The sequence below is a fragment of the Ictidomys tridecemlineatus genome, chromosome 6, assembly GCF_052094955.1.
Source record: "Ictidomys tridecemlineatus isolate mIctTri1 chromosome 6, mIctTri1.hap1, whole genome shotgun sequence".
Taxonomy (NCBI): Eukaryota; Metazoa; Chordata; class Mammalia; order Rodentia; family Sciuridae; genus Ictidomys; species Ictidomys tridecemlineatus.
The window spans coordinates 36,166,557-36,454,914 of NC_135482.1; the positions used below are offsets into that span (position 1 = coordinate 36,166,557).

At 33.3% G+C, this 288,358-nt stretch overlaps 1 protein-coding gene across 1 annotated transcript; it reads right to left on the reverse strand.

The window, feature by feature from the left end:
• Positions 1-22,125: 22,125 nt before the first annotated feature.
• On the reverse strand, positions 22,126-219,197 carry Ptprq (protein tyrosine phosphatase receptor type Q). Its single transcript, XM_078053099.1, has 45 exons — positions 219,141-219,197; positions 218,682-218,793; positions 217,797-218,023; positions 215,439-215,508; positions 209,856-210,055; positions 208,168-208,417; positions 206,229-206,357; positions 203,400-203,546; positions 197,436-197,608; positions 189,966-190,146; positions 188,367-188,528; positions 188,084-188,263; positions 187,412-187,519; positions 186,986-187,267; positions 175,532-175,714; positions 175,059-175,160; positions 171,723-171,843; positions 157,097-157,257; positions 155,835-155,980; positions 150,760-150,928; positions 148,964-149,254; positions 148,438-148,713; positions 147,915-148,066; positions 144,613-144,754; positions 142,312-142,581; positions 104,597-104,920; positions 89,282-89,403; positions 84,526-84,712; positions 79,845-80,089; positions 77,265-77,331; positions 73,567-73,725; positions 72,715-72,937; positions 70,499-70,572; positions 60,954-61,053; positions 59,216-59,344; positions 45,729-45,755; positions 45,009-45,090; positions 41,605-41,695; positions 35,721-35,797; positions 32,653-32,787; positions 32,164-32,289; positions 31,206-31,354; positions 27,477-27,612; positions 23,463-23,586; positions 22,126-23,216 (listed from the first exon to the last, which is right to left on the reverse strand). The coding sequence occupies exons 1-45, from the start codon at positions 219,195-219,197 to the stop codon at positions 23,179-23,181; spliced, it is 6,906 nt and encodes a 2,301-aa protein (XP_077909225.1). The 3' UTR covers positions 22,126-23,178.
• Between the last annotated feature and the right edge of the window lie 69,161 nt (positions 219,198-288,358).

Consider the following 288,358-nt stretch of genomic DNA (forward strand, 5'->3'; position numbering starts at 1 on the left):
AAGTTGCTGTGATTACATATACTGGATTTGATGTTCAACAGAAATTCTAGGCCAAATCTGCTACATGTTCGTTGTTTGACCACAGGCAAGTTTTTTTATTATTATTATTAGTTGTTCAAAACATTACATAGCTCTTGACATATCATATTTCATACATTTGATTCAAGTGGGTTATGAACTCCCATTTTTCCCCCGTATACAGATTGCAGAATCATATCGGTTACACATCCACGTTTTTACATACTGCCATACTAGTGTCTGTTGTATTCTGCTGCTTTTCCTATCCTCTACTATCCCCCCTCCCCTCCCCTCCCCTCTTCCCTCTCTACCCCATCTACTGTAATTCATTTCTCTCCCTTGTATTTTTTTCCCTTTCCTCTCACTTCCTCTTATATGTAATTTTGTATAACGATGAGGGTCTCCTTCCATTTCCATGCAATTTCCCTTCTCTCTCCCTTTCCCTCCCACCTCTCATCCCACAGGCAAGTTTTATAACTTCTCTAAGTCCCAGTTAACTAGCCTGTAAAATGAAAACCACATCACTCTCTAAGATTATTTCAAAGCTTAAAACAATTTTATTAAAACACAATATACAACATATACTAAGCATTCCATACAAATAAATATTATGTCATTTAACCCATACTTGAAGAAAAAAATCATCTATTATCTATCCCAACAAATCAAACTCTTTTTTACTTGCTTCCCAAATAAACAGAATTTTATTTAATATCATAAAATGTAAATTTTTATATAATTTTATTTAAATATAATTATTGGACAATATTATATGTTTATATAGCCTTTTTCACTTAAAATATTACATAAACATTTTCCATGGTGCTGTATACAGCTAATATTGAAAATGTCTAAGATATATGGAATGATTTTTCTATGTTGTTAAAATGTTTTTAAAATGAAGTGAATTGCGATATTTATATGATCCAAATTACGGAAGTGCCTGGTATTACTATCTTGCTAAGTTAGACAGATGTCTCTAGTATAGAAGAGTTAGCCAAGTATTTTGTTACCGTCCTCCAACTGGCTGGTTATGACATGCTGCCTAAAATGGTTAGTGCTTTAATGCCTATGTCAGTGTCTGCCATGACAAATAGTCACCACTGTACAAACACATTATTCCATTACATTTCTCTACCAGTTTGGAAAAAAAAATAGTTGTATAATCTCTTATAGATCTCATATTTTTTCAAAAGGCCAGATATTTTTGTGTATGGATAATACATGTTAGTTTTTATGTTAGTAAGTGATATAAGGATGCCAAAAGTTGTACTATATTCACCTTGCATATAATCTGGAACTTTTTAAGTACAAATTATATTCAGCATGTCAGTGATCATGGGAAGATTAATCATATTAAATTTTATGCCCCTTGATTTCATGGATTTGTGGTAGCTGTTGGGATATTAGGAAAGCTTTGCTATATAATTTTACAATATAAGAATATTTTTTAGACCCTTTAAATTTATATTCTCATTTTCTCCTTTAAATTTAAGCTATCATGAGTGACACACTGCTTGAATTATAGCAATACCATGTTCAAGAATTGCTGTTTTAAAAGGGAATAGAAAAATGAAAGGCATGTATTTTTATTTCATAAAGTTCTATCTGTCATTCTACCCTTTAAAAAAACAAAGAAGCAGCCATAGGCCTGTGAAGTGCTTCAAATGAAAGATATCATTGCATCTTCACAATATTTTGCCAAGTATGTTATATAATGGTGTTCATTTTAGAGAAGGAGAAAGCAACACAAAGTATAGTTATCTATTTACTAAAAATCATATTATGAACTAATCTCTGTCTCCTATAGCAATAGTTCATAAAACCAAAAAATATTCTTATTCTGAACCTCCTTAGAGTGACCAAAAGAATAGTCTTCAAGGGCAATGAAATTTTAAAGAACTGTTGAGTGTTTATTTGGTTGCTGAGAGGGTAACTTCTGCTTTTTTCTAATTGCATGGTCAAAGAATTGAGTATTGATCACTGATAGCTAAGATTAGGACCTGTGTACTGTCCCATTAAGAAATAATGATGCAATGATATTTTCTACATATACTACCATGTACATACAGCCTGACCCAGATAGCACCAAGTAGATGTTTGGGGCTGGGGTTGTAGTTCAGTGGCAGAACACTTGCCTCATACATGTGAAGCACTGAGTTCTGTCCTCAGCACCACATGAAAAATAAATAAACATCTATAACTAAAAAATAATATATATATTTAAAAAATAGATGTTCAAATTAAGATACTTAAAATACATGATCTATTTCATTATGCTAAAACACAGTGAGAAGCACAAGGTAAAGAGGTGGACTAGTTTAGCACACATTTGTGACAGAATATAAGTGGAGTGGAGAAACCACATTATCCAAGTCCTGAGTTACACAGTGCTCTTTGTCCTATCTTTTTTCCTCCCCAAAGTCTGTCCCACTTACAAAGAGTTACAAGGACCAGGATTGAGGGTGACCAAGGGATGTCAGTAGATGGAAGGTATCTGAACAAATATACAGATGTTCTGAATGCACAGTACAAAGCTAGTGCTTGCCTAATGGAGCATCATTCCAATTGGCCATCACATGGTTTGAGGATATTATGGGATTTTTAAATTATTGGGAAGTGTAAATGCAAATGCAAAAATGGAGACAAAGAGGAAAATAAAACAAATATCCATCTTATCTGTTTCTACAAGAGAGTACATGGAAAAAACAATTCTAGGATTTTTGGGGGGAGGGGTTAGTTGTAATTATTAGTGCATGTTAATTGTACAAGAACAGGTTTCATTGAGACATTTCCATCTGTGCATATAATGTGCTTTGATTATATCCACCTTCTTTGTTACCCTCTCTGAACACCCATCCTTTCTCCTGGTCCATTTTCCTTCTGTAATGATCCCTCTTCTACTTTCATGTTATCTTTTACCCCCTAGATTCCACACATGAGAGAAAACATGAGACATTTGTCTTCCTGAGTCTGGCTTATTTTGTTAACCATGATGATCTTCCATTCATGTTTCTGAAATGACTCAATTTTATTATTTGTGACTGAATCATTTTCCATTGTGTGTATATACTGCATTTTCTTTATCTCTTCACCTGTTGATGGGCATCTAGGCTTATTCCATAACTTAGCTATTGTGAATAGTGCTACATGTGTAAGCAGGTATCTATTGCATGCTAACTTTGATTCCTTCAGTATATCCCATGAGTGGTAGAGCTAGATCATATGGTAGTTCTATTTTTAGTTTTAGTTTCTGTTTTCCGTAGTGTTTTTGCTAAGTTGCATTTCCACCAATAGTATACAATGGTTCCTTTTCCCTAAATCCTTGCCAGCATTTGTTATATTTTATTTTCTCAATAATAGCCATTTTGACTGGGGTAAGATAGAATCTCAATGTAGTTTTGATTTGCATTTCTCTGAGGACTAGAAAAATAATGAGCATTTTTTCACATATTGATTGGTCATTTGGACTTCTTTTGAGAAGTGTCAGTTTAGCTGACTTGCCCATTTATTAATCGGATTACTAATTTTTTTAATGTCCAACCTTTTGAGTTCTTTATGTATTAATCCTCTTTCAGACAAATAGCTGGCAAAGATTTTTCTCCCATTCTGTAAACCATTCCTTAATCTGCTGACTGTTTTCATAGCTGTACATAAGCTTGTTAATTTGATATAATCACAGTTATCAAGTCTTGCTGTTATTTTTTAGTTATTAAAGTCCTGTACAGGAAATTGTTGTCTATACCTAATCTTGAGGTTTTCCCCTCGTACTTTCAAAATTTCAAGTCTTACATTAAAGTTTTTGATCTATTTTGAGTTGATTTTTGTATTTAGAACCTTTTTGAAAAGTTTTTATTTTTGAAAGTTTCCCATGATTTAATAGGCTGGAACAAATTAAATCTTAATATCATGTTTGGATATATTTAGTTTACTAATATGAATTACACTGAATATTTCAACAAAGTATTTCATGAATCATTTATAAAAAAAATCTTTACAATAAATGCCTTTTGTATAATGTCCCCTAAAATGGAGATTGAATATGCTTGAAATTTTTAATTACTTTTCAGTTAAACTTTTAGTCAGATTTAATAATCAGGAAAAAATATTTTTAACTTTTATTACTTCTCATGTTCACAGAATGGAGAGAATTGATTTTAAATGAGATTACTATGGCAAAAGGCTAAACTTTAAAACAATTTAGTTCCAAATATTTTAAGTTACTCAGAAACAGGTTAGTTTGTGTCTTTTCTTTTTCAAAGTGGTGGGCACATCAGTTTAAGAATTAACACATAGGCTGAAGGTAAAATTTCTTCCTAAATTTGTTTCCAAGAAAACAGAAGAGCATATACTGTTGAAAATCAGCAAAATGAAGGTACTTACATGGCCCACAATAAAGCGATTCTTTCTGCTAAGCACTGTAATGTGTACTGTGACAAGCATGACTCCTATGATAAAGTACAGTGTTCTGTTCATACAAACAAGGGCTCTATTAATATGTTTTCCTCAACTCCCCTTCTCACTTCCAAATCCTCTCGGAATTGACACCAACTGTCCATTTTGACACTTGTTCATTAATTTGCTTTCAACCGACCTATTTTCTTCACTCAGCTGTTGCAGTAGTTCAAGGTTTTACAAACTCTCTGATACGCTCTTTGTTGAACATTCTGTGTTCAGAGGACCATCTAACAACACAGTCCTAAAGGATGTCACAGAGTCATTAGCACCGTTTGCCACTTGTTCCATTACCCACTCTCACAAGGGAAACTTAAACTTGACCTCTTAAAAAAAGGGAAATGAGTGAGATCAATTCGTTTTCTCCATCAGAACTTGATGGTCAGGACAGCAGTAGTTCTTACCGATGCTTTGTTTTTCAACCAGCATCCGTAGTTCCACACACATGATCTGAGTGTATCCTTTTGGTATATCCCTAATTGCAGACTTTTTGCAGATTTTTTTTTTCCCTTCAATTGGGAACCATGTGTTCACATGCTGTAGGAGTGAGTGCATTTTGTAGCTGTGGCTGGAAGCACTCACAGATCCCAGGCAAGAGAGAATGATTATCGTATCTCTTTGGGAAACAAGATCAAACTTGCTAATTTTTATTTGTGATCAGGAAAAACCCCTCAGTTTGAAGATTAACGGGCATAGATATGAATAGTATAAGGAATAGTTACAGTTGTGTACATTTGTTTTGTAATAAAACGAAGTTGGACCATGAAGTGGTATGACTTTTCCATGACACAATAAGCTTTTTCTTGTGTGCCAGATTTTGTTTTGGGTTAGTGAGAAATATCACATCACAAAGAAAGAATGCCAGAATCCAGGGTTACTTTGAGCTTCACCAATCCGTTGTGCTCTGCCTGGAAATGTTTATATTTGTGGTTTGCCAAAAGTTAGTGATTATCATACAGTTGCTATGCTTAACAATGTTGTAAGTGTGATAAATGATATTTGATTGTTTTGATATTCTTTTACCATTTTGTTCAGATCAATTAATGAGGCTTAGTCTTCAGATTTTGTATTATGTAATGATGAAATTGCATTAAAATACTTTAAAAAATTAAAATACTTAAAAAAATAAGTATTTTTTCAATCTTATACATAGAAAGGATACTACAATAATTAAACTTCTCATATTTCCAAATTTTATTTTTACTTCTTTGAAGATTTGGTATTTTAAATATTTTTAAAAATATTTTAATAGCTGTTTTTTTTCCTTAATCTTATTAATGTCGATTCACCAAAAAGCTTTTTTTGTTTTGTTTTGTTTTTTGTTTTTTTCTGACTTTGAAGAAAAATCCCAGATTTCTCAATGGAATAACTAATCTTTTTAAGATTAAAGTGATGATTAAAATCAGCTTTGGGATATCTGATAATACCATAATGCTATTTGGGGCAGTGGTAAATTGAACAGTTTTATAAATACATTATCTTAACAATAACCTCAGCCTCAGGAAAAAATGAAGTTTGATCATATAAGATCATATAAGATTAGTATGAATTATCACTGTTTTTTCTGAAGGTGCAGTAATATTTATCTGCCTTCAGAAGAGGGCAACAGGACTTTTCTGGGGCTCTAAGACTTTCCATAGAGAAAAGGCAAATGATAAAGAGGGAAATAGAAGAGGAGAGGAGGAAGAGGGAGAGCAAATGAGGAATTGAGGGAAAGGCTAGAAGGGGCTAAGACAGCTAGAAGGGCTAGAATGGAGTTGTGGAGTCATTCTGAGCTCAAAATTGACCATTAGACTTTTATCCAAATCAACTCTAAAAACATCTCACAAGATTTTAAAGATCAATGCATAATCTGGATTTATTTAAAATGTTTGGTGTTATTAGATTAAGATAAAAGACCTTAAGGTATACTACATCTTCTTTTTAATAGTTTGCTTCCTTAGGTGGCAAGAGGCTGGGAGGAGTTTGGAAAAGTTAGTGTAGGAATCACAGAAAGCTGAGAAGCACTTGCTGCTGTCTCCTACATGCTCTTACTTCAAAGTTCATGACTGTGAGGAAATACTCTCATGGAGTGTGTGTGTGTGTGTGTGTGTGTGTGTGTGTGTGTAGTATGGATCATCACCCTATACCCATTTTTCACAACTGTCTCTTTCCACATGGCTCATACTGTTTACAGTATTTGGTTCTATGATTATTTGTATCCTCACACTTATCACACTGCCCTACTGTGCATATTCGCTTATATTGCTCACTACCTAGGGCAGGAACTGTATAACCATGACAGAAGACTACCTGCTCTAAGACATGCACTATGTAATCTTTGCAAGTGAATGAATGGAAATGGTAATTATCAAAATCTTCCCTCATCTACTTACTTAGAGATGAAGTGGCATTATTTTTTATCAGACGTTTATTTGTATTTGGGACTTGTTTAAATTTTATGGGTGCTTTGCCCCCAAGATGCATTTCTAAATCATAATATTCATTTACCCTCTTTGGAAATATTTCTCAAACTTATGTCTTGGTGGGTATTTCTGGAACCTTTATGGGATGTTTATAGTCTACTGAAAAAATATTTTGCAAAAAGATTTTTCTTTTTGTTGCTGAAATTGGTAAGCTTTAGACACAAGTGTGGCTGTTACAGCTAAATCATAATATACCAGCTGACTCCAGTCATTCAGGCCATGTTTTTAATGAGAATAGTATTATTACTAACTGCATATTTAAAAAGCAGTGGAGAATTACTTATTCCTAATTACCTGCTTCTGAATTATTGTCCATCGCAGCTGTCCTCTCTATCAGTGAGAGTCACTCTCTCACCCAATTGGTTATTTAAGAGTGAGCCTCAGGACATGTGATTACTCAATCTTTGCCTCCTCTAAAGAATGTTCCAGAAGCCAGAACTGGTGCCTTCTTCTGAATCCTGTGGTACCTGAAGGAAGTATGGAACTCAGTATGGAAAGTTGTAATACTTACCTCTGTTCTTTGTATAACTCAAATTTCTCATGAAATCTTGGATTGGATAGTCATAAAAATATTTTAATTTACCTCAAGACAATTTTGTGAAACACTTGTTAGTCTAGTAAGTCCTAGCTTTAAAGTTAGTTTGAATGTTAAATATTTGGCTCTTGGAGGCCTTTGAGGTTTTCACTGGCCTATATGATGGTATTGAAATCATCAAACCTTGAGAGTCATGATCCTGAGATCAACTGCATCACAATCCCTAGGGGAGATTGTTAAAATCTGGATCCCCAAGATCCACTAAAGCCCTAATGAACTGGGATTACTTCCGTAATTGCTGATGTGGTTGTTGACAGCATTAAATGTGTCGAGCCCAGTGGACCTCAAACTTGGCTCCCCACTAGAACCAGCTGGGAAACTTGGAAACTAACTTGTATAGCTGAGGTTGAGAACCTCCAGCCTAACACATTGCCCAACACCTATAACTGATCATTTTGCCTGAGTTAGAAGAAAATTAATAACTAATTAAAAACCAATCTCTAATTCTAATTTATTAAGTAAAAGAAAAATCAGTTGAACCTCCAAATAATTTTTTTACATCAAATAGGAATAAACCTCGACTTTCAGCAAACATAAACTCTCCCAAATACATATAGTTAAGTGATTTTTACATTAGTAAAAATAAATATTATTTACATTTAAACAGTATTGATTACTGTATATATGCAACTCCTTTTCTTTAGAAAAGTTCTACTTTAAAACATGGATTCTAGAATACAATGTCAAGAAAACAACCCATAATTATATACTTAAAATTGAAAATTCTTATATGATGATAATGACAAATACCAATATGTATTGAGTACTTAGTGTAGGCCAGTTATCATTAATGTTTTTTAGGTATTCTTTTTTTTCATAATATTTCTAAGAGAATTGATACCTGCCCCAAATTTTTACATTGTACAGATAAAGTAAAAATATAGTCTTAGTACACTTTGTGTTGTTATAACAAAATAACTGATTCTGAGTAATACATAATGAAAAGAGGTTTATTTGGCTCATAATTCTGATGATTAAAGTTTCAAATGTCATGGTGCCAACATCCTGGCAAGGACCCCCTAGCTGCATCACACGTAATAGAGAGGTGGAAGGGAAATGTGTGTGGAGAAGGAGCTCAGTACATGAGTAACCTAACTTCACAATATCTTATTCTTACATAGGACCTAATCCATTCCAGTTAGACAGGCATTGGCCTCTTGCAAATGTGGTTCTCCATAATCTAATCACTTTCTTCTTGGCTCCACTTCTTTCTATAACATCAATGCTGCCACAAGGGACCAATCTTTCAGCACATGAACATCTGGAGGACATACTATATCCAAAACACAGTATAAATATACAGAAAGTAAAAGCTAGCATAAATCAATTGTCATTTTATAAAGAATTCCTTATCAGAAGTAAATTTGCATAAGCATATCTCAAATTGTAAATAATTATTATTTTATTTTAATTTTTTTGCTTATATATATAGTTACATACATGATTATAAGAAAAATGAGAGTTGAAATGCAAACTATCATTATGTCTACTGCTATATCACGGAGAACATTTCAAAATCAAGTAATGGGTTCCTGTTTGATAGAGTTAGATTGTATGAAATAAGTATACAATATTATTAATGTATTAAAATAGGTATACAATATTTCCCTTTATAGATTGCCTTAACAAAGTAACATTTCAAAAAGTTAAGTAAATAAGAGAAAATGAGATTAATGTAAAACGTAAACTTAAGTAGTGATGCAATCAACTTCTTAGATCCCATAATAAGAAAATTCAGCAGATTAGGTGGTTCCTTTCAATTGACTTAATTTAGCATATTTTCAAATGGTTTCATTAATTTTTTTAAAAAAAATTCATATAATTCAAGTTCAAGCCTTGAAAACAAAATGGTCATATGTACTTCTAACCGGTGCTTAAATCCCTCAATTACTGTATTAGGTATCTCTATAAAATCTTAATGCATTTCTTTCAGTAACAATGACAAGGAAAAAAACAATAGCATTACTGTAAATTGTTAATAGTAGTTATAGACTCTATAAGTACTAGAATTAAAAGTGATGCTAATTTAACTTAATTTATATTTTTCTGTAGTCTGTAAACATTCTATAACAAACACTTCCACTTTTATAATAAGAAAAATCAAATAAATATAGCTTAAGAATATAAAATAAAAGGAAGAATTTAGTCACACATACCTGATAAATAACACAGAATCTTAGCTTTTAGGATCAGGAAACAAGATATGCACTACATTTTCAGGAAAGAAATCTTAATGCTGATTCAAAAGTATTACAGAAATATATCTTTTTTGGGGGGGGGGAGGAGGGATGGATAAAAACAAAATTGTTCCCAGAGTTTGGAGTGAATCTTAGCTTTCTGGTGACACTGAATAGCTTCTGATTGTGGGAGCAGGACCTGGGTAACGTGCTCTGGGTAATATGCTTTAGTCATCTGGGAAATTCAGTTATGTCTGGGGCCGCCCTAAACAGGAGCTATGCACACACCTTTAAGTCCTGAGTAAAGAGTTACTGGACTGGTATTGCACCCTGCAGTGAAGTGGACTTTACCTCTGCTTGGATAAGAAAGGTGCAGCTCTGGGAGTGGGCGTCACCTGATGGGGTTGAATTACACCCACCTGTTTGTTGTAATCCTACTCTTTTTTCCTTTTTTGGATAGAATGTTCTATGGATTAGCTCCTCTCATTAATAAAACCCAGGTTTAAGGCGTGCTCTCTCTCTTTCTTGCCTGCCTTGCCTCCTTTGTGGGAGCCGGGTCAGAGAGGCCATCCCAGAACCCAAAGAAAAAGATATTTCTCTTTTTGTGTGTCATTATTTCATGCCAGCCCAGTTCACTTGGAGTGACCCTGACAAGTTTAGTCATGTGTTGCAACACAGTTACATTAAAAAGTCGTGTAAGAGCTGAGACACAATAAAGATTTTAAGGAGTTTATTTGAGCCAGGTGGGCATGGCGTCACAGCTACTCAGGAGGTTGAGGCAGGAGGATCAAAAGTTAAAGGCCAGCCTCAGCAACTAACTTAGATCTTATCTCATAGTAAAAAATAAAAAGGGCTGGGGTGGGGGGTGGGAGGTAGCTCAGTGATAGAGTTCTCCAAGTTTAATCCCACTACTGTGAAAACAAACAAAAAAACACTCTGACTTGAGAACACAGTGATTTATGAATTGGGAAGCACCAAATTGGAAGAGGTTTTGAGATCTGCAAAAGATACACAAGTAAAAGACTTTTAAGAGTACATAGAGAAAGAAGACAAGCTCATGTGGTATAGTTACCCAGTTGCTTCCTCTGGTCTTCTCCACTGGAAAGTTCCTAGTTATATAACTGTAAGTTGATTGGTGGTTTTGATTTGTTGAGCTGAAGTTTTTTCTCTGATACTGGTATTTACAAAAGACAACTCAAATTAGATTCACCTATGCTTGTAATTCAAGCAAGGTTAATGTTACCTTCAAAGCATAACTGGGTCTTAGTTATGTAATTTTTCAGGCCTGCTCTTGTTTTAACACTTCATTCCAAATTATAATAGATTATATTATAGGCCATTGTTATGAAATTTATTAGGCCGAGAAGTAAGCTTACTCGAAGTAGTCTAAATTTCAGGTTTTGTTTCTAGGACACACATATTTGAATTTTTTTAAATTATGGAGAAAATGTAAAGGTCTAACAATGGGTATTAGAAGCTGAATGAACTATAATTCTGAGAAAGGTAAAATATATTTATAGACTATAAATGAAAATATAGTATGATTTTTTTTCTCTCTCAAATTTATTTTTGTCTCCAGTGAGGGAGTTAAATCTAAAACACTTTCATTTTCTTCCTAGAAGCCAAGTTCCCTCCCATAATTTACTTAATAACATTATCTTTTCCATTGGTGGAAGCATTTCCTTCCTGGCTACTGAAATCCCATAACATGGTCTGTGCTAGAAAACCTTTCGGTTTCATTGGAGTATTGGTTGCTTTTAATCTCGACAATACACTTCCAATTCTATTTAGATAATAAAGAATTTTAATATTGGAAAGGCAGTTCCTATTAATAAAAAATGTGAAACCTATTTCACAGTTATTTCTTCTTCTGGATGAACTTAAAAGTTTTTTCAAGTTTGAAACAATCAAATACTAAAACAATTTTTAAAATTAGCATTTTAAACTTATGAAGCAATTGAAGAATAATTATATGCTTTATCATGGGCTTCCCGTACTAAAAAATTAGTTACATTTTAAATTTTCCTGTCCTATAATTTTCTTCAGATATGCACCCAAAGTGCCTCTTGGTTATTTTATACTTTGGACATTGTCAGTGAACTAATTTTCCCCATTATATCTTCTCACTCATATTAATTGGCTGTTCCTTACCTGAATTAGAGACTATTTTATTAGTTATAATTTTTTCAGTTTATTTGTATCTTTTAGGTATACAATATTTTATATCAAATAATGGCTTTGTGTGTGTGTGTGTGTGTGTATGTGTGCGCACGTGTGTGCCTGTGGTGCTGGGGATTGAACCCAGGGCCTTGTGCATGCAAGGAAAGCACTCTACCAACTGAGCTATATCTCCAACCCAGCAATTTTGACTTCTCTAATTTATTTGCTTTATTATTGTTTTGATTGAACTCATCGTGGATACACTTTTGGTACTTGATTTTGATGATTTTTCTGCCTTTAAATCTTTCTGGTACACTAGTCATTTGAAATATTTATTTATTTATTCATTTATTCACTCGTTCAGCTACCATTTATCTAGTATCTAGACACTGTGAATGGTGTGTGTGTGTGTGTGTGTGTGTGTGTGTGTGTGTCTGTGTGTGTATAGATGGTAGATAGATAGTTATAGATTATATAGGTGTTCAGATAATGAGAGGTCATAGAACCCTCTCTGGTTCTCTGATTGGTGAATGTCCCTGAGGAAGTGAGCCACCACTGAATCTGCAGAGGAGTGCATCCAGCTCCAAGCTGACGCACTTCCCTGCCACTGGCTTTACTTGGATCTGCATGGCGCCAGTTCCTGGGTTCTCTTTTAGCCTTGCTTCACCTGCCTGTTATGACATTTTACCTCTTACCAGTCGACTCTCATGTGTCCTGCCAGCCTGTTTGCCACCTGTTGCTCCTTACTGTACTCTCTGGACCTGGTGTCTGTCTCCGTGCATGTGCGCATTGGCAGCAGAGTCCGACCTGCCTGGGCGTCTCCAGCACCTGCCTCACCCTGAGGGATATCTTGTTCTAGGATATATTGAAACTGACTTACCTTATCTTTGGACTTAAATTAATTGAATGAGATATTTTAAAAAATATGCTAAACCCATTTCTGTTTCCTTGAAGAGTAAACATACAAAAGAGAAAAAACACTTCCTAACCACATAGGGACATTGTTATATTTATTTTTATTCTATAGAGTGGCTATTGAAATATGTTGGGTTTCAATAAATATTTTTGAATTTTGGTGTTTTAAAGGTATATTTTCTTTTAATAGGAAGATGTGTAAATATACATGTGTTTGTATGTACACTGAAGAATACAAACTGTCAGTTTTCTTGAAACCAGATTGCTGTGAACTAGGAACCCAAGTTTGCTGAAGTGTATACAATGAGGGGTGAGGACAGATTATTGCTGAACTGTTTTCATAAGTTGCACAACAGTACAGAATTTCTTTTTTTTTAAATCAACCTCAGTTATTTAAATACTTCCAAGTTCCTGATTTTGTTCTGGATAATGGATAATCCTGAACAAATAATATATTAATCTATACCATTTTTCCTGTCTCTGCCAGCTTCATTTATATTTGATCCAGAGGTATTTGTTTGCTCCCTAACTGAAAAGATATTTATTTTTGCATGTGAGTATTGGTAGGAAAATATATTGCCATATAGCCAACATTATTTTAGTTCTGCTAAAGTTAACTTTCAATTGAACATATTTGCTTGAGTGTTTCTCATGTAAGATGTTAGGTTAAATGCAACATGGCTAAAATCATGAGAAATATTTAGTCCTCGTTTATAAGCAGCTGAAAAATGAAGAGCAATAAATGGAAAATACCAGTAGGTAAAAACATGTAAAAATGCCTTCAGAAAGTTACTAAGAAAGGTATTAATTGAAGAAGTGTGGCTGCCAGCATGTGGTACAGGGAATGTGTGGGATGTGTTCTAGCAAGCAATGAAACACCTGACCTTGTTCCTCCTATCTAATTTTGTACCTACTGATAACCTCTCCATATCCTGGCAGGTATTCTACTTTTAGTTACATAGAGAATAAAAGGAGAAATATTGTGGGAAAAGTAATTTTTTAAGTGTTATCTTAATTCCATAGACAACTAAAGGCTATTGAGCAGATTAGTGAAATGATCAGAACTGAAGTTAAGAGCATAAATGTGGCAACAAGTGTAGCGAGTCAGAAAGATAAATAATGAAATTTGATTTGGAATAAATATAGGCTGGAAAAGGTAGCAAATAACACAAAGAATATTAGACTAGCTATCTGATAATAAAGGCTGGCAGTATCACTATGGTGACACAAATAATTTAATTTGCATCAAATAATAGTATCCAGATGCTTCTATTGAGAATGAGGGTGTAGTTCATGTTGTATGTGACAAGTCCAAGTAGGTAAGATGAGAGACATTATCTTTTTTTGTTGTTTGTTTAACATTATCTCCCACTACTTCTGAGGAATGAGGCTTTTTAAAAAATATCTTTATTTTATTTTATGTGGTGCTGAGGACCAAACCCAGTGTCTCATACATGGTAGGCAAGCACTCTACCTCTGAGCCATGACACCAGCCCCCAGAGACATGATCTTAAATTTGGTGTTCTCTCTGTAATATTGCAGTGTTGGAAACGCTGCAGGCTCAGAAGCCATACTTCCCATGTTCAAGTCTTGGCTCAGTTCTTTACTTAACATATAACCTTAGGCCAGTTCTGTAACCTGTTTTTGCTTTGGTTTACTCATCTCTAAAAGGCAAATAAATAATAGTACCTATTTTCAGAAATTGTCACACGAAAAATGACTTAATACTGGTAAGGGACTAGAGTTGCAGCTCAGTGGTAGAGTGCTTACATAGTGTGCATGAGACCCTATGTTTGATCCTCAGCACCACATCTCAAAAAGAGAGAGAGAGAGAGAAAAAAAATTGGTTTGTTTCTTCGAAGAGTGCCAGCATATGATAATGGCTCAATAAAGAAAGTTATTAATTGTAGCAAATAAAATTATAGTAGTCTGTTTTATGCAAATGATCTATTTAAGTACATACTTTAAAACATAAATACCTAAAATTCTGTAGTTAGTCCCCAGGGAGTAGGTGCTAATCCTGTTACTGCCTACCAAATTTATGAATGTACTAAACTCAGACTGACTGAAGCAACCTTGTGTTCCAGGGAGAGACCAGCAAGTGAATTCGCCATGTCTTCCATGGAAGTTCACAAGGTTATAAATACCAAGTGCATAGCAGCTTAATGAATTCTCTAGAAAGCACTTGGAGCATGTCAGGTTTTATTTTTAATATTTAAACCATCAATTGTTAGTGGTAATTGCTTTGGGAATGGAGTATTAATAAATGCAAGCACATATTTCTTTCCATATTGTATTCATTCAGGAAGGAAAGCTTGATATTGATAATTTTGAAAATAATCCATAAATGTTTTGTATCATATATTTAAGTAAATAATTCAAGTTAAACACACATGATTTTAAAATTGTAAATAATTTTTTTATTATACTTTAAATTGACAGGTAAAATTGTATGTGGTTATCATATATATGTGTTAATGTACATATACATTGTGAATGCTTAATTCTAGCTAATTAACAAATGCATTTCCTCACATAGTTATCACTTTTGTGATGAGAATACTAATTATCCACTCTGTATTTTTCAAGAATCCAATATATTGTTATTAATTAGTCACCATGCCGATCAACAGAGCTCCTGAATTTATTCCTCTGATATAACTGTAATAATGTTTTGTTTTGTTTCATTTTTTGGTACTGAGTATTGAACCCAGGGGTACTTGGCCACCAAACTGAACTACATCCCTAGACCTTTTTATTTTTTATTAGCATCTCACTAAGTTGCTTAGGGCCTCACTACATTCTTGAGGTTGGTATCAAATTTTTGATCCTTCTGTTTCAGCCTCCCCAGTTGCTGGGATTACAGGTGTGTGCCACTGCTCCTAACTAATTATGTATCTTTTGATCAATAACTCCTCCCTAAGCACTCAGCCACTATGCTTACTCTCTACATAGATGAGATCAACTTTTTAAGATTCTATAGATGAGTGAGATTGTACAGTTCTTAGTATCATGAAATATTTGAAAACTATAAGAAATAATATATTTTCCACTCATTACTTAATTTTAGCAAATCTAAAAATGTGACTAAATATACTTCAAGGTTTAAAACAAAAAAATCACAAATATATTTGAAACTCTTGTATATTCCCATGATTCTATCTTCCTGTCTACATTCCTCCCATGACAGGGGAAATCATGATTTTTCCCACTTGTTATTTTACATCTGTACTATAAAGAATGCATTCATAAAAATACTAATAAGAATTGTAATGCATTCTGCTGTTATATATATACTAAAAAACATAAAATAAAATGGGGATTAAAAAATACTACTTGTGTTTAAAAGACATTATGTAAATGGAATATTATAACTATTTTGAAATTATTTCTCATTATCTATTTCTTTGATAAACTTTATTTATATAATTTATATAAAATAAAATGAATTCATTTTATGCATGTGATTTAAAGCATTTACAGTATAAATATTCCTGTGTAGATATGAAGAAAATCTTCACCCTCCCCAAATGTTCTCTTGTCCATTTTAATCAATGCCTTGCCCACCCAGATAAAAATTTATTCAGTTTCTGTAAATCAATGATTAATTTGACATATTCCAGAATTTCATGAAATGGATTTTTACAGTATGTTCTCTGTGTGTCTCCTTTCACTTGGCATGTTTTTGAGAATACTCCCTATTTTTGTATCAGTAGTTTATTCCTATTTTATTACCAAGTTATATTTCATTGCCCAATATACCACAACTTGTTTATCCATTCCCATTGATGTTCATTTATACTATCCATATTTGGGCTATTATGAATAAAGTTACCAAGAACATTAATACTAGTCCTTTCATGCAAGTATATTTTAAGTTTTCTTGGATAAATGATTAGAAGTGGTAATGTTGAGTGCTATGATAATATGGTAGGTAGTATGTTAAACTTTATAAGAAATTGACAAATTGTTTTCCAAAGTGACTGTATCACTTTATACTTCCAGTTCTAGCTTTTCTAAATCCTTGCTAGGATGACTTGGTATTTTCAGTACTAAAAATTTAATCTTTTGATTGGGTGTACAGTGATATTGTTTTAATTTGCATTTTCTCAATGACATCATGTGATGTATTGGCCCTGTGTATGTGTGTGTGTGTGTGTGACCTTGTAAATAAAAATACATTCTTGGTACTTGTATTCTATTACATATACTGTGACCCTTTTCTCCCATTCTCCCGGATTGTTGGTATAACTTTTCATCTTCTTAATACTGTTTTTTGAAGAGCAGAAGGCTATATTTTTAATAAAGTGCAATTTATCATTTTTTTTACTTTGTTTATGGTCTATGAAATCTTTGCTTATTTAAAGTCGTGGAGATGATCTTTTGCTTTTTTCCATAAGATTTATAGTTATAGCCTTTCCACATAGGTCTGTGATCCATTTAAATTTAATGTTTGTGTTTGCTATGTGAAATAGAATGGGAGATTCATGATCTTTCATATGGACATCCAATTGTACCTGTACTATTTGTTGGAAGGATTATTCCTTTCTCTTTAATTACCTTGTCACCTTTCTTAAATACCAATTTACCATCCATGTGTGGGTTTACTTTGGGCATTCCATTTTTCCTTTCATTGAATCTATCTGTAGATATACCTATTGGATAGGTAATACAACTGCGTGCTATTTCAAAATGATTTTAGTATTCCAGGTCTTTTACATCATTCCCATGTAAATTTTAAAATCAGCTTATCAGTTTCTAAGAAAATAAAGCCTTATAGAATTTTTATTTTATTTTACTGTATCTATAAATTGTTATGAAGAAAATTAAGGTCTTAATAATATTGAATTTTTGAGTTCATGAACATGCATTTTATAAAATTTATTTGAGTCATCTTTCATTCTTGTCATCAATGTTTAGTTGTTTTAGTTGTAGGCCTTGCACATATTTTGTTAAAATTTTCCTAAAGCTTTTCACATTTGTAGATGCTATTGTTAATAAGTTACAATTTCCAGTTGTTCATTACTAGTAAATAGAAATAAAACTGATTTTTGTATCTTGACCTAGTATGCCAAGACCTTATTAAAGCTACTTCTTATATCTAGCAGCTATGTTTTTGTAGATTTCTCAGGATTCTCTTCATACATGATTATGCCTCATACTTGTATAGATTTATTTCTTCCTTTCAAATTTATCCCATTTATTTCTTTTTCTTTACAGCTAGGAACAAGTAGAATGCTCAACAGAAACTGTTAGAGCAGTTTCTTTTCCTCCCTTTTTCTTTCTAATAGGGTAAAACACTTCAATATTTCACCACTGAGTATGCTACTGCTTCAAGTTTTTTTTTGTAACTATAATTTTCATACCATAGCCTGTAACATTTCTGCATACAAGTCAGTTTATTTTATTTTCTTTGATATCAAGAACAGGTATATCCTTTCTGTGTTGCCTTTGAAATTGATGTCTTTAGTTTTGACTTGTAATAAATAATTTGATTATGATAAACTTTGGTATAAGCTGTATGCATGTGTGTGTCTATGAAGAAGTGGTTTTGTGTATGGACTGAAGTGGGAGAAATCAAATGTGTATGCATACATGTGAACATTTATCTCTTCACATTTCATTGAGATTCTTGAATATGTAAATGGACAAATAATTTGGGAAATATTTGGACATTGTTTATTGAAGAATTTTTTTCTGTCTCCTCCCATTCTGTAACTCTTATTACTGTTGTGATAAACTGCTTGAAATATCCTCCCGGGTCCTGAGGATCTTTATTTTTCCAGTCTTTATGTGTGTGTGTGTCCATGCATCAGTTTTGATGATTTCTGTTGCCCTGATTTAGCATTTACTTATTTTCTGCAGGTTTAATCTGTTCTTATCATATACAATTAAGTTCTGACATCAGATGTTATAGATTTCAGTCCTGAAAGTTTTAAACACATTTTTTAATTTACAGTAATACTTATTTTTCTTTACTAGCATATTTCAATAGCTATATTAAAAAGATTTTGTCTGCTAATTCTATAATTTCTGTTATTTATGCATCTGTTTCTATTAATGGATCATTTTTCTGGTTATGGTTCAGATTTTACTGCTTTTTTTATGTGTCCAGCAATTTGTAGTTAGATGTTAGGTATTATAAATGTGCAATTGTTAAACATATTATCTGGGCTTCATTTTAAAAAGATTGAGGGCTTTTCACTCTAATGAAGCTTAATTTAATTTGACATTTCAAATCTTATTTTACAGTTTTGTGAAGGGAGTCTGGTTTACTGAGAGCTGTTGGCTTCTATAGAGCCTCAGGTGTTCTCTATGCATCTTTCATTAAAAAAGAATAGTTTGGAGTTTAAAATTTAGAAATTAATTTTAATAAATTTACAAATTAGTTTGGGAATAACTAATATCTTTATAATATTGTCTTGCCCCCTAAAATGTGACATATTTTCCCATTTATATAAATGGTGATTTTTATCCTTTACTTCCATATTTTCTCCAAACTCATGTTTCACATACATCATTATTTTCATGTGATTAGCAGAAAGTCTTTAACTGGCTAGTTGGGAATTGGGACACAGAGTGATTGTGACATTTATGTATAATAATCATTTCACATTTTTCAAAGCCTGTCATTTGTAACTTATGGAGGTACCTTCATAGGGTTATTGAAAGAATTTCTTTTTGGATGGGGGGAAAGCAGAGAAACTCAGCTTCAACTTTAATTCTCATCTTTACTAAATTTGATTTTGAATACAGCAATTAAGCCTTCATTATCTTTACCAATGTTACAGGATCCTGCAGGTCTTAAAAAGTTGTAAGGACTAACTGGAATAATGAGTATAAAAATACTCTAAAAATTTATAATTTATTAAAATGACTTCCAAGTCCAATAATAATTTTTATGAATAGTAAAATAATTTAAATATGTGACTTTAGAAATATAATTTTGTTAACAGAGGAGTAAGAGAAGTATAATTTTTTTAACCTTCTATTAAACTAGTTTTATTTCCAAAGGATGATATTGAAGGTAATGATTCAGAATGTCCAACTGAAATGTTCTGAAATGAAAATTTTCTTGACTTGATTACTGACTCATATTTTAAATTATTTGTATACATGTATATATGTATTCATTTCAATTAAAGCATTACTTAAGAGGGCTTAATTGTTCATTTATAAAAATATCGATGGTCTTATATTGTAGAAATCAATATATCTACTATAATTTTCTCTTCAGTCTTCCCATGTGAACAGAGATGCAAATATGACACTAATATCACAAAGCACAATATAATACTAAACTGGGATGCATTATTTTACTGATATATATTGAACATTGACTACCCTTGGTAAAGGCTGTATTAACTTTGTAAAGTTATTGGACTTTTCAAAGCATTTTCTTACGTGTGATTTAATCTATTCCTTAAAACATCTCCCTGAGCAGGTGGACATACTAGGCCTGATTCCATATGGAAACTCTATCTATATTTGTAAAATAAATTGCCATGAAATATCACTTGTGTTAAGGAGGCAAATTGTTTTGCTAAGATAATGCTTTATAAATTTTTCTCCCTCATTTTCACTTTTTAATATCATTGAGAATTTCTGATCATTTTGTTTTCCAAGCCTTATCAAAAAATTCACTGATTTTTTTAACAGTTGGTCCATGAAAATGGACTTGGTTATCACAATAATGGCATGGACTTATAGAATACATTGCTGAACTTAAGATTCCAGTTTTAAAATCTAGTGGTTTGGTACAAACATGTGGACAGCAAATTACTGTTGTTTTTATGAAAAGGTCAAAGTTTAATTAGGATGTTTTGCAAAAGACTTCTTTTTTATATCACCTATAAAACAAAAGAAGAAAATTATGCATTTGAATGCAGGATAAAGGTAGAGGTAATACCCACAGCTGCTCTCCTATCTGGCAAACCATTCTGAAGGGTCCTGTTTCATTTGGTTCATATGACACACATGTTGCTCATTTATTGTACATGTGCTTCAACAAATTTTGACAAATTAGATCTAAAAATGTTACAGATGTTCCTTGTTATTTTAATTTGCACTTAGTAGCCATCAGTAAAATGTGGGTTTACACTGACTCTTTCACAATGTAATTTTAAAAATTCAGCTATCATAAATACATGATTTTTAATTCAATCATTTTAGTTATGTTTTCTTGATATAGTGAGTCATGTGCATTTAACAAGTTTTTTTTTATCTGGTAATGAAGTCAAGTCTTTTAAAGAATGTTTCAAGTAATTTCAGGTTGATCTAAAGTCATTCCAATCCTGACTAATATCTTTTGAAGAGTCATACATTTTTTTTTAACATATGGCTGGGGATAAGGCAGCAATATTATTAACTTGGTTACATACTAGAAATTATTCTCAAGATTAATCTATTCTTACTCAAGTAGAATTAATTTTAACACAATCCTCAGGTGATTTGTATGAAAGTTAGTTGAAGTTTGAAAAGTGTTGTTTTAAAGAACTAATGCTAGCACTCTTGTTTTATGTACTCATGTGCATATATATGAATCAAACCTGAAACTCTGTTTATATAGATATAGAAAATGGACTGGACCAAATTTTAACAATTTTTTTTATTATTTAATGTACTAAAAAGTTATTCCAATCAATATTTTCCACAAGTTTTGTTTTCTGTCTTTCATGAATCCAAAACCTATATTGGTTTGCCATATGTTTTCAATGACAAGAAGGACACTGGAAACTTTATAACTCCAAAATGTATCTTTTAGATTTCTCATCATTTTTATTGTTTTCTGTAACTTCATGTAAACTTGTTTGTTGGAATAGTAGTGGATTGTATTTATTTACATTTCCTTGCCATGAAAAAAAACAGATGAAAATTTTACTGTTCTAGAGATTGCTTGTTTGAATAAAGGGCTTAATTTCTTGGATAGTGAATTTCATACAAAAATAATTTACTCTTTGTTTACCTTGGGAAATGACTATATATTGATTATTTACATTATATAAATCATGTCATGCTTACTTATATGTAAAGCATTATTTTACATTATGTTATATATGATATAATTAAAATAATTATCAATTATATCTTGATTTGTAATATGAAATCAAATTTATATTTAATTAAGGACCTCTAAAATAATTCTGGAAAATAATTAATTAAATTTCAGGGTTTTTTTGACCATTACACTTTCTATATGATTGGAACAGTAGAAATAAGCATATTTATTATAGAAGAAATAAAGTAGTTAATACTATTTACTTATGACGTTAACTGAAATCTATGACAAAATAATTTCACATAACTCAATTTATTTAGTACAATATCAGTATCTAATAAAACAGAGGCTGAAAGATTTTTTTTTAAATCTCTACTTTGCTACAACCTGGTTAATTTCTTTGTTTTCAGTTCCCCTAAACACACTCCTCCATAATCACTCTTGGGAAATGAAATAAAGACCAGTTAATATAATCTCTTCAGAAGTCTGTTGGCACCGTAGCAGTACATCATAAGTTCACAAGCTTGTACCACACTACATGATTTTATTATTATTTTTATACATTTCTGCTGAAGAAACATTTTAAAATTGTTAATAAGTTGAATATAAATATAATGTGCAAATACTCTGATACCTTTTTGTATTTCAATATACAATACAGTGCTACAACTTGTGCCTGACATCAGACAAATGTGGGCAGGCTAGAAAGGTACTTTATAACTTCGTAATGTGCAATTGCACTTTTAATTTTTCCTTTCATTTTTTCAAACTGAAGTTCACAATGCAATTTTAATAGCCCTAAGTTCCTCCAAAGAGCTACTGTGTGTTGTATAAAGGCTATGTAATCCCTGCAGTGTCAGGGGGTTAGTGTTCAGCTGTTCAGGATCAGGAGATGATATCTCAGCACTCATAAAACAGAGGATTCAAAACACAGAGGCATACATAGAAGTACAGATCATTATGACAGTTCTGGAAGTCATCCACAAGAAACGTCAACACCCTAGAGGCCAAAATAACACTACTGAATCAACATTTACAGCTTTTGTTCAAAATTATAACCAATATATAGGGAAGATTCACACTGAACCATTAATGCTAGTATAATAATAATTTTACATTTGGCTTGTTCCAAATATGGAGAACTTCAAAACCCTATGGGATATCTTCTCTTAAACATTTTAAATGAACAATATTTTTTCTGTACAAAACAAGTGACTATGCTGAATTAGCAGTTTCCTAGAACTGTCTGTAAAATGGTCAATTCAGGTAGTAAGGCAGTAAGGGAAGCATGAAGATTTCTTTAGGATTGCATATTTCAATTCAGAAGCATGAGGGGGTAGTTTTGGCCCCTGGGGTTGAAAAATATCTTCTTGTTGTAATCGTTGATCTGAATATTTACATGGTAGTTTCTTCCCATTCAAGCTCAACATCACCTATAACATAAAGTAGCATGTCACAAGAGAGTACTGAAGTTAACAGTTCAAAAGATTAAAATGTTTCATGGCAAAAAGACGATCCAGATGAAAAGGCATTTATCTCACATTGAATGAGAGAGAAATGAAGAAACTGATGTGCACTAAGCTAGTTTTGAAGTATTTTAAACTTATGGTTATTATAATATCAGTGCTCCTCTTATAGGCAGTAAACTAGCAAATTTGGTACACCCTGACTCTGTTTACCTTCCATGGCATCCAAAGAATCCATTTTCTGAAGTGCAGAATAGTTAACAAAACAGATAGGTTGATTGCTTCCTTTATTTGATAAAAGATCCAGAATGCACTGGTGTAAGAAGATATACTGTGCCTAGAAACAAAAGGAAGAATGATTAAATGAAGGACGGGGTGGGACTATTTCTTATAATAGAAATTATACTGTTTCAGCAAAAAGCAGTAATGAGTTCAACAAATGTGAAATGGATAAGTTAGAGACAGATTTTATTTCAGTAAATAAACAATTTTCTACAATTTCCAAAATAATATCTTCTAAATCCCTGTGGCTTCTTGTAGCTTTGAGTTTTTTAAAATATTCATCACTAAATACAAAGTGTTAATATATTCTTTCTTGTTGTGATTATAAAAGCAGCAAGTCTTTCTGATTACTTAAATTTGTTTATGAGCCTCCTTTTTCCTGTTAGATCTAATTGAGTAATTTATAAATACTTTTCTTGTCAGAATGCAGAGCTATATTTAATCCTGCAGTTGCGAGTGAGCACATTTATACACCATCAACTCATTTAAAATACATCTAATAATTCTGCTAGTCATCTGGATTTTGGCTCTCTTGATATTAAGTATCTATTCCCCTAAATACCAACTGGTTTGCCATACAAATACCCGAACACCTAGGTGCAGGACATGGACTTCTAACATTTCATCTGAATATATGGGGTAAATTCAGTACCATCCAGATTCATTAGATTTATTCAGTATAATTCAGTAATTTATTAGCATTTCTGAATTTTTACTTCCCCCCAAAGTATTTAAGGTTAAAAACCAAAGATGTATGTTTTAAATCATCCTGATTTGTACATAAGAAGCATACCCAACTGTAAGGAATATCACCAAATGTTTTAAGACATATTTACAAACTGACAATTGATTTAAATAGAACATCCTCAAAAGTGATCATTTTAAGAGGTTATATTCCTATCTATGGCTACAATACCCCCGAACCTTTTTTTTGGAGGGGTGAAACTCCTTTATTGAAACTGTCTTTGAATATTACTGGTCACGATTAGCAATATCTCATTGTTTGTGGATTACAAAACATTCCCACTAACACTTCATCACTAGGAAGTCAGTTCTATGAGAGCAGAACTCTTAGTTGCTGCTGTGTTCCCAATGCCTGTAATAGTGCCTAGCATATAATAGTTGTGTAATAAATGCTTGTTGATTTAGGCTTATTTAATTCTCAAAGCTACCCAATCTTCACCATTTATGGGCAGATGTGATTTGGAGAACATCCAAAAGTGAATGATCAAGTTACAGAATTCAATTTTTGGTAAGAAACGAAGTATTATAAAGCAATAATAATTCTACTGAAATTGCTGGTAAAGTAATTCTAAGAGTTTTTCAAATACACATCACACAGTAAATATAATAGCATTGAGATATATGTTGATGAAATGTGATTTCTTTGAAAATAATTTAAATTGAACAATTCTGGTATTTCTAAAAAACACATTTGAGTTTGAAGTCACATTTGACATCTGAAACTTCTGACTGTCCAGATCTCATCTCCTCCATTGGAGAGAATGATGGGTTAAACTGCCAGCATAGCAAGCCAAGCTCTTACAAGACAGCGCTGCAGGTTCCAAGGTCCCTCTGCCATCCTGTGTTATTGCCAAGGAGGCTGCAGAGTGTCATTGAAAAGTTCAACCCAGTTGCTACCCTTGATAGTCATGTTAACTTAAGAGAAGTTTGACGCTCAATTTCCTTATCTGGAGACGCACAAAACCTATCCTGTGACTTTTAAAGGACTTAAAATGTGTAAAAATGCATGCAAATTGAATTTCAATAATGGTTAATAGTTGGATTGATATGGAGCCCTTGTAAAACCTCTGGACAAGTATCTAACTTTCAGTGCCAACTATGAATAAAAATGCAAAGTTCTTTCCTCAGAAATTAAGACTAAGAAACACACATTAAACCAAATGCAGGGCCCTTTACGGAGTGGGCATCTGTCAAACTACACAGGTTGAATATTCATGAAGCCAGTCCTGGTCACATGTCATATTCTATTTCTGAAACAAACTAGGGAAGAGTGATCCTTCACTCATTTGTTCTTTTTAGCATATAAAGGAATGAACATGGACTACATTACCTAGTTTTACCTATCACAGAATTAAAATGGCTGTGAAAGATTCTTACACAGAGACTTACGTTGAAATCAAATATGTAACATGCAAGACAAAATAAATGACAAGAATTGGAAGGTCTGGCATCCTTCATACTTCTAGGATAGATTTGTAGCCAAACCATGAGGTAAAAATAACAATGTAATCAGATGTGACAAAAGGCCAGATCTCTTTTTAAAAACTATAAATAATTAAAGATACATATTTATGACTATTATCAGAAATATCTTGACCTGGGTGTATTTCTTTTTGAAAATTCCTAATGATAATATGAAGCCATAGCAATTAGCAAGGTTTTCCAAATATTGCATATTTGATCTTTGGTATGTTTATCAATTATTTATTTTGCATATAGTTCATAATTTACATAATTATACAATATACATTTAAAAAATAAGTATCTGTACTAAAGTTGAATACTCAAACATTTTTTATTTTTCTGAAAAGTTGGATGTCTCTGACCTAGGGCAGCATTTTCCTACAGCATTAATGTCCCATGACATGCATTACAAGTTTAGGATCTAAAAGGGTTGAAGGGTACCACAGTTGACTCTGTATTTGTTATTTTCATGGTATATTAGCCTAAAAGATCTAAGGAATTCTGTACTTAAAAATTAGTTTAATTTATTTCTCACACTCATTTTATCAGGAAGTCTGTTTCCTCACCCCTTTAATAAATTTAATGCCACTTAGTTTTTAGCACATATTTTGGAAAATACTCTGAGAGCAGATCTGTGTATTTACTACAAGAACATCTCTGTATCTGCATAGTATACAAACTTTGATCAGAAGATACAGATAGAAACGTCTCCTATTAAGTTAGACTGGAATGAATTTTGGCTCTGATACTTATTAATAATATTGCATTGGAATATCACTCATGTTCTTGGAACATCTGCTTCCCTATTTTGTAACATAAAGTCAATAATACCTAGTCTATTAATCAGTTTACTGACCCTGATTCACAAATAAAGAATTAAATAAGGATTAAATAAGAAAATAAATGTAAAGGATCTAATATAGCAACTGGAAACTCCTTGACACTCAATAGAGGGTTGTTAGTCTCACTACCATTATACTGTTTTTTAAATTTTTGTACCAGGGATTGAACTCAGGGGCACTCAACTGCTGAGCCACATCCCAAGCCTTTTTTTTTTTTGGTCTTTTATTTACAGACAGAGTCTCACTGAGTTACTTAATATCTCGCTGTTGCTGAGGTTGGCTTTGAACTCATGATCCTCCTGTCTCAGCCTCCAGAGACCACTGGGATTATAGGCATGTGTCACTGCACCCAGATGTATGTTTCCTTAGTGAATAAAAATCTATTTATTTTATAAATATCTTTGCCGTCATACTAAAACAATAAAATATTCCCAGTTAGTTGATTATTTGCTGCAACAATCATGGTTAGTACTAATAAATAACAGATAAATATGGACATATGAAATTCATAGAAACTCAGTAACATCAATATTTTACACTGTTTTCCCCATTATAAATATATTTAGCATATTTATAAGAGGAATTCATTTGAATTCACTTTCTAAGCTCCCCAAAGTTGCTAAATGATAAATACAAATCAATTTAATTAATTTTCTACATGCCTGTCAGTATAAACAAGGATGAACAGTCAGTAATTATACTTAAGGGTGACTTTAGTTCTCTCATCATCTCTACCAGCTGCTCTACCCAACAAGTTTATAAGGTAGGAAAAGAGTTCCTACTGTGCATATAACAGCTTCAAGTTCACTTCCAAGCAGATTGATGCACTAAGTTCCACCCACATAGAAATCCTAGAGTTGACACCAAGAAATGAGTGCAGGCTTAGTTCTCTTACCAGATTCTGCACCATACACATTCTTTCACTTCTCAATTCAGCTACTAGTCCATATATATCCACAAAGTCATGGTCATTTATATGTTGTGTCAAGTGGTCCAGAGCAATAAAAACTCCAGTTCTACCAACCCCAGCACTGCAGGAAGAACAACATTACATGGAAATTAGTCATCTATTGATGGTGACAAAGATAATGAGCTATAGCAATAGATTCTAAACAGTTTCTTTGCTTATTTGGAGATAGATTTTCTTTGGACTTTCTTTGGGTTTTGATTGTTACCAAGATTGTGTTTAAGGGGAGGGGGGATAGTAGAGAATAGGACTGACAGCAGAATACATCAGACACTAGAAAAGCAATATGTCAATCAATGGAAGGGTAACTGATGTGATACAGCAATCTGTATACGGGGTAAAGTTGGGAGTTCATAACCCGCTTGAATCAAACTGTGAAATATGATGTATTAAGAACTGTGTAATGTTTTGAACGACCAACAATAAAAAAAAAAGATTGTGTTTAGTTATACCAAGATGATTATCAACACTTTATCAAATATTTATATTTTCTTTTTTAACTACTTGAATTTTTATCTTCTTTCATAATAATATTGAATAAATATGAAGGATACTCAACTTTTTTATATTTAAGAAATTTTTAAAATCTCTTAAAATTTTTTATTTTTGCAGTGCTGGGAACTAAACCCAGGCCATACACATGCTAGGTAAGTGCTCTACTACTAAGCTACATCTCCAGCCTCATTCAAAATTCTTAATACCAGAAACTTCATATTGGCCATATTTTTAGTTATCCATAGAAATTCTAAATATTGAAAATATAAAATATTTGGCCCATATTGCATTTCTTATGTATCATATTAAAAATAATCTCTCACATCTTTTTAAAAAATATTTTATAAGTTGTTGATGGACCTTTATTTTATTTACTTATTTATATTGTGGAGCTGAGAATCAAACCCAGTGCCTCACACATGCTAGGTAAGCACTCTACCACTGAGCCAAAACCCTAGCCCTCTCACCTCATTTTGCTTTCTCCAGAGAACTTTTTTTAAACCTCCTACAGTTAATAAAATTTGCAAGTTATTTTCTTTTAGGAAATTAATTTAATACTCAAGGACAGGTGTTCCATAGAAACTGTCAATTGAGTAACATAAGAGCCAAATATCAGTAATTTCCTATTATTCAACTTAACATTTCCAATGACGGTAGCATGAATACACACATGCCTGAACAAGGTAATCAGACGTTAAGTCACTTAATACACCTTTCTAGCCATCTGAGTTATGGCAGTAAGCAATACAAAGTGCCCAGGTGTGTGGAGCTTATACCCTGGAGGACAGCAGTACACAAATGAACACAGGCAAAGAAGATGGTTGGTGATAACAAGGGCTATAAAGAAAGATAAATCAGGCTAAGGAGATAGAGAGTGATAGGGATGAATAGGGTAATCTGACAAAGCTATTCTGATAATGTAATATCTGAAAAGAAATTTGCATAAGGTTGGGGAGCAGACCAAGGAAGCGTGGTGGAGAGGACCACTAGATCCTAAGGTTGCATAATGAGAAGAGATCTGAGTGAGAATATGGTCTGTGTGTTCAAGAAACAAGAAGAATGGGCAGGTGAGGTTACAATGGGAAGGTGAGAGGTGCCCAGGGATGGGAGGACTTGGTGGGCTGGAGGAATGTGGAATGTGGGATATGGATGAGCAAGAGGAGGATTAAGGATGACTTCAAGGCTTACTTGACCAAAGTTGGAGGGACCTGATGTTTACCAACACTAGGACAATGAGGAGGAGTTTGGAGATGGAATCAAATGTCCTGTTTGAGACATATCAAACTTTTAGAAATTTTTAGTCATTTGGGTTATCATGTTGAACTAAAAGCTGTAGGGGATGTTTAAAGTTGTGATGAGAAATGGTAAATGTTTAGTAGACAATATAAAAATGATATTTAAAGACAATCATTAATCTGGGCAGATTTTTTTCTTAAATTTTAGTTATTTAAATCTCAAAAGAGGAGATGCTATTCTTTCTGATGCTTAAACTAGAAAAGATACTTTTCTTTTTCACTGACTTTTAGTGCCATGGAAGTGTGTACACAAGATTTGAAGAAGGTATAAAAGCAGCTTTTTAAACTTAATTTATTGTTCATTAAAGGTTTAATTATCGATAACAACAAAAAACCAACCACTGGCCCTAAATACAAAATGTTATAATATGTATGCTACATATTATTCTATTAAAAATATTATGTATATGGAGAATAATTAAATTGGGAGGGCAAGCATGTAGCTTTTACTTTTTGAATTATATGCTTTGTAAATATAGACATTGTTCACACTTCATAAAATTCAAATTTATGTTTTACTCTTATAATTAAAAAAATTCAAAATATCATGAGTTGCATAATAATTTAAGTTACATATTGAGTTTTTCCTTGAAAAAGATTTGAAAATCTGATGGATTTACCTTTTCTTATATATCCAACTAAATTAATTTCAATGTATTGTTAAAAGGCTATGATTAAAATATATTGATAAAACACATTTTATTGTTTAAAATATAGACAACAAAAACTTTACAATTTTAACAAATTTTAAATATACAATTCTGTGATAGTAAGTATATTCTCAGTATTGTGCAACCATCTCCACTGTCCATTTCCAGGACTTTTACATCATACTAGACTGTAAAAATAAGCCTCTCTATCCCTTTCCAAGTAATTACATTACTTTCTATTTCTGTAAATGTATCTGTTTATGTATCTTTGGTAAATGGAATCATAATACATTATATTATCACCCATTTTTCCTCTAATTTACAAACTCCAATTGTGAAAAGGACTCAAACTGAATTATGGCATTTGCAGGTAAATAGATGAAGTTGAAGAATATCATGCTAAGGGAAGTAAACCAATCCCCCAAACCCAAGGCCGAATGTTCTGAGAAGTGGATGCTAATCTATAATGAGATGAGTGCAGGAATTTTGGATTGGGCAAAGGGGAAGGAGAGTAGGGGAGAAGGCTTAGGAATAGGAAAGACAGTGGAATGAGGTAGACATCATTACCCTAGGTACATATATAATTGCACGAATGCTGTAAATTTACTTTGTATACAACAAGATAAGTGAAAAATTGTGCTCTATTTGTGTACAATGAATCAAAGAGCATTCTGCTGTCATGTATAACTGATTAGAATAAATACATTATAAAGTTTTAAAAAAAGAAAGTTGGAATCTTGTCGAAAAAAATTAAAAAGCTCAAACTGAGATTCACTTAGGTATATTACATTAGAAAACTTAAATCATAACCGTGTGTCTAGAAAAGTTTTGAATGCTAAACAGTCTGGAATTTAATTTGTAAGAATAAAATTGCATTCCCAATGGAAATCCTGAGGAAAAAGTCAATTTACAGTCATACTTTATTAACCATGTTTAAAGTCCTCATTAAAAAAGAAAAAGATTTGAGTAAAGTTTTGTAAAAATCTGGAACCATACTTGGTTTTATTTTTTTAAGTTTATTTTTCCTAATTCATTCCCTGTAATTCAAAAATCTAGAAAATTTTTTCTACAAGTAAATTTTGATAGTAGAATAGGGGCAACTGAAATAATGAAAGATGAGATGTTACACAACTTGATATCATGAAAATAAAAAGTTCACTTTGGCTTTCAAGTCCATTCCCAGCATTTAAGAGAAGGTTTCTCTGAATCTTTCTTACCTGCAGTGAACAATCATAGGTGTGGTGTCATGTGCTCTGCTTGCTCGAACCAACTTTACAAAGTGAATTAGAGGGGTACTGTTTTCAGGAACTCCATGTTCAGGCCAACCAGTAAAATTACACTGTCGAACTGTCATATAATCTCCATGCTACACAAAGCAACAGATTTATGAATAATAAAATTATTTAAGTACTACATGAAGGCTGAAGACAATCTATGCCTGAGCTTTTGGAGATAAGCTTATAAAAATGACTATTCACCAACAGAACAGGTTCTGTTTTCATTATTTCTTATTTTTTATTGTAATAAAGAGAATTTCTTGTTGGTAGAAGGTAACAATAAAAAATTTTGGATTCAAGTCCTCCTATAGAGTATTAAAATTCAAATATAGTTAGAATATCAGATTTTGAAACAATTTTGACCCCCACACTTGAATGCATTCATTAATTATACAAAACACAGGTATTGTGTATCTAATGTCAGGAAATATACAGATCCTTATATTATTTTCTGTGTGTCTAGGCATATAAACCAACAGAGTGGGACCTTGCACTAACTCTTCTGTACTGGTTCTAGATTAAATAGAAAATTAAGCCATTAGAATTTAGAAAGCAATGAGTAATGTGGGGACTTGCCATCTTAGCCCATATAAGATTATTTATAATCAAATTAAACAAACCTAGTGACTTAGTTGTTTTTCTTCCTTTTTCTGTTTTTGTCAACCTAAGAATTTGATGTTAATTACTTAATATACACTTTAATCATGTGATTGGCAATGAAACACAGTGATAGATACTACAGGAAGATAGCAATTTAAAACTTCTATTTAGAAAACAGTGGGAGAGCCTTGTTAAATATAGAGGTATTCTTCTAAGTGATAGTTTTAGAAATTAATTTTACTTGAGACATTTAGATCATTCATATTTTATACACGTCCCCTCCCCCCCTTTTTTTTACCCTTTCAATTTTCAGATCCCTGATGGTCCAATTTATCTGAACATCCTCCATAAGCTTTGTAATAACTATATCTCCAAAAACAGTAACAGGTTTATTGTCCTCTGGCCAATACTGATGGCATCTTATCTGCATCAGAGAAAATCAACAATCATAAATGTTACTGTTATATATACATATATGTGCTTTAATGGTATATATGCTATATATGTGTCATTGTTATTTATATATATGTATATATATGTTATATACATTCCTATATATTTGTTATATACATTGTTATATATTTGTTATATATAAATATAACATTGTTTTATATATATATAACATTGTTTTATATATATATATAATATATTACAATTACTACTACTAAGTTAAAACTCCTTTACAGACATCTAAATTATTGATGACTTACAGTACTAGCTAAAATATTCACACATATTAACACAACTGTAAAATAACATTTTGTGAAAAGATTTTTATGTAACTTACCCGCCCTTTTTCAAAACACTGTGTTAGCATTACTAATGTTTTTGCTCTTGTTTCCCACACCATTCTCCAAAAATCTCCAACTGTTCCTGGCAATGGACCTTGAGTAGCAATAAACTCATTTGGACACAAGTAGCCCTAGAAAGAAATAATAACATACACTGCATCAATGTTTATATTGATATAGAATTTTTCATTTTTGATCAATATCTAAAAAATATGCAAGTGGTATAAAATACTTCATGTTTTTAAATGCCAAACAATCTTAGATATTAAAAATTTTCAAAATCTACTTTTAGCCTCACAATCTGTTATATTGTAAGGGATTTGCTGATAGATAGGGTATTGAGAGAACTATATTATTAAAAAATGACTCTAAAAAAAGATGAGGAAGATTTCAGGAAGAGCATATTTGTTGGGAAAATCATGAATCCATACTGGACATTTTACCTTAAACAGCTATTAGACATTAAGTGAGCATGATATGGTGGTCATTAGGTATATTAATGTGGAATTCAGGAAGAAGTTCAAAGTAGAAAGATAAATTTGAAAGTAATTAGCAAATTGATCATAAAAATCAATGACATCACCAATAAAATGAGTTTGGAAATAGTAAATTCAAGGATTGATCTCTAGATATTTCAATGCTTAGAGGTCAGAGTAGATGAGAGAAAAGCAGAGACTAAGATGAAGGATCAGAGCTGCTAATAGTTCAGATAAAGTAGGGACTGACACGGTGTTGGTGTTAGTCTTTTGAGTAGTTAATTGGTGACTTGAAATTTCAGTGTTGTATTTGCTTAGCATTAAAGCATAATTTGAGTGAATTGAACAGGTAAGAAGAAAAAGGAATTGGAGTAAGTATGGACAATTCTTCAAGGGACTCTAGTGTAAATGGGACATAGAACGACAGGGAAGAAGTAAGGGAGAGCAGTGATATCAATTTTTTTTAAGATGGCAGAAACGACAATGTTTGTTTGTCTGATGGAAGAATGTAATTAATTGGACAGAAAATAGAGAAAATTCCTCAAACCACATTCTTGAGAGACAAGGGATAGGCTGTTGCTGGTAGACAGGATAGCTCATCCACTGGCCACAGAGAAGAGATTGAATATATGGACATACATGCAGAGATGTGGGAAAATTTAATTGCTTCCATTTTATCCATGAAATAATGAAAAGCATAGCAGATGTAGGTGAAAATGTGGGAAGGGGTATTGAAGGTGAGAGAAAGAGGGTGAGAGTTTAGAAAGGAGGGAGCCTGAAGGGATTCAGGGGGTTCATAAATACTACTTTTCTTATGTAATCTGTATAGATCAATTGCACCTACTGTTTGGTTTCCATCTCAGTCATAGTCATATCCTGTACTATCAGTTATCCCATATCTAGTGGAATATTAGAGAGTATGAGCTATTGATTTGTTTCTAATTATTAATGAATTTAAAAATGGTACAAATCAATAGGTATTGATACAATCAGTTGCCTTTTCCTGACCTTATAGTATCACAAAACATTAGATTATTAGGGCAGTGATTAGATGTAAATATCTGAATAATTATATAAATCAAAACAAAACTTCAAAATGCAGTAGAGTTAACCTAAAACAAAAATTAATAAGCATAAAATTTTGGCAAAACATTTAAAGAATTAAGCATTCAAAAGACTCAAACAATTATAAATTAATAAGTAAATGTTATCATAATAGTATATTCATGTAGCTATTTCAATAGAGATTTAAAGTTCTAGCATAGAAATAGGATGAAATTCAAAGTTGCCGTACCCTCCTTAAACTCTCCCTTACTTACCCTTCTAAGAAGCCTTAAATTCTCTCCTTATTCACTACTTCAACAATATGCTCCATTATATGCCTGTAATTTGGGAGTAATTATCAACCACAGAATTAGAGTAAATTCTTTTCCTCTACCATCACACTGGCTCACAGGAAATAAGACCGAGAAAATGAATGTTTGATACTAGTGAAAGGATAGAACATTATAGCAGAAGGGCCTCAACAGAACTGAAGGAAGTTGCAGGCTTGTTTGAAAGGACTCACAGACTGGAAAATTAAAAAAAAAAAAACAAAAAAAAAATATGGAGAGCATGGACATCAAGTATCTGTAGGTTCCTGTGATAATGATTAACCTTACATGTATCAGGAAAAAAAAAAAGAATTGAAGCCCATGGGTAAAAATATAAGAGGACACATTTAATTTTTTAAGCTTTAAAAAGCATATGTATAATACAGATTCGTAGAGACAGAATCATCTGCCTTAGGAGAAAGTGGATGAATCAATGACAGGAAAGGCTGACATTTAATTCCTGAGGTAAATGTCAAATTAAATGAGTGGAAAGGCACTACCAGTCCTACTCTAAGGTTCCATTAATTTTGTCAACCACAAGTGGAGGTCTTGGGTGCCTGTAAGTACCTATGATGGTGATGAATACTGATGGAACAAAAGAGTCATAGATAAAGGGAGAGTTGGTTCATTCAATTTTCAATCCAATGTACTATGCATTTATTATCTACAATATGCGAGAGAGTACATTAAGTATGTCACAATTCTCTACAAGTGGATTCATTTATGATATGCTTATTGAGTGGCTACAATGGAGTATTCATTCTACAAGTAGCTGAGGAGAGAAAGAATAGGGCATCATCACCCACTTGAAGAACTACAAATTAGAGGGGAAAAAGTACATAATAGGTTTTTATATTGTATAGAAACAACTGCCCATTTGACTAATTTTTTTCACTGAAAGAAGTCATCAGACCTTACTGTGTAGAAATAATACATTAACAAGATTTATGAAACAGTGACAAGACCAGGAGTATGTAATATCAGGTTGAATGTCTGCCATAAAATAGTAAAATGATTGTTGATCAACAGGAATCTGATCTGAGCCTCCACATTCCCATCTATAAAATGGGGGCTGTATAGTGTTGTTATAGGTAACTAGCATATTGAGGTCACAGAATTTGTAAGGAACTTGTTTTTTAAAATAGTTGGAAAGGAAATATAATTTCAGTATTTATGTTTTATAAAAATTTGAAATATATAAATATGTCAACTTACGGAAACATAACTGGCATTAATGTAATCCGATCCTGGAATACTAGCATCAGCTACCAGCTTCACTCTGTTGTTATTATCTAAGAAGAAAATATAAAAAATAAATGCTAATTGACTTTCTAAATTACCACTACCTTTTTACTATGAAAGTAATGTAAGAGTTCATGAAGCTAGGGACACACGACTGTAATCTCATCTACTCTGTAGTCTGAAGTAGGGAGATCACATGTTCTGGGCCCGACTGGGCAATTTTTATTTTGGTAGGGAGGATTGAACCCAGGGGTGCTCTACCACTGAACTCCATTCCCAGCCCTTTATACTTTTTTTTATCTTGAGACAGGGTCTCCCTAAGTCGCTTAGGGCCTTGCTAAATTGCCTAGGCTGGCTTTGAACTTTCGACATTCCTTCTTCAGTTTACAGAGCTGGTGGGGTTACAGGTGTGTGCCACCCCATCCAGCCAGCCAGGGCAATTTAATAAGATCCCATTACAAAAAAAAAAAGAAAGAAAAGAAAAGAAAGAAAGGCAAAAGAAAAAGAAAAGAAAGAAAGAAAAGAATAAAGAGTTCATAATATAATATTATAATTTTACAGATAAGTATAAAATTACAGTATATTCCTCTTAGTCTATATTTCTACTATGCAGAGATAATGACTATTGATATGTTCTTGTATATATTTTCAAAATTTTCTGTACATACTCTCAGGAAATTAACTACAAATGGTGTGATATGCACCCTGTCCCACAGATTACTTTTCCCATTTACCTAATCTTTCCATATAAGCATAAATATACCTAGCTCATTATTTAAAAAGACATATTGTATCTATTTGTTTGAATCTCATGTTTATTTAACTCTTTATGGTGGATTAAATTGATCTCACTTGTTATTATAAAATGCTGAAAAACATAATTGAACTTTTTCATATATGTTGGATTAGTTTGTATAAAACATTACCAGGAGTAAAATTCTCAAATCACATATGTGCCTCTCAAATTTTGAAAGATACTGCCAAGTTCTTCTAGACTTTTATTAATTCATATTTGAACAAGGGTTTAGGAAATTCTGTTACAAAATATTCAACATTTTCATTTATATTCTTTTGATAGATACATAGTGATATTTCATGGCATTTATTTAATTTCCTTAAATATGATCAAAATTGAGCTTTTTTGCTTATGCTTATTGGTTATTTCAAATGCCTTTTCTATTCCCTGTCTTTTAATATATTCTCATTTTTTAACTTAAAAAATATTTAATGCTAGCTATACACATAAAATACTTTTGTTATAAGTATTAAATTTTTTTTCTTAGAGGAAAACCAGTAGAGTAGAGGAAAGGGAGCAGTTGAGGGAGGAGGGGAGGGAAAGCAGAAATTCTGGGGATTGAAATAGAGCAAATTCTATTCCATTCATTTATGTTATGTCAAAACAAACCCTGTTGTTATGTATGACTACCAAGCACTAATAAAAACATAAAAATTTTTCTTCTTTATAATTTGTGTTTGGCTCTATCTTGCCATAGATAAAATTTATACTATTATATAATCAACTTTCTCCCTTTTAAATTATAGCTTCTGGATTATGTATTGTTCATAAAGTTGTTTGAAATAACAAATATTCTTATTTATACAAAATTTTTGCAGTTTCTCCTGATATCTTAATGATTTTTTTCTGGTTTACTTTTAAATATTTCAATCTTTCATCTATTGGGATTTTTTTTAAGGAATGTGATAGAAATATACACACACATGCATATGTATGTCTTTTATTGTTTTTTGTTATTTGGCACAATATACAGTCTAAATTTTTTAACATTCTATCCTTTACCTGATTCAAAACACCATTTCCATTGTACATTAGATTTCTCTATGTATTTTGTCTATCTTCATTGTACATTAGATTTCTCTATGTATTTTAGACCATTTACTCCTTCTCATTAACTTATTTGTCTCTAATACAAAATTTCTAATTATCATTCTTCAGAATATTTTAAGATCTTATAAAATTAGATACCCATTAATTTTTTTCATGTGTCAGAAATTATTTTTTCCTGATAATTTTTAACAAGTGATATAATTGAAATTATCATAATGATAATTTTAACTAAACGTGGACATGACATAAAATATCTATTATTCATGGAAGAAAAATGGGTAAAGGAGATTGGGTCTGAATTCTAGATGATCTACCTATCATACATACGCCATTGAGTGAACTACTTTGCTTCTCTGATCCTTAGTTATCTCAAGTCTAACACAACTCTATTTACTTCATATAATCCCCTTGAGGAAAATTTATGTGAAAGTTAATAGGGAGTGCTCAAATACATGTTGTCAGAACTTGAGTATATACACTATATAACTGTTAAGATAATTTAGCCATATTATCAGAAATTATCGTTACATATCCAATGTGATTAAGTTGACTGAAGGGGAATTTAGACAAATTTCTGCAAAGGATTCATGTTTCTATGACACTGAATTCTGCATGATCTAAATATTTGAATGACACTGCAGCTAGTCCTGTAATTCAGGAAGGGACGCCATCGTGTTTCTATTCACTCGATATGCCTGTTTATAACTAGCTGAGTCAACAACAAGCTAAACTTTTCCTCTCAGTGTTGGAATATTAAGGTCATAGTGTCCTGTCAAACAGAGTTGGAAATCTCTTCTCCAAGTGTGTGATGCTAATTTGGGTATCTTAAAGCCCTGTAAGCGAATATCTTCTAAAATGCACTGTGGTATTTGAAATTCTGCTTCCTAGGTTACTCAGAGGAAACAAAGAATTTCACTTAGCTGCCTCAAGCTAAAATTCATTCTATTGAAATATGTTCCTTCCCTGCAAGGAAGGATGTGTCTTCAGCTTTATGGGGGGGGAGTGTTCCTGTAAGCACCATGCTGTGTGTGTGTGTGTGTGTGTGTGTGTGTGTGTGTGAAAGAGAGAGAGAGAGAGAGAGAAAGAGAGAGAGAGAGAGAGAGAGAGAGAGAGAGAGAGAGAGAGAGAGAGAGAGAGAGAGAGAATGAATGAGAGAGGGAGGGAGAGAGGGAGAAAAGAGAGAAACTGGAGTCTCTCACCTTATAGAGATGGCTATGACTTTGTAGCTTTGTTATCTCTGGACTATAGAAGCTAAGGGCCTGTGACAATCTTTTTCTCCCAGAAAGTTTGCAGATTTTTAATGATCTATTGTTAACCTTCTTATGAACTAATGTTGAGTGCTTCCTGGGTTTCAGTACTGAGCAAAATGATTTACATATCATTTCAATTAATCCTCACAGTAACTTTTTCACTAAACAATATGCTCATAACCACTAAGGTGTTTAGAACAGAGAGAGGATTGAACCCCAGGGAGTCTGATTATTTTTTGTCTTAGCCTCAGATGTGGAGAGTTGGGGTGTTCATACTCCTCAGTCCATTTTATGGTTTCAAGGTTGTTGTTTAGTTCCATCAACCACTTTTATTCCCTTGCCATCTTTTAAGTAAGAAGCTGGAACTGACTTTTCTTATGGTTAAAATGGGATTCTACATAATAACACACTGATGTCTTAGTAACAGAAGATTGAAAACTCACATTTTACAAATATCTTTATAAGATCTTGAGTTTTACATGGTTTAAATTAGACAGTTCTTGGAAATAGGTAAGATATTTGAATTACTTATTACATGTGTTGATATAAATTAAGTCCTTCATATACAACAAATACAAATAGAAATAAATACTAATTATTCCACTATGAGGTAGGTTAGTTAGGTGGGTAGAGGGGAAGGACAATGAAGGACTGACATTAGGCCTACGCACCAAGAAGAATCTAGGAGTCATAAAAGTGAAACAGTGGGGAACCTTATCTAAACAGGCAGGCACTGGGAAATGAGGTCTAGAATGCCTAACCTTCCCCAGGCTGCACAGAACTATAACCCCTTGAGGAATTATTACCTAAAATCCTGGGGAAATGCGGGGTGTGGTACACCAAGACCTCCTGCTTCAGCTAATTATAATCATTCTAGGGGAATTATGGTTTTCAGATAGGTGCCATCATTATCTCTTGCAAACAACACTGTCACAACTACCCTGTCAACCAGAATATTCAGGCCCTCACCAAGGAAGTTGCTGGGTGCTATTCAAGGAGTAATAAACCAATTTAGGGGAGACAGGGAAATCAAGGCAAAAACAAAATACATAGTTTCCTTAAAAATTCCAGCTGTTGGGCTGGGGCTGTAGCTCAGAGCCTAGCATGTGTGAGGCCCTGGGTTCAATCCTCAGCACCACATAAAAATAAAATAAAGGTATTCTGTCCATCTACAACTACAAAAAAAAAAAAATTAAAAAAAAAAAACTCCAGCCATGTGAGTACCTCACAATCCTCTCTTTGAGGGGGTCTATGCAGTCCATCTGCTGTAAATAACCTTCTGGTTTCATTCTCTATTAAACTTTTGCTATGTTTCACTCGAATTCTTTCTGAAAAGTTACAAGGACCAGAACCCAAGGATTTGCAGTGGTTGCCCTAGCTCAACCCGGCAGGACCCCAGCTCTGTAAAACCACAGCAACTGTCTTTCAATCAGATTAGAATATTTATTTTCATAGAAAAACACTGAACAAGCATGAAACAAATAGTCTGGAAGAAATTTAGTGCAGATAAATATAAAAACATGGGATTCCCCTTTAAACATATGATGTATCCAGCCCAGGTTAACTCTTTGAAAGGGAGAACAAAAGATGTTGAGAAAGGTCATAATTTTGAAGTTTAGAAATGTATTACTAATTTATTTCCTATAACAAAGTATTATTTGTCATCTTTCTCATTAAGTTATTTATTTATGATTAGTTTTTTGGTAGAAAGGATTTTAGGTGGTGAAAGTATTTGCATTTTCATCTTTGTCTGGTTCTTAGGAATTAACAGGTTGCATTAGATTACTACCTCCTGTATCATGTTTCCCTAGATCTGTTTCCTTCATGTAAAAGTTATCCTCCAGTTTTAGAATAACAGAATTTGGTCTGTTTCTTCATATCCACATCTTTATGTTCTGTGATTATAACCTTCTCTAAGTCCATGAATTTCTAGATAGAAAAGTTCAATTTTTTAGAATAGAAATTTTTCCAATACACTTTGAAAATTCATAAAAATAAAATATATAATATATATGTATATACATATGTACACATATAAACTTTAAAATAAATAATATTTTAAAACTCTATGTTTTGAAATAATTTTTCAGAGCATCAAGAATATCACTTAATTTTTTAATATAAAATATATTAGATCAGAATGGTGACAGTAGGATCATCTCTTAAAAAATAAAATATAAAACATAACTATTAGTAACAGAGGAATTTCACATTTTTCCCTGTATGTCACTGCCAGTTCTTAAAACAATAATACTGTTTCTTTTCTTATTGATATAAGAACTAAGATGTATTTTGGCAAAGCACATCTCTGCCTCCTTTGTAAAAGCAGTTTTGGTAAACATACATTTACTGTGATGTTTGATCAGTATTTTGTGAGGCATTTTTTATGTCCCATAGGGCTATGCTCTTGAGGGAAACTAATGCACAAAGTGTGAACTTTCTCTTTTCATTTGAGACTGGGTCTGTAGGAAGATGTAAAACATGTTCCTTACTTGGGTTAAATTACAAAGCTAAGAAACCATTAGATCTACAGTTTCTTGCACCTGCAAAAGTGAACATTGTGTGAACAAGCTGAAAACCATATATATTAACTCCAGAAAATGTGAACAAAGCAAAAAGTATAATTTGAAAGTCACTGTTAATGAGATACATTGCTATAATTCACTTAATATGAATAGAACATTTAAGAAATACAAAAAATTAAGGTGGTGAATATTTTAAAACACTTCATAGATATACCAGCAACAATAAGGGTACATACATGGTTTTATATTTGGAAAGCGATTTTTTGCTCTATTCCAAGGGAGATCTGCATCAGTTGAAGACAGATCCTGAAGAAATTTTGGTAATTCCTGTGAAATAAAGTCATTGCAAAAATTACATTTCTCAGAAGTGTATGAGAAAGGCCACAGTAAAATATGATTCTTTAAACCTTTTTAAATTTTTTTAATTGAAAACACCTATGTTAAGTGTGGAAACAAGGTCAAATGAATAGTAGTAAGTTTACCTAAGCTTTATAAGTTAATGTTCATTAACTTAATGATGTTGATCAGTTAATATTGCCCTCTATTGAGATAATTTCTTTGCACTTTGGGAGGCCCTAAGATGTGGTAACCAGGCTAGTGACTCCTTCCTATGTCACTCATGGTTTTATCAGCTACACACTGGCTTTTCCTTAATATTTTAATGTCAACTTAGTAAGACAAAGGGAGTTCATGATTTATTTTTTGTTTTTCCTCCTTGGGCAGTGTGATTTCATGCCTATTAATTGGTACAACATTGGTCAGTTTGAGAAGATGCCAGAGGTCAATTCCTGTGCTCAGTAGGCACTGTTAAATTGATAGTGGAATGCAAAGGTACTATTAAGAATTATCAGACACAGACAAAGGGTCAAGAAAATCTATAATTGACATTGGGGTTAAAAAAATCACAATATTATCTACCTTGTTCTTTGTAATACAAGCATCTTGCAGAAAGCTGCTGCAAACCATATGCATTATTTTCCTGAGCAGATGATTTACATTTATGAAATTTGTGATTTTCCATTTTAGAACCCTCAGCTTGCCAAATTCCTCAATAAATGTTAAAATGTGAGTTTTTACATTTTTTCAACATTATTATAAAGTATTTGTTTTAAATCAATGATTCTCCTCTCTCATTTTTCCTTAAAAAGTTGAACTGGACAGTTGTTTGCATGTGGTCCTGTGTCAGAAAAGAGAGTGAAAGCAGCTGGATTCTGATGTGCTGGCATCACAGGTTTCAATTTTTTTTTTTCTTTCAGGCATTGAACCCAGGGCCTCAAGCATTCTAGGAAAGCACTGTACACTAGATGTACCCCTAGCCTGCTAAATTTTTAATGAAATGAGGAGAACTAGAAGAACTTCCTTGTTTAAAGGCTTTCAGAGCATATAAAGAGGAGGAAAGAAATTGACTGAAAAGTGGTATTTACATTTTGCAATTACTTCACATTAGAAGTTTCCACTTATAAAGTGACTCTGACCTTAATCACCAATACTCAATTACCAGGCTGTTTGGTAGTGGTCCTGTTCCTATCAGGGCACACCAGGCATCAGTGATCTTCCCCTGCAGCTCTTTCCCCCAACGTCTGTGTCATCTGTTTCCTGAGATCATAATGAGTCCACTGCTCTGCTGAGCTTTTCCCCCACTCCCTCTCTCTGGAGTAGTTTCCTCTCTGCCTTCCCATTGTTCTTCTGCTCATTCTATACTTCATCTTAAAGCCCCCCTTTTTAATGAAGTCTCTAATATTCAGATTTGATCTTCATTTCTTTTCTTTTTTTTTTTTTTTGTACCGGAGATTGAACTCAGGACACTTAACCACTGAGCCACATCCCCAGCCCTTTTTGCATTTAATTTAGAGACAGGGTGTCACTGAATTGCTTAGGGCCTCCCTAAGTTGCCGAGGCTGGCTCTGAACTCCCAATCCTCCTGCCTCAGACTCCCAAGCTGCTGGAATTATAGGTGCAGGCTACTGTGCCCAGTTGATCTTCATTTCTTTATGCAGACCTTCATCATGACACAATGTGTTTGCAGTTTTTTAAATATATGTTTACAGTTCTTGCCATAATATTAGCTTCCTTGTGGTAGGAATTATCATAATAGCTAAAACTTGTATCAGCCACTATTCATAATATTGCACATATTCAAGCATTTTAGTGACCAAAATTAAGAGAGGTAGATTTTTACAAAGGCACAGAGTTGAGGCACCCAGTTTAATTTGTCCAAGGTCACTTGAATGGTAAGTGCTGGGTTGATATATATCAACATAACAAATAAAATATCTGTCATAATAATAGAAGCTTCTAAATATTTAAGGTATAAGTGAATATGACCTGAGTTAAAATCTGTATCAAATATGCATTTGTTTATTACTGTATAATAATTTTGTTTTTAAAAAATAATTAGGATAAAAACAGTTTAAATTTAAACTTTTTTTTTTCTTGAAACCATGGTCTCAAAAAAAGTTAAACTGGAAACTTTCACAATATGTGAATATGTTATTGCTAATAAAACTTTTGATCTACTTAGTCATACATAATGTAATTATGTTCGCTCTATTCTAGCAAAATTTTACTTTTGTTCCCGAGAAAGTGAAAGTTCTCACTGTATAAATGCTAAGAAAAATTTGATGGTTCCATTGATTTTGTTAAGTTCAAATCAATATTACTTAAGAAGCATAACAAAAAAGCTTCAGGAAATACCATTAATCTTCTCACACTTTTGTTATTATTCCCTGAGAGACTGAAATATTTTAATCCTAAATTATTTAAGCCAATTATTTGAATCTTTGTTCATAAGTTCACACACTAAAGCACTCATGAAAAAAACAAAAAGAAATAGAGATTTTGGTGACAGAAATCTATTTTATTTTTATAATATAAAATAATTATCTAAGATAGGATAGACACAAGTCTCAAAACAGCTTACAGATTTGATATCAATCTGAGTCCTTAAATAATCTCAATTTTGTAGATATGAAATGTTAAAAACAATATAATGATTCCCAACTTTTAAAAAAGTTTTAAAGTAATAAATTCTTAGTTTTACATGTCTCTATAATGATATATCATTTATTCCACAGTTACTTAAAAATAGGCCTTGTAAAACAGGCCATTACTTATTTTATTTTTTTTAAATTATGGGATAGTTCTAGAAATAATATTATTTTTATAGTTTCTGGAAGCATCCAGTTCTGTTCTCATATTCTTCTGAACTGCTAATGTACACTATGCATGCAAATAAAAATGGAATAATTTAGTGTCTCTATCTAAACCAATTATTTAAATGTAAAACTAAGTTTATCATATGACCTAAAGCTCATATGCAAACAAAAACTACTGAACACATTGCTCTGGATTTGCATCTACACCTAGATGAAAGAACGAGAAAAAAAGGGGCCAGGCTGCCATTGAAGGGGAGGTCTGAAGATGAGCACCTTTTCCTGACACAGTAGGTGAATAATTCTGATCAGGTTGCACTAGAGGCCAACCAGTGTAACATTACTATCCAAACAATCAACCTGGTAATTGGGTATTGATTATCAAGGCCAGAGTCCTTCATGGCCTTGCATGCTTAAAATGGACATGAAATGTGACACATGAAACGACGGGAGGTCTTGCAATGTTGTGACAACTGCTGGTAACATACCGAAAATTCTTCTTGAAACTTTAGGTTGTTGTTGGTGCAAAGCTCTTCAACATGTTGCAGAAAGGATTTCTTACTTATTGGCCTCCATGTAAAGAAAAGTATAAAATGGAGTCTTGTTAGAATGTATTCTTTCATTTAAGCCTGGTCACTGGCTATACTGTTAACATGAAAAGAACAGGAACATTTCAAAAACCAAATGCAAAACAGACCTCTAAAGTCACTCTGTCATGAAGTTAACTTGCTCTCTTTGAGCTCATTTTCTTTGTATTCACAGTACAAAACTCTTCCAATTTTTTTCAGTGACTTTAAGTGAAGGATTTAACATTTTCATGAATAAGGTTTTTCCAGTAAATGTAAGGGCATAAAGTTATCATTGAATTCTAAAGCACATAATACCTCTTTGTCATACAGAAAACATTTTATACATTACAAGGTTTTAGAAGGTATAAAATATTGCAGTGACCTCATTCTCATAATGACATGGTTTTTAAATCCCAAGGAGTTTAAATATCCCCGTATTACTTCCCAAGCTAAAATACAGACATGCAGACTTCACCCCAGAGAGAGAGAGAGCATTTCTCCAGTTACCATGCAATTAGTCATGCTTTTATGATTTATATCCAGCTTAGAGGTTTTTCCAACAAACATACAAAGAGGGAACCACACATTAAGATTGAGAGTTGATATTCAAAAGAAGAAAAAAGTATTTTGTGAACTTACTTGATAGATTTTCTATAACTAAGTAACCTGCAACAAAGATTGTGTTAAATGCATTGTGAGTTGGAGAGGACAGCTCATTCTGAAAGAATTCTAGATTAAAATCAGAAAATTATAATAAATCAGTAACATATAATATATTACATCATAACTAACATGCAGTCATTATTTTAAATTCGACTTCACATTTTTGAAATTACATTACTTGGCCTCAAATATGGCCAAATAATATTTTAGCTTCTCTCTCTAGCTAAAAGGGTGCTATTATTATATTCTTAAGCATCTGGGACTATGAATTAAAATGGGCCACTTCTTATATCTTGCATAGTATTTGGTGGTCTAAAAGAAAATTAATGTAGATTTTAAAATATTTTCCTTATCTATACAGAGTTCTGGTCATGGGAGAAGAAATCTGTAAAAATGACATCATTTTGCCCAAATCTTGTTCCATGAGTGTGTTTGGATGAATATACAGCCATAACAAACTAGAATCATTTAAGTTACTTTAGACATGTCTACAACAGATCATTGACCAAGTTATTTACATTCTAAAAACACAAATATTTTTAATAGCCAAATAGAATATGTAACACACACAAACTTAGAGATGAATGCACTGTTAATAAAACATCATGCACAACCAATTAGCACTGCAAAAAAAGCACAAAAAGCACAAATACAATGAAATATAGTGAATAACATATAACCTTTTTCAAAGTTTTACATTTTAAATGATATTGGTAATAATCTTACTGTATTCTTTAAGTGAAAAATATTTATAAAAAGATGTATGTTTTGAAGTAACAGATAAATGAAATAGAAGAATTGAGTTAAAAAACATGGTATAATGAATATTGTGAAAATGGCCACAAAGAGGTGTGTTCAATGAAGAAAATATGAATCAAAAGGAAGCATATTGCATCATAAAACAGGAATTGGTGAGGAATATGGGGATGCTGAAGTAGGTATTATCAAGAAGAATGATAAAATTCTCAATGATAGGTGGGTCTCTCCAAACATCCAATAATCAAATATGGCATCAAAATGACAAGCTAGAGCAAAGAATCTTGACAGATAAGCAAAACAGAGCTTCCCACAATTTCCTGGAATGATTCTGAAAGACTTTCTGACTCTAACTAGGTGAATACAAATAAGGCTGACTGGGCTATTTAATCAGAAGTATCCTTAACTTTTGGGAAGGGAAAAGAGTGTTTGAAACTAGGAGCTGCTAGAAGTATCTCTGGCAAAGACCAGCAAGAAGAACAGATGAAAATGAGCTTGAGCCCACACTACCTACATACACCTTCTTGGGTAACTGAGGTCAAATGTTCCCATGCTGACATGTTCTTCAAAAAATAGGAAAGCAGGGCAAATTCTAGTTAACTGAGCTTAAGATGTAAATGATTAAGATGCTTCAATGAGCAAGATCCATTTCCCTGATACTGAAAAAAATGGAAATTCTTGACTTGGGTGGAGATCACTTTTATAATCACAGAGAACATTATTCTGCTTGTGATTGGTAAAACACAAACACACTATATCTGACTTAGTGACAGGCCTCTGCTCCACTTATTTAAAGGACATACTGCCATTCTACAATGAAGAAATTCTCTCTTTCCCAGAAGACCCAGAAATATTTAAGGCTGTACTAGAAAAGCACTTTTACTGGGGTAACGAATCTAAAATAGATGCTAGTTTCTGAGAAGCCAGCAATAAATAAATCTGAAGAATCAGTATACCTTTGTGAAATATCTACGAAACATTAAACATGAATAATCACATCAAAGTATAAATGCACGATAAATAGTGAAAGCATAATCTTATTCATTATTACTCATGTCCTTGCTCTTCTTTCAATAATGACCTTTATTCTTCATTTAGAAATTCTACTTAAATAAAAAAATATATTTTCTAAATCCAATTCTCTTCAATGAAAAACTCTACAGGAAGTTGCTTTAATTTTACTGTTCTTATTTTATTTTGTTTTTAAAAGCTCTCTTGAATTATTAGAATTTTAAAATACAACTGGCTAGGTATTGAGTTTGGGTAGATATTTTCGATTCCTTGCCTCATTATAAAATATGATGACCTTAGTGTCTTCAAATACTTTCTTTAATTAATACCACTTATGTTATCTTGAGCAAGTTACTCCTCTGTTTTACTTTCCAGATTTGGAGAATGGGGAAAACGTGTAAATTATGCTGATGAATGTAAATGGTTTAGAGAAGTCCCTGGCTTCAGTAAGGAATATGTATAAATGAGTTACCATCATTTGCATTATAATTAATATTTCTAGTTTATTTCAGATATCTCAAGCAGCTCCTATTCATATAATTCTACAGCTGACACTGATGTAAAAGCGAGGATGCGGGGAAAAGGTACACTCATATGTTGTTGATGGGACTGCAAATTGGTGCAGACAATATGAAAAGCAATATGGAGATTCCTTGGAAATCTGGGAATGGAACCACCATTTGACCCAGGTATCCCTCTCCTTGGACTATACCAAAGGATTTGAAAACAGCACACTATAGGGTCACAGCCACATCAATGTTTATAGCAGCACAATTCACAACAGCTAAACTGTGGAGCCAACCTAGATGCCCTTCAGTGGATGAATGAATTTAAAAAATGTGGCATATATACACAATGTAATTTTACTCAGCAATAAAAGAGAAAAAAATCATGGTATTTGCAGGTAAATGGATGGCATTGGAGAAGATAATGCTAAGTGAAGTTAGCCAATCCCCAAAAAACAAAAATGCCAAATGTTTTCTCTGATATAAGGAGGCTGACTCATAGTGGGGTAGGGAGGGGGAACATGGGATGAACAGATGAATTCTAGATAGGGAAGAGGGGAGGGAGGGAAAGGGAGGAAGCAGGGGATTAGCAAGGATAGTGGAATGTGATGGACATCATTATTCAAAGTAAAGGTATGAAGACATGAATTGAGTGTCAACCTACTTTATATACAAATAGATATGAAAAATTGTGGTATATATGTGTAATAAGAATTGTAATGCAAAAAAAACAAGTACATGTATAAAGACATGAATTGGCATGAACATACTTTATACAAAGATATGAAAAATTGTACTCTATGTGTGTAATAAGAATTGTAATACATCTGCTGTTGTGTATTAAAAAAATAAAATCAATAAAAAAAGGAAAGGATTTTTTGTTATTTTCAAAAGAACATTCTCTTTATTTTACTCAAAAGTGGGTACACTAGATAGTGCTAAATTAAACAGAAAGAGTCCCTATTGTGTTCTTCCTAATCAGTGTCCTCTATAAAGAGTGGTCACAAATATATAGACTACAAATCCAAGCTATCAACTCAGGATACCAAACAAATACCTAATATAATGACACTATAATAATTCAGCTTTTGCATAATCACGTGAAACATTTCTAATCATGCCCACAGTTCTGACATCATTCCTTGCAAACCCCTCACATTCCCTGCTTGTACTCCAGATAGTCTCTTGCTCTCCCTTCCTCTCAAGTTGGTACCACTCCAGGTGCTCCCCCTACAATAAAATTCCCCTTATTCCTTAGTATCTGATTCAAATATTAATAGCTTATTGTGCAAAAAGCCAATTATGTTTTAATTCTGTGCAATCAAATTTCTAAGGATTAGTCACCTTCTACTCTGTGCTATGGCTATTTAAGTACAAGCATTAAGGATACATGCATTTAGGTTCATATATACTTGATGCTGGAGAAGGATTAATACTCAGCTTAATTCATGCCCTTCCTAACCTTCTACATAGTAGAAATGGATCAAACATTGGAAAATATAAAATTGTGGGTGAATTCAGCCTAAGATACACAGTAAACAAAATATAAGTGCTCTGGTTATTTTTATGAATTGCACGAACTTTTTCACTAAACTATTAAGAAACAGAATTCTCATTAGGTTATAATTCAAAACTTTGAACATGATCATGTGATTCATTAATAACTAATATATGAATCATCATATCACCTAACATTTGACATTAATGAGTGCTAGGTATCTTGTTAGAAAGTTGGATATGTGAACAATAAAATTGCTCTTGCTTATTCAACTGATAAAACAGGAGGTAGGCTGTGTGTTGTCTTTGTTTTCTTTTGTACAACTTGCTTTATCAAAACCCAATGACTTTATGTAATCTGTGTTTATATAACATAAGAACATATATTTAACAAATTTATGTTTATATAACAATATATAGTTATATGTATTATAATTTATGTAATAAAAAATGCTCAGCACTTTAAATTGGAAAAGTAGCCAGTTATATTATTGAAATCTGGACAATTCTCAGATTTATTTCCACTAACTACTGAATATAAATTGATTTTAACCTCCACTATCAGTATAGTATTTCAATAGTAGTTTTTATGTAATTTTCAGTCTATGTTTATAATTATGTGTGAATTGAAATCCTGAAATACCTAGACAGCTCAAAATCGAGGAGGCATTTTGCATAAATTATGCATTTCAAATAAAAATTGACTCCCCCAATTCTTGTCTATAGTGTACACATCATTGCTTTAATAGTTTTAGCTTCATGTTGTATGATCATATTTATCTCTTAGGTACTAGTTGTATTCTAAGTTTTATTCTTTATATGACGTTTTTACATTTTTGTTTTAAATTTAGACAATTATTAGTTTGACAATTATAAAGTTAGAAAAAGTGAGACATACATTGAGAAAAATGCTTCACAAAATGTTTACGAAGAATAAACTCTTTGTAGGAAAGACTGGTTAGCTAAGCATAAAAACTCAGAAACTAGTGTGCATAAAAATCAATGATATTTCAAAAGGAATGCTGTTTTCAAATCAAATGACCTGAGGAGATATTTAAATTCAATTAGAAAAATTTTAAATTTACAGTTTTAAGACTCTGTTGAAAATTGTTAAATTTAAAAATTTTTGGCTGAGACACTGCTCTGATTCACACATGAGAGTGAAGGTTAAAATCAAATTATATTCAGTTCATTAGTGGAAAAATCAATCTGGGATTCATCCAGATTTCAGTAAGATAACTGACCACTTTTCAATATAAAGGGCTAAACACTTTTTATTACATCAATCTTAGCTGTCTTAAGTCCTATGCCTTTTTGTTGAAAAGGGCATTATTTCACATCTGAGCTCATTTCTTTAAAGTCTATCAAAAACTTGAATTCCCACTCAGATTACTCTTGATGGATCCAGAGAGGAACCATTTATTTATGTTGGCAGTGGTGATTGAAGACCGTATTGTCACAGAGACTCAGCTTTCCCTCAAGGTCAATTAGTTGAAATCTATAGGGAATCAAAATATAGTCTTAATAGAGAGCCATAGCTGATAACCTATAGATGAGCAGCTTAAATCAGCATTAGCAGAGGCAGAGAACAAATTGAGAAACTTTGTTTTTTCTATTTAACCAGTTAAGACAGGTTAAAAATGAAAGAACCTCAAATTTATTACCTTCATATAAAACTATGTATATGTTCACCATAATATGTTCTGGTTATTCAAATAACAACTTTGTGAAGAATCTATGTCTCTGGTAAAATATATTAATTAATATTTCCAAGTTTTATAGAATGCTGAATATGAGTCTTTATATATTTCATTGACTAGACTAAAATTTATATCTAATTTCATGATATTCTATTACTTATCCAAAGCAATATTGTAATGTTTTCAGAGGTATCTTCATTTTTTTTCTCTTCTTTCATTTTTTCTAGGCTTTAAAATAGTGTCCTTTAAGATATTTCTTTTCATTCTTTTACCAAATTGCCAATAATTTTTCTGGAGTCCACACTACCAATTAAAAATATTATTTTAGGGTCAGCTGGTACTATATAGCTGACTATAAAACTTCATTTGGTAAGTGAAACATGACCTGAATCAGTGAGTGATATAATATTTTTGGTATTTAATTAGATGAGCAATTAATTAGTAAGTGATATCTAGTATTTTCTTAAAATGCCTCCTTATATCTGTAAGGACAAGTATGTTTTAAAAAAGCAATAGGAACTTGAAGGACAGCTCTTTGGAAGCAACGTTCCTTCCTTTAACACAGTATTTCCAGTGCATAGATAAGTGACTGGCATTCAAGAGGTGCCAGTTGAGATTTTTTTCATTCAAACAAGGTAAAATGGCCTTTAGATAGAGATGGGAATCCAATACTCTTGCTGATATCAACAATTTGAGGTGAGATTCCAGAGTAGCCAAAGTTGAATTTTATTTATTACTAAGTCTCTCCACGTTAGCACTTTAGAAAACAAATTCTTGACATATGTTTTATTTCATCAACCATGTATTCTAAATTTAAACCATGGGTATAATGTAGCTATCTCAAGGGCAATAGGGCAGAAGCTGAGGATAGAGAGGAGAGACTGCTGACAGCTGTGTGAAGAGGTGAACAAGGGCTCCAGATGAAGACTTCAATGGAGAGATGACAGAAGGCATCACACAGTCTCAAAGAAGTCTTACAGCCTGAGCTGTTTGCTAGGTAGCAATATCAGCAGGTAAGTAATGACGGCCCTGCATTGGAACTTACAAGCAGCCTCAGAAAACTAGATTTGGAAGATGCTCAAATCTGTTAATACAATGCATGTGGAGGTTCTATAAAGGTTCTGATTAACCAACCCACCCTATAAGTTCAGCTCTGCCAAGGTAAGAGCTCATTCTGAGCAGAACATTATTTAATCATTCTGGGAAAGGAAAATTTGTGATAAACAGTGAACAGTTTTATAAATTGGAGGTAATTTTCCAAGCGGCTAATGGCATGAAGGGGGAAAATGGTGAAGAGATTCTATTTTATGATGATGAATAAAGACATTCAACAGTTGCTCAGCCAGACCACTTGTCAGTTTAGAATGCCAAAAGGTCAATTTTGAGTGCTCTTTGGAAATGGATATTTTACGTGTGATGTGATCAATTAAATCTTCAACCCAATAGCATGTAACTTTGACAAATGTTTCAATCTCATCAGACAGAGCCTATGAACAAAATACATTTTCATAAAACGAATTTAATTCTGTCAATGAAACTTGTTAATTAGTTAATCTGAAGTAAAACAGGGTTACTCCTGATTGCAAAATGCTAAGTGTGTTTAGACTGGAAACAGGCCTGGCTTCCTCTGTTTTAATCATACTGAATAGTACTCCTGGTCAACCATAGCATCAGGAGTTCTGGCCCCATGCAGACTTATGGCTAATGGAAACTGATTCCTCTTTAGTAGATTTATGATTCTGAAATCAAATATAGTTTCATTTTCTGCCTCAATTCATATCCTTTCCATAAAGAAATTTATTATCTCTGGGGCACTAAATCAGCTTCTGGGGGTACCTCTAATGCTGACAATCTGCTATTTTACTTTCTGATTATGTCAAGAAATTTTTGTGCCAGGATACAAATGGCATTTCTGAGCATCAGAGGAGTTCCTGGAAACAGGGACAGTTCACTACCCATTGGTCAGGGCAGAAGAAAAATTTCATGTGCCACTCTCTGTGTGAACCAGAAGAGCAGAAGGCAGAAACAGGAAATGTCAATGTCTTGGTCTTTACAGATTCCAATCTATAGTTGTAGAAATGAGCTCCTATGAAGTGTAAATCCTGACATCACCCATCAGATGGAGAACTGAATTCTTATATGATGGTATTAATATAATGAGAAACCTGCAAAGAAATCTAGGTAAAAACTTAATTTACTATTAAAGCTAACACCACATAAGCAAACAGCAAATTTTTAAGAAATGCACATTATGAGTCAATGTGCATTTTGATAACATTAATTTTACCATATCAGTAGCATGCAGTCTTAAAGAGGAAACATTGTAAGTACAGAGGTACAATTGTTTGGGGTCTTTGGGGAAATAGCATATGAAGCAAAAAAAAAAAGTTCAATATCATGTATTTTAAAATACAGAGCACACCACCTGACAAGATTAAAATAATCACAGCAGAACTCTGCATTACCACATAACTTACTGGATGACAAAAATCTCCTTGCGTCTAAAGAAAAATGAAGAGTATCTGGAAGTAAAGAGTCATTATTTATTTAGTATACAAACACACTACATTATCTTTGATTTGCTACTACAAGAACATGAGCGTTAAATACCTTAAATTTCATTCTACTTGCAGGTATTATATTCTGGATTCACATATTTTTGTCACTGCTTGCAAAAATAGTTTAAATTTAGGACAGAAGCAAAATTAATGACTAGAATCTGTCAAACAATGATGACAATTAAAATGCTATTTTAAAAAGCTATTTTTCATAAAGTTTCATATGTCAGTCAAATATAATATATTCTTATTGAAGAATTGCATTTCCAAAGGTTTTCCAGTTTCTCCAAGTTTATCCTTCACTAAAGTTTCATTTCCTCTCTGCCCCATATCAGGAGAAATAAATCAAAAAAGTAGTTCTCTCCTTAGACTCATTCTCAGCATAAAAATTACTGCTGGAAAAGAATACCATGGTTCTTTGTCTTTTAAGAGTGTTTACATTGGTCTCTTCTAGTGTATTTCAGAGTTAGACACGGTATACACTCATGTGCACACACGTGTGTGTATCTTGACACCTCAGAATCAGACAACTGAGCAACATCATGGCTCTCCTTACTATCTACATGACCATCATGATTACTGACAGTTACTTAACTCCCCTTTGTATCACCTTTATTTTTAATCTGCAAAATGGGGTCATGAGTTTGACTTTGTGGTAACAAAGTGTTGAAACAGTTCAGTGAAATCATTGCAAATGCAATGTTTACCATATAGTAGCTGCTCATAAGCAGCAGCAATTACTGTGTTAGCAAACCATGGCAAAAATAGATTGGAGTAGTTTGTGATATTACAAATATAAATAACAATAATAACAATACCACATGTATTCTGGTTTACAGTTTACATTCATAGGCTTCTCTTAAATAATAAGTTTTTGATGATAAATGGAATAAATATTCAATATGCACTCTTCTAAAAATCCACTAAAGAGAAAGTTATTGAAGAAAGGTTCTATTAAAATAACTTTTACAATCATTCAATTATTTCCTTTTGTTAAGAATTTTAATTCTATTTATGTTTACTGGATAGGGTCTTGAGACTTAAAAATATGTGCCGTTATTCACTCAACTAAAATAGGCAGATTAGTGTGAAATGATGTGTAAAATTTTGGAAAAAAATTATGTTCTAAAAGAAACTGAATTTCTGTCAAGCAGCATTGATTAATTTTATTTTACTTTCTTCACCCAATTTAGTCACAATATAAAAAAACTCCTATAAATTAATTGTAGAAAGACATAGTAAAAGAAACTTTTCTAACAAATAAATCTTTAAACAAAAATTTATAACTCTCTTGGGAAGGTAATTTGTGTTACAATTAAACAAATTAAAGATGATCCATAGGGTCAATTTCATGGTCTTTAATAAGAGGCACAGTTTTGTATCTCACCTGTATTGATCTTGCCAACAGATTGCCCTCAAAATCTTTCTCACCTTAGTAACTCAAGTGGCTGTTTTACAGGAGTCATAAGAAGTTGTTTTGTTTATCAGATAACAAATCCCAAGGATGATTTTCTAATCTAGTGAATGTAAACTAGGTCATCCTCAGATATTAAATATCCTTTCTAAAAAATATAGTTTGTGTTACCTAAACTTAAATGTAAAATGTGCATAAGTGTATAATTATCAATCCAATGAAGGATGTAAAATATTATTTTAGCATATCTCTGAATGTTCTTAAGTTTAAGACTTTAAGCAGCACCAGATTGGACCTGGTGGAGTGGAAGGAAGGGAGAGGGGATAGGAATGGGAAAGTCAGTAGAATGAATCAAACATAACTTTCCTATGTTCATATATGAATACATTACCAGTGTAACTCCACATCATGTGCAACCACAAAAATGGGATGTTATACTCCATGCATATATGATATCTCAAAAGACATTCTACTGGGGGGAGGCAGGGAGGGGGCCTGGGATTTTGGCTCAGTGATACAGTGCTTGCCTAGCATGTGTTAGGCACTGGGTTCAATTCTCAGCACCACATTGAGTAAATAAATAAATTAAATAAAGACATTAAAAAATACATTCTACTGTCAAGTATGACTAAAAACAACAAATAGAAAAAAGAGTTTCAGTAGTACTGTTTGGATTAGAGAAAGGGAAATGATGGAAAGGGAGGGTGAATGGGAATAGAAAAGAGTAGAATGAATTGGAAATTACTTTCCTGTGTTCATATATGAATACCCAACCAAGGTAATTCCACATCATGTACAAACCAAAGAATGAAAAATTGTACTCCATGTATATATAATATGTCAAAATACATTCTATTGTCATGTAACTAAAAAGAACAAACAAAAATTTTTTAAAAAGAGTTTAAGTAGTACTGAATCATTATTTTACTTCTGTTCTTCTTTGGAAAGAAAAAATGTAACACGGAAGGCTATCTTCAAACACTTTGTGAAACAAGGTAAAACATAATTAGAGTTTATATGTACAAAAATTACAGGATGGGCTTTAAAACATAAGTATATAGTGGGGCATAAAAATTAAATAACATCTTAAATATAAAATCACAAATCAATATAACTTTGCTTTTGTCAATGAATATTCATTAATTGATTTAAGTTATTATTTAATATTAATATTAATTTAAGATTCAATTTATTGATTAGCTATTCTCTCAAATCATTTGCTTTTGGACATGTGAAGATATAGAACACAGGAAAATTTACAAGCTCAGTTTTACATGAAAAGTTTGGCAGGTTAGAAGAAAAAGAACAAGGCTGAGATTCAAGCAGAAAGCACATATGTTAGCTGGGTAGATTTAAAAGAACTAAGTTCTTTTTTAAGATAACGAAGACACATGATGAAAGCTACACACAAATTTGGGGAGCTAACTCTACCTCCTTGATTCTTTGCTCCCAGAACCTCCACCATCAGTCCCTGATATGAAACAAATTGAGATCTTTGAGTTCTTGGAAAACAACGAAGAACTTTTCAGCTCTACTGAAGGTCAGGCCCCCGGGATATGTGCAGGTAGTTATTATTTTCCAGTCCTGTCTAATGTATTATGAGTCTACTAACATGAAAAATTATAGATCTCTATGATGAAGAGTTAATACCCAAATGACTCAATATTTATTTTTAATGAATTTCTGTAATACAACCAAAAAATACTATTATGTGCTATTGCTATTACAAACAAGTGTTTTGAAGTCATGAATTCCAGAATCATAACACACAAATGAAAAGTAAAAATCATGGAAATGAATATTTTCAATTTTGCTATTACTAGAGTTAATACATAATAATTTTCAATGGGGCAAAAAATATTCAAAGTATTATTTTACTTCTATAGCCTTTTACAAACCATGTACTATATAAATAAATAGACACAGAACTAGAAAATAAATAATATGGAGTCAAGGTCAAATAGGGCAGCCCCTGGATTATAAATACCCAATAATCAGCAAGCTATAAAGTCATTGCCCCACATGTCCATGATTTGAAATTTTTCTATAGCTGCAAGATGATAGTCATTATAAAAAGTCAAAACAAACAAAAGGAGTTTTACAAACTTTACAATTTTTTAAAAATAATGGCTGTATTCAGTGTTCAGAAGTGGAGGATGGGGTAAGTTGTGAACACACACTGAGCTTAGGGAAACCAGCCTCACTATAGAAGATCCACTGCCCAGAACAGTGACCTCCTTGATAGAGAATACTTTCTCCACTCTGTGTGTGTGTGTGTGTGTGTGTGTGCTTGTGTGTTTGTGTGTGTGTGTGTTTTATATTTCTAAAGATCTGCATACAAGGGATTGTGGGGGCTTAATAAAGATTCCTTTAAAGAAAATAAAAATGTTCAGCAAGTATTATAGTCTCCTTGACATTTACAGTTTAGTATGAACAGATTCAACTAAAATTGTTTAAATCATTCAAATTAATTGTACCCAGAGATCCAAAATTATCCTTTGTACATTTTCAGGTGTTCAGGAAAGGCCCTTGGGCTCCCAGTCTGTAGAGGGGTCACAAGGAACTGAAAAAGGAGTGCAGAAATGGAGGCAAGAGGACATACTAAAATTCAGTTGGCCATGAGGAAAAGAGAAGAAATTTTCGTTTACTATGTAGCATGACCCCTTCAGGTCCAGAACATACCTAGTATCCTAGGGTATTATCTAGCAATACTCTACTGTTCTATGATATGGTTAGCTTTGGCAGGTCATGGTGGGAATTTCTTAATCTCTTATATATAACTTCCTAATGTAAAAAAAGATAACCTATATAATATACAGTCATTTTACATGTACGTCTTTGGTACACTATCCATTTATAAATGGGAACAGACTCTATTAGAGTATAAACAAAGATCAGCATTCAAATGTTTAAAAAGTAAATTTTTGTATGCTACAAAGCAAGTTTTATTGTGGTTTAGCGATATGCTAAATAACCTTAATTTTATAACATTTGGAAAGACCCTGCTTATCCTGATGACACCTATTTCTAAGGCACATATTAGATATTTTTAGACATGCTGGAAATACACTTGCAGAGTCAATCTATTAGGTAAAGACTAACTTTGAAAAGTGACAACAACAAATGATTCTTTTTGATAATCAAGACCTTTAATGTTATATTTTAAAAATTAACTAATTTTTAAAAATTACTCTTTCTTAAAATGTCAAGAGAACTGTGTAGTACTGTGTAATAATCTTGAATTTATACGCATCACATTCTGTTGGATCTTATAAGAAAAATTATTAACTTCTTAAGACAACTTGTTAAAACAGCCTGATGATAGCTTTTACTAAGAACTTAATGAGTAACTTATACACAAGTTTTAAAATGTGCCAATATTTCAAATAATTCACAATTCTTTTAAAAAGATTTAGGATTTTTAAAAATCAAGCACTTTAGTATTTCCCATACATACCAGTGACCATATTTAGTACACACATTTAAACTTCTCCTTCTGAAGGTAATTTGTTGATTTGCATTTAGTTTTTAAATACTAATCAATTATAAATACTAAAATGTTATATACAGTTTATAAATTTAACTTTATACTAAAATAGGGAGGTTTAAGAGATGCTCTCAAAACTGACATAAACAATATCAAGTTATTATAAATGTAATTAAACTTGTTATTAAAAAAGTGGACATTTTGAAACAAATATGATGTATAAGAAATCTATCACATGAAATGAATTTTTAAACAAAATGTAAAACATAATGTGTAAAAATATTTGCCTCAGGAAGAAAATCTTGTTGAACATTAGAGTCCGAGGTTCATATTGAACTCAAAATATTAGGAAGATTAAGTGATTCTCTGAACACCAGTGAGAAGTGTGTGGAAGACAGAGGTCACCCTTTGAAAGAAGATCTCTGTGACCTGTGTAAACTGGAGCCCCACAAACACTTCCAACAAGCATAGGTCAGGGTGGGGTCATGGCTCCAGGCCCTCTGGACCACTGTTCGCCCAGTGGAGTGTGCTCACCGCGTTAATCTCTCATCCTTCAGCTCCAGGTCTGCCACTGTGATGAGCTGATCCAGCTTGAATTTAGTGTCAATAATTTCTGCATCCCGAGGAGAGTATGTACCACCTTCTTTCTGCTTCTGTCGAATTCTAAAACAAGTACAATAAAGTCCAAGAAAGGAATATCTTAAAAAGCATAAAAATTAGGTTTAGTTTTCCTTTCAAAAAATTGTATTGGTGCATTATAATTATACATAATAATGGGATTCATTGTTATAGTATTACATATTCATACATGTACATGATAATCATTTGGTCGATTTCATTCCCCAGTACTTCCCCTTTCTCTCTGTTCTTATTCCCAGTCCCCTTTCCCTACTGGGTTTTTTTTTTCTATTAGTTTTCTTTATAAGTGAAGACATTTAATCAGATCATTTCTTGTTAGAATCACTTCTCAGAATATGTGGCAATTTTAGAACTATTCAGTTTTGTTTTGTCTGTTTTAATTCCACAGAACATTTTCTACTAAAGACTTTTTAAATATAAAAATATTGAAACAAATTGTTTGGTTTACATCCACAATTTAATAAGACTTGGTTGATCAAGGCCTGAACAACTGGCATATTTGAAATAGATGAGTCCGGGAGACTGAGGCTATGACCAGTTTCTTCTCACTCTAGCTGTCTCACTGATTTGCCATGAAAAGAAAATATGTTAAAGTGGAAATAGCTCATACTATTAATGTCAGTGCTAAATAAATCCATTGTTTTTATATAACGAAACATTTTTACATGCATGCAAATACATATAAATGATTTTTAATTGTCTCACTGAATTTTTATGAAAATATTATGAAGAATATTATCTTTATTATAATCAGAAAACTCAGGTTCAAAATGAAGTCATATGAATCTGACAGCCTTTTCATTGATCATTTATAAATAATATTGATATTATGAGGTAATATGTAGCTATTTTATCAGCCACATAATTAACATTCATTATTTATTATGTATTACATGTTGATGAAGAAATAGAAATTATAAAACATGGTCGCTATCTTCAAGGCACTAAGGACCACTGCCCTTATGGATTTCAGTCCTGCATTATTATTATTTCTTCTGGAAATCAAGCCCACCTGGATGAGTTCTCACTGCCTCTGAAGTGAAAACTCTCTCCATCCCTTTGGTTTAGGATTCCAAGAAGCTCCAGCCCACAAATCCCATCCAACAAGAATTAGATACTTCTACAAGCAATTCTAGTCTGCCTATCCTCCAATAATGATGGATAACGTCTACAAAAGAGCTCCCTGTCCTCTGCCCTGTTTGCCCACTGATAGGTTGCACATGACAGCATTAGTTTGGGACTTCTTTCAGTCTTAGTTCCTTTACTGTCCTGTCCCTCAGACTAAGGAGAGTAGTTGCTTTCTTGCATTTGCTACTTCTAGGCTCCTTAGAATTCTCTTTTACCCACTTTTAGTAGTTTACCATTTCTTTTATTTAATATTTTTCACATTAAATTTTTCCCATTCAGATGACAGGAATTCCTTCCTTAGTCAATCTATGCTGCATACGTACTTCAGAACATCATAGTACACATGATAAATGAATAAAAAGATTTTTTTTCTGTCAATTTAAGAAAACTAAAAAGTAAATGTTTCCCATTCATGTAACTACTGAGGATTCTGTCTCTTGATTAGACTGTGATTGATATAATGCCCATAAAGCATCCTGGGAACGTGAGTACAAACAAATCTTACCTTGCAAATGCAAATATGGCTGTTCCAAGAAGAATTATTGAAAGGATACACAATGTTACTGAAAGAATGACCTCTACAGTTCTTTCTGAAAGTCCTTCACCTGGAAAAGAGGGGGCAACATTATCAGTAAACATTGTCATAGAATACTATTTTGGGTTTCAAATCACAAAGAAAGATATTTTTGTTATATTGCTCAAGAATACTAGTAAAAAAAAAAACTGCTTATTCTCTTTTCCTAGATCATTTAATTTGAGGGCTCAATCCTTGGTCCTTTCCTCTTTCTAAACTCACTCCTTTGTAATCTCATCTAACCTCATGGTTTTTACTTTTTACCTGTATGATGATGACTAGGATTTTAACCTATCAAATGCCATTATTGTATAACCAATTGCTTACTATACAAGTTTATTTATAAGTATAACTAAAATATCAAAATTATTATGTGTGAAGCTGAGCCCCCACACTTTCTTCTTTTCAACTGCATCCTTCCATCTCTCAGAAGAAATTTTATTACTCCTGTTGCTCAGGGTTAGGGTTAGAAATATATATATATATTGTAAAATATATAAAATTCATGAGGAAATTCTGTTGCACTGTATTCAAAGTATGTACAGTATTTACTATATGAATGCAAGGAGCCTTGGAGAGAGAGTAATTCCAAAGTAGGAATAGGAGTAAAATAGATTCAAAATATATAATGGTACCATAAAGCCAGGAAGCTAACAAAGGCTAATAGCATGAAGTGAATAAAAGATTGGGGCTGTGGTTGTGACTCAGTGGTAGAGTGCTTGCCTAGCATGTGTGAGGCACTGGGTTTGATCCTCAGCACCACATAAAAAAATGAGCAAATAAAGGTATAAAAAAATCATCTTGAAGGGGCTCCTAATGGCCAAAGAGATAATGATTTAATATGTTAAAGAATAAAAACTGAAATTTTTAAAACAGGTTGAATATATTTTAATGAATGATTTTATATTTTAAAAATAATTTTAAAAATCATTTTTAGAACATTCATATTATCAATAAGAGAAAAATAAATAAAAATACTGATTTGTAAGATTTAATTATGGCAACACCATTTTCTTACTATAAATAATTGTAATCAACTCTGATTAAAATTTGTAATTTTATGGTTCATATGAACTGTATTTTATGGATTCTTTTTTTTTTAAGAAAATAGCCCTAGTTAAGAAGATAAATCTCTTTGTTTGAAGAGAATTCTACTTAATAAATGTAGAAAGAATAAAATTAAAGAAATGCAGAGGGATAAAATTTTAAAATGACCATTTCATATTCCTAATGAAATAACTGATTCAGGTAACAATCATAAATGCATTTTAAAATGATTAAGAGAAAGGTTGATAGGGAATTAAACCATATCACTGAAGAGGTAAAATACTTGAGAATCTGCCTGAGTGACCATTTCATTCTCTGCAAGGGTTTGCTCAAACACCTTCTCAATGACTACTTGCTATGGACTGAACACTTATAACCCCCAAATTCATATGTTAAAGTGCTAGCCACCAGTGCGGCTGGATTTGGAGAAAGGAAGAAATTAGTTTAAATGACATAATAAGGGTGGGGCTCTGATCAGATAGAATGAGTGTCCTTGTAAGTACAGATGCAAGAGAGTTTACATTATTGTGCTTATTCTCTCTCCTTCCTTCTTCCACTCTCCTTCCCTCTTTGCTCTCTTCCTCTCCCTTTCTACTTCCACACTTGTACCAAGTAAATGCCATGTGAGGACACAGAAAGAAGGCATCCATCTGTAAGTCAGAAAAAGGACCTCACCAGATACCACATGTGCTGGAACCTTGATCTTAGACTCTACATTGTAAGAAAATAAACTTCTGTTTTGAAGACACCTGGTCTATGGTATTTTGTGGTGGGTGGCAGCCTGATCAGACTCCACCCTATCTAGGATACCACCTGTACCTTGGATACAGCATTAATCTCCAGGTTATACAAAGAACTCAAAAAATTCAACACCAAATAATAATAATGATAAGCTAATCAGCAAATGGGCAAAGGATTCGAACAGGCACTTAACAGAAGAAATACAAGTGGTCAACAAATATATGAAAAAAATGTTCAACATCTCTAGCAATTAGAGAAATACTAATTAAAACACACTGAGATTCCATCTTACTCTAATCAGAATGGCAATTATTAAGAATATAAGTAACAACAAATATTGGTGAGGATGTGGGTAGAAAGGTTCATTCATACATTGTTGGTGGAATTGCAAATAGGTGCTACCACTCTGGAAAGTAGTATGGAGATTCCTTAGAAAACCTGGAATGGAATCACCATTTGACCCAGTTATCTCACTCCTTGGTCTGTACCTAAAGGACTTAAAATCAGCATACTACAGTGACACAGCCATTTCAATATTTATGGCAACTCAATTTACAATACCCAAGCTATGGAAGCAACCTAGGTATCCTTCAATGAATGAATAGATAAAGAAAATGTGGTATTTACACACAGTGGACTATTACTGAGCCATAAAGAAGAATTAAATTGTTGCATTTGCCAGTAAATGGATGGAACTGGAGAATATCATGCTAAGTGAAATAAACCCACCCCCCAAAACCAAAGGGCAAATGTTCTCTCTGATATATGGATACTAACCCACAACAAGGAAGGGTAGGGTGGAGAAGAAAAGAAGTCCACTGATTAAACAAGGGAAATGAAGGGAAGGAATGGGAGGGGTATAGGGAGGACAGTAGAATTAACTGGACATAACTTTCCTAGCCTTGTATTTGAATACATGACCAGGTTAACTCAGCATTATGTACAACCATAGGATCCTAATTAGTATAGGTTACACTCCATGTATGTATACTATGCCAAATTACATTCTACTGTCATATATGACTAAAATAAATGAGCAAATAAATAAATAAAATTTTAAAAAATTAAAATAAATACACATTCCATGTACTTTCTGCCTCCCCTCTTCTACACCCCCTACACTCTGTTCTGCTTATTCTTTTCTCCATATTTCTTATGTTTTAAAATATTTACATATTTTTTATTCTTATTATTTACTGTCCAGAATGTAAGCTCCCTGAGGACAGAGGTCATTGTTCTATTCAAAACTACCGCCAAGTTCTGAGACTAGTAATGGAAAGATGGCAAATGCTCAAAACACATTTGTTAAATTTACTAATGAACAAATATATGATTTTGAAGTGATATTAAAATTTTCAGGTTGACAATGTAGCACTGAACAAAATAAGATGAAAATTATTAAACAGTTATTTTAGGCACAACTACTAATTATAAGCAATTTTAAGTTACATGATTTGTAATTTTGCTGGAAAAAATGTTTCAGTTCAATGAAACAACACATTAATTATCTATAAAATATGCAGATTAATATTTCATATTTTTCTCTAGATTGTTGCTTGTGAATTGCTACCAATATGAAAAGGTTCCTGTGGCTATCCTGCATGGTACATTTAAATGAATAGTGAATTTTTAACAGTTATCAGAGCTCCATGGTCCCCTACTATCTCCAGCTTCATTTAAAAGATGCTATTAACAGCCCATATCTTAAAAATATTTTAGCTGCACTGTTTTTATACATTAAAATATGGTTTGTTTTATAAATTTCACATGCTATCTCTAATTGGATATGCTTGGGAAAGGAAGCATGAAGATGAATAAAGAATCATCAGGTTCCAATGAATCACTGGGCCTTAGAACTCAGTGGGAAAAAAATGTTTTCATAGACCACACACACAAAAAAACTTCAGATTAGATTTCCATTTCAAAGCACTGGCCAAGTGAGGAAATGACATAAAATATATTAATAAACAATATCTAATCTTCTGGGCACATGCATTTCAAAAGTGCTACCAGGAGAGGACAAAATGTACCCTGATTATCAAGTTCACTTTCTGATTCACTGCTGTGCATGAACCCACAGAGCATTACCAGTACAGAATGAGGTCACTTCTCCAAATCCTTTCAGAGAAAATAGAATTTTTTTACTTGCTTCTTTTTGTAATATGCACAAGTCATTTCCTGACTTGATTTAAAACACTGTGACAGAACAAATTAAATTGTTTTGCTTGCATAATTAATTGTCCTGTTGTAATTTAATTCATCATAATTTCAAAGCACTAACTTTTCATAGCATTATCTTTTAACTCAAATTATTATTTAAATTCAACATAGGGATCCAAAGTTTTAAGCTTTTTAAAACACCTATAAGAAGACCCTTGAATTAAATGACATATAAAACTTATAATACCATGTCTGCCTCCTCATACAGATACAGATAAAGTGCCTTTTTATTATTTTAAAAAGTTCTCAGAATTAAAATGTAGGAAATTTTTCTTTCTCTTTGGTATTGGGGATTGAATCTAGGAGTGCTTAACCACTGAGCTGCATCCCAGTGCTCTCCTTTTAAAAAAATATTTTTGTTTTACACACAGGGTCTCATTAAGTTGCTTTTAGGTCCTCACTACGTTGCTGAGGCTACTTTGAACTTTTGATCCTCCTGCCTCAGCCTCCCAAGCTGCTAGGATTACAGGTGTGTGACACCACACCTAGCTAGGGAGTTTCTCTGTTCTTTTGATCCAGTGCTAGTCATTTGGGATATACACACACTGCCCAACGAATTACTAAGAATTACTCGATTTCATTATTTAAAAAATGTATTTAGATAGGAGAAATACATGATAAGTATTTGAGGTGATGGATATATTAGTTAGAAAGATTCTCAATCTACACTGTGTACATTTATCTCAGCATCATGTTGAACCCATCAATACACACAATAATACTCAATAAATGTTTTTAAAAATAAATACAAATTATAATGCTTTCGAGGGATGTCATTTCTATCCATTAAAATTGGCAACATGTTAAAAATGGATAATCAACATTTTTTGCCTGGGTGTGGGAAAAAAGTCACCCTTCATTGTAAAAAGGCATTATCTTACCTATGTGCACAAAAACAAGGCCTGCTCATTTGTGAATGTGAATGAAAACTTCAAAAAGTCAAGACAAGGAAGTGAAAAAGACAGCAACTAAAAATAATTAAAAATATTGAGAAGACAAAGTGGTACAGCAAGGACAGGGAGCCTGTGAGAGCAGAGACTTCATCACTAGTAGTGAAAATGCAAGTTACTTGGGCACATAGTGATTTTCAGCCAGTATGGTACAATAGTTGTAAACATAGGACTCACTGGAGTTGTGTTGTTTTGATCTGAAAGCCAGGCCTGACAACACTTTTCTTTTCTTTTCTTTTCTTTCCTTTTCTTTCTATCTTTCCTTCCTTCCTTCCTTCCTTCCTTCCTTCCTTCCTTCCTTCCTTCCTTCCTTCCTTCCTTTCTTTCCTTCTTTCTTTCTTTTTTTATTTGTGGCTAAAATCCTTGGATAAACTGCTTAAAGATGTGATTCTTCAGATTTCTTGCCTATGTATTGGAACTATCATAAATAAGAGGTCATGTTACAGAGTTAGAGTGAAGAATATACAAGTTTACATGTAAAACCCCTTAAAAGCTTGGAACATGAACAAACGATGTCAGCTATCTTTATTAATGAATATTTCATATTGATACATCCATTGTCTCATCTGAATTAATCTCCTAGTTAGCTTATGAGGTATATATTATGGTACTCTTTCTGAATTAAGATTTCAGAAGTTAATTTGCTATGTAACCAACCTGAGGTCACAAATGCTGCATACATACTAAAATTGCCTGATTAATAATGCCTGTCTGACTGCAGAGTTTGTGAGGTCTAGTGCCACATCACTGCTTTGTTAACAAAATAAAACTCTCCTTTGCTCCTCTGGTGCCTTAGAGGAAGTGATCCTTTTGCTGCAAATGACACATAACTCCGAGTTCTGCATCTAAGTGAGTATATTGGGACTTTTCATTGTTAGCACAGTAATTAAATGAGAAGTGTTATGACAAAAGAAAACAATCACGGAGTGCCTTTGCCATGGGGTTTAAGGTTTCATCTAGTGCAGCTTTAATGAGAGCCCTGTAAGGTGCACAAAGGGGTGACTGGTATTCAAATCACAGGAATCCACTATAATTAAACCTTGTAATCAAAACATTGCTTACAAACTGTTTCCATAAACTGGTGTGCCCAAGAAGGATTTAAAAATAAAGAGTTTGAATATCTTGTGAATTATGTTAATAAAAATGCTAATGCTCAATATTGAATGAAAACAAAATATGTACATTACAAGTATGTTTTTTAAGGATTAAAGTAATGTCTATGTCATTTCCCTTGTCTATGTCTATGGTACATAAAAATTTCCCTAAATGCAGATGCTTCTTCACTGTGGTCCCATTTCACTTTGTACTTTAGTTCCTTTTACTGAACTTAAACGTTTTTTAGTTAGTCAGTCTATAGTGATTTTTCTGCCTCTATTTTTAATTCCATATAACATTTCTGAAAGGGACAACTACCACCAAAATAAATTGATATGCAAGCAACTCAGCCCGAGTTCATCGCCTGTGGTGTGCAAAATACCAATGAGTAAATGCTTATCCACGGGTGGTTGGATGACCTAGATGGGCCCTGGACTTCTTTCACTAAAGTCTAGGATTACATGCACACTTAAGTCTTTACTTGCCAGGAATGCTGACACTACTAGCCTGCTGTGGATGATATCATCTATCCTAACACACAACATATATGGGAGAAAAAGGATGCAACCGTCCTTTGTCATTTTCTGATGACACGAGGGGTATTATACCAATTACTTCACTCTTTGCTTGTCCCCATCCTCATAGCCATAAAATTGTTCTTGCCATAGACTTTTGCTCATTATAGAAATTGTCACTTTTATTTCCTGTTCGAGTCTTTCTATTCTTTCTTGACAATGTTTTTTTTTTTTTTTCCAAGAACTGTTTTGATTTTAAAGTCCTCCTTTCCCATTGGTCACTTTTTTACTAGCTAAATATATATTGCATGACAAAAACCAATTACAAAGCCACTATTTATCAGGAGAGACTCCTTGGAAGACCACTCTAAAGGGGAGCCTAAAAGGCCATCCTTATGTCACTGTTAACAAGTAATATACTAAAGTATGAGAAATTTGATAATAGATACATGGGACCTTTTCTTGTCAGTAAGTCTTACCAACCCCAAAACTACTGTGTTCAGTCTGTAATTCAACAGTCCCTCCAGCCCTACCCTTCTCAGGATCCTGTGCTTTGTCCTTCACGTCACATATCTCACATGCTCTAGATTCTTGTTGTTACCAGAGCACACAAACATTTGTATCTGGGCCTCTGGGGTGGTGGTGGTTATGATTCCAGTGAAGGAACCAGATAACAAACTGTGTAATTTTGTTACTTTACATAATTGGTTGTTTTATTCCAATACTTTGACTGTGAATGGAGGGCATAAATACAAGGCCATCGCTGAGAAGCAGCAGGATACTAGAGTGCTGGATGAAGCCCATCCTTGGCCAAAGGGTAGCCAATTGGCAGAATCTAAGGAATCATGTCCCTGAACATCAGGATTCCAAATGCCTGGCTCTCCCCAATACTCTGGATGCCTCCAATAAGTGAATGAACATGTCCTCCTATCTATCATCTGTATGAAGTCAGAAAGCTGAGGAGAGACAAATCACATAATACCCAGCACAGCAAGCCTAGTTCTGTTCAGCCTTGCTCCTATAAAATATCATCCAAAACAAATGAGTTATCCATATTGTCTTTTATCATTTACCAGTAAATGCACCAGGATCACTATTTAGCTGCAGTGATGGCTTCTGAATACTGTAAGATATAGCAAATTATACAGATGACCACAAGACATTCACTTTGCCAAGGTGGTATTAGGGTGTAATAGACTCACCTACCAACTGAAGAACTGCTTGATACAATTTTAAAATCACAAATCAAGTTGGCTATCTTGAAAAAGATTAAAATATTGGGTGAACTTAATCAGGCCAGTGATTTTATAGAATTAAACAGCTTAGCTAAAGATATTTGTTTTATTCCTCTGTAAACACTTGTTAGCAATCCATGTGCCCCCAATATTTTATTTCTTCAAGATGGAGTTTCTCTATGTAGGGCCTGCAGAAGGTGGCTCTTTATACAATTAATATTTCCACAATCTGATGAGAATTTCTGCCTAAAAATGGTAGAACAATCTATCTTTTTGCAGTTATGACTCTCACTGAAATCTACCCCTAGCTCGTAATCTGTCAAGCAACAGCTCACTAGGATCTGAGCATCACAAAGTGTATACATTTTCACATAGCCCAGAGACACACTACTCTTGAGTCCCTTAAGGTATTATAGATGGCTAACTTGGGGGGTTTGAGGGAGTGTGCAAAAGAAATAGGAATTCCTCTGACCTCTCAGTAAAGTCCTAGGGAAATAATTTCTCCTAAATAAAGATATTTATATAATCTTGAATTATATACTATCCAAAAGAAGCTATAAAGCACTTAAAAATTCACTAAATATAAAATATTAACATCTTTACATATATTATTTCATTTTAAACTTTCAATAACCCTTCAAAGAAGATACTCCTATTACCATTTTTCAAATGGAAACTGAGATTATAAAAATTAAATTATCTGTTTTAAGTGACAGAGCCAAACATTTGAACCCAGTCTTCAAATCTTTTATCTGAAGATTGTGATTATGGAATCCTATGCTGGCATGCTAGAATCCATGTCAGACAATTAGTTATAAAAATAATCTAATGTTGGTTTCTTCATCTGTAAAATGGAGCAAACATTAATACCTACATTTTTCATTTCCAACATAATTGATGCTATAGGCTGTCCTGTGCATTGTAGAAATTTAGCAGCACTCCTGACCTCTGCCCATTAGATGCCATCACCATTAACAACAGCACTGTTTTGGCAAACACAGATGGTTCCAGACACTGTCAAATATCCCCTATAGCATAAATCATGCTGGCTGAGAAACACTGAACCAACTTGTAGGGAAGGGTTCATCAGTTAATACAAGAGAAGAATCTAGAAGTGTGTCTGGTACAGAATACTTAATGTTAGAAATGATTATGGGATGGTAACTTTGATGACAATGAGGATGATGATATATATGTGCACTTGACTAAAGTATGTGAGTATCTGATTTAGGTCTTATTTAGATGAGTGTAATTGAAGAAACTCATGAAAGAATTGAAAAAAGAAAATAACTATATTAAGGGACTTATAATCTTTAAGTGTTTTAGATTTATTCAAGCAAAATTTCTATAAGCTTATTACTCTTTTATTAGACAACAATATTTGACACATCAGATTGTATATTTAAGAAACCAAATAACTATTTATTTAGGTAATGTTAGCAGATGTCAGCATAGAACCAATACTCTACAAAATCTAAACCGGGATCTAAATGGACAGAATATCTATCTTTTCAAAGAACATTAGAAACACTATTTTTCCATAAACTAATCTTGAAATAAATTTGCACATGAATATCCAGCCACAAATTAATAAATTTACTAAATATTTAACAAATGTTTCAACTATAATAAACATGCTGAGATTATAAATTAAAATACAAAATTTGTCTTACCTAAAGTCTTAATAGGGTCAGAGTAATCAGAGTCAGTAAATTGTCCCATGACATTTGTGGCTCTAAATTTAAATCTATGAAGTAAAAAATAAAATTAAAAACAAACAATTTGCACATCACATGAATGAATAATTTAGCAAACAATTATGAAAACTGAATATTTTATTCAAGAGAAAATGAATTTGCAACATGTAATCTTAGAATTTAATTACCTTCAGGACAAATTATACTGAATCTATATGAGATGAATAATTATCCTGCACTTGGGCCTGTTGAGTTTGTGACTAAAAATTTGGTCAAACTCATGAAAAGTCAGAAGTTTAAGCAAATCACCTTCTTCATAGATTCATTTGGATGGAATGATTTAATACATATGAAAGTGTGTTTCACTAGGATACTTAATAAATATAAGGCATAATAACTTACATACCTCAACCAACTTTGAAAGTACTATTGAATCTGGTTATAGGATAATGTTAATTATAATGATAATACAAAACATGGCTTTTTCACATGTAAATAAGAAAAGTACTTCTTATTTCTATGTGTGCACAGTTGCATTTGCCCACTTTTCTTTTTGCTTTGCTTTTACAATATTTGAAATAGGAGTTCATGACCCACTTGAATCAAATGTATGAAATATGATATGTCAAGAACTATGTAATGTTTTGAACAACTAAAAATAAAAATTTTTCAAAAAGGTACAGAAGAAAATGAAGCCTAAAAATTACAGGTTGATTTTATGATGTCACAGACAATTGAAATTTGTCTCATTTAAAAATGCAAGACACAGGGTATTTAAAATATAAAACCAACAAATTGAAATAATGATCTACTCCCTACCATTATCAAATTCTTATGATTTTATTTGTTATATGAAGAGTGTGTTTGGGAAACAAATATACAAAATAATAAATAAGAATAAATATTAAATTTTGTGGTACATTATTTTTAAGGCTATCACATGCTTGATGGGTAAAATTCAAGCAATAATCTAGAATTTAAACAAAGTAATTACAATTTCATACTAAATGTCAAAACATTACTTTTTAGTTGCTTAATTTCTCTCACTTTTCTAAAGTTAACTTGGCCTAAGAAGACATTTATAAGGAATTTATTATCCAGGTATGATGGTACAACTGTAATCCCAGCTACTATGAAGCCTGAAGCAGGAGGATCACAAGTTGTAGGCCAGCCTTGGCAACTTATTGAGACATTGTCTCAAAATACATAGGTCTGAGGATGTAGCTCAGAGGTAGAACATTTGCGGTACATGCATAAGACTCTGGGTTCAATCCCCAATACTTAAAAAAAAGAAAGAAAAAAATTTAATTATGCTTTAACTAGTAGGAAAAACTGAAAGAACTTGGTTTTTAAAAAATAATTCATAAGAAAAACTATATTTTGAAAATCAAATAAGGTGAAGTTGCTGCTTTTAAAAATTATAGTCATATGGGACTGGGGTTGTATCTCAGCAGTAGATTGCTTGCCTAGCATGTGCAAGGCACTGGGTTCAGTACTCAGCACCAAATAAAAATAAATAAATAAAATAAAGGTATTGTGTCCAACTACAACTAAAAAATAAATATAAAAAATTACAGTCTTATAATAATCGATTCAATAGAATAAATCAACCAATAAATTTAACAAAGAACTTAATAAAGCCAAAATGTCAGCACTGATTTTAATATATTAAGTTATTAATGGCTACAAGATTTCAAAATAATAAAGTAATAAAGATTTCTATCAATCATTCAGATGTTTGGTATGATAAAAGCAGAGTTATTGCTAGGAGTGGCATACAGGGAAACCATTGTTAGTTGAGAGTATGATAGTGTTTCTGAAAACCTGTACATAAGCATGCACAGTAAGATGAGTGAAAGACACATTAGTCACATTGTCCTCCACCAAAAAAATTAAATTCCTCTACCTATTTATGCTCTCCAATACCATATTTTCATATTACTTTTATGTAACTTATCACATCAAAGCCTAATTTCTTTCAGATTTTCATGACTCCCATATAATACTACATATTTACAGAATGAAAAGATAATGCCTTGTTAATCTTTCAATTTCCAGTGTCTAGAAGATCAGATCCACTCCACATACTGGATGTCCAGTGCTTACTGGAAGGACGAAAGATGAGGAGATGGATGGATGAAAGATTCCTACAGACTTGCTGACAACATGTGCTTGACAGAAACTGTACTTACAAATACTGCTTTTTTGGTTTCAGAGGTCCATTGCAAATTTTGTCTTCATTGCCAGGAATCATACATGCATTATCAGCACCTATGACATAGATTTCTTCATTGCCACTGAACTTTGTCTTTCCTTCTATACATGGAGGGTTAGGGAAGCCTTCATTTGTAAAATATGGCCTTGCTTTATTAAAATATGCATCATACCACTTTGTTACATTTCCATCATGCTGAGCTATTTTCAGGAAAAAAAGAGAATAATGATTACAAGTAACATATGAATGCATTTCCACATTTATAAAGAGTGCTTTCATAATTACATTAGGGGAATCTAGATGCAACATCACTTGCTCTGTGAACAACTAGGGATGACATAGCTGATCTGCCTTGATAGACATGTAACCCTGTCCTGCTCCCTCACACAAATCTAAAGCATCATTATGAACAATGATTTCTCACATATAGAAAGAATGTCCTTCAGTCAAGGATCACCCTCTTCTACACACTTCAGAAGAAGTTATCATGATTCCACTTTGCCAAAATCAAAACAATTCTACCAGTGTGTAGATTAAGTAAATCATACACATTCTTTTTTGTGTGTATGATGTTGGGGATTGAACCCAGGTCCTTGTGCATGCAAGGCAAGCACTCTACCAACTGAGCTACATCCCCAGACCTAAAATACACATTTAAAAATTCCTTTTCTCATTTTGGTAAAATATATTATGCATAAATAAATGGGTACTATAATGAGTGATAATATTAATAATTTATTCAACTTGAGTTGTGTGATACTGAAATTTCTTTAGCATTCAGGAATGCACACTGCACAATTTGACAAGAGATATTGACATCTGAGGATACCTCCTGTTTCTGCCACAAGCACTTGTACACTTTTGATTGGTCCGTGATCATCATTGTAATAACATATTGGCATTCTGATTGTAATTGTTGTTGAAGTCACAAGCAGTTTTCCTGTGGCATCATAAATAGGGGTTGGCTTAGTTTTTGGTCTTGCTGGAGCTTTAAATTAAAAAAAAATAAACATCACCATAAATGATTCTTTTGTTTCTAAACAGAAAAAAAGTTAAATTCTCATTTCATGCTGGTAATTTACAGATAAAGTGATGGAAAACATGAATAACAAATGAAACAGTTGTGTTTGGAAATAGCAGATATTTAGCAATTATCATCTTTTGGTGGTATAATTATGTATTTGAGACTTGCCTGAAATAATGGGGCCAGGTGTGATTTTTCAGGCATCTGACTCCTCTTCATTCGTTAAAAAATTTTAGTTTATTTATGCTCTCACCCATATGTAAATTTCATAAATGCATAGAAATGTTTACATATAAATAACATTTTAGTGTAAGTTTTTCTTTTCTTTTACTTCCTTCAGCTGGTTCCTTGATTTCTCTTCTAGTCACAGCAACGTCCCTCTTACAGTTAATCCATAGCAAACACCTGGCTGACAGCCTTCTATATTTGTCTTCACATTTATATAATCATATAGAAACATAAACTGTCCACAGTATGGCCTTTTCTCACTGTTTGCTTTTCCAAATAAGGTTATATCATGCAGTATGATTACCCCACATATTGCTTTACCCACTTCACCATGACTTGTATCTTTCTGAATCCCCAGGTACTATGTTAACTCACTCTTTTTTTTTAAATCTTTATTTTGTTTATTTATTTTCATGTGGTGCTAAGGATCGAACCTAGTGCCTCACATGTGTGAGGCAAGTGCTCTGCCACTGAGCCACAACCCCAGCCCCTAACTTATTCTTCTTAATGACTACTGTACATGGTAGAGCTGCATTACACGGATTCAACCACCCATTTTGTAATGGGAATTCACTTTTCCTCCAGTTTTGAATGCTTGCGGTAATAATTAAGCCTTGCACAGTTAGCTTTATTTATTTATCCTTTTATTTTCATAGAATAAATTCTCAAGTGTAGAATTTCTGGCAAATAACACATAGATTTATAACTTTAATAGATCTTTCCAGAAAAAAAATTTTTGAGGGGGTACCGGGTATTGAACTCAGGGGCACTTGACCACTGAGCCACATCCCCAACCCTATTTTGTATTTTATTTAGAGACAGGATCTCACTGAGTTGCTTAGTGCCTTGCTTTTGCTGAGGCTGGCTTTGAACTTTCGATCCTCCTGCCTCAGCCTCGTGAGATGCTAGAATTAGAAGTGTGTACCGTCGCACCTAGCTCCAGAATAATTTCTAAAAGTACCACAATAATTCACATTTCACTATTAATTCATACAAATATACCCCAAATCAATATTTCTAAGAGCTCTGTTTGTTTGATTTAATCTTACAGCTATATATACACATACATATTTTATATATATATATATACACACACACAGACATGTATATGTATGTGTGCACATGTATGCCCATACACATATGTGCTATTTGAGCATCAGTTAAGTTACTTAACCAAACTTCAATTTTCATATTTTTGAAGTCTTTTTAAAAAGCCTCTCAAGAATGGCATAAAATGAGTAATACTGTTTCTATTTTATAGGCTTATGTCACAGACCTAACAAAGATTAAGTATCAAGATTTTAATCAAATCTCTTGTTTTTACTTGATTCTCTTGTTCACTCTTTTAATTGCCAAGTTCAAATGATATTTTTTGTTTGTTTTGTAGTGTCTGGGATCAAACCCAGGCTTCATGCACACAAGGCAAGCAATCTACCACTGAGTAATAGCTTCAGCCTGCAAAATCCTCACCTGATGCATTAGTATGGTATTCTGACATATAAAAGTTAAAATGACATTGGATGTTTAAGAGGTGTATTGGGGGAAATATGTGTGAAGAATAAAGGATCAGAGAGCAGGAGTATGTAGCAAAAGATTTCAGACCACAGATCATGGGTATGACAACTGTAAAAAGCGGAAAAGAAGGATGAATTTAGTAAAGAAGCTGGGTTTCAGGGAATTTCAAACCCTCAGCTGGCTGCTGGAGAGATCCCAAGCAAAATTCCAGCTAGAGAAATCTAGTTTGGGGCATTACAACTACTTTAATGAGACTACTAATTCATTATTCCATCTTACCAATAAAATCATGCATATTACTAGAGAAAATTATTTCTTTAAGACTCTAACACTCCCACTATACTATTATAAATTTTCTAGACTAGTAGTAAGTCTCCCTGCCATAGGTAAGGAGTGAAAATCAGAATCACCTTGACATGGGAAGTTTTGTTAAAACCTAAAAATAATGAGTCTACTGCTATCTGTATGCTTGCACATCTATCTGCCACTAAATAATAGACAGAAATTAAGATGGCATGAATCATTCTCTTATCTGTGAAGTCATTTTGTGAAACAACTAATGGTTTTTAAGACATAATGTATTTCTATATTCCAAAGTACAGAATTTATCAATTAAAATCAATTAATACTTATAAGTAGTATTTTAGATATATTATTCATTGATTAAAAGATAAAATTTAAGGATTCCTCTAACAGGGAATATTTCTTATTCTTAATAGTACAAGTTTCCAGGTACTCTCTTAAGGCTTTTTCAAAGAGAATCTCTCTTAACCCTCACAACTATCTGTGAGGTAGGAAATGGAAAGCTCCATTTCACAGGCTTAAAGAGATTAAAAAACTTTTCCAAAGTCAAATAGATACCAAGTGGCCAATTCAGTATTCATTCTCAGGAGCCTAACCCCAAACCCAGGCAAATGCTGGCGCTTTTAATCACGTTCTCTACTTTTCCTACCAAAGACTGAGAAAAGTTACTTTTTGCTTTAGAAAGAAAAGTCATGGGTGGAATTCTCTTTAGGGTCCAAACACTTGAATTCCTTCATTGTTGTTTTTAATTTCTCTGTATTTTTTGTTGCAAATTTTTAGAGAGATGGCATAATCGATTGCTTGATTTCAGTTTGACTGACTGAATGGCCCTAAATTCCTCTAAGCAACCTTTCTTGGGTTTTGTGGGTCATTTTGGGGAGGAAAAACTTTAGTTATATCTTCTATAATATATAGTCACCAGGATAATGGATCAATTGATTTACTTTATAGCCAACATCATTAAGTTGATCGGTACACAATAAAAAAATCTGATTAACTGAAAAAAATATGATAAATCAGTCAAGACTAAATAGAACTAGTCAAAGTCTAGACGGAGACAATTTGAACAAGTTAAATTCTTGATAAAAAGAAAATTCAGGCTATAAAATTTGTTTTTGAAAATTTTAAATTTATAGCAAAAGAAGTAGAAGATAAAAGGAGGGCATTCTTTTTAACATAGTAATTAATATCAGACAATTAGATTCTATTAATTAAATTCTACTATTCAGACAATTAAATTCTACCTTTAAATAAGCATGTGTTAAGTAATAATTTTTTGTAAATATCATTACTTAATATTATATTAATAATAAATGTCATTACTTAATACATGCTTGTTATATACATATGTATCCTTTAAATGCTTGGCTTATCTTTAATTCTTACATGGAATTCAATTTATAATCACTCTTTGATAAAGAAAATAGCATTTTATATGAAGGCAGCTCATGTAGTACCTTTGATATCCATGGTTATCCTCATCTGAACTTTAGGCCCTGCACCAGCACTATTGATTGCATAAACCTAAAACAAAGAAACATTTTGTTACTATTATCAAATTCTTTCTTATGTGTATGTATAACAGAACAAGGTGATATATAATTTTAAAATGATTTCTCTTTTAAAAACAATTGCCTGTAGCCTATTATATTTCTTGTAGCCACTCAAATGAATATAATATATATAAGAAGAACTGGAATAAGAAAGTATTTCTTAAAAACTGATATGCTGGTACTAAGCCCTGAGAACAAAGGCAGAGATTTTAACAGCTCATTCACAGAGACCAGGAAGGACTGTGGCTTCCATTTGAACTCGGAGGAGGAGCAGCGGAAAAGCCACTCCATCTACACTCTCTCCATCTACTTTAACATCTGCTACTGCTCTCAGTAGCTAGGTAACTCTGGCCTCCTATAAGTCCACATTCAAGATCCCCCTTTTTTGCTTCTGAGATGAAATCCTATTCCTTCAACCTCCCGTTTTCCTGTATTAAATCATCCCTCTGAAAGTTGGCCTTTATGCCCTTCTTCACCCCTGCCCTGAAGTATCTGATGCTATAACCTGTGTAATGCAGCATATACACATAAAGCATTTCTGTTTGTATATTCAGAGAGTGATTTACACAAATGTGAAGGCTTTCAATTAACTCTGTGCTTAGGGAGCTGTGGAACTGGAATCTTCCTCCATTCACTTTAATCTTGCTATAAAATTAAAAAAAAAAACTGTTCTTGGCCAACTTCATTGTACTTGGTAAACATAATTCAATATATAATGTATCTATTGGAATTAATAAATTTTATACATTAGTGGCCCATCTTTTCATTCTATCAATATTTTGAAAATATTTTCATTGGATTATATATATATATATATATATATATATATATTTATTTATTTATTTATATGATATGATAGTGTTGTAAATAAACCAAGTCCATGAGATATGGACTTAAAATGAATAAAGAAATATTTGCTGGTGTCTGTAAATTTAAAAAAGGAAGTATTTAAAATTAAAAGTGATGGCATGGTTCATTGTTTTTACTTCTTTTTCTTTCTTTCTTTCTTTTTGGTTGTTGATAGACCTTTATTTTATTTATTTATATGTGGTGCTGAGAATGGAACCCAGTGCCTCACACATGCCAGGTAAGTGCGCTACCGCTGAGACACTTCTTTTGTTTAAAGAAATAAAAACAGCCCCAGTCCTGTTTTTATTTCTTTATAGTACAAAATAATATATAAGTGAGATAATAAGTGAAAGAGTTGGACAGTGCTTCTCAAATAGCAGTGTGCAAAGAAATCATCTGTAAACCTTGCTAAATGCAAATATTTAGATTTTGCTTCAGTAGGTCAGTACAGGTGCCACCTTTACACATCTCTAACAAAAGGCAAGGTGTTAAAAATGCTTTATATTGTACTTTGCAAATAATGCAAAAACAGTGTTTGCAAACAGTTACAGGATTTTAAATATATTCTTTAATCATAAATTGATTATACTTTGTTTTAATTTCTGTTTTCTTTCTTACTCCCAATAGCCAAAACAGTTATAACAATAATTACCAACAACAAATATAAATATTTAATCTGCACAAAAATCCTATGAAGTTGTTCATTATTCCTATTACCCAGCTTTTACATAGGGAAACTGAGACATAGATGTCATAAAGTTTCCAAGATACAGAATACAGCTTTGAATCCAGGTCAGTTAGTTCTCTTAATCACCATCCTTCCCCTAGTGGATCTTTTACAATGTGGTCCACTTCATGGCATGTACAACAATAATTTAACAAGATGGATTATATGAAGATATAAAATTAAGACATGGGAATGAATAAATATAAGGATGTATATTCATTTTATATACACACAAATTATTAAAATGTTCTCATAAACAAATTTACAAATAACTGATAGGAGGATTAATTTCTATGGTATTTATAGGTTTAGTGTGAAGTCTATGTTTTTAAAAGATGATTTTTTGCTGAACCAAATAACTCTATTTGAAATTCTGAGGCATGATACAAAAAAAGAAAGGATGAAACAAATTGTGTGTGTACATGCCTGTGTACATGTATATGAACTCACATATACATTTATGCTACACATAAACAGTTATTTCTGTTCTCTGCCTTTGAAATTTGCTTTTACATTTTCATTTATAATCACACATAAATGGTTTTCTTTGGGGGCCGAATTTTTTATTTATATTTTACTACTTTTCTACCTTCAATATGTATTTTCTTTCTCCTTTATTTCTAGATGTTTACTAATATTGTGCAAACTTCTCATTTATCTACATATTTTAATAGCACATGCTGGGGGCTCAGTTGGTAGAGTGCTTGCCTCGCATGCACAAGGCCCTGGGTTCAAAAAATAATAATAAGAAGAAGCACGTGCTGTGTTATAATAGAAAATAAGCAATGTTATTCCTCTACATCTACTTTACTCACAAAAAGATGTGGGAAATGCAAAACATACACAAACAGTATTTTTGAATGCTGACTTTGCATTTAGGCAAACAACTAAAAGTTATAGATGCTTACACTGATATTGTATGTATGTCCACCTTTTAGTCCTTCTAACATTGCAATGACAGATGTGTCTGTTTTCTGGATGATACTGAGGTTATGAATCTGAACAGCTGTGGGATCGTCTTCTCGGTAAACCAAAGCTTGGTATACTTGGATATTTCCATTAGGTTGAGAAGGAGGAAGGAATGTTAACTGAAATTTTGTAACTTCATCTGGTATCTTCTGAAATGTCATGTTGTTAGGTGGATCCTTGGGTGCTAAAATGAAATATATACAATTTAAAAAATTTTAATTTGTTCTTTTTGATATCCTTATGAAATTTATTTGCTTCAAATTTCTGTTTTTAAAGAGTATTATATGAATTATTTAAATCATAATTTATAGAAAACAGCAAAATGTACCATCAAATCACTGACAGTTGCAATTCATAGAAACTATAATGATGATCCAAGTTGTTTGCTTATTTATTTTGCCTTTCAAATGCATTTATTTTTATTTTTATGCAGAATATGTTTCTATGACTTTAAAACTATTTATTTATGGCAGTGCTAGAGATCAATCTTATTTTTTTATTTTAATAATAATATATAGTCCCATGTAACCTTCCCCTAGCTTTCCCTAGTGGTAACATCTTCCGTGACTGCAATTTAACATCAAACCAGAAAACCGATGTTGATATAATGTTGTTCACTAAATTACAGATCACATTTTTTTCCTTTTTTTTTCTTCAGTACTGAGGATTGAATTCAGGGCCTCACACATGATATGCAAGTGCTATACCACTGAGCTACATCCCCAGTCCTAGATGACAGATCTTATTCTGGTTTTACCATTGTTTCATGCTTTTGTGCGTGTGTGTGTGTATAATTCTATACAAATTTATCCAATGTATAGATTCTTTAATTGCCATCTCAAACAAGATATGAAACTACCCTATCATCTTTAAGAAACATGCTCCTATTATCCCCTTGTTCTTACACTACATTCCTCTCCAAAACACAATCTTTCTCCATCTCTATTGCTTTGTCATTTTGAGACAACAATGACATAATGATCTTGAGGCCCATGGGTGTTGCTAAATGTGTCAACAGGTCATACTCTTATATTCTCTCAGTGTTCCATTTCATGGATGTACCAGAGATTGTTTAGTCATGGAAGGACATTTGGGTTGTTTCTAATTTTTTATTACTAAAAAAAGGTATTAACATTCATGTATAGACGTTTTTTTAAAATTTTTATTGTTGGTTGTTCAAAACATTACATAGTTCTTGACATGTCATATTTCACACTTTGATTCAAGTGGGTTATAAACTCCCATTTTTACCCCATATACAGATTGCAGAATCACATCCACTGTTTTACATATTGCCATACTAGTGTCTGTTGTATTCTGCTGCCTTTCCTATCCTCTACTATCCTCCCTCCTCTCCCCTCCCCTCCCATCTTCTCTCTCTACCCCATCTACTTAATGTATAGATGTTTGAGTAAACATAAGTTATTGACTCTCTGTGGTCAATGTTCAAGAGTGTGGTTTCAGAGTCACATGGGAAATGCATTTGTATTTGTATAAGATACTGGAAAACTACTTTCCCATGTAGCTATATCATTTCACATTTCCACTAGCAATGTATCAGATGTTCAGTCTCTGCATCTTTGCCAGAACTTAATATTATCACTATTTTAAATATTATTGTTATGTTTTTAATAAAATTATGAGGCCTTTTATATCTCATCATGGCTTTAATTTGGATTTATCTAATGGTTAATAGCATTGAAAATCTATTTTATATGTTTATTTGTCCACCATATCTACAGGGTGGTAAAATACTTGTTCATGTCTTTTGCTTATTTTCTAAGTGGATTTTTCAAGTGCTGAATTTTAAGAATTCTTTATATATCTTAAATATTTCAGGTTATTTTAGATAAATAAAAAGTAGCTTATCAGATGTTGGGGTTGTACGCTCAGTGGTGGAGTACTTGCCTAGCACACATGAGTCACTGGGTTCGATCTTCAGTACCACGTTAAAAAAAAAACTAAATAAACAAAATAAATTATGAAAATGATATGCATGAAGAAAAAATTATTTTATAAGTATAAAAACTACACTTGATGCACTATATAGTGCTCTTTATAAAAGTGATTAACAAATTGAATGAGTATATTTATTTTGATCATCTCCAAATGGATATATTCTTCCATATTAACTCAAGAATTTACATGAAAAAAGTTAGTATTTGGTTTTCAAGAGTTTGAGGCTCAAACATCATCATCATTATTATTATTATTATTATTATTATTATATTTGTGTGTGTATGTGTGTATGTGTGTGTGTGTGTGTGTGTGTGTGTGTGTGTGTGTGTGTGTATGTGGTGCTGGGGATTGAAACCAGGGCCTTGTTTATGGGAGGCAAATACTCTACTAAGTGAGCTATATCCCCAGCTGCATCAAACATTATTTTCTTACAAACATCTTTAATAGATAGTGTCCTTTATCAAGCAAAAACAAAAGTAGATAAGTAAGAGTATTAAAAAAAGAGAAGCAAATAAACATGTTATTTTACTGAATACTTTAAGTGGAACAAATGCATATATAAAATAAAAGGTTTATTCAAGAGACATAGTTTTAAATTTGCTTTAATATATTTTATATCTCAGACATGTATTTTTAGTTTATAAGAAGTATTTCTCTGAATCTAGGATCAAGTTTAAAGTTGGATAAGAAAAGAGATTCTCTCAATGCTGGAAAGAACTTCCTATTCCCTAAATATTCTTAGCTTTAAATCTAAATTTCTATTTGTTTTTTTCTGATATATGGATGGTAATACGTAAATGAAAGGTGGGGATAAAAAATACAAGAAAGATCAGTAGAGTAGACAAAGGGGGATAAAGGAGAGGGAGAAGGGATGGGATAAGGAAAGACAATGGAAGGAATCTGACCTATTTTTTCTAGGTACGTATATGAATATACCACATTGAATTTCACCATCCTGTGTCACAAGTCATCCGTGTGTTGTGTGTGGACTATGTTGCTTATTGTAACCTAGTGAAGGGATTAAATCTGGCATTGGGAATGTCCTGAGGCACCCCCACAGGGATTGACTGCTTGATGCAGGTGAACTTCCCCCTCAAGCTCTGCCAAAGGTCCCACACAGCATCTGAGATGGGTGTGACCTGAGAAGATGCCAATCAACCTGCTGAATAGTAGACATCAGGAAGCAAGATTCTGCCCTTGAAACCTTATCCCTGCCTTTGATGTACCCCTTAAATAAACCACTGGAACCATCTTTTCTTCTTCTAGTTCCAGAGCCCATGTGAACTAGATCTGTCAGGGGCTTTGCTTTTGTAAATATATTTCTGAATAATTGTGTTTTGTTATTCATTAATTATTTGAGACTTAAAGTTTTAGCATGGCTTACATTCTCCTGAGCAGAAAGAGGAATCCCCCAATGAGACACTGGTCATTGCCCCCATTAATGCTGTAATATCCACAAGACACTAATAAAAAAAACTATGAATGAATAGCAGAAAGATCAATTGAACAGAGGATGGGGAACAGGAGGAAGGAGAAAAGGAAGTACTGGGGACTGAATTAGAACAAATTATATCCCATGATTTCCTATCAAAATACATCATAATGTTATGTATAACTAAAGTGAACCAACAAAAATAAGATTATTTTCTTAGAGATTTAGTAAAAAACTATGTTAAATCATTATATCTATGGGAAACATAGAACATTAGGATTTGAGAATGAGTGCTTTGTGTTATAAATGTGAATACATTCATCAGTTATTTCCTCACAGAGAAGATGAAGGAGAAATGCAAAAATCACAATAGAAACTAGATACCTGTCATATTTGGCAGGAAAATATGAACAAATGTAATTTTAGGGTGCTAAAGATAAAATTTACCTTGTAACTTAGATTCATAACTTTATAGGCAAAATGAATAGAGAACATAATTAAAAGACTTTCTAAAAATATTTTTACCACTTACATTACCTTACAGATAGCAACAAATAAACTCTAACAATAATCCCTTCATCTGCTTTTTCCAGTGACATATCTGGTGGCAAAGAACATCAGGATTCTGAAGGAGGATGGGACAAGCAGGATCTGGGAGGATGACTTTCCACATTAAATTCCTACTTGTTATAATCTTATTCATTCAGACCCTGTTCATAGGACCTTGAGAAACTCTGTATAGATTCTGACATTTCTTGGATAGTTACATAATAAATTATATCACCTGATGAGTAAAGAAAACATCTATGATAAATGTGATCTGGATCCTAATATTGAATTCCAGATCATTACTTTAATTTTCATTCCTATCATAGGGTAGAAATAATTAAAATATAGTTTTAGATATAGCATTTTTGGCTATAGAAGCTTAGAAAAATCATCTCTTACGCAAGGTAACTCAATTTCTGAAACACTTAGCAGATTTCATAAGCATAGAAAAGTACAATTGGGTACCTTTACGTTCCATATTTATAAGGATTGAATATTCTACATTTTCACTTTGCCTCAAAAATAAATAGCTTTAATTTTGATGATCACAGTAGGAATGAATTATTATTATTTTTATTTACATTCTTCAAAAACTTCTCATAACTTATATTCAGTTTAATGTAGAGTGAGGAACTGTAAGACAGACAGCTTACTCAACCAATGAGGGAGGGCACTCCTACCTGATTCTAAAGTAGTCACAATGACTTCAGGGCTTGACTTCCCTTCTACATATGCAGCACTTACATTTCCAGTAAATGCAGTGATCACCACAGAATATCTGGTAAATATTTTTAAATCTTTAATTTCCATGGTTTTATTTTCTTCATTTGACTTGACAAAGGAAATATTGAACTCATCACGATCTACCTATGAGGAAAAAACACAGTTAACAAGAAGCAATACTGGAGTATTTTGTTTTACCAGAACATAATAATACAAAGCTACATGTACATTCATATACCATTTATAGATTAACTTATTTATTTACATATTTACTTATTTAACAATCAGATAGCCCTGGAAAAATCTAAAGTGTTATTATAACAGTTCATTAATTAGTAAATATTTTAGTAATTGAAAGGAAAAGAAAATAATCAACCAGCCATGGTCAATCAATCCATCAAATGTACAAGCAAAAAAAAAAATCATTTTTTTCAGTCAATGAAATTACTTTCTACTCTAATGCTTTGTTAAAAAAAGTATATAGGTTTTGGACTGTGTTATCAAGGGTTCAAATGCTAATTGGCCACTTGACAAACCACTCAGGCTCTATATATCTTACCTTCTATGTATGTGAAATTGGGGTGGTAAAATAATTACAGAATTATATTGAGATTTAGAAAGAAGAGATCTTAAGTAATTGGTACAGAGATTTTGATCTTAAAAAATTACATTACCCACAAAAAGAAAATTCAGAGGTATAGGTATATAAAATATGTGTGTGTGTGTGTGTGTGTGTGTGTACGCACATGTTCACACTCTATGACCTGAAACACAATTTTTGGAATGTAACTTCTTTCTGAAATGGACTTTGATATTTTCCACCCCTTTTATTTAACTCCATTTATTGCATTCTGATAATGACCATAGTTTGAAAAACTCTTGATCTAGCACAATGCATGACAGTGGATAAAGACTCAATTGCAAATGGCATAATTATTTAATGTGCATAAATGAGTACCTGTAGGTCTATTAAATGTAGCCATGTGACTTGTTCAAATGTGGTTTGCCTGCAATGGAAGTTCTGGCCCATTGGCTCTAGACATTAAAAATAGCCAAAATTTTTAACACTACATAGAAGTGCTTTTCCTAAGATCCATGAGAAAATTCAAAACCCTTGTTGATTTACTACTCTAAAGTACTTGAAATAAATACTTAAAATCTGGTTTAATATATGACTAGCACTATTAAGTTCATTTTTGACTTGTTCCTCACTTGTAATTTTAAAGCTTTTGTTGTTGTTCAATATGTTTCTGTAATTAGTCTTTTCTAAGACCTTTTTTAACTTGAAGATGTTACCATGAAAGCCCAGCTAAAGGCTAATGAGTAATACTAGTATTGCAAACAGTTGAAAAGACCATTCCCAGCTCAAGACAAAGCAGTGGAGACCAATGTCCCACTTCTCTAAAGAGGCAGAAAAACTAATCAGCATAGGAAGTCTATTGATCAGACATATGAACCCACTGGTAAAAAGTGTGTATTTAATTAAGTGCCATTATTTAAAGATCACATAAAATATGGCCTTTTTTAAGTCTAGGTTTATATTCATAATGGGTACAAATTATCTTGTTGGGTGTGATGGCACACTCTTGTAATTCCAGTAGCTCCGAAGGCTGGGGCAGAAGATCACAAGCTCAAAGCCAGCCTTAGCAAGTTAACTGAGGCCCTAAGCAACTGAGTGAGACCCTGTCTGTAAATAAATAAATAAATAAATGAACAAACAAACAAAAAAACAGCCTGGGATGTGCCTCTGGATTCAATCCCTGGTACCAGAAGTAAATAAATAAATAAATAGTAGATAAATAACCTAGAGATAAGTAAGTAACAGTTAACCCCTGTAATGGGGCCTGAGTTTCCATTTCCATTTCATTTGGTTTCATTTTCATGGTTTGATGTTGCTTGCCTAACTACTACAACTATTTAAATTCTGCATTTGTAGATCTGAGATGATTTCCTCAAGATTTCATAGCTCCCCAGTAGTGGAGATGAGATTGGTTTTTTAAAAGTCCAGAACTCTCTTCACTGTGACAAGTCGGTGTGCTTGATCTTATAAATTACACTATTTATAAATTAAATGATTCCAATGCTCTTCACTGAAACAATAGATAACAAATATCAAATAGCAAAAACATGGCACAACATGCATTGTGCTGTATCCTACCTTTAAAATATTTAATAAAATCTGAAAAGAATTCTGGTCCTCAAACTCAACATGTACAAAAGTTCATATATTTTCATTAAACCTACTTCACCTTGGTTGTTAACAATTACTCTCCCACTTACCCAGGATGAAAACCTCAGATCATTTTACCCCTCATTTTCCTTTTATCAATTCCAAGCTTGTTTGCTCACTCCACAGTTGATCATCTATTTTTAATATGAAATCACTCTTATAATTTTTGAGCTATAACAATACAATGTCAGTAATTAGACCCTGGATCTTCTTTTCCTGCCAAGCTTTTATTTTTTTCTTCTTGTCCTACCTCACCTCTACCCTCTCCTATCTGGTGTAACCTTATTCAGCCATCAAGTCTCAGAGTAAATTTAACGTGCTCTTTGAAGTCTCTATACCTGTTTTCCTCCATAACAGAAACTTTAGTTTGCTAACTTGTCTTCCCCAAAACCTTCATACCTCAGACTCTATAATTAGCCATTTAAATTCCTACATCTCCCTTTTGAGTATGAGCTCCTTGGAAGCAGAACTTTACTTTTTTATCCTTGTTCTAGTGAATAAAAGCTATTCAATAACTATTTGTTAAATGAAAGAGTAAAGGAAACAATGAATAAAAGACCTCAAGATGCATTCATTTTTAGTAGAATCATCCAGAATGATATCTATGCCCAAATATCTTTAGTGTCAATTTGAAAACAAATTTTGTTTGAAAGTCTTTGAAAGGAAGGTTTTTATGCTCTTGTGACTCACATTTTTCAGGAGCCAGGCTAAAGCATAAATCCTAAATGCACTGATAAGTGTTTTTCCTTGGTCTGAGAGTCAAAGATTTTAAAATGTTGATGGTTACATCTTTCTTAAATGAGCTTCAGATAAACTCTAAAGTGACAGTGACCATATCATATTTGTTCACTTCTACATAGCCAGCACCTGGCATGGTGCTGACATTAGTTGCATTTATAAATGATGTTGAATTAAGGAAGGAAATAGTTCTACTCTTCAGAACGCTATCCTCAGGTACTCATCATAGTTGACATGTTCCATAGTTAATATCATCTACTCCTATAAAATTAATTATCTTCTAAATATCAACACTTCCAAAATCTGCTAATCCAGAATTTCCCTCCTGTGTTCCACAGCCATATGCAGTACTTTGTAATGGGTACGTTGACTGGAAGACTCTGAGACACCTCAATTTCATAGTGTCTCCTACTAAACTCATTTTTTCCTTTATGAATCTATTCCTTCTTATAATTTTGCAAGTCAAATATCCTAAAATCATTCCTGATTTGTCCTCTCACTCAATTAGATGGCTGATTTTTTCACCAAATTTTATAAATTTAAATTATTTTTCATTCTTTTCCCTTACTACATTTCTTTGTTCCTATGTTTTCTTGACTTCTGTCTCTTTGTCTAAATTTGCACCCTAACACTGGTCTCAAATCATCCACTATAAACCTACTCAATTCTATACAATAGAAATCAATATCACTACTTTAATTCCTCACAAACTGCCACTCACCACTCTTTTTTTATGGGAGTAGGGGTGTACCAGGGATTGAACTCAGGGGCACTCAACCACTGAGCCACATCCCCAGTCCTGTTTTGTATTTTATTTAGAGACAGGGGATCACTGAGTTTCTTAGAGCCTTGCTTTGCTGAGGCTGGCTTTGAACTCGTGATCCTCCTGCCTCAGCTTCCAGAGCTCCTGGGATTACAGACATGAGCCACCAAGCCCAGCTCACCCCACTACTCTTAAAATAAAACCCAAACTCTGTAACATGTGATGTAGTTATTCTCCCAATCTAGCTTCTTAAACTCTTCTTTCTGAATACTGTGACCTGAGATAGCAGCACCGCTCACTTTTTCTTAAATGAGAATTACTCTGTTTTCCTTTACTTTTCAGGAACTGCCTTAATTATTTTTCAAGATTTAGTTCTGATTTTATGTTATCTAGAAGATGTTTCCCCTAATGCCTTTTCTTTTCTCATTCTCTTTTATGAGCCTATTTCTACTATATTTTAAACGAATGCATTATTTGTTACAGATGGACACAATACCTTTATTCATTTATTTTTATGTGATGCTGAGGATCAAACCCAGTGCCTCACATGTGTCATGCAAGTGTTCTACCACTGAGCCACAGACACAGCCCAAACCAATGCATTATTATCAATTAAACCCCTGGTGTGTGTGTGTGTGTGTGTGTGTGTGTGTGTGTGTATATATATATATAATCTATCCCCTGAGAATTAATATAATAATAATTGTTTTACTAAAACCTGATACTTAGTAGCACTTACTTTGTGTCAGGAAATGCTCTAAGATTTTTATGCATTATTAAGTGATTTAGTCCTCATGGACTGTCTACAGACTACTATTATTTTTTATTTTACATATACAAACACTGAAACACAGAGAGATTAAGTAAACTGCCTAAGGTCTAACAGATCTGGGACTCCAAACCAAGTAGTCTGTTTCCAAAACTTGCATCCTTAATCATGATCCATACTGCCTTTTTAAAAAGAAGGTAAGACATGTATTACTGATTTGACGTCAATCAGGTAGAATGTTGGTCCAGTGATGACAGCAGGTTCACTCCAACTGATGTTGATGCTGAAAGGTGATGTTGCTACAACATGCACATTTTCAGGAGGACCATCTGGAGCTATGACAATAGAAAATCAATTATTCTGCCACATTAGTTAGCACTTGCTACAGTACAACAATAGAAAAGACCATGAAAAAATGGATACTCATAATGAATTCATTTTATATTAATTTACAGTTCACAGCATGCTAAAGGTATTCGCAAATTAAATGAACTAATTATTTATACTTAAAACTTCCATCAGAAATTGGTTAATTAAAATAAAAAATATGTGATTTAAACTTAAAATCATATTTTTGAAAGAAACTATACCATTTCTAAAATAAACATTTTGAAATGTTTATTTTAGAAATAGATAAACTAGCAATGCCATTTTAAGAAAACCCTTTGAGAAACATATTTGACCACCAAAAAGAGGCAAAGGAATGCAGTTGAAAATAGAAACAAATGTAAGGGAATTATGGTTAAAATATATTGTCTCACAAGTGTACAAGAGTAAATTGGGTTTGCTTAACTGTTTTCACTGAAGGGATAGAATAGTAAATAGGTCATTCCATTGTTCTGATCTATTATTAAAAATAATAAACTTTGAATAGATCTTGAATTCACCATGATTCAAACTAATTCTTTAATTTGTCCTAATTTCCTAATTTGTTTTTTTTAGTCTAAAACAAGGGATGGTATCTTAAGAATTAATACTGTTGAATACCCTTATGTGTAAATTTAATAAGGGTATTCAAGAGAAATCAGAAGGGTTAAGAATACATTGAAAAAGACTTAGTCACAGTTAATCTGACAAGGACACTAACCTTAGAACAGTTTTGTGCCCATCTCTGTCCTCCCAGGGACCCTAGTCAATTCTAATGCTGTTGAATATTGGGAGGCAAGTATTTCCTGCTTCCTACTTTAAAATTTATATGAGAAAACTTTACTGAACAAACTCTATTACATAGAATCTGATAAGATATAAAAGAAAGATAAAATATCCCTTCCCTCAAATAATTTATAACCTAGGAAGAACAACAAGCTGTACAATCTTGACAAAAGAATAAAATGTCCAGATCTCATCTCTCCATCAACTGCATATTTCATAGCATTTAAAAGAGAATCGTGAAGACGAAATACGTGAGAGTTGCTAGTTCAGTGTTGGGAACATTACTATCCAAAATATAATAAAGGGCCTAGTTAAGATAAGGACTATCTGGAAATACAAATAATTTTCTATGAGAGGGAAAAGGGAAAATCCTTGACTATAGACAAAACTTGGAGGCAAGGTAAAATTGCACAGAGAAGATGGGAATTGTAGGCTTTGGAAGATGAGATAGATTTCCATAATCAGAAGGGCAGGCTTAGGGACACTCCTATACTAGGGGATCATAACAAAGCCACAAATACACAAACAACAGTGTGTGCAGACAGAATTGTGTTACTGTAGAACTGCTCTTCTTGGTCAACTTCCATTTATTATTTTCCACATTCAATAATACTCTGGGAAAGAGTCCAAAACCTTTACTAGACTTCCAAAGAAATCCATAGTACAAAAAAAAAAAATGGAATTCCTAAATTCAGGGAATAGAGACATCACAGAGAGAGCAGGGTTTGGAGTTCATTCTTTATAACAGGATGGCACTAATGTTCTTCAGAAAGAAAGTATTTTTCTAATGACTTAGGAAGAAAACAGCAGCTGTGAGAAAAGAGAAAATGCACACTGTTTCAGCACCTTGTCTCTAGGTGGGCTATTTCCAAAAAGCCAAATGAGATAAGAGATTGTAAAGTAGAAAAGTGACAGTAGATGTAGATAAGAAGAGGTGAAACCTATGGCCTCTTAAACAATTTAACAATAGAAGAACCCAGGGGCAGACCAGATGTGGGTACAGAGTAAGACAGAGGAAGTAGTAAAAGTTAAGTCATGGATTAATGCTGGAATAATGTCATGATATATTTCACAACAGCACATTTTGGGAGATATGGAAGATGATAAATTTGAATTTGCACTTACTGAATCTGAGAAACTCAAAAAGACTTAGATCCTTACCTGGCAAATGGAAAGGTGAGTCTAGAACTAGGAAGACAGGACTAGGATAGAAAACGGTTCTTTTTATAAAAATTTCAGATAATTTTTAAAAAATTGGTAGAGTCTAAATATGGCAGGTACATCTGGTTTCAAGTGAACCACATGTTTTATAGAGAGTCAGGTTTTACTTCATAGGTATTTAAGATGTTGCTATGTTCTGAAGTGTCCCCTCCAAAATTTGGGTGTTGGAACCTAATGGCTTATGTGATGATATTGAGATGTGGGGTTTTAAGAGGGGATGATGTCATGTAGGCTTCTCCCCTCATGAATGGACTAAGGCCATTATAAAAATAGACTTCACAAAACATGCAGGTAGCTTGCCCTTTAGCTTCCCATCATGTGAGGAATCCTCACCAGACAATCAGACCTGTTGGCACCTTGATCTTGGACCTTCCAGCCTCCAGAGCTATGAGAAAATAGATTTTTATTCCTTGTTAATTACTCAGTCTCTGATATTTTGTTGTGGCAACAAAAATTAGGCTAAGATAGAGGTTAATAGTGTGACCACCACCTTCATAAGTGAAATGACTAATATTTACAATATATTTTCCAGGAAGATAATGTTATAAAATATATTTTAACAATAGCATTGACATATTTTAGTGACTAGTACACAAATGTAACTGTAGTAATAAATGAGAGAGACAGGAAATTAGGGACAGATTGTACAGAGCCTTTAAGGTTACTGCTAAAGCTTTTGTAAGAATAAATATTATGCGGTGCAGTGGCACACACCTGTAATGCCAGCGGCTTCGCAGACTGAGGGAGGAGGATTGCGAGTTCAAAGCCAGCCTCAGCAAAAGTGAGGCTTTAAGCAACTCAGTGAGACCCTGTCTCTAAGTAAAATACAAAATAGGGCTGGGGATGTGGCTCAGTGGTCGAGTGCCCCTGAGTTCAATCCCCAGTACCCCACCAAAAACAAAGAATAAATATTGGAGGGAGGAGAGGGGTGGGGGCTTGGGGGTAGGAAAGATGGTAGAATGAGAAGGCCATCATTACCCTAGGTATAGGTATGATTGCAGAAATGGTGCGACTCTACTTTATGTATAACCAGAGAATGAAAAGCTGTGTTCCATTTGTGTACAATGAAATAAAATGCATTCTGTTGCCATGTATATCTAATTAGAACAAATTAAAAAATTAAAATATTTTTCTAAAAAAGGAATAAATATTATAGAGAAAAAGACAATGCCATAGATCATTATCATGAACTAGAAGAGGTCATGATAGGTTGTGGTTTTTGATATCTTACCCCATACAAGAAAGATCGGCTAACATTAATTGGACCAAAGGAGGGACAGTTATCTCCAGAGTCAAGTTGATTCATATACCTCTATATAATACACAAAGCACTACTGGGGCTTACACTTTAAACCAACTCATTCTAGCAGGCAATCAGAGTATCGTCTTAGTGTTGTTGCCCAGGGATCATGAATAACTTGCTGAGAATTTTTTTTTGACCAAGAAAGTTGATGACATTTTTCTAATGATATTGATGGTAGTTTATGTTTGGAAATATTGTCAGGGGAATTTTTTCAATCTTCTTTGCTCCAGAGTGTGGCTCTTTTAGAGTCTTAACTGAGAAAAGATACAAAGCCATTTCCCAAGACAAACACTGACTTGCAAATATGTCTGTACCCAGCTCAGAAAATCTTGTTTCAATTTCTTGTCTTTCACAGTAAAATGTCAACCCTGCAATCATTCCTTTGATACCAGCAATCAAAGCCCTCATCAGGGAGTGTCTGCCACCCCAAGCAGAGCTGAGAAAAAAGTGACATTCAAAGATCATTCCTGACACATCTAACTACCCATACTAATAAATATTTTACGTTCCATGCATGAATCAGTCATTTCAGAAAACCAAGGTATTTAGCTCATCACTGAGTTGAACCTAAATGTCATTTCTTGAACTTTTAATCATTCTAAGCCACATTTGTATTTTCAGTAAACTTTTAATGAAATTTCCTGTTTTGTTACACAACTGTTCCCTATATTCTATTAACCTGTGTTTTTGAAGTATTGGAACTCCTACATAAAACTAAAAACTAAAAGTAAATACACATAAGAGAATATATGTAAATATATTGTATGTATATAATACAAAATATATATATTTTATCTATTGGAAGTGATGAAAAGAGTTATCTTATTAATTGAGAGGTAATTTAAGAGAAAGATTTTTTAAAAGTCCTCATTTATTATAAATTACTACCTAATTATTTTAGTATTATACAAATAATATGATGTACTTACAAGTACAGAAATATTTCAACCCTTTTAGGTAACTTTCTTATGGAATTTATCAAAATTCCCATGCCAAATATGCCCAGAATTATATTTCTTTTTTAGCACAGTATATAGTAATCTATTACTAGAGTCTCATAAAAGGGAAATACAAAATTACAATTATGAATGCCAACTGCCAAAGTAAAGAAAGCTAATGATGGTAAAGGAATGGGGAGCTGAAAACATTCCAGTTTAAAAGCATAGTAACTTACAAGCATCTTTAAGAGACTTTGTTTGTCTCCCCATAAAATGTCACACTCTGATTTAGGATTGTTTGTGAAATGAATCTAGTCAGTAATGGGCCGAGATATCACTATACCCTCTCTCTTATAAATCACAACAATTTACTCAGTAGGAATGATCTATCCTTATTCTCTCATTCCCCATAATCCAATCACTTCCTCTCATAAGCACTTTCCCCCTGGTTTTCACAATAATGCATTTTCTGTAACTAACAACCATCATTTCCTGATTATCATGCTTCTATCCTTGCACAGGAATGTGGGTCTTATGTGGGTCAGGGTCATCTTTCCCATCCATCTGTGTCTCGATGCTAAGTGTGTTAGCTGAAAGGTGAGTCTGGATAGACCATCATTATGCTTAGACCATATAAAAGTCTGAATGTCTCCAAGTCTGTGCCACTTTGACTAAGAATCAGTGAGCTTTAATATGTCTAATACTACACTTTCACAATAAACACAAAGACTTTTTAGCAACTTTGCATTCTGCAAATCTCTGTATGTCTAATTTAGTTGCAGAAAACACTATAGAAAATTCTGAATGGTCTTAGTGCACTGTTCTATGGTGAATTTCCTAATAAGCATAAAATAAATACAAGATTTGACAGCAGTTCACAAAAAATCTTGAGCTCTGTGTGTGTTGATTTAAATTTTCTGTACATATACTTGAATTTTAAGTCCAGTTTAAATTTTATTTAAAAAGCCTATCAATGGAGTATTTTAATTTAAGGATCTGATAAATGGGACTCCCAGATTTCTAATGACTATCATCACTACATGAAGGATCCTGTTGTTTCTCAGCTATAGAAGTTTAACTATGCTGGTACTGTGAGTTTACTTTGATTCAGCACACCTGGAAGAATTTGCTTTGAGTTTTAGATGTCTCTAGAGACCAGAGGACATCTAATTGGCTGTGTGGATTCCTTGTGTTTTAAACCATTCAGGGCATCCAGGGTCCTACAGAAGCTCAGCAATTAGATTTACCACATTTCCACCATTAAGCAGCTCTGTGATAATTGGTCGTCCTTTCCTAGTGTTGGCCATTTCCCTAGAGCCCAGGAATTCACTGGCCCATATGGCATACCACTCTTGCTATATGAAAGATTTCAAGGCAAGTCATTTTACAAGACTTCAATTTTGTTTTATAGTTAGATTTCCCAACAAGGTAGTACCATAACAACAAGGACTATAAACCCAAGAATATTGGATTAAACTATTTAATGAGTACTGAGCATGATTCATGAATGTTCATAGTACTAGGTTCTACAGTATAATCATCATATTTGATGATTAAATGAGTTATTTATCTAATTTTAGACTGGCTTAAGCTGAAAACAAAATACAAACAAAACCCCTCATTTCCATTGCTAGGAATATGAGGTAAGAATGAAAATATTCTAATTTTAGTACTATTTATTTAGGATCAGGTAATACATCTTTTCCTAAAATAGCATCATGTTTCCAAAACACTGTATACAATGGTGAGTCTCCAAATATGGTCTCCAGACCAAGCAGCATCAGTTATACTGGGCAAGTCTTAGAAACACAAATTCTGAAGGCAAAGCCCAGACTTACTGAATCATACCCTGGGTTTGAGGCACAATCAAATAACATGCCCTCCAGGTGTGCCTATAGTCAAGTTTGAGAACCAGTGCTCTCCAGTATAAACATACTATTTGAAAAAGTATAGACATTGTTTTTCAGATTAGGGAGTAATGTTTATAACTCTTAGTAACAAAGGTGGAAAGTGGATTAAATTACTGCATCTATGAAGGCTAGAAAAGGAGCTGTGGAGGAAATTTGGAAGCTAGTGGTCAATAGTGCAGAAATGGACATTTGTGCATCAAGTTCTACAGTTTGGTCTACTCTGATGTGTCATTTTATTTTAATTCAGGAGAACCAGGAAATAGGTTCTTTTTACCATAACTTCCTCTGATCCCCAAAGTTTCTAGAATACCATGTCTTCACATTCCATAAAAACATAAGAAAATGCCACTAATTCCATACTACCTTTAAGCTCTACATGGGAACAACCTGGAATAACTGAGGTAAGACCATTAGGGCTTAGATAAACTGAACATTGCTATTTTGTCCTCCCATTCATTTGTATATAGGCATAATCTGGGTAAAATAAATATCAAGGGTATTAATAAAGAAAAAGAAAAATTCAGAAAACCTCAAATGTTAAGTTTGAGGTTTTATGTTTTAAATAAAGTTTTAGCCCCTTTGTGTGGGATTGGTGATGGTTGCATTTTATACTAGGAGCTTGTATAATAGCCTCAGCTATTTCTTAGACCCAATAGTCAAAGATAATAATATTGCAGAGTGAGAATCTTTATAATTTCCTTTAACTGCTGTTTTTTGTCTTAAAAAATTTTGCTTACACAAATGGAATTTCAAAGATATTTTTATTATATTCTAAAAAATTTGCTTAATAATCTGGCAAGCACTTTTCTGACATTAAATATGTAGATGGATGCTTTTAAAAATAGTTACAATTTCATATGCTAACTGTTGCCTCCTTTATGCATGAATTCACCTGAATCTGTTCTCTTTGAATTTCTTCTCTTTGTAATCACACTTAGCCACCTCCCACACTATCCTAAGGGTTTGCACAAGTCCTAGTCAAGATCTAGGAGTGCAGACTTTATGCTAGAAATGAACTAGGTTCATGAAAGTATCAAAGTGTAAAGTACTTAATGAAAGTATCAATGTGTAAAGTACTTGAACTCAACCAGCACATGAACTCCAGAGCCTGGGGTTCCCAGTGAGCCTGACCAAAAAATACCCAAATCAATAGATTTATACTTAAACCATAGGATCTTCCATAGAATTTGCTATAATTAAATGAGAGTTCTCTTAGAAAAAGCCGAGGTAACAGAGTTGAATACTTGTTGATCTAGAATCTGAACTTAGGTTAAAAAACAAAACTCACAATGTTAATCCTACTTCACACTTCTTTTTGGACCAAAAGAGAGAAGACTCTCAAAAAAGTAAAAGGAAATGCAATTCAAGGTAAGATTTGAAGTCTGAGATGAAAAAGGAAGAAAGTTCATTTGAATTTTAAAAGGATTAAATGAAGCTGAATGGGTACAAGTTTGCACAACACCCTTTCCCCCACTTTTTAAAAATGAAAACCAGTCTTTAAAAATATATAGATGATTTATAAAAACATAGGAGTAATTTCCTTTGATTTTTTAAAAATGATTTTTCTGAAAACACATTTTACTTGCTATGTTAAGTGCAATTTCAACAATAAATAATTTTAACTATTTAAATTCTAGAAAAATCATTTAGTAATCTGACAATAGCTCTTTTGTCACTATTAAGTTGAGCAATCTATTAAATACTTTGATTTTATATGCTTACTATTTACCTCTTTAAATTACTATTTCACCCACTATCTTTACTTTGTAGTCATATTTAGCACCCCAAATTTTAACATTATGCTTCCTCATTTTCTTTATGAGCCAACAACCTAGTATGATCCTGGCTTACTACACAAATTTATTACCAGTTCATTATTTTGAGAATGACTTGAGTATTTTGAATGCTGCAATACATTCTGAAATAAGCATTTATTAATTTTCTTCATTGTTTGAAAGCCTTTTAAATTAATTGTATATAAAATTCTTTCCTACATGAAAGAACGTCCAGGATGGAAATAGGAAAGACAGTAGAATGAATCAGACATACCTTTCCTATGTTTTTATATGAATACATGATCAGTGAAACTCCACAGCACGTATACTCACAAGAATGGGAAGTTCTTCTCCATGTTTATATAATATGTCAGCATACATTCTACTGTCATGTATATGTAAAAAGAATAAGTAAAAAATGAATAAAAAAGAAATTTCTTATGTTAATTAATAAAAGAGAAACTCATAAAATAATTAACAATGTAAAATGTACTATTTTATTGAAATAAAATAAGCTAAATATATCCAACAGAGACAATAACTGATCAGCAGAATTTTAATTTTGACATTAACCACACAAGTATTTGAAAGACAGATTTAGACAAAAAATAAAATTAGTATAAACTGCTTTGAAATATGGAGAATTTTGACAGCCAAATGCTTTTGCATTGACATCAAACACCTTCCTTCCATACCATAATGATTTAGGTAACAAGTACACATGAAAGGTAGAAACATAAGATATGGCTACCTGGTCACTCTTGTTTTTAAGGAATTCAGAGTCCCACAAAAGAAAGAGACATCAATAATTATGATGCAGTATGTTCAGTGCTTTAGAAACAAGCTATAGGAGGTGGGAGTGGAAAGAGGGATTTCTTGAAGGCTTTACAAAGGAGATACTTAACATGAAATAGAAAGAAAAGGTAGTTGGTCTTCAAAAGAGGAGGATGGGAAAGATGGTAAGAAAGAACTGCTGAGATTATGCAGCATAAAGGAGGAGCAGTGCATGTATGGGGATATAAACCAAAGCACAAGTAACCACATATCACTTACTAAAAGACTGATTTTTACATGCAGGCAAATAGCAACCCATCAGAGATTTTTCAACAGAGGAATGACATGGTCAAGTAAGCATTCAAAAGCTGTGTGCAGATGAAGGGTAGAAAATAGAGACAGAAAGAACATTTTTATATCTTTGCAATAATCTAGGAGATGAATGTTAAGAGTCTGGTTTTAGAGACACTTAGCAAAGATAAATAAATAAATATAAGAGATATTTAGAACAGAAATTTAATAGAATTCAGTTATTGACTTTTGAGAGATAAAAACAGCTAAAAAGAATTAATAATGATTCTTAGATTGCTAACTTGAATACTAGATGAACAGTGGTGCAATACGTCAAGGCAGGAAATCAGTAGGAAGACCACACTGGCAGCGGGGTGGGGCAGTGGTAATATGAAGTCTGAGATGTCTGTGGAAATTCCCATGGCCATACCAATAACTTCAATATACAGGTCTAGAGGAGAGAGATGTTGTTTTGAATTATACATTTGGGAATTTCAGGCACCTAATTTAGAAGAATTTCAACAGCATCTCCTTTCACAGAAGTATAATCATCATGTCTAGGATAAATTATATTTATTTTCTCTAGTGACAGCAGGATAGAGCACATCCTAAAAATGTATTGCCACCAAATAGGCTTCTATATGTCTTTGGTTATATTTTCTTATTTATTTATGGTTAACATTGCTCATTAATATGCAATTGCATCTTTATAGAAAAGATAATTTCTGTGTAACCAGAGTGTTGATCACATTTTAAGTGTATTATACAGTTTAGAATAAATCAAGAAAAATAATTGAGTGTATACTAATGCATTAACAATTTTTTAATTTCAATAATGCTAAGATCTACTCTGCTCTTTGTTTATTTTCTTCTTCTTTTTAAATTATAAAGTTACAGTACTTAGAAACTCCTTTGATGAGGCATGTTTTGTTGAATTTCTTTTTTTTAACCTAACAGATGTTTGGGTAGTTAAAATTCCTCATGAGTATGGTATCCTGCGGTTTTCACAACCTAAGTGTTACCCCAGGAATCTTCCTTTCTTGCTGTCTTCCAGTCCTGGTGGTCTATAGGAGATGCACATTACAAAAGAGACCCATCTCATTCCATACTAATTTCACACCCACACTCCTTTAAAGCTGTACATTTCCTCAGCATTGTTATGTATCTATTGTGCACCACACAGATACTTAACAGCTTTCCATTTTCCATTCCACACCAAACACAGATCTCAAATTGCTTTTGAGCATATAATCAGAAAAATAAGAGATGAGTAAAAGTCTGTAAGACTTCACTGTTTCAAGTATTTCTGTCTTTTATAATTTTTGTGCTTTTTATCTATAAACACAGCATGAAGTAGAGTTATGGGTATTCACAGATGATTTAAGGAGAAAAAACAATTAGACTTTAATTATCTAGATCAGAGAATATAGGGGAGAGAAATGTTAGCTTGAGTTGACTAAATATTGTTTCTTCCTTCACTCTGTTTTACGGTTGTAGATTCGGATTCAGAGTAAACCAATTTAATTCTCAGCTTGCATTCTGACTTTGCTTCCTGGATCTTCTATTCTGTTGCACTGCTTTATGATCTCAGAGAGAGTTCATAACAACAAATTTTCTTATGCTATGAGTCTTTTATAATATTTATAATTCATAATGGGCTGTATTTTATTTGAAAAATTTTAAATTTTGACCAATTTAATTTCCAAATAGTTATCAAACACTAACTCTTCATCAAGAAACTCCAGGTTTTGATAAGATGTTGTATTAATAAGTGCTTGGGCAAAATTTGATACCATTAGAACAAAATGCACACTGATTGGAAACAATGATTTTAAACTGTTATCTTTTTTCTAATCTAGAGAAATGGCTATTATTATTTCATCTTAAGTCATAGCATGAAATTACATACCATTTTTGAATCAATGACAGACAATACAAAGCATTGATTTTGTTCATCCAGATTGCTTTTTGTTTGGACAATGTCATATTTTAATCTTTGGTATGTAGAATCAATGTATAAACATTACTTACTTTGACTCTGAAGAAAAAAATGACTACTCTTCAAGATTCTTATTGACTGAATAACTGAATAACTCATTCCTTTTCTTATTATACTATATGTTATTTCAGTATACATATTATATTACAATAATATATGTGATGTCTCTTTGTCTTTCATGTCAAATGCAATCTTAGATTCTCTCTCCTTGTCTTTATATCATAAAAAATGTCCTTTACCATACAATTATGAAATTCAGAATTCAAATATATTTATTATTATAAAAATGTCCTCTCTATAATTGAAAGCAAAACATTCCTCCATTCCTCATACTAAAAGACAACCAACTCATTGTCATAATTTAAACATTAAGTAACTTATTATTTAAACATTAAGTAACTTATTATCCTCACCCACATATGACAAATCATTTGAGAAGCTATAAATTTTTGAGACTGCCAAGAACATCATTATATGCTCACCTTTCTTAATAATAGTTGTAGAAAGTCAACTTTATGAGCAACTAAAACTCTTAGCTTTAGAAATGCTTTAATCTGTAAGCACTTATTTATGTTTTCTAGTTACTTATATTGGAACACTTATTCCTTTTCAACACCAACAAGCTCAAAATACCTATTGTTGATTAATCCCAAACTGATTTTTATTTCCCACTGGGAAATAAAATATGATCATAAATATTAAAATGGTGGAAGAATGACACTCAAGTAGAAAGGTTTGAGAATGCAGGATTATTTAATAATTCCACTTCCAGTTTTATTTTCCAGCTTCTGAACTGATCATGTTATATTTTGTTTTATGCCAATTAAATGTCTTCCATAATAGCATCAATTAACTATGCTTATAAGAGATGGTACATTAACAAAATATATTTCTTGGCACCATGCAGTAGGTAGAAGCAGGTCATCTCCATGTGAGTGCTCATCAGGACTAAGATGAAAAACCCCTTCATGACAGAAGACACATAGATACAGGTATATTTTAACCAAAAGTTACAGATGAGCTATTCACAAGCCAGATCTGATATATTTGGGTTGAACAACTAATTTTTTTTGAATTTTTAAAAATTAGTTGCAAGCAAAAAATTGAGTATTTTCTTGTTTCCCTGCAAACATCAGAAGACCTAGTAGCATGGGCTGTCTATAAGACAACATCAGCCAGAGGTAAGTGGTGGCTGCCACTTCAGAGAGTACATTCTCTGTTAATCTGCCATGGTTTCCATCACTTCGAATTAGCACATGTGAGTCAATTTCATTCATTTTGGTTCCTGTCAGACTCTTTGAAGGAACTTACAGTTCCTGGGGCTTAAAAGTTTATTCAGGCAAATGTCCCACTTTTCTATCAGATCTTGTGATTTCTAACTACGTCTGTCAATTGAAGCAACTAACACCTCTAACTTTAACCATCTTTAAATTTTTAAGCACTTATTTCTTTGTTTTCCGTTAGATTAAAGTAGTTATTTCTTACCAAGTTAGGAGGTTCAAAATAACTATTCTTATTCACTAGTCTCCAACTTGAATTTGATTTTTAAAAATTATTTCTTTCTGTTATGGTACTGCCATCTTCACCATCACCACTACAAAACAATTCCTTCTCCTTTCTCCACTACAGTTTATTCAATCAAGTTTAACTCACTCAGGAATTATCTACAGAGTATCTCTAGGGATGATTCTAGGCAATAAGAAAATAGCAAAGATTAAGCAGTCTCTAAAAACAAACAAATTAATTAAAATTTAAAAATAACAGGTATTTCTAAGTGTTTATCATAATAGATATTGTAATAGACAATTATTATGTGGCAATTTTAGATGGAGTGGTCAGAGAAATTTATTGTGAGCAGGGATCATTTAAGTAGAAATCTATACAGAGATCTCCTGCTCATATAAAGTAAGAAGTGGAAGAACATTTCATCAAAAGAAACAGGGAATGCAAAGTCCCAAGTTCTAGAAGTTGAATGTGTTTAAGCAGCTAAAAAAAAGTCCAACATGAGTGGAATGCAATGGTAAGAGAGGAAATGGTCACAAACAAGGTTGATTGTGTTAGGGAAGAGCCAGGTCACATAAGGCTTTGTTAATCATGTTCAGAAATTTGAACTTTATTCCCAGAGCCATGGGAATTCATGGGTAGTCTTAAGCATGAAAGTAGCATCATCTTTTTTAGGTTTTGTAGGATCAGCCTGACAACCCAGGAGGCCAGTCAGGTTAGTGCAAATTAAAGAAATAGTGATTAAGGGCTAGACTAATGCAAATTCAGGGAAGGGCTTCAAGGGTGTGGTTGAAGCGAGCCACTGGTAGAACTGAGGAGGAAAGGTGCAGTGCTTGGATCTTCATTTTCTTCCAATGGTTGAATAACAGTATACTTTACTAAGATAAAAAAAAATAACTGGAGATGAGAAGCTTTGTTGTTTAGACCACATTAATTTTGAGAGATTTATCTGAGACACACATCCAATGATATCAGTTGATGAGATAAAGATCCTAATGTGGAGTTCAGGGAGAACATTCAGGAGTAGAAATAGAGACTTGAGAATAATCAGTATATAAGTAGAATTGAAAGTCATAAGACAGAGGACACTTGGGGTAAAATCTCCTAGGGATTGTGTGCTGGTAAAGAAGAGAAAAGACATACTTAGAATTTAAAAAAAAAAAAAAAGGCTATGAGGAGAGGTCAGCAAAAGAGCCTGGGAAAAGGCTTCAGGAAGCAGGAGAAAATCCAGAAGAGCAAATCTTACAGAAACCAAAACTTTTTAAGTGCTAAAAAAAGTTGTTTGAACAATGTGTTGAAGGCTACTACCCCAAATGTTAGATTACATTAGCAAACATTTATTAGATGTTATCACAAAAATGATGCTATGCAATCTGGGGAACTGTAACAAGAGACACAAAAATGATGCTATGCAATCTGGGGAACTGTAACAAGAGACACAATTAGGGGTCTAGGTAAAGCCTCAAGATGAAAGCTTATTTCAATATCTGTAAGAGCCTAACACAGTACCCATTTGCCACAGAAAACCCAATTTGTCTCTGTGTGTGTATGTGTGTGTGTGTGTTTATAAACTCTACTAATAGGTACCAAAAATCTTCAGAAAATGTGATTTGGATTTTCAAGGAATCACTGAGTAAGAGCCTTGGTCAAGAAAGGAGGACGGTAGCATAAACTCTGTATTTAGAGAATTTACATGAGGTGGTATTGGGATGGGTGTCCTGACCCACCTGAAATTTGCTCTGGGAGCTGGAACTGGGATAGAAATGACTTTTCAGAGAACACAGAGAACATGACACAGAACTCTGGTTTCTGGGACTTGACAGGCAATTGCTTTGTACTGCATGAAAATCTATGTTCTATGCAGACAGGGTTCAGGATAAGTAATAGACATTTATTTACTTAATTATGGTCAATAATGTCTAAGCAAATAGGGTGACCAGTTGATTTTTAAAATATAAAACTTAAGTTGCAAGAGCAATCCTTATGTATACCTAGAGTGTTTATCATGGAAAAAACATTTAAACAGATTTTTTTTCTGAATGGTAAAGTCCTAAAAGATATGTAGATAGCATAATAGTTTTGAGAGATAATTTACATTTCTTTGTATTTCTTTTTTTTCTTCTCCCTGTTTCAAGCTGGGAGCCAGATGCTTGGTATTTCTTTGCCTTAGAATTCTGTTTAGAAAAAAACACAAACTGAAAAAGTGCTTACAGATCCATTAGGATTACTACACTCATGTGTGTGTGTGTGTGTGTGTGTGTGTGTGTGTGTGTGTGTGTGTGTGAAAGCCTGAAATCACTAAAGTATTTTAAAAGTCAGCATAAAAGCAGCAGAGCCTCAAGATATCAGGAGAAAATATAGGCACTAATAAAGGGTACTACCTGGCATCAATGTAGCAGTGTAGCCTAATGATATACCTCAAGGGTCTTCCCACAGTGCTTGGCTGAAATACCAGAATTTGGGACCATAACAAACCTCAGGAGTTTTTTAAAAAAGCCCTAAAAGTCATTGAAATTGAATTATCCATCGGATTCCAATTAAGTTTAAATTAAATGTTATTTTTTTGTTTAGTAATTTTATGCACAATTTATTTAGTAGAAAGTATTAATATGTAGGTATAAAATATAACAGAAACCAATATATATATTAAGACAATACTTACGGCCAGGCAGGGTTTGTGTGGAAATCCAGTTGGAAGCATTGCCATAGCCAGCATTGGTGCTGGCAGACACTTGGAATCTATACCATCTAAATTTCTTTAATCCATACACTGTCTCTTCAGTTAAGTCAGCTTCATAAAGGTACTGAACTTTTTGATACTCAACACATTCTTCAGATTGCCATTCTCTGCATTCTTGAGCACGGAGTTGAGTGGTTATCTTGTAATTTTGGAAGTAACCAAGGATAGAATCAGGTCTTATCCATGTCAGTGTTGCAGTAGTTGACTGAACATCAGAAAAAGCAATGTTTGTGGGAGCACTGGGAACTAAAAATTAAAGGGAAAAAATAAAAAACAATTTGGATTATCAAATATCTTATAATCAGAAGGAAGGAATAAAATTTGAAATTTTTCTATTATGATGCGCCTAGTAGAGATCTATTAGATTATTACCACACTTAGATTAACATCCACATACTTAATGAGCAGACCCCTACAGAGGACAAAACTGTGATTTTTGAAAAATTCCTAATTTTGCTCCCAAATACACTCACATGTGGCCTATGTAAATATACTTTGGTTTCAGATATAAGAAAAAAATTTTACTGCTACAAAAGAAAATTGCATGCTTAAACCCTCTGAAGAATTTCCTCGGTATGGTCTGAATTTTATTTTTGTATTTTTTTCCCAAGAAAGGTATTTTTATATTTAAATGTATAAATACACATAAGCACATTTTACTGATAATGTGGATTATAAAATTATTTTAAGTAAATAGGATTACTGAATGAGTAAACTTATATAATTAGTTTAATTTTATTTTATCCCATGTTTACTCAGGATTGACAAAACTTTTTCTAGAACATCGTGTGACACATTGATATTAATAGGCAGATTAAAGTATCAGTATATAATCTATAATCACATGGTCCTACTTAAGAGTCATATCATCCTTGGTTTTCTAAAGTCAAACCATGTCAGGTTCTAAGACTTGTGTTAGGGATTCAAGATACAAAAAAAAAAAAAAAAAAAAGCTCATGTCCTGTTTGTAAGAGATGTTTTATTGGAATAGTAATATAAGCATGTTATGGTTAAAAATATGAAGAATGAATGAACTAAGAGATAATAAAACTTTTCTCAGCCATGTTGCTCTTACACATGCATGTCTTTGCCAAAATCACTGAGATGAAGAAACATAATAATGACTTGCATGACTATTACATAATTCATGAGAACTATGTTAACATTCACACTTTAAAAAGAAAATTAATAAAAATTTAGAAACTCATTAATTCCTAAATATATCATAGTAGTTCAAAATACAATAAATGTCTAAAGAGCATCTAAATAGTGCAAGCACTACTGTAGGTATAAAAAATACAATCAATAAAATAGACAAAAATCCCTACTCTTGTGAAATTTACATTGGGGAGGCTAAATGTGATAAAAACCTATAATTTGGTATTATATATAGTACATTAGAAAGATGATCATTGATGTGTAAAAAAGTAAGGGAAGAAGGGTAGAAAGTTTCAGGGTTAATGACATTTTAATAGTGGTCAGAAAAGGCCTCGTTAATTACAAGACATTAGGTTCCTAATGAAAGTGAGAGGTGCAGCTATGTGGAAATGTCAGGGAAGAAAATTCATAGCAGGGGAAACTATGACAAAAGGCTGTAAAGTGGAAGTGTGGCTGGTGTATTTGAAGAATAACAAGGAGTCCCAAATGACTAGCAGGAGCTGACAACTGAGAAGAGATACTGAAGGCGCACCCTGTACATTATGAAAGGACATTATTATGACTTTCATTTAAGCTTAAGAATGATAGGCTCCACCATGTTTCACGGAATTACTCTACCTATAGAATTGAGAATAGACTGAAAGGAGACAAGGTGGAACAAGGAGACTAGTTAGTTGGTATTGCAACATGAATGCAAGAGATCATGGTGGCCAGGACTAAGATGGTGGCAGCAGAAGTAAAAAATGCAGTTCCTGAATGTATCGAGAAGGAGAGCTGACAGGATTTACTGACATGTGACATGAGGTATAAGACAATGAGAGGAACAAAAGAAAGATTTATAGACTTTGCATTGAGCAAATAGAAAGATGAAGTCACTAATAACCAACAGGGGGATGAGTGTGGAAGGGCTAAGCCCTGGGAGAAATAGATTAAGCATTTGAGTATAGTAATTTCGAAATACCTCTCAGATAGCCAAAAGGAGCTGTTGAACAGAACATGGATACTGAGTCTGGAGTTCCATAGAGAGAAGTCTAGATGTCATTTAAAAGTTTGAACTTTCAGCGGGTCCCAGTGGCTCAGGAGGCTGAGGCAGGAGGATCTGGAGTTTAAAGCCAGCCTCAGCAATTTAGCAAGGTCCTAAACAACTCAGTGAGACCCTGTCTCTAAATAAAATACAAAATAGGGCTGGGAATGTGACTTCTTCTTGACAATAACAAACTAAAAAGCTACACAACAGCTTGGGGACTCACTGTGTCAGAGGGGCTTATACAGAGCTTATGAGGCAATGGAAAGTAATCAAAGTTGTCAGAACGAAATGTTCAGAAATATATTTTATCAAGAACTGTACAATAGGAAAGTGAAAAATTCATATCTATATTGGTGGTTAACTCTATAAGGACAGGCAAATGAGCAAATCACAGACTCTCAGCATTTGAAGGAAGCATAAAGACCATCTAGGTCAAACTATTTGGGGGAAATCTTCAGATGCCCAGCCACTGAACACAAAGTTTTTCTAGTTAGTTCTTCAACCAAACACTGGTCCAGGTACAGATATGAAGGAATTTTGCTGTTGGAATTAAAAATCTAAATTCTTTATTAAAATAAAATATATCCAGTGGATCTGACCTTATAACATGACTCCTTTAAATCAGAGCATTTTCTTTGGCTGATTACAGAAAAGGGACAGATTTAAAGCAAGAGATGAATTCAATGTTTGAAAACTTCTCCATTGCTATCTTTGAAGAAGGAGGAAGCTCATACTAAATAATGCATGTCAAAGAGTTGATAGCAACCCTTGGCCAAGAGCCTGTCAAGAAATAGGTATCTCAGTCCTAGAGTAACAAGGAACTAAATTCTATCATAACCCTATGATCTTGGAAGAAGATTCTGAATTCCATATAAAAATGTTATTGACTTACAACTTCATTTCAGTTTGTGAGACAAAGAACCCAGGCATAGCATGTGTGTGCTTCTGATCCATAGCATTATGAGCTAAAGGGTGCTATTTTAAACCATCAAATTTGTCATAATTTATTACACAAACTCAATACAAACTGACCCCTTACTACTTATGTAGCTTCTGCGTAAGTATATAGAACAAAGTGAAATTCAAAATCTCAAGGGGCTTTTATTTTAAAATTTATTTTTAAATAACTCTATTAGTTTGTTTAGCCTACATTATTTTGAACTGATACCTACTTACCTATAAATCTTCATGCTGCACTGAAAATCCAACCTAAAGAGGTTTCATCTATATTTATCTCTCCACTTGAACATTTTGTATACAAGATCTAGAAACATTTTGCTTCTGAATCCATATCAATAAAAATATTGAACAATAACTGAAGTATGTATATTTCTCATAAGTTACATGCACATAAAATGTCAATTTACAAATTGGATTGTATCTCCCAGAATCTAGGCTAATGCTTGGAACAAACTAGTCATTTAATATTTTTTTTTAATATGAGCAAGTGAATAGAGGGTATAATGGGATTGAATTTAGATTGATGGCCAGTAAAGCTTGACTGATGAGGAGAAATTTAATAGGACACCTAAAAAATACAAAGTAACTTCTCAAATGAAAATCATAAGATGTGTTAAGACCCAGAGTAAGCCAGATGCAGTGGCACATGCTACACGGGAGACTGAGGTACAGCTGGGATTATAGGAATGTATGCAGGAGGCTGAGAAAGAAGAATCATAAGTTTGGGCAACTTAGAGAGACATGTCTCAAAATAAAAAAATAAAAAGGTCCCAGGATGTAGGGGATGTAAAGCACTCTTGGGTTCCATCACCAACACTGAGCAGAGGGCCACCCAGAGGAAGACATGACAAGTTGAAAGCATTTAAAGAAAGCTCCTGGATCCATAAGGAAATAAATGGAAAGACAGAAAATGGGACATGGGACATATAGATAGGAATGAACATCATGTTAAGCCTACTGAATTTAAAAGTTTTGGATCTATCCTAAATGCTGCAAAAATACTTGGAAAGTTTTATACTGACTTTTTGTTTTCATTAAAATTTTCCCCATGGGGACCAGGGAATATGGTCTGGACACTTCCCTTTCTTTGGGGATCTACTACTGATGACCCTTTCATGTTTCCACTTCCCTTTCCTAGAGTTTGCTAAGCCACTGAAGTGGGAGGGAAGCAGTCCCATCTATTCAAGAGGGATCACTATATGTCCATAGCTCTCTGACCAACTTTTTTCCCTTCAATTATGAGAAAAGAAGACATTAATGACAAATTTTGATGCAAAATAAAATTGTTGGCAAATGACTAGTGATTCAGACTCTAGCAGTCTCCAAAAAAAGTGTTTCAGAGAAGAAAAGGTCTAAAAACAAGAGTACTTTAACTTGTCAAATAAACAAGGTTCAGCCAAGTGTTATTTTTAACCTGGCTGTGGGAAGCATAACAGCATTTCAGTTGCCTACTATGTCACAGGCACAGTGATGGGACATTGGAATTTACAGGCACTCAGTATGTGTTTATTGACTGCATGAATAAATTATGGTTCACTAAAGCAATGCTTTGATTTTCATGTATGTTGTGGTTTGGATATAAGGTGTTCCTCAAAAGCTCCAGTGTTAACGCAGGGATGTTCAGAAGTGAAATGGTTACATGATGAGAGCTGTAACCTAATTAATGGATTAATTCATTTGCTGGATTAATAATTTAAATGGACTAATTGGGTATAACTGTAGACAAATGAATATGAATGGAGGAGGTGGGTCAATGAGGGATTGTGCTGCATCTTATTCTCTTGGTTCCTTCTTTCCTCTCTCTGCCTCCCTGCTATTCTGGGCTGAGTAGCTTTCCTCCATTGGCCATTCAGCCATGATGAGGAGGCCACCCATGAATGGAACCTCTGGAACTGTGAGCCAAAACAAAAATTCCTCCTCTAAGTTGCTCTTGTCAGGTATTTTGATCACAGCTACAAAAAGCTAACACAATGTGGCATAAAATCCAAGTCCACATTTTTTCTAGCAAGTGTATTTAAAAATATGGGCCAGAATTAAATATAATATGAGGCCAAAGATATATTAAAACCCAAAGATAATTTTTCCCAACAAGTCAATTTCACAAATACTCACAAGTGACCAGGAATAGCCCTCATTTATATCTAGTATCTTCTCTTTTGATAAACTGTGTGTTGAACTGGACTATTTCAAGGCAACTGCCCTATTGAATTACAGATACAAAAAGGATTACACTCATTTTAGCATGGAGAATCAGATTTCCATTCCTTAAGAATGACTAAAAACCTCAAACTTTTCTACCCACAGATGGTACTAATTTGAACACATCATTCCATGCTTCCTGGAGTAATCACACAGCTTGCTTAAATTTTCTAAACATGACTGAACTGTGATGAAGCGATCAATGTTAACTGCCAAGGTATTCAGTAAATTACATTTTTATTCATAAATAATTCTTACTAGCAAAATAATTTCATCACAGTTGAAATGATGGTCTGTAGAATTATATAAGTAAGACTTGTTAGAGAATTAAATGTATGCCCATTTTAGTGACTAGTTAGCAGATACTACTTAGAAGATGTATGTATGTGTAAATTATTCTGTTAATTTCTGAATGTCAATTACTATAGTTTCCCAACCTTTCATGACAGGACTTAGATAATAGCTTATGCTGACTTCTCCCTGACCTGGTTAAGTACATTAACATGGAGGACCAAGTTTTATCAGTTCTTTATGTATAACTATGTATTTTGATATTTAAGCACAGATGTACTCTTTCTTAAGCAAATCAGATGCCTGAAAATTTATATTTATGAAATATACCTATAAAACATATAAAAGTACCAACACAATCTTTCCCAGTTTTCTAAGAATATTTTAGTCTTTAGAAATTTTAAATAATTTATAACCTTCAAAACACAAGGTGCAGATGTATAATCTAAGCATACACAAATTATAGTTTGCTGACCCCAACATAGTATCATTCAATATAGAAATTGACATTCCTGAAAAATTCATTACAAAGCAAATTTAAGCATACCATATTTGAATTTTACACTGACTTGTATTTAATCTATAACACTTTAAATATACATTCACCTTGAGTTGTATGGGTAGATTACAAGTCTTAAGGTATAAAGTCCTTTTCATACACATATGAAAAATAATTTAGTTAATAGAAGCAACTACTATGAGCTTATGACAATAGGACAAGCTCAGTGGAAGATGATCTGGGAGGTATATATATATACTTTTTTTGTTTGTACCAAGGACTGAACTGAGAGGCATTTGACAATTGAGCCACATCCCCCAGCCTTATTTTATATTTTATTTAGAGACAGGGTCTCACTGAGTTGCTTAGCACCTACCTTTTGCCAAGGCTGGCTTTTTATTCGTAATCCTCCTGCCTCAGCCTCCTGAGTCGCTGGGATTACAGGCATGTGCCACCATGCCTGGCTTGGGAGCTATAATTTGAAGGCAAGTGAGGATTGATGGAAATGGGGAAGAAAGGATGTTCAAGTAGGTTGAGTATGAGAAAACAAAATGTTTGTCAAGGGCTGGGAAGTATCCTGATTGGAGAAAAATAGTCTATGAAAGTAATAAGAAAAATACGAAGGCAATGAGGTGTGGTGCTATTGAAAGAGAGAAAATTTGAGAAAGAAGTTTATATGACTGCTGTAGGCAATGAGAACAACTGACAAATTAATTGGTAGAGTATAAATTCAAAGAAAATCTGAAATTTCATATAGCTTACTATTAAGGCAAATTTTATGGAAACTGGTTAGATGTTATATATACATAATATAATGCTGATTATAATGATAAAGAATAACCAAGAAGGGAGCTAAAAGAAAATACAGAGGAATATTGACAGAATGTGATGATCTCCTGAGTAGAAGTAAACAGAAATAAAAGAAATTGAATGAACCCAGGTATTAGGTTAATAGACAAAATGTATGTTGCAGAAGTAGGTTTTGAATTTGATTCTGAGTGTTAGTTATAACAAACAATACAAAGAGAAAAATCTATATTTTAAATTTCCGTAATGATAAAGACAAACTAAATGAACAAAAACACAATAATCCCTGGTGCTGCAATCAAAAATATACTTCTTCTAAAAAATAACATAAAAGAGTATAGCATGTAATTTAATGAAAAAGATCCTCAACAACATCTTTTCTTAGTAAATACTAAATATGTCTAACTTGCCTCTTTTTTATAATGTCTCTCAATGAAGGTGGATGGAATAATTTTTCAAATACTTTTAGTAAAGCTATTTTCTTCAGAGGTTGTAATTATATAATTCAAAAATACTTCTTTTTGGAAGTCTGCTTAAATCAGAAATGGAGTAGCCAGAATATCATTAACCAAAATTAGTTACACAAACATGATTTTGGGTAGTACTACAGAGAAAATATGGATTTACACATTCATATTAGTGTGCCAATTAAATTATCTTATAATAGAAGTTTACTCTACTTGTATGAAAAAACACAAAATATCCATAAATAGGACTAAGATTTACTAAAAATGTTTCAATTCATGTACAGATGAATAACTAGGCACCCCAAATTCCATAGAATTTAGCTCTAATAATTTTAGCCTATAAACCCAATATTATTGGACACATAACCTTTTTAAAATATTTTAGTCAAATCTCTTGGGGGGGAATGTCTTTTATTTTGTAGAAAACTATGAGGAAAACTGGTTTTACATGTAATTTCTGGAGATGGAATGAGGTGACATATAGTCACTAGTTTTGATGGTTCTATATAGCAAGTCAGAACATATGAATATCTACCCAAAATAACAATTTTGATTTAGTTAACTTATCTAAAACAGTTCTTAGGGAAGTAATTAGTTAACAGACTTATCTCTTTTTGTTTTCTCCACATTTTTATCAGTGCATTACTTGTAAGTAATGATGGGATTTGTTATTAATATTTGTACATGCATACAATATTAACATGCATACAATATTAATTTTTTTTGGCCAATATCACTCCCTAGCACTTCATTGACTTGTCTCTTAAGGCAACTCCTATAACATCTGGAGTTCAAATTGAGCCATAGATGGTAATGAAGAAGTGAGAAAGACATATTCATTTTGAGGGGTTCACTTGAGGATGAGTAACAGGGACAAACAGACTTGTCTTGGAAGGAGAAGTTTTGTTATCGTTTGGATGTAAGTTGTCTCCCAAAACCACACGTGTGAGCCAATGCAAGAAGGTTTGGAGGAGAAATGATTAGGTTGTGAGAGTCTTAACCCAATCAGTGAATTAATTCCCCAATAGGGATTAAATGAGTGGAACATAGACTAAAGCAAAGATATGACTCTTCTGGGGTTTTGACATGAGGACTGTTTTGTTTAATCAGTTCTTTAAACTGATTTGAACTTCAACCTGTATTTCCTGTAGTCAGCAGCTTCTAAAACTTCTACTCAGAATTTCCAGCTATTGTTTTCTACTGTGCTCCTTTGATTCCCCTTAATGCATGTAATTAAGACATTGGGTAGGAATTTCAAGAGAGTGTAGACCAAAGAGTTGAGTCTAACTCCTCCACAGCTTTCTTCTTTTCAACTACTCTGGCAGCTTTGTAGTCCACTCTCAAATACTTCAAGATGATAGAGGTTTCCCTTGTAGCTGAATTCATACTAGTGATATACAGGAGAGTAAGTGTGATACAAGCTATCACCTGATCAGACTTCCTTGAATGTATTATGGCTTGGGACTAGAATAATTTTTGTAAAATTAATCTTTAACTAAAATATGAATTGAATTCCCATCAAGATCTTGTCAAATATTATGGTCAAACAAAGCACTTTTGTACATAAATAGCTTTTAGGAATATTTTGTAATGGGTACATAAAAATCTTTTCATAATCAATCTGTATAGATGGCACTAGTTTTCCTGAAGTCTATCCATTCATTCATTCATACATACATTAATGTATTCACTTATTCACTTGTTAAAGAAACACTTATTATCAGTCTGTGCCAGACTTATATGCTTATCTGAGTTTCTTCTGACTTTCTTTCCTATACTCCCTCACTTCCCGTTAACTACTGATTTGACAAGATAGCTAACTTTTCATCATCTGCTGTTCTGATGCTATAATTTCTCTCCAAAGTCTTCATTCACCATTATGATTCCAATTGCTTATGTACAGAGATATGTCCAAAAATGGCTTTTATTTGTTCCCCTATCCTAAGGTAAACTTGTTTTGGTCGGCTTTTTTGCTGCTGTGACTAAAAGGATCTAACCAGAAAAATTGTAGGGGAATAAAAGTTTATTAGAGGGCTCATGGTTTCAGAGGTCTTAATCCACAGAAGGCTGGCCCCATTCCTCAGAGCACAAGGTGAGGCATAACATCATGGTGGAAGAGTGTGGCATAGAAAATGATTTGAAAGAAGCTATTAAAACATTTTTACTTAACAGAAAATATGGTCATAATTAGAGATCAAATGGGGAATCTCAGCATAGAAATGAAAATAATAAAACAGAATTAAGAAAATGGATGGCAGAGTAGAGGAAAGCTATATCCCAAGCTGCTCCATGGCATGGGACTAAAGTGGTGTACAGCTTCTTAGCAAGGTAGATGAAAGAAAGATTTCACTAAATTTTAATACTGGACACTCAAAGCAGTTTAGAGACCCAGAAATTTGGGTATAATAAACAAAGAAGAAACAATACATTGGAGCCAACCCAGTGGTCCCACTGACAGTGTGGATTCATCATTGAGGGATAGGGAACATATTCTTGGTATGAAGAAACCTGAGATAAAAAAATGCTGCCTAATCTTAACTCATCCAGAGGCTGCACTATGTGCTGGTGCTTGAAAAGTGTGCTCTTTTGCTTGAAAAGTATGCTCTGTATCTCAACTGGTTGTGGATAACTGAGGCAGAAGCCGCCTTGGGCAAGTATGCCACCAGGGCAAATGTAGGACTGGGAGAAAAAAAAAAAAAACAACACAGCCACAGTACCTGATCAAATGACTTAAGCCAGGCTTTACAGAATGTAAGTGAAATACTCAAGGAGTAGAGGGTTCCCTAGGGGATTACTGGGAAGGGTGAAAGGGAGACTGACTTACTTCTCTATTATTTCTGGCAACTCAAGTAACTAACTAAAGCTAGTGGGATTCTGAGCAGAAAAGGGTTAATATACTCAGGGGCTAAGTCCAGGAAAGCTGGGCTCCTGGGCAGTAGTGATTGGGAGCATCAGTTTCTCTGCCTCATGATTGAATTTCTTGGGAGTCTTCTGAGAATCAAACCACAGAAGAGATCAGCTACTGCCTAGCCTTAGGGATAGGTCAGTGTCAATCTAGTCTCACCAAAGAAGGCTTCACTCAACAAAGCCCTGAGACCTGATTAGATCTACTGGAACTCCCCTCAGAGAAAACTGCAGAAGCTCTACCCTGCAAGGGCACTGAACTAGTCCAAAAGAACAAAAATCCTACTGACAGTATGTCCTAACCCATCCCACCTCCTGCTGGCAAAAAGGGAAGGTGAGTCTTCTATCAAACAGTTTCAATCTTAAGTTGTTCCAACTGGCAGCTCAGAGAGCAACACAAAAGCAGAAAGGGGTTAATAACCCCCACCCCTTGCTCTATCAGTACATAATTCAAGAAGAATGGGGGACTCTTGGACATAGACAGTGACCATTCAATCTGGTCAACTATTTTGACCACCTTAGCAGAGAAGCTCCCCTCACCCTTCACTAAGATTTTTTATTTTTTAACAATACAGTGGCCTAAATAATATTTATTATTATTTCTTTCCCTTCTATAACAGTTTGACAAATCTAGTCTAACAAAGGAAGCACTGTTTAATGAGGTCATTCAGGGCATATTTTTTTTCCAAATTATTGCTCTGCTCTCCCCAGAATGGCTGTGTTCTTCACCATGATCAGAATTGGGCGACTATAGATGGAAGAGAAAAGAGAAGGAGGAGGAAGAGGTAGAAGAAAGGAGAAGGCAACACCCCCCAAAATATTTTTCTGTGAGTAGAGGGAGACCTAAAGTGAGTGCATAATTTATTTCTGCTCTTATTTCTTTGTTGGTATCTTGGTCACATGAGTACATATAGAAAAAGGAAGAGTGTCTGGGGTTTGTACCTTTCCCAATACCCTGTCCACAGGCAAACAATGTGTATTCTATGTGTGCGTTTATAGATGAATGAATTCTTGAGATATGTATATTCACTCTGTTAAAATTTATTTCAGTGTATTAGAGTAGAGGACTGTGTTCTTTAATTAAATAGCAGCTAACCCCAGCATCAAAAAGTACTTCTGTCCATTAGAAAAAATAAGTTATAAATATAATAACAAAATTTCCTTCAAAAAAGATATTTGAATATATTTTTAGTTTTCATTTTTTCCTTATGTGTGTTGGGGGAGTGTATATGCATACATGTGAATTCTGGCTGTGCTGGTTGGTTCAGGGACATACATACATACACTTAATTGTTTCTTTTTCTCTCATTTTGAGCATTTTTGTAATGTACTCATTTTTTCCTCGCATTGTCTTTTGAGAGTTTGGGTTTTTGGACTGTGTATTTTGGTTGGCTTTTTATTATTTTCATTTGTTTATTTATCTCATTTCTCTTTCTCTCTTCTCCTAATAGCCAAATTCTATTTTCCTCTCTCCCTCTTTCCCAATACCTTGCTTCTTCTGTTTTTCCCCTCTTTCCATATAAACATCACCTGCTATGTCTCTTCTGCATATTCTCTATTCACTTTCTGAAATTTTAAAGTTTAACTTCCCATCACATTTCCTTTTCCCCTAATTAACTGTATTTTTACCAGTCTAAGAATTAATTGGTTTATATAACTCCTGCCATCACCAATAATACTAATACAATAATTACTGCTGTGGATGATAAAGCTGATATACACCATTTGCTTTAGATCTAGTTCATGGTTATTTTTTTACTGTTGATAATTTCTGAACCCACAATTCCTTTTTATTGGAGGCAATTAATGTTGAAGACATCATAGTAAGAATGGGGTATTCATTTTCACACTGTTTATTGTTTTCAGTGGTTGTTACTATTGTTAGTTTTGCCCCATTCTGTGAGGAACTGAGAACCTATGGGGACACTAAAAGTTCACAGGTTAGAGATTCTGCTCCTGAACTAAATGAAGATCCCTTGATTCCTCCAACTCAAAGAAGTAAGGAGACAAAAGCCTGGAACCAACAAAGACTCAAGGAGAAACAATTAGAGATGGAACTCAGATTCTACTGTTTGTCATCTATGTATATAATTAACAACAGAGAGAAGTCTCAAAACAAATAAGGTAATTATACACAAAAGGGCACATGCACAAAAAGAGGTAGAGGAATCTACCTCAACTGATGCATAAGTCCAAGACCTCTGAAAACATGAGAAAACAGGCAAACAATTCTCTCCCCAAAATCCACAATCACCCATCAAAAGATTCCACTGATAATGAGGTAGATGAAAACTCAGAGAAAGATTATAAAAAAATGATTATTAAAATGTTCAATGAACTAAAAGAAGATCTAAGGAAGGAATTAAGAGTGAAATTACAGGAGATAAAAGACACATTATGTAGAAATAGAAATAGTGAAAATAAACCAAACAGAACTTCTAGAAATGAAAGTCACTATTGCCTGACATGTCCAGCAGATGGAATGACTAGCTGATGCAGGCAGTAAACTGGATTGAGAAAATTAAACATAAATTATAGAAATAAGGCAAAGAGTAATTTATTAATTAAAGCAGGGAGTGGTGGGTGACCAGCCCTGGTACAAATTGGATCTGACAACGAAATGGAGCCTGAGAAATTATGTATGGGTAGGCACAACAAAAAGATTCAATGAGGACCTTCTTCAGAAAAACAGGATGAAAATGGAGAAAGCAAGTTGTTTAGAGCTTGACAGGTTACACCCATCTCTAGCTGGCTGCATTTGAGTCTAAGGTTGTGAACTAAGGCAGGACACCAACATGATTTGGGCTTTCTTGAACTGGGGAATTTCACCCAGGAGTTCCAAGAAAAGCAACCAACCTGCCTTATGATGGCTCAAACAAACCCATAATCCATACATGGTCTCCAACAGCTCACAATCAAATTAAAAGCTCAATTGAATGTATTAGTAACAGATTAGATGGTGTAGAAAATAGAACCTCAGCCTTTTAAGACAGAACTTGAGGACTTGAAGACAGGTTACATGATCTTGAGTACATAGAAGGCAATAAAGAGGGAAAAAAACTATAGAACATGACCAGAATATACAAGAACTCCGGGACAACTTTAAAAGACCAAACCTGAAAGACATTGGGAAGGAAGAAAACATGGAGATACAAACTAAAGGCATTAAGAACATGTTCAATGTGATAATCCAAGCCCTAAAAGAAGACAACTCCCAGCTGTTGAGAGCCACAGCCAAAGGGGCCCCAGCAAACTTCCAGCTGCCAGCAAGCTTCAGACTGCCCCAGCAACATCTAGCTGATTGGCTCCTCTGCGGTGATGTTCATTGGGCTGTTTCCCTGCCCTTCAGACTGCCAGCTGATGATTGGCTCACAGCGGCCCCAGCAACATCTAGCTGATTGGCTCCTCCACGGAGCTGCTCATTGGGTGACTTCTTTGGCTCTGCCCACGCAACCCAGCCAATCGGCCTCAAGAGGAGGAGGATTGTGGGAGGTTGAGAGGCTGGTGTGGGGGAGAGAGGCTTGTGGAAGCCGGTGGTGGCAGTTGGGCTCTGAGGGTTTTTCCCTGGAGCTGTTTTGTTTGGCGTTTGTAGTTCTAAAAATAAAGTTAGTTTCTTTTTGACAAGTGGCTCCTGATTTGTGCCAAGCCAGACTTCGGCACCCAGCCAAGGTTACTAAATCTAGCAAAGCTCACTTTCAAATTTGAAGGGAAAATAAATATTTTCCATGCCAAGAATAAGCTAAACGAATTTGTGAGCAGTGAGCTAGCACTACAAAGGATATTCAAAAATAATCTTCACACAAAAGAACTAAAAAAAAAAAAATCCAAGCTACCAAACAGAGGAAGTTCAGTAGAAGAATAATCCAGTAAATGAGAATCAATACAGGATAAAATATAGCAAAATAACCCCAAATGGCTGGAAACCACAAACACTTATCCATTGTAATGTTGAATGTTAACAGTCTCAACTCCCCAATTAAAAACACAAATTAGCAGAATGGATCAAAGAACAAGATCCAACAATGTGCTGTTTACAAGAGAATCATCTTATAAGCATCTATAGGCTGAAGGTAAAAGGATGGCAAAAAAAAATTATTCCATGCATATGGTCCAAAAAAACAAGCAGGACTAGCTATTCTTATACTGGCAAAACAGATTCCTAAGCAAAAAATAATCAGAGGAGACAAAGAAGGTTACCACATTCTACTAAAGAGGAAAATCCAACAAGATAAACAATAGTAAACATTTATGTCCTAAATGTCAATGCATCCAAGTACATGTAAAAAAATAATCCATGACATTAAATCCCACATAGACTTCAACACAATACTGGGTCATTTCAATGCACTCTTATCACCAGGTCATCAGAACATAAAATCAATAAAGGTATCTCTAAACACAACACTTATGAATCAAATAGACCTAATGGACATCTACAGTTAAGAGCCATCTGTGGGCTTTGTGTGGATTATATCAATATTGCAACCTAGTGAACAAGAAGATCTGGTGTCTGGGAACTTTCAGTGGAAATTTCCTCTGGCTAAGACAACCCAGACACATTGAGTCCTATTCAAGCTCTGTCTGGTCCCACACAGTACCAGAGATGGGGTGACCTGCTTCAGCCACCTAGCCACACAACCTCTCTGAGATGAGTATGACCTGCCAAGATGCCAATCAACCTGCTGACTGCAAGACACCATGAAGCAAGACTCCACCACTGAAACCTTATCCCTGCCTTTGATGTACCCCCTTTAATAACCATAGGATCCATTTTCTAATTGTCTAGCTCCAGCTCCTGTGTGGACTGAACCTAACCTATCAGGGGCTCCATCCTTTGAAACTATTTTTCTGACTTTGTCTTTGGTTCTCATTAATTATTCTAGACTTTAATTTCTTAGGTGGCTTATATTCACTTGAGCCACCTAATGAGGCACTGGCTTTCCCCCCATAATCTACAGAACATTTTACCCTAAAATATCAGAATTTACCTTCTTTTTGGCTATGCATTCAAATTTTCCCAAAACAAATTATATTCTAGGCTACAAAGCAAAACTTAGCAAATATAAAAAATCAGTATAATCCTATGTATCCTATCAGATCATATTAGAATGAAGCTAGAAATGTAGAGTAGGAAAAATTATAGAAACTATATAGACACATGGAGATTGAACAATACTCTCTAAAATAAAGAATGGGTCAAAGAAGAAATGAGAATAGAAAATTTTTAAAATTCTTAAAAATTAATGAGAACAGAGAGATAAAATATACCAAAATTTCTGGGACAGTATGAAAGCAGTTCTAACAGGAAAACTTATAGCACTGAGTGCCTATATTTAAAAAAAAAATAGATCTCAAATAACTATGCTTATGTTCCCACTGCAAGGCTTTAGAAAAAGAAGAACAAACTAACACAAAAACCAGTAGAAGAAAGGAAATAATTAGTATCAGAGTAAAAACTTAATAAAATTGAGAATAAGATAAAAAAATCAATGAAATTGAGAATAAGAAAACAATAAATCAATACAACAAAGAATTATTCTTTGAAAAGATAAATAAGACTGACAAACCCTTAGCCCAACTAACCAAAAAAAGTGAGAAGAAGCAAATCAACAAGATCAGAGATAAAAAAGGACATATCACAACAGGCCCTTCTGAAATCCAGAGGATTATCAGAACCAATTTTGAAAATAATTACTCCAATAAATTGGAAAATATGGAAGACACTGATAAATTTCTAGACATACATGACCTGCCAAAATTGAATCAGGAAAATACTGAAAACCAAATCAGACCAATATTAACTAATGAAAATGAAACAGTAATTAAAAGTCCTTCCAAAAAACAAAGGCCCAGGTCCTGATGGATTCTCAGCTACATTCTACCAGTCATTTACAGAAGGAACTAATACCAATCTTCCTCAAACTGTTCCATGAAATTGAAAGAGAGGGAACACCCACAAATACATTTTATGAAGCTATTATAACCATAATACCAAACCAGACAAATATATATTAAGGAAAGAAAACTACAGACCAATATCTCTGATGCACATAGATGAACATAGATCCTTAATAAAATATTAGCAAACTGCATTCAAAAATACATCAAAAAGATAATACACCATGATCAAATGGGTTTTATTCCATGGATGCAAGGTTGTTTCAAAATATCCAAATCAATAAATGTAGTTCAACCCTTAAGTAGAATTAAGGGCAAAAATCTGATGATCATCTCAGTAGATGCAGAAAAGGCCTTGGTAAAAGCTGACATCCATTCATCTTAAAAATATTCAAGAAGCTAGGAATCAAATGAACTCCCCTCAATATCACAAAGGTCATTTATGACAAGCCAAAGCCAATATCGTACTGAATGGAGAAAAACTAAAAGCATTTCCCCTAAAAATCAGGAACAGACAAAGCTTTCCACTCTCACTACTCTTATTCAATATAGTTTTTGAAACATTAATCAAAGCGATAAGTCAAGAAAGGGAAATCAAAGAGATACAAATAAGAAAATATGTCAAACAATCTCTGCTTGCCAACAATATGATCCTAAAGACTTCTGGAGCTTATAAATAAGTTTAGCAAAGTAGCAGGACACAAGATTAAAACTCATTAATCAATAGCTTTCCTATCCTCCAATAGTGATTAAGCTGGGCAAGAAATCAGAAAAACCATCCCATTCACAGTAACCTAAAAATTTTAAATACTTTGGATTTAAACTAACCAAGGAGATAAAAGAGCTCTACAATGAAAACTTAAAACACTGACGAAAGAAACTGAAGAAGACCTTAGAAAGGGAAAGACACTCCCTGTCTTTGATAAGCAGAATCAGTATTGTCAAAATGACCATACTACCAAAAGCAATATAGAGATTCAATGCAATCTTCACCAAAATACCAGTGACATTCTTCACAGAATTAGAAAAAAGAATTCTTAAATTCATTTGGAAGAATAATAAACCCAGAATAATCAAAGCAATACTAAGGGGAAAAAAAGCAGGAGGCATCACAGTACCTGATATAAAATAATACTACAGAGTTGTAGTTGACAAAAACAGCATTGCATTGACATAAAAATAGACATGAAAACCAATAGAAGAGAACAAAAGACACAACGGCAAATCCACATCCCTATAGCCATCTGACATTTGACAAAGATGCTAAAAATATATCTTGGAAAAGAGATAGTCTTTTTAACACATGGTGCTGGGAAAACTGGTTAATTATATGTAGGAAAATGAAATTAGACCTCTCTCTCTCATATTGTACAAAACTCAAAAATTTAGGAATTATACCAGAAACTGTATAACTGCAAGAAGAATACAGGGTAAGCACTCCATTATATAGGTGCTGGCACCAACTGCCTTAACAAGACCCCCAAAGTGCAAGTAATAAAGAATTCTAGATATGATAAATATATTCAGACTTCTTAATTTATTTAATATCTACTGGCTCTGTAAGTAAAATTAATACAATACACTGGGATTTATAATATATACTATTATATTTGAAATATTTATGAAATATTTAAAATATATAGCTATCAAATATATGACAACAACAGCACAAAATATGAAAAAATAGATGAGACTACACTGTTGCAAGTTCATATATTTTATATAAGTTATACAAAATTATAGTAGATATAATTAACTAAAGAATCATATTATAATCACTTGTGCAACCACTAGAAATAATAATATAAAAAATAGCTAAAAATCTAACAGAGGAATTAAATTATAATGCTAAAAATATTCAGTTAACCCAAAATAATACAATAAAGAGCAGACAATCTAAAAAGAGACAAGACAAATAGAAACTAATCAGCAAACAGTATAACGCAACTCAACTAGTTATTTGAAGTCTAAGTAGACTAAATACTCAGACTATACCCAAAGGACTTAAAAACAGCATACTACAGGGACACAACCACATCAATGTTTATAGCAGCACAATTTACAATAGCTAAATTGTGGAGCCAACCTAGATGCCCTTCAATGGATGAATGGATAAGAAAAATGTGGCATATATACACAATGTAATTTTACTCAGCAATAAAAGAGAATAAAATCATGGCATTTGCAGGAAAATAGATGGCATTGGAGAAGATAAGGCTAAGTGAAGTTAGCCAATCCCCCCAAAAAACAAATGCTGAATGTTTTCTCTGATATAAGGAGACTGACTCATAGTGGGGTATCAAGGGGGAACATGGGAGGATTAGATGAATTCTAGATAGGGAAGAGGGGTGGCAGGGAAAGGGAGGGACAGGGGATTAGCAAGGGCAGTGGAATGTGATGGACATCATTATCTAAAGTACATGTATGAAGACTTGAATTGGGTGTCAACATACTTTATATATATAAACAGATATGAAAAATTGTGGTATATATGTACAATAAGAATTGTAGTGCAAAAAAACCCAGAGTACATGTACAAAGGCATGAATTGGCGTGAACATACTTGATATTCAAAGATATGAAAAATTGTACTCTATATGTGTAATAAGAATGTAACGCATTCCACTGTCATATATTTAAAAAAAATAAAATCAATAAAACTAAAAATAAATAAATAAATAAATAAAATAAAAAGCACTGATTGTCAGATAAGGTAAAAACAAAAGACTCAATTATATGCTGCCCACAAGGGATGTATTTTGCTGTTCACCAGAGACACATTTAAAGATGATACAAATAATTCAAAAGGTAAAGGAAAAGAAGATATAAAATGTTAATATCAGACAAAGAGTCTTTTAAGACAAGAACTGTATTCAAAATAGAAAGGGAGAACCTATAACGGGTCAGTCAGGAAAATATAACATTATAAATATGTATGTTTGTGGTAAGCATCTTTAAAGTACATGAAGAAAGTACAGATAGAATTAAAAAAAGAAGTGAATAAATATAAAATCATAGTTTGATCATTCCTTCTCATTAATTGTTAGACTTAAGCTGACAATTAGTAATGATACAGATATTTTGCAAAACACTCTCAACAATATTGAATTAAAGACAGAATTATATAGCCAACAACTGAAAGATATACATTATTTTCAAATGTGCATGATAATCCAATGTAGAAAACATCTCAATAATTTTTAAAATTAAGTTTTATATAAGTGTTCTCCAATAAAAATAGAAGTTAAAAAGGGCTTACCCAAGGGTCTATAGTAAAGTCTCAAATATTTGTAAATTAAACATAATTTATTTAATCAGAAATCAATTAAATGGAAAACACAATTAATAGAGAACATTAACCAATCAAAAGTGGTTCTTTGGAAAGTTTAGTAAAGTTTAGAAATACTTATCAATATGTATGAAGAGAAAAAGAGAAAAAACACATAGTTCATGTCATAAACAAAAGCAAATTATCACTACAGATGCCAAAAACCTTAAGCGAATTAATATGACCAATAAAATGGTCAAATATTTTGGAAATACAATTTTCATAAAGTGATATAGGAAATATGGACAGCCCCAAATCTACTAAAGAAGTCAAAGTCATAAAAAGTCACCACAACAGAAAACTCCAATTTTAGATGGTTTCATTGTGAGATTCTATCAAACAATATATAATTAAATAATAATAATAAAACTAATTGTGAGAAGAAACAAGGAAAGAATACTTCTCAACTACTTTTGTCAGGCTTGATATAAATACCTACAGAAGATATTTCACTTAAAGGAAATGATCAGACCAATATTGTATCCTGAACATAAATACAACAACTCTACATAAAATGTTAGCACATCAAAACTAGTCATACATAGTAGGTCAATGCATCTGATAAAGTATGAGTTAACCTAGGAATGTAAGTTTCACTTAACATTCAAAAATTCATGTAAGTAATCACAGTAACTGAATAAAAAATCCAACTCAAAAATTTATAAAGTCTAGTTACAAAATTCAATATTTATTCAAAAACAAATATGTGGAGTCAACTATAGATAAAATTAATCTCAATTTGATACAGAGCATTTACAGAAAGTCTACAGCAACGTTATACAAACTGATCCTTCCCCTAAGACTAGGAAGAATGAAAAGATGTTAACTTTTACTTCTACTGAGAAATGAAATTGACTTAAGTTATATTATGTGCATATATGAATATATAACAACAAAGCCCACTATAAATAATTATAATGCACAAGTACAAATTACCTTTTAAAAAAGCATTGTATTAAGAAATCTAGCCAGTGTGATAAAATAAGAAAAAAATCATGGAATTAAGAAAGAGGTAAAAATGACTTTAATTCTAAAACATAATATTTTAATGTAGACAATTCTAAAGGAATATATTTTAAAAACTTCTAGAACTAAGAAAAGAATTTATTGAAGACAGAATATAATTCCAATGTGTTTCTATATTCTGCATCAAACTGATAACTAAAAATAAATCTACTTTAAATAACAAAAACATTTCATAGGAATAATTTTAACAAAAGACATAATAATTTTAACAAACTCACTGAAAACTATAAAATTGCTGAAATAATTAAAGGGGCCTTGAGAGATAAAGAAATAGTTCATTGACAAATTATTTTATTTTATTTTAGGTGGTACTGGAGATTGAACCCACAGACACTCTACCACTGGGCTATATACCCAGACTTTTTATTTTTTTATTTTGAGACAGGGTCTTGCTAAGATGCTGAGGCTGGCCTTGAATTTGCCATCCTCCTCAACCTCTCTAGCTGCTGGGATTACAGGGGTACAAGACCATACCTGACTGACAGTTCAATATTACCATGTCAGTTCCCCCCAGAATTCATGTACATTCTATGGAGTTCCAATGAAAATGACACAGACATTTTTGTAAAAATTAAAGATGATTTTAAGTATGAAATTTATATGGAAATGCAAAGACCCAAAAGTAGCCAAAATTTTGAAAAATAACATATTTGTAAAACTTATATTACCTGACTTCAAGATTTATTATACTGCTATATTAATGAAGCCAGTGTGATATTATCATAAAGATAAATAAATAAATGGAAGAAAACATTCAAAAAATAGATTCAAATGACAGTTGATTGATTTATGATAAAAGTCCCAAGGTAATTCCAAAGGGGAAAGAAAAAGTTTTCAAAAAATTGTCCTGGAAAAATTATATAGATTTTGTAAATGTATGAAAAATGAACCTCAAATCATACTTCATACTACACACACACAATTTGAGATGAATCAAAAATGAATAAACTAAAATTATATAATTTCTAGAAAATATACAGAATAATATATCCTGAACCAACATGAGATTAAAAATTATTAACTTGGATTTTCATCAAAATTAAAATTACCTCCTCATCCACATGTGTCATTAAGGAGATAGAAAGTCAATCTATCAACTAGGACATAAAACTTAGTAAATGTACATCTACTAGGGGATGTTATGGCTTGAATCTTAAATGCCCCACAAAGGCACATATGCTAAAGGATTGGTCACCTGCCTGTGGCACTACATGGAGATGGTGGAACTTTCAGGAGATGGAACCTAGTGAAGTTAGGTCATGGGGGAATGCCCTTGAAGAGGATATTGAGAACACAGCCCATCACCTCTCTTCTCTGCCCCCTAGCTGTCATGAAGTGAACAGCTTTGCTCCACCACTCAATCCTTATCATGTTGCTCTGCCTTACCACAGGCTCAAAACAACCATGGACTGAAAACTCTAAAAATGTGAGACAAAATAAATCTTCCCTCCTGTAAGTTGTTTATCTCAGATATTTGTCATAAAGATAGAAAGCTGACTAATACAAAAGACTTGCATCCAAAATATTTAAAGCACTATAATTCAATATTCAATATTCAAAGACAAAACAATTCCAGAAAACAAAAATGTACCTAAGACTTAACAGAAAATTCTCCCCAAAGAGATTAACCCTCACTTTGCACATTAAATTTGATTGAATTTCTGTTACTATTGTTTAGTTAATTAACATCTGTTCCCCCAAAACAGGGCTCAAATTTGTAACCATGGTATATTAACTGTAAATAATTTTGTTTAAAAAAGCTTCACCACTAGTCCTTTTATCTGCAAAAAATCACTACAAATAACAGATGCAATCAGTAACCAATCACATTTTTTTCCTTTCAAGATTTGTCATCAGTTTGCCATTGTGGATTCATTATTCAGTGAGCGCACAGAAAGAAAGCCTGTGCTTACAACTGTTTTCTACTATTATTTAGTATCTGTTTACTTCATAGGCAAAGCTCCTAAAATCACTTCTGAGAATAGCATCCTATTCAGTTTTTATTTTATTTGTTTTGGTACTGAGGATGGAACCCAGGGGCAATGTACCACTGAGCTACATCTCTATCACTTTTTTATTGTTTATTTTGAGAAAGAGTCTCACTAGGTTGCTTAGGACCTAGCTAAATTGTTTGTTTTGTATTTTGGTGCTGGGAATTGAACCCAGGGCCTTGTGCATTCAAGGCAAGCACTCTACCAAATGAGCTTTATCCCAAGCCCCCGACCTAGCTAAATTGTTGAGATTTGCTTTGAACTTGTAATCTTCCTGCCTCAGCTTCCTAGTAACTGGGATTATAGGCAATAGTCACCATGCCTGGAAAAATAGATTTCTTTATTAATGTATTTATTTGTGGTACTATGGAATTGAATCCATGCCTTATACATGCTAAGCAGGTATTCAACCACTGAGCTACAAGCCCAGCCTCCTATTCAGCTTTTAAAAGGCATGTCTTAATGCATTTAAACACTAACATCCTAAATACAAAGTTCACTTTACATTTCAGATCTAAAGTTTTAAAATATTTGCTCTCTTGTGGTATAATAAATGTCATTAATGTAGTTGTATTTAAAAACATAAAACAGAATCTTGAGTTTTTAAAAACCCTATATAAAGTAGGGTTAATTTAATTAGTAACAACTTCAGAAAATTGGGCTACCAATTTTTAATGCATCCTTTAATTGATAAATATTTAATTATTGTAATCTATATGGAATAATATCAGTTTCTAATTTCATAAATTATTTTAAGGTAGTAATTCTTCATAACAAAGAGTCTAAGTACAAAAGAAATGCATGATTTCTTCAAGGTTGCAGTGAGAAGGTGGTGAAAAGTTAATTTACAATAATTTATTAACAACTAAGAAATGTTACTTTTATTTTATTTGAATTTTGAAAGTATTTTATCTTATAGTGGCTGCTACTTATGCATGTCTTGTATTTTAAAAAGTATCCTGTCCAAACTTAACATATTTTATTCCATGAAACTTGTACTATTTGAAATTCACTAAGCCAAGATTAACAAAAATATGTACAATGATTCCATTCAATCCCTTTCTTTATATTTCATTGTACTGATTTGAAATTAAGAATAACGATGCATTGTTATTTAAGAAATGTTTATGTCATCAAAACTCATTTATTCTACATTACAGAATGTTTATACCATTAGTAAATATTTTCCATGAAGTTTATAATCTCATACAAACAACGGACAAAATCCTGAAACTTTCAAGTAATATGGTTACCAGAAAGAAAGAAGAGGACTTTTGCATGCAAACACACACTTACTTGAAAGGGGAAGTAAAAAAGAACAAGGGAAAAAAATTAGGTAGGAGGTTGATATGTAAAGGCTGTTATGAAAAGTATCAGCTACAGCTGCATAGGACAGGAATGGAAAATAGGGTAATAAGATATGCCCAAGTTCCTAAATAAGTTAATAAAATGCTGCTTGAAGAACAGCTGGCATTAGCTGGAGCTTGAATGAAGCAAAGAGTGGTTGCCTGCAGTCCACTTAATTAAAGGTATTACAACATCAATGGATTCAGGGAGAATTATGCAAAGTGACCCAAATTCATTTTGTACAAAAGACATTAAATTTAAAAGGACTTTAAAATTTTAAATTTAGAATTTACCTAAAGCAATTTGAAAATAGTAAACATTACACTTTGGAACTGGTTCAAGACCAAAAAAAAAAAAATGTGATATGAGTCTTGGAACTTAAACTATTTCTGAGAATGGCCTCAGTATTTCATAGATCTGATTATATTAACTTACAGTATTTTTAGTGTTATAGGTTAAGCACATATTTGAAAATTCAACTTTAGTTTTCCTGACTTTTAAAACTGTTTGGACAAAAATATGTATATACTCACAAGTGTACCTGTACATGTAATTGAGAAAGTTTTTATAGTGAAAAAATTTCCCTACTTTACAATGATTCTACTTAGATATTGTGACACTGTGAAAACAAAATAAAACAAAACAAAAACTATTCCAAATCCACTACACACAAATTATCTATGGAACTTACAAAGCAGGGTAGCCACCATAATATAGTAGAAAGAGTCTTGTATTACTGACAATTTTGCTAATACCTAATTGTAGAAAACAGTAGGCACTTAAGTTCTGAGCATCATTTCCCATGCCTGCAAAATGAAATGACCAAATGATGTTCTCTCTGAGTTCCAATGAAGGTCTGAAATCTTAAGCCTAAGAAATATATTGCTTTATCAGTGTTCCCAATAGTCCCTAGGAGTACTTGATACTTTAATATCAAGTATGATATTAAAAAATACACCCTCTGATCGACTTTAGTTTCAAGGAAGATAGAGTTGATGAACTTTTCTCTATTCCTCTTTCTATGTACAACTAAAAGCCATGGACATTACATATAAAACAAACCAAAGACAACTCTAAAGAGTTGAAAGCAAAAAGTCAAACAGGTAGGGAAACCAGGACCAGAATAACAGCATGGTGGTGAATTCCTCAAGTTTCCTTTTTGCCTTAGTATTGCCCCAAGTCAACAATCCAGAAATGCCAACCAGTTGACAAAAGCTCCCATAAAAAACCTGTTCTCTCAAGTCCATAAAAACAAATAAAATCACCACAAAACAGTGCAGCCTAGCAAGAAAGAAAAATTTTAAACAATAACAGTTCTACTCTATTCAAAAGCATAGCAAAAACAGTGGTCTTGCTCCCTCCTATGTCAATAAAGACTCACCAGGAGCTTAGTCTTCTTCCTTATCTTCTTCCCCAGTCATATTTGACAGAGTGATGTTAGAGAAGATAAAATAGGGAGCTAAGACTTCCACTCACTTTATCATAACAAGACCTCTCCACCATCAGTGGAAGATACGTGGAAGCAGTAAGAAAGCGTCCTACTCCTGGTTAGGGTGCTCTCTGTGGAGGCCAAGAGTGAGCCAAACTCTCTTGCCCAGAAAGTCCTCTCCTTAGGTGTCAATAAAGGTCAAATGGGGAAGCTGGATATCCACCCCAATATGGCAGTAACAGAGGTGCTCTTCCTTTCTCTATCAGAGTGATATCAAAGGAAGCTGCTATGATCTTAATGTTTGTGTCTTCCAAAATACGTAAGTTGAAACCTAACCACCAATGAGACCATATAAGGAGAAAGAAGCTTTGGGGAAGTGATTAGGGGGGCAGAGCCCTCATGAATGGAATTTATTCCCTTATGAAGAAGTGCTCAGAGAGCCACCTTGGCTCTACACCATGTGAGTATACAGTGAGAAAGAGCCATCTATAAACAAACAAATAATTATCCTGCTATCACATCAACTGTGGACTTCCCAGCCTCCGGAACTATGGTAAATAAATTTCTGTTGTTTATAAGCCATCCAGTTTATGGCATTTTATTATAGCAACCCAAATGGACTGAGACAGACCTTTTATAAATTTAATGTCTCTAATACTTACAGGGCCATTCAAATTTCCTTTCATATTAATGAACTATTATAGCTGCACTTTTTAAAGAATGAGTCCATTTCATCTAAAATATAAAATTTATGCAGTTTTTTGTAGATTTTTTAAAATTATCCTTCTGATGTCTATAGTGTCCGTCATGATTTTATTTCTAAAGATTGTGATGTGTTTTATCTTTTTGTCTTTATCATGCTTGCTAGAGGTTTGTCAATTTCATTTATCTTTTCAAAAAATCATGTTTTATTGATTTTTCCTGTTTTTCTCTTTTCAATTGGATCAATTTCTGCTTTTATCTTTATTGTTCTCATTCTTTTGAATAGTTCAGGTTTATCTTCCTTTTTTTTTCAAGACCTTGGGCAAAGGGAGATTAGATTATTAACCTGTGATATTTCCTATTTTCTACTCTATGCATTTACTACTGTTACTTTTTCCTTCACTACTTTAACTCAGTCCCATAAATTTTGATATGTTGTATTTTCATTTTAATTAAATACATTGTAATTCATTCAATTCAATGTATTTTTGAAAATTTCTTTTGAGATCTTTTTAAATCCATGGTTTATTTATAAGTACTATTTTTAAATAATGCTTTGATATTACATTTCAGTTACAACTTTGCATCCTATGAGCACATAAACATAATTTCAAAACTCTATAAAGAGATCTTCAGGCTGATAGTTTCACTAGGAAATTCCTCCAAAGATTTAAAAAATAACAATAATTCTACAAAATCTATTCCAGAAAGTAGAAAAAATTAATTTTATGAAGCTAGCATTCCCCTTATACAGTAACTAGACCAAGACAGTGCACAGAGAGAAAGAAAGAGTGAGAGAGAAAACCCATGTAGAGGTCAACATCCCTCATGAATGTAGGTACAAAAATTCTTAGCTAAATATCAGTAAAAATAATTCAGTAATTGCTGTGATTTGAATATATCCCCGAAAAGTCATGTGTTAAAGTCTCAATCCCCAAATTCATATGTTAAAGGAATTTGTAGGCAGGGCCTTTAGGAAGTAATTAAGATTAGATGAGGTTGGGGCAATCATGACATTACTAGTTTTCTACCAGAGTTAGCATGCTTGCTCTGTCTTGCCGTAGGATACCCTTACATGTGTTCTGGAGCACAAAGAAGGTCCTCACCAGATGACAAGCCTATGTTAGAGCCATGCTTTTGGGTTCACCAGCCTTCAGAACTTTAAGCCAAGTGAATTATTCTTTAAAAATCATCTGAACTAAGGTATTTTGTTATAGCAACATAAAACAAACTAAGATAGTAATATGCAAATACATACACCATGGCCAAGGCAGGGGTCATTGATCCTAAGAACCTAAGGCTGGTTCATTTATTGGAAAACCAGTCAGATCAGTGTAACTCAATATATTTTCAAACCATAGAGGAAAAAATCACACAAACACATTAATGCAAATAAAAAGCACTTGACAAAATCCAATACACATTTATATTACAAATTCTTAGAAAAATATAAATAGAGGAGAATTTCTTCTACTTGCTAAAGAGCATCTACTAAAGTTCTACAACTAAACATTATATGTAGTAGCAAAAGAATTGAATGCTTTCTACCATGAGATCAGGAACAAGGCAAGAATGTCCTGTGTCACTGCTTTTATTCAACACTGAAGTGAAGTTCTATTCAGTGCAGTAAGGCAAGAAGCAAATAAAAAGCAGACAGTTCAGAAAAGAAGAAATAGAACTGTCCCTATTTACAAACTAAACTATTCCTGTTTTTAAATAATTTTCTAAATAGAAAAGTCCAAGAAATTTACAAAAAGTTCTTAGAACTCATTGAGTTGTGGGAAAATAGCTTGGCTTGTAAGGCTCAGTGAGGATGGTTATTGGGCAGCAGCCATCAAGCATCCCCAATGGCTCTTGGATCCTTAGTGACATGTTAAGACCACCACACAACATTGGCATTCACCATGTAGGCAGGGATGGCACCGCTAACCCAAGGCTCCCTGATGCTGCAGTGCTATGACCCCTGCCTGGCCCTTACGCTCATCAGTTCCTCCACTCCTGCTTCAGACACACACCTAGCCTCCTCTTCTACAGCCCATTCCAGCTGGCAGCAAGCTCCCCCTTCCAATCAGAGCAGATTTTTCAGAAAACAAAACAAGAAGACAGCCATTACTATCAGTAGGGACAGTTGTAAACTGTACTTAAGCAGAGTGAAGTTTGTACTTGGAAAAATCAACCTGACTCTGTATCACTCACAGGATCTAATTTTCCAGGTGTCTTCCAGATGAAGAACTAGACTGTCTTTGCCTTCTGACAAGTTGTAATACTATGTATCTCTTAAAAACGAAGAAAGTAAGGTTTGACAGGATTATAAACAAATCCTCAATATCAAACTAGCAGAACAACTGCAATGTTTCACAAAATTTATACATGATCAAATCATGTAGCCATGTGGGAAAAAGGTCAATCAACTGTATCCTAAAGCTCTTTAGCATATGTGAGTACCAAGTTTGAATTCTAGCAATAGTTGCATACACTTTTTTCAACTGATTTGATATCACATTTCAGCTGAATTTTCATAGAGAAAACATTTAGCCATTTCCAAAGATCCATTTTTATACAACTTGAAAGACCTTGAAACTTTCTGGTTTCCACAGCATATATATATATTTTTTTCTTATCCAATGGTCAGTTGTACCCTTTGATGATAGATTTTCCAAACAAAAATAACTAGAGCAGCAGTTTAGCAAAATACATCTTCAGTGGCTTTCAATAAAGGCAAAGTTTCACCATTCATAGTTCTGTAAGAAGAGTTGTGTAACAGTGTGTGTACATTTATGTGTTTTAAATTATTATTTTACAGTGTAAACTTTTTCCACTCTGAGGTTTTTCTTACTGTGAATTTCTGCACAACAACCATGGTTTAAAATACTTTCTTGGTTTACAAAATGTCATTAATATTTTGGGGGCATCTAAGTTATGAAGTGGATTGTTTAATGTGCAGGTATTATTATTAAACATGGGAACTATTTCCAGACATAGGAAATGAATCAAAAGTTAGCATGTACATTAGATGTGATTATAATGTAAGTGAAATAAGCCAGGCACCAAAAGACAAGTATAACATGATTTCATTCACATGTGGAATATAAAAAATTTGATCTCATGGAAGTCAAGAGCATGAGGTGGTTACAAGAGGTTGCAGAGACTAGTGGTGAGAATGGAGAAAGGTTGATGAATGGGTTCCAAGTGAAAGAGATGAATAAACTGTTCTGATGTACTACTGCACAAATGGGTGATTGTAGAGAACACTGTGCATTTCAAAAATCCAGAAAAAAGGATTTTGAAAGTTTTCACATGAAGAAATTATAAATGTTTGAAGAAACAGATGTTTTACCTGATTAAACTATACAGTGCCTACATGTATCAAAATATTACATGGTGCCTATTAATGTGCATAATATTTATGTTTTTTATCTAAAACAGTTAAAAAATAAATTAATAAAAACATAATGTAGGTTTGTAGTCCAAGGTCTATAAATTATTAATGAAGAATCAAAATAAAATAGAGATTGCCCTTGATATATGGTCTGCTTAGCTGTGGTAGAAAAATACGGTGACCGCAAGCCTGAAGATTCCCACAAAGGGCCTTTGTTCATCTAATTTATACAAAAAGCTCCCAATACTCTGAACCTCCAAAGGGAAAGATATCTCCTGGAGTTGGAGTATTGGGTTAGCTGGGAAGCACAGCACAGAAAAACACAAGGCTGGGCCTGACCCCAACGGCACTGCTGCTTGGGAAAAGCCACTGCATATAGGTCATTAAAAATTGAATTTGTTTCCTTTGATAAGGTTTCCCTAAAGTATTTAAAAGATGTCCATGTTTCATTGCTTAAGCTATGCTTTTGCTTTTGGTAATTCCCTGTTCACAGTTGCTTACACTTGTCCTGCACTTTGTTTCCAAGGTCAAAGAACAGAAAGTAGCCCTTGTTTTGAGGAGGTAAAAGTTAAGGTTACATGTATTTTATACACTGGAACTAATTCAGAATCACACATTACAAAATGCCAATTGAAAAAAGAAAGGAGAGGGAAGGAAAGTTCTATTAGAAATTTCATTTAGTTTTAATATAGAATATATATTTAAAAATTATGACTTATTTTTTTAAATTCTGGAATTATTTTTAATTATGCCAATATCTCTAAAATAAGGTGGTATTTGGAGATAACTGTTCTAATTACATAGCTTAGAGATATTTTGGAGTATCTACATCTGGAAATTCTTTATTAATGAATCTCTTTAACTTAAATGCCACCAGACTTGAAATATTGTTCTTTGTGTATATTATAGTATTAACAAGCGTAGTTGCAAAGAAAATACTTAAGCTTAAAAAGAAAAAGCAATTCAATAGGGGAAAGATGGTTCTTTTAACAAATGATCTGAAGCAATTAGGCATCCATAGACAAAATATGAACCTTGATCTAATTCTCATGAATTTTACAAAAATTAATTCAAAATGGATTACAGATTTAAATTGTTAGGATTGTAAGATTCTTAGAGAAAATAATACATAGGTTAAATGCTAAAGAAAAAATGGATAAACTGTATTCAATCAAAATTAAAATCTTTTGTTTTGTGAAAGACCCTACTAACAGGATGAAAAGACAAGCAAGCCTAGAAGAAAATAACCAAAAGGGAATCATTTTTTTTATGCTTTACTTATACTGTTTCTTAGTCTAAACAATGTATCCTATTTTCCATTATATCATATTCAAACTTTTGTGACAATTATGAAAAACTGGGAGAGTAACCTTCCCTTCCATACTTTTTTCCAATAAAATACCCTCTGCTCTAGTCAGTTTACATCTCAATCTGACCCCTCATATTACACTCCTTTCTCCACTACTCATTTTCTCTTCCTGCATTTTGGGATTCTGTTTACTCTTTACTATTAACCTCACTATTTTCATTAATAGTGACAGTGCCACAGGGTGGCTCAACAGGAGTGCTCCAGCCCATCCATAATCTCCTTCTGATCTCCCTGAAACCCCCTACCCAAGATACTTCAAATGAGAGGTGTGCTTTGTTTTGATACATACAACTGACATTTTCTTTCGGTATATTGAGTAACAAAAAAAGAATATTTAAAAAACTAGATGATTTTATTATTCTATATCAGACTAAGTATTTGCCTATGAAATTCAAGGTTTGGGACAAATACCAACTCATTCTCCTATAATTAGATTGCTGGTTCTAAGCCTCTCTAAATTCTGAAGCTGCCAGTAAGCAACATCCAATTCATATTCCATGTTTTCATTAAATCCTTGAGTGAAATCTATTTCTCCTGAATTACTAAATGATTTAATGTATAAAACTGACCAACATGTTAGTGAGTATGCATTTATATGCATTGGATATGTCTTTATGATGCTGGCAGAGTTAGGTGAATATACAAGGCAGAGATCCCCAAGTTCTTCTGGCACTCAAATGTGGGTCTTGAATCTCAAATCCTAAGCCTTTTTAGTAAGCAGTAAACAAGTATCTGTTGGTCAACAGTCCATAGTACTGTAAGAAGTATAAAAAAAACACTTATCAGATGTTCACCATAAGAAAACTATTAAATATAATAATGAAGTCTATTTAAAACCTATACCACCTGAATTTCAATTAAATTACTAATGTTAATAGTTATTTCTTTGATTAGTGACAAGCAACTATAATGTCTTATGTTTTCAGCAGTTACAAACTGGTAAATAGAATATGTCAATTCACTTGCTTAAGAACGGAGAACCAAGCCATTTTCTGAGTCCTTGACTTTTCACCTGGATTCCGAGGACGGGGTGAAGAAAACAATGTGAATTTTTGAGTTAGTGCATTAATTTGCAAACATTAAAAACGTTTTTACCATCCACATTCAATCTATTAATGTTACATAAGAATTTTTAAATTCTTATAAATGATATAAATATTTTATTTAAAAAAACAAGCTGGTAAATGGAGATCAGATTTAGCCATAATCATAGTTTTCTGAGTAATCTCTGCAGCACTTAGGTAAATCCACAAAATAAGGATCTCAATATATATTGTGAATAGTAGATTCATTTCTTAAGTAGTTTCTTGTCGGCTGTGCAGAAAGGATTCAGAGTTTACATATATTCTAGTAAACAGTGCAGGAATATTCAATGAAATAAGAGTAGGTTAAAAATGGGAGAAAGTTAATGTATTCCCAGTCAATCATATCTATCATTGTATAGTTGCAAACTCACAGTTATTTCCAGTGGGTCTCTGCATATGTGTGACAGTCCTCTTGGACAAAAGACTAATAAAGAAGTCACTGCTGAAAAAGATACTTATAAAAATTGCAAATTCATATCTTATTTCCTTTCAAGTTTTTTACATCTGATGGATGTAGCTTATGTTTTCCCTTTTGATTCTAAATTATAGAACTTTAAGAGATTGAATTAACCCAAACTATAAAATTATCTTCCACAAAGATCAAGTTTTTAAATCTTGATATCAAATCAGCACATTTACTAAGACTTGATGATAATATAAATAATTGTGTGCACTTTGAGCCAATTCAAGGTTCCAAAAGTTATCTTGCACACACATGGTCTTGTTATATTATTTCTATTGGTACATATGATATATGTTGATATAACATGCTTTTAAAGTACCCATGTTATGCTTTGGGGAACCCTCATTTTTACTGCCCTATTTCAGCATGTTTAACTGCAATAACGGAACCAGTTTAGACACCAAACACTAATCTCCTCATAAATTCAATCACCATGATGCATGTTTAGCTGTGTCCACATACGACCAAGTTTACACTGAAAAAATACCCAATAATCCCTGGAAGGAATGTTAAGGTCAAACACCAGGAGTGAGAGAGTAAGCCAAATTTGATTTCACTTTATGTCAAAAAAAAGTATAGAGTCAGTGACTCAGAGCTGGCTATACACTGTGACTAATCTTAGACTACCATAAATTAAAAGTTTGCAACAACTATAAAACTGCTTCCATTCCGAACAATGAATCCCTAGTTCTTACTCACCTCTCATCCTCAAACAATTCATGTGGACACAGATAAAACAAATTTACCTAATAAGTATTATAATTTACCTAATAAGTAATATAAACATATACCTTGACCCCAAATTTAATTTTAAAGATGAAAAAATTAAAATATTATTTAATTTGTAATTAATATTTTATTTTCATATAAATGACTCTTCTCAATTAAAATAATTTTTACATTTTCTCAGTAGAAAATATTTATAATTTTGCCTGATGGATGTGCAGAAATAATATACAGCAGTGGAGTAAACACCTTTGTGGAAAACAATACATTTTAGAAGAAAACAACTCATTTCTTCCTTCAACATTTAAGTGCCTCCAACACCTCAGATCTTCTGCTAGAAATTTTGAATAAAACAAAGACAAACACATTGTGTTTCGTTTCTAGACAAGACAAACACATCGTGATTGTCTCTAAAACTCTTTCCCTACAAGCAAAGAGTTTAGAGAGAAATTGGGTGGTTTCCAAACTTCAGCATTAACAACTTCTCTGCCTTGCTTTTGGAGTTCTGAACTTTTCTCATTTATTTCAGAATTATTGTCCCTTTTTTTTTTATTTGCCAGTTACCTAAACTTCAGCTTCTGTCCAATGATTGAGACCATTTTACCTGTGCTAGACCACCCTGATGCAGACCACCTGCCTGGATTTGAACATATTTTATTTTTGCAGACTCTGCATAGAAATGATCTGCTTCCCTCCCACTGGGAAAACACCTGTCACCTTTTGAAGGACTTGTCTGACACTGTTTGCTTATCCTCAAAAGTTCCTGAGTAATCTAATCCAGTAAGTCCCCAAACTTAAGAGTGTCAGAAACACTCAGAGATGCTTAGATATATGTGGATTCAGAGACTTCACTACTTGAGGTTATGATTCAGAAAGCCTGATTTGAAGTTCAGGAACCTATAATTTTAAAGTTTGACATGTTCTTGAAAGTTTTAATGAAGACCCCACATTTAAACTGGGATTTGAAGAATAAATAAACCTGTGTGTAACATCAAATAATATAGGTAAATGTAACAAAGAACCTAATGGCAAGATGTGTCAGGTATGTTTAAATATGAGAATTTACTCAATTATTGGCCCATAGTAGGTGTTTAACTAATACTTGCTAAAAATGAATAAATTCAATCTATTGTGCTGAATGAATAAAGTCTGGACGGATGCATCAGCTGTATGAGGAGGAAGCAGTGGAGGAATTAGAATGAAAAGCTAGAGAAGAGACAAATTCCAACTGGTGACAAATTCTAGAATATATTTTGTAGGGAATGAGATTAAGTAAAACACTTGAAATATAAAGTTACTCCTACATATTGTGCTTCTCATCCTCACCTTTATGTTTCACAGACCCAAATCTTTATGTCTGGGCCTTACTCTTCAGATAATAAACTTCGACTGAGAAGGCATATGACATCTAAATTGTATGTAAGAACGATCAATTAAAATGAGTAGATGGACAGACAGGCCGCCTATGTTAGGGTGTTATGGCTTAGATATGAGGTGTCCTTCCCAAAGCTCCCATGACAATGCAGGAATGTTTGGAAACAACATGAATATATTGTGAGAGCTTAACTAATCAGTGGATTAATCCATTTAATGGATTAATTATTTTTATAGATTACTGGGTGGTAACTACAGGTGGCATATAGGGTATGACTGGAGGAAGTAGGTCACTGGGGCATGCCCTTGGGGATTATATAATCATGAACCCAAAATAAAGTTTTCCTCCTCTAAGTTGCTCTTGTCAGGTATTTTGGTCACAGTGATGAAAAGCTGACTAACATAGCTACTGAGGATATCATTACAGGATGTAACAAGAGTCTAATACATAATGGTGACAGTCAAGATTGAAAAGAAGGGGTAGGCAGGCATGGCTGTGCATGACTGCAATCCCAGCAGGCCTGTATTCCCAGCTATTTGTGACACTGAGGCAGGAGGATTGCAAATTTGAGACCAGCCTGAACAACTTAGTGAGGCCATGCCTAAAAAATAAGGATTAAGAATGTATGTAGCTCTAAGGTAAAACACCCCTGGGTTTAATCACCAGAGAAGAAAGAAAGAAAGAAGAAAAGAAAGAAGGAAGGAAGGAAGGAAGGAAGGAAGGAAGGAAGGAAGGAAGGAAGGAAGGAAGGAAGGAAGGAAGGAAGGAAAGAAGGAAGGGAGGGAGGGAGGAAAGAAGGAAGGAAGGGGGGAAGGAGGGAGGGAAGAGGAAAGGGAAGGGAAGAGGAAAGAAAAGGGAAGAGGAAAGGGAAGGGAAGGGAAAGGAAGAGAGGAAACTTAAGAGCCATAATAGGAATTGAACTGATAAGATCTAACAATATGTAGAAGAAATAAGGGAAAAAATCACATAAACAATGAGGCTTGGGATCCAACTTAGTATCAAGAATAAACACAGAAAAATGAGGAAAATGACATTTCATGTAAAAGGAATATTTTTAAATCCTTGAGGGTAATATGCTAACCCAGTTCCCAGCTAAATTTTTCCAACAATTTGTATGAATGAGAAAGAGACAGAAATAGAGGATAAAATGTAAGAGAGAATAGAATAAATGGATGTAGTAATGTTGGAGACATGACATTAAAGTAAAAATGAACAGTTAAATCCCTGAAAAGAGGAAGGTGAGGACATCCTGAGAGAACATATCTAGAGGGCATAATAAAGATAAGGGTGAATTTTGATGTGAAGGACACCATTAGGTTATTAGTAAAAGAAATAATAATATCAGATATAAATGAGAGAATGTGTAGAGTAGGTTTAGAATGTGAGCAAAACATTCTTAAGGAAATGGGCAGAATTTCACCAAGAGACACACTGAAGATGGTGGGACAGCTGGGACAGTTATAAAGATTAATTCATTGCTGAACAAGGTAGAATAATTTCTGTTTTTTCCTAACAATATCCAGCAGAGATCAGATTGAGGAAAACAATCAGTGGGACCTTCTCCATTAGCAACCCTCCTAGAAGACAACTCACAAGGACATAGTTTGAGACCTAAGAAGCAGGAGATGGTGTCATTGACATGTAGACATTCCTGCCTGGAAAGAGAGCACGTGAAAGTGAAAGGACAATTTCACTGGAAAGATGAGAAGGAAAGGATGCACACCTAGATATTGAAGCCAGAGAGGAGACAGGCCGTGACCTATAACTCTGGGTTTACAGTTTCAAGGGAAGAAACATGAGCAAAATTGGGGACACAGATTTCACAAGAGGGGACAGGTTAAAAGAGGTTTCTAACATAAGGGGACTGAGGTTTACAATAGAAAGGGATTGCATTGTATGTGCCAATTTCCACAATTCCTAATAGGGCTGGCCATCCGGGGAAGAGGTATTATCAGGAAAGAATCAGGTTTTAATTTAGGTGAGCAAGCAAGAAATGGTAGAAAGTAGAAGGAAGAGGGAGATTATGATAGGAAGGAGCACCATAAAGGAGAATGAGTTTCTTCTAAACTAGAGCTTATGACCCATTCTGTTATGCAAGTAGATGAATAAAGGCAAAAGAAAATAGATAAAAATAAGTCTGATCCTGCAGCCAGGGAAGCATCTAAAATTATTCTACATAAATATTTTTTAGTGATGTAAATTATTTATTTCAATATATGTTCTTTAAAAAGCTTTCAAATGTTCAAAATGTTGTAAATCTCAGGCTTAAGATAATGGGTCTCAACTGGAATTATTAAATAGTAGTCATATGATTTTTTAAACCATAATTGCTTGAATTAATATGTATATGAAATACATTAGCATATAAAATTATTTATAAAACATTTAATATAATTTCTCAAAGCAGGAATTTTGAGCTGTAGTGATCACATAGGGAGGTAGAATATGCTTAAGGTTGTAGAATCTTCTCAATACAAAATTTCATATATCTTTTAATGAGATAGCTTGCTTTTTTACTAAATATACTTACAAGTATGGCACAGTAGGATAAACATAATTGCAATTAGTGATTTGCTTTTATAATAGAGCACCTTCTTTTTACAATTAGAGGAATATTTTCAGAAATGCATTAGTTTGTTACCTTAAGTATCTGCAGTTGTTTCTACCAGTGGATAAGCAAGCTGGTGGTACGTAGGAAAAAACTGTCATTTAAAACTTTATTAAAAATTCCAACCAGGCCAAATTATAGTGAATATCCATTGGTCATAGATCTTCCCACTGAATTAAGATATAGTTTATGTATGCCAGTGAGTATAGTACACATGAATTCTAGGATCAACTTTATTGTCAACCATATTAGCTCTGACCTGACACTGTACTTTAATTCTTCACCTTCTTTTTCTACAAAAATAATTTTTAAAGAATAACCCAACTGAGAAGTTTGCAAGTTCATTCCTTCTTTTAAATTATAATAATTTACATTTACAGAAACATAATAAGGTAGATTTTCTTCTTTTCCCCTCCATTCAGTCTCCCAGTGCTGTGGACAGGTTCACTGTGCCACACAGCTGGACTCAGGTAGCAAAAGGCTAGGGCCGCACCTGCCGCATTTTTAATATTTGTTCCATGTGGGTAGATAAAAGTGCTGCAGCAGTAAACAGCACTGACTAGTGCACAACCCCGTCCACCAGTGCTCCCACGAGATACCTGTTTCAGGTGGTGTGCTCACATTACAGGTGCTCTCACTGCCTTCTCCAGCCGATGTCGCAGCTCTTATTTTGAAGACGTATGAGGTGTTTGCAAGAAGCTTTACAAAAGTGTATGTGTGATTTTGGGGAGAAGCTTTTGCAGAATTCCTTTCCACCATTATTATATAATGCGTAATTATTCCATTTGCTTTCTTGGGAGGATCCCATGTCACTAAAACTGACTGCCAGTTGCTTGCCATACACTGCAGATTCTGTACAACATCTGGAACTTAAGAGATAAACATATGTCCAAAGTTAAAATTGATACCTAGCATAAAATAGAGTAAATAATTTAATTATATAATGGTTAGATGAAATCATGTTTAGGAGTGCAGAAAGAATAAAAATTTGAAGGATCATCTTTTCAATGCTCACAAAGCTCTTTAGATAGGCTGAATCAAATGCTATTGGCAGACTTTCTAAGCTATCTTGTTAATGCTTAAAATACTGAACCAGTCACTGAATATTTGCCAAGGTCCAAGAAGCAATTACATTCTCGGATTCTCAGAAGCAACTGAAGCCCAGGTAGTAGTTTTGATGTCTGTTTTCTTAATCAGAAAGGTACAATCTTACAGTATCTTATTATGCAAAATATAGATATAGGTTCCTCCATAATGGGACACATTCAGGTTTTACAGTACTGGAAAACCCATAATCAATTTAGGGGACTTGGTTTTATACTGGAATTCTTCTTTGGAAGAATCCTGAGAACCTAATTCTTAAGCTTTTTGGAAATCATCGATGGAGATATTTAAGCAGTCCCATGTTGTTGTGTGTTTTTCCCCCCTTAAAACCTCTCTGAATTTTCTTGAACTCAATTTCTCAATAGTCCACTATATCTAGTTGACCTAGATGAGAAATAATACTCAAGTCTTCTAAAGTGACTGCATATTGGAGACCGGTTACTCCTCATGGAAATGTCCAACAATGTACTCTAACAGTATTAATGGTATAACTTTTATCATTAGAGTAAAAAGAGAATAGTAGCAGGAAAATTAGTATATAGTTAATGTATAGATTGCAAACTCTAAGTAGCAAAATAATATAACTTCTTGTCATTAGGTAATTTTCAAATAATGATTTCAAGAATACCCAAGTAATCTGTGACTTGCCTACAATTCTTCCTGATGGCCTAAATTTATCTCTTATAAACTTTTCTTCCTCTGTAAGATAAAGACATCAGTAAAGAAGAATAAAGTTAGGAATGTTTGAATGAAGAAAAGATCATTTCTAGGATGATTAAGGCCTCAGTTCATCTGAAAAATCATAGAAAAGCTCAGAGGTCAGATTCAAATCTAGACACTGATTCAGAGCTTCCACTATGAATACTATTTATTTGACTAGTCTTATAGGAATGATATTTTTTTAAAAAAGACTCAGGTGTTCATAAGTTAATTCAAAAATTATTAATTCATCAGTGAGAGGTCTCTGGTTTCAATTTAGAGATTCACTAAAAAGAAAAAGTGCATCCAGAGATGCTAAAAAGAAATGACTGGAACAAGAATTTGCACTCATTCAATTATCATTGACACAAGATAAAAAGGTGAGGAAGAAATGTCTTTAAATATAAGGCTCAGCTGGTAGAAATAAAAGTATACTTTAAGCCACCATTAAGTAGGTCAAAAATAAAAACTGTTGAGTCCCCACACAAAGACAAAATGTAGCACACACTGGCACCGGACCTGCAGTAGGTAAATTGCTGGTGAATTAGGCCAGAGAGGTATTTCATAGTCCCTGAAATGTTACAGTGGTACTGTGGGAAAATAAAGGGCTTATGTAGTGACTCCTTCTCAAATGTCACAATCATTAAAGAAAATCATAGAGATGTTTCATAAAAATCAAAATCATCATAAATCTTAGAACATAAAAACTTAAAAGTGACTGCTAGTAAATTTCTCCCCATCTTCCCAACTATTTCAAATAATCCTAAGAATTAAGTAATTTTCACAGATGTCCAGAATCTTACTTTCTTACAAAACTAGTCTTATTTCAAATTTCACAGCTCCAAAGGGAAAACTATGTTTATATATATAGTTAACCTAGATGATACACACACACACACACACACACACACACACACACACACACATACACATACACACACACATATGATTTCACCAACAAAACTCAGTCTATCCTTAAAGCACTGAAATTCAATTTTCCTGTGAGTGAAATATTGAATAATGAAACTATTACATAAACTGAGAGAGGAGAAAAAACATGTTAATTATAAAAGAAAATATTTCAGCTTGTTTCTAACCTGATTCTTGGGTTGTGAAGTTTACTACATTACTAAATTGATTGCCATTTCCAACTTTCGTAAATGCAGCTACACTGACAGAATAAGTGCTAACTGGTTCCAGTCCACCAAGTTTCACTTCAGTTTGAAAACCTGAAATATTCTGAAAAATGGGGGACAAAAAGATTCTTAGTCATAATGCGCCAACAAAAATTTGTTTGTAACTAGAAGAAATATTTTAATATAATACAGAAATCTTCTATATTTAGCCTATGAGTTAGTGAATATTTTAATTAAAATATAACAAATATCAACATTTTTTTTGGAACACAGGTTGTGCTCAGCTTAGGCCACAAAGATAAATCCAGCAGTACTCTCTTTGTCTTGAAGAATCCCACAATTGTCATTTTTAAAAAACTAAAATATTTTATTTCCATCTTGTTTCTCTGATTTTTACATGGAATTATATACTCATTATTTCCCTTAAGTTTGCTAAAATTCAGACGTTCAATTTTTAAATTCAATTTGTGCTTGATCAGCAACACTTGATTTTTCCTGAATTTATCTAAATTCCTTTTTAATACACACTAACATGCCTATATAATCTAATTCAATCATCAACTACTGTTTGTAAGGTACTGGGGATAAAGCAGTGAATAAATAAAATCCCTGTTTCCATGAGCTTAAACTAGGAGTTGTCCCAGACAACTCTGAAATTTCTAATTTGATATAATTGTTTTAGAAAAATGAGGAAAAGAACAAAATATTTATCATAGTTGACCAAAGAAGAATATGAATTATCATAGAAAAATTTACCACTCACTGTCAAATTTTCATTCAAACATAATGATCCTAACCAAAGAGAACCATTAAAATGAAACAATTATTATTACAGAGATAAGACAATCTCCTAGGTAGTAAAAGTTTAAGAGTATTAAATTATATCTGTCAACATATAAAACATGTTGATTGTTTATTAAACCTTTCATTAGCAGAAATTCAACAAGAATATTAGGTTTTGATGCATTTACAATTATAGTCACATTTTAAAATAATCTCTAGTGGCATACATTGCGGACTTACTGCATCACCTTATTTCCTCTTGTTTTTTATACTTACTACTTGCAAATTATATTGATAGATGACCTGGAGATTTTAAATACATTTAAGACATGGTCCCTGCCATCAAGGAATCTTTATATTACCTAAAACAATCTACAAACAATTGCTGACTGAGAAGAAATTAAACATACAACAAGTGAATTCCAATTTTAATTAAAAGGGTATGTACCCAGAAAAAAAAAAAAACTGAAGCCAACAGATTACAAAGCAAGGGTATGAGAGTAATTTTTGGGTAGTCACTCACTATCTCTGAGTAACCTAAGTTACCTATTGATCTTATTCAGGACCACTGAGATAGCATTGGTCCTGAATAAGATCAATAAGATTCCATTGAGAATGATTCTGAAAATTATTATTCCTCTACAAACCCACAGATAATTTAAAAGAAGAAAATAAATTATAGAAACTGATACTGTCAGGATGCAGGATAGATGAAAAAGAAAGAAACGCAATGGAGTGGAAGCTAGGTAGAGGAAGAAAAGTATATGTAGTAAACTGAATGTTAAAAAAGGAAATAACGGCATTAGAGTATTAAAGCACATTTAAAGGAATTTTAAAGAAATTAATATTTTGAAAACCAATTTAAGGGAAAATGTCTTCTATAAAGTAGTTTTCTTTGGGGCATGAAGTTTTAAGTAGCTGCACTTACAACTTAAAGAAACTGAGTTTTAGGAGGTTAGGCCGTTTCCCTAATGAACCCCAGTGAGTCTCAAAGGCAAGGTCTGAACCAGGTAATGTGAGATCAAAGCCCTTGCTTTGCCACTCTGTTTAGGGTATCTCCTTTGGAGGCTGTCATTCCAAGGAGATACGATCATACACATGCAGCCACACTTCAATGCACATACACAGTTATTCTAGGCATGTGAATACAGAGAGAAAATTATTATTTTTCCCTTTTGATATTTCCCTATAACCTGTTCAGACAAAGGAAATTTTAAAAATAGGAAAATGTTGAGATTGAACCAGAGAATAGGTAATAGAAAGTTATAGGCTTCATATAATTAATATAATTTCACACTTCTGGGAAACAGATTCTATACCTACGGAGTCATGTAATTTAAATTCTCCCTAGCCTATCGGACTTTAAAATAGTATCTTGTTCTCCAGAAAGAAAGTCATTGTAATTGATGACAGACTTTAATCACCACTTTTGATTTTCACTATTCACTTTGTAAACAGCACATGCTATAAAAATGATTTACCAAAGTAACAAATTATAATTCATATAATATTGGACAAAATGTTTACTGTATACTATCTGCACTGCTATTGTAATCAAGTAAGAATATTTCAGGACTTCATTCACCTTTGAAGAAAAATAAGAAAACTTTCTTAAATGCTAATTAATTATGAGATATTTTGGCAATTAAATCCTAGCAATCATGCATATGTACTTCAGATTCTTTGTTACATAGGTTCTTTGGGGGAATTTTTACTGATCCTGGATCCTAAAACATAGAAAAAGGAAGGGATATTTAGAGTTATAGATGAATTATCAATGAAAGTAAAAGAATAAGAATTTATCTTAGATCATTGAGTGTAGTATCATTTGCTATCAGGAAAGATTATCAAAGGTGTAAATGCCTTTAGAAAAGCTAAAAAATTCATTTGGTATTTCTTTTCATTATATATATATATATATATATATTTATATATATATATATATATATATATATATATATATATATATACACACACATACTGCATTTCACAATAGATTTTAAATAAGCCAGAAAAAGATTACTATATACTTTCCAGCATTAACAAAATGGTACAATTAGTTCTTAAACTGTAGATATCTAAAAGCTACAAATTTAAATATATTGCTCTAGGAAGTACACAGCTTACATAAATGCTTTTTGCACAAGCATCTTTTAAGTTTTAGGAAACAAAAAAAAATTTGAAAGGTTGCCATTGTTTAATTTATTTTTTTATTTTTATTTTTTAAAGAGTGAGTGAGAGAGAGAGAGAGAATTTTTCAATATTTATTTTTTAGTTTTTGGCGGACACAACATCTTTGTTTGTGTGTGGTGCTGAGGATCGAACCCGGGCCACATGCATGCCAGGCGAACGAGCTACCACTTGAGCCACATCCCCAGCCCGCCATTGCTTAATTTAAAAACAGCCAATTTTCCACCTACATGTCCAAAATTCAATCTCAGAATTTTTGAAATAAACATATACTATTAGAATCAACCTACCTTATAAGATATAGTATCACTTTCATGTTCATGAATTTTAAGACTGTATATTTTAACAATACCGCCTGGAAGAGGACTGGGGCTCCATTTCAGCCATACAAAGTCTGAAGTGTAGTTGATTAAAGTCAAATTTTGAGGAGGTGCTAAAGGCACTGTAGGAAAATACATCACAAAACTTTTATTCATAACACTTGTAGCATTGAAATTGCATTGTAACTGTAGCTTCTTGAAGACACTAAATTAAGAAGGATTTAGAAAATGATCATATTTTTAATTTCAGAAACAAATACCATAAGTAATTATATTTTTGTTCCTGGAACATAATAGCTCCAAAGCAGCTTTAAACAGAACATATAATTCTGAAAATTGAATTAGGAAATGAAATTTGGCAAAGTAGATGAAAAATTGTAAGCCTGCTACAAATCAACAATCAAATATTCTTTCATTTTCCACTCTGTTCCTTAGATCAAGAGAAAGTACTGGAACAATGAAATCATTTGAAGAAATGTGGATTCCGGCTTACCTGACTCATCTGTGTAAAAGAAAAGAATACTGGGGGGACCGAGTCCTTTAACAGTTCTTGCAGCAGCAAAAAAACTATATAATGTAAATGGTGAAAGCTCTTCCAATATTACATAGTTATCAGAAGTAACAAAAGAATAATTTTCATTTGGTCCTTGTAAAATTAAGTCATAACTTATTATTGCACCATTTGGCTTTACTGGGGGATCCCATGATAGGAGAACTGAGGTAGAGGAAAGGTTTTTAAAAGTGTTGATTATTGGTGAAGTTTCTGGGACTATAAAAGAAAAAGAGAATAATAAATGAAACAAAAGCAAATTAGCATTTTAAAAAAACTTCAATTATAACTGAAATTAATTTTATTAGCAAATTTTAATTTTAAGAAGCTTAGAACATGTTTATTGAAAGGCTCATTACTTGAGAACAAACAGAACCTACATAGTTGTAAGAATAATGCTTCTTATAAAAATCAATATAAATGAAGAGAACAATAGTCTGATTAATAGGCAATAAAAGGTCTAGCCTACCATCTTCTTCAGTTTTGATGAGTAGCTGGGCAGTATAGATATCAGAGAATCCCTTTTCTGTTGATGGAGTGATTTCTAATATATAATCAGTGTATTTTTCCAGATTATCAAAATATATGCTGCTGTCATATGTAACTAGAGGTGGTTTCCCATGGCGAGGACTCTGCTGTATATTCAGTGAAACATAGTAGAAGACTAGACCATTTGGGTGAGACGGTGGGACCCAGCTTACATTTATCGCAGTTGATGAGATAGACTGGTAAGTCAGGTTTCCAACAAGCCCTTCAGGTACTATGATAGGTAATGAGCAAAATATAAAATCATCAGTTACCCTATGCACAAACTGAGTACAATAATTGAAATGGCATCTATTACATGACAGTTCTTACATTATTATTTAAATGCATATGTGGTCAAACATTGCCTATATAAAATACCCTTTAATAATTATTTGAGAATTATTCAAAATAAACACTACCATCATTAATATATGAGTGAATTATTTTTATATAATATTTTCTTGACTTTTCTTTCCTGCAACATGGACTATGTGTGTGAGAAAGAGATAGAGAAAGAGTAATGTGTGTGGATTTATTTTCAAGTATTCAAATATTTTGGTAATCTGTATTGTCTAAATAATAGTTAGCTTTTTTCTTCTAAAGATTATCCTATTGAACATATGAGGAAACATACTCAGTAATAAGTGACTTGCTCAAGGTTATACTAAGGTTTTCTGATTTCAACTTATAAAAATTCTAGTTCTCAGATATCAGCTATATTCTGAGACTGAACTTTATTAATGTAAATTTGAAATCCCACTTGGAGCATTGTACAGTAAATGCTTATTATTTATGGTGCTATAATTATACTGGTTAAAATATTATACATTCCAAAAATCTTGGAAGAGATTTGCATTTAAAGAATACCTGAAATGTTATTGACCACATATTATACTAAAAGCATTATTTCTAAAGACTTCTTAAATTTACATTTCCACATATTTATTGTATTTTGTTGATCAACTTGTCAACTATTCAAAAATGATTTTTTCCAACAAAGTAAGCATTCATTTCTCATAGTGTCTGTCAACTTATGACTTCCAAATAATACATATGGAATTTTACTGTCATCAGAAACATAGGTGAATACTATTTATCAATAGGAGATTAATCTTTAAAAATAAACAAATAGCCAACAGAAACAACCACAAGGGAAATAGGCAATGATCCACTTATTGTATTGTCACAACTGAAACCTAAAAAAAAAATTAAGAGCTTCAATCATTTTAGTTTTCTGAATACTCAGTACAAACAGGATTCTGCAGAAACTGCAAATAAGAAATTTCTGTTGAATTAAAAAATAAAGGCTATTCGGAGTATATTAGTCACAAAAACAATAAAAGAAAAGTGCTACATAAAGTCCTATGTGGATTCAAAGTCTGGAAAGGAAGCAAATTGCTGGAGATTAAAAAAAAGTCATTCCTAAAGCAGATGGACAAATATATTAACAATTAGAAAATTCATCCATGGGTAGAGAAGCATTTTTCATTTCTATAACGGCAGGCTGTGACACATTTTGAAGCAATAAAAGCAAGAAAAAACTAATGAATAGATGGTAGCAGTTTTCATGAAATGAATGGGCTATTATTTTTATAATAGTTTTCTTATATTAAATGAATTTTCAAATTCTTATAATGAATAAATATGCCTAAAAAGATTTTATTACCAATACGTGAAATAATCACAAAGTTTTAAAGTAACTTAATTGATATTAATAAATGTTTTTTAGTTACGTACTGTCTTGATCTGTGTATACTTGAATTATGTCACTGGTTTTATTCCCATTTCCAACTGAAGTACTTGATGTTAACCAAAATGTATAGTAGCTGAATATTGCCAGTTTATCTATTATTGCAGAAACAGTCATATTGTCAAACTCATTGGTTACTTCATAGAGTGTAAAATTCTGAAAAATAAATATATTGTTTTAAAGGTTCAGAATATGTTTTTGATGTACTTGGATGTTTTAAAATAATTATTATCCATGAACTGATTCTCTCTTACTTTAATATATTAAGTTCTAGGAAAATCAATATAGATTATTTTCATTGCAATAATTAAGCTGGAAATATGTTTGCTTTAAAAGAGGAATAGATGCCAATCACAAAAATACAAAAAGCAAAGGTTCTCATAAGTGGATGCTGATCCATGGGGGACATGGGAAAAATTGATGAGCTTTGATGGGGCAAAGGGGAGAGAGAGGTGGGATGGGGACATGGAGGTAGGAAAGATGGTGGAATGATATGGACATCATTCCTCTAGATATATGTATGACTGCACATATGTTGCAATGCTACATCGTGTACAACCAGAGAAATGGAAAGTTGTGCTGCAATTGTGTACAATGAATCAAAACGCATTCTGCTGTCATATATACCTAATTAAAATAAATTATTTAATTAAAAAAGAGGAATAGATGGTAGAAATTTTTCTTCTTTTTTTGATTTTATTTTTATTTATTTTTATATGACAGCAGAGTGCATTATGATTCTTATTATACATATACAGCACAATTTTTCATATCTTTGGTTGTATGCATAGTATATTCACACCAATTCGTGTCTTCATACATGAACTTTGGATAATAATGATCATCACATTCCACCATGATTAATAACCTCATGCCCCCTGCCTTCCCTTCCAACCCCTCTGACCTATCTAGAGTTTATATATTCCTCCCATGCTCCCTCTCTCCATCTCATTATGAATCAGCCTCCTTATATCAAAGAAAACATTTGGCATTTGGTTTTTTGAGATTGGCTAACTTCATTTAGCATTATCTTCTCTAACCCCATCCATGCACCTGCAAAAGCCATGATTTTATTCTCTTTTATTGCTGAGTAATATTCCATTGTGTATATATACAACATTTTTTTAATCCATTCATTTATTGAAGGGTATCTAGGTTGGTTCCACAGTTTAGCTATGGTGAATTGTGCTGCTATAAACATTGATATGGCTGTGTCCCTGTAGTATGCTGTTTTTACATCCTTTGGGAAATTTTTCTTTAAAAAATAAATATACCAAAAAACTTTAAAGCTTATATTGGTAATGAAAGTGAAAACGCTGTAACTGTGCTGATCAGTGGCTGTTTTCCTTATGAAACACTTAAGTACTTTTCAAAGTATTCACTGTTTTTAAACGAGTTTGGAAATATAAATTTTTAAATTTTTTCCTCTCATTAATTATAGAGGAATTATGAAAGTGTTTACCTCTTTCTATAAACTTAAATATTTATTATTATGCATCTTTAGTGAGCCCTCTTTGTTCTATAATTTTGGAGAGCAAAGAGAAATCAAATGTACTCTCTAATGTACAGAATGACATATTTAAGTTCTCATTCCTGATAGTTATATTTATCCCAAAGATTTTTTTTTAATATTTAAGGAATTCTTGCAATTGTTTTCCTTCTGGTGAAAAATTAAAAACAAATCACATAATCAAACAAAATGAATTCTAAAGTAAAGGAAAATAGATTTTTAAAAGCACACCACAAATGAGTATGAATAATTCTATAATAATGTATTTATACTAAGTAATCTGAATCATCCCAACCCACATGGAAAGCTTTGAGTCTTATAGACCTTACATTCAAGTTCTGGCAGGAAAGCCCTCAATAGATTATCTACTTCTCTTCCCACAACTGTAAAAAGCAAATGATCATCTCCACTTACAGAGAGCTTTGAGGGTTAGATTACAATGAGGCACATAGAGCAATTAATACCATATTTGGCACACAGAAAAAACAATAATGGCAATTAGTTTTGTTAAAATAATTAACAATTTATAATCAATTTGACTAAATGTATAGACAAGATGGTTCTGAATTTTATCCAGAAATTACATTCAATAAAATTTTGTGGTTCTTTTCCTAGTTTGAGGGAAGAAAAGAGGGAATGAAATAAAGATTTACTTCAATTTTTTGGTTAGTTATTTTGGAACAGCCATATTAAAGTCATATAACAACACACAAAATAAGATATATAAACTTTAATGCCTTCCAATATATTTATTTTATATATGAAATAACTGGCTAATATAAAGCATCACTTAAAAATATTAATTACTTAAAACTTCTTGGTATAAATTTTAATTTTTTTATTTTTGTTTGCTACAGAATTTATTCTAATTACCTATAACATTAATGACATGAGTAATAAATAATTTTGAATCAACCAGAAGTCCTGTTGGGTTGTGTGACTCAGCATGCATAGATATGTGATAAATTTATTAAATGAGATCAATTATCCAGATTATTATTTCATTCATCTATTTACTTTTGTCTCCAAAATGTATTTTGGTCCTAATTACCTTAATTAAGGATTATTCCTTGGTTTATGTAAATACAGTCAGAAAGTATTTAGTAAAAGCTTTCAAATTTGATTAATTAATCAACCAAAATTCACTTAGTGCTTTTTATATAAGGCATTTTGCCAGGCACACTGAAAAGACATGACATAAATTGGTAGTAATTAAAATGGACGAGAGTTAATAATCTATACAAAACAGTGTGTGACAAATAAAGAAAGAACAAAAAAAAAAAAAAAAGAAAAGAAAGAACAAGATGAACTGCCAAGTAGGGGTAGAGAGATTAAGTTCCCCAAGATAATAAGAAGGAAAGATCACTCCAAACTCAAGTGTTCCAAAATTATAACTAAGTACTGAAAATGTGTGTCAATTATAATAATTTTATATTCTTTCTATTAAAATGTTTATTGAGCATTAAAGCTATGTATACGTCACTTTGTTCCAGGGAACATGAGGGAAAGGAAAGATAATGTCACATGTTCTTTTCTTCAAAGTATTGCTACAGTGTAAGGGAAATAAGAAAAGTAGCAGATACCTGCAATAGGAGTTAATATGACTTACTCAGCATGAGGTATTCTACAAATTCTGTGGGGAGGGGAAAGAAGAGAAGAAAGAACAAGGAAAAAGCTATACACCTATTCAGCTATACAATTCTTGCTATGAGGAGTTCTTCTACAAACCCCAAATAGAAAATCAGGTAGCAAAGATGTTGATGCTATTTTTAACAATAACCTTAGGAATACTTTAAAGCAGGAATGAACTTGAAGCAATATGAGACTATACTTCTCAAGCGCTTTAACATCATTAGCCTGTGCCCTTTTGCAGCTGTCACACTTAAAAGCATTCTTAAGATTACTTAAAAGATAACATGTTCTAAGACAAATGAATTGCAAATGGGATCATATTATATACCAAGTTTGAATATATAGGTTTAGAAAAGGATGTTGAAACCATAGTTGGATGTTTATACTTGATTATTTAGATGTGGACAAAGAGAATCAAATATAATCATGTTTAAACTGTAAGCAAATTGTAAGAGGCAAACATGGCTAAGATGTAGAACTATAGAAACCATTTTGCAATGCTTGTTAAATGTATGAAAGAAGAAAAATTGCAATTTGAATGCCTTTTATGATATAATGAATATTGTTAAAATTGTATACAATACTGTGGTGAAAAACTGCCTCACTCATCTCCATTTTTTCTTTCATAAACAGAGAAGAACAAAAAGAAATGATAAAAACTACTTGATGTAAAACAGAGAATAAAACTGGACCCTTCCTTTTCTTTCTGCTCTTAAGGAATTTGTTTTTAAAATTTGTACAATTAAATCTATTTCTATATCTGCATGTCTTTAAAAAGTAATTTTCATTTTGGCATGACGTTTTAAGTAGTTGTACTTGTACAACCCCAGGTTTAGAGGGCAGATTGCAAACACTGAACCAGCCTCTGGACTCATTTTTTCTCTCTTCTGGACTAGTCGTGAGATGGTTTGCAAAGTTCTGCCCTTACCTATTCATCAGCCTGCAATGCATCATAGTGGCACTAAAGCAAGCCTTGCCTAATCCCAGAGGTTGTCACTAACAAACACTGACTCTAGGACTAATCTTGGATTGTCAGGCACAAACAGGATTATACAACTCAGAATTACAAAATTCTATCTCTACTTTACTGTTACTTAAAAAGATACAAAGACTTGCCACAATCACAATCAACACACAGTCAATAATTTCTTAGTAAATATTCTATAAGTGGCAGAATTTCTTCTATTTTCAAAATTATCTTCTAACTCTTCCCACCTTTGATTCAATCACAACAACTCCAATTTTGTCCTTTACAAGGTTCTGTGAAAAATTAATCTGGATAAATACTATAATTCTGTGAAAAAAAATTGAAAATATTTTTCTAAATTAAATGAATTTGGGCTACTATGACTATCATCATATACATCCCATAAAGTGCCCACTACAAACAGTGCAAGCCTAGAACCTAACACCACAATTTTAAAATAATCACATTCCTAGGATCTTCATCATATCTGATTTTAAGCAATAATAATATTATAATAACTATAACATCTTGACCATAATCAAAAAAATTTTAAATGAAGAAAAACACAAACATATCCAAACCCTAAAACGATTCATATTGTAAACAAACAAAGTGAAAATGTGTTTTTAACTACAAAAATAACAGAATAAATAAAAACCATCAACACTAAGAACAGTTCTTGGAGGAAGTATAATTGAGGACCATCTATACATATAGAATTTTAAATAGGTGGCATCTTCATTGTTATTTAAATACACTTAAAACTGATATAGACATGGAGGGGTGTTGAAATGCATCTAATACATTCTCCACCACATTTTTCCATTGGTGGGAGTTTTATAAAATATGTCTGTGCACAATTATGAATGTAAAATAAGTAAATTTCTTTACCACAGCAAGTCTTCATTAACAACATAACTAAAGAATGCAATAAGAGAAAATTCAGTTCTTACCCGAATAAAAGTACCTGAAGTATTTCTATAATAAACAGAATAATATTGTATAATCCCATTAGGCTTTGAAGGAGGTGTCCAAAAGAGAATTATTGATGAAGAACTGAGATTTACATAATGAACATCTCTGGGAGGATCACTGGGTGCTGTAAAACAAATAATTGAACAACAACAACAAAAACCCTGTACTTGTGGCCTCTAGTAGTGTCTGAAATACCTGAATTTTCCCACACTTGTTAAGCTAAAGAAATGAGAATTATTTTTTTAAAACAACTTAATATATTACCTATTTAGATGTTAGAAGTGAAATCCATAAGACACTCTGACTCATCCTACCACATTAAGACTCATTGGGACAGTCTACCATACCAATATTCAAGTGGAGGACAGATGGATTTCATACTATACTACCATGGAGGCCAGAAGCCATGTAATGCCTATAATGTCAGCAGCTCAGGAGGCTGAAACAGGAGGATCACAAGTTCAAAGCCAGCCTCAGCAAAAAGCCAGGCACTAAGCAACTCAGTGAGTAGACTCTGTCTCTAAATAAAAAATACAAAATAGGGCTGGGGATAGTACTCAATGGTTGAGTGCCCTCAGTTCAATCCCCAGAATCCTCCCCTCCAAAAAAAGTTCCCTGGCTCTAAATCTTGCTGACTACTCTAGATTTTAAAGCAACATAATAACAAGTTTCCAATAGAAAAAACATAAAATAAAATTCCTATCTAGTTTAGAATTGTGAAATTGAATAATAAAGGTCAGAGGTTAGAGAGCTGACTTCATGCATTTTATTTTCTTCAATTTAACAATCACAAATAATAAACAAATGTTTATTATGTGTCATGTAAGTGTTGTGTTGAGTGCACTCACAAACATAAATTTATTTAATCCTCATAAGGACCATATGAGTAGATATGATATTGCTTCTACATTATAGATGGGAAATTGAGGCAAAGATTGATTAACTAGCTTTCCAACATCACACAACTAGGAAGTAGATGCAATTTTGAAAATGGATATTAGAACTGAAGATGGACCTCGGTGGTACAGTGTTTTTCTAGGAGGCAAGGCCCTGGGTTCCATCCTAGGGTCCACGAAAGAAAAAGAGAGAGAGAGAGAGAAAAAGAAGAAAGAGAAAGAAGAGAAGTAGGAAAAGATGATGATGGTGACAATAATATGCATTTATCACTCAAATATTTTGATACTGAATGCTTTTCTAAGCACAATATTCTTAAAATTGGCTTCTATTAATAAGAACTCACCTCCCTCTGGTGTTCGAAAGTTAATGATTTTGCTTCTTGTTTTTCCATCACCAAATCTAGTGCTAGCTGTTACATAGGCACTATATTCAACATTATAGTCCAAATCTGAAAACTCTAATGACGTTCCAGTTACATTAATGGTTTTTAATGATGATATATCCCTGAGAAAGAAAAAAGAATATTATCTGCATAATTGGCCTTTAAATTAAAAATTTCCATCTACTTTTTAAGCACAAGTATTTCAAACGTAAGTAGCATTTACATATAGAGATGTATTAATCTAAATTAATAGGATAATGATTTCACTTATCCTAAGATACTAAAAATAGTGAATTTCAGAATATTTTAGTGAATTAACTTCATTTGCTTTCAAGTACATTTAGTAATTCAATCAAGTGTTAATAACAAGTTCATAATTACAGTTTGGGCCATTTTAATGGGTCTCTAGGAATACTGTGTATTCAAAGTAATTACAGCATTCCCTTTTATACTAATGGTTTACTTGTTCAAATATTTATTCTTTTTAAATGTCAGCAAAATCTTACTTATATAACTGATTGTCAAACAAAGCCATCTTTCATATATTGTATAAAAATGGCATTAACTTCAATCAAAAAATTGTAAATACAGTTTAGTTGTATCTAAAATAGCAAGTCTATAGGCTCTCCTTATTTAATAGAAATGATATTGAAAACAACATATGTATATCATACAGGAAAGAATAAAACAATTCACATCTCTGACTCAATCAAAATCTTATAGGTATTTAAAAATGGCATGTCAGAAAAGAAAATAAGTCAAATCAATATGAATGCAAAACTCTCCAAGTAAGTACCAAAAAGTCCCCCCAAAGAATGAAGTGCTGCAAGTTATTTAGCACTACAACTAGTTTATTTTAGTCACATTCGCTCAGTTTCTAGAGTTTTGAATTGAACACAGATTACTACCTAAAAACAAGGAATGAACATGTATATAATTGTGCTAAAAATGTGCATCTGAAAAAGAAATACACATTTTAGAACAATAAAATATTATAGAATTTCAACAAGGGAATATTATCAATATCACCGAAAAAGAATGTCTCATATAATCTCATATTTTTCTTTTCTGGAAACACAAGGTACCCAAAAAGTAACTGGATATCCCTTCTAAACAGAAAACACTCTTTCTTTACTACTTAAATATCTAAATATGGAAATCCTTAAGAGGAATAATAGATTTTACATGAAATAAGGGTAACCACCAAGAGATAACACTTCAACCATGGTTTTACTATCGCAGACTTGCCAATTTACTCCAAATACAAGTATTGTTATCTGTAAAATAGATAGCTTAGCATGGTGAGAAAAATCTTGGATTCAGAGTCTACAACTGGAGACAGGTGGGATTAGCCAGGCCATTCAGCAATTTGAAACAGTTTCATTAGACACTCTCTTCCAAAAGCAGTAGAGAGAGCTTTCTTTGACTTCATTGAGATCACAGAAGAGGAGCTTTTAAAATTCTTAATGCTATAACTGTTAGTTTCAGAAAATGATGCCTTGTCATGGAAACTTGACCCAATTCTGCACTGCTGTTGTTCATAGGTCACAGTCATCAGAATACTGCAGAAGAGCTAATCCAATTCAGATCTTTAAAGCTATGGTGTTAGCTAAAGTAATCTAATTGCCTTATGTCTATTTTGAAAATTACTCTTCAAGCATATTTTACAATGCACCTTACCTCAGTATCTTCTTGCCCTGATTCTTCACAGCAAAATATTACAGATAAGTATCTGGCTACTATAAAAAAACCCAAATTTTGTTCTGTAGATAAGGCAGAATCAAAAAATTGCTTAGAAAATGCACATTAAAATAAACTTTGTCTCAAGTATTTAGACATTATAGTAACAAGAAGATAGTCTCAATAAATTTTCCTTATAAGAAACTCAATAATTTATTTCAGTAGACATAAATCGATATACTTTATACATCTGTTCTGGTTTGCCATAAGAGATAAGATAGTCCTAGCTGTGGCAGTCCGGCTGCAGCAAAATAATGGGGGAGGCGGGGGACACGAACAACTTGTGTACATTGATACAGCAGGAGTGGAAACCGTTTATTGTAGGACAGGAGGGGTATATATACATTACACATAGCTTATCTTAATTAACATAAACTAGATACAGCAGTCAACCAATATCTCCACACTTAATGGCTCGCTGGTGTTACTTCACAAACCACTCCCTCTGGCAAAATGCCAGGCGCCATCTTGACTTGTTTACAGACCTTAACACCTAGCAAAAAGTTTTCAGATACTAATGCCTTATAAGTTTGGATTTTTTTTAATTTTAGAATTGTGATTGGTATTCTAATAAATGAGATAGAAGAAGAACTGAGCATAAATAAACTTTATATGAAATAGTTCAGTATATATCTTTGGCTTGCATGAAATGTTCTGTCATAAAACTGAGAACTAAGGGGAAGGGAAAAGAAGAGACAAGTGAACTGTCACTGAGGCTCCCTCTCCATCTTCCTTGTTCTGAGTATCTGTTGCCCCAATGGTGGTAACACAGAAACCTGTAGTCTAAGGCATGAGATCTCTACTCTCTAAGGAGCCAACAAGGGAGCAGTTCAACAGCAGAGAGGGTTCACTCCCTCCCACATATAAGAAACCCAGTTGAGACACTGCTGTGTTGAGCTGTACTCTTGGGATTAGCTGATTAGTTTTAAAATCTGTTTTGTTCTTAATTGACTTAAAATATTAGAAAAGAACTTTCATATGTTCCTTCATCATGCTTTATTTTCATATATAAAAATGTATTTTCTGAATCTTGATTTTCTTTCTCTTATGTAAATAAGAAATCCAAATCATTATGTTTTTATAACCACATAATTTGGGGGTATTATAGTTTTCCAGTCTTTCTTCTAAGAATTAACTTTTAGGGGGTTTCTCTTTATTTCTTTAGCTATTACTAACAATGCTGCAGTAGGCATCCTTCAATAAATACTTTTCACAATAGTAACTTCATTTCTCCTTGTTAAGTTGTGTGATTGTTAAGTGATATGGACTGATACATCCTTTATATTAATGATTATTGCTCCAAAATGATCATCATTCCAAACTTTAAATTATTATTTAGAGTCACACCAATAACATATGAGAATACATATTTTGGCAAATTCTTCATAATTTCTGCAGATCTAATTGACAAAAATTTTAGTTTGCACATCCCTGACTATGAGTCAAATGAAATGTCTTCTTATATGTCTATTGATCATTTGTGGTTCCATTTTAAAAATATCTATTCAAACATTCTCTTTGCTGTCTTCTATTGAAGTCTTTTAAAAGGAGAAGAGTATATGTCTGAATTAGGGAGGACCAATCTTTAGCCAGTGCTAATCATAGATGAATTCTTCTCCGCTCCCTGTGAAATTAGAGATGATATTGTGAACTCTATATTCAATAAAACTTGTTTAAATCTACTTTGTGCCTGGCAAAAGTAGCAAAAGCAAAAAATAAAGAGAGAGAGAGAGAGAGAGAGAGAGAGAGAGAGAGAGAGAGAGAGAGAGAAGAAGAAGAAGAAGAGGAGGAGGAGGAGGAGGAGGAGGAGAGGAGGGAGGGAGGGAGGGAAAACAATAATCAAAGAAATCAGTTAAGATCAAAGTAGAGAATAGAAGACTAAGGCACACCCCAGGATACAGTAAGTTGCTCACTGGGGAGGGAGCCTGCAAAGCCTGAGAGTAGAACAGGTAGCTGAGTGGGGGAGGAAGCCAGAAGGCCCAACTGACAAAGTGATTTTAACTCTTAGTCACAGACTGTGTGAAAATGAAAGGAATATAAATGTTATACAATACTTAATTTCTTAAAATATTTCACTTTTCAATAAATGTTAATACTAAGAAAAAAATCAATGGCAGGCTTCATTGCCCTCATTTTACTGATCTAATATTAAACCTCAAAGACTATTCTTATAACTTGAAATTTTAATTTGGAAATTTAATTTGGATTACTTGGACATTATTTTGAATAAATATAAAAAGATTTTTTTGTTGTTTTTGTTTTTTATCTTCACTCATAGAAGGAAATGTCGCATACCAAGAAAATATCTTATGTTAGGAAAAAATTTAGTCTTTGAGATGAAGTTATTTACTAATTAACATCTTTTTTCCTCAAAAAGGCAACCACATTTGACATCTAGGTCAAAAAGGAAAAGTGGAGAATAAGAGCAATTTCTTTGTTTTACCAATTTCTTTGTTCATTTCTGATAGTTACCATGATAAGTAACAACTGTCTAGGAAGGAATCTTGAATATCCAAGCCAATGGAAGACAAACAAATTTCCCCATTGCTAAAGTATGAATATGTGTGATTTCCTATACAAGGTTTGAGACTCCTTGAAAGGGCATCATCTTAATTATAATTCATCATTTAATATTTTGTTTCATGGAGGTAATCTAACTTGATTATATCCATTCTTGTATGCTTCTATGAATTTATTTTTTTTAAATTCTCTGCCTTTATCTAAACATTATCTAAACATTCTATTTTAATCTTTTCACTCACTAAATACTGATCTCCAAAGAAAGGAATATCAACATTCAGGGCTGGTGTTGTGGCTCAGAGGTAGAGCACTCGGCTAGCACATGCAAGGTCCTGGGTTCAATCTTCAGCACCACATAAAAATATATAAATAAAATAAAGATATATATATATATATATACATACACACATTTATATGATATATATATATATAAAGAATATCAGCATTCAATTACTGAACTCTATCGAACGATTTTCTTCCTCATATGAATCAGTGATTCACTAATTTTCATGCCCTATAATGAATCTGCTCTTTCATGTTACACTTTATTCTAGAATAATAATTACTTATCACAGCTTGGTAATATCAGTGTTAGTAATAATGTATTCAATGGCCCCAAATTAGCCAGGTATGGAAGGTTCCAAAAACTTAGAGACAAGGAATAAGGATCCAAAATACATAAAAAAGAGATTGTAGAGAGATTTTATCACCTGAGAATGGAGGCAAAGGTTAAGGATGTACATGAGTTGATAGGTTTGGAGAGCAAGTTGTTGGGGCAATAAAGTTTGAGATAGCCACCTTCATTTTCAGTACAGAACGGATGTTGAGTTACCTGCTATCAAACAGGTAAGAAGGGCTGGAGGATAGAGAAAATAATTTGGGACAAATTCTAAGGAAAGCAAGAGGAAAAGCTCATCAAAACCAAGTAAAATGAATTTCAGAGGCTCTCAAAGTTCAGTAAGGATGGAAAAAGCAAGACAGAGTGAATATTATATCCTATTTAATTAGTGAATGAATTTTTATTGAGAGACTGTAATATATGTACCATAGTCTATGATGGGAATATGAAGGTGAAAAAGACTCTGCCTCTGGTTTGAAAGGTTTACAGTCACAGTTAAAGGATGTCATTCCCACTGGGCTCAGAAATTTGTGTTAAGGATGTCAGAAAGTGAGCTATTGGATTAATATAGAGTTATTAACTACCACTGCTTTTCTGAAGTTCATATGCATCCAGGTTTTCCATTCCTTTGAAAGTTGTAAGTTATAACTCACTAGGATTTTGTGATTTTACTCAAGTTTGAAACTTTGTTGTCAAAGTTGTTCAAAATAGCCTATTATCTTTTCATTTTTAAGTAGCTGTAGTTATGTTGACTTCTTCATGAATAACATTAACTTGTGCTTTTCCTTGTTTCTCTGGATCAATTACCCCAATTACTTTCTCTCATTATTATTATATTTATTATTTTTATTATAGTTTAAAAGCCATGTATTAATTTTACTTTCTCCTTTTGTAAATTTTTAATTTAAATATAATTTAATTTCATATGGAATTTATAACTTAAATGTGATTATTAATAACAAGCAGGTAATTATTGGTCTTTTCTTCTCTGATTGAATATTTATTCACTCTTGTACAAATGGAGACCAAAGCATCATATCTGATACTTTAAAGCATTGTGTACTAACTAATGAATACAATTTTTATGAGGAAGAAGATTCACTTTTAGTAAACAATAACTATAACGGTATAGTATAATGATGAGTAAATAATTTTGACCTAAATTGTATTTAAATCTATAGAAGTTTGACAATCATTTAGCAGGATTTAAATAGTGCAAATAGATCTCAAAACACTTTTCTATTGAGAAATTAGGTTATGGGTTCAATAAATATAATATAAAATTAATCTTATGAATGAAATCAAGAAATAAGAAAGACATATTTTCCTCCCTAAATTTTCCAAATACAGTAGAAATTTTTAAAAAATCTCTAAAAAGCCAAGGTCATGCACAGTGCTTAATGTGTAATAAATCTTAAAATACAATCAGTGGTAGATTGTCTGCTAATAAAAGCTTTCTAAATTATAATCACAAATATGGAAAATTGAAAAAATATGTTATCCAGGTGGATGTTTTTTGTAAATGTTTTTTGTTGTTTTTTATAAATCAGCGCTCTCTCAACTTATTTATAATCAATTTCTTTCTTTTTTTATTCAGTAGTAACAAATACCTTATCACAAAATTAATTTCTCATAACAAGGCTTCATTTCTCAAAGACAGTCCTGCTTAGGACTCTATAATTTAGTTAAATGATATCAACCTTAATCCTTGCTTTAAAATATAAACATGTGGATTTTGTATTAATCTAAAATTTAGATTATTGTTATTCCTGGTCCTTACCAAAGAATACAATTTCAAACCATCTGCTTTTCAATTACTGCAAAACACTGGAAACTTTGGTTATAAAAAAAAGCTGAGGAATAGACAAACCTCTAGATTCAATTATGATTCTAGCCTTCAAGCAAGCAGAAGCTACAGAAAGCCATCACTAGAATGCATTTGATCATTACTTTCTGTGAAATCACCTTTATTTAACTTTATACTTTGGGAGAAAATTCTTATTGCTTTCCAATTCTCTTTCTGTATCTCTACACAGAATTCACACAAATCATATTTGGAATCATAAATCCAGTTGAGTATTAAAAATGTTTTGAATTCCAAAGTATGAAACTAGTTCGTCAGCCTAGTTTCATCCAACTAAAATCCTTCATTCTCGAAGTTAGCCTCCCTATAATCAATAATTATATAAACACCCCAATGCCCTAAATTGGCAGTTCTGGATTCTATTTCACACCCTCTCTCCATAGCTTTTGATTCCCATGTGGGTATCAATAAATCAGAGAAAGCATACACAGGATGAAACATATAACTATGGAAATCCAAAGTACTAAGAATCTTAAATTAATATTGACCCAAACATTAGGATGTACACCCACATGATCTCTTCTCCAGATTCTTCATACTCTGCTTTAGAAATTGTATTGAATACTTCCTATATGCCAGACAATGAACCAGTAACTAATGATAAGATTTAGTCCCTATTCCCCTAGAGCTTACCACGTAACTGACGGGTCCTTATTAAACAAGAAAATACGAATGGGTTGAGAGTTATAGAAAGAAAACTAAGCTCTTTCAGGATTCAGGTCTTTAGTAGAGTAATACCAGTAGTATATTCATTTTTTGTACTATTCATATTATTTAAGAAGGAAGTAACTGAAATAACTCAGTGACAAACTGAATTCTTAAAAATAGAGTCAAAAAAATAGAAACACACACACACACGTAAAGTGGGGGGAGAGAAATGTTAAATGATTCTTAGTACTATACAGGATTTTAATTTTTCATTTAAACCTTGCACCTACACATCACATCTCTGGAGAAAACATCCCAAGGCCATTTGATTATACTCTCAGTAAAATCCAAATTACTCATTCTGGCCTCAGAACTCCATATATTTGGCCTGTCCACCTCTAAAGCTTCATTTTTTCCCACTTTTCCTGATATTATTGAGTTCCTATATCCATCTAGTATATCCCCCGCCATTTCAGTTACATGTATCAATGAATTTGCTTTTTCTTAAGCCAATTTAGGATGTGTCCAGTAATCAAAACTAAAAAGAAACCTGACTGCTATTAATATTGCTCTATTCTCATTCTTTTAATATTTCTTCACATGTCTTAACCCCAAGTTTTTCCACTATCCTTATCCCTGTTCCCCTAACAAGCTCTGCCTTCTCCATATCCAACTGCAGTAACAAGTAATACAACTGGTTTGACATTTGAAACAGTATAACTTTCATTCTCTCATAATAGGTAGCGTCCATTACCCAATGCTGACCAATAACAAACCAGTGATTTTTTTTATAGAAATATCACTTATAAGTTGATACAATAAGCTTAGTCTTGTTACAATTCTGTCTTTACCAAATTAAGACTTCCTTAATCTTATAAGTTTATTGCCAATTTTCTAGAACAAATGCCAATTCTAATATTTATTCCAAATGCTATGGAAAAAGCAGGATTTGGGGGTAAGACAGACCTGGGTATGATTTCTGACTGTCAACTTCAGTTCTGTAATATTAGTAAATCCTTAATCTCACTAAGATTCAGTTTCTAGAACTGTAAAATGGGGGTAATATGGAGATAATACCTTCCATTTATGGTATTTTTGCAAATATAACTAAGAAAATATGTGTGAAAAATATTTGTTTTTTTTATTTTGTTTTAATTAGTTATGCATGAAGATAGAATGCACTTTGATGTATCATGTATAAATGGAGTATAAACTTCTCATTCTTCTGGTTGTACATGATGTAGAATTACACAGGTTTTGTCATCATATGCATATAGGGTAATAATGTCAGATTCATTAAACTATCTTGAAACACTTGTTTTAAAATGGTAACTACTGCACTGGATTGAGTACTTTTCTTCAGCCCTCTGGGACATTTTGTTCCCCAAGGCTGGAATGCAAAAAAATCACTATCTAGTCCAGTTTTGTGCATTTTACAAATATGATAAACAAACTCCCTAAATTAAGAGATTAAAAACTCAAGATTCAGACATGTAAAATAAATGACTAACAAGTTTAGATTTACACAGGGAATACTAGGAGCTATGATAAAACAGAGCAAATGCTCCACCTAAAAGGGCAGCCACTATTCAACACCAGGTCATCTTCACTGTGGTAAATACTGTACAAGTATACTGATATTTATAAGAAACAAAAGGAACCTGGAGTTTTACTAGGTATGGACTAGTTTTTAACTGCTGACAATTAGAATTTTGAGCTATTTGTAAGTCCAGTGTAGCATGGGTGGCCCATGGGTAGTGTATTTGTGACCTTGGCACCCAAGCTTCAGAGTGATTCATAGAAATGACTAGCAGGATAGAGCTGAGACACAGCTTTCATCATCCCACTGGAAACTCACATTTATCTTTACAAAGCACTGTTGTACTCTTAGAGACTCCATCTACCTAGGTTTTGTTTCTCCCACTCTCCCAAGCCTAGCCTATATTCTGTTCCATAATCAGCCTCCTAAAAGTTACCCTGCCTTCAATCCTTCACAGGCTGCCTCCAGGGAGACCCTCTCTAACTCATTAACTGATCTTTACCACCTTTATTCCACAATGGGAGGTCAATTCAGGAAATCTAAAATGGGCCCTTCCCATTCCTATTACTAAATTCTCTACCCATTAGATGATTTTTAATAGGGTGATAATCTTTAGAAACTAGAAGAAGCAGAACCAGGAATACTTTAAAAGCATACAAAAGGTTCTGTACAATGGTAAGTTTTTATATTATGAAGGAAAGTATTTGATCAGTGACATTTAATAAAGAGTTGCATCTGAATAATTTTTACTTCCAAATCTGTTTCTCAGCAAGTACTTTTTAGTTATTTCACATAGGCATATTTTATCTTTAATAAGTCTAAATCATGTTAAGGTTCTAATATTTTGCATCTCCACAGGGAGGTTAGCAAACATTTGTCAAACTGACTGAGTCAACTTTTTCCTCTCATACTTATTATTAAGAAAAATTAGAAACATTTTAAAGTCAAGATTCATATATAGCTAAGGTTTTTAGCATCCCTTTCATTCCACAATATTTCAGCAATATTTTTGGGGAAGTTTTGGAAAAAACTGTTAAATTTTATTGACACTTATGAAAGCAAAACTGTTAAACAAATCTACTTTGAATTAAAAAATATAGTAAGTGAATAAGCTTCATATTAGTTTACTAGAACACTATGCCTCAATTTAAAATATAAGAGAATAAATTTATAGTACTCTAATAAATACACATTTATTAAATGGTGGTTGCCCTCAGAATGCAAGGACTGTGCATCATTTGAAAACATAATTTATTGAAATCACTGAGGAAAAATGCAACTTTACCATCTTGATAGATGAACAAAGTTATTTCAAAAGCAAACTTTAGAAGGCAAAATCATTTTTAAATGCAATGGATTAAAACCAATTCTGAACACATCATCTATAAACCAAATGTGACTCATACAGCAGTGGAAATAAATTACACATGATCCCTCATGAGCTATTCTGTACAGAAATATTCATGACAAAGAGAGAAGTCACCCAGTATAACAAATATAATACACAGCCTTTATTTTGAAAACACACTTTAAAAAACACCCAGAATAGTATACTTAGAAGAATTTGTAATTATTAGAAATAGGGACCCTTGAAACAGGGATCCTGCCATTTATGACTATTTATTCATATTTTCAGAAAACACAAGATAATTGAGCAGTGAAGTCAAGATTTAATCCCACCTCACTGACTCAAATCCATGTTCATTATATCAATACCTGCTTCATATCTTCTCAATAAAATTGATTATAGCAAGAGCCCAAAAAGAGTATTAGTAATCACTAATGAGAGAATCCAGAATTATGACCATTCACTTAGCAATATTGGCTAAAGCTGCCAAAAAGTATTTTAGTAAGAAGATGTTGGAAACTTAAAAATACTTAAAAATATATACTTCATTATAATTTATATATGTTTCAGATAATATTCTTAAATATGTATCCTTTTGTGTTTTTTCTATATGTGATCAATTTCACTGTAGAATTCATTATTTGAATTCTACAGTGGAATTATAGCAGAAATGACAAAAATAGTCAATATTGAGTCTCTAACTCTTAAAACATACTCTTCATTCATCATCCATTCAACAAGTAATAATTCAATTTACGTTAGTTATTTAATGCTAGTTTTATGTCCTAAATATCACAATGAACAGTATAACTTGAAGTACACAGGTATGTGTGTTTGTGTATAAACAAACCCAAGTTTTGCTGAGAGATAAGTGTTTCTGACATTCCACTTGCACAACTCTAGATGATTTGAAACCCCAGAGTTTTATATTTAAGACCTGATATAAAAAGTAAGGACAATTCTATCAGTTAAGTCAAAGAAAACACCTTTTACTACAAAGAAAGAAGCAGAAAAGAGCAAACTAGTCAGACTAGAGTATCCTGGGATCTTAGGGTGAGGGTAGAATGATAAAAATACCCAAATAGGTTTGGGAGGGAAATCTCAGGGCATAGAGGGTTTGCTTCAAAGTAAAGAGAGTCCTGCTTCTTTTTAGCAGTGAAAGAAAAAATGCAAACCCTTAAGAAAGCTCTGTTCAGTATGGCACTCTCCAGACCTAAGAGTTCCTCCAGCAGATGACTGAGAATGGAAGAAGGATGTGAAAGTAATTTTCCTAAACCCTGCACACTGCTGACTGGGACAGAGGACACAGTGGAACATATCTAGCTACCTGACCGTCAAAGCATACTTTCCAGAAGAATCAGGGGACTAAGACAAGCATTGAGGCTGAACCAAGTTAAATAGGAAAATAAAAACCTTAAAACTAAAAACTATGACTACAAGTCAGTACTGGAATAATTCAAAGTAAAGAGAGTCCTGCTTCTTTTTAGCAGTGAAAGAAAAAATGCAAACCCTTAAGAAAGCTCTGTTCAGTATGGCACTCTCCAGACCTAAGAGTTCCTCCAGCAGATGACTGAGAATGGAAGAAGGATGTGAAAGTAATTTTCCTAAACCCTGCACACTGCTGACTGGGACAGAGGACACAGTGGAACATATCTAGCTACCTGACCGTCAAAGCATACTTTCCAGAAGAATCAGGGGACTAAGACAAGCATTGAGGCTGAACCAAGTAAAATAGGAAAATAAAAACCTTAAAACTAAAAACTATGACTACAATTCAGTACTGGAATAATTCCCAAGATTGCCAAATTAGATGAATTACAACTTCACAAACCTGGAATTCCCTCATTCCCTTTCCTTTCTGTTGCATCTAAAATCTGTCTTGAGAAGAGAGACTAAGAATGGATACCTCTGAAAGATGAGATAAAAAGTACAAGCAGGGAGGAGACTTTGAATTGACTGAATAAACACCCCAAGAGAGATTGAACCAAGCCCAGAGGGAGAAAGAGAAAAGAATGAGTTATCTCAAATAAGGACCTTTACCATCCCCCATCATTATGGCAAAAACAAACAAAAAACAACACACACACACACACACACACACACACACACACACACACACATACACACACACACACACACATAGGGAACATGCTACAGAAAATAAAAAGTTATGTTTTATATGACATCTAAATTGCAGCATATAAAATTCCAGCCTTGCTATATTCTTAAGTAATATAATAAGTGCTATTAATTATTTTCAATAAGTCTGGCTACTATGCATTTCAGAATTCAAAACAAGTAGAATCTTTGCAAAGTTCCTAGAGTAGGTAGCTTCTATGGACCATAACAGGTCACACCCAGAAAAGAGAAGAAACAGGTAAACAGCATCCTTTAGAATATGGTCTCCAGCCACATATGTGCTACACATTATGCCAAGAATAGCTGAGGCTCTGGGAAGAGAAACCTGGTCACTACAGAGGACCAAGGTTCTCACAATGTGGGACTTGAAACCAAAGGCACAAAAATTTTGTGATAATATAAGTGAAAAAGGTTAATTATTCTCACCTTTTATCAACCTATTTTGCTTAAATTTTTTTCTAACTTAGTAAATGACATAAATGTCTAGCATTCACCACTCTTGATTCCTCCCCCACCCTTTCTTTCTTTTAATCTCTACAGCCAATGTATCACCAAGTCATATCAGCTTGTCTTCCACAGCTAAGAGATGCCCACTCTCTCTTCTACTCTGTTATCGTCTCCTGCCAATACTACTAAAATATCTTCCTACCTTGGACCCTGCTAACAACTTCGCCCCCTACAATTCATTTTCTGTTAAAAAACCTTAAAGTCCTTGAAACACTCCATAACTCCTATTTTATTTAAAATTAGGACCAAATTCCCATCATGCTTAGTTCTTAAATTTTTTCTTCCTTCTGCCCTCTATATTACTCTTCAATGGTGCCCAAATCCCCAGCAACAGTGGCCTCTCTGGTCTTCAAAATGACAAGCTACATTTCCCCACAGAGCAAAGATAGCTGATATTTATTCTCTCTCTCTCTCTCTCTCTCTCTCTCTCTCTCTCTCTCTCTCTCTCTCTCTCTGGAAAATTCCCTTCTGCAGATCATCACATGTAAGAAGCTCCTTCTTGTGATTCAGAACACACTTTAATGCCACCTTTTCAACAAGGTCTTCTGGGAACATTCTATCGAAAGCAATCCTCTTTTCCATGAGATCCATTCATTTCTGTTTATGGGTATATAATCAAGTTATCTCTTCAGAATCCAAGTTCCTTGGAGGAGTGGGTCTTGTGTGTGTCTTGTTCATATGCATTTCAGTATTCTAACAATATTGCCAAATGAAAGAAGGAGTAGGTTAATGTGGGGAGGGGGGTTAACTTCTTCCCATTGCTTCCTTTTCACTAACATCTTTTATGATACTCTCAATTTTGCCATAACCAGATAAAATGACTAAGAATCAGGCAATAAAAAACACAAGGCTATGTATCTCTCAAGAACAGTAAGAAAAAGGCTTAAAAGGGGAATAAGAAGAGAAAAATCTTAATTTATGAAAGAAAAATAGACTTTAAAATATTGTAGCCTCTCATTCAAGGTTGGGCCTTCCAAATCAGAAATATAAAAGAAAGGAAATGTCTATGTTTTATAAAGTATTTCATTTTCTAAATAGAAATATTTAAAATTCATTAGGAAATGTGTTACATAATTGGTGAGTCCTCCTAAGAGGACTTACATTAGATCAAACGGAAGATTTTAATCTGCTGAGTTTTCATGAAGCAAGACAGCCATCACAAGACACACTGTCTTTTCACAAATGAAAGATAAATAAGCAATCAGCACATAAGGGATGAGAAAAAATAAACATGCTTAGTACCTCTCAATGGAAAACTGACCTTAACAGATTTCTGAAAAAATACTTTCTTAAGTTAAATTTTAATTGATTTTTTTCCTTAAACTTAAAAAGACAGTGGCATGATGTTCATGTAAAACTTTAGAAGAGTTTAAAATTATATGCTTATAATCATACAAATTGGTCTATCAGACTTTTAAGAGTATAATTAATGTAATTGTCCATAACATTATTGCTTTTTTTTAAACTGCAAAGATTATATTATTTGTGCTTGGACCACTACATAATATGAGGAAAACTTACTTCTTAATAAAAGCAAATTAACTAACCTATTAATAATCAGGTTCCTAATGCAGCATCACATTCTGAAATAAAAACTACATTCCTATCATGTTACAGATTAATATTTGTTCTCAGAACTATTTCCAAAAAAAAAAATCTTACCAGACATAAACTGTATAATAGAGGATAATTCCATTTGGCTCCAGAGGTGGTTTCCATGACAACTTCACCGTGACACCAGACAACTGTTTTACAGAGAAATCTTGAGGGGGAGAATCAGGAGCTGAAAAGTGGGTACATAGAATAATGCATTTCATTAAACATATATAAGAAAAGGTTAAGATGGAAATAGGTTTTTTTAAATGAAAAACTTTCTGGTAAATGAATCATGTTCAGAGCTTTTTTTCACAGGAACAACAGTCTGTTTACTTTCATATGAGATGATAAAAGAAGATTTTGCATGGTGGTGTCAGAACATCTGTTTCTGTGATTCAATGGAAAAAAATATTTCATGAGAAAATAGAACAAGGGATATGTCACAGTGACTCACCTACTATTCAAGTACATCATGGTAAATGAGCATCCTCTAATACAAATGAAAACTTTATTGGGGTGAATAAATATAATGTACAGCCAAAAGCTCTCCAGACAATAAAGAGTCTTGGAGGCAAAATCACACATCCAAGAAATGGAAAAGGAATAAGCATTACATTGGGAAAACAGTTAAAATGACTGACCTCATTAAGGAAAACTACATTCCTCAATTTCAGTTGTGCCATTAAACTGTAAAGTCATATCAAACGTATTCACTGAGTCTTCAAAATTGAATAGTTTTCAAAAGAAACACGAATGTAGCACAAAAACGAGAAAAAAATAGGATCTACTTGTAATTCTGCTATAACAATATAAGAACACAAAAAATTAGCTATTTGATATGGAATAAGTGGTATAAACAATTACTGCAACCTGGTAAGACAAATTTTTATTTCCACTTGGACAAAACATTTAGAGAGCAATTCTCATGTGCTGTATTAATGTATAATAATGTCTTAAAATTGAAAATACAACTTTTTTGCATATAAAATAGTATAACTCACCAAAATTTGGTTCACTGTTGCAGTTATGAATGAAAAGTAAACTCATAGGTAGCTAATACAGATTTTGAGTATACGGTCAGACCTTTAAACTGTGTTAGTTGATATATAGTTCATGGATAGATCACTCTTTTCAATAAAAAAAGCCATTCTCTACCCTGATCTTCATTAATCATATGACTTGGCTAAGAACTTAGATGGATGTTTACCTCAAAAGTCTACACTTTTAACAGCCTGTGTAATTCAGATACATAACACAAGTTGGAGTCTTGACTTGACTGGTTAAAGCTCTGACTGCACAAAATGTATGTCCAGTATGGCCTGATTCCTTCATATAAAATCTCAAATTCTCACCATTAGGACTATTTGACTATATTATAGATAAAAGAGTGAGTACTATTTCCAGAAGGGCATTGTTAAAAGTATTTAGTACATGTTATCATAGATCATATCTAAGAAAGAGAGCTAACCTTCACCCTTACTCTTCCATCATTGACATACTGGGAAGGATTTATTTATAAAGTTAATTTGCACTTTGAGAACAAGGAGAATCTATAAATGAAAGAAATGAAAATTCAGACAGACAGCTTTTATGGAGAGTAAGTACAATAAATATAGACAATGACAAGGGACAACTAACTCATAAGAGCACTGCACTTAGAAACTGGGGCAGCCCAGTGCAAAGTACCAGGACACTTTGGTGAAATACTTTGGCGAAAGTTAAAGAGAAAAGGAACTTGCAAAAGAAGCAAAGGGTCCCTAAGTCTTTGTTATTTTGAATAGAGTAACAGGAATGCAGGAAAAAAAATAGCTTTCATCCTTTTGGAAGTGTTTAATGTACATTCCTCCCTTATGGGTGATGCTAGGGAGATTTTCAACATCGACAGGGTACAGGCTAGCTAGAAGGTAGGAATCTTGAAAGAAAGAAAGGAAGGGAAAAAACTCCATAAACACTTAAGAGGCATCCAGATCCACCCCTCATGGCAACAGGAATTCCTTTTATCAAAAAAAAAAAAACCCAATTGTTTCAAAATATACAGTATATAAAATATAAAATCCAAATCCTAATACCAACTATAGCCCTCAAAAGTCATTTTCTTAACATGATACAAATCTAATCACCTTGTGAGATGCCAACATAAAGTGGTCTCAGTGGAAAAGCTGATTTTATTCAGGTTAGGAAAGAGTATATGTAAATATTCAATGTGAAGACTATTAACATTCAGGGCCAATTATGTTGAGAAACTTGGAAAACAGCCTGAATTCATTATAAAGCTAATTCTAATGCCATTTTAAAAATGCTGAAAGTTGTCATATACAGAATCTTCTCTAAAACTTATATAAATGAATGTTTTTATAAATGTGAAAGTGGAAAGACACAGTGGTAGCATACATCGTTTAATATTCAAGTCATTCAAACCAAATATTTAGCTCTAAAAGTTCCCATGAAAAACATATTGTGTGAAGAGTAAAAATTTGCTCTCAAAATGTAGGCCCTCTGTTCACCTCACAGATAGTTTCTTTTGCTGAGAAGAAACTTTTTAGTTTGAGTCCATCCCATTTATTGATTCTTGGTTTTAATTCTTGCGCTATAGGAGTCTTATTAAGGAAGTTGGGGCCTAATCCCATATGAAGATTAGGGCCTACTTTTTCTTCTAATAGATGGAGAGTCTCTGGCTTAATTCCTAGGTCCTTGATCCAGTTTGACAGGGGTTTAATTTCATTGTGTTGCATATGGATTTCCAGTTTTCCCAGGACCATTTGTTGAAGAGGCTATCTTTTCTCCAATGCAGTTGGAGAAGATAATGCTAAGTGAAGTTAGCCAATCCCCAAAAAACAAATGGTGAATGTTTTCTTTGATATAAGGTGACTAACTCATAGTGGGGTAAGAGGAGGGAGCATGGGATGAATAGATAAATTCTAGATAGGGCAGAGGGGTGGGAGGGGAAGAGAGGGGGCAGGGGGTTAGCAACGATGGTGGAATGTGATGGACATCATTATCCAAAGTACGTGAATGAAGACATGAATTGGTGTGAACATACTTTATATACAAACCAAGATATGAAAAATTGTATTCTATATGTGTAATAAGAATTATGATGCATTCTGCTGTCATGTATTTAAAAATTAAAAGCAATTTTAAAAAAAGAAAAACATATTGGGCTTTTTCAGAATACTGATGACTTCAAAATTTTAAGAAGCATTTTATATCTGAATTTATTTAATGTAAATCTTACTTAACTAGCTTCACGTATAACATAACCATGCAATCTTTATATAATCACATTATGGGACATACTGATAGGCGAGGCTAGGGGAATATTTACATCAGGACTCATTTTATATATGTGTTTCTTGAAATGTTATGGAATCAAAGATTATCAGTATGCACTTTTATATTTACCATCTTCCTCAGTCAATATGCCTATGGGTGCACTCCGAACTCCTTCACCTTTGAGTGTACTAGCAGACATCTCAATTACATATTGGGTATATTTTTTCAGTCCTAAAGAGAAATAAAATGAATAAGTTTGACACTTAGAAATATCCTTTAAGAATGTGAGAGAGTCAGATTATGAAATGGTTCTCAATTCCACAATTTCCCCCAAGTAAAAACTGAATAAAATGTAATTATATAGTAGTAGTAATTCCTATTATGAGAGAAAAAAATATAGGATAATGTAGAAAAGAATTAATGTAGAAAATTCTTTCATATAACATGCAATAAACTCCTGGCATATTGTACCAAAAAGAATTTTCATATCCTGTGTAGAAATAACTACACTAAAACCAATTATAATGTAAAATTCAGTTAATATTTTGAGGCCACACTGTCAATATAAATGTAAATATTCAGCATTTGATTTTTTCTTTTACCTTTAATGTTCTGGGTCAAAGAGGTTGTATTTATACTTTTTTCCTCATTTCCATTACTCCTCTTGAGATAAATTGTATATTTTTGTATAATTCCATTGGGACTATGTGGGGGAAGGAATGATATCTCAATTTCTTCAGAAGAAATATTTTTGTAAGTAATATTTTCTGGTGCACTACTGGGCACTGGATAAAATAAAACACATAATGGCATAAAAACAATTTCATCCTAAAAATATTTTCTGCTAAAATTCTCTAGAATATTTATATACAAAATAACTAAAGTGATTATCATATATACCCTGAATGAATCAAGGTGTATAAAAATTGGACCTTGCACAAGTGTACAGGAAAACAATTTCAAAGGAAAATGCATACAATGATTCTGCAGAATAACACAGGATTATACATTTATTAAGAGATTTAATACTGTAAAAGCTGTTTTGAACTGCTGAAAATGCAAATGCTAGAAAGAGAACAGGAAAGCACTTAAAAATTGATTTTGTTCTTCATTAATAATACTTTTTTTAAAAAGCTTAACAGGTTAGTTTCAGACCATAGCAAATTCTCTGACAAGACAAGGAACATCTCCTAGATCTGATGCTGCAGAGTATAATCTAGCAGCAAAATTGTCTCCTAAGAATAGAGGGCATCAGTAAATAAAATATTAGTTTTCTGCATTTAATAATGTTCCTATTATATCATATAATATTCATAAAATGACTCTGCATATTCAATTATAAAAACTATATATGGGATTCTAATTCTGGCAAAATATGGGAAAACATACTCTACACACATATCTTATTAAAAATAAAAATAAAACTCTGTATAACATTAAAACAAATTTTCTTTAAGAAATTGCAGAGTTGACAAAAAATAAATTAGTGGTGGCCAAAGAAGAAACAAAAAATTAAAACAGAAAACACATAAACATAGTGAAAACAGGAATCCAGAGAAGGAAGCTGTGCTAACCAACCTTGCCTTATAAGTGCCCATTATCCTGACAGTACTGCATTTTCCTTATTAACATTTGTGTAGACTTCCACAGAAAGAATATAAAGCCTTGGGGATGTTGAAAGAGAAGGAATATCCCTGCATAAAGGGCTGGAACCCCCCCAAAATGCAACTTCAACAAGAACCAATATATTGGAGAACTCCAGGGGACACAATGAATATCTCTGTGGAAGCCACAGAGTTCAAGTGAGTGTGATCCCCAGGACCAGCAATGGGGTGCCCTCATTCTCAGTGACTGGTAGAAATAAATCCTAATGAGGAAAGAACACACGTAGAAGAGAGAATAGAAACATTTTTCTTCTGACATTTCTGAGTGAAAAGGCAGAAAATAAAAAATATGCCATTTTGGAATTACAAGCCTATCCCCAAGAGCATATATGGCTTAAATCCATGATACTTGTATATAACCTAAAGAAATCTCTATTTCAGAATTTAGATTAAAATGAAACTGTGCCCTTACTCCTGAGCAATTATATGAAATAAATATAAATCCTCCCTGGAAGAACTCAACTTCAATTCAAACCACATAAATTACTCACAGATAAAGTGGAAATATGAGCTCACTAAAAAAAAAAAAAATCACCGAATACACAAACAAAAATCACTAATAACACCAACAGTAAAAGTCAGCAAAGAAGAAGGAAAAATAACACACACAAACACAGTAATTATCTAAAGGCTTCAGATATGAAAATTATTAAATGTTCAGTATATTTCAAAAAATTAAATGTTTTTAAAATATCAGCAAAGTACTCTATAAATAACAATAAATAATATAGATAAGTATGGAATGGATCCAAATACATTTTCTAAAACAGAAGAACAAAATAACTGAAATTAAAAAAGCAGATTAGATAGATGAAGAGAATTCATTTAAATGATAGTAGTTTCAAAGAAATTAGCAAGAGGGTAGCTCAAATAGGAAAGACAGTGGAATGAATCTGACATAATTTCTGTATGTACATATATGACTGTTACCAGAGTGAATCTCCATATCATCTATATCCATAAGACTGGGCTCCTAATTAGAATAAGACATACTTCATGTTTATATGAATATATTAAAATATACTCTGTTATGTATACCTAAAAAGAAGAGATAAAGCAAACCAATTCATACAATAGTACAAATATGTAACAGCAAATCCCATAACTATGTATAACAATAACACACCAATAAAAATGTGGAAAATAGATGATGTAAAAGAACTCAGAATGACACCAGCAAAGTTATTACCAGTTGATGTAAAGTCCTATATGAGAACAGAGTATGTTCACTGGGTATTTGTTTTATAATCATAGAAAAAGTTTAAATGTATACCTATATAAAGCATGCAAAGTGGGATTTATCAACTGTCACAGAAAATTATAATTTAAAACATTTACATTACTTTCAGTAAAATCATTCATCAGCAATTAAAAAGAGTGTGCGGCTCAAAGAAAAAATTGGGGAAAAGTGTAGAATGGTAGTTGAAAAATATAAATGATCTGCTGAAGGGGTCCAAAATAACAGAATGAAGTAAAGAAATATCTGAAGGGATAATGGCTGAGACTTTTCAAAATTTTTGAAAGATGTCAGAGTTCAGAAGAAGAAATCTCAATAAATCAATAGAAAGAAATTTGCTTTTAAAAAAATCATGTTTAACACATTGTGAAAATATAGAAGATCAAAGAAGAGAAGATCTTAAAGGCACCAGAAAGAAGACAAATCAATTAAGGAATGACAGACTGACAATTGACAAGAACTGAAGAACTACTAGAATTCTATACACAGAAAAATATCCAAGGGTGAAACAAAAATGTATTCAAATAAGCAATAACTGAGAGAAAATACTATCAACACCTCCAGTAAAAGAAATGATAAACAATATAGTTTAGGTACTTACTTACTTATTTATAATGCATACTGGATACTGAATTCAGAGACACTCTACCACTGAGCTACATCCCCAGCCCTATTCATTTATTCATCTATTTGTTTATTCACAGAGTCTTGCTAAATTGCCCAGGTTAACCTCAAACTTGATACCCTCCTGCCTCAGTCTCTTTGGTAGAGTAGCTGGGATTATATCAGGCATCATCACATCTGGCTAGGTACATTTTTAAAAAAAAAAAAACATTTGCCCAAGATGAAAGACCACAATTACGAAGATTATGGCTTAAAAATTGCCTGTATAGAACAATAACAATAATGACTATTTAGGGGAGGGATTAAACAGTATAAAATAAGTACGTAAGCATTATTGCCATTTTATAGTCCTGTTATTAAGATTCTTTTCTTTCAAAAAAAGAAATTTAGCCTTTTATTATCAGTATTTTAAATACAATGGGTATAAAAATTATTACTTATAAATGTGGTTAGAGTAACAAAACTTAGAAACCTTGAAAGCATAGACAATGTGTCCCCTCAATTATTATAGGGTATATAGTATCAGTTATAGGGTATGTGACATCGAAGGCAGATTTAATAGGAAAAACTGACATAAGAATGTCAAGACTTTGGGAAATTATTATTCAATGCATAGTTAGACATAACAACATATAGCAATATAATCCTACTCCCCTTCCCAACATCCTAAATTTCCACTGTCACTTTAAGCCAATCCACCATATTGAGAAAGATCCTCAAAACCCACTGTGAATGCTTCCATTATCTTCTGGCTCTAAACAAAACCTTAAACCTATTGAGTACATAACACTTGAGCTCTCTCAGGTACCAGACTTGTTCTTATAATCCCTCTAACCATAGGATCCAGGAGTTGGGTAGTCACATATATTACTCTTCTTTTCCATATGCAGATTTTTTTCTCCTTCTTTCTTACTAAAGAATCATAGATCCTTTGCAGACAAATTTCATCAAGCATTGTTGAGACACCTTCCTAACTGACCTCACTTAAATCACTTATGTCACTTTCCTAAAACAATCATCTGGCACCATTTCCCCCAAAGCTTAAAGATGTTGTCACCTTGGTGACTTATTTTCTCTCTACCACTCTTAGAGATGTCAGTATCCATGCAAATAATCTGCCCAGTTCTCTGGACTCCATGTTCCTTGGTCTTCCTAATGCCAGTGCTCTTCCTCCACACCCTAACCACTTCACCACACCCTAACCACTGGCTTTCATAGCAACACCTGAAACCTGGCCATTACCATTGGCTCTCAGTTCTCTTCTCTTGGGTACCACCTCCTGGCTCAAAGCTTACTGACTCTTGAATTCCCCATCCACAAATTCTTTGACCCTTTTTCACTGCCCATCACCTTCCTTATGTAGAGCCCAGAGTCACTCTAATCATTCCCTAGCAATTTCCACTGACTCCTTCCATTTCTATGTTATTTTCCTGGCAAAACTTCAATTCAGGTGAAATCAAACTCTATACTACTTCTACATCCCCATGGTAGCATCTAAAAATGGATGCACCAAAAACCCCTCTATGCAGAAAAAACACACTTCAATTTATCCTCTCAAAGGAGTCTTTTGCATTGCCTGGTACACATTTTTTAATTTTTTTTTTAGTTAGTTCAGTCTGCCACTAGGTGTGTTTTCATCATCCCCTCTCTCCCTGAGCCTCTCCCTTCCTTATTCTAACCTGATAAATTTGCTTCTCGTTTTACAAACTCATAAATTTGCTTCTTATTTTACAAAACATAAATTTTACAAACTCAAAACTAAATTATCTTCCTACCACAAGTTTTCCTTTAGATGCCTATCCTCCTTTCTGCTTTCCAAGGTCTAGCCTCCACTACTGCATTATATTCCATTCCTCCTGGCTATTGAAAGACTTTACAATGTGAAACTATTCAGATGTATACTCGAACACACATGCATTGTAATGTGCATCATGGTAAAAAAAAATCCATCTCCTTCAATTCCACTCACCCTTCAGTTATTGCTCCTCCCTTCTATCCTTCACTTGGTATCAAAACTCAAAAATCTGTCTTTACTCAAATTGCTACACTTTCTTACTTATTGTTCTCTCTTCATCACACTTTAGTGAGGATTGTTTTCCCATTCCTTTCTATGAAATCTACACACATGAAGTCACCGATGACCTCCATCCTGCCAAACCACCAATCAAATGGATGCTCTCATTTTTCTCATTTTTCTTCACTTCTCAACTGCATTTTTTGAAATAAGAAATATATTCCTTCTAACTGAAAAATACATATTTACTTGGATCCCAAGACATGATCTCCAGAATTTTCTTCTTCTTCACTGGTGACTTTTGCTTAGTCCTTCACTGGCTCTTCCTTGATTTCCCAATGTCTATGTTATATTGGCCAGGATACAGTTATATGCTACTCAACATCTCTTTCAATATTCATCCTCATGTGACTTCATCTTGTCTATTAACTTCAATTACCATAAATATGGTAATGCCTTTAAATTGTGTATTTTTTGAGATTTAAACTTATTTACCCCATTGTCTTTATGACAGGGTACTTGGATAACCCAAATGTGTCTAAAAGGGAACTCTTGAATTTTCTCCAAACTGATCTCTTCCTAGGATTTACCTTCAGTAAATTGGATTACCATTCACCCAGACCAATAATCCAATAACCATGATTTTCCTCTTCATTCTCATATCTAACATACTCAGCAGAAACTTTCCAAAATTGCTCATATCATGTTCTTTTTTCTTAATTATCGAGTACCTTCTGGTTAAAATTAAACTCCAAACTTCTTGGAATGGCTCCCAAGAACCTACAATTTGCCTCTGCATGTTTCTGTCCTCAACTGCCAATTTTCTACCAATAACTCATACTGCTTGAATGAGAGGAATGCCCAGTTCTTCATCAACCACACACACAAAAAATTCTCCCCACTTGCAGAATTGGCAATTGCTATTCCTCCTTCAAGAATACTTTTCTTCCTGTTTTGATCTAATTTAGTCCTACAAATCATTAATTTCTGGACAAATACAACCTGAGGCCATTTTTCTTACCCCCATCTCAAGTAGCTTGCTTTATATTCTATGATTATCTCTCTTCTTCTCTGGTATTTTTCTTAATTTCTTCATAAAGCTTACCACTACACCAAAATCATAAATTTGTTTACTGTTTTTTTTCAAATCTATGACTTTTCCAGAATGTTAAATTCCAAGATTGGGACTTTGTCTTGTTTATTGCCATATCCACCTAGATAGTAATAGTAGCATATAATATGGAATCCAGAAAAAATATGTTCAGTGAATGAATAAATACAATGTTACAAAATATATCAAAAATGAGGAAGAAGTTCACACATAACAAAAATAAATAATATTGTATTGAAAATCTTCTAAATTATTAGAAAAAAGGAATTAAAAATGTTGTGGTTAAAATTTATAACAAGTAACCCAATCAATAAATGAGCCAAGAAACTGAACAGACACTCCTCAGAGGAGGATATACAATAAATCAACAAACAAATGAAAAAATGTTCAATATTAATAGAAATTAGAGAAATGCAAATCAAATCTACTCTAAGATTTCATCTCATTCCAGTCAGAGTGACAGCTATCAAGAATACAAATAACAATAAGTGTTGGTGAGGATGTGGAGAAAAAGGCACACATACATTGCTGGTGGGACTGCAAATTGGTGCAGGCAATCTGGAAAACAGTATTTTCTCCTTGGAAAACTTGGAATGGAACAACCATTTGACCCAGCTATCCCACTCCTTGGTTTATACTCAAAATATTTAAAAACAGAATACTACAGGGACACAACCATATCAATGTTTATAGCAGCACAATTTTCCATAGCTAAACTGTGGAACAAATACAGATGCCCTTCAGTAGATGAGTGGATAGGGAAACTTTGGTATATATATGCAATGGAACGTTATTCAGCATTAAAAGAGCATTTGCAGGGAAATGGATGGAATTGGGGAATATGATGCTAAATGAAGTAAGCCAATCCCAAAAAACCAATAGCCAAATGTTTTCTTTGATATGAGGATGCTGAATCATAATGGTGATATTGGGGGGAGAATGGGAGAAATGGAGGAACTTTAGATAGGGCAAAGAGGAGGGAGGAGAAGGGAGGGGGCAAAGGGGTAGGAATGATGGTGGAATGAGTTAGACATCATTACTCTAAGTACATGTATGAAGACACGGTGTGAAAATATTTTGTGGACAATCAGCGACTTAAAAAATTGTGCTCTATATGTGTAATAAATATGAAATGAATTGCATTCTGCTACTAATTCTAACAAATTAGAATAAATAATAATTTAATTAAAATTTTTTGAAAATTCAAAAAAAATTATAACTTAGTGTTAACTTCTGATTTTGAAAAACTCTAAGAATTTGTTAAGCTGTCCTTCTGCAGTTGCTTGCCTGCCACCAATGGTCAGGACAAACGTGCATCCCTAAGCTCATGCATCCCAGGCATTTCATTCCTTTATAATTAGGGTATGACCAGTGCTGGATCTTCAGCAAGACAACCCAATGACTCACTGATTCTGAGGAGTGAAGATGCACTTAGAATTTTTCAACTAGTATGAAGAGTATTCCCAACTGTAGTAATATTTTGCAAAGTAGATAACTTATAAATAAAAAATAATAATTATAATTAGTTGGAAAAGCTGAATCTATTTAAAATCTAAAAATAAAAGACAAAATATGTTTCTTGATGATCCCCAAATGGGAAGTTACTCTGAATATACCAAAAGGTTTTTGTTTGGTATACATAGTAGTAATGTATGCAGACAAATTTTAAAAAGTTATTGATTGATGAAAATAAGCTTACAAGAGTTCTACTCAAATTTTTGGTAATCATCTACATCCATTAGTAGATAATGTATACATTGTTGGTCCAAATCAGAAATGTTCAAGGTGTTTGTTTAAGGTTTCACTGTAAAGAAAGTTATGTCTTAGGAAGACAAGGAAATATTGCAGATAATCAAAAGATTTTTATGGGAACTTCTTAGTGTTATGTTTTGGATAATCACACACTAAGCATGAGAAAATAAAAAACTAATCTTAAGCTTGTAAACTGTATAATCTATAACCACAAAACAAACATACATAGATACACATACACACACTCACACAACATAAAAAAAATCAATCTAATATTGATCTTCCTGTTTAACATAGAGTATTTCACTTCCAAGCATTAGTAAATTCCAATTCTACAAATAAGATAAGGCATTTGAATAGATAACTTACTCCTATTTGTAATTAACAGCATTAACACTTCACTGAGTTAACACATCACTCAATTTCTCACAAAACTTTATTGAAGAGTGGGTACTTATTTTGTAATAAGGAAAAGGTATTTCCCTCATTTAATAAGATTATTGAGCCTAGGCACAAAGTGTTGTTCTTGAGCACATTTAGCAAAATGGAAGCACCAAGGACATCTTGAGACCACTAAACCCTGGCTGCTGCTTCTACCCAAGGAGCTAAACTTGGGGGCTCAATCATAGTAGACTGACATAGGTATAGATTCCACTGTATTTCACTTCCACACAGATGGAGAATGCACAGACCTTGAGACCACCTCAAGTTAGGACAGAGAGCCAAAAATCAGGAAGATAGGCACTAAACCCAAGACTATCATTTAGGTTTCTTTGTTTTCTGAGAAGTCTGTGTCAACACAACCCAACAGGAGGCTAGGAAAACCTGGGCTGAGTCACTTCTCCTCTTCAGTATTTTTCTAGGTATATCTCAGGCCTATTCAATGAATCCTAAATGGGGCTCAATAGACCTACTGTGAAGCCCCAAATTTACTTCTTATCACCTATGATTTATGAGTACTTTTACTCAAATAGTAATTGATCCTCTTGCCTATGAAGAGTTCTATGTTTTATAATGTATTTTCCAGAACTAAAATTCTTTTTAAGATTATATCTAAAATTAAATTCTTATATTCACTTGAGGTTTATAATCTCTCCCTTAGAATTAAGTCCAGACAAACAGATAATGAAAATTAAATCTACTATTTCAATTCTATGTTAAAGAATACATACATGTACAAATTTTAAAATAAAAATTATTATATACTGCATCATTAAATTCAGATGCTCTTGATGTTGTGAACACTTAAGTAGTAAAAGATTTGGTAAGCATTCATGTATGTGGTAATTCCTTAATATCACAACAGGATGTTTCAGAGTTATTACTTTGCTTCCTCATGCTGTGCAAATAGCAAAATATCACAGCAAAAATGAACAGGGAAATCCTAAATATATTTTTTAATTTACTACCTTTATTGTTGGTCTGCAAAACAACATGTGATGTGAAAGTAAAAGGGGCTTTATGGTCAGATGGGCTTGGCTTCCACTTCTAGCATCATCAATTACCACCTAGATGACCTTAAGCAATTACACATCCACCAATTAATATCAACTTCAGAATGTCAGAAATAATTTTCTTTGACATTTCTATATAACCAGTAGGACCCAGCATATTGAAAATATTTGTTCATAGAATGAGCCTCTGAGAATCTCCGTTTTTCATGAGACATAAAGATAATACCTTATGCTTTACTCTAGAATTTAAAAGACAATTTGTGTGACAGCCATTACCACAGCCCATGGCATCTAATAGGCATTCAAAATATGCTTGTTTTTTTCCCTAGGCCCAGTATAAAATAACACTGAGTCACTAAAAGGGAAATATATCCCTCAAAAATACTTATTTTAGGTATAATAGCTATAAAAGCAATGATGCATATCACATAGTTTTATGTCAATTAACTTTAAATTAAGGAATATATCAACTCCTGAAGATATAAAATGCTCATTATTCTCCTATTGTGTCAATGGAAATTACTCTATTTCTATGAGCACTTTGTACTAACTCAACATCTTAATTTCTGTACAGAGTCTCAAGAGAATACTTTCACTCAAAGGTAAGCTGCTTTACTAGATTTGCAGATCCTCAAAGTCAAGGACAGAAACTTACAAGTAATATCTGGATAAATCATAGAAAATTGCTGATATTTGGCCACTTATGACCTATAAAAGTGGCAATTTCATGATGTTCAGCCAGTAGCCAGTCCACAAATAGTCTCCTGCCCACTCCATGTTCCTCATTAAGATTCGAGTAGCCAGTTGCAGTGGTGCACACCTGTAATCCCAGTGGTTCCAAAGGCTGAAGCAGGAGGATCAGAAGTTTGAGGCCAGCCTCAGTAAGGCCCTATCCAACTTCACAAGACCCTGTCTCAAAATTTAAAAAGTAGGGAGAAGGGAGGCTCAGGACGTAGTTCAGTAGTTAAACAGCCCTGGGTTCAATCCCCAATACCCGAAAAAAAAAGAAAGAAAGAAAGATAGATAGATCCAGGTTGAATGCTACTTCCTCTATAAGGATTCCCCAGCCATTTTGTGTTTCCACTCTGTTTTGTTATCTATATCACTACGGAAAGTAGTATAAAGATTCCTTAGAAAACTTGGAATGGAATCACCATTTGATCCAGCTATTCCACTCCTCGGTCAGTCTATACATAAAGGATTTAAAATCAGCTTACTATAGTTACACAGCCACATTAAAGTTCATAGCAGCTCAATTCACAATAGCTAAACTGTGGAACCAACCTAGATGCCCTTCAATAGATGAATGGATGAAAAAACTGTGGTATACATACCAATGGAATATTACTCAGCATTAAAAGAGAATAAAATCATGGCATTTGCAGGTAAATGGATGGAGCTGGAGAATATGATGCTAAATCATGTAAACCAATCCCCAAAAAACCAAAGGCCAAATTCTCTGATAAGTGAATGCTGATCCATAATGATCCATAATGGGGCAGAGGGTGGGGGGCAGGAGAAAAATGGAGGAACTTTGGGCATAAGAGAGAGAGGGGAAAGGATATATGGGCAGGAAAGATGGTGGAATGAGATGGACATCATTACCCTAGGTACATGTATGACTGCATATATGGTACCACTCTACATCATGTACAACCAGAGAAATGAAAAGTTGTTTTCCATTTGTGTACAATGAATCAAAATGCATTATGCTGTCTTGTAAAACAAATTAGAACAAATAACAAAAAAATCAGAATTTATTCCTATGGGTGTGTCTCTGTTTTTGCCTAAATTAAAAGCAAGCAGTTATTAAATTCAAAATTTACAGGTACATGAAAACCTCGGGTTTCTCAAGATCTTTCATTTGTAAAATTCACTGATTTTTTTTCCATGCTAAGGATCAAACCCAGGGTTTCATGCGTGCTAGCAAATATTTCACCACTAAACTATGCTCCAGCACAAAAGAACTGGTCTTTATTAGGAGTCATCTTGTATGTAAATCAGGCTTAGAAAAAAAACTTGCATGGCCAAAACTTTTCTCACATTTTTGCCAGAAAGAAATCAAATAAATATATGAATTACACACAACAAAAAAAAATCATGAGGAATTTGAAATTAAAAATATAAACAATACAACAATTATCAGCTACGTTTATACACCACTAGATTTTATTCAACAACAATAACAAGAAAAACTTACCAGTCTCAGAAGTTCTTACAGATAGTAATGCAGATGACTGATTGCCATGACCAAATTTGGTATACGACCTGACAGAAATGTTATAGAGAGTGTAAGGTTTTAAGTCCCTTAAAGTTATACTTGTTGTTGAGGTGTTCTTTATACGCAAAGTATCCATATTTTTATAGAGAACTTCATAAGCAACAATAATCCCATTAGGTTTTTCAGGTGGTGACCACTTTAACCTTATTTCACTTGCAGATACATCTATTACTTCAACATCTTGGGGTGACGATTCTGGCTCTAGGGGAAGAAAACAAAATATTAAGCACATTTTTTAATGCTTATTCCTTCAGACATGGAAGAAGGAATGAAGTAGAAACAGTAGCCATGTAATATCACTCTCTTTCTTTCTTTTTAAGTTAAAATTGCACCTGATATTCTTACCATCTTCTGGAGTTCTCACAAAGATCTCATTTTCTTCAGACAAAGAGCTTTCTCCAACATGAGTAGAGGCAGCCACTCTCATTTTATATTTTGTGTATTTCTTTAGCCCTGCAAGGATAATAGGAAACTGTTTAATGTATTAATGATATTTAAGATAGGGAAAGTGCAAATGATTTATTAGAGGGATTGTTATCTAAATCAGTTTCCATATAATCCCAATATCCCCATATTCCTTGAACTTTTTCAGCATTTCCATGTATATGATGTCTAAGTTCTTTCCTAAAATATTAAGACACTAATCTAAAGCTGAAAAATAACTTTTGGCACATAGAAAGGGGAATGATTGGCTTGGCAATACTTCAGCTGCTGTTCACATTCATTCAAATCTTCAACAATGAGTTACTTCAGTGTACCAGTTGTAGTATTTCCTCAGTTAAGAAAATTTCTATGAAACTTGTGATCAGATGCTTTTTATTCCTTTGTGGGTAAATATAGTTAAAGAAAAACATGTTTAATCAAGTTATTTCTGCAAGTATTTTTTAAGATATCCATGGATCTGTAGAACAACAAAATCTGAAATGATATTGCATGAATCCTGTCTTGTTTAAGGTATATAGAGATGCATATTTCCATCAAATTAGGAATATTAAAAAAACATGTTTTTTGTGCTACCTGTTATGAGAAAGCTGTTATCTATAGTAGTCATCTGGAATGCTCTGTTTGTATCCAGTTCCATTGCATAAATGGTATAATGGGTTATTTTTCCATTGGGATATTCAGGAGGATCCCAATATAGCAAAATAGATGAAGAACTAATATTTTTATAGTTTATAGTTTGAATGGAGCTTGGCACTTGAAAAGAAGAATGAAAAATTAATATGAATGAAAAGAAAAGCATTATAGTATGCAAGAGCAGTATTTGCAGGTAACTGTTTCAAAGGAAATACAGTCTTACCTTGTTCACGAGTCCTAACATTGAGAACCGTTGGTGGTCCTTCTCCCATGATGGTGAAAGCAGATACACTAATCATGTGCTCAGTGAAAGGAGCAAGTCGCCTGATAACGTAAGACAGCTGTTCGGCAGCAATGTCAGTGATATACTGATTCCTTGTGGTTACTGTTTGCATCAGTGAGGAGAGAAAAAAATGGGGGGTGTTATTAGGAGAGCTAAAGAAATGAAAATTTTATTTGGATTCAAAACTATTTCTATTCAGTGAAAACTGATATCACATTATTCATTAATCTCTTCATTTACTTCTCTCTATATAAAATATAGATCATAATTAATAAAAAACATAAAATCATTGATTTTAGAGATCATATTGAATATTAGTATGAATTCTAAATATTCCCCCTATAATGTCTACAAACACATTGTGCTCATAATATAGCATCATTAGTTGTCATATACTATTCTGAACATGAAATTTGTGCTTTGAGAAAATATAATTTTCTATGGGAGACTGTCTATGATGTTTTTCTGAAAACAAAGACTAGACAATAATATTAAATTGAAATATTATAAATCAACACTGTTTATTAGGAGAGCTAAAGAAACGAGAATTTTATTTGGACTCAAAATTCACCATACATTCACTAGTCCCAACAATTTCCTCAAAGCCAGCATCCTTGAATAACTGAAACATAAATATGACTGAACAGAGATGTCAAATGTTAAATTTTTACTTAATGTAGAACTGGTGCTTCAAAAATGCTTAATTAACAATTAGACAAAATTTGAAGTATTTTAGGAGACATCTTTATCAGAAATCATGGACCTCTTAATTTGTAGTGCTGCCCCTAGTCAGTTTTGCAGTAGAAAAAAAAGATTGGTAAATTAAATAAACATGTATCTAATAAAATGTGATTTTTTAAAACTAATTCTACCATAAATAGAATAACACTTAATTTGGAGTGAGAAAAATGCCAAATCTGTGAAAAGGCAATGAAATAAAATATTCTTCTTAACATTTTATAAAAATCAAAGAGATAATCTAGAGCTGTATCATATAACCAAATATTTTTAATTTGTCACATATGACACTGTCCTTTTAGAAACAATAAGATCCACTGACCCTGAAGAGCAAGTGTATACGCTAATGACATCACCACATCATTGGGGTCACCTACACCTGTTTACTACTCCATGCACTAGAGTTGTAACTTTCTGACCTATTTACCTTTAGTGACATTTGAAAACCTATTAGTCAAAAGCTGCAAAGAATGTGAGGCCTGTAAATGATTTGAAGATATGTTAATCCCTTCCCATCACACCTGCTTTGGCAACTGTAATAACTGATTGTCTATGCAGCTTGGCCAAAGACTCTAGGGTGCTACTTTCTCTAGGAAGAAGGTCAAATGGGTTAGGTGGGGCCAGCTCCTGCCTGTGTGGCATTTCCATTTGCTGAATGAGGTTAACTGACGGTTGAAAAAAATTTGACTCCAGCCCATGGATCATTAATAATATGGTTGAACTTTAAGCTAAGGTTCACATCTCTGCTAGCTATTACTGGTGGTTTCAATGCATTTCATAGAGAATTAAAATTTTACCTACCTACGGGTGAATGCTGGTCTTCAGCTCTACTCCTTACAAGAAAGTTATTATGTACATCATTGTTATACACAAATGAAGCCAGTGAGTGCAGATCAGAAGACATCTCTGCTGAGCCCTCATAAAATCCTATCATTGGCTCCACTATATTCATCATTTCTGGAGACATGGGATCATTTATATACTGTAATTAAAAGTAGATGTTTACAATGACTAGAAACTCAGTTAAACTTAATGACTTGTAGCTTTGGAGACACATATTTTGAAACAATATTATTTCCATAACTATTGCCTTCTTTATGTTATAAGATTTCATTCTCCAGCTACTAAAACTCTGCACCACCGTAACACATTGTGATCACTCTACTTCTCGACAACACACTGTATTTTGAGAAGAAGCAGGTATTTGTTTCTGACTTGAGTTATTTCTGTATGGCAAGATTAGACAACCTTATGTAAAAGTTTCACGACTGAAATCCTTTCAACTTCTCATCCCACAATGGGAGGTGTTCCAGGAATCCTGACTTATTAAAAATGTGTTTGTTTTTCCTATCTAAGAATCTTTGTATGACAGGTATGAGAGTCTTGCATGCCTACTTGTAATTGTCAATGACAATAATTTATCTAACTAAAGCAAAGTTACAGAAAAGAATAAAACTGCATGGTAAGAGTTTTTAAACAGGGGCAATGGCAAATCTATCCACAGTTCTGGACCTATGAAACATTATAAATAACTGCCATTGTTCCTAGATTCCATAATGCAATTCATACATGTCAAGGTCCACTAGTGGCAGATAATGTAGTGAAGGCATCAGGAGCAGACTGTGGGTGGAGGAGAAGGTCTTGCTGGGATAACAAGATGCCTTTCTCCCTATCCATCCCTAGCAAAATAACTGATTGAAACAGAATGGGAAAAGATATTTTGGTCAAAAAATATTAGATATTTATATAGAATGTCAATGTCAGAAGATGGTTTAATATTAATAGAAGAAAATGTTCCCTAAAGAGACTTTATACCCACTTCAGTGCAGGGCCTTTGTTGGAATTCTAATTTGAACATCTCTCTCTAGATAGGCTTTAGTGATAACCAGGGAAATTTTAATATGCTCTAGGTAATAAATGATGCCAAGACAATATTTTTATTTGTTAGTTGTAGTCATAGTACTATTAAGTGGATGAAAATGCTCATTTCTTAGTTTTTTGCTTAGCCACATAGGAGAAAAATTATGTGATGTCTGGAAATTTATTTTAAAATACAACCACTACCAACAGTCATGGGAACCAGCTGAGGATGTTGATAACTTTTTAATCCATGTGCATATATGGAGATATGCTGTACTCTTCTTCCACTTCTAGGCCTGCTTGAAATTTCCCAAAATAAAAGGTTTTTGTTTTTTTAATGATGCAAATTCACTCTTTAATCAATTCCTTTTCAAGTTCTGCTTCAAAACTCACCTACAAAGCCCTTTCACAAAGAATTTATTCTATTCTTTATCAAGTCTCTGCTCAAGCTTCAACATTTGTAAGTATTTCATAGTATAGGATGTGAGTTTTTTTTTAAGTGGCCCCTGTCTTTTAATTACTTTTTATGTTTTTGAGTTGTCTTAATTCCTAGAGCCAAAAAAGGGTTGATCATTAATATCAAAGCACTTAGTGTTTAAAAAGACAATTGTGGATATCCAGGAAAAAATTTTAGGAAGGCAAGAAATTTTAGGACAGTTCAGTTCATTAAAAAATCTACCAAGGCACCTTATTTAAACACTGTTTTCTGATAAAGAATGGAGACATAATTCAAAACAATATCCATCCTTCAAATGACATATAAAATAAAATTACCTAAATCATTTTGCACCTTAACCACAAAAGGATTCTGCAGAAAAGCAGGGGACACCAAGGAGATCTAAAGGGTTGTGATAAAGCGCCCTGGACGGGGAGCCTCACGGAGGATAAGGTGAAGATCTTCTACCTTCCAACAGCTCACTTGAGCTCTGCCTCCACAGGGGAATTAGAGAGGGCACGAATCACAAACACATAATTCAGAGATGCTCTGGTATTCCAGTCAATAGTTTATGCCTGAGCCCCACAGCTGTTTCCACCATCAATCAGTCACCCTTTGAGAATCCAGTGTGTACAAAGGCCCTATGAACAAGACACTGAGGTAACACAAAGAATTTCCCCTTGAACTATGATTTTTTGCAATAAATCTCTCCATGTTTTCTTCTTCATGTCAGATAAATTATTGAGAGGTAAACCATAGCATTCCATCAATTAGCTAAGTAGTTCTGTAGACAAACTTCCATTTTAATGTGTTAACGTGAGTACTTTTGACTCTGAATTTCTCCCAAATTGTAGTTTTCATTGAAAAAATCCTCCACATCTCAGACAGTAATTTAAACATTGGTTTTGTAACAACCTAGAACATCACCAATCATCATTAAGTGTGCCATGTTGTAAATACCTCTCAGGCTTTGCCTTGTTCAAAGACATTAGATTGGATATTGGGTTTTTCAAAAGAGAAAATGAAGTAAAAATTTTAAGGGCAAAAATGATCGGAAAGAATGAAAACTTAAGAGTAATGAGAAGGGGTGGAAACATGGGTGGAAAAGCCGTAACTGACTGGGCACAGTAGCACATACCTACACATGACTACTGAATTTCTCAGAAGAGTACACTAAAAAGGGGAAATATTACTGTATGTAAATTATACTTCAACAGCTTGACTTTCAAAGAAGCAGATTTTTTTTTTTAAGTGATGGGAAAGTAGCCCAGTACAAGGGCACACAACTGTAATCCCAGCAACTCAGGAGGCTGAGGCAGGAGGATTCCAAGTACAAAGCTATCCTCAGCAACTTAGAGAGGGCTTAAGCAACTTAGTGAGGCCATTACTCAAAATAAAAAATAAAAAGGGCTGAAAATGTGGCTTAGTGGGTTCCATCCTCAAAAAAAAAAAAAAAAAAAAAAAACCCTAAAAACAAAAAAGAAAAAAAAAAGGGAACTGGAAGTTAAACAAAGCTCATTGCAACATTTAAAAGTTTGGGACCCATCAGTGCAGTGCTACTGACATTCTGTATTAGATAATTTCATCATGGGGAGCTGTCCTGTGCAGCATAAAATGTTTAGCGATATCCCTGGTCCATAACCACCAGAAACACGCTCCCACTTGTGACATTGAAAATGTCTTCAGAGATTACCATATGTCTCCTGGAGAGCACAGTTGCCCCCAGTTGAAAACCCTTGAGTCAGAGAATGTCACAATTCATCAACATGAAAGGCCTTGCATATGCTACCCAGGAATCCTTGGAATTTATGTGAAAGAATTAGAAGTCTTCAGAGTTAAATTCCTAATCCACCTGAATAAACCAACTTGATTTTACATATAATAATCTTTGTTAAAGCAAGTGCAATTTTATTTTTTATTTTTTTAAAAGCTATTATATCTATCAATTTAGACTCACTGGAGTTCTAGTGAATTGAATTAATGAAATGTTTGACCTATTCTTAATACTTCTATTTTAAAATAGACATAATTGATACCGTTAAGAAGTAATAAAAAGAAAGTTTACAATTAGCACATGTCTGGAAACTTCCTTAAGGATACTGTGTCATTCTACACATTGTTCTGGTGAAGGAATCTTTAAGGCTCACTAAAGCAAACACACCTCAAAGGCCTACTAAGTAAGGTTCAGTCCTCGGCCTCATTTTGTACCAACTGGTGGGGCACTTAGCTGGCTTTCTTCCCAGGTTCACCAGTGATGAACTTTGATATACTTAAGGAGTATGTACAATGAAAAGATGTACTGACATTAATACCAGAGGTTTATAATACTTAGGCAGCAAAAGAATGTCTATTGGAGGAAAAATGTTAGGCTTCTAATAGAAGAACAAGTACAGGATGAAATCAAAGTGTGAAATTCAATTAAAAAATAGTTTCTTGGAGGGATGACTTTAAGGTTTTTCAGACTTCAGACCCAAGGAAATTAATTTTTATGTTTGACTATTTTGGTCGAAGGAGAAAATAATCCCACTCAAGTTGATTCTAGTTAAATGCCATACAGTTTCTTGTTCTCCTGTGTACATTCTGGGCCTAACAGAACTTCACTGTCACTTGATAAACAACTGCTGTGGGATCATAAAGAAGAATTTTAAAGCTTATTGACTGCTTTTATGGTAATGAATACCCAATCATCAGAGTTGATCAAATACTTTAACAGAGGCTAGATTTCTAACCATTCCTTAGGAATGCTATAGATGAGGTTCATATATAATTTGAGAAGCTGAAATAAGTCTTCAAGCCCTGAGATTCCATTTTTAACAAAATTTTTAAAATATCCATTTAAATATCAAAAGTAAAATCTTACACATATTTTGAATTGTTTAAATACACCCTACTTATTAAGATACAAATAAAGCATGAAGGGTGAATGGAAAAAAATTCCATAAAGGTTATGAGACCAGATCAAGCCTAGCATAGGAGGATTATATTTTAATATTTTTAAAGGTTCATCATTGGGATATAGTCACATGGTTAACAAAACTAAAACCAAGGAGTGATAAAGAATTTGTAATGAAAATAACAATGTTGTTCATATCTTCCCTATTTCAAGCCTTTCTCCTCAGAAGCAACACTTCTACCCATTTCTACCTCTTAGTGTTTATTCAATCACTAAACAGCATGTTCACGCACTCCATTATGTTAGCATTTATTGATTTTCTTCTTTTTATGATAGTGAGGTATTCTCAATTTTTATTTTGTTATTTTTATCCTGTAAATAGTATTCTAAAGACTAGAAGGATAATTTTCATGGGTATGTGAAACATGAGGCAGTGGATTGGAACAGTATGGTGGTAGCCTCTCAGGGGGTCCTGTCATCCCCACCAACTGCTATTGATGCTTTTGCATACTCTCTCCCCTTGAGTTAGAAGAGACCTGTGGCTTGCATGTAACCAATAGAATAATAGGAATGGAATGTCACTCCCATAACCATTACCTTATATAGACCCTCCCTGCTGGTTTGCTGTTCCTTAAACAACCTTTATGTCAGAGACCAAGGGAGTACACAGTCTAAGGGATGAGGGAATTCTAAGCCTGCAACTCTATACCAAGGCTTTAAGTCAGCCACTCCTCAGACCATGTTCTTCACATACTTGTCTGGATAGACCTTTTTCTTGTGTGTCCTGTGGAAGCCTCACAAGTCACCATTGTTGTCCCAGGACTTCTGTATTTTCAGTATCATGCTTCATCAGTACTTCACAACCTTCTTCCCACTTCCCATTCCTATATCCTATTATCCCAAGGAGGAGGGTTGTTTTGTTTTATGGGGAGAAATTAGTTTAGATATAATGAACTGTGCCAGAACCTTCCCACATCAGATACAAGTAGAAATTCATAATGTCAGAGAGAAAGGTCAGAGTGCAAAGTCAGGCAAAGAAATCACATACAAACAGGAAGCAGTGATTGAAACTGTGAAACCATACAAAGAGAGTGTTATGAGGTGGCTGAAAACAGAGCCCCCCAGAACACCTGTATCATAGTCAGAAAACAATAATAAGAACTAGCTCTTTTATTTTCTTCATTTTAAAATGTTTAAAGCCAAAGTATTGCAAAGTCACAACACAGAAAAGCAGAGGAAGAAATAAGAAGAAAATAGTGATGTGCTAAGGACACAGGCCATCTGGATTTAGAGCATCTGCTACTTTCATCTCCCATCACTCTCCTGAAAGGTGAACTCAAACACCAATCACATGGGAAAGCATATGTATCAAAAATGAGTTTGATCTAACAAAAAAGATACTATCACAAACATAAAGTAGAATGTTTCCTTCTACTGAGAGAAGATAAGGGAATACTGAATGTCAAGTAGAGTGAAAGGTCCAATACCAAGAATCATAATCAAAACAGGTCACAATAATTAGCATACCACTATGTGCCAGATACAGTTCTAAGCTCTTTGCTTACATTAACTCATTAAATCCCCATCATTAACCCTTTATTCCAGGAACCTATAACCTCTGCTTCAAAGAACAGGAATCTGAAGTTTGCAACTATGCCAGGATTGAGTCATTGGTAATGGCAGAACTAGCTGTCTCTGGGGCTTACAAGCAACTCTTTTGCTATCCACACAGTAAGAGACTAGATCCACATCAGGATTTAAATCTAGATTTGTAGGCTCCAAAGGATATGTTCTCTCTACATCACAGGAATTGCATACCAGATAGAGGCGGAATCACAAGATTTTCTATAATCACTTAGCTTCAAGAGAAAAACAGGTCTGGCTGGCCATTCAATAGATGTTATCAGCATAAGTGGGAGACCTGTTACCTGGTCCAAAGAAGGTTTTGTCTAATTTAAGACCTTCTCAGCAGGAATAAAGGTTTAAGCTTTTGCCCTTTGCCTGAGTTTTCAACTAGAGTATCAGAGGAAGCATAACTCAACATCCTTTACACAGAGGAAAGGAGTCAACACAAGATTAAAATTTAACCCTGGGATGGAGATGGTGAGCAACTTGGACTGACAAGTCCTGGTAGCCAGAGGGCACTAACTACATGGTAAGGTCAACTTTCAAGTGTCAGAACTGTGGGACTAGAAATAGAGTATCAGTAAATGTGGGGAAAAGTAACAGCACAGGTAGCAGGAGCAGCAATCCTGAACCCTAACAATAGAAGCCAGTTATTGAATAACTTTTAGGTATCACTTAAGGTCAAATGATGGCTGCACTGGTCCTAAGTATGTTTATTCTTTTGAGTGCCCCAGGGAGCTGCCAGTACCTCAACATGACTAGTCTGGAGGCTGAAGGGGTCTTCACCAAGTGAGCAGCTGGCTAAGTGAGGTAAACAGAGATACTGATGCCAAATCACTGCTGCCTGCACTTCCCAGCACAAATAAAGGGTGGGGGGAATGAGATTTCCAGGATGGGTAAATGCAAATATATTGTCAAAAGATCCTGTTCCTCTCATTTTAAATCTATGAAAGGCTCTTTTAGTTCTGTGATTTCTTTAATCAAATATGCTTTTTAAAAAAATAAGGCAGCTCTGAGAAATTTAGCTTCCCAAGATCAAACAGGACAAAATCTTTTGTCAACAACAGCTACTAAAATCACTGTGACTTTTCATTGGCAACTGTTCCAAATTACAATCCTCTGAAAGAGTATTAAAGTCATAACAGGAGTTTCCAAACAATTCATTAACTGAATTAGCATAATAAAATTCGAATACAGAAGTACCTTTAGTTCTGCCTAATTGCTCAGTTAAGATTTTTCATATGCTGAAAAAGGATAATGATAATAGCATTTAACTAATAATATATGTCCTAAAATGAAATATGATCTAGCCACATAATCACTATGCCCCAATTTATATCACTTTCTACTAGGAAGCTTGTCAAATTGTTTATGTGGAAGGCTGGCAAATCTTCTAAATTTTCATGGCCAGAACTAAGAAGAAAGGGCTCACAAGGTGGAAATGAAAGTGCAATACCTCGTCTTTTCCTGTAAGCAAGGTATTTTCCAAAACTACCCCGGTCTCTGAAACCAATACTTTCACTCGATATTGGTTAATGATTCCATTTGGTTGTCGTGGTTTTCTCCAAGTAATTCTAATTTCTGTGGCTTCTACATCTGCTAGTTGTAAATCAAATATTGCACCTGGAACTAAAAGAAAAAAGGGTGGGCCTTAAAAATACATTTTAAAATAAAAAATATTCCCTAAATACTTAGCTCATTATTTAAAATATGTAATCGATTCTATAAGAAAACTAACTAAAACAATTTACAAATTTATTAAAAATCAAATATATAAGAGTCTCTAAATATATGGACATTTGAAGTTAAATATCTGCACAATTTCCTCAAAATGTAAATAAAGGGTAAGATAACATAAAATAATTTTCCAAAATCAAACTGCCATAATACTTGGTTGTAACAAATTAATTCATAATAATTTTCCCTGAGAAGCTATCAGTGAATGTTAATGCCCAATTGAAACCTTGAAGGCTTCATAAAAATTATAATAATATATCAAAAAAAGAATATCCAGAATACTTCAAAAAATCATACAATAAATTCAATTAAGCCATCTTTTAATTTATTTCACAAAAATTTGTGAAGAACTGATTGATTTTTTTCTGCTGAATTTTCAAATTGGTTATGTGAGCCTCAAATTTCAAGTGGCTTCATCCTTTGTAGTAGTAAAAAAAATAAATTAATTAACAATTGGTTCAAGACAATGCACCACAGGCTTAAAGCAAACTAGTTATAAAATCATCCACAGGGACATTTGGGAAACCTCCCAGTGCCCCAAAAGTAATGAACCAAAGATAAACATGTCCTGGGTTTTTGACTACTCTGTTTATAGCTCATTATATAATTACAAATAGCCTTCTGATTCTGACTTACCTTATCTATAATGAGGCTAAAATTTTATCTTTCCTTTAACCACACAAGGTTACTATAAGGAATAAATGGTTCAAGGGAATTTCCAACATGTAGGTTCAAGAAAGAGAAAAAATGCCATAAAAATATTATCCCTTATGATTTATCTTCCTAAGCTATTTGACAATAGGATAGGTATAGCAAACTCCGGTTAGAATTAAGACACATTGTTTTAAAAGAAAACAGAAGAATGACTTCATTCCCTTTAAGACTGTAGAAAGAAATTAAAAATAAAACCACAACTCCCATAAACAGCACTTACAACTAGAGAATATAATTATGCTTAAATTAATCATGTAGTAAATTATAACTATGGAATTCTCATCTGATAGATTAAGAGGTTTTTCTTTGTCTCTGTTAAATAACCAGAAAAGAACCCTCCTAGATATTGTAACCATATAAATATTTCTAAATATTTCATGGATAGTTTGTGGCTAAGTGTATGAATTAACCATTCTGTTCGTCAAGATTCCAGTGCCCAGCATGGACAAAACCCATGTTTAAAACTGAGAGACAAACATAACATGGGTGCACCTACAATTTGCTAGTTCTTTGAATTTGATTTTCTAAAAACATTTCAGTCTCTGAATATAGAAGGATAACTCTTTAGATGATCTCCTCCCACAGATGTTTTAATTTCGCAGAAAAATACAATCTTCTGTGGAAGGATACAGGAAACTTCTCTATCCATCCTGGGACTAGAATCCCATGACAAGAGTCACTAGCTCATCATTCAAAAGAATGAATGCTCATCACATAAACACTGCTGTAGGCACCTGAGAAGAGGAGAATGAAGACAGACAAAACCCTATTACAGGCTACATCTTATAAAAATTTTATTTCATTAAAATATACCTAGTACGTATATTCCTATCACTATTTTTGCCCATGTACTTTTCTCAATGGCAGAAAGACTTTCCAATTATTTGTGGAAATAATACAACTATTTAAATAGCAAACCTCCCATTCCACCTTTCTTTTACACATTATTTTGGGGTTACTATGTAGAAAATATCTTAGCCAGCATTGCATAACATAAATCATACAAGATATTGGGCATTTTCACACCTAATTTGAACTGACAAAGAATCTTAACTAAAAGCCAGTTTAATGACTACATTGATCAGATCAATCAGACAACTGAACTGTATGTATTGAAGAATAAGTGAAATGGTCCAACCCTCCTGATGTAACACAGTAATGTGGTAGGAGGATATCAAATATACTCAGTAGAGCAGAAAAAGAAAAAAAATATATATATATATATATATATATATTTGTCTTGTTTTGCAAGCCAGACCTATAAATGGTATCAAACATTGTTTATCTTTTATATTTTTCAATAAAACAAGTATTGTCCCATGATACTAGTACCTCAAATTAAAATTCAAGTAAGGATTAAGTGGTTCTATATTTTCCTATGAGGGGGGAAAAGCTCAGAGGATAAAGGAAATGGAGTAGACAGCATTGTATCTTGTCTTCAGAAAGATACTTGATCTGTTATACCACAAATTCTTACAGAGAAATCAGAGAGGTGTGGATTATACCTAATTCCTTTAATATTGATACAAAATTCACTAAAGCAAACCAAACACATAAGACGATTAGTCATGGTGCAGCATCAGTTCTGAAAGTATTACCCACAGGGAATACCTTAGAGTCATTACCAAGTCAACACAAAATCTTACTAGTAAATGAAAAACAGAATAAATATATGATTGGCCAAACATATTCCAAATGGTCTGAGGTTCTCAAATGAAAAACATTGCAAGAAATTTAATAGGGACAAATAATATTCTAGCAAATAAAATACACTATATAACTTTTTTCATTTTCTAGCAAATTAAACTCCCATTAGAAGAGCATTTCAGGAAAAAAGTATTAAAAATAAAAGCATTGGAAATCACAAAATTGACAGGTTCTCAGTGTTTCTCCAACAAAGATTTTACTACTATTTTGCAGTTACTAAGGACAAAAGTCTTCAAAATACACATTTCAAAAATGTGTTTGATTTTAAAAAATACTGACCCTACTTATATTTGACACCAGTGACAGAGAAATCATTAGGCTATACTGAAGCAATAAATTTATGTATGATTTTTTTAACTTCCATACAAATAAGAAAATGTTATTGCCTGTGTTACATTTATCAGCATTATCTAGTTTTAGAATTTGCAACTCTATGACATTTTATAACACTGGAGATTATTAAGTTATTGATTTTTCTCCAAATCATCTCTATTTCTTGCCTATGTAGATGTCTACTCAGTACATATCAGTATATAATATATATTAAAGAATATATGTATAAAAATCTTAGAAAAAAAGGAAAAAAAGATAGGGTAATTTTATAACAGGAAGTTTTTTTTTTTTGCTTTTAGGGATTTAATCCAGGGACACTTTACCACTGACCTATATCTCCAGCCCTTTTTGCTTTTTATTTTGAGACAGTCTCACTAAGTTGCTTAGGGCCTCCTTAAGTTTCCAAGGCTGGCCTCGAACTTGTATCCTCCTTCCCGAGTTACTGGGATTACAGGTGTGAGGCCAGAAGGAGGTTGATTTGTTTCTGATGAAGTAGACTATGGATCATAACATCCTCAGCAATAAACCCTCTGCAATGTGAAAGCACACATTATTCACTATACAAGTCAATTCAATGTTTGTCTATGAATACTTGGAGCTTTATCAGAATCCCAGTTGTTTGAAAAGGTATTAATTTTAAACAAGAAAACTAGTCCTAATTATTTTTTAAATAGACTAGAGAGTACTTTTAAATATGGGAAATAAGTTAACTTGAGTAACCTTAATTACAATACAAGGAAAATAATGGTTTAAATAAATTTTTCATTTATTTTTGGAGAAATAAATGAAAAATAATAATCTAAAATTAAGATACCAATTTTAACTTAATGTAGATAGTTCTAATGAATTATTAGATTGTTCTCATATAGTTTAAAGATTCCTTTATTTCAAACTTTTATTATTGGGACCAAGATTAATTATTATTGTCAGAAGCATAGAGTCACTTGATGATTTTGCCAGAGCATTCTATTGAAGCAATGCCTGAGGCTGAAAATCCCCCCAGAGAACTTCATGGAGGAAGGTGGGCATTAAGAGGTAAGACCCAAGCCTCTCCTGCTCTTAGTGGATCCCACCTGTTATCAAAGGGCTCCCCTGAGATCCACTACAGTATGGTCTCCATAACCAGTAGCTCAGGAAGGTAGCAGGATGAAACTCAGGACAAATTGCTTTTTTTACAGGGCAAATAGAGTCATCTGTTCAAGATGATTTGGTATGAAAAATAACCCATATGAGAAGCATTGAACAATGTCTTAAAAGTTCTACTTATTTTGTGAATAAAAAATATGGAAACAAAGGGAAATAAATTTTTAAGTAATATCCAAAGCAAACACATAGCATTATATGTGATCATATATTATCTAGTTCTCTGTCTTTGTCAAATGGTTTAGGCCAAGAATGATAATGATAAACAATTATTTTAAATTAACAAATTTAGTTTAGAAGCAACAAAATCAGCTGGACCTGAAACAAGTCAAAAGTTTAGGATGTATTTAATTGTATAACATAAGAATAGAAATTAATGGGTCAAATAGTTGGTTGAGAAAGTGCTATTAAAACCAAAGTCCAGGAGTCTGCAGTATTTAATAGCCATCCATAAACATGTCTAGCTTACTGAGAATTTATTAAGAGCAGTTTTTACATGGAGATAGGGCAAAAGTTAAGGTCTAATGGGAATCCACAAAAAAAAAAAAAAGATTCTTCTGATAGACATTGGTAAAATTTTAGTATGAAAAAGTGAGAGCATTTTCCTATGAGTATGCATTCCTGGACATTAAAATTTTCATTTGGAGAAAAAAAACTTTTTTTTTTTTTTGCATTCTTTACAAACTCAAAATATTACCAAGGTTTGTTTCTTTGAAGGGGAAGATGTACAAAATTTTCTAATGGTTGGTGCCCTCTAATGGTCAGATACTTGAATGATTTATCTGATGAATGCATGCCCAATTTAGTTTATGTGTGTGTGTGTGTGTGTGTGTGTGTGTGTGTGTGTGTGTGTGTGTAGCCCCACAAGTGTATATTTAACATAACAGTTATTGTGTATTAGCTCCCATACCAATAAAATGTGGAAAGAATTTATTGTCAAAATGATTTTTAAAAGAGTTTATTGTAAAAATTATTTTATTATCAATAATTATAATCTCTAACTAGAAATGAAGATATTTAGCAAGTGTAGTGTGAGCCGGGAAAATGTTATGAAATAGTATAATCAGCATTTTCTAAAACAGTAGAATTCACCTAAAGTAATCATGTTTAAAAATTAAATGAGAAAATTTCTTGATTAGAAATAGTATTTTGATAATTTTAGTAAATGTTGGTAAATCTGTATTAGGGACCAATTAAGAATCTTCACTTGCTTAGAATTTCCTTTGATTACAAACAGTTTGTTAATAGGCATTGAGAATATAAAAATTCGTATGAAAACTACTTTTGTGAAAAAAATTCCACCATAAACAATGTGGTTAAACAACACTAAATGTGTTCATTTTAAGTTATGACTTCTTCAGGTTTTGCCCAAATTCATTGTAAGTTCCTAACAGACTAAAACTTCATATATGTCTTTATCTTGTTTGATATTTGGCTACTTTTATAATGAAGTATGCTATAAGTTTAATGTTCTGGAGAACATATATTCAGAGCAAATTAGGCAAGAGTTTAAAAAAGAAATAATGCTGGGACTGGAGTTGTGGCTCAGATGTGGAGCTGTGGAGCGCTTGCCTAGCATGTGCAAGGCCCTGGGTTCAATCCTCAGCACCACATAAAAATAAATAAATAAAATAAAGGTATTGTTTCCAACTATAACTAAAAAATAAATATGAAAAGGAAATAATGTTAATTAAATATAAGCCAAATTGCTTTATTTTTACCAATTCAATAAAATTGATAAGTTATCAAAAATATCTCATTAACTCCCTAAAAGAGATACTCTTACCATCTGGAGGAGTGAATATGGAAAGATTTGACTTGGGTCCAACCCCTGCACTGGTTTCAGCAGCAACATAGACATCATACAGTGTATATGGTGTTAAGTTAGTGAATGAAAATTTAAGGTCTTTTGTGCTATTATCCAAAATACGACCTACAAAAAAGCAGAAGATGCCTATGGATTATTTTTTGTCAAGCATGTAATCATTCTCATTTTTACATATAGAGCCAAGGACAATAATCAAAGTGTTAATCTATATAGTAACATTTGTTATTATAATATTAAAAGTGAATGAATATATTTTAAACATTTAGCTTAATTGTAGATTGATACTACTTTAACTAAAACAATAAAAAAAATCATGAAAATAATCCAGTGCTTAAAATTACTTTTATTGTCATAAAAATCTGTTGAATACCATGTTATTTTGGACATATTTAAGAGAAACACCAGATTTTATCAACATAAAAATAGTGACAGTATTTTATATTCAATTTATTCAATGTCAATGCTAAATTTTCTGTAAGAAGATATCTTTTCTGGAAGAAGATATATTTTGAAAATATTTCTAGCTTAACTTATGAACAAAATTTTTGAATAGTCAATCAGCAGAACTCCTTAAATCCTCAACTTTACCTCTGATTATTTCCTTCACTTTTTTCTCTAATTGAAACCTGCCTATTCTCTAAGCACACTTGCTTCTGTTCCTCTGTAGCCACTCACAAACAGTGGCAGTCTATTTTTTTCACCACAGGTCTCATGATTAGGGTTCAGGTGTGAGAGATATTCTACCTGTTCCTTACTGACCCACCTGGGACACTCCTGCTGCCTCCTTATGAACCCCACAGCTTTAAACCCCACATCATCAATGACATCTCCTAGCCCTCCAGGTCTTATTTTAGGTGGTTTAGCTCTTGGTTGAATGCTGCCATTTTAATTTGTGGTGATATTAATATCCTGAAAGGTGATCACTAAATCATGTTGACTTCTCCATAATACATCTACATCCTATCTCATCCTATCTCAGCTACTTCTTCTAGGCCGTAAATTAGCACCACTACCAATAACTAAAAATTATTCATTAGCTGTATTCCATGCAACTGTTTTTGACCACTTTTCTGTATCTCTTCTTCACGTATTCTAGGACCTGAAACAACAATTCTCTAAATGCACTGGAATTTCCACTTCAATCCCTTTATCTTACTACCTATTTTATTTTTCATTTTGTTTAGTCACCATTTGATGCTTTATCTAGCCTCAATGTCATAGTCAAATGCAATGGCTGCCTTATAGAAATTCTCATTTCCCTTAAACTTCCCTTGTTGAAGGAACTGAAGAAAAGCACAATAAATACCATTTCAACTGATCCTATATTGTTATATTTTTTGATCCAATTCCTGGATTAGATTCCATTCCATTTAAAAAGATGTTAACTTCTGCCTATGCAATCATCATTCCAACAATTCTCATCTTTCCTATTTTCTTTCTTTTCAGCAAACAAACATGGTTTATTTGTTCCTAATAAAAAAATCTGTTGACTCTGATCACCCTACTCATACTTCCCACCTGCATTCATGACTTCACTTTGCAGCAAAACTCAAGAGTGTCTATATCCTCTGTTTCAATGATCTTCTCCTATTCTTTCTGAAACCATTTCAATGGTTTCAGGGTGGAGTATCACCATAATTGCTCTTGCCACAATCACTAGTGATTTCATGTTGCTAACTGCCATAGTTGCTAAATGCATCTTAAAATATCAGCCAGTCTAAAAAGAAGAAAGCTTCCCTAAGTAAAGTTGTGAAAATTAATATCATATAGAAAATATGTATCAGAAAACTATCATTTTTTAAGGAACCACACATATTTCAGAATTTTAGAAACATAAGTTACTAAAGGATGAAAAATAGAGGTTGCTTATGTGCTTCATACCATAGGAATTTCAAAATGAAATGCTTTGGAAATTTGGATCTTTTTTGATTGTTCCAAATAATAACAATATGTGGATTTGTGTTGTTTCATCATTGTTTGAAGGAAATTTCTTTCATAGAACAAAAGGTTCTCAGATTAAGAAAGAATTTTAGAGTTTCTTTAATTCATGTCCCACAGTACAATATTTGAACTCCCTAAATTATTTGTAGCAAGTGATGAGGTCCTGTTTGTTTTCAATGGATAAACTGTCATCTTGTGACGTTTCCCAAATTATTATTTTTAATAGACTTCATTTTCAGAAGTATTTTAGGTTAACAGTGAAGTTGAGCTAAAGGTATAGAGAATTCCCATGTAATTATCAAAGCACAATGATGGTTCAAAATTAGATTCATTATCCTAAGTAGAAATTTGATTTAATATAATCTAAACCCATTGTTCTTCATGGATATAAATCAAGGTCTTGGACTAGGGCTGTAGCTCAGTGGTAGAGCTCTTGCCTAACATGCGTGAGGCACTGGGTTTGATCTCCAGCACCATATAAAAATAAACAAATAAAATAAAGGCATTCTTCTATCTACAACTAAAGAAAAATTTCTTAAAAAAATAAGTCAAGGTCTTCTTGTTTAAATACCTTGAAGGGTCCTATCTCCTCCAATGCTTCCTTTCTTGGGGAGTAGTCTCTAGTTCCTTTACCTCCACATGAATAGTGGAGGTAAAGGAACTAGAGTTAGACTCACTTATGGTTTTAAGCAAAAAAGTCCAAAGGACTTCCTTGTTATTTTTTTATATTTTCCTCAGGTTTAGGGTTTTTTAAAAGGAGGTTGGTAGTTTTTAAATGTTTGATACTAGTAATGCATTTAACAATTTTTACTCCAAAAGGTAAACACAAAATCAATTAAGACTTACCTGACACCCCATATAATTCAACTCTATAACTAAACTTCCCTGTTACTACACTTGGTGGGTCCCACGAAATTGAAAAGGACTTTCCTGTAACATTGCCCGCTATACAGTTTTGTGGTGGTCCTTCAGGCACTGAAATTATTATAGAAAAAATGAACATATAATACATATTTTAAACAAAGGAATATCCTATTAAATACACATAATAAGACATAAAATCAAGGAAAAAATGTAATAGCAAAACGTTTTTTAACATACAGGAAAAATAGAGTATAATTAAAGAATTTGAGTAAGACTTGCTGAATCATTAGATTAACTTGTAAATATACAACAATTACTAATTTTATTTAGAACTGTGTGTGATTTCACATGTAATTTCATTCTTATATTCACTATAACATTCATAGTAAATGCTACATTGTCATCAAATATATATACCTGCATATATATCCTATTTGACAACATCTGAATATCTGCTGATGAACATCTTCTGTTGGTTGGATAGGTGAAAGGATCAAAAAAATAATCCTCAGAATTTATTGGCAATGATCTTTACTATTTAGTACCAATATCTGTCTTTGGTTCTGAGAGAAAATTTACAACCTACTGTTATAAGATTCAACTGTAATACTCATATAAAAGTAATAATGACATTTTAAAATATCTAATTTTCACAGCTATTTCTATATCTTATTCTCTTTTAAATGAAATTAAACAATTACAAGTGTTTATTCAAAACAAAATTCTTGTTTACAGATTTTATTTTATGTACTACTAATGAAATTTTTTTGTATCTTAAAAGAAGTAACAAGTATAGGGTTGGGGTTGGGGTTCAGTGGTAGAGCGCTTGCCTAACATGTGTGAGGCTCTCAGGACTGCATACAAATAAATGAATAAAATATAGGTTCATATATCTAAAAAATATTTTTTTAAAAAAGTAACACATATAGACAAAGGAAAAGATTTGATTCAGAGATAATTATTTAAATTAAGAAAAAGTAATTTCAAACTTATGTATGATAGAAAATAATAGAAGCTGACAACAATATCACTAGGAAAAAAAGAGTATCCTTTAGTGAAATTATCCTGCTAATAATTTCCAGTATACACAAAAATTAATAACTGCAACTGAATTCCTGTTACTATATTATGACATACATAATATATCAGACATTTATTATGTATATGATATGTAAACTATATATATATCAATATTATGATATGTATGTGTATTCACGTAAACATCATATCATATCAAGCATCTACAATGTAGATAATATGTATGCTAATGTGTAAATATTATGGTACTATGTCAGTAACCATATAAACTTATATACATATATTCAAGTATATAAATACTCAAACTTAAGAAATATGTCCTCTTAGAATTTATTTAATCCTAACACCATTATTTAATCCTAACAACACATTCAAACTGAAGTTACTGTTTCCATCTCCATTTTTCAGATGAGAAAACTATCCTGCAAAGAGGATATAAGTAGGTATATATTTGAGCCACAGCTTTAATCTGATACTGAATGGTAATCACATGCTAGTTCTGCTATTGCAGGTATTACTTCTACATCAGATAACACCCATAACATATTAAAGATGATTTAGAAAGGCAGAGTTGATTGTGAAAAAATTGCTGAGGTCATAGAATGATAAATGCTGACCATTGGATCATAGTTAGCAGCTGAGGAATCCTTCATTTCAAATCTTTGTTTTGTTTTGTTTGTTTTTTTACATACTTAGTTTAGTACCATAATATAAAAGAAAATCAAAATTTTTAGATACTGCAGATGGGATGTTTATTATCTATTACCAGAGGAAAAACAGTTACGAAAAAGTAAAGAAGGTTAACAAAATAATCTAAATGGAAAACAGGAAAGATTATTTCATAAATAATTTAAATATTTTTTCTAACCAAATGAAAGCATACCTGATTCTGGTGTTCTGACAATGGTACTATCAATATAACCTGCTTCAGTTGTAACAGCTGAAACTTCAAAAAGATAGGTTGTATAAGGTCTCAAATGTGTCACTACAAAACTGATAGGCTCTTTCCACACAGAGCTGATCCTACTCCTCGTCAACGAGCTCGATGTATATGTGGTACGCTGTGGAGGCGTGACTCTACCAAGGGTTGGAGAAGGACTGGAGGTACTCCACAGAAAAGAGTCACTGTTCTCCTGGTGAGTAAAATGAACACCAATAGGAAAATAATGTGATATCACTGGGTAAACACACAAAAATATCACTCCTGTCTTTTTCCTTTATATTCCAAATATTGATTGTCTCTGTGTGTGTGTGTGTATGTGTGTGTATGTGTGTGTGTGTTTGAGAGAAAGATTTTAGAAGATTATATTATGGGTAAATTTGCTATATGGTAATTAGTCCACTTATGTCTACAATTTTAGAACACAATATATGTATTATATTCTTTATACTTTAATCTTTCTTATGGGTAGGATTAAAAGTGGTTTAAAATAAAGGTAAAACTATAGTAGAAATGTTGAAAATTCATGTTAACAGTATAAGAGCCAAAGAGCTAAAATAATTTTAAGTATAACCACTTTATAACTGTTAACATCATTTTTTTATCATAAATCCTCAAAATATACCACTACTAAAACATGTTAGGTGTGACCATATGTGCATAGGCATGTGTGTGTATTAGAAATGTATCATAATTTGAAAATGAAGAGTTTGAGATTTCTACAAATGATTTTTAAAAAATTGTTTTGTTTGAATGTTTCTCCATCAGTAATACCTCAATAATCACCAAAATGATTTTAGGAAAAGCATTATTATAGTACTTCTTGATGATTCTCTTTGATGATTAAAATGACAAATTATTTTTGTTTCGTTTTATTTTGTGTGATACTAGGGATTGAATCCAGGGCTTTGTGAACCCTAGGTTCACAAAGTGTTCTACCACTAAGCCACACCCCCAGGCCTAAAAAAAAATTTCTTTCCACAAGGTATACACTATAAAAACTAAATCTAACTCTTGCCAATTAATCCTTGCAAACTAAATTTCCTACATGTACAAATATAACCATTCCTCCAATCATCTTACTCATTTCCGCCTCAGGGACTTAAAATATGTCCTCTGCCTGGAAGAACTCCCTCACAAATCTCCATTTAACCTTTCTACATGCTTATCCCAAGGTGACTTCTTTCAGAAAGTTTTATTCCAGAGCTTCTTTATTTTAGTACAGAGGATAAAACTCAGGCGTACTCAAGCACTGAGTCACATCCCCAGCCCTATTTTGTATTTTATTTAGAGAAAGGTTCTCACTGAATTGCTTAGCACCTCGCCCTTGCTGAGGCTGGCTTTGAACTCACAATCCTCCTGCCTCAGCTTCCTGAGCCTCTGGGATTTCAGGCATATGCCACAGCACTGGTTTATTCCAGAGCTTCTCAAGAGCTTTTCATCTTTCTCCCAATTGCCTCCAATGATTCGTATAGATAAATGTGTGTCACATTACACTGTGGCCTAGTAGTATGAGTAATGAGGTAAAAATAAGCACTTTGGTGAATTATATAGTATCCAGATGCCAAACACTTCAAAACAAACATTCACCTAAAACTTCCAAGGCACAGAAAGTGTTCCAAAATGCTTACATTACATTCTGGGAGTTTCCCAGTCAAGATGTCTTCTACTCTGACAGAGACGTCTTTCACTACTGTCCCACTCCTGGCATGTTTGACACTAATCTTGAAGCTGGTAATTCTGCCATTTGGTTGCCGCGGTAAATACCAAATCAAGTTTACTGCTGAGTAGTTGAAGGCCTCAACTGTGAGATTGACCACTTTTCCTGGAGCTGGGTGAATGAAAGGGATTGAAGAAAGGTAAAAGACACTGTTACAAAATTTAGAATGGCATTTATATACCTTCAGGATGTTAAATTTCCTTGCATTATGAAATTAAACATAAAAACAAATTGAATGGTCTACTTAAGTATAACTTCTAAAATTTAATTTGCTTTAGCCTAAAATTTTAAAAAATCCATTACTTCATCATTATTGAATGAATACATGCATTGGCAAAATAGTTCAAACAAATGTGATATAATATTCAATCTATAGTTATTTGTGAATATACAAAAAAGAACAAATTTCTTACTTCCTTAAATATATTGGAATTATGTATACTAATTAGATGTTGAATCAAGTGGCAAATTGAAACAATTACCCAAACATTTGCACCAGAACAACAGGACTGTTATAAAATATGTAGTACCTAACATCAAGTAGATAGATAACCGACCAATAGTTTGTGACTATTGTATGTTGAGTTTTATATACCTCAAATTTGGCTTTCTTTAGAATTATATCATACTTTGCATTTAATCATTAATTATAATAATAATCTGATAAATGGGCCAAAGACATGAACAGATACTTCTCAGAAGATGTTATACAATCAATCAACAAATATATGAAAAAATGTTCATCATCACTAGCAATTAGAGAAATGCAGATCAAAACCTCTAAGATTTCATCGCACTCCAGTCAGAATGGCAGCTATAATGAAGACAAACAACAATAAGTGTTAGCGTGGATGTGGGGAAAAAGATACACTCATACACTGCTGGTGGGACTGCAAATTGGTGGAGCCAATATGGAAAGCAGTATGGAGATTTCTTGGAAAACTGGGAATGAAACCACCATTTGACCCAGCTATCCCTTTACTTGGTCTATACCCAAAGGACTTAAAAGCAGCATACTATAGGGACACAGCCACAATTATAGCAGCACAATTCACAATAGCTAAACTATGGAACCAACCTAGATGCCCTTCAATAGATGAATGGATTAAAAATGTAGCATATATACACAATGAAATATTACTCAGCAATAAAAGAGAATAAAATCATGGCATTTGCAGGTAAATGGATGGAGTTAGAGAAGATAATGCTATGTGAACTTAGTCAATTCCAAAAAACCAAATGCCAAATATTTTCTTTGATATAAGGAGGCTGATTCATAGTGGGATAGGAAGCAAGAGCATGGAGGGAATAGACGAACTCTAGATAGGACAGAGGGGTGAGAGGGGAATATGATGATCATTATTATTCAAATTACATATATGAAGACACAAATTGGTGTGAATATACTTTGTATACCACCATAGATATGAAAAAAGTGTACTCTATATGTGTAATAAGAATTACAATGCACTCCACTGTCAAATATAAATAAAAGAAAAAGAAAAATAATAATCTGAATACTATTTTAGTTGGATGAGATCAGTATGAAGCCAAGATGAAGGAAAATTATGTCCATTAATTTAATGGTAAGATATATAAAGATATTATTCACTCTCTAGTAAATAATCAAGATCCTTCAGCTGGGCAAGATGGCAAGCTTATAATCCTATCGGTTCCAGAGGCTGAGGCAGGAGGATTGAGGTCAAAGCCAATCTCAGCTACTTAGTGAGGCCCTACGTAACCCAGCAAGACCCTGTCTCTAAATAAAATATAAAAAGAGTTGGGGATGTGGCTCAGTGGTTAAGTGCCTCTGGGTTCAATCCTTGGTACAAAAAAAAAAAATCTTCAACAGATAGAACAAATGTGATAAGTCACTTTGCAAAGAAACCAAAACCAAACCTTAGAAGTAAAACAATGTATGATGGTAAAGGTGACTAATATCATGATGCCAAATAAGTAGAGTTTAGGTTTGCACTATAGTGAAGAATGCCAGGATATAACTTAGAAATAAAAGCTGCATGAATCATTTGAGGTGTACTAGGAAGCTGGGCCCTGTTGTGAACTAAATGTTAGTCAGTAGGAATGAAGAAACTTGAAGACGCTGCATTTTAGTGGAAAAAAATAAAATACAAAAATTATTGAGAACGATTACTAAAGGATGAAATAATGGAAGAAAATTTTATGTCTAAGAGGAATTGATAAAAATGGAATTAAAATGTAAGAAGTGTAATGACAATATGGTAATTCTCTGATACTAAAGATTTAACATTTGAATTTCTCTGGAGTAAGTAAAATATAATATAACAAAAAGAAAAATGTTAAATATATGATGCTGTGAAACTGCAAAATTAAAATTTTATCATGATTATTAATCATATTTAAATTTTCTTATTTGCATAATCTATTCATTTAAGTATTCCTGAAATAGTTATATATCAATAACAAATTATATATGAGCTAACAATAAATCTTAACAACAGTCATAAAGAACTAATCAAATTCAATTAAATCTGAAAAGCAATATCTACTAAGTAAGATATTTCTATTAACTTGTTTTATTTTTGCCTCAGAAAGACATATCTGGTGTATTTTCCTTTGTGATTTTATGGTGTTTGAAGATTAATTCCAACTCTTTTCTATGGTTGGCAGTCTTTCCCTATTTTAAATATTCTAGTTTTTACTTCTCAATTTTATGCATCAGAATTTCATTACTTCTTGATTATTTATAGGGTGAATTTATCCATCTTTATCCAATTAAAAATTTAATACTGTATATGGGCTGGGGTATGGCTCAGTGGTAGAGCATTCGTCTAGCACGTGCAAGGCCCTGGGTTAGATCCTCAACACCACATATAGATAAAAAAAAAATAAAAGATATTGTGTCCAACTACAACTAAAAAATAAATATTAAATTTTTTTTAAATTTGATACTGTATAGATGTTTTAGCACACACCTGAATGAAGTGTATAGACTGCAGACATGCAAACATACACAAGCATGTGAAAGTATCTCCAACTTTCAAAGTATAATCTGTATAAAACATATCTTTTGAGTCATTAAGAACTTTAAAAATCTTCACAGAGCTTCAAAGTGGTTTTTTTGCATTTCCATTAGATAACAAGGTGCAAGTACTATTTTTAATATTTACCTGAAATGATATTGCACAAAAAATTAAATGTTGGGGTTTTGGAGCTCATGGATGGAATAATATCAATTCAGTATAGGATCACTGGTTAATCTATATTTTCCTCATAGAAAGACAAATTACTTATAATTTAACAATAATAAATGCCATTTATTCCATAAGAATCTTCCTTAAATTTGTGTTTAATGGAACACAAATAACAAAAACAGGTAATTGCAAGAAATATATTGGTGATTTCTGGTATAATTGAACATCTTCAAATTAAAAAATAAGCAGCAAGTCAGAAAAGAGACTCTTGTTCTAGCATTACTTTCACCATATCCTAGAGTTCCTCTACTTTTTCCCAATCATCAGTTGCCTGAGAGAGAACATCCCTAGAAATTAGGTTGATTAATGGAAGTACAAAATACATAGGGATCAAACTCTGTCAAATTGAAGTTATAGTCTGCTTGTACCATCTTCTAGCAGGAATCAAATCAAGATCAAGATTAACAAAATAAAACTAAATTCTATATCATTCAAAAATCATTCCAATTATTTCCCCTAAAATTGAAAACTGACAGATTTTTTTCTCTTATATCCTACTGCCCACTTAGTTTTAAAGTGATACTTATTCCATTTTATCTTTAGTTGTACAGATAATCTGAAAGTCTCTGTTTAAAATCAACAGAAGTTAGACATCAAGAATCATTCATTTCTAATTTTAAATATTCTCCAAGTTCCCAACCCCAGTAATCTCTCATTACTCCTTCAAAGGAATTCAGCATCTGTTCACAGGCTTCTCCTGATGAGGTCTCAACCAGGAACTAGATCATAAAACTTACGTTTTTTTTAACCCTGACTACTGTATCCTATTAAATACAAAAGGCCCATATAAACTTATCCTTTTGGCAGTGGACCATCAGAAGGTTTTTATCTGTTGACATATAGAACATTCAGGATTATATAACATTACAGAAATTGTTCTACAGAACTTTTCGCCCACCTGACATATTACTTAGTAATACATGTATTTGTTTATCTTATCCCCCTAGAATATAAGCTCCATGGTGAACATTTGTTGCTGAAAGAAGAGGCCATAAGTTATGTAGTCATTCTTCTATATATTTGGTTCTAACAATTTGCTATTATAAATAAATAAAAGCACCTGCCTTTAATAACAACTTATTTTTATAACAAAGCTTATATTCTGGGATAATATATATAATAAAAATATATAAGTGAATGTGTAATGTTTCAGGTTGATTCAATGGAAAAAATATATATTTGTTGGAAATAGAGTCAGAAGGAAATGAGGGTTATTCTACAAGATGCAGCCAGAAAAATAACACATAAGATCTGCATTAGCTTGAGGAGAGAGTTCTATGGATATTTAGAGAAAGCACATCCCAGATAGGAGGAAGAGCAAGTGCAAAGGTCCTCTAGATGGAAGATCAGTGTGATTGAAGCAGATGGGGAGACAACAGGAAATGAGCAAGTTAGAAAGAAGAAAAAGCATGCAAACAGGGAAAGGATACAGGGTTTCATTCCTAATGCCATGTAAGGAAAACAGAAGTAACATAATCTGGCCTATGTTTCAAAAGATGATGCAGCTCCTGTGGCGAGAGTTTGGCTGCAGGCAAGCAAGTTGGATACAGGAAGACCAGTAAGGAGTTTTTCAATCATTCAGGCAAGAAAGTTGGTTGGAAAGGGTAATTAGCAATGAAGGGAAGATTCCGGATATTTTTTGATGATAGTGCTGACAGGAGTTGCTGAGATTAAATGTGTAGTGTGAGAGAAGAGTCAAGCATGACATCAAGAGTCTTCCTCTCAGCCATTGGAAGAATTGAAGCAGTCTTAAACTGGTTTGGTAATGACTGCATGTCATGGAATGAAATGATAACCATTAAAATTCATATTTCCAAAAATCTAATGTCACAAAATGCTTATAATTTAATATTTACAGGAAAAGACAGGATATAAACTTATATAACTTGTACAAGCTAATTTTCATTAATCATATATTCATACTGACATATACTCAAGGGGAAAAAAAAGATCAGCCAGAATTGTACTAAAGTAATAATAGGGATTTTTCGGGATGAAAGGAGTATTTATAAATTTCATTGTGAGTTTTCTTCTTATTTTTAAAAAATTTCCAAGATAACATTTAATTGACTTCTATAATCAGAAAGAATACATAATTAATGATTAAATTAACTATTACAAGAAATTAAAAGTAATGGAGTAGCCATGCTATTGAGAATTTTATACATTTGAGCATGATATTTTGTTTATATCCCCATTTACTTTGACTGAAACTCATGACAACATTATTTCAAAATAAATCATTTAGAAAAATGATTTACCACTTTCTGCAGTCTGGAAAAGAAAGGGATCGCTAAATACTCCAATTCCAGCACTGTTTTCAGCAGCAACCTAAAATAAATCAAAAGGATTACATTCAAATTTTTGCTCTCCAATTAATAATAATCAGAAATAAAACTCAGACTTGACCATAGAGTAAATAACCAAATTGTCTTTTCCTCTAAGTATTACAAAATTTCCAAGGCAAATATAGAGCTATCCACAAAATCAAAACAGGAGACACAATTGTCAATATTTTATAGATGAGGACACTGGTCAAGTCAGGTCAACAACCTGCCCTTGGTCACAGAGGAATAAATGGTAGAACAAGAATTGATTGAAAGTTGCATTTTTTCCATAACTCAATCTTTGTCCACTACATACACTATATACATGAAACTATGATTATTTCTGTGATAAATATAAGACACCATTTATACTGTATTTGAATTTAGTTTACTCTCTACTGGGCAAATAAATACTGATGAAAAATATTTGTAAAATAATGAATATATTTGATTAATAATTATACTGAATATAATATATATTCTTTTTAATGAATAATAGTCAAATAGACTTGAACAATGCAATCAAATAGACATCAGACTTGAATAATGTAGTCACATAATAAACTTAATAGTAGGCAGAAAAGTATATCATAAATGAGAATACAACTCAAGTTTTTGCAAAATGTCATCATTGCAACAAGACAACATTGGTTTAATTGTAGCTATACCAAGTCTCAGATGACTAACATTGGGCAGTTTACTTAACTATTCAAAGGCACATTGTTCTCATCCTTAAATTGGAATAATAATGTACTTAAATCATAAGAATGTTCTAAGACTAAGCTAAATAACATATGTAAAATACATAACAGGGTTTCCCCACAGTGTTGCTTATACTGAAGCTATCAAATGTACCATGCCAAATACCCATTGGAATTCTGCAATGGCTAACATTTATTTGAACAGAGTAAACGTCACAATGATGATTTATAAAGTGAGAGATGAAACAAACAGTAGGGGCTGCCCTATAGGCCTGAAATAAGAGAATTCAAAGGAATAAAAATTCAGCCTCTATAAAAATAGATCTAAATAGAACTAAGCTAGTGATATCACTTTTTTCTCAACAATAGTTACTTATTTCACATTAAATTTAATATTTATTACACCAAGTAGCATATTTTAAACATAAGTTAACCTGAATATGTGCATGTTCCAAGAAATACCTACATAATGTAATTTTCAGAGGTCAAAAAAGATTGCCTATTCTTTAACTTATGCTTCTACATGAAACAGCTATCACATTTTTTTTATTTTGACTTCTGCATAAACAAAAGTTTACTTATTTACTTTCTCACTGGAAAAATCCTACTATGGGCATGTGCTCTCCAGTTCAGTGTTCTTAATTCCAGAAATAGGCATGTTTCCAATAAGGAAAACTTTCTGGCAAAATCTTGCCCATCATTTCTTCCCATCTAAGAAGAGCATCTCAGTTATATATGATCACATATTTAGCTTTCACAGATTTTCCTCTATGTATTCAATTATATTTAAGTCTCAAAGAACATATGGGTATTATGTTGAAAATAGTAGGAAGACAAAAAAATCTCTATTCTTTACTAGCCCTTGGAAATGTCATAGATATCCCTTAACTGCAAATATTTTCATATGGCCTTACTAATTCGGATTGCTTTTTATAAGCTCTTTTTTATTTAGTATTCAATTAAGAAGCTGTTAGATTTTACATATTTAACATTGTAAAGAATTTAAAATGTCCATAAATACAAAACACATAGTAAATGCTGAACAAATATGTGTTGAATGAAATTGAATTGAATTTATTATTTTTAGTAAAACTAGCTCTTTAGAAGCTCTTAAACCAATATCCAAAATTTCAAAAATATGTATGCAAATGCAAAAGGGCAAGGAAAAAAATAACAGAGCTAACATTAAGTTTAATCAAAAAGTACTATATTTTCAGACTAGGGATATAGCTCAGTGACAGAGTACTTGCCTAACATGCATGAGGCCCTGGATTCAAACCCCAGCACCAATTAAAAAAAAATGAGAATATTGTCACTTGTAAAGCCCAAATTGCTTAAATTAAACTTCTTTGCCATAAAAGGCACTGAACTAAGCTCTTTAAAACAAGTGTTGTATATAAATGTACCTATAAACTGAAATTAAAAGATATTACAACAAAGTTTTAAAATCTCAGGTGGATGTTGAGGCTGTTGACTCAGTTTCTCATTCTTCAATCACTGCATCAAGATGCAAGTCTTGACCAGGTGGAAAAAAACCTACTTTATTTTTAAAATGAATAAAATATTAAGTAGTTATTTATAAAATAATTACCTTAATTTCATATGTTGTTCCAGGATTAAGGTTAGTAAGAAGAACTTCCAGACTGTCTGGCTTTGCCCTGACTTGTGTGTACACGGTTTGCATCCAAGGGCATACCTCCTTATATTTAACAATGTAAGATATAATTCTTCCATTCGGGTTAGGTGGTGTGTTCCAAGAAAGAAGAATCCCAGCAGATCCAACTCTCTCCCCAGCTAGAAAGACTGGAGGACCTGGTTCTATTTTATTAAAAAATTAATTTTGTTAAAAGGTCAAACTATTATTGTATTTCCATCCCCCAGAAAATAGCAAGAAAAGTATTTACAAATGTAAACTACCAAAGTTCCCAAAGGTTAATATTAATTTATATTCCCTAGAGCTCTGCTACATAAATAAATACTTTAATAAAAGCTTTGCAGAATACCAAAAACATTCTTTAATAAGAATGCAAAAAATGTAATGCTACTAAATACTGCATGCCAAATACCCCTTTGATGCCAAATCATTTTTAAAAGAAACTTACTGATTGCAAGGCTTACGCACAAGAACCAAACAAACAAGAAACAGCTTTAAAAACTGAAAAATCCTTTCTGAGCAAGAGCACTGAGCTTAATTTCATGGCTCTGTATTATTTAAATGTTACCATCAACAGTCTCTGATCCATTTCACAAACAGGTATAGAGTAATCATCTTTGCTCTTTAAAGGTAAAGGAAGCTAAAGAACCAGAAGAAAGCAGGTTAACAGATCACTTTCTTAAGTTTCCATTTTGCTTTAATTATTCTAAACTGTTTGCATGCATATAACACTCATACTAGAAATATAAGTCTATTCATGCAATTGAGTTTTACTGACTCCAAATATTTCATTAAAAAGTGATTTTAAAACTATATACTCACTTGTAACATTTGTTGTCACTGTTCTACTAACAGGTGAACTATATGTTGCAGCAGAAATAGAAGAGATGGTTGTGTCATACCTAGTATTAGGAACAGCATCAGAAACATCAACCTAGAATACCAAAACCAAATAATCTTTATTAAAATTATTCCTGAAAAGTGAGCTAAAATAATAAATCTATTACTGCCAAAACATTAACACTTCACCACATAACTCTGCACAGTTTAAAATATCACAAAACTTCCATATTATTTTAAAATATAAATTTGTTATGTCATGTAACTATTTACCAGATAAACTTATAAAAAAACAATTTTACAGAGCATACTGAATCATCAAAGCTTAAATCAGTATTTCTATCTATACCAGTTCATTGTCTCAAGGAACAACTATTTAAGAATCTCTTAAAATTCTACAACCTGTTGTTCATGCCTGGCTTTTAAGAGTATATAAAATACCTGTGTCTCTGAAGTTCCAATAAAAAATAAAAGAAAAATGATAAGAAAATCCATCATTATTACATTTTTCAGGCAGTACAATCACATTGATGGCTCTAGAGAGAAATGTTGCCTGCATTAATGATTTAAAGACAGATCCTCCTGGCAAGTATACAATTAATGAGCCTGGATTACTCAATAGCTCTGCCCTTTCTTTGTTAAACTATTCATGAACTCTTGGATGGCTGGCTGTAGGTTCAGGGTAGACTTGAAAAAAAAAAAAACGTAGCTGTTGCTAAGGTAACAGTCAACCAATGCTGAAACTGACACTCATCAATTCAACATTGTTTTTGTCTTCATCTTATGCTTTTGAAAACACTCCAAGGAGTAAGTTTTCAGACTGGATGAATTTCATAAAGAACCTTACTACTAGGTCCAAATATAAATATAAGCAGGCTGGCCAAGTACGAAATAATGAAAACTATACCTGATATTCTCCACCTCCAAGATCTTCGATAGTAACAAAGCCACTGTCAGGAACAAGATCCACATGATACCTATCCACATGGTTGGAGGGCAGGCTCCAGCACAGAGAAAAGTGTCATGCAGAAGTATTGAAGGCTTTAAGTTTCTAGGATTTTCCAGTTCTAATACTGAAAAATAGTGGTTTAAAATAGAGTTTTTCTAAAGTTCCAAAAAATGAAAATCAATAGTCTGAGGGTTGGGTTCCAAAATAATTAAGTGTAGAAAACAGTACATCCTTCAAGTTATCTCTTTGTATATCTGTAACACCTAGTTTTTAAGTACAATGATCAGAAATAATATATCAATTTATGTATCTATTCCTAGGATATCCTTTACTTGTTAAAAATCTATTGAACATTTCTAAATGTTTATTCTCTAATTGAAAAATTGAACCATTTTAAGACAAAGTAAATGCAAACTATCCAATAACTGGAAATTTACCAAACAGAAGATAGCTGGCAAATAATGGCCAAAACCCACCAAATTTTTCAAAAAGTAAGCATTTCTGATGAATATGTGGCTAGGAAAAGGCTAATTTTTATATTGGAAATTAAATACAATTTCTCATTTTTATTTTTATTTTTTTTTTAATTTTTTATTTTTTTTATTGGTTGTTCACAACATTACAAAGCTCTTGACATATCATATTTCATACATTAGATTGAAGTGGGTTATGAACTCCCAATTTTACCCCAAATGCAGATTGCAGAATCACGTCGGTTATACATCCACAATTTTACATAATGCCCAATTAGTAATTGTTGTATTCTGCTACCTTTCCTGAGAAAAACCTATTGTCCTAGCTATTTCAACGTAACTATTTCTACCTTTGCTTCCACTGCTTTTCAAAATTTTGTTTGTGCTGCCTGTACCTCCTTAAAGGGAGTTTTTCACATAAAGTTCCTCTGATTGGTTCCTAATGAGTCAGGTTTGCACTCTGCCTTATCTTTAGTATAGAGAGAGACTATGAAGCCAAGCATGTGAAAACATGCCTGATACAGACCCAATCTAACAGCAAAAGAAAAGAATATGGAATTAATCATTGAATTCCACTTATTTTAAAACTTCACTACCAGAGATTTGGCAATGGATATATTGGAAAAAGAAAATGTATATTTCCTTAACAAAATTGATAGGGCATATTATAAAAAAATTAAACAATCAGCCAATTTCTTAGTATTTTAGAGGGAATATTTTGTAACAGGTTTTCTTTTATTTTCTTTGACGAATTTCCCTAATGCTTATAACATATCTTCTCCTTAGTACCTAAATCTGATATCAATTATTTACCGTTCACTCCAATATTCTCAAAGATAAAGACATTCTCTTGGCATCATCCCCAGGTTTTCCATGTAGTGAGCACTGCCATTTTCTGGTAATTTTTTAGAAATATTGTAAACCCAGAATGAAAGATCAGAGGAATATCCAGTTAGTAATGGGTAGGCTTCCTTTCTTGTGCATAGCTACTGGGGGTTTTTTTCCTAGAAAATTCTGCACACATACATATTTCCTCTGTATTTTCAAGCTTAAGAAAAGAGGGCTTGATTCTCCTTACCAGCCCACACTGAAAAACAAAATCTACCATGACGACCAGTCCAACCAGCTACTCCTCCCCAGGACTGATTTATGTGAAGGTTAACATTTTTTCATGGATCCCAGAAAGTAATTAATGTCTATGAAGCTATAAGCAAGAAACTATAAAATAACTGGAGGAGACTTTAGAAGAAAATGGAAGATGCAAGAAGCGAAAGGCTGATTACGGGGATGGTAGTGATATGGGACTTGGTTTTCTAGGTTGTGGTTTAAGATTACAGTGAAGGACTCTTGGCTAGGAATGAAATGTGTCTCACCAAGAGGAAGAATGTATTTGTCTGGAAATTTGCCAATCTGATTAAGATGAAAAGTCTAGAAGCTCCACAGGAATTAAGTAAAAATCTTTGGATAGAAGCACTAGAAATGGAAAAAAAAAATTGGAATAACTAAAGAAAGTCAAACCGAGTTTATGGGATCAAGCAAGAAAGTGACACAGTCTGGTGATTATGCAGACTATGTTTAAAGATTTAATTTTTTTTCCCTAAATGCAATGGAAAGTCACTGAAGAATTTTAAGCAGAAAAGCAATCTGATTCATGCTTTTTGTTGTTGTTGCTTTAAAAGATCATTTTGGAATATGTATATGAATTGGGTGGAGACAAAAATGGCAGCAAAAGACTAATTAGTAGGATTTTGTGATAGTCTAGACAGAGAGGTAGGGGGAGATGGAGCAATGCCAAAGTCATTATTGAGAAGTGCAGTTTCCTGGGTATGAGCTTGAATATACCATTGACTAAAAGTAGACTCCATAATATGTGATATGCTCTTTATGGAATTTAATGTCCCCAAAGGCAGGTAAATACAAAGCAAAAATACTATTCTCGACCTAATTGTCAAGAACCAATAAAATCATATCATAAAGTGGAAATATCTGGAGTTTAAAGAGAAAAAATATCATCAAATCAAATTTAATTAGGGCTAGGAAAAGGAATTCTACTCTTAGTTGTTTATTCAAGATTGTAATTTCCTAAAACCTAATCCTCAAATCTGATATCATTAAATAGATGTTCTGTGATCAAACCACTTTGTCAAATAACTCCTGTTTTAAGTTAAACAGCTTTCTTTTATTTCAGGATATTTCAGAGCCTTGGATATATGCCAGTGGGTCATGTGATTGACTAAAGCAGCACAGTCCATGAAAGTCACATAGGCGATTTTGGATTTTTGAGTAGCCATATTTAAAAAATAAAGAGAAACATGTAAAATTAATTTTAATAATAAATTTCATTTACACTAATATGTCAAAAGCATTATTTCACATACATCAATGAATAAAATGGTTTTGTGATCATTATCTATTTCCTATGTATCAACACTGTGAGCAGCTTTGAACATGACATTTAAATTTTTTTATTTCATGATATAATAAATACTATAACTGATAATTAAATCTCAGCATAAAGGCTTGTAAAATAAAAATCATTAACCCTGAATAAGTTAATGGTATAATGTGAACTGTGTTGAACACCTTTATATATTTTTATGTAACATTTATGACATGTTACACATACTAGAAATGTTCCTGATAATGACATCACCTTGGTTGATTTTTCCTCTGACTAAATTTTGTCTCAGTGAGCAAACCCTGCCACTGGCACCAATAGCACTTCCTCCTATACCCATACATAGGTGAGAACATTTTATCACACTCTCTTCAGTCTTTTATACCCAACCACTTGTATCAGTGCTTACTACGGACTGATGCGATTTACCTCCTCGGGGACTTCTGACCATTTTTGAACACAAATTCTGATTGGCACAATGGAGACGGTCCTGCTGGCATCTAGGGAGGAGAGGTCAAGGATGTTGCTATATATACTACAATGCACAGAATATGGTCCCACAACAGAGAATCACTCAGACAAAAAGGCCAATGGTGCTAAGGTTGAAAAGCCTGCTGCAGACTAACACTTCAAGAATGGGTCTAATTTTAATGTGTTTGATTGTATACTTTACCCACTGTAACATCTAGAAGAAAAAGACATTTGACGCTTAATTTAACATATGTGCTCTTTTGGAATTAGTAAAATGTATAGTGTCTAAAAATATGTACTATAAAAATATTTAAAATATTTATAGAATGTTTACAAGCCAAAAGAAATGCCAGAGATCATCTAATCCCAACTTCTCAGAAACCTGATGCCCTACAATAGTGGGTAACTTGCCTAACAGTACTCAGCTAGTAAGTGTCAAATTTAGGAGTAAAGCTAGTATATGAATTCTAAACTCATTGCTTGCTTTGCACTACCATATACATATCACATATCAAAGAATAATAGTGTATTGTAGGCAGAATAATGTCCCTCCAAAGATACCTACATACTGAACCTTGGAACCTACAAATATATTATGTCACTGGGTAAAAAGTACTCTGCAGATGGAATTAAGATTAAAAATCAGAAAATTGGCCCCTGGACCTGTGTGGAGGTGGTGTGAGAGCGGGAATAAAGAATTGCTGTTTGAACCTACAAAAAAAAAAATCAGAAAATTGAGATATTAACCTGGATTTTCCAGGTACAACCAGTCTAATCACACAAGCCCTTCAAAAATAGAAAAGAAGATAGAAGAGTCAAATATAATGGGGGAAAAACTTAAGGAGATTTGAAGCCTAAGTTGATCTCAGTCCTCTTTGTCGGCTTTAAAGATGGATGAAGGGAATCACAAGTCAAAGAATCAGGCATCCCCTAGAAGTAAGAAACAACTCAGGAAATGATAACCTCTGTCCTATAATGCCAAAGAAATAAATTCTGCAAATGGCCAAAATGAGCAAGTAAATGGATTCTGGTGTCAAGCCAGGAGAAGGGAACACATCCTACAAATACCTTGATTTAGCCAGTGAGAACTATGTTGGATTTCTGACTCACAGAATAATGCAATATAAATTTTTGCATTGGTACAAGCCACTAATATTTTGGTAATATTTACAGCAGTAATATAAAATTAAGAAAGTGCACAACAGTCAAAAAATAAATGTCCATAGACCACATTATTATCATATGTCTCTAATTTGTGTGTCATATGTGAAAACCATAGCCTTAAAGATCACTTAAAGTAATCCTCATGTGTTATTACTGAAATCTTGTTATGTTTTGAAATATTGCTAGGTTTTACAGCTGTACTCATATTTAAAAATTTTTCTTTGAAATATCCCAAATATGGTTTTGTTCTCTTGATATGTAAAGCAAATAAAATCTTGCAATATTGAATTACTTTACAGTTCAACAAATACAAAACACTTTTACCTTCATAAATTTGCATGAGTTGTTCCCTTTCTCTGTGAACCCCCCCCCTTCCTATATGCCCTCTTGTCAGATTAGCAAATTCCTAATACTTACAGATACAGCCAGCCTTAGAGAGCCTCTTCCATCCTGTCATGAGATCAGCATTTCCTATTATGAGCAACCACAGTAAATTTGAACGTACTTCCATTGTATCACCTATTGATTTGACTTATACCCTATGTGGTTTTTTTATTATTATTGGTTGTTCGAAACATTACAAAGCTCTTGACATATCATATTTCATACATTTGATTCAAGTGGATTATGAACTCCCATTTTTACTCCGTATACAGATTGCAGAATCACATCGGTTACACATCCACGTTTTTACATATTGCCATACTACTCTATGTGTTTCCAGGCTTGTATTCTTTACTACTCTTTAGCTATCTAAGACTGTTTTTTCATGTATACAGCACATATTAGAACATCAAAGGAAAAAAAAGTTTTTAGGAGAATAGATTATCCCTAAATCTACAGCCAAATTTCCACTAACTAGAAATTGAGTATGTTAACTACACTTATTGAGCACCACTACATGCCAGACAGTTTCATGCCATTTATATTTACATATTATTTCAAAAATCCTCAGATATGCTAATAAAGTGAATTTTTACCATCAGAAATATTCTATAGATTATAAGTTTTCATATTTCAAAAAATTGAATTTTTTACCTTAAATAATACAATGTGTACTATAAACATGAATTTTTAAAAGATCACAAAGCATTTGTATGCCTTCTACAACCCTAGTAAATTTGCCACTTCGTTCAACACTGCCTTTTACCCTAAGTACTGTGAAGTTACATTTGTTCATAACTGTGTCCTCAGTCATCATTCCCCAGATAAAATATTCGTCTGAAAGTGTTCTGTTTAGTAATAAGTGAACTTGGTTGAAATGCACATTAAATTTGCAGAAATAGTCACAGCTTTTAAGATTAAGCCACATGTTCTAGACAGTTCTATTGAAAAGGTAAATTATATGCAAATAGAAATTGTACATACAGATGTAAAATAAGGCAAATGTGAATAATGTAATTTAAACACCTATGTGGTAATCCTTGAGTTTACTTGTGTATAATATCCTACTTGTTCAGCTTTGCAAGTAGAGAAAGGACATTATATACGGGTTTTAATTCAAGTGGCATGACACACTCCCTAGTTTCCAAATATCTTTCCTCATTAATCATAAATCATTCCTTTAGACTTGTGTTTGTAGCCATAAGTATTCTTAAAAGATATAATCACAATTTTGATGGCTGAAGATGAATGAGAAGAGGGAGCAAGAGCCAGGAGGAAGGCAACTCTGAAATGTGATCCTTCTCAAAGATTTTATCATGGCTGTATCACATCATTTTTTAAAATATTTTTAACTGATGCATAAAACACAACATTATACATATTCATGGGGTACTGTGTGATATTTCAATACTTGAATGCATTGTGCAAAACTTAAATCAGGTCAAACAAACTGATCTCCTCAAACATTTATCATTTTTTTTCTGATAAAACATTCAAAATCCTTTCTTTGAGCTTTTAAAAATAAATAGTTCACTATGGTTATTGTTTAATTTTTAATCCACTCATCAATGGAAATAATAGTTACTTTCACTATCATTTAGTCTCCATTGAGAGAGGACTTTGCAAACTTCCCCCCAAATATTATAGCAAATACTATTATTCCACCCATGCCAAACTTACAAAAACACTATAATTGATAATGAATATGTAAGTTTATTATGACTGATAATGAATTTGTAAGTTTCAGGGAAGGAAAAACAGAAGACTCTGCTTATGACTCCTAGATCAGTAGAAAATGAAATGTATTTACACAATTATAGCCTAATATGTGTATGTGTGTGTATTCCAAGTGTATGATATGTATAGCATGTAAATACACATACATTTATACATTTGGCTTCAGATTATTAAAAACTCTATGTAGATCTTAATATATTTAGATATACAAATACTTTTCTTTAAAATTCACTGTATTTTGAGATCTTTTAAACATATTCTTATCCATTATTATTCCTTAATTATCAGGCTTTATGTTTTTATATAGTTGTAGTCTTGCTGAACCATATTATTTTTAAGGATTGTAAAATGAAAACCTTGTATTTACTTACCTCTAGTCACTTTTTTCATTACAGACACACTGTAATCTTTGCCTCTTACTGTCTTCACTTGAAACACAGTCCACACCAGGAGTCAAATTTTTAACTTTGACTTTGTTGACATAAAAATTACTTTACATAGCTTATATTTTCTAGATGTCACACAATAGGATATCTAGAAAAAGAGAAAAATGAATGTTTGTTTTTTATCATTTAAAAAGGATTAATTTAGCACCAACTTGTATTATTTGTATTTTCATAAATGAATACTGCAAGGTAGGAGCTGTGGTACTTCCTACACACTCAACTGGTGCTAATTAAAGCTGAATTCATGTGGTGATAGCACAGTAGACTGACTCAGAAGTGGGTGCACAAAAAAAGACCAATAGTCTCACTCTTTTAAATTTCATGCACAATGTATATGCAGCATTTATATTATGGTGGAAATAGATACTGATGACTTTCACATGTGTGACATATATGTACACACATAGGCATACTATCAGTATTATACATGTTATAAATGTACTGATTAGATATACTTAATAATGATCGAGACTACTTCTGTTGCTCAAATATTACATACAAGTGCATTTTAGAAACAGCTAATCTTTAGGGCCAGTGTCTACAACCCACTCTTCCAACTCTGTGTAAGCAGGAGACTAGGGAAGAAAGCAGAAATGAATAGAGTCCTGAGTTCCTGGTCTTCTGGTGAACAAATTCCATGGTTTTTTTTTTTTTTCCTGACTGAACAAGAGATGATAAACAAGATGCTTCTTCGCATACCCTGCATTCCAGTGAAATGAGGAGAGCCCCATGTGTATCACTATCATGAATTGTATACTAGAGAGATAAATCTCCTAGTTACACAGGTAACAGACCTCTTGTTCAGCCCCTGTAGGTAAAGGAAATTGGAGTGAGAGAAAACTGAAAAAGCATAGTTGTGGACAAATGTGTACACCCTCTTTTACCCTGGTAAAAATGCCAGCATCTCCCATGGGTCAAGAAAGACCACATGCAGTGGTTGGGCTTGAATCATCTTACCAGTGTCTGACCTGACAAGCCTGGCCTTTGTGCAAGGAAACTCCAGGGGCAACTAGCAGCTGGCTATTCTGGAGGAAACAGGCAACAGGAGTTGAAGCCAGTTATTGGTTTGTGGCATCATAGAAGTAGGCAGTGAAAATAAACTAGAGTCCTCCAAAAAATTCACACATGTACCTCAAGAAAGGGCCCATACTTGGAGAACTATTAAACATATGCCATTGAAAACCAGTCCATGTTAATCAGAGGCATAGCAAAAACAAGAGAGAGAATTTCAAAAATAGACACCTGGAATAGAAAAAGCACTCCAAATTTTTGTTAAAGGATGAATGATAAATGTCAAACTCCATGCTAAAACATCTTTCATCATACTGTGGGCCAGGTCAATCAATTATTCATTAAAGTTTGAGAATAAGCATGGCTTATAGAAAATTTCAGTGCAGTGATTTGATAGTTCTTATACCCTGGAGATTTTTCTTAATCCACTAAAAGCTACTTATAATAATCTTTATTCTTTATCACTCCATACTTCATGCTTGTAGTATGGAAAGAAAAATATGACTCAATGAATAAATCATTAACTTACAAATTATTCAAACTTTATTATGCTTGGAAAAACACCTGTGATATGAATAAAACAAATTTCCTGGGAAAACATGGTTATCACTGTTTTATGGGAAAAGTACTTTGGTACTGAAGGAGAATAACTGTGGGATCTAGAAGACAATCATTGCTTATCTATTGATAAGGTGTCACTGATAGTAACATTGCTTGCCTGACATATGGAAAGACGGAAAGGGTTCATAGAATGCTGAGAACTTTTGGTATGAGGAAGGGTGGTAGGAGAAAGTATGTGCCTTAGTAGAATATCACCTTAATGGAGTGCTAGGTTCAGTCACACTATGAGTCATGTGAAAGCATCAATGAAAGATAAAAGGAAAAGAATCTGTCTGTAATGATTTAAGCATAAAATCATGCAACCAAATTTTTAATGCAATTCCAAAACTACAGAGTTCTCCTCTCCAAAATGAACCTAAAGCACACATGCCTAATAGAAACCAATTGAAGAAAATGTAATTTGTGCTTTATTTCTACTTTTTAAGGGTAGTATGGAGACCTGGGATAATTAATTTTAAATGAAGTGAGAAATGATCCCAATTATGCAAGTGCACTTTGCTGAGTAACCAGGATACTATTGCCTAATTCATTAAAATTTAACATATAATCTCATTGGCTGAGAAAGACTCAGATAACCATTAGTGACATAATATAGTCCATAACAATAATATGAACTCTAAAGATTAATATGTCCCCTTAAAGTCAGTGTCACTTAAAAACAGAGACATACTTACCATCCCCTGGAAAGCATGTGTTCATATAAATATCATAAAAAGTCATTGTAAGGTTATACTTTATCTAACAAAAAATAATTGTATGACCTCCATTAACCCCATGGAAATATTGTTCCATTTGGCATGTACCTTGAAATATGAGAATTATGACAGACAGATAAGGGTAAGAAATGAGAATCTTTTACAATTAACACTGAAAATGCTTGGACTTTTCATTACAGATTACTTGTACTGAATATAGGAATGAGTTGAATCACTCAAGAAAAGATGGAATTATTCATAGCTGATTTATTGCTCAGGATGCCCCTAAATGTCATGTGACAAATAGAATACTCACTCCTGACTTTGTGACCTTGCTAGTATAGAATACCCCTTCTTCTTTTCCATGAGCTGAATCCTACCTGTTTTTGAAAGTTCATCTTAAGTTCAACTCTTTCCTGATAATTATATTCAGAACAGATATCTTTCCTCTGTAATCACCTCAAACATATGTGATAGTGCTGGGTGTGTAGAGTTTTATTTATTAAGCAAGTATTTATTGAACACATACTAAAGAGCAATCATTATTTGAGCATATAGGAATGCTATGGCAAAGACAGAAAAGGCTTCTGATTGTAGGGAAGTTACACCCCAGTGTTGGCATCTGATAACAAGCAACTCAGTAAGTAAATTTATAATTCCATTCAATAACAGGGTTGCTAGAAAGAGAGGTTTTATCTATATTTGGTAACCACGGAAAGAGAAGAGAAAAATATATGTGAGCTGAGAACTCAATGATGGGAAAAAGTCAATCAAAACTGGAGGCCAATTTTCAAAGGGAATGTGTATGCATATAGTGCTGATGGCCATGTTTGAGGAACAAAAAGAGACATATATGGTTGCTAATTTAGTAGTAATACAGGAACTTTTGGGGCTGGATAGTTAGATAAAGATCCAATCAGGTGAGATCTTGGAGACCATGGCAAGTTTAGACTTTATTTAAACAGCAATGAAAATCCACTGGAGAATGTTAAACCAATGTTATATGAACTGTATGGATATCAAGAATGGAAACAGAGAAACCAGTTAGGAGGTGAGATCCTGCTGTGAGTGTCACATGAGTTGCTCGTGTTGGTAAAAGAAGATAAGAGGAGTGCAGCAGAGATGGAAGAAGTGGACACATTCAGAGTCTATTTCAGAGGTAGAAATGGCTAAATTTCCTTATGGATTGAAATAGCATGAATTGAAGACAACTGAGCAGGTGACTGCAAGACAATGTCTTCTGATAATTGTGTGGCAAAAAAAAGGTAAGAAGGAATTCATTATAAATTAAGCCTCCTAATTATGAAATGAAAAGACTAAGTAAAAGATAACAATAATTCGATCATTTATTCACTGAAATATTTAAAAGAATTAACTCTCGCTATGCATTGGGCACTGGTCTCAGTAGTGGTACAAAAACTGTGGTTAAAGAAAATGTCTTTGCTCATGTAATTTACCTGTCAGGGTATTTTCCAAGCACATGATCTCATTGAATTATCTCAACAAGTCTATAGAATAGACAGTGATCTCCATTTGACGGCTAAGAACTAGGACCAAAGTGGATAAAAACTTAAGTATGTTAGTACTTGTGCATAGATAATACCAATAAAGGATATGATAAAAGTAACACAGAAAAGGGAAATTTCATGTGTCAGAAGATGTCATTGGCTGCTAGTGGGTTCAGAGAGGCTTCAAGGAAAAGTGAGAGTTGAGCTGGGTATTGATGGATCAACCTTTGCCATTCCTCCACTTTAGCATTAAATCCAGATGCCAATAGTCATGCTTTACAACTACACTGTCTAGTGTGACAGCCACTTGCCACATATGGCTAATGAGTGCTTCTGATGAGTTGGGCCAGAATTTCAATGTGTTTTTAGTTAAAACAAACACCAAATGTTGAATAGTTAATATGAAAAAAATATCTCAATAATATTTATGTTGGTTTACATATTAGTATTTTGAATACATTGGGATAAAATATATTTCTAAAATTATTTTCATTTATTTCTTTTTACCTTTTTAATGTTTATCATAGAAAATTTTAAATTATATATGTTTCTCATTTGTGGTGCACTTTATATTTCTTTTGAACAGTGTTGGTCTATAATATAAATTTACTCAGAATTCATAAAAACTAGATGAAAGGTGTAAGGAAGGGAATGGCAAACTTCTATAAATATTCTATATCTACTACTTGATTTTTTTCTAAATTCACACTGAATTCTGTTAGTTCTTAAATACTCAAGCCAATGTTTATTCTCATGCTCAGAATAGATTACACCTTCAATTCCATTACAGTTCTGAGATTCTTATAAAGGATATAAATCTCATTGCAATCCCAAAGCTCATGAAAAGAAAGCCAGAAATCTAATAGCTTCAAAGAATTACTAAATAGAACAAATATTTGGTGTTTAAATGAATTTCACAGTTTATCCATAGTAATAAATGTCTCTTATCTTTTGAACCCTCAGAATGCTGGGTAAAACAAAAGGATTTCTGTTCTGTTAAAATATAACTGTCTTATTAAACTTATGAGAATATTGTACTTAAATATATCCCTGAGCTTAATTCTTCTTATACAAAAGATAACAAAATTAAAGTCATATTTATTAATCTAGTGAAAATACAAGAGTGTCCTCATGTTCTCTACAATATAGACTTTAATGACTTCATGCCTCATTTTGCATTGGTAGAGAACTTTGAGAGCCAAGGTGAATTCATATTGCAGATGTAAAATTGATGATGGAAGATTGTATTTAAGACAAATCCTTTTAAAATTTGCCTTGGTCAATCCACTAGACTTTTAACACAGAGCACCTTTTTCCCTGGTTTTAGAGGACTAGGTGATCTGCCCCTCCCCAAACTAAAGGGAAATATTATCTTATTTCCTCCAGGCAGTATTGAGCTTTCTCTAAAGTAGTCCCAAGTCTGGGGTTCTGCTTAGCAAGCACCATGAGGACAAGAACATGTGGAATGAATTTTTTTTTAATGTTGCATGATGAATTTGTTGAATGAATGGAAATCAGAAATCACTCTGCTGAGTCTGAATGCATATAAAATCCCCATCCTTTGAAAACAAAAAATCTCCCTTTGCCTTTCTTCTAATCTTAATCTATTGATAATGAAAGCTGTGTAATAAAGAGACCAAGTCCATTTTTTTATGTTTGACTAGATGTGGGTTGGCTATCTATTTCAATCTGGGATCATCATATTCTCTTCTTTGTAATTTAGGGAGATACTTTTTCCCCTGTGGCTGATATATAGCATTTATGCATGAAAGCTGTGTGTGGCTCTTTTATTCACCACATGGATTTCTTAGCAGGGGAAGCCAGTCTTCAAAACAAATTATTCAAATGAGAAGAAAGAAGTAGACAAAAGAAAGAAAGAAAGAAGGAAGGAAGGAAGGAAGGAAGGAAGGAAGGAAGGAAGGAAGGAAGGAAAAAAAGAAAGAAAAAAAGAAAGAAAGAAAGAAAGAAAGAAAGAAAGAAAGAAAGAAAGAAAATTTGTCTGTCTAGGCTCTTAGTGGCCTTAATATCTAATTTTAGTTCTTCCCAACATCCAGCTGATTTCTCATTCTTCATCTCTTTGAGATATTCTTGGGTTAATATAGTATGGTTTCATTTATTGCTTAAACTGTTTCAGATTATTTTATGGTATTTGAAACTGAATCTCCAGAACAAGATTGAAAGACAACCTCTGGCACAACACCCAGCTTAACCTTATGGGATCCTTACTCTGGCCAGTGCTAACATAGAAGCTTTAGACTCCAGAACCACCAACCTGTGATTCATTTTTGTGTTCTATGTACACGTGTTTAACCAACTAAAAATCCAAACTCTTTGAAAGTTAGACAAAACTTTCACTTCTATTTGAGAAATTCCCATGAAAACTTGGTAATTTTAAATATATAAATTTAAAAATTACTTGGGAGAAGTTAAAGGAATAATACAATGATTTCTAAAACTATCACTATAAAATGAAGGACACAAAGGAGTAATAAAAAAAAAGACTTTTAAGATTGTCAGAGAGTAGCACTGTTATTTACCTGGAACTTTTGAAAGTCTTCTCATAATAGTTTCCACAACAAATACATCTTGTTCTCTTTCTGCCTCCAAATCAGCAAATCTGATGGAGAGTCTGAATCCAGATCAATGAAATAAGATACCATAATGACAGCTTTAAAAAATAACATTTCTGCCATTATATTATCTACACTATACCAATAACACTGACTCTAAGGAGTACTATAGACAAGACAGAATACCTATGTAAGTATTTCTAGTCAATTTTATCACTATGTGATCTTGTCTAAGTTCTTTTACCCAAGTCCAGTCTTCCCATCTCTACAGGAAAAGGGAAAATATTTTTTCCTAAAAAATCTCTTCCAATAATTATATAAGCTATGTACTTTCACTTTTATTTTTCTCACAGCAGAATTCAAAATGAAGTTATTTCAATAGTTTTTAACTTATAAATTATGCATCAAATAAAGTAAGAGATAGATCTCCTTTTAGTAAGTTCACAAACTCCTTTTCCCTTTGATTATTGAAGAAGGCTGCAGAAAATTATTTATCAAATTGGCAAAATGTCTCTATTTGTAACTGAAATTTTGAGTTAAAATATTCAATTCTTTCCTTAACTGAAAGAAATGTAATATTAAAATATTATTGCAATTTCATGCCTAAAATTCAAATTTCGCACGTGATTTTTTTCCTGCATTCACATTGATTTAATTTGTTTATAATTCATTTTAGTGACAGATTTAAAGTTGAGTCACTGATTCACACTTCTTTTTATTATATTTTTCTGTAATGTGTATTCTCTCCCAACTGGAATTATTAATCTATGTTTTGGCTCTATTTTGTATATTTATTAATATTCTATCTACTTCCAAGTAGATTTAAGGCAGCTTCCAAAGAAAGAAGAGTACAAAAAGACTAAAAATTATTAATATACACTAGAAAATAAAACACAAATTGTAAGTTGGAAAGAGTGGGGGGAAAAGTTACCACCTTGTCTGGGAGAACAGATTCATAAATTAACAATATCATGAAATAGTAAAAGTATTATTAACCCCTGGTTAGAAATGAGGAACTTGGGGTGCAAGTTGAATAATGATTGACACCAAGTTGTCATGGGCCAGTCTATATGGGCAATGACCAAACAGACTCCATTTTGCTCTGAGACTCCACGTCATATAAGAAATGCTTCTCCCATGGGAACATCCCACCTCTGTACCCATCAAGAGTTGCTTAGCATAGCATGTTTGGCAACATAAAATGGCAATTCTTATACAATGTAAAAGTGTTCCCTCTTTGGTACTGGTTTTTCTTGGAAAATGTATCCTCTCAGAGACTTATTGTCTAGATGTAGTTGAGTACATTCTTTAACTTGTACTCAACTAGGGATGTTTTGGCTCACTCCCTTTTCTGCTCATGATTTTAGATCTCATGATGTTTGTTTATGGTTTTGAATCACAGAAACAGCCACTTATGCTTTAATATGGTTTTATACTATAAAAGGTGTTCTCAAACCTGGGAGGGGATCAAAGGGTGTAGACTTGCAGCCTACCCCTTGGCCCGCCAGCTGGTGAATCTGGACAGCCAACTGGTGAATAAAGTTTCCATCTCCTACTTTAAGATAGATCTATTGCAATCTCACCTTAACAAAGTCACAGACCTAGAATGGGTAGAGTCAGGCTCTCCTGTGATGTAGAGGCATTTCCACTAAAGTAGATTGTTAGGAGGTCAGAATTTGACATCTGAGAAATGTGAGTTCAAATCTATGTGATATCATGGGTTTTGTTTTTGTGGTTTCTTTGGTTTGGTTTTTGTTTGCTTTTTATTTGTTTCTTCACAGTGCTGTGTACTAAACCCAGGGGCTTGTGCACACTAGGCAAGCACTCCACCCCTGAGTTACAACCCCAGCCCTCTGTGTCATCTTACAGAAGCTACTGAAATTCTCTATGCTTCAGTTTCCTCATTTGTGAAATATGTAAAAATATGCACCTCATTATGATTGATTGGATAAACTTTCCTTTGCCTCATTTAGAGTTAAGTGATATAAAGCACAGAAAAAGCTAGCAGAGTGACTGACAAAGGTACTTAATGGGATGTGCTCAATATGGTGATGATAACGGTGATGATGGTGATGGAGACAATCAGAATGACAGTTCAAATCTGCAGCCACAAAGCTTTCAATGATAACAAATGGTGTCATTTTAAAAAGTGAAAACTTTTTTATCTATTTCTTAGGGTGTTCTTCATGAGAGGTAGAGGAGTGTCATATCAGTTTTCGAGTCAGACAGCTGGGCTAAAACTAAAAAGGGTGCTTCATAATGAGTTACAAACTCCTGATCCTTACTTCACATTTGGGTAACCTGCAGCAATTTGGTGATTGATAGCTTAACCACAGGAGATGAATATATTGTACAATAATTGCTTGATATTTTTCAAGTTTATTTTTTTAGGAATTGATATAACTGTTACCTTCCTTCACAAAGCAACTTCTAAGATTAATCCTTCCCTCATAATTAAGAGGGCCTTGGCCCCATCACTGAAAGGCCTCTTCAGAATGTGGCATAAGTTCAGGCAGGCATATACATAAGCAACACTCATAAGGTTAGAAAAGGTAAATTGAACCCCAAAAATGCAATCAATAAAACAGCACCATACTTTTTTCCCCCATGCTGCATGGCTTTTTTTCCCCTAAAATATTAATAGATTTAGTCAAAGTATTGGAAGAACATTGACTATTTCAATGACAACAGTACCTCCAGGTTTTAAGCACTTTGCATTTTCACAAAGAGTTTCACTTTTGATTTTAAGAAAGATATCTTTACCTCCTTGGGAATAATTATGCTCATTTTCTAAGTGAGAACTTAATGGCTTTGCCCAAGGCCACATATCTAATAAGTGATAGAGACAAGAATAAAACTCAGACATTCTCCATGTAAATGCAGTGCTCCTCCTAAGCATTTCACAAACCACTTCATAGTCATTTAATTAGATATTTACTAAAACACTACTATTTCCCATTTTTTAATCCATTAAAAGTTAAATATGTAATGAACTTACAAGGGCTAAGCATGAGGACAGCAGGATGGCTTTCTTTTAGTCCTTTGGTAGTCATAACATTAATTAAAAAGTTAGTCCCCAAAGTAAGTCTATTACACATGAATGTTCTACAAGTTAAATAAAAATCACATAATAAAACATTTAGCTCAGAAAGCGTTAGAAAACTCCATTTTTCCACACCATCTACAGAAGAACTTTTTATGCATTTTATATTTTAGTGTCTACCATGGAAATTATTTGTTATGCTTAAACACAAATGGTTAATAAGATATCATAGTTCTTACAAAAAATCATTTAAATTAAAAATAGCATATTATTTATAAATATGACAATGCCCTGAATTCTCATTTATTGGCAAAAATAATCTCTCACTGTATGTCAGACTTAATTATTCTGATTCCATTATAGTCCAAAAAAATTTTTTTTCTAGTTTTTGTTTCTATTCATCCATTAACATATATATATATATATATATATATATATATATATATATATAATGCTAATCTAGTATCCCATGTAACTTTATATAATTTATTTTTTAATACTATCATACCTTTTAGTGCAAGGCAAGATTTCTTCTTTCATTAAGCTTTCACTGGATATTTAAATAATGTACCCATCCTGGAGAATTCTGGCTGAAGCCCAGCAAACAGTCTCTACTATGGGTCATAAGCTCAACTGCATTTGGGGCTGGATCATTTAAAGCATAGACAATAAAATCACATTTTCTACAGGATAAAGCACCTGCTTTAAAACAGGCTAAAAACATTCTTAGCTTTGACTCCCTGCAAACTCTGAGAACAACTAAGACATTCCTTTTATTCTACCAGGTAGATATAAGAAGTTAAACATAAAAAGAGAAAAAAACAACAAGAAGCATTTTAAACAGTGAACTAACCTCTGCACATGTCCAGTAGTGCTATACTCAAAATTTTCCTTTAAAAATTATATCTTAAATTTGTGCAATCATCAACCTCAGAAATATTTAATTATTGTTAGAACTTGTCCTAAGTAGTGAGAAGTTTAATCAGCAGGAAAATTAATTGCAATCTATTGAAATGCCTCCCTGCTTTCCTAAAGGAAAACATTAAATTGAGTGGCACAATATGTTTTATATACATCCATATCCATGAAAGGAACAAAAGTGCCCAGATATTCTCTCTCAGTCTCATTCTGTTAGTACAATAAAAGAATGCCAGTCATGACCAGCTTCTAAATACATAAATCAATGTTCCCAAAGTAGCAGAGTCCACAATTAAAATCACTATTTTAGTAGAATAGTTGACAATTTTACTTCACTGGATATATGACAACTTGTACATTCTGCATACAACTTTCCCAGTCACCCTTTATTTTATATGAGTACCATGGGATAAATCACCATCTGCCATTGGAAGTATGTTGCTTGCACTGGGAAAGTGACACTTCATTGTCTGCTTAGCTAAATGATGGAGAAATTAAAGCACAACTGGAGAATCTGGCAGGCCCCAGGCAGTCAGCAACACTACTGTCGGATTGCACATACACAAAGAATGTTGTGGAAACTCGTATTAGGGGAAACCAAAAGAGACACTACACATAAAGAAAAACTGGAAGAATGAAATACTTAATTAATTTTCCCCTAAAAAGCCAAGTAAATATCTGGATACTAAAGAAATGACTAATGTGCTTACACCAGCTGTACCTGTCTATATTTCTTTTATGTTAGGGTTACCATCTTTAAAACCTTCTCCAGTCCAAATTGGAAAGTCATACACAATGCCAGGATCTAGGTTAGAGAATGCTGCTGTTTCTTTAACCATCTTAGGGACCTATCAATCAAAAGGAAGAAGTTATCCAGTGTTCATTTAAGAAAAGTTTCATAACAAACACAAGCAAAAGAGCTTGGGAGTTATTTAGTTTCAGTATTATCTATTGTCAGAATGCAGTAATATTGGTTTCGACATAAGAGACTCAAGTCTAATTCCACCAAGAGCCCCCTCTAACATACCATGAAAGAAGCAGCACGGCTGATACATGTGATTTCATAATTCTGAAAACTACCACCAGTTTGATTCCACAGCATTTCTATGGAAGAGTATGTAACTTTGCCTTCATGGATATTTGATGGTGCTTCCAGACCTATCCAAACACATAATACGCTTAAATTCTTCTTGGATACTTTCTAATTGGGTTTTCCTTTTCAAGGGAATAAAAAGCATCACGAGAAACAAAGGATGATAACAAATAACTCCATCCCTCTATCCTCATTTAAAATAGTTGTTTACATAAAATGAAGCAAATAAAATGATAACCAGCTGCAATACTGAGAGCCACTTCAACGCCATTACATACAGTTTATTTTGATGTTGCAGCAAAAACTATATAGGAGCAAATTCACAAAAACAAATGGTTGACATTTAAAGGAACAAAGAAGAATTAAAGCTTCCTGAAATTATCAGGATAAGCTAAAAAGACAATAAGAAAATATGAAGTCTAGACAAAGAAGCAAAAAATCCCCTCTGCATTAAATATTCACTACAAATGAAATTTTATCTGATGATGTTTAATGTGATTTTTTTGCCATTTTTAAAGATCCAGTCCATCATAAAAGAAAAAATATTTTAGAAAATGGCAGCTTGACTATAATCTTACATAGTGATTTATTTTGCTAATTTTGATCATGATATAATATATTCAGATGATCAAGTATTATATGCTTTTAAAGACAATATCTGTCAAATAGAATGCTGCCCAGGATGATTTATAATACAAAGAAGGAAGACATAAAAATTGCATAAAAACTGGAAACAAAAATAAACTCTAACAATATGTTAAGATGATTATTGAGGGCTGGGGTTGTGGTTCAGTGAAAGAGTGCTTGCCTAGCATGTGTGAGGTGCTGGGTTTGATCCTCAGCACCGCACACACAAAATAAATTAAAAATAAAGTAAAAAAAAGATGATTATCAATATGCTATGATGCGGAAATACTGTGGTTTGTGAAATCAATTTGGGACTATATTATGGAAAAGTAGAGTTTAAGCAGAAATGGAAAGATTACAGTTTGGGGTAAAAGATACATTTTGACATAATGACATATACAGACTTATAGACAAGAAGAGCAAATAATAATGAAACTAGAGAAGTTATAGTCAGAATTATGTTTGTGGGATTTCATGTGATTTTTGTCTATGGTGTTTATTGTTCTTTACCATTATTTCTATAATTACTCAATGAATATTTTACATAAATTTCTCATATTCAAAATGTTCAAAATTCATATTTGTAGAATTTTTAAGTGACTTAACGAGAAGATAAATCAATATAAATCTCAAGTAATTTAAGATAAACATTCTATATTAACAAATGTTAATTTTAAACAGTGAAGGAGCTAAGAAAAATGTTCACTAGGGCTAGGGTCATGCTTAGTGGTAGAACACTTGACTCAAATGTATGTATGAGGCACTGGGTTCAATTCTCAGCACCACATATAAAAGTAAAATGAATAAAATAAAGTTTCCATCACAACTAAACAAAAATTTTCCCTAGTTCCAGACGAATGACAGACAGCATGAAGAGATCAAACATAGGCTTAGATTTTGAGAAGGTCCCAGGGACCTAGATATTAGAAGATAAAATCTAGATCTCATGACTTCCTTAAAATCAGATTCATTCCTCACTCTTGGATCCAACCATGTAAAGCTCCATTTAAAATTCATACATGTTATTTGTTAATGAAAATATTAAAAAATTCATGATCTCAATTTTACATAGGGTCAGCTCTACCTCTATACTTAGGTAGTGAAGAGAAGGTTCAATAGTGAACTATTTAAAAGATCATTACTCAGGAGGCTGAGACAGGCAGATCACAAGTTTAGGGCCACTTAGCAAGACCCTGTCTCAAAATTTTTAAAAAATTTATAAAAAGCCTGGGGGTATAGCTCAGTGATAAAGCATACCTCTGGGTAAATCCCCATCCAGTATGGAAAAAGTCCTTGAAAAGTGAATGTAGGCTACTAATTTGAAATGATACACAAAATTGAAATTACAAAAAAAGTGTATGTAAATCTTAAAACATGTATTTTAACTGCAGGCACATACTACATCATACTACATACTGCTTAATTTAGTCCTATTAATAATGGAAACAAAGAAATTATATTCTGCACCTGGGGTTATACTACTAGCATATATTTTACTATCATGCTTTAAAATCATGATTACATTTGGCCCCCTTCAATTACATATGTATGCCATCAGTATCTCAATTTTGAGCATTTTAACAAATAATATTACAGAGGCATTATGACTTTCATAGGAAATAGCAATTCAAACTGGTTTGGGCTCTGAAAGTTAAAAAGAGATAATTAGTATTTTTAAAATTTCAAGCATATCTCTCTGTCTTTGGTCTAGGGTGTTCTAGAATTTGAGAGAGTATTAAATGCCTATGTATTACGTTTATATTTATTATGTGAGGATAAGAAAGAAATAAAGTGGATATTCTGAAAAACTATATATACATTTATATAGTAAAAGTGTATTATGAATTTTCATTTTCTGATTCTCAATAGTACTCCTAAGATGCCTAAGAATCTGAGTTTTTTCAATTTTTTACCCTCTTATCTGTTAATTAAGCAAATATTTAGGAGAACCTATACACAAGGATGTGTGCTCAATATAAGTAAATGGGGCCAGGTTCCTGATTTCAGAGAGTTCCCCGTCTCAGGAAAGAGATGTATAGATCAGTACCTAGATCTGAGCTGAGCTAGCAACATGAGCAAAGCATTGCTTGGGGAAGAACAGGGAATCATCAGTTCTAGCAGAGACACAGGGGAGGCCTTTATAGAACTGAAGAGATTTTATCAGAGGCTTGAAAGATAGTACAGGTTTACCAGTCTATAGGAAGGGGAAGTAGTGATGAGTGGATTTCATGCAAAGCAAGTAACATAAGCAGGACATGGAAGCCCGATAGGGCAACATGGTGTGTTGAAGGCACACCAGGTTCTTTCAGCCATTAATCTGCGGTGCAAAATTAGTCACTTTGCTTTCATTTCTTTTGCTCTAAAATGGAAAAAAAGAGTAGTATTTATATTGTAGGTCTTTTGTGATGACTAAATAAGAGACCATTAGTATATAAAGTGCCCAGGGCAGTACCAGGCAAGTGGCAGGCACTTGGGGTAGTTAAGTCACTGGGCATATGTGATGAGCAGGGACTGGACAGAAAGTCCATCTCTGAGGCAAAATGCTGTGGTCTCTAAGAGGCTTGCGTGCCATGCTAGGGAGATGTGACTGTATCCTGTAGGCAACAGGGATTTTGAGCAGGCATATCATTTCATTTTTAGAAACATGTTCTGGCAACAGTTTGGAGGAAGGATTCATTTACATTTTACACTCTCCTTGACCTCTATTAAAGAGCTTTATTGTACCTCAATCCTCTACTGTGCTATTTAGGGCTTATTTGAAATTTTAGACAATTTCTATTCACATTATTTTTTCCTCAGGCCAATATTAGCCATTTCTATTTGTGGATTATTAGGATACCATCCAGTATTTCCACAAGTCTGCCTTTTTTCAAAGCAGGTATTGTCTTCTAAAATAAACACACTAAAAAGCATTTTTTCCCCCTCCAGAGAATAGTTAGATGACCCTTGCTTTTCCATTTATTTGCAACATCTGGCTTGATGCAATGGAACCTGTTCTAAGTTACTGTTAAATAGTTGATAATGTGATTCTGCCACTTTACTCAGAAGACAGTACTATGGGAAAGAATTTCCATGCACGCTGTAATTAGCATTCTGAGACATAAAATCAATGCAATATCCCCACCAATTCACTCATCTGTAACTTGCAACCTTCTTGCCTTTTCCATTCTGGGTGGTAATGAGGAAATGTTCAATAAACTAACCACAACAGATTCCATATGGTACACTACTGGGCTTCGAGGCACGTTTACCATAGTTTTCCCTTGCCAGTTATAGATCCTTGACTTTCTTTTTTCTGTCATCACGAGCATTTTTGTGGGTTTTCTCTTTAAATTCCATACATCCTTCTAAAATTACAAAGGTCTTGCAGCAGCCATGGTCTTTCCAAAGCTAGGGTGACTTCCCAGAAGCATTTAATCCATCTCAATCTCTGGACAATGACCTGAGAAAGCTTCCAACTGTGTTTTGAGCAGGCATTAAAAGATTCAGAGATGAGAAATGAATGACCAGTACAGCTATGGAACCAATTCTTTTCTATATTCCTGAGTGCCGAACACATTTCTAAAAGAAGAGACTTTGAGCAGACATCATCTGAATGCCAGTTGTAAAAGTATATAAAGTCACTGCCATCCCCTCCAATGGGTATACATTAGGTTTTAATTCAATTCTACTTGTCCTAGGAAATGGGGTAAATGGTGTTAAGATAAAACAGTTTGCAAAGGGTTACCAAAACTGGAAAGGGGCAGAATGAGACTGAGTTCTCCCTTGTCTTTCAAACAACCGGAAAATCACACTGGGGATGATTTCATTGATTAAAAGGGGGAAAAAAATATTGCAACATTCTAGAGATTTCTGACAGGTTTCTATCTCTGTAATTGTGACTTCTGTACTTATGTGTTTTCCTGAAAAAGCAGTATCAAAGGTAGTGGCAGCAGCATATTTAGTTTTTCAAAATGAATTGAACAGAATTAGGTCAAAATAAAAGGCTTCTATTATAGGAAAGGTAGAATGAGGTCTCAGTGATGCCTCATATACCATAAAATTTGTCCTGCTACACCAAGAGTGAAAAAGGAAACCCAAATACTAGTTCCTCTACAGATCTTCAACACTTAAGAAAACCTGGGTATGGTTAATTCCTCCAACAAAAAGAGAGACCACTCAAACAGCTGCGAGGGCTTTACCTCCCTCCCACTCTGCATGGCCACCACTCCCCAAGGCCACCCCTCTACTCCTGTTGAAAAATATAATTCACAACAAGCATTCTCACAGTGCTTACTGCCATCAAGCCCTAAGTTCCACAATTATATTAATTTCACAAAGTAGGTAAGATATTAATTATTCACATATTAAGGAGAAGGAAACTGAAGACCAAAGAACTTGAATGACTCTGTGAAGTGTGTGAATTAAGTCAGGGAGCTCAAATCCTAACCCTGCCAATCTGGTCCCATGGGCTGTGCTCAAAAGCACTCCCTTTATCCAAGTACACATTTTGTGGTTCAAGTGCACAGTCATGAAGATCTGGTTCTAGAAGTTATTTCCAGGACAAATTAGAGAGACAGACAGATAGGTTTCAAAGGGGAAAAGAAAACAGATGTATCTGTAAACTCTATTTTTTTCTACATGCTTCTAACAGTTCATTAAAAGACAAATGTCTCTCCTGCTTGACTGCTTCAAATGTGTGGAAGAGAGAGAAATATGATGCCATAAGTTATAGGCATCAAATATTCACTGTAGGTTTCCAAGGAAAAGACTTGTGCCCATGTACTTTGGGACGGGTTAATATTTGCTTTATGATCTTGAGACAAGTAAAAATGGTGACTAATAAATAATCTGTCAATGCTGAAAGTGATTATCAAGATGAAGGAAGGAACCAAAGACACAATAGGAGTTCTGAAAGACAGTCGAGTGCTTGAAGGAAATATTGGTGATTCACCTGGAAACAGAACATAGTCAACAGGGACACATAATGGATATTTGTAAACATGTCATGCCTCTCAGGTGTATCAGGAGTAGATGTCTCTGTGATGCTCTAAAAGGAGGCTCGGGTCCATGGTGGGGAAAATAATGGAAATGAATCCTAAAAGTTCCAATTGATCAGAAACACTGCACTGGGAATTACATATCAGATGGCAAGATCTCTGCCCTAATAACTTCAAATCCCCAAATGCTATTCTTCTTCTTTGGATATGTATATATTAATACATGTTTCAGCATCCATGTTGGAGAGCATATCACAAATAACTGAATTGCACAGAGCTAAAAATTCTCTGTAAGCTGTAGAAACAGAACTGATGAACAAGATTCCACAGATCTCACTATCTGGAAAGAAAGTCCACCAAGTTTATATTTTAGATGGTAGATGTACTGAAATATGCAAAGTACCTTAGAGGCAAAAAATTATAGGATGTTTGATCTGGAAGGAAATTTAGAAGTAACTTATTCAATGTCTTAACATTTTTTAGAAGGAAAATATAGGTCCTGGGATAATATAGGGATGTTCTCTAACCTCATATTACCAATAATTGGTAGATTTAAGAGAAATATTTTCCTTCCTTTACATTTTAGACCTTCTGTTCTGCCATTAAATACTTAGTATGTTGTTTTATAGGCATAAAATAATTCTTTTGGGTAATACCTCTTTCTTGTTTCCTCCTTCATAGCTACTTCCAACTGTAATTATCTTTAGATAGATTTTCTTAAAAATTTAAATATGGAAATGTCATACGTGAATTTAGTTTTAGTCTTAGGATGGTGAAATAGGTAATAGTACTGGTTGAGTGTGGTTACTGCTGGATCATCCTCCCTCTTACTCTCTCCTATCAATTTGCCCTTATTGTTTGCTAAAATGCCTATAAGCTCCCATAATCTTTTCTTTGGTGTCATCAATTTTTACCCAGATTGCTCAAGTTAAAACTCAAGTTCTCTTCCTTCCTTCCTCCATCATCAGCACATCAGCTTTGGCTTTCTACTGTATACTGTACAGTGTATCTTCCACTTCCTCTGCATGGTCCCTACCCTTATTTACCATAGTCTCTTGCTGGGCTTCTACAACACCCTCCTGCCCAGTTCCTCTTCTTTCAGACCTTTACAATTCATTCTTTATACATAGCATGAGGAAATTCTTTGAAGCACAGATCAAATTTCATTCTCCTGAATAAGACCCTCAGTGGCTTTCCAGATCCCTCAGAACAACCAAAGTGCTGCCTGACAGATCCATGTAATCTGACTCCTGGGAACCTCTCCATGACCATTCCCCACTACCTCTCTCCCTCCTAATTAGGTATACCATAGTCACTGCTCCTCTTCTCAAATGCACAGGCTTTATCTTATCTCACAGCCTTTAAACTATGCATTCTCTATCTTGTCCCATGCTGAGTCCTTCTTATCCTTTGGGCTTCTATCTAAATGTAGCTTCTTTATTTTAGAGACTGTTCACAGTAGGACCCTTCATCCCTCTTCAATTATTCTATCACATCACTTTATTTTTTTACTTCTAGTATTTATTGCAATCTACAAATTATCTCAATTTAATTTTTTATTTTGAGTTTTTTGATTAAATTATTTATTTGTTCTCATTTGTTATATATGATGGCAGAATACAGTTCATTTCATATTACACATATAGAGCACAATTTTTCAAGTCACTTATTGTACACAAAGTATTTTCACAACATTCCTGTTTTCATACATACACTTATATACATATTACTTCATTTATTTCTACTTTCAAAGTTCTCAGTAATTATTTATTGAATGAATTACTTATATTTGAAAAAGAATATGGAAACATATTTGTTTGGTTTCCCCAAAATTTTATAGTTAGTTTTGTACATGTGCTATAATACAAGTCTATCTTTATGAACACAATTATAATATATATAACTATATTTAGGTACTATTCTAAATCATTGTATTTATTAAATCAGCATTCTAAGGACAATTCCATGATATATACACTATTATTTTCACTATTTTATAAAAACAGAAACTGAGGCATAAACAGGTGAATATATTGCCCAAAATTACTCAAACACTGGGACCCAGATTCAGATCTAGGCTCTTGCAGATCTTAGGTAAAGTTCTTAATCCCAAGACAACGCTACCTTCAGACTATGATGGAGCATTTTCAGGAAAAAATTAAAATTGCTCAAGGTTCTGAGGCTAACACTAGCAAAAGCATACCAAATATCTACTTAAAACGGTGGAACCAGCTACTGGAGAAGTCCATCAAGAAACATTTTATAATACTCCTAAATGCACAAGTTATCTCACAAGAATGAAAGCTTTTGATTCTCATGTAGAGTATGCTGAGTAGTTACCAGCTCACTCAAGTTCCCATTAATGACTGTTGCCATTTCAATGTCAATACCATTCCATGAATTACATTATGAATCTTGAATTTATTAGCATCCTTTATAAAAACCTTCCTGACATCACTGGGATCTAATATGAATGTGGCTTGAAGGTAGATCTTAGAACCATTTTGTGGAGACTCCCACTGAAGAATGACAGTCTTCTCCCACATTGTCAGGATTAACATAAATGTTCTGAGGCAAAATAATACCCAAGATTATCAAATAAATTTATACATATATCTTCCTTCATTAGCATTATTCATGCCTTGAGTAAAAATATATTAATAAATGTTTAAACATTATTTTAATGTTAATATTAGCATTAATACTAATAATATTATTCAGTGTTTCAATTCTACAAATCCTTAGGATACCATGTCTTATAAAAGAATAATTTAAGGAAAAATTATTATTTTTAATTCAATTTAAATTTGATTAATAGCTTTATTAGAAGGAATAAACATAAACTTTACAACTCAAGGAAAACTGGGAATATCTTCAACTGTTCGGCAAGTTCTTCAGCTTTCTAAGAGTGTCATCAGAATAATAGTCCCATTTTTGAGATTATTCATTTTTTTATCAAATACTCATGGGGACCCACTTTGTGCCTGTTACTCTTCTAGCCATGTCAAGTATGTCAATAAAAAATAAATAAATATCCCTGTATTGGTGGGTTTTAAGTGAATACATTAGATAGTACTTTAGAAGTAATATGCACTACAGAAAAAAAAAGAAAAAGTAGATCAGAGGTAAGAGTGAAGTGGCTTTGGTATTAGGTAGGGATTTCATGGCAGGTGTCTGTGAAAAATGGAAGTTCTGAAAGAGTTAAAATGGGTGGAGGATGCAGACACAGAATTCAAGAAGAATATGAAAGTTGAAGAAACAGCTAAATAAACATCCTAAGTTGGGAGCATATTTGGTGTATTCAGGGACAGAGAGAAGCTGGAAAGAAGTTAAAGTGGTATGGAGTAAACAGAAAGCCAGTTCAAGGAGGGCTTGCAGATCTTCCTCGAAATCAAATGGCAGCCAACAGGAAGTTCTGTACAGAGGCACACTACCACACCATACTAAGACCAGAGCGAGGCCACAGAACAACAGGCAGCAGGCCCATTTGCCCAGGAAAGAGAATGAGAGAGAGAGAGAGAGAGAGAGAGAGAGAGAGAGAGAGAGAGAGAGAGAGAGAGAGTGAGTGTTGGCCTGGACAAAAATAGTACCCAGCAGAGGACTGATATAGATCAACTCTGGACTTATTCTGAATATATAGAACGCCTATAAGCTCCCACAGTCTTTTCTCTGGTGTCATAAACTTTTACCCAAATTGCTCAAGTTAAAACCCTAGTTCCCACCCTTATAGCACCAACAAGTTCTCCAGACCAATTGGGAGAGAGCTTTGACAGTAACAAAAGAGTCAAGGACAACTTCATAGTTTTTTACCTCAACAGCTGGGTGAATGAAATTATCATGAATTAAGATGAGGAGGGCTATGGGTAGAGTAGACATGGGTGGAATTACCTGAGTTTATTTGAATAACAATTCTTGTGATTTTTAGAATCATACGATTCTATGGACATTGTAATGCCTTCCTTATAGCTTTGTTTAACCCTTATTATATGTTTCCATGAACTTTTAATAGTTCTCAAGTGCAACAATAAATCATCAGTTCAAGCCTATAAGGCTAGTTGTACAATTTTAAACTGCCTAGTAGTTTTATTTTAAATGATATTTAAGAAATTTTCTATGATTTTTTATAATTACTTGGTTTGTAGAAACTATAATTTGATCTCGTATCTGTTTTGATATAATTAAATATTGCATTTTAACTTCTCAGGAAAATGTCATTCTTGTGAGGGAAATCCCTTTTCATCACATATCTAAATTTCACAAACAATAGCTAGTGTTTAAAGTGATTATTTGTCTAAAATTATCTGAAAATGCCAGGGTGAAACAACTTCAGCTCTTATATTCTTGCAAAACTTACAAACCTATTATAAACATTTACTATAATAACTGACTTAGGTGAAATCTACTGAATGTCACACATAAATAGATACTGAGGAAACGATAGGATTTGGTAAATCTATGATAGTCCTAAAATTACTCATAGAACTTTCTATGCACACATTTGCATTTTTATGGGCAAGAGTAAAAAGATATATGTATTTTTTCCACAGTTTTAAAACTGTGGAAAGTCTTCATGATTCTCCAAAAGTTAAACTTTACTAAAAAAAAAAAATACACTTCCTACTATGTATCAAGGCACTTCATGTTCTGTGTCTAGCTTATATTTTTCTAGACTCTCCCAATATACATCTCTATATTCCAGCGACACCAAAGTAAAAATTTTCTAATGCTCAAATGTCAGTGTCTTGAAGATGCTGCCTTCTTTGGCTTTCCCAGTTATCCCCAAATAAGACATTTCTTTTCTGTTTGTCTCTGACTGTACACTGCTGTTTGTTCTTTTTTTTTTTTGACCCCAAAGTTTTATTTTATTTTATTTTTTAAATTAGTTACACATGACAGTACAATGATCTTGACATATCATATATTTGAATCAAATGGAGTATAATTTCTCATTATTCTGAGTGTACAGGTGGCAGAATCACATTGGTCATACAGTCAGTCATATATATACATACAGCAATACTAGTGATTATTGTTCTATTGGCTATGTCTTTCTGCCTTCCCAGACCCACCTGCTGGTTAATTCCCACCTTTCCTTTATGATCCATCCTTCTTTCAATCAGGTAAACCTCCATGACTATCCCTGCACTCTGACCCTGGGTAACTAATCTCTCTCCATATTTCATCATATACAAAGCATAATTCCTATAATAGCAGTGGTAATGCAGCATCATCACTGGCTTTCTGCTAACTTATGCCTCATTTAATTAGTATATAAACTCATTTGATTCTTACTCAAGTAGTTATCACTGTTCCTGATACTGGAAAATAATTTATTAAGTGAATAATTTTAAATTTTTTTAAAAAATGAATATTGTCTCAAACTTCAGAGAGTTAAAAAAAGAAAAAGCACTGTTTTCCTAAATCCTAGACATGTACAAATATGTCATCTTATAGTTTATGAAATATAAAGAACAAATGGCTCCAAAATTAAATGTGTAGACCCATGCTGTACCTCTCTCTAGTCCCAGTACTAAACAGGTACTTAAAATGGAATATTTTAAGTTGACTTCAAAATTAATGGGTGAGAAATCTTCCTAGTCTATGTATCAGTTTAAAAGGAAAGCACCTTCCTAAACTGTTAAGGGTCCAACCAAATATTTACTAATTATAGGCAGATAAAACATTTGCTACCTAATATTCAGTTAGAAATTTATTTTTAATTGGAATTTGCAACTCTGGATGCTTACATGTTAAACATTTGCTTTTAGTAAGCACTAAATTGTATCTTTTATTATTTTCAAAAAATCTCAAATATTCCTGACCAGAATAGAAATGTGAATTATAGCTATTCATATGCAGAGTTTCCATTCCTCCTAGCTCAGCTTGAGTGTTTAAATTTTAGCTGGTGAAATGTAAAAGTAAAATAGCCTTGTATGCAGCATGTTAAATACACATGGGCAAAAAAACACTATGCTCAGAGATATACTGCCAAGATGTGCTTAGTTATGCATAGGTTCATAAGATAGTCTTTTATATTTTCAAAAAAATATATATTGCCCTATACTCAAGGGGATAAATTTAATGAGAATTAAATGTAGACTATAATTACGTTCTAGACAAGGATTCAAAAACTGCCAAGTGTTTCTGAATGGAGAGCAGAAACACGTTTGCCAAAACTCACAGGATGAGACTGCCCCCTAGAGGTCAATTCATTGCATGGTGTAGGAAAATAACCAAGACTTTAAAATGAGTAAGCCTATTTGAACTGAGTAAAGTAAGATCCATATGATTATTTATCTCATGGTAAGTTTACGATCACTTTATTTTCCAGACACTGTTATTATAAGGAAGATGACTTATGAATTCTTCTAGGAAAAAAATGTAAATTGGAATAATGTTTAAAGAGTACATGCAAATCTAAATGAATTACTTAGAATTAATTGTGATTCAACATTCAAAAGCATGTTCAACTGAGTATTTGTACCTATTAAGGTCAATATGGTTAAATTTCAATAAGCATTTTTAAATATGTGATTTGTATACTTTTGATGAATAGGCTATGTGCTTACCTGTAACTACTGAAATAGGTGTCTCAAAGCGACTTAAAGTTCCTCTTTGTGCTACACTGAATAGATGGACCAGATAACAATGAAAAGATTTGAGACTCCAATTTTTATTATTGTTATGTTGAATTTTTCAACAAATACCTCTTCTGATTTATTGTTTTCAACATCAAAAATAATTATAAGATGATGGTGTAAAAATATTTCTGTTGGAGTCACAGAAGTAACTCTGAAATTTTGGGGTGATAATGGGCCTGAGAGAGAAAGTATCAAATATTTGGGTATTAGCAACATGATTTGGCAGGAAAATCTCTCTCATTTCTCAGTGTTAATCTCTAGGGCTTGGAGATGAAAGAAAAACTTTGTTTGAGTCCTGACTTGTTTAATTACTAGTTCCACTTCCTCTGTAAACTACTAACCCTCTCTGAGTCCCAGTATTCTTGACTGTAATATGGGATTTAAAGTAGTAGCTATCTCATAGAACTTTTGAGATGAAACAAGATTAAAGATGTACAGCACTTGGCAAAGCGTTCAGAGCAATAACTATGGTATTATCCTCACTACCAAATGGCACTTGGTATATTCAATAATAACATATTATAAATGCCTTTTACCCCCTCTGCCTTGTTCAGACTGGAGGACAAGGACTTCATATTATTCACCCTTCATTCCCATTATCACTGGAAATCAGGTACTTATTTTCTTATAAAAATATTTTCCCACTCAAAACATTCATCCAAATCCAGTGATTTTACTAATTACTGTCTCCAGATTTTAAAACAGTGCCTTGCACATATTAGCTTCAAACTAACACACATTCCCCTTCCAATGCAACTGTGTACACGTTCTTCACATCCCTTCTTCAAGAGGGACAGCTCATAAGTTAAAATAAGACCATCTGGGTCTCTGTGTAGCTTTTTTACTCACCAAAGTATATGATTCTATTAATTTAAATAACCTTTCAAAAACTGTTTTCTCATTTTAATAGCTACTTTCTGGTTTAAAGCTAAGATTCAAAGAAAGAATATGTTCAGAGTGCTTTGCAAAATGTAAAACAAGTGCTACAAGCTATAGCCATAATGGATTTCCACTGTACCTAAGGTCAAGTTCAACCATATGAGACAGACACCCCCTATACTCAAAAAATTAGCATCACCTTCCTCCCATTCTGATTTTACCCTCATGTCCAAGAAAATCCACTTCTTCTGTACTATTCTTCCACAATCCTCATGTCTACACTTCTGCTCACAAAATACTTTACTTGCTCCAAGTCGTGAGTCAAAGCCTCTCCTTTCCAGGAGCCTTCCTGTCACTCATAGTGGACCCTAATAAGCATGTATTAAGTGTATTATTGGTTAGCAGTAAGGTTATTATATTTTTTCTGTATACCCTTGCTGACTTTTAATTTCACTCCTTATTAATTTCTCCATTGTGAGCCTCTTAAAGATAGGGCTCATACCTTTTCACATCCTGCTCTGAATATGTATCAAATTCAGCTCCATAAAATTTTATTTTATTTTTCTTTTTTTATTGGTTGTTCAAAACATTACAAAGCTCATGACATATCATCTTTCATACATTTGATAAAAGTGGGTTATGAACTCCCATTTTGATCCCAAATACAAATTGCAGAATCACATAGGTTACACATCCACGTTTTTACATATTGCCATATTAGTGACTGTTGTATTCTGCTACCTTTCCTATCCCCTACTACCCCTCCTCCCCTCCCCTCCCATCTTCTCTCTCTACCCCATCTGCTGTAATTCAATTCTTTCCCTTGTTTTTTTCCCCTTTCCCCTCACAACCTCTTATATGTAATTTTGTGCAACAATGAGGGTCTCCTTCCATTTCCATGCAATTTACCTCCTCTCTTCCTTTCCCTCCCACCACCCGTCTCTATTTAATGTTAATCTTTTCCACATGCTCTTCCTCCCTGCTCTGTTCTTAGTTGCTCTCCTTATATCAAAGATGACATTTGGGATTTGTTTTTTAGGGATTGGCTAGCTTCACTTAGCATAATCTTCTCTAATGCCATTCATTTCCCTTCAAATTCCATGATTTTGTCATTTTTAGTGCTGAGTAGTACTCCATTGTGTATAAATGCCACATTTTTTATCAATTCATCTATTGAAGGGCATCTAGGTTGGTTTCACAGTCTAGTAATTGTGAATTGTGCTGCTATGAACATTGATGTGGCAGTATCCCTATAGTATGCTCTTTTAAGGTCTTCAGGGAATAGTCCGAGAATGGTGATAGCTGGGTCAAATGGTGGTTCCATTCCCAGCTTTCCCAGGAATCTCCATACTGCTTTCCAAATGGGCCGCACCAATTTGCAGTCCCACCAGCAATGTACAAGTGTACCCTTTTCCCCACATCCTCGCCAGCACTTGTTGTTGTTTGACTTCATAATGGTTGCCAATCTTACTGGAGTGAGATGGTATCTTAGGGTGGTTTTGATTTGCATTTCTCTGACTGCTAGAGATGGTGAGCATTTTTTTCATGTACTTGTTGATTGATTGTATGTCCTCCTCTGAGAAGTGTCTGTTCAGGTCCTTGGCCCATTTGTTGATTGGGTTATTTGTTATCTTATTGTTTAATTTTTTGAGTTCTTTGTATACTCTGGATATTAGGGCTCTATCTGAAGTGTGAGGAGTAAAAATTTGTTCCCAGGATGTAGGCTCCCTATTTACCTCTCTTATTGTTTCTCTTGCTGAGAAAAAAACTTTTTAGTTTAAGTAAGTCCCATTTGTTTGTTCTTGTTATTAACTCTTGTGCTATGGGTGTCCTTTTAAGGAATTTGGAGCCTGACCCCACAATATGTAGATCGGAGCCAACTTTTTCTTCTATCAGATGCAGAGTCTCTGATTTGATATCAAGCTCTTTGATCCATTTTGAGTTAACTTTTGTGCATGGCGAGAGAAAGGAATTCAGCTTCATTTTGTTGCATATGAATTTCCAGTTTTCCCAGCACCATTTGTTGAAGATGCTACCCTTCCTCCATTGCATGCTTTTAGCCCCTTTATCAAATATAAGAAAGTTGTAATTTTGTGGATTGGTCTCTGTGTCCTGTATTCTGTACCATTGGTCTACCCGCCTGTTTTGGTACCAGTACCACGCTGTTTTTGTTACTATTGCTCTGTAGTACAGTTTGAAATCTGGTATCCCTATACCGTCAGATTCACACTTCCTGCTTAGAATTGTGTTTGCTATTCTAAGTCTTTTTTTTCCATATGAATTTCATGATTCTTTATCTATTTCTACAAGAATTGGCATTGCATTGAACCTATAGAGAACTTTGGGTAATATCGCCATTTTGATCATGTTAGTTCTGCCTATCCATGAACAGGGTATATTTTTCCATCTTCTAAGATCTTCTTCTATTTCTCTCTTTAGGGTTCTGTAGTTTTCATTGTATAAATCTTTCACCTCTTTTGTTAGGTTGATTCCCAAGTATTTTATTTTATTTTTTTTGAGGATATTGTGAATGAAGTGGTTTTCCTCATTTCCATTTCAGAAGTTTTGTTGCTGATATCCAGGAATGCCTTTGATTTATGTGTGTTGATTTTATATCCTGCCACTTTGCTGAATTCATTTATTAGCTCTAGTAGTTTCTTTGTAGACCCTTTTGGGTCTGTTAGGTATAGTATCATATCACCCGAAAATAGTGATAATTTAAGTTCTTCTATCCTATTTTTATGCCTTTAATTTCTTTTGTCTGTCTAATTACTCTGGCTAGTATTTGGAGAACTATATTGAATAGAAGTGGTGAGAGAGGGCATCCCTGTCTTGTTCCAGATTTTAGAGGGAATGCCTTCAATTTTTCTCCATTTAGAATGATGCTAGCCTGAGGTTTAGCATATATAGCTTTTACAATGTTGAAGTAAGTTCCTGTCATCACTAGTTTTTCTAGTGTTTTGAACATAAAGGGATGTTGTACTTTGTCGAATGCTTTTTCTGCATCTATCGAGATGATCATATGGTTCTTATCTTTAAGTCTACTGATGTAGTGAATCACATTTATTGATTTCCCTATATTGAACCAGACTTGCATCCCAGGGATGAATCCTACTTGATCATGGTGCACAATTTTTTTGATATGCTTTTGTATTCGATTCGCCAGGATTTTATTGAGGATTTTTGCATCTAAGTTCATTAGAGATATTGGTCTGTAGTTTTCTGTCTTTGAAGTGTCTTTCTCTGGTTTGGGGATCAGGGTGATGTTGGCCTCTTAAAATGAATTTGGAAGAGCTCCTTCTTTTTCTATTTCTTGAAATAGCTTGAAAAGTATTGGTATTAATTGTTCTTTGAAGGTTTTGTAAAACTCCCTTGTATACCCATCTGGTCCAGGGCTTTTCTTGGTTGGTAGTCTTTTGATGGCTTCTTCTATTTCCTCCTTTGTTATTAGTCTGTTTAAATTGTGTGTGTCTTCCTGACTCAATCTGGGCAGATCATATGACTTAAGAAATTTATGGATATCTTCACAATCTTCTATTTTATTGGAATATAGGGTTTCAAAATACTTTCTAATTATCTTCTGTATTTCTGTAGCATCTGTTGTGATATTGCCTTTTTCATCCCGTATGATAGTAATTTGAGTTTTCTCTTTTCTTCTCTTCGTTAGCATGGCAAAGGGCCTGTCAATCTTATTCATTTTTTTGAAGAACCAACTTTAAGTTTTATCAATTTTTTCAATGTTTTTTGTTTCAATTTCATTGATTTCTGCTCTGATTTTAATTATTTCTTGTCTTCTACTACATTTTCTGCTGTTTTGATCTTTCTTTTCTAGGATTTTGAGATGAAGTGTGAGTTCATTTTTTTGTTGGTTTTCTCTTTTTTTGAGGAATGAACTCCAGGCAATGAATTTCCCTCTTAAAACTGCTTTCACTGTGTCCCATAGATTCCGATATGTTGTGTCTGTATTGTCATTTATCTCTAAGAATTTTTAAATTTTCTCCTTTATGTCTTCTGTAACCCACTGATCATTCAGTAACATATTGTTCATTTTCCAGGTGATGCAGGATTTTTCCTTCCTTCTTTTATCATTGATTTCCAGTTTCATTCCATTATGATCAGATAAGTTGCATGGTATTATCTCCACACCTTTATATTTACTAAGAGTTCTCCTATGGCATAATATATGGTCTATCTTTGAGTAGGATCCATGTGCTGCTGAGATGAATGTGTATCAACTTGATGATTGTTGATATATTCTATATATGTCAGTTAGGTCTAGGTTATTGATTGTGCTATTGAGTTCAATAGTTTCTTTATTCAGCTTTTGTCTAGAGGATCTGTCTAATGGTGACAGCGGTGTGTTGAAGTCACCCATAATTATTGTGTTGTGGTCTATTTGACTCTTGAACTTGAGGAGAGTTTGTTTTATGAACGTTGCAGCACCATTGTTTGGTGCATACATATTGATAATTGTTATGTCTTGTTGGCGTATGGTTCCTTTTAACAGTATATAGTGTCCTTCTTTATCCCTTTTGATTAACTTAGGTTTGAAGTTGATTTTATTCGATATGAGTATGGCCACTCCTGCTTGCTTCTGAGGACCATGTGAGTGGTATGATTTTTCCCAACCTTTCACCTTCAGCCTGTGTATGTCTTTTCCTATCATATGAGTCTCCTGAAGGCAGCATATTGTTGGATCTGGTTTTTTTTAATCCAGGTTACTAGCCTGTGTCTCTTGATTGGTGAATTTAAGCCATTAACGTTTATGGTTACTATTGATATATGGTTTGTAGTTCCAGTCATGCTTATTGATTTATTTATTTTAATTTGGCAAGTTTTTCCTCTTTGGTTATTTTTCTCCCCCTTTACTGAGATACCTCTCACTGTTAGTTTTGGGTGCTGTTTTTCAATTCCTCTTCTTGTAGTATTTTGCTCAAAATGCCTTGCAGTGCTGGTTTTCTGGCTGCAAATTCTTTTAATTTTTGTTTATCATGAAATATTTTAATTTCATTGTCAAATCTGAAGCTTAATTTTGCTGGATACAGTATTCTTTATTGGAATCCATTATTTTTCAGCGTTTGAAATATGTTGTTCCAGGATCTTCTCGCATTCAAAGTCTGTGATGAAAAATCAGCCCTTAACCTAATTGGTTTACCCCTGAGTGTAATCTGCCTCCTTTCTCTCGTAGCTTATAATATTCTCTCCTTGTTCTGTATGTTGGATATCTTCATAATTATGTGTCTTGGAGTTGGTCTATTACAGTTTTGTATGTTTGGGGTCCTGCAGGCTTCCAGGATTTGGCAATCCATTCCATCTTTCATATCTGGAAAGTTTTCTAAGATTATTTCATTCAACAGATTGTTCATTCCTTTTGTTTCAACCTCTATACTTCTTCTATCCCAATGACTCTCAAGTTTGGTTTTTTTTATGACATCCCATATCTCTTGCATGGATTGCTCGTGATTTTTTAAAATCCTTTCTGCGTTGACTATTTTCTTTTCAAGTTGATAAACTTTGTCTTCGTTATCTGATGTTCTGACTTCTATTTTATCTAGTGTATTTGTAATGTTATCTTTTGAGTTTTTAATTTGGTTTATGGTTTCCTGCATTTCTAGGATTACTGTTTGATTTTTTTTTAAATCTCTATCTCCTGGTAGAGTTCCTTCTTTGCCATTTGAATTTGCTTATGCAATTCATTTTCAAAGTATTCTTTCATTGTTTCGACTTGCTGTCTAATGACTTCTCTAAGATTCCATTCCATCTGAGTCAGGTATGCCTTGAGTTCTTTCTCTGTCCATTTTTCTGATGCCACTAGGTTCTCCTGTAGATTTTGTAATCCTTTTTTCCCTTGTTTTTTCATGTTGTTCACATTACTTTCCAACTCTGTTTAACTGTTTTATTTCTGTTTTCTCCTATAAATTTGTTTTGGTTTTGTATATCTCTGTGGTCTCTCCTTTGTGGTGGGAGACTATGCCTAGAAATGTTGGGCTTTATTGTACTTTAAAGCTGATTCATTCAATTCATAAAAGGCTTCTGGATTCTGTATGCATATAGTGATTTGTTGTTTGTTCTTAGGATTTTATGTTTAGGTTAGGTGCTATGATGGTATGAAGGTTAGTATGTCTTGGCTACTTTGGAAGATTGTTCTACTGAAGGGGGATATTAACAGGCAATTGGATGAGGGTGTTTGGTAATAGCTAGGTATTTAGGAGCCCTATAGATAGCCTCGGAACCTTCACCTATTTGCATTTAGACAATTACAAGTAATGGAAAATGTAATGCTTGGGATAAAAGTTGGGGGGTAAGTGAAGGAAGGTGCTCTTAAAAAGAAAGAAGGAGAGAGAGATAGATAGAATAGAGGAGAATGGAAATAACAATAAAACTTGAAAAGGGAAAGAAAGAAATAAGCAAAAGGGGAGAAAAAAACTAATAAAATAGAAATTTAAGAAAATGAAGTCTTGGAGATCCATTTTCTTCTCTTCCAGTAGGTAGAGCTGTGCCCTCCGAGCAGAGCTTCTGCCCTCTATGTACCAATAGCAATCCCTGTAAGGTGGCTCCTGGGAGTCTCTCAATCCTGTTAGTCCAGAGCCATTTAACTTCTCCGGCCCCTCCCCCCCTTCCTCCTGCCAGCCAGACAGGTCCTGCTCACTGGAGGCAGTTCCCCAAGGATCAGGTTACACTTGCAGGCCCACCGCATGCCCTATTTCCCGAACGACTGATCACTCTCTCTGTCATTCATCTAAGCTCTAGTGCTATGGAGCGGTGATCTGGAAACCAACAGTTTAATTTTTCCGGACCCCTTTGGTGGGCATGCCCTTGGAAACTGGTGGCTAAGACCTTGGGTGTAGCCCCCGGTGGTAAGGGGAGTGGGGATCGAGAATCCCCACTGCTTCCCTCGGCCCCTACAGTCACGTCCACTCTGCTGGTAGTAGGAGGAGTTGGGGGTCAGGAGTGCCCTCTGCTTCCCTCCGCCCCTACAGTCACGCCCACGCCACTGGCAGTAGGGGGAGTTTGGGGTTGGGAATCCCTCGGCCCTACAGTCATGCCCACAGAGAGATTTTTGAGGTTTCCTGGCTGTTTGTATCTGGTTGGGGTGGGAGTCACACACCTGCTAAAGCGGATTCCACTGGGAAGGAATCTCGTCAGCCAAACTCTGGTGATGTCACCTCTCTGCTATGACCTGCCCCAGGCTCCTTGCCAGAGTGTCGGAAGGGAGGGGGTGGGACTGGCCTGTCTCTGGTCTGACCGGATCTCGGTTGGTTTCGGTTCCCGGTTCGTTATTTCATGAAGGCTTGGTTAGAGACCTCTTCATAGGGTCCCTGCACTGCGCCTGCTGATCCGCCTCGGAGGCTGGTCACTGAGCCACGCAGCGGCGGGTGGCGGGTCTGGACCTCTGCGCCGCATGGTGGAGATTCACTGTCTGGGGCAAACTGTCACCTCCAATAATCCTACTAATTCCCGGCAGGTCTCACTTCAGCAGAATTTTTCTAGAAGTGTCTCAGCAGGTAGAATCTAAGCGTATTAATGCGTCTCTCTGACCCCATTATTGAAGAGGTACTGAAAGCGCTGCCTCCCCGCCCAATGCTATGTTGGGTCCCCCCAAAATTTTATTGATTACCACTGTGGACTAAGCACCAGAATAACAGGTGATATCAGATAAATAACCTGCCCATAGAGTTAACTGGAAAGTCAAACACATGAACAGACTATAATCTAAAATTAAAGATAAAGGTATGCCTGGATTATTATCAGAAAATACCAGACCCGGAGGAATATCTACCAAAGACAGAATTAAATACTTAAAAATGTATACATTAGGCTCTCTTAAAACTTATGTGTTTCAACAATGAATACTGGACTTAAAATAGTTTTTGTCTCCCACTCATTTACTGCAAAGAGTAAAAATCTGTAAGTATGACCTGGAGACAGTTTGACAATTGCTTTTTCTGTAGTATTTGGAGGTATGCTTTCCAAATGTTGCTCTTTTGTATAACCCAAATAATATTTAATGATTACCTTATATCCAGTTTCAGCCACTTATTCAAAATATTCCAACCACTCAAATTATTACAACTAAATACAACTTCAGTTGTTCCAACATCCTTTAGATGAAATAAAAACCTTTCCTGAAGACAAGGTGCTGGAAAAAAATATAAAGGAGAATGATTTTTAGTTAGAAATTATAATTCCCTAATGAAAAATGAAATAATTTAAGATAATAAAATAAAATAATAAAAAGAATGAGTGAATATAAAAAAGAATATTCAAAACTAAAATTATATTCATATTCACAAATATTTGGCAATGGAACATAACAGAAAAATCTTGTAAAGAAATAGTTTGGTCCAGTTGCATTTTGCTGTAAAATACAGCAATCTGTTTCATTCTTGGGAACCAGTAGAAAAGAAAATATTTTTCTTAAGATGATCCATCCATCCATGAGAGATGAATTTCTTTCTGTAATAAAGTACACAAATTAAGCCAATTAAAAGGACAAGTATCTATCTTTCATAACTGCATTTCAAATGTGTGTACTTGAATATTTTAATTAATCATACCTGTATCATAAATTTTCTAACATTTTAAAATCATCAGTTTGAAATCATCAGTTTATTATTTTTATGTGGATTGTCTTCATGGTAAAGGAGCCCGAGATAGAGCTGATTGTCATTCAGTCACTGGCCATAAGTTTTCAGGCAAATTGATGACTTTCATACTAAGTTTCTATATTCTTTTTTGCCAAATGAATATAATAATATAAATTACCTCTTAAGATTGTTGTGAAGATCAAAGAGTCAGTTTATTCAAAGGGCTTGACACAATGCCAGGCAGACAGAAATTATTCATTAAATGTTAATTAATGTTATTTTAAATCATTAGTTTTATCTAAGAGAGGTTATTGATACTTTTCTGCTAAGGAATGTCCCTGATGAACATCAATAACCCCAATTCCCACAAATAATGTCATTTCTCTAAAAAGGCATATGACTACCCTTCTTGAAAAGGATAGCAAGAGAAGTATAAGCTCTGACAAATACATCTGTTTTCTAATATTACCTCTGCTACATGCCAATATGAATTCCTAGGCAACTTCTAAGCTCTTAAAAAATAAGTGTTCTCACTTGCACACAGGAGATAATCATGAATACTGTGCATGGTTGATAACAAGCTTAAAGAATGTGTGTAAAACATCCAGTAATACATAATCATATTTTATATTATATATATGCTTTATATTTTATATATAGGTGCTATGAAAATAGAAGAACCTATGTCTATATTATAATTATCCTGCCATGCCCCCTCAAGCTCAGCATCAACTCACTTGTGTGTCTGAGATTAAAGAGATTTCCTCCCTCCAGATATTTTAAAGATATTTTAAGACAATGCATTCAAATTCACCTAACATAATGGAGAAGCACGATTTCCTTGAAGAATATGATTTTTTGCATATATGGTGCTGTTATTTTGGAAGCAAACAGAAGCTCAGAGACAGTATATTCAAGTGGTCAGGATATGAGTTTTGTTCAGAGGTTCAAGGCCTGACTACATGACTCTTTCCTAGCTATCCTACCCACAGAGTTTATGAAAGACATTCTCTTCATCTATAAAATGGGAATAATAATAGTACTTACATCATAATGTTGATATGAAAACTAAATGAGTGTTACCTAAGTAGCCCTAAGTAGTAGGAAAAACTACTAATCTTTCATTCATTAAGTTTCTACTGATTACCAGGTCCTAGCTGGAAGCTAGGAATGCAAGATAAATAAGACATGGTGCTTATCCTTGAAGTCCAGTAAGAAACACACATTTAAAGGTTAGTTAATTTCTCAACCTACCACTGGGATTATTACCCAGGAGGGGACTTTGATGTCAGCCTCAAGAGACCAGTGACCAAGTCAATCTTAGAGTGATTAAAAGCAGACAGTGATGTAATGCCCCCGGAGGCAAGTTCATCTCCTTGCATCTCAATTTCCTCATGTGTCATACAAGTAACACACATAGGTGCTTTAGCATTTAGGAGGCACTACAGGAGCCAGCTATTATTAAAAATAATTTTTTATGGTTACATTCATGATTCCTTTACTGCCCAAATTATTTTTTTAAATATTCAAAGGAGAGATTATGTCTTAGATATCTTCGAATAATTTATTGCTCAGTGGTGAAGCCCTTGCCTAGCATATGCAAGGTCCTGGGTTCCATCCCCAGCACTGCCAAAAAAATACAAAATTAAAAGTCTTCCTTTATATGAATAATTTATTGCAACCAGAGATGCCTTGTAAGTCCCACTTTGATTATCATGACAATATGCCCTGAGCCTTATAACAGAAATCAGTTAAACTATCAAAAGAGTACATCCAAATGTAAATGGTTTATAACAATAACATTAATTGTTAGAAATAACTATATATTCATGAATTGGTCTACTGAGAAAGTGCATGCAGGAGTGGGGGTCTAAGCCATCTGAATGTCTGAGATGAACTTTAGTTAGAGAAATCTTTATTCGAACATCATTTATTGCCTATTAAAAGATAAAAGAAGTTCAATAAAATGATAACAACTTCAATTAAAGATTGTCCAGTTTTTTCCCTAGCTTATTCAAAATTCTAGAGAAAAAAAATTGGTCTCAAATTGATAGGATTTGCCTTGGGTCACTATAGATAATGAGATCAGGGAGAAAAGATTTATCTTTGAGTGCCAAGAAGTAAAGTAAAAGGACATCAAGAAGAAAACAGACTAAACTGAGATGATTGTTTAGGACTTGGGTTTTTCATACAAAACACTGACCAAAATGAAATTCCATAATTTTAGGAATGTTGAAGAAAAAATGTCACAAACTCCATATTTCACAGGTATTTAAAAAAATCTTTATATATATATATATATATATATATATATATATATATATCATATCTATTTTAGTAATATTGAGCATCTCAACCCTGGATGTGTGAAGAAAAAGGAAGGAAATGGAGAAATTTTCCATAATTTTAGATTTGTCTTACTATATTAATAGCAGAGGCTAATAAATACAGGAAGTATTCTGTTCTCTTACACCTGTTCCCACCATGTCAGGGAAAGACCTAAAACTTGGAGAAGCAAAAAACTGATGTATTCTCCTTCTCCCTGCAGTTTTCCAAACTTGGTTCAATTCTAATCAAAGATGAGTAATGGAGAAACTTCCAACAAGATGAAAGATTGATATGTGTATAATGATCATACTGGACCTTGTAATATCTGAAAATAAGACTGTTCACAGATACTTCAAAGTTATCTAAAAAGTTTTGGAATCTTGGCGAACCATTGCCAGAGTTAAGGAAGAGAATTCACTTGACACAGTTTAAAGGAAGTGGTGGGAGAAAAATAGAGTTGGTAAACTAATTCTTTGCCTTGCTAAGTCCAGTTTGTCCAATAAGTCATTCCAATGCCACAATGACAATTATAAAGTGGGGCTATGTTAGTTCATTTACAAGCAGTTTTCAGTGACTACTTGGCTAGATCACTCTTAAAAAGAATGATACAACTTTCAAATTATTATAGAAAATATAATAAATATATTAATTAATAATGAACCAAAGATCTATTTACCTGTTTTAACTTAAACATCCAGACTTTGAAATACACTTATGAAATCCAAATGCAACTGTTTGAATTGAAATGTAAATGCATATAAGGTTGCAGGTTTCAAATTCCCCCCACTTATAAACCATAACATTATTTTGTATAATTTGTGAAGAATTATTAAGAGATATTGATACTGATGTGTTATTGGAAGAAAGCATATTCCAATTAAAAGAAATACTTATACTTGTTGCTATTGTTTTAATATCACTAGTTGAAATTCCACCTAAAAAAAAAATAAGGGAAAATAACTAGTACTGTTCAAATAAAACTGAATGAAACACAAAGTACATTGTACTATAAAAGATTTTCCATGACTGAAAATACATCTACCTGTTACAGTTTGGTAATTGTCACACACACACACACACACACACACACACACACACACACACACATACATACACACACACACACACACAAATACACACATAAGCTCATGTTAATGCAGAAATGTTCAGAGTTGAAATGCTTACATTGTTAGAACTGTAACCTAAAGAGTGGATTAATCCATCTGATGGATTAATAACTTGAAAGCACCACTGTACTGGACAGTAACTGTGGGCAGGCAGGGTGTGGCTGCAGAAAGTAAATCACTGGGGATGTGATCTTGGGGATTTATATCTTGCTCCTGGCTCCTCCTAATTTTCCTCTCTGCTTCCTGTTGTGAGCTCAGCAGCTTTCCTCAGCCGCACCCTTCCACCATGACTGTTTCACCTCTGGTTCAGAGAAATGGAACAAGCTGATTATGGACTGAATCTCTGAAAACATGAAACCAAATAAACTTTCCTTCTTATTATTGTCAAGTATTTTTGGCACAGCAATGAAAAGCTGACTAACCCACTACCCATAAAATGTTTTATAGACTTTCTGATATCAAATCTAGATTTTAATATTTTTAGATAATCTGAATTATATGTAAAATCTCTAGTATACCTACCCATTAGCACTAGTACACATAAAATTAAAAAAAACACGTTTATTCTTGTCTTTTATATCTTTTATATTCTTGTCTTTTATTCTTCATTTTCCTCTAGTGTTATTGATTTCTGAAGATTTTGTGGTTCTTCCAGAATGCTTTTGATATTCTGTAAATAATCAGATTCAAATGCTTGAGAACCATTTAGTGAACATTAACCCCTATGGCCTGTTCATCACATTCATATGCAGTTCTTCAATATGGATATAAATAAATTCACAAAATATTTATTTTTACCTAAAACTTCACTGCTTTTAAAATAATTAATCTTTTATGATATATAAGTTCTGCAAAGGAAAATATTGCAATTCCTATGGAGAAGTTAAGTTGTAACATTTATTATTGAAGATATTTCATAAAACATTAACATTTTATATATTAACAAAATGAGAAAACCCAATAATTGTTAAATTGCTGTATATAATGTGGCATTTAGTTATAATAAATTTATACAATGTTTAAATAAAAATATATGGCTTACTTATTTTGAAAAATTATTAACAAGTTGATATTTTAGAAAATAAAATTCAGAATTTCTTCCCATAGAAAATCTATCCCATTCAATAAATACAGTTGTTGTTTGTTTTTTTCATTGGTATATAATGGAAACTCTTTGAGATCTAAATGGAAAAGAAAATTAACTGAAAAATAATAAAAATGTATTCTTAATTTTAAGTTTATTTATAAAAACTGAAGCCTAAAATATGCCATTATAATTTTTTAACTTTATAGATTTTTTTTAACTTAGAAGGTAATTGTAAGCTTATTTGGCTTATGAGTCTTTTTAATTTTATAACAAATTTATTTTTTAACTGACACCCAAGAACATGAAAAAGTACATATTAATGTGGTACCATGTGATATTTTAATACATATAAGCATTATATAATCAATACAAATATTTATGACTTGAGGCAAAAACTTTTGAAATTCTTTCTTCTAGCTTTTTGGGATTTAGCTCAGTGGCAGAGCGTTTGCTTAGCACGTGCAAGGCCCTGGGTTCAATCCTCAGCACCACATAAAAATCAATAAATAAAATAAAGTTTTTTTAAAAAGGAGAAAAAAACCAAAAACAAACAAAGGTAACCTTTCTTCTAGCTTTTTGAGACATAAAACACAATTACTATCTACAGTCACTCAACTACGCAACAGAGCATTATTCCTACGTGATTGCAACTTAGATTGCAACTCTCCTCATCCCTCTTCTACCCTACTCTCCTCAGCCTCTGGTAACCACCATTCTAGTTGCAATGTCTATGGGATCAACTTTTTATATTCCACATATGAGTGAGATCATGTAGTCTTTGTGTGACTGGCTTATTTCCATCCATATTGTTAAAAATGACAGGATTCCATTCTTTTTATGTCTGAATAGTAATCCAGGTGTGTGTGTGTGTGTGTGTGTGTGTGTGTGTGTGTGTGTGTGTGTGTAAATAATTTCTTTCTCCATGATAGGATACTTGTTTTATTTCCCTTTCTTGGCTATTGTGAATAGTGTTACAATAAACATATGAATGCAACTGTCTCTTCAAATAATGATTTTATCTTTTATCTCTTTTGGAGATGTGTGTGTGTGTGTGTGTGTGTGTATCCCCCCCCCCCCAGTGCCAGGATTGCTGGATCATATAGTAGTTCTATTTAAAATTTTTGACAAAACTCCATTGTTCACATTCCCACTAACACTGTTCCAGTGTTTTAGTAAGCTTTTTCGACTGCTGTGACTAAAAGACCTGATAAGAACAATATTTGGGAGCTCTTGGTTTTGGAGGTCTCAGTCCATAGAGAGTCAGCTCCATTCCTCAGAGCTCCAAGTGAAGTATAACATCACAGCAGAAAGGTATGGTACAGGAAAGTAGCTCACATGATGATCAGAAGGCAGAGAGAGACTCCACTGGCCAAATACAAAGTATATACCCCAAAGGCAAACCCCCTATGACCCACCTCCTCCAACCACACCCTACCTGCCTTCAGTTACCACTCAGTTAACCCTTATCAAGGGATTAATTCATTGATTGGGTTAAGGCTGTCACAACCCAATCATTTCACCTTTAAATGTTCTTGCATTAGCTCGTGCATGAGCTTTTGAGGGACACCTCATATCTAAACCATGCAGCCAGTTACCTTTTCTCTACATACTCACAAGCACTTGTTACACTTTGTCTTTTTTATAGTAGCCATTCTTACCAACATGCAGTGATAATTCATTATGGCTTTGATTTGCATTTCTCTGATGATTAGTAATGTTGAACATTTTTTCATATATTTTTGGTCACTTGTTTATTTTCTTTTGAGAAATGTCTACTTAGGTCTTTTGCTCATTTTTAATCCAGTTATTTGAGGGGTTTTGCTATTGAGAATATGAAGTTCCTTATATATTCCAAATATTAACACCATGTAAGATGTATATTATGCAAATATTTTCTACTGTTCTTTAGGGAATATAATTATAATTCAAAAACATATCAGCACGGTTACTCCTGAACCTGTGGAGGTTAATACCAATCAAGCCTTCATAGGCAGTGGCCATAGGTTTGAGACGGGGCTTGGGAGAGCCAGTCAAGACCCACCCGTTGCATCGGACACCCGGCAAAGGGAACAAACTGTTGCCATTCCTATGGGATATCACCATGGCAGAGAACTGACGTCACCAGAATACGGTGGAGGAGATAACTTCATTAAAACCGGCAGCAGCAGGTGAGTAACCCCCTAGCCCTCCCTCTCCACACAACAGGGAAACCTCAAGGGCCCCTCCCAGCTCTCCCGTGAGCTCGATAGTCATACCGAGGGAACCAGGAGCGGCGCAGGACCTGCGGCGCCGGACCCCCAGCTACCGCTCCCACCAGCACTAAAAACTGAGGTCTCTTACACCAGCTACCTGGGGCATGGCTACCGGAGGTTCTCAGCCCCAACCTCCACAACCTTAGGGTCTGAGGGAATGGCAAGCAGGGAGAGTGTGCTCAGTCATTCAAGAAAATAGGGCCCTGAGAGCAGCAACCTGGCGTGTAGCCAGTATTGTGATGAGCGTCACCAGTGAGCGGACCTGACTGGAGGAAAAGTGGGGAAGTGACTAGACACAAGAAAAGGCCCTAGGCACTCAGGATTGGAGACCCACCCAGTTGGGGAGGAGGAACTGCTTCACAGTGATTGGTTCCTGCTTATTGAGAGGAGAAGCTTGGCCCCGTGGGCAGAGCTCCACCTGCTGGAAGAGAAGTTAATCGAACTCTAAGACTGCATTTTTAAAATTTTTTAATATATTTTTTAATTTTTTTACTTTTTAATTTTTATTTTTTTAATTATTTTTTAAATTTTTTTCTTTTCTATTTTTTCTTTTGTCTTTTCATTTCTTTTCAATTTCCTTATTCCCCTTTCCTTGAATTCTACCAGTTTACTCTCATTCTCTTTAGTGACTTCTTCCCTCCCCTTCTAATAACTTTCCTCCCAAGCATCAGGACATTGTTTATGTGTAATTTACTAAATATTTATAGGTAAATGCTCCGAGGCATTATATAGTGCTACCAAGTTCCTAGCTACCCCCAAATACTCCAGATCATTCTCCTGTTAAAATTCCTCATCAGTAGAGTGACCTTCCTGGTTGCCAAGAGATACCAACCTCAATACGATCACATCATTCGATCTAAATATAAGTCCCAAGACCAAACTGCAGACTGCTATATGCCATCAGAATCCATACACAGTTTAAGAAATGAATGAATCTGCTTTAAAGTGCAACAAAACTCATCATCTCTAGTTATAGTCTCCCACACAAAAGAGAGACCCCAGAGATAAACAAAACCAATAAATTTATAGGAGTAAACAGTAACTCAGCAGTCAAACAGAACAAGAAGTAACATGAGCAGCATGAAAAAGCAAGGAAGAAAAGGAGTACAAACAATGCAGGACAGCCAAAACATACAGGAGGATCTAGAGGCATCAGAAAAATGGTCAAATAAAGAACTCAAGGAATACCTTAGACAGATGGAATGGAATCTTAAAGAGGACATGAGACAGCAAATTCAAACAATGAAAGAACTCATTGAAAATGAATTACATAAACAGATAAAAAAGCAAATAAGCATCTTTATCAGGATATAGAGATTATTTAAAAAATCAAACAATAATCCTAGAAATAAAGGAAACTATAAACCAAATTGAAAACTCAAATGAGAGTACCACTAACAGAGTGGAGCAAGTAGAAGCCAGAATGTCAGATAATGAAGACAAAATATATCATCTTGAAAAGAGTCTAACCAACTCAGAAAGCCTGGTAAAAAATCACGAGAAAAACATCCAAGAGATACGGGATAACATAAAAAAAAAAAAACTTAAGAGTCATCAGGATAGAGGAAGGTATAGAGGTTCAAACCAAGGGAATGAGCAATCTTTTGATTTAAAAAATTATAGAAAACTTTCCAGATATAAAAAAGAAAATGGATATACAAATTGTAGATGTATGCAGGACACCGAGCATACAAAATCACAGTAGACCAACACCAAGACACATTGTTATGAAGATATCCAATATACAGAACAAAGAGAAAACATTAAAAGCTACAAGAGAAAGGACGCAGCTTACATTCAGGGGTAAGCCAATAAGGTTAACAACGGATTTTTCATAACAGATGCTGAAAGCGAGAAGATCCTGGAACAACGTATTTCAAACACTGAAAGTCAATGGATGCCAATCAAGAATTTTGTATCCAGCAAAATTAAGCTTCAGGTACAAAAACGAAATAAAAATCTTTCATGATAAACAAAAGTTAAAAGAATTTGCAGCCAGAAAACCAGCATTGCAAAGCATCTTGAGCAAAACACTACACGAGGAAGAAATGAAAAACAATAACCAAAAACAACAGTGGGAAATATCTCAGAAAAGCGAGATGGCAGGGGAAAGCTAATCATGGAGAAACAAACCAAATTAAAAAAAAAAAGATAAATAATCAAACATGGCTGGAAGTACAAACCATATATCAATAGTAACTCTAAATGTTAATGGCTTAAACTCACCAATAAAGTGACATAGGCTGATAACATGGATTAAAAAAACAAATCCAACAATATGCTGCCTCCAGGAGACACAACTGATTGGAAAAGACATACACAGGCTGAAGGTGAAAGGTTGGGAAAAAATATACCACGCACATGGTCCTCATAAGCAAGCAGGGGTGGCCATCCTCACATTGAATAAAATCGACTTCAAGATTAAGTTAATCAAAAGGGATAAGGAAGGACATTATGTACTGTTAAAAGGAACCATTCACCAACAAGACATAACAATTATAAATATTTATGCACCAAATAATGGTGCTGCAACATTCATAAAACAAACTCTCCTCAAGTTCAGGAATCAAATAGACCACAACACAATAATTATGGGTGACTTCAACACACCTCTCTCACCATTGGACAGATCCTCCACACAAAAGTTGAATAAAGAAACTATAGAACTCAATATCACAATCAATAACCTAGATTTAACTGACATACATAGAATATATCAACCATTATCAAGTGGATATACTTTTTTCTCAGTAGCACATGGATCCTACTCAAAAATAGACCATAAATTATGCCATAGGGCAACCCTCAGTAAATATAAAGGGGTGGAGATAATACCATGCATTTTATCTGATCATAATGGAATGAAACTGGAAATCAATGATAAAAGAAGGAAGGAAAAATCCTATATCACATGGAAAATGAACAATATGTTACTAAATGATCAATGGGTTACAGAAGACATAAAAGAGGAAATCAAAAAATTCTTAGAGATAAATGAAAATACAGACACAACATATCGGAATCTATGGGACACAATGAAAGCAGTTTTAAGAGGGAAATTCATTGCCTGGAGTTCATTCCTCAAAAAAAGAAAAAACCAACAAATAAATGAACTCACACTTCATCTCAAAGCCCTAGAAAAGGAAGAACAAAACAACAGCAAATGTAGGAGAAGGCAAGAAATATTAAAATCAGAGCAGAAATCAACAAAATTGAAACAAAAGAAACTACTGAAAAAATTGACAAAACTAAAAGTTGGTTCTTTGAAAAAATAAATAAGATCGACAGACCCTTAGCCATGCTAACGAAGAGAAGAAAAGAGAAAACTCAAATTACTATCATACGGGATGAAAAAGGCAATATCACAACAGATGCTACAGAAATACAGAAGATAATTAGAAAGTATTTTGAAACCTTATATTCCAATAAAATAGAAAATAGTGAAGACATCGATAAATTTCTTAAGTCATATGATTTGCCCAGACTGAGTCAGGAGGATACACACAATTTGAAGAGACCAATATCAATGGATGAAATAGAAGAAGCCATCAAAAGACTACCAACCAAGAAAAGCCCAGGACTGGACAGGTATACAACAGAGTTTTACAAAACCTTTAAAGAAGAATTAATACCAATACTTTTCAAGTTATTTCAGGAAATAGAAAAAGAGGGAGCTCTTCCAAATTCATTCTATGAGGCCAACATCACCCTGATTCTGAAACCAGACAAAGACACTTCAAAGAAAGAAAACTACAGACCAATATCTCTAATGAACCTAGATGCAAAAATCCTCAATAAAATTCTGGCAAATCAGATACAAAAACACATGAAAAAAATCGTGCACCATGATCAAGTAGGATTCATCCCTGGGATGCAAGGCTGGTTCAATATAGGGAAATCAATAAATGTTATTCACCACATTAATAGACTTAAAGATAAGAACCATATGATCATCTCGATAGATGCAGAAAAAGCATTCGACAAAGTACAACATCCCTTTATGTTCAAAACACTAGAAAAACTAGGGATGACAGGACCTTACCTCAACATTGTAAAAGCTATATATGCTAAACCTCAGGCTAGCATCATTCTAAATGGAGAAAAATTGAAGGCATTCCCTCTAAAATCTGTAACAAGACAGGGATGCCATCTCTCACCACTTCTATTCAATATAGTTCTCCAAATACTAGCCAGAGTAATTAGACAGACAAAAGAAATTAAAGGCATAAAAATAGGATAGAAGAACTTAAATTATCACTATTTTCGGGTGATATGATACTATACCTAACAGACCCAAAAGGGTCTACAAAGAAACTACTAGAGCTAATAAATGAATTCAGCAAAGTGGCAGGATATAAAATCAACACACATAAATCAAAGGCATTCCTGGATATCAGCAACAAAACTTCTGAAATGGAAATGAGGAAAACCACTTCATTCACAATATCCTCAAAAAAAAAAAAATAAAATACTTGGGAATCAACCTAACAAAAGAAGTGAAAGATTTATACAATGAAAACTACAGAACCCTAAAGAGAGAAATAGAAGAAGATCTTAGAAGATGGAAAAATATACCCTGTTCATGGATAGGCAGAACTAACATCATCAAAATGGCGATATTACCAAAAGTTCTCTATAGGTTTAATGCAATGCCAATCAAAATCCCAATGGCATTTCTTGTAGAAATAGATAAACCAATTATGAAATTCATATGGAAAAATAAGAGACCAAGAATAGCAAAAGCAACTCTAAGCAGGAAATGTGAATCAGGCGGTATAGCGATACCAGATTTCAAACTATACTACAGAGCAATAGTGACAAAAACAGCATGGTACTGGTACCAAAACAGGCGGGTGGACCAATGGTACAGAATAGAGGACACAGTGACCAATCCACAAAGTTACAACTATCTTATATTTGATAAAGTGGCTAAAAGCATGCAATGGAGGAAGGATAGCATCTTCAACAAATAGTGCTGGGAAAACTAGAAATCCATATGCAACAAAATGAAACTGAATCCCCTTCTCTCGCCATGCACAAAAGAGCTTGATATCAAATCAGAGACTCTGCATCTGATAGAAGAAAAAATTGGCTCCGATCTGCATATTGTTGGGTCGGGCTCCAAATTCCTTAAAAGGACACCCATAGCACAAGAGTTAATAACAAGAATCAACAAATGGGACTTACTTAAACTAAAAAGTTTTTTCTCAGCAAAAGAAACAATAAGAGAGGTAAATAGGGAGCCTACATCCTGGGAACAAATTTTTACTCCTCACACTTCAGATAGAGCCCTAATATCCAGAATATACAAAGAACTCAAAAAATTAAACAATAAGATAACAAATAACCCAATCAACAAATGGGCCAAGGACCTGAACAGACACTTCTCAGAGGAGGACATACAATCAATCAACAAGTACATGGAAAAATGCTCACCATCTCTAGCAGTCAGAGAAATGCAAATCAAGATACCATCTCACCCTAAGATACCATCTCACTCCAGTAAGATTGGCAGCCATTATGAAGTCAAACAACAATAAGTGCTGGCAAGGATGTGGGGAAGAGGGTACACTTGTACATTGCTGGTGGGACTGCAAATTGGTGCGGCCCATTTGGAAAGCAGTATGGAGATTCCTGGGAAAGCTTGGAATGGAACCACATTTGACCCAGCTATTCCCCTTCTTGGACTATTCCCTAAAGACTTTTAAAGAGCGTACTATAGGGATACTGCTACAACGATGTTCATAGCAGCACAATTCACAATAGCTAGACTGTGGAACCAATCTAGATGCCCTTCAATAGATGAATGGTTAAAAAAAATGTGGCATTTATACACAATGGAGTACTACTCAGCACTAAAAAATGACAAAATCATGGCATTTGCAGGGAAATGGATGGCACTAGAGCAGATTATACTAAGTGGAGCTAGCCAATCCCTAAAAAATAAATGCCAAATGTCATCTTTGATATAAGGAGAGCAACTAAGAACAGAGCAGGGAGGAAGAACATGAGAAGAAGATCACCATTAAACAGGGATGAGAGCAGGGAGGGAAAGGGAGAGAGAAGGAAAATTGCATGGTAAAGGAAGGAGACCCTCAATGTTATACAAAATTACACATAAGAGGAAGTGAGGGGAAAACAGAAAAAAAACAAGAGAGAGAAATGAATTACAGTAGATGGGGTAGAGAGAGAAGATGGGAGGGGAGGGGAGGAGAAGGGGGATAGTAGAGGATAGGAAAGGCAGCAGAATACAACATACACTAGTATGGCAGTATGTAAAAAAGTGGATGTGTAACCGATGTAAATCTGCAATATGTATACGGGGTAAAAATGGGAGTTCATAATCCGCTTGAATCAAACGTATGAAATATGATATGTCAAGAGCTTTGTAATGTTTTGAACAACTAATAATAAAAAAATTTTAAAAATTAAAAAAATTAAAAATAAAATAATTAAATTGGAGCTGCAATGGGTGACAGATTACTGTTTGATACTGTCTTGAAACTCCTGGGAAGGTCCTAAGGCTAAGAATGTGACGATATTTTACAGATTAACTTAACCATCTAGTAGATTAAAGATCCAAGAACTTAAAGTATTGGGAGAAATCCACTTCCTTGTACCCTCAATAGCTCTACCAGCCACAAGGACATGTTTCTCCATTTTTCTAATGGTCAGCGAACAATCCAACTGAACACATGGTCCAAGGTATAGGAAAAGCTAAGGCAGCCCAGCATTTTCTATTTATAAAGAAAATAAACTAGAGGGGCTGGGGTTATAAGCTCAGTGGCACAGCGCTTGCCTAGCACATGTGAAGCACTGGGTTTGATCAGCACCACAAAAATAAAAGTTACTATGTCCATCTAAAACTAAAAATATTTTTTTAATTAAAAAACTTTAGTGAACACTGGTTTGTATAAAAATTATCATCTAAAGTACATGTATGAAGACATGAATTGGTGTCAACATACTTTATGTACAACCAGAAATGAAAAACTATTCTGTATGCATGTAATTGTAATGCATTCTTTGTTTTTTTTTAAGTTAATAAAAATTATTCGAAATTTAAAAAAATATATATCAGCAATTTTCAGTTTCTTAAAGTAAATAATGTCCATTGGTTAATCTGTTCATAAATATAATTTTAAAGTGACTTAAGCAAATTTTTAAAAATCAAGGAAATTTAATGGCCATGTTTTCATGGACCTGTTTGTGTTCCTGAGGTCAGGGTGGAGGAAGAGATTCAGTTATAGAAAAAACACAGCACATCCTCCTGGAATGTCATTTGTGTGCCCTGGTAATAATGTTACAAAATTGAGTTATTCTACAGACATCTTGTCAACATATTTGCAAATGAAATGTCTTGAGTGAAAAATGTTTGCCTTTGATTCATTTGTAGGTAAGAAAATGTCAAATAAACCAGAAGATTAGAGACTATTTATGTTCTTTAAAGGACAAGAAAACAAAAAGTCTTCAAGTCTCAGGAAATTATAGTAGTTATCTATCCCTCTGTATCCATACATTCTGATTCCATAGATTCAACTAACCTCAGATCAAAAATATTCAGAAAAAATTATACCTGTACTGAATACATACATGTTTTTTCTTGTCAATATTCCTTAATAATACAGAAAAATTATTTACATAGCATATATATTATATTATGTCCTATAAGCAATCTAGGGATGATTTAAAGCATACAAGAGGATATGCATAGTTTATATGCAAATACTGTGCCGTTTTTATATAAAGTATGTTAATTATCCACAAAATTTGGTATCAACAGGGGTATTAGAACCAATTTCTCACATATATTGAAAAGGAATGCATTTATAAAAATTCTGACAGAAACAACCTTGAAATGCCTCCCTATACCATTTCTTTTAGCAAATATTTATCTCCCCTGCCGACTATCCCCTATAATTTGTAAGTAATGAAAATGGATGCCACTTATACCTCATATTTGTTTAACATCTAGCAAAGGAAATTGTTCTTGTATACTAATCTTGATATTTAGTTCTATTTCCCTTTATTATACCCCTCATTTTCCAAAATAATGACTCATGACAGCTGCATTCTGCCCATTAGTTATTCCAAAGGGGATATATTCAAATGTGTCTTACCTTTATATACTGTAACCAGAGCAGTAGAAGGGTTGATTTCTCCATCTGGAAAATAAAGTGTATTCAGCTCAATTAAACCTACATATTTTTAATTTCAAAATCAAACTTAGAAATTCTTTAGGAAGTGTACATGTTTGTATATCATGTTACAGTCATGTCTTTTTCATATAGATTGCTCATACAATTGAATATCAAGTCATTAATGAGTAGGTATAGAATTATATTCTCCACTCAGTAAACTTGGAAACTTCAATATTTTCCCACAAATAAGAAAACAATTTGCTCCTACAAACTGCTTTAATTAAAAATAAATAAGGTGTTAGAAATAAAATGAATTATCAGGCAATTACACAAAATTACATTGTATTGTGTGAAACCAACCTCAATGATGAAAATTTAGAACACTATACATTTACTTCCTTGGAAGTTAATTCCTCACACTTTAAAACTACACCATTGTTATGAGAAATATTTTTAAAATATTGTTGTTAAAATTGAAACTTAAATGGGGAAAACATTCAATAGTCCATTCAACTCAATATATGTTTAAAATGCATTTTTCTAGAATACATTGTTAAATGTATTTTAAAATACATTTAAAATGCTGTATTTTAAGAAATACAGCATTTCTAAGGAGGCTGGAGAACCTAAAGATCTACAAACTTTTACACTCAATGTAAGGTTAAAGAAAAATAAATATACCTGTATTTTGCATATTAAATCTAAAATTGAAAATACTATTTTAATAGCAAAAGAGGTCCCCAGGATCCATTCCAAATCTCTTTAAAGCTCACACTAAAAAACTTTTCTTCCTACAAAGTCCTCTTTATTCTTATTAAGCAGGTGTCCACCTCAGATAAAATGCAACCCAGTGAAACAAAAACACCCAATCACTGAATTCATAGACTTTTGCCACGAAAACCACAAAGTTTTGACCTTGTTCACTTCTCCATGCAATCTGATTTAAGCACAGTATACTCAAAATCATGGTATAAACCTGCCCCCAGCCCAAATCTAAGTGTAAATTACAATTTTAAAGGCTGTGCTATAAGAAAGAATGCTAAAGCTGAAAGATTGCTTCAGGCTGCCAGCTCCTCAAGTCCAAACCATCTCTCAAATTCAATTCAGTGAGTCACAGCGTTTGAACCCATGATGGAGAAAGCAGCTGCCTGTTGCTATTTTTAAAAAAAGTTCACCAATGCCAATGTTAGACCGGTGGTGGGAGGGGCGGAGTATAAAGGAAAGGATCGGGATGTTAAGAACATTTAGACAGTCAGGGAAGAACAGAAACCTGGAATATAGTCAAAAGTCACAGGCGCACAGAAGAGCAGCCTGCAGATGCCAGTGCCCTGACGCCCCCAGCAGCGTGCCCCGCGGGTGCAGAGGGTCCAGCCCACCTGACTGACTTCAGCCTCACTTCCTCCCCTCACTCTGCTCCAGCTCTTGCAGCCGCTGCTTGGGGGTTTCATTCTGGCCAGTGAAGCCTCTCACTGGGTTGGGTTAATTAAGTGACAGTTCTCCATGGAGACTGAAAGCCAAGGAAGACCAAGGAGTGGGTGGAGAACTGCACTCCACATGGAAGAAAGGAGGAGAGGGCAGGACTATGAAGGAACTGTCACCTCCAGAAAAAGAAGCAGAAGTCTATGAGGCTGTCAATAGTCCACTTTGAGGTTAAGTTCATAAAGTCACTTATGACATTATAAAGTTGCATTGTGTGTGTGTGTGTGTGTGTGTGTGTCTACAGCTTTTGACAGTATCAATCCTTAATCACTCCTAAATCTTCTCACTGAGCTTCCCTGACATGGTCCTTTGCTGGTTCTTCCAACTTCAGCAATCACTGTTCTCTGACATTTCCACCTTAAAAACTGAGGTGATCTAGCTGGGCATGATGTAATCCCAGCAATCTGCCATAGCAGGAGGATCACAAATTCAAAGCCAGTCTCAGCAACTTAGCAAGACCCTGAGCAACTTAGTGAGACCCTGTCTCAAACTTAAAAAACAAAAACAAAAATAAAAAATAGTAACAATAAGTAGGGTCTGGGGATGCAGCTCAGTGGTTCACACTATATTGAATCTCCAGTACCAAAACAACAAAAACTCTGATATGATCTGTTTTCCTTGAGTCTGGGTTGTTTCATTCAATTCCATGATTTCAACTATATTCAAGATTCCTAAGATTTACTTCATTTTGGATTTCATTTTATTTCCAGGATTTCAGAGCAGCATTTACAGCATTGCAATGGGCCTTTCCACCTAGATGCCCTCCATAGGTAACTCAAAATCATCTTAAAACTAAATTCATGAACTTCCTTCTCCCAAACCCTTCCTGACAAACAACAACAAAGTGCCAACTAACTATTCTCAGAAACTTTTCTGCAAAAACTCTTTTGATTCTAATTCTAAAACATCTCTTAGAAACATCTCTTTTCCTTTCACGGGCTTATCTGAAAGCCCTTATTATCTCTTGCTGGAAAGTCTGCAGCATTTTTAAGCATGTTCAAATCAGATCTCAGAGCTCCACTTACTTGATGAGCATCTCTGAATGGCTGGTTGTGGTGAGAAGTAAACTTGTAGAGCACTTAGTAGAATATAAACACCTCAATGAGTTAGCCAGGGTGGTCTTTGTGAAATCCATACATGATTATGTGTGGGCACTTGCTTAAAGCTGAACTCTCTGTTGCCTACAATGTGCCATTCACCAAATCTACTTTTTAACTTCATCTTTCCTTTCCTTCTTGGCACCCTGACTGACCCTCAGTGAGGTGACAGGCCATGAGCATTTTCATTTCCGTTTTTCTCTATAAGTTTGTGTTGAAGCATAAAAAGTTGACTTTTTATGTATTTATATCCTTAGCTAGATTAGAAGCTCTGTGATGGCAAAACTAGTCTTAATTCAAGCACATTTTTGTGAACCACATTTGCATTTTAATTCCTGGGAATCCTGTGTATCCTTTTTGCTTTTAAAAATGGAAGGTGTGAAAGGAATATTCTACAAAATTATTTCATTATCACTGAATTAGCTTTCAGGCTTTGAGAAATATGTCAAAACTTAAAAGTAAATTGAGTAATGGGTGTACACTTTTAATCTGGCATTTTTGTCTCCATTTGCTTTGCAAACAATGGCATTTTAAATAAGCAGTCATCATACAACTATCATTGTCTGTGATTTAACCAATGTCTCTACTAGGTCAATAAACTTGTGCCAAGTTAATCAATAGGGTTTAATCAGCAGGCCAAAAGTTCTCTTTCTAAAGAGATGTTCTTTGATATAGTGTGTCTTTATTCCTGTATTAACCTTTTATTAGATCCTAATAAATACAGAAATTATCTGAAAGATTTGAGGAAAGTATGGATCTTTGCTTGTGAAAGAAGTAAAAGTATAGATTTCATAGAATTCCATGTGTTTATTCTTAAGGAAAATACTCATTTATTTTTTATAGACACAGACATGATCCATTTAGGCAATGACAGATGTTATCAATGTCTTACAATATGAACTCCCTATTATGAAATATGTTGTCTGGGGTTCGGATTTATACATCAGTTTATCAAAGGAAACTCATCCTTCACTAGATGTTAGAGTAGACGGATCTGTGAGGACACATCCCTGGTAGGAAAATAACAAATACACAATTAAGTTCAACACCTCTACTTAGTTCCTCACTTTCAATTTCCAGTCATTCATTCACTCAAAAATATTTAGTACATACTGTGAGCCAAGCACTGCTAAGCACTGAGGATATAGAACCAAGTGACTGGCACTTACTTTAATGGAGTTTAAATTTGAGGGAGAAACTGATCATTTTATTCTAGGTCTGCACACAACCTCACTCCTTTGTTCCTGTTGTTACTACCAAGGTCCACACCCTCTTTCCTTTATGTTTTACTCTTTATGTTTCACTCTTTATGTTTCACTCTTTCCTTTTAATCTGGATACCTGCCATCCCTTCTTGTCTGAATAATCTATGAACCGCCTCGCTATCTCTAGCTTTCCCCTCATTTTAACCCATTTTTAACTGTCCTACTCACAATGTCGCTGAAGGCTTCTTAGCTGTCCTAATTTCTTATTTTCTCATTGAGGTCCTCCACAAACATTTACAATTCATTTCCTGTATCTTCAGTTCACACTGCTCATCTTTTTCATGAAACCTTTACTGGAGACCCCTAATAAGAATTCACATTTTCTTGCTCTACGCTTCTTTCATTCCTCTAGTGGATCACTCATCACATTCTACTTTCATATGATTATTATGATCATCTCAGGATCCCTACAGATCATAAGCTTCCTGAAGCTGTAAATTGTCAATCTTTATATTTTTCCCAGAACCTAGGTGATAACTCATATATAGGCATTCAATGTTTCTTGAATAAATACTTGTTGAAAGTATATTATAAAACTCTGTCCAGCTCCCTATTTTTAGGTAATTATTGGGGCTTAACAATTTGTAAAATACCAAAAACATTTTTGGAAACAGCAAATGTAAGTTTTAACATGAGTCATGTCATGCTTGAGTTACAATATTACTGCAACCTTTCATTATCAAGCATGGTTTTGCTTTGAACTCAAAACTTTCTTTGACAAGATTCCTTTATAATATACATAAGGGTCTATCTTTATGTTTCACCCTTTAGAAAGCCAAGATCCATCACATTCCAGAGTGTGGAAAGGTGTACTGCTTGAAGATTAAAATGGAAACCATACTGAAGAATATAAGACCAACATTAGAACTTCTATTCTTTTTTTTTTTAAAGAGAGAGGGGGGTAATTTTAATATTTATTTTTTAGTTTTCGGTGGACACAACATCTTTGTTTGTATGTGGTGCTGAGGATCCAACCCGGGCCGCACGCATGCCAGGTGGGCCGCACGAATGCCAGGTGAGCGCGCTACCGCTTGAGCCACATCCCCAGCCGGAACTTCTATTCTTAAACCTGAAGAAATTAGTGGTACCAGTTTTTTATCTTTCCTTATATCCTCATATCCTTGAGTTTCTTGCTTTGCATGTATTTCTTTGCTTTTTTATTTTTTGTTTGTTTGGTTTTGGTACTAGGGATTGAACTCAGGGGCACTAGACCACTGATCCACATCCCCAGCCATATTTTATATTTTATTTAGAGACAGGGTCTCACTGAGTTGCTTAGCTCCTTGCTTTTGCTGAGGCTGGTTTTGAACACATGATCCTCCTGCCTCAGCTCCTCCAGAGCCACTGGGATTACAGGTATGTGCCACTGTGCCTGGCTTGCAAGTATTTCTTAATGTACTCTTTCAAAGACATTTTACTCAAAGTTTTTTTTCACAAAAATAATACTTTTATAAACTAATAAATAATCAAAATTAATCAGAATTCTATCACTAATTAAGGGAAAACCATTGATGCATTAGAACTCATAAACTTTATTTCACTGGCATGAGTTATAAAAGAAATAAAATAAAAGATGGATTAGCAGCATTTTTGCATCCATTTTTAGTTTCTTAAATGCAATACCGAAAAGATCTGGTTCTTGTGTTTTGGGGTTTTTGTTCATTTGCTTGTTTGTTTTTATTTTTGTCCTGTAACTAGACTTAGCCTTTTCCATAATGTAAAATTTCCTAAAAATTTATGGTATTATCTTTCTACCATATTCATGAAGTATAAAAATTAGTTGTGGTAACATCTTTTATGAAAAGATATTTAATCATCTAAATTAATCCAAATTAATTTACCCTAAGTGAATACAGTATGTTTAATAAAGTGTCATTTGCTATACTTCAAAATACAAGATTAAAATTTGGATTTATCTATAGCCATTGGTGTGAGCCAAAATGCAAATGTCATGTTGAGAACTAAGACTAAATCAAAAGCATTTTTATGTCTGGAGTGGAGGTGGCTGAGAAGTAATTCAGTGTTCTAGTCCATTAAGTTTAGAGCTTCCCTGATAAATTGATTAAGGAGCATGCCAGGATAAGTGAAAGATTATCAGAACATTTAACACATTTAATTGATGAATTCAGTTCAGTAAACATTTACTGAGAAATTCTAATGAAGAAATTATCTTGAATGTAGATACAGGGAAGAAAAGACAGAGTAAAACTTCGACCAGTCTTTGTAACCACAAGGGAAAATCCATTATTCTCACAACTTGAAAAGCAAGAGAAAAAGAACAAGAGAGTAGAAGATGACAGAGTCCTGTTTGTTCCTATGGATAGACAATGAGCTGGCTGTACTGAGCATAATATCTGAGCTCTGTGGCAGAAAAAAGTTCTAGGAAGACACCTGAAATTCCCACCCCCTCATATTTACATTCTGTATAATCCCTTCCCTTTCTAGGTAGTACAGAACCTGTGAATCTATTGAGAAAGTCAGTGCCATAACTATGTGACATCACATAAAACTTCACTGTAGCAAAGCAAGTGGGATTCTCCTACAGGTTAAAAGAAGTAAGGTGCCCCCCAAATAAATAACCTAATCAATAAATGGGTTAAGGAACTGAACAGACACTTCTCAGAAAAAATATATAATCAATCAACAAATACATGAAAAAATGTTCAACTTCTGTAGTAACTAGAGAAATGCAAACCAAAACATACTTTGAGATTTCATCTGATTCTAGTCAAAAAGGCAATTATCAAGAATACAAGCAATAATAAATGTTGGCGAGAAAGTGGGGGGAAAGGTATACCCATACTTTGCTAGTGGCACTGCAAATTAGTACAATGACTCTGGAAAGCAGTATGGAGATTCCTTAGCAAACTTGGAATGGAATCACCATTTGAATTAGCATACTATAGTGACATAGTCACATCAATGTTTATAACAGCTCAATTCACAATAGCTAAACCATGGAACCAACTCAGTTGCCTTCAATAGATAAATGGATAAAGAAAGTGGTATATATATACGATGGAATATTACTCAGCACTAACATAGAAAAAAATCATAGCATTTGCAGGTAGATGGATGAAGTTGGAAAATATCATGCTAAGGAAAGTAAGCCGATCCCCAAAAAATCAAAGGCCAAATGTTCTCTCTAATAAGTGGATGCTGATCCATAATGATGGGGGGGGGAGGTGCACAGAAAGAATGGAGGAACTTTGGGCAAAGGGGAAGGAGGGGAGGGGAGGGAGAATGTGGGCAGGAAAGATGGTGGAATGAGATGGACATCATTACCCCAGATACATGTATGACCGCACATACCGTGCAACTCTACATCATGTACAACCAGAGAAATGAAAAGTTGTGCTCTATTTGTGTACAATGAATCAAAATGTATTCTGCTGTCATATATATCTCATTAAAATAAAGAAAGAAAGAATTTTAAAAAATAAGGTGCCATAACATGAAAGGGCCATGAGGTTAAGGACATGTACATGGAGCTAAGAGTATGCCCAGCCAATAGCAAACAAGATAATAGGGATCTCAGTTCTACAATCATAAGGAACTAATTTCTGCCAACAACCTGAATGAACTTGAAAGAAGAGGATACTCAACCTCAGGTGAGATTACAATCCTAGCCAACAATTCAATTTTAGCCTTCAATATCCTGGGTAAAATCCAGGTAGCCTGTGTCCAAAGCTGCTGACCCACAGAAACTGTGTAAGATGATGAATATATTTTGTTTTAAACAACTAAATCTTTGATAACCAGTTTCATAGCAACAGAAAATTAATACATGCCCAAATGTGATTGCAATGGAGTATCTGAACTAAAGCAGAGATAGATGCCCTCCCCTTTCTGTGGACAAAAAATGATAAAGGCTGTTGCATCAAAGATGCAATGGTCACATGAAAACTTGTCATAGTTGGAGCAACCTAAAATGCAGTGAGAGAAAATGAGGCTGAGAGAGCAACAGAAGCAGAGATTAATGCATTCAACTCCAGGTGGCATTTCATTCTCTCTTGTCTATCTCAAACTTTCATTATTGTTAGAGGGAAATATGTATCTCAAATTATTTTTAGGATATCTTCTGAAGTGACATTCATTCCCTGGATTATTAAGTAACATCATTGGGATTTAAACTTAGTCTATCTAGTTCTTAAATCTGTTCTCCTTACCATTAATCAAACAAGGAATAATGGAATCCCCTTACTGATTGATTTAAATAATTTCTTCTTATATCAGAAACTGCTAGAGAAAGAAAATTAATAAAACTACAACTAAAGGTATTTATATACTACTTTTAGTATACAGATTAATATGTTCATAGCTTATGTACTTTTCTCTACATTCTAGCATCAGATAATTATCATATATTTGATAAGCAGTTATTCTTCTAAGAATATTGTATTCAGCTTCTTTCCTTAAAATTCCTGAACAAAATCTTAAGAACCTTTTGCATAATGTTGATAGCTGAATCTCAGAGTTTGTACTATTTCAAAATTAAACAAGTGCTAAGATTTGGAATGCATAAAAGTATACTATCTGGATTACAAATGACAGAACTTCTCATGAAAATAAAGAGCCATATAAAGAGAAAGCACAAGTCAATTCCAGACTGCTCTATTTCAACTAAATATGCACATAAACAAGTAGCACATTTGTTATGTCAAGTCAGTGTTAAACTGCTAAATATGATCTTATTTATTCACAAAGACACATATAAACAGTGTTCCTTTTTGGTATTTCAAACTAAGTGAAGAAATATAAATTGGAAATTTTTTAAAGACCAGAGAAAATTTCTCTTTTAAATACAAACATTATTATCTTCAAATATGAGCCCAAAATTTCAAGTGAATCACAAAACAACCTCCTTCACTCCAGCTAATCAGTTCATTATTTTCTATAAAGTATTAGTATATTTGTTGTTTGAGGTGGAATTGTTCACAATGACTAGTCATAAAGAATAGAACTAGTCTGGTATTATGATGCCTCCTATTTCACTTTTCTTGCTAAGAATTGCTTTGGTTATTCTGAGCCTCTTATTTTTCCAAATAAATTTCCTGAGTGCTTTTTCTATTTATATGAATATTGTCATTGGGATTTTAATAGTAATTTCATTAAATCTATTTATTGCTTTTGGTAGTATGGCCATTTTGACAATATTAATTCTGCCTATCCAGGAGCATGAGAGAACTTTCCATCTTCTGAGGTTTTCTTCAATTTCTTTCTTTAGTGTTCTGTAGTTTTCATTGTAGAGGTCTTTCACCTTTTTTGATAGATTGATTCCCATTTTGTTGTTGTTGTTGGTTGTTTGTTTTGAGGCTATTGTGAATGGGGTAGTTTTCCTAATTTCTCTTTTAGTGGATTCATTGCTGATGCATAGGAATGCATTTGATTTATGGGTGTTGATTTTATATCCTGCTACTTTGCTGAATTCATTTATTAGTTCTAGAAGTTTTCTGATTTAATTTTTTGGATCTTCTAGATGTAGATCATGTCATCAGCAAATAGTGACAGTTTGAGTTCTTCTTTATCTATTTGTATTACTTTAATTTCTTTTGTCTGTCTAATTGCTTTTGCTAGAGTTTCAAGGATGATGTTGAATATTAGTGGTGAAAGAGGACATCCTTGTTTTGTTCCAGATTTAGAGGTAATGCTTTCAATCTTTCTCCATTTAGAATAATGATGGCCTTAGGTTTAGCATATATAGCTTTTACAATGTTGAGGTATGTTCCTATTATCCCTGGTTTTTCTAGTGTTTTGAACATGAAGATGTGCTATATTTTGCCAAATGCTTTTTCTGCATCTATTGAGATGATCATATGACTCTTGTTTTTAAAGCTATTAATATGATGAATGACATTTATTGATTTCCATATGTTGAACCAACTCTGCATCCCTGGGGTAAACCCCACTTCTTCGTGTTGCACTCTATTTTAATATGTTTTGTATGCAATTTGCCAGAATTTTTTTGAGAATTTTTGCATCTATGTTCATCAGAACTAATCTGAAGTTTTCTTGATGTGTCTTTCTCTGGTTTTGGTATCAGGGTCATATTAACCTCATAGAATGAGTTTAGAAGGTCTCCCTCCTTTTCTATTTCATGAAATATTTTGAGGAGTAGTGGTGTTAATTCTTCTTTGAAATTCTTGTAGAACTCAGCTGAGAATCTTTCTGGTCCTGGGCTTTTCTTGGTTGTTAGGCTTTTGATGGTGTTTTCCATTTCATTACTTAAAATTGATCTTTCTAACCCTAACCCTAAACCTCCTCATTCAGTTTGGGTAGGTCATATGTCTCTAGAAATTTGCCAGTGTCTTTAATATTTTTTATTTTATTGGAATATAACTTCTCAAAATATTTTCTGTATTTCAGACATGTATGTTGTGATATTTCCTTCATCATCTTGTATTTTAGTAATTTGAGTTTTCTCTTTTTTCTCTTCATTAGCATGGCTAGGGGCTTATCAATTTATTTTTTCAAGGAACTTTTTGTTTTGTCAATTTTTTAAATTTTTTTGTGTTTCAATTTCATTGATTTCCGCTCTGATTTTAATTATTTTCTGTCTCCTACTGCTTTTGGTGTTGATTTGTTCTTCTTTTTCTAGAGCTTTGAGATATAGCATTAGGTCATTTATTTGTTGATTTTTTATTCTTTTAATGAATGTACTCAATGCAATAAACTTTCCTCTTAATACTGCCTCACATTGTCCCCGAGATTTTGATATGTTGTATCAGTGTTCTCATTTATCTCCAAGAATTTTTTTATTTCATACCTTATTTCTTTTACTATCCATTCATTATTTAATAGTGTATTATTTAGTCTCCATTTGCTAGAGTAGCTATTTTTTATTTTATTGTTGATTTCTAATTTAATTCCCTTGTTACCTATTAGTATGCAGGGTATTATCTTTGTTTTTTTGTATTTACTATGAGTCTTTGTGGTATAAGATATGGTCTATTTTAGAGAAGGAGCCATGTGCTGCTGAGAAGAAAGTATGTTTGCTCATTGATGGATGAAATATCCTATTTGTCTGTTAAGTCTAAATTATTGATTGTATTACTTAGTTCTATAGTTTCCTTATTTATTTTTTATGTGGAAGACCTCTCCAGTAGTGAGAGAGGTGTGTTAAAGTCATCCAGTATTATTGTGTGTGGTCTATTTGATTCTTGAAATTGAGAAGGGTTTGTTTGATGTACATAAATGCTCCATTGTTTGGAGCATAAATGTTTACAATTGTTATGTCTTGCTGATGTATACTTCCTTCAAGAAGTATGAAATGTCCTTCTTTTCTCTTCTGATTAACTTTGGCTTGAAGTCTACTTTTTCTGAAATGAGGATGGAAACCTCTCCTTTTTTACACAATCCATATGAGTTATATATGTTTTTTTCCCATCCTTTCACCTTCAGGCTATGGATGTCTTTGCTCATGAAGTGAGTTTCTTAAAGACAGCATATTGTTAGATCTTGCTTCTTAATCCAATCTGACAGTATATGTCTTTTGATTAATGAGTTTAGGTCATTAACATTCAAGGTTATTATTGAGATATGATTTGTATTTCCTGACATTTTGATTTATTCCTGGCTTTTAATTTGACTTAGTTTCTCCTTTGGTTGAATATTCCTTTAGTGTAGTTCCTGACTTTGCTAGTTTTCACTGTTTCTTTTTTTTCCTTTATCCTCATGGAATATTTTGTTGATAATTTTCTGAAGTGCAAGCTTTCTTTTAATTCTTTTAATTTTTGTTTGTCACAGAAGATTTTAATTTTATCTTCAAATCTGAAAATTAATTTTGCTGAATATAAAATTCTTGGTTGGCATTCATTTTCTTTCAGAGTTTGAAATATATTATTCCTTAAACTATACTACAGAGCTATAGTAACAAAAACAGCATGGTATTGGCACCAAAATAGGCATGTAGACCAATGACACAAAATAGAAGACACAGAGACAAACCCACACAAATAAAGTTATCTCATACTAGACAAAAGTGCCAAAAACATTCGCTGGAGAAAAGGTAGTCTATTCAAAAAATGGTGCTGACAAAATATGGAAATCCATATGTAGCAAAATGGAATTAAATCCCTATCTCTCACCATGTACAAAAATCAACTCAAAGTGGATCAAAGTCAAGCACAGAACAGAGACCCTGTGCCTAACCGGAAAAAAAAAAAAAAAAAAAAAGTAAGCCCAAATCTTCACCATGTCAGCTTAGGATCTGACTTCCTTAATAAGACCCATAAAACAAGAGAAGTAATATCAAGAATTAATAAATGGGGTGGATTCAAACTAAAAAGCTTCTTCTCAGGAAAAGAAATAATCAATGATATGAGAAGAGAGCCTCGGAGATTGTGAGAAAATCTTTACCACATGCACCTCCAATAAAGCATTAATCTCCAGGATATATAAAAAAACTCAAAAACCTTAACACCAAAAAAATAATAATAATAACCCAATCAATAAAGGGTCTAAGGATCTGAACAGACACTTCACAGAAGAAATACAATAATCAACAACTATACAAAAAATATTCAACATCTCTAGCAATTAGAGAAATACAAATCAAAACTACACTAAGATTTCATCTCACTCTGTCAGAATGGCAATCACCAAGAATACAGGCAACAATGAATGTTGATGAGGATGTGGGGGAAAAGGTACACTCATACATTGCTGTTGACACTGCAAATTGGTGCAACCACTTGGGAAAGCAGTATGGAGAAAACTTGGAATGGAACTACCATTTTACCCAGCTATTCCACTCTCTGGTTTATACCCAAAGGACTTAAAATCAGCATACTGCAGTGGTGCAGCCATGTCAATGTTTATAGCAGCTCAATTCACAATAGCTAAACTATGAAACCAACCTAGGTATCCTTCAATAAATGAATGGATCAAGAAAATGTGGTATATATATTCAATGGGATATTACTCAGCTTTAAAGAAGAATGAGATTATGGCATTTGCCAGTAAATGAATGGAGTTGGAGAATATCCTGCTAAGCAAAATAAGTCAATCCCCCCCCCAAAAAAAAACAAAGGCCGAATGTTTTCTCTAATATGCAGATGTTAATTCACAATGGGAGGGGGAACTAGAGAAGAACAAAGTTGTCTTAGATTAGGTAGAGGAAAGTGAAGGGAGAGCAGGGGAGGAGATGTGGGGATAGGAAGGATAGTAGAATGAAACAGGCATTATTACTTATGTATATATATGACTGCATAGCCAATGTGATTCTACAACATGTACACTCAGAAAAATGAGAAATTATATCCCATCTATGTATGATATATCAAAGTGCATAAATGTATTCTACTGTTATATATAACTAATTAAACAAAAATTTAAAAATTTACAAAGGAATAGAACTGCTTGTATATTAAATTAATCATATTTAATCATAATTTAATAGTCAAATATATACTTTGGGATAATTTTGGTTTTTCAATCCTTTGACAAAATTATTATTTTCCCAAGAATAAGTTGTCTCTTTTTAAAATCCTGTTTGTTCATATTCCAAAATAAACACCTGCTTATTGAAGAGAATTTGGAAAATAAAGACAAGGACAAAGCAGGAAAAAATTCATCCATAATCCCATCAGCCCAAGACAGCCAGTGTTAAACATACTCATGTATTTCTTCTTAACATATTTTCTATGCAAAGTACATATATCTTTCTTAAAACTATTGGAATAATATAG

What these genes read in the sequence shown, in the direction of transcription:
- Ptprq (XM_078053099.1), bottom strand. Translation starts at nt 219,197, where the DNA reads ATGATGGATTTTCTTATCATTTTTCTTTTATTTTTTATTGGAACTTCA. An exon ending in TGAATTATATGGGGTGTCAG is followed by an intron (nt 203,547 to 206,228) that starts GTAAGTCTTAAT and finishes GCTTTTTTGTAG; the next exon opens with GTCGTATTTTGGATAATAGC. An exon ending in AAGGATGAGAGATTAACGCG is followed by an intron (nt 45,756 to 59,215) that starts GTGAGCACACTC and finishes TCTTTGTTGCAG; the next exon opens with GTTACTTAGTTATAGAAAAT.